Below are 263,452 nucleotides of genomic sequence, written 5' to 3' on the forward strand. Positions count from 1 at the left end.
TCCTGCAAATTTTGCTAGGGAATTGCAAACTTTATCTAAAAGATCTTTACTAAGAACTATTGGTGAATTTGAAAATTGTATACGCTCTAAAACAGCTATCCAGACCCGTAAATGTAATTCCAATCTCATTACATTTTCTTCTGAATAAAAATCAAATAGAGTAGGATTTGCTAATGATTTTAATGAGTTTATTAATATTTGGGATGAAAATTTATTCTGTAAATTTTCAAAAAGTAACTTTAGAGCATATAAAAATTTCGGCTCAGTTAATTCCTTTACAAGCTTTCTTGCTTTTTCATCTGGTGTAATAAATCCTTCACTTTCTAGTTTAATAAGTAGTTGGTTTTTATAAATATCCTCTGTTGATAGTTCTGTTGCTTGATTTGATAAACTTGGTGAACTATTTTTAAAATTTGCCATAACTTCATTTTTGTATTCAAATTCATCAATATTTAATGATTCAAAATCATTTGTCAAATCATTATTTGCAGTTCCTTTAATTACCTTTGAAGTTGATTCACATTTTTCTATTTCTTTCTTTTCATAAATGTTACTTATAATTTCCTTGCTTTTTTGTTTGAAAAAAGAGTGATTTTTATAATGATAGTATGTATCATCTATTGATGATCCTGCTTTATTTGATGCACTTGAAAAGCTATTTTCAGGCTCCTCTATCACTCTACTTTCATATTCATTAATATTTAATGATCTGACATTTATTAAATTATTGTTTAGATCTATAGTTAAGTCTGAAACAGACTTATGTTTTTCTGGTTCTTCCTTTTCATTAATATTATCAAAAATTGTATCATTTTGGTTTGGAGAAATTATTGCCTTAAGGGCTAAAACAACTTCCTGCATGTTTGGACGTTCATTTGGTTCATATTTCCAGCATTCTAGGAATTAAATAGATTAATACATAATCAGTTAAAAATGACCATGGGAGCAATATATTATTACCTGTATATAATTTATTATACTCAACGGGTGTTCCATAAATTATTTCTTCCCTTTTACCATTTAATATGGACAACATTAAGCTTGCATCATAATCATAACCTTTATTCTTAAATGGTTCACACCCGCTTGAAATTTGCCATAATAAAACTCCAATACTATATACATCAGATTTTTCATTTAATTTATAATTTTTATTTGGATCGTTGAATTTTTTTGGATCAACATAAGGTATTACACCAAGTATTTTTGATTGGCTATTCGATGCTTCATCAATTTTTTTTGACAGCCCAAAATCTGCTAATTTAATACTATTCTGATGTACAAGTACATTGTTTGCATGCTTTAATTATAAGAAAAAAATTAATATAAATGTATATTTCAATAAATTTGCTAAATTTCAAATTATAATTAAAATTACCAGGTCACGATGAATAACTTCTTCTTCATGTAAAAACTCTACGGCACTTGTTAATTGTAACGCTAAGTGATATTTGTCATTCCAATCAAGTTTATTGAAACATTTGTTTAAGTAAGTATTCAGTGTACCATTATTAGCATATTCCAAAACTAAAGAATATTTATTTATTTGATGAGCTGTATCTAAATAAAAAAAAAATATTTTTAATATACTAACAAAAAAAAATAGATTAGTACATGGTTCTGTATAATACTTTTGATATTCACCTTCCACCTTTGTGATTCCATATAACTTTATAATATTTTCATGATTATTAACACTCCGAAGCAATTTTAACTATAGAAATATTAGTATTATATTTATTTAATCAAAAAATTTTTTAATAAATCAACCGAATTTTACCTCTTTTACAACTTCCTCAAGAGTATGTTCATCATTAATAGAAGATTTTAAAGCGAAAAGACGATTATAATTTTTCCAATTAACACGAACAACGTTTCCGTATGCACCTTTTCCTATTTGTTTAAAATTAGTGAAATCTGAATATTTATAATATTTGATATGTTCTTCAGATATCGAATTATCTAACCAATTAATATAATCCAAATCTTTTATATTGGAATTTTCTGTCATTTTTTTTTTAGAAAATTGAAAAAAAAAATTGTATTCTCCGAGTATTTTAAATGAATTTATTTGTTTATCTCACAATTTCTCTTTGTAATGTTGGACAACTTAATAATTTGGGGGCACAGTAAACAAATCTGACCAATAACTCAATAAGATTTATTGAATAGGTTGGAAAATCATATCTCACGTGATGGAATGTAAAATTTGAAAAAATTTGACTCAACTTGAGCTTTTATGACTTGAATAATTAAATTTTTATACTGCAAATAAACTTGAACCAATCATAGTACGCAAAAGGCTGTTATCGAATTTATAAAAATTTTTTTTTTTTTAAAAAAAAAAGTTTAGTACACCCAGTATAGTATAGAACTATAGATTACATAATAAATGAAATACATAGAGACGTTCGTCATAACAAAGCACCCTATAATAATAACTGAACTAACCATTCCATCTAAAGGGCTGGCTGATGTAATCGATACTATCCAAAAAAAATTACAAAAAATTATAACTACCTTTTAAACTTATAACTATTACTCGTTCTCTCATTCTTTTTCCGCATGTTCGTACCCTTTATGTCCTTCTTCTCGGAAAGTCGATTGATACAAATTTCGTTCGCTTTAATATATTCCATAAATTGCTCCTGATTAACCTTGACGTTACTTGATCCTTATTATTATTGGAGTTATTTGATTCCGTAGATATAGGTTCTTATACACTTAGTTCCAAATCAGTTAAGCCCTGCGGCTTGAATCACCTCGACTTTTTTCTACATCTTTCCTAATTCCTTAACCTGTTCTGGATTAGCATAATCCTTAATAGAATTGGATTGAATTTCTGATGTTTCTTCGAACAGAAGATCTTGTCAATATTTATTTACCGCAACCACAATTTATTTTGACTATTTCGTTAGGATCTTGATCTTCGATAGTTTTTTATAGAATAGTTATGAACTTTGTTCGTGCGAATTTATAAAAATTTGAAACAGACCATTAAGAAATAAATTAATATTTTTACGTTAATTAATATACTTTAAAAATGCACAAGAAATTCACAAAAATTTTATTTAGTACTTATACATTTGGGATGACATAGTTAAAACTAATAAATTTATGTATAATCCAAATTGATTTCAATTCTATATATGAATTTTGAGCAATATTTATTAATTTTTTTGGTTCTTCAAGTGCTAAATCCTTTTGATTTCTTTATGATTTAAATTTAAACTTTTTTTTCATTTATTGTAAAATTAACCCAATAATAATAAATAGGCATATTGAAAATTCAGATGTCCTATTTGTGTGAATATCTTTCATGTATTCAAGTTGCAAGATATATGTAAATGAAATTGATGACTATGTGCAAGTTGATGTAATCCAGATAACATTATTATATTCGCTTGTCTGTGTCAGTTAACTTTTTGTTTGTTATAATATAGTGTATAGGTTGAAATTTTGATGGTTAAAAATTTGATAATTTCATTGAGGTGATAACGAAAAACAAAAAAAAAAGTATAATGTGTCATGTAACACATGATCATAGAATTTCAATTTTTTTTTTTAAAATAAAAAAATAAAATAATCGACGCAAACCTACGATAAGCAACCGCGTGGAATTGTCCAACAATAACCGATTCACGTTCATTATTTTTATTAAAAATTTTAAAATATATTGTTTCAAGTTAAGTTTCAATTAGATTTGTTTCCTCCAATTTTAGTTTCTTAAAACTAAATTTCGATTAAATAGCATCCAAGATCTAAAAAATAATTACTAGATACGAACATGATAAAATAAATAAATTTATAAAAGCTTATTAAATATATTTCTTTCTTTTCAAAACTATAAATATAGAAATTTATGTTATTAATAATTAATAAGCTTAATACTGGTCAAAACTTTACAAATTATTGAAATGATTGAAATATTTTTTTAAAATATGTAATAAACTCAACTTCATAACTATAAAATATACTTTTTATTTTCCAAACATTTTTCGTACAAATTTAAAATGAGTGTACAGTATGAATTACAATTAATTTTTTCACTTTTATATTATTACGAGTAAAATCTTAAATTACGCAAAAAAATCAGCTTCAAGCTTATCATAATATTAATTTTAACATATAAAAAATAAAAAAGGGTATTTAATGTGAGATGTCTTTATTATGTTGTAACGTTGGCCAATCATACTGTAATTTGACAAGCGTAAAACTCGATAAATTATTCTACTGCGTCACAATTAATTATTAATGTGATGTTTATAATGGTGGGCACTTTTTTTATTTAAATGGATCCAAAATTTTCCTAATTGGGAGTGACAAATTATAATTGCACAAAATTAAAAAAAAAAAATATGGATAAAAATTCAAGTCAGGTGGATTATAATTTTGAATAACTTCAATATTTAAATCAATTAAAATTGGATTTTCATATTTTCATATTATTTATAGCGGAAGTACTTTCAGTAATACTCCTCCAGAATAAATACTCTGTTTCATATAAAATGGCTTCACATGAAAACATCTTCAAAATGGTATTATTCTAAAATTAAGAGAGGAAGTATTTACAACTTCTGATGGAAAAGCAAAAGAACTTATTAAGGAACTGTCTAAAATAATTACTTTTTGAAAATTTACAAAATTTAGTTGCCTTGGCAGATCAGACTCCATTCGATTTTTATGCAAAACAAAGTGTGGCCAGATTGTCACAATTTTATTTAATTTTAGCCGATTTTTGGCTTCATTTATTATATATGTAATATTTTCTCTTATTTTTAGAAACTCGTTTCAGTACACAAATTTATTGTATGACGACTTAAAAGAACAAACAAATAGAAAAGTTTCTATTAAAAATATAAAAAAATGGAAATAAATGAGGGCATTTTAGCATAAGCAATCGGGAATTATCGTGCATATTTAGTATTTTAGTTTATGTATAAATGTATTTTATTTTATGAAAGCGCCAGATTCTATTATTAACATTAAAAAATTAATAACTTTCTTTGAAAATAAGTGAAATTACTTCCCTTTTATATAAAGGTGTGTACACAGTACTCAATAATATTTTCACTTTGAGAGACTCTATTACGGCCTTACCACGGCGGACTTTTAGAGTGTGCTGGTCTACTGTATAAAGTTTACGCTCTAGAGAATTTCATTCAAAAAAATTATTTGAAACCCCGGGTATTTCTCTATACGGTTAAGCGTGTAAAAAATGAATGTGAATGAGATAAGTGAAAGGGAAGTGAAAAATCCACATTAATTCATATCTCAAAATTTAGATACAAAAAAAATACATTGATTCTGTCAATATGGAAGAATATGAATTAATTTTTATACTATCAGACTTCAAAAGATTAAAACAGGTTGAGATTAGTTAAATATCTGTTATCAAAAAATTTCAATATATTTTCAATTCGTATCGTTGCAAACTCTAAAATATTTACTGCTGTATTTAAAATATTTCAATATACATATTTATATTAACTTTCGTTTTATGAAATTATCACCCTTTTGGATCTGACAAATAATGAATGAAACATCATTCTCTATATCCGTCTAATTCCAAAATTGAGTAAATAAATATGGTCTTTTCTATTTTGGAAAAATTAATAACATGTAACAATTGTAACATGTTTAAAATGATTGTTATCCGTATATTAAGACTATTATTACTCAAGAAGTAACATAAAGGAACTTTCTAGCAGACGAATGTATGATGATTTGTCACTATTTTTGAAACTATTACTAGCTATAAGAACAAATAATAAAAATTATGACAAGAATAAAATTCTTTTTAATGAAGGAGCAAGAAGAATGTGAAAATTGTAATCAAAAATGTTTAGCAACATTATATTGTAAATTTTGTGTTCAAAATTATTTAAAAGAATATTTTTTTAAATTGGACATCTGGAAATAATGTTATTGATAATTTAATATGAAAATGTCAATTAAAAACACTCATACCAAATAAAATAGTTGAATGGATTCCATATAATAATTACAAAATATTGAATATTTAAGAAAATTTATACGGCAATTTGGATTGATGGAAAACATGAAGAATAGGATACAAAATTATGTTTTACGCAGGCTAAATCACATATAACTATAAGTAATAAATGTTGTTTTGGTTTAAAACAAAATCCATCAAATGGAAATTATATGCTTGTAATGAATAGAATCAATATAAATTTAAGAGAATATTTACAACAACATAATAATCAAATTACATGGGAAGAAAGAATTAATATTATTTATTCCACTTTATAATTTGCATTCTGGAAACATATTATATTCACCATTTAATGATGATTGGTATATTAGTGATCTTGATTTTGTAGCCCTGCAGATATACCAACAACAAGTATATATGGAAACCTCCCTTGGACAATTATCGTAGAAATGAAATAATTGGTGATCCATATATTTAATATACCACAGAGTATACATAAAAAAAAGCAAAGGAGATATCAAAGTCATCCTTAAAAGCTTGATATTTGTCAATAGAATGCCGAAATATTCACTTACTTTAAGGAGTTTCTTACTAGTTTCTTAGAGGAAAAGACTAAAAGCAAAAAAAAATTTTTAAGAGATATTATATTTAACTATTTATATATACTATAATTTGATGTCCACATTATGTAATTTCTGTTAGATATGAATAAAGCGACAGTATACAGTATGGTTGATGATTTTTCACGTGAATAATTTTATAATGCGGGCCAAAATGGTAACACTTTAATAAATTTGATTTTCGATCGTTCGAATCATAATCAAAAAAATTTTATTATTGAAAAATAAATTCACAACTGTCGTTCTTATTTAAAATGCTTGAGATGGTTCAAAGGAACACTATCAGCGACAAAGCCAAATAAATAACACGATAAAATTTTTTTTTTTATAGTCACAACTCACAATCGCCATAAAGAATTAACATACCGTAAATACAATAGACGTCATCTAAATAATTTTCTAATAAAATTCATTTTTACCTATTAAGTTTGAGAAATTTTTTTATATAGGAAAAGGTACAGATCGTTTTCCTGTAAAATCTTGACCAAGAAAGTTTTTTCTTCTTAACCGACGCTTTTGAAGTTTTGTTTTTAATTAATTATTAAGTTTCATTAAACTTCTTAAGTTAAATTTTCCATAAATGTAATAAACCATCATTAACTCATAAAAATATATATGATACCGACGTACTACCTATTCTAAGTTTTTTTTTGAAGAGAATTGATAAAAACAAATACGGTAATTATATTTTTTAATAAAATTTTCAAGAATTTGATAATTAATTTCCTTATTTTCTTGTATACAAGTGCCATTTATACTTACGCAAGAGACGTTACTAGAAATAATTGGAACTGGAGGCTTGAAATACTGAATTTCTCATATCCGGAAAATTTATAGAGTGAATCTTATCTTTTTACATCGTTTTATAAGAATTATTATAACGTTATATTGCGCTACATGCACTGTTTTGACCGAAAATGCAAAAAAAAAGATTCAATTTTCGATTTTTCTTTTGATAAAAAAAAGAAGCATTCAAGTTAATTTTTCTTAGCTTCGTCAGTTTTAGAAATATAACTAAGGAAAATAAAAAAAAAAAAAATTTTAGGAATAAGTAAATGAAAGGTAAGTTTATGCATGATGTAGAATACGATGGAGTTTCAGAGTATTCAAAGTAGTGCCAAAATAAAGTGGGCGTACCTGATATATCTGATATCGTAGCGACGTAACGACGTAACGTCGTAACGTGATAAACAAATTTACGCCGTAGCAAAATTTATTGATCTACTACTGTACGTCTAAATTAATTCTGGCCGAAAATTCAAATTTGTACACTGCATCTCCTCTTAATGCCGGAAAAACTAGCACTTTATTCCGGCATGTGCCCCTTTGTATCTCCTCAATTCGCGGGTACTACCCGGGAAGCTTATGCAATTCTGCCGATCTTTAATGTTACAATATAAATTCATATGTAGTGACTACGTGACTACATGATCTGCATGGTGTCCATAAAATAATAAAATTACAAAAAATATTCGTAATTCACGAACATTCAAGTTAATTAAAATCGATATCTTTTCTGAATAAATTTGATTAATTTTCTAAGATCAGTTTTATTTAACTAAAATATAATATAGCGTTGTAAAGTTAAAAAAACAAGCGTAGCACATTACAGTATGTCCATAAAAATCAATTGTATGATTGTAAAAATTTGAATATTTTGGAGTTTTATAATTTATTAAATATATATAAAAAATACTTCAATTTGTAATAAGATTTCTTTAACGTAACTTGAAAAAAAAACTAGTTTATGATGAAATTAAAGATTATAAAAAGTTTTTTTTTCCCCATGTATATGTAAATATATAAATATTGATTGTTTTTTTACCAAATTTATTTTCTTTTGTTTTAAAAGTAACATAACAAATAAATGAATGATTTTTTGTCCAATCAAATACGTTCGAATTTAAATTTAAACACATATGTTGTATGTCATTATATGTATTATTTTGGTAATTAGTTACGGAGCCGGAGTATGTATTTTATGTTCTTTCCGTTTCAGAATATTCTTATAGAGTAAATAAAGAAGTAAATTTCAAGAGTGGGTGCATTTTTACAATATTTTACAAATGAAATTGAATGTAATGTATCGTGATATTCAATGTACAGCATGATTATTAGTTGATTGTGTAACAAAACTTGAAATGAAATTAGAAAATTTAAAAAAAAAACAAAGAAACTTACAACATAAACAAATCCATAGGTTGGAAACTTTTCATGTGGTCGTTTTAATTACTTTAATGGAAAAAAATACTTTTTTTTTTTATTTTAAATTCAATTCACTTGCTAAATTTTTTTTGCTCCATTTCTTTTTTTCTGGTAATCTAATTATTAACTTAAACACTTCTTAAATTTTTTTATTCCATTTTTTTTTTTTACCTTTTATTTTTTCTTTTTAAAACGAAATATTAATCATTATTAATTTCGTTAATTTATAAAAAATAAAAAAATAAAATAAAATGGCAAAAAAGAAAGTTATCGTAGCGGAACTCTCAGTAATCGAGTTCCTTGAAAGTAAATTTAATTCTTTTAATATTAAGAGATATAAATTTGAAGAACTCGAAAATGTTCGTAATATAGAGTCGAAAAATTTCGGAAACGTTCAAATTGCGACATTAAAAGAAAACAAGGTTTCCGTTATGTTAAAACCGATTCCTACTGATGATATTCACGAAAGTGTTAACGAGGTTAGTAAAAAATTGTAAAATCCTTTTAATAGCGACGTAATAGAACGGTAGTTGGTCGTTAAATGGCGCAGCATTTTTAAAATTTAACTAATTATTTTATTTGCTCATCAGATTAAATTAATGTGGGAGGCTGGTACTCATAAATCCATATTAAAATTCTATGGTATCACTAAAGGTAATTTATGAAATTGTATAAATTTCTTGTTTAAACCATTTTTTTTTAAATTAAATTAAATTATCAATTATGTAGATCAAACGAAAGATGATTATTTTCTTGTATTGGAATACGTTGAATGTAATACCTTTTCGGATCATTTGCAAGATTTATATGATTATTTGGATTGGAACATAAAAGCTGGCCTTGCGCTTGAAATTGCGAAAGGTTTAAAATTTTTGCACGAAAATAATATCGCCCACAAGAATTTGGTAAGTTTTATTTTTTAATTTATTTATTATTATTTTTTTTTTCGTTCCGTTCAAAAATATCAATATATATGATCTTTATAGACAGCAGAAAGTATATTGTATCCTAATAATACCATTAAATTGGCCAATTTCGGAATACTTAAAAATAACGTCCCTCAAAAACGTGCCTTAAAAGAGAAGTTCACGTTTTGGAAAAAAGATAAAGAACAAGATCATCCAAAAGAATATGATATCTTATCGTTTGGAATTATTTTGTTTCAACTTACTCAACATGTTGATTATTATATTAATAGCAATTGGGAAACATACTTGAAATCAATTCCATTGGAACATCGTGAAATTAAAATGGACAATATACCTATAGATTATAAAAAACAATACAAGGAACTTTGTAAATGTACGTAAATCGTTGATACATCACGTGATTTCGTTCGTTCTTCCACTAATACTTTTTTTTAAAAAAAATATTTTAGCTTGTTGGAGTAAGAATATAAAAGAACGACCTAGTATCCATCAAATAGTAAATTCTTTGCAAGAACTTGGTGGAAATGATAAAAATGATTTCGTTTATAATGCTTCCCAACCTGGTTCTGAAACTATAAATGATACGTCAATAAAAACGACTTCAACACCTTCAAAACCTTTAACGTCTTCAACGACTTCAACACCTTCAATACCTTCAACGTCTTCAACACAACCAACTTCGTACACTGCACCTCACAAACCAGTTACATCAAGCCAACTTTATACTTCCCCTAATATTCCTACTATCCCCAATATTCCTACTACCAACACGACTACAACTACTTATACAAATTCTCGAAGTTCCCCCTACACTTCTACTACTAGAACTAATACAACTAATACACCTCCTACTACTACAATTCCTACAAATCCTTTGGTTCCTCCTACAAATCCTTTCTTAAATAATTCTGGAACGGCAAATTCGGCGATTTCACCTTTGACAATAGACTTTATTTTATCACCTCAACAAATTACATCACTTATTCTTGGATTGACAACACCACCACCACAAAATACAGCTCCAGTTACTCAAGAATATGTTACAAAAATGTACAAAACATTTCATGATAAAGTAGCAAAATGCGAGATGGATATATCAAAACTTAATGATTTATATATAATACAATATTTAAACAAGACAGTTCAAAATGAAAATAAAGTTTTTGACTTTTGTAATGCGAATCAATCTTTAATGATCAATAAGGTACTATTAGGATTATTTCATCAACTTGCTATTGGAACAACTACAGTTAGTTTACCAAAAGCGTATGAATTGTACAAAGAAGCATCCAAAAAAAATTCGTTCGCGGCTTATATAGCTGGTACATACGCTCAATATGGTCAAGGAGTTCCAAAAAATGCGACTGAAGCTTATAATTTTTATAAATCATCTGCGGAAAGTGGATTTGTACCAGCATATAATAAAATAGGATTATGTTATGATATGGGAACCGGTGTAGCAGTCGATAAGCAAAAAGCTTTCTATTGGATTGAAAAATCTGCTAAAGCGGATGATAAATATGGACAATATAATTTAGGAGCGTATTATGAAACCGGAAATGGTTGCGCAAAAGATGAAAGTAAAGGGTTTACCTGGTATTTAAAAGCTGGAGATCAAGGATTCGTAACAGCGTTAAATAAAGTAGGTTTATGTTACTTACAAGGAAAGGGTACTACTGTTGATTATTATAGATCATATGAATGGTTTAAAAAAGCGGCTATAGCAGGTTGTAAATATGGACAAACTAATTTAGGAAGTGCTTACGAATTAGGTAGAGGTATTGAAAAAAATGAAGTAGAAGCTTTTAATTGGTTTTTAAAAGCTGCTAATAATGAAAATTATGACCTAGGTCAATATTATCTTGCAAGATGTTATGAATTTGGTATTGGAACTACTATAGATAGGTTAAAAGCTTTAGAATGGTATCAAAAAAGTGCTGATAATGGAAATAGTTTAGCTTTATTAGCTTTAGCAGATATTAGAAGTACAATTCAAGCACAACCACTTTTATATTATTTATATTAGTGATAATTTGATAGTGACAATATATAATTATATATATCATATTTATATTGACATTAAATAAATCAATTATTAATAAATTATTGATTTATCATTAACAAAATTTTTCTTTTTTACTTAATATTTATTTTTCTTACGAATTTATATATTTACGCTTACGAAAAAGAACGTGAAAATCTCAGGTTTTTGAGATGCGCAATGGTAATACCCAATGTATTAAATAATGTTTTGTATCAACAGATGACAAAACTTCATTTTGATATGCTTTACAAATTTAAGGGTTTTTATTCTATGTATTTTGTTCTATATAGTATAAAATAATAAAGATATCAATTATTTTTTATATCGTAAAAAGTTGCCGAATAACGTCAATCAAAAGATTTGATTTATAAAACTTATGCAATTTATAATTAACAAAAGAATGTGAAAGCGCTTTTTTTTATGATTTTTAGCTTTTTCATGTTTAAGTACCTCTTTGACTGATTAAATTTTAAAAGCTAATAAATGACGCAAAAAAAATATTTCACTAAATAAACTATATAAACTAACGGAACGTTTCAGAATTTTCTTTTTTCATAAATTTTATTCAGTTAGTTTACGAAAAAATGAATATATATAGAGTTAATTAATAATGGAAAAAAGACAATATAAATTGAAGAAAGGATTTTCTATATAAATTTACGTTATCATGATATTTTCTTATAATAATCTAGTTAAAAATTATAAATTTATAAGGACTAAAGTAGTACTAAAGTATGCTTAGTACAAGAATTATTTTATAACAAAATACTTAATACCCCAATCTATCAGGAAATATTTTTCATGAATTTCACTTTTTGAATTTCAGGAATTTTTCTTAAAAAAAAAACAATAATAATGCATAAATAGTTATAAGTTATCAATTATATCTTTTAGTGTAAGCAGATTTTCCATCTCCTTTCTCGGAAAATACTTGTCCTTAAAAGCTTCTGGAACATTTGGGCAAATTTTGTAAATTGGTAATAAATGACCCATTTTGGGAAAGTAAATTTGTTTGTCTTTTCTAGATTCACCATATATAAATCTAATATAATCAACTTGCTAAACAATATGCAATAATACAAGACTAGATCAATTATTATTTAAATAAATAATATAAAATGAAATAATAATTTACTGTACCATATTAAGACATTTTACTTCAATTGAGGGTTGTATACTATATTCCAATCCACTGCTGTCTTCAGATATTTTAAAAGAATATTCAATCCAACCTAATCCTTCAAGTTTTGACACCTCTTCGAATTTTAAAACATGTTTATTCTATTATATAATAAAATACATTAATTAAAAAAATATCTAAAAGAAGAAAATTCTTATAGTTAATTAACTTACTTCATGATTAATTATAAATTTTATAGAGCAATCTTTAGACAGTATCTTTTTAACATTAATTTTCCAAATAGCATAATGCCGCAAATTTATACGTAAATTGGGTAAATTAAAACTAAATGCTTTACCCTCAAAAGATAAAATCTGCCCTGATAAGCTAATATTTTTTTAAAAAAGTAATTTAACTTATGTAAACATTTAGTAAACCAATACATACAAACTAACTTTACCTCTTTGTGTCATTTACTTGAAATTGATGAAATTCATTATTCAAATTTAAAAAGTTAGAAATAAAATAAACACCTATCCCTGAAATAATTTATTGTGTTAGTATAATATAACAAATAATATATATATTTAAATATTCTCTTACTTTTGTATAAAAATTTGTTAAAAGGATTATTGTCAACAATGCCAAGTCCAGTTATATCATCATTCCACTTTAGGTATGACATGTAATACATCCAAAAATATGAATATTTCTTGTGATGTAATAAATAAAAAATTGAAATGTCATCATTATTTAATACAAATAGACTAACTAAATTTATTATGGATTTCATAATATATTCTTCAGGATTCATAATAAACAAATCAATATATATTTTACATTTCATAAAATTTAATGAATAATCATTATTATCAGCAGGAATTTGTTCAATTTTTGTTATAATATCATGTTTTAAATCTTTAAAGCTATATTTCTCTTGCAAATATTCTATGTAATATAATTGAATTTTTGATAAATTATCATTAGAGTCTAATTCTACACATTTTTTAAAAGAAGTTATAGCATTCTTAATATTTCCTATTGAATAATATGTTAAACCTTTATAATAGTATGCTAAATTATTTGATGAATCTAATTGCACAACTTTATCAACATCTAGTAAAGCTTTATCATATTCTTGAAGAACAAAATATGCAATAGCTCTTTTATTCAAATTATGAATATTTTCTGGATCTATATTAATTGCTTTTGTAAAATATATTACTGCTTCACCATACTTTCCTAAATTTTTAAGAATTTCTCCATAATAACATAAAATTAATGAATCTTTATCATTAATGTTTAACAATTCGTCTAATATCTTTAAACAATTTTTATAATCTACTTGCTTTTCATAAATGTATGCACAATTCTTAAGATACTTAAGATACAAATTATTATTTAGACCATTTTCTAATGCAATATTATAATTCTTTAAAGCATTATCATAATGGAATTTTCTTAAAAAACTATTTCCAAGTATTATATATAAATTAGCAATTGATTTGACTTTATATTTTAATGATACATTTAAATTATCTATTGCTTTATCATATTCACTTTGCCAAAAAAATATATCTCCATAAATAAAATAAGCAATTGGTTCTTTTGGTTTTAACTTAATAGCTTCTTTTAAATATAAATGTACCTGTTCATAATTATTAAGACATCTATAAATATAGGCTAAAATACATCTTACAGGATAATCTTTAGAAAAAAGCTTTAAGTATTCTTTACATAATGATTCAGCTTTTTGGTAATATTTTCCATTTAATTCTTTTATAATGCTTTGATATATTGGATGTTGTTTTTTTGAAACTCTTGGAAATATTGTTGATAATATAGTAGTTGTATTTAATTTAATTGCTTTCATAAATTTCTTCTTTTTAGTTAAAATAAGATCAACTTCTGAATTATCTGAATTACTATCATATTGGTCATTTGTTATTTGTTCTGAATTTTCTAATTCAATAGTTGGTAAAATATGTCCAGCATCAAAGAATTGTGAATATAAATTTTTATAAACAGTATTCTGTGGTAAATATCTGATATCATTATTTTCAAGTTTTTTTCTGCATATAGGACATTTTTTTTGTTTTAAATTTTTTAAATTATTTAATGATAATATATGTTGACATTTTAAAATACATAATTGGTCTGTTGGTTCATTACTAATTGGACATGTCATTTCATCTGCTATAACATCTATAATGTTACATTTATTTTGATTTAAACTTCTTCCTTTTTCTTTCCCTTTTCCAATACTGTCATTTAAAATTTTAGAATCTTCAAAATATTTTTCTTTAACAAAAGTTAATAAATTTTGAAATTTTTCTGAAAAATCTGCAGATTTATTTTCATTTAATTTTCGTATATATTGATCAAAATCATCTTCAATCATTGAAAACGTTTGGTTATCAATATTATATAAATGTAATAATAATTCAATTGCCTTAAATTGAATAAAGTTGCTTGGAGCTTTATTAAGTGATTCAATTGCCATATAATAACAAAGACCATATGTTGCCATGTGAGTAGATTTTTGAATAAGATTTTGTGCAAGATCCAATAATCCGAACCATAAAGTATGTGGTAATGCAAGAGGTTCATTTCCAGCAATACCATTTAAAAAATTCCCAGTATTTTTTAATGATGCTCTTGCAAATCTATCTGATACTATATCAAATTTCGCTTGAGAATCTAAAATAGATTCATCAGTAATATTGGTCCATTCTCTTTCTAAAAAACTCCAAATATATTCTATTAATATCATTTCTGCATATTTTTTACTGATTATTTTTTCAGAACCTTCAGACCAAATAAAAAGATTATGCTGAATTATTAATATAATTTTGCAATCAATATAATAGGATGGTACTGAATATTTAAAACTTAAACCTTGGCGTAATTGTATAATCATTGATTCAATTGAATAATTTTCATCTGAAATAGTAACTTTAGACGATGGTGTAATATTTAAAATGGGTTTTAATAAATCTTTAATTCTTCTTAAAAGTTCCTGAAACCAACTTACATCATCACGCAAACTATATAACATATCTCGCAAGTAAATTAATAAAAAATCTATATTATAGTTATGTCTTTTATAGGGTTGGATCGGTCCGGTCCGGTCCGGTCCCAAAAAGACCGGTCTTTCAACCTGGACCGGACCGGACCGGGACCGGACCGATTTAAATTCAAGAAATTTTGTCCCCATGATTTTAAGACCTCTAAAACATTAAAGAACGTTGCAAAACGTTTTTTAACATGTAATTTAACAAATAAACAACGTTTCGCAACGTTTTTTAATTATTTTAATAGAAAACGTTGCGAAAACGTTTTTTATTAATAAGTTCATAAAAAAAAACGTTTTTCGCAAACGTTTTTAATTATTTTAACAAACAACGTTGCGAAAACGTTTTTATTAAGTAATTAACGTTTTGCAGCGTTTTTTATTAAGTAATTTAATAAAAAAACGTTTTCGCACGTTTTTTAATTATTTTATTAATAGGAAACGTTACAAAAACGTTTTTTATTAATAATTTCACGAAAAAAAGGTTTTCGCACATTTTTTTAATAAAAAACGTTGCGAAAATGTTAAAAACCGAACTGATAATCGGTTTTGGCAAAAACCGTGCCCTAGAAGTACATGAGCACAAAAATTTGGCTCATTTTTATTGGATATTAATAATATAAGATCGGTCCCGGTCCGGACCGGTCCTCAGATCTCGGACCGAAGACCGTGAAGACCGGTCCCAAGACCGACGCAGGACCGGTCTTTGCTAGGACCGATCCAACCCTAGTCTTTTATCTTCAATAACTTGCATTGTTTTATAATAAATTTCAGTAAATTTTGCTAAAGAATTGCACACTTCTTCCAAAAGATCTTTACTAAGAACTATTGATGGATTTGAAAATTGTATACGCTCTAAAACAGCTATCCAGGTTCGTAAGTGAAATTCCAATCTCACCACATTTTCTTCTGAATAATAATCAAATAAAGTAGGATTTGCTAACACTTTTAATGAACTTATCAAAACCTGGGATGAAAATTTATTCTGTAAATTTTCAAAAAGTAACTTTAGAGCATATAAAAATTTTGGTTCAATCAATTCCTTTACAAGCTCTTTTACTTTTTCATCTGGTGTAATAAATCCTTCATTTTCTAGCTTAATAAGTAATTGGTTTCTATAAATACACGTGTTTTCTGTTGATGATTTTGTTGCTTGATTTGACGTACTTGATAAACTACTTTCAAACTCCACTTTTATCCCACTTTTGTATTCATATTCAAAAATATTTAAAGATCCAAGGTCATTTACTAAATCATCACTTATATCTATAGTTCCCTTACTTAACTTCAAAGTTGACTTATATTTTTCCAAGTTTTCCTTTTCATTGACGTTATTTATAAATTCTTCTTTTTCCGGTTTGAGAAGTGATTGATATGTATTATCTATTGATGGCCCTGCTTTATTTGACACAGTTGATGTACTATTTTCAGATTCCGCTATTGCTCCACTTTCATGTTCATTAATATTTAATGATTCATCATCTATTAAATCATTGTATATGTCTATAGTTTTCTTGCTCAAGTTTGAAACTGACTTAAATTTTTCTGGTTCTTTCTTTTCATTAATTTTATAAACAATTGTATCATTTTGGTTTGGATAAATTACTGCTTTAAGAGCTGAAACAACTTCCTGAATATTTGGACGTTCACTTGATTCATATTTCCAGCATTCTAGGAATCAAATAATTAATATATAATTAGGATATAGTAAAAAAAAAATCATTGAAAAATTGTACTAAAATTTATAATATTACCTGTATATAATTTATTATATTCAAAAGGAGTTTCATCAATCATTTCTTCTCTTTTACCATTAACGATAAATAAGATTAACCGTGCATTATAATCGAAACCTTTAAATGGTTCATATCCACTTGAAATTTGCCACATTAAAACTCCAATACTATATACATCAGATTTTTTATTTAATTTATAATCTTGACTTTGATTATTAAAACTTTCTGGATCTACATAGGGTATTACGCCTAGAATTTTTGATGTATCACTTGATGCTTCAGCGATTTTTTTTGATAGCCCAAAGTCTGCCAATTTAATATTATCTTGATGTATAAGTATATTATTCGCGTGCTTTTTAAATTATTTAAAAAAAAAAGTATTAGAATATATTAACTGAAAATAGTAAGGATTTACAAATAAAAATTACCAGATCACGATGAATAATATCCTTTTCGTGTAGAAATTCTACGGCACTTGCCAATTGCAATGCTAAACGATATTTGTCGCTCCATTTAAGTTCATTGAAGTGCTTATTTAAATAAGTATTTAGTGTACCATTATTAGCATATTCTAGGACTAGCGAGTAATTATTTGTTTGATGAGTCGTATCTGAACAAAAAAAATTTTGTATTAAATTAATTAATATCATTACATCATTATATCCTGTAATATTCAAAACTCACTTTCCAATTTCGTAATTCCATAGAAACTTATAATATTTTCATGGTCATCAACCCTCCGAAGCAATTTTAACTATAGGAAAATAATAGTATTAAAGTCTAATATTTTATTTACTTGAAAATTTTAAAACCGTACCTCTTTTACAACTTCCTTAAGGGTTTCTTCACTATTGTTAAAAGATTTTAAAGCAAAAAGACGATTAGAATTTTTCCAATTAACGCAAAAAACAGTTCCATATGAACCTTTCCCTATTTGTTGTTTATTTGTAAAGTCCGAATATTCATAGTATCTGATATGTTCCTCAGAAATTGAATAATTTAACCAATCAATGTAATAATTTAAATCTTTTATCTTAGAGTTTTCAGCCATTTTTTTTTTTAATACTTAATACATTTATTATTCCTTCATTTAATTTCTAGAAATAAATGAAATAAATGGCAGAAACTCACTAAATTAATAATAGCTTATTTTAAATGATTTTTCGTTACACAATTTTTCCGTAACGTATTGCAAGAATACAATTAGAATCAGCAGATCTATACATTAATTTAGGTCACAAATCGCATGGCGCAGTAATTATTTAGTAATGGACGTGCTCACGTACGATCTTGACAATAAATTGTTTTTCAAACAAGGATGTGGTTTTAAAAATACTGTACATCAAGATGGTAAAAACTAATTATTTCTGTAGCAAATTCTTTAAAACGATAAATAACATTTAATTTGATGTTTAGAAACAAACGTTTTAAAAGTTATACCTTCTATCGGCAACAAACATCTTAAAATTTACTAATGGCTCAAATAAGTAAATTTATTTAATAAGAATTTCCTCTAATTAACGATACTGAAGAGTATATAGTATTTTTTAAATGTTGGAATTTTTTAGAAAAAGAATGGTAATGTAATTAATAAGACTATTTTAGATTCTTTAACCAAATTTGATCAGATAAAGTTTCAAAGACATTCCATAAATACCAATTTTTTACTAATTATCATTTAAGTACCAACGTAATCTCCAATCAATATAATAAGATTCCACTAGATATTTAAAACTTAATCCTCAACGCAATCGAGTAAGCAACGATAAGATTGAACAATTATCATTTGGAAGAGAGGCGCCTGATATTGGTAAATTCTTGGTGTAATATTTAAATATTTAATATAGCCTTAAATTTCTAATTCGTATAATCGTGAAACCAAGTCTCATCATCATGTGAATTAATAAAAAGTCAATCACGTTATAATTACGTTTTTTGGTAATTTTCTTAATTTTCTGATTTAACTGATTGAAATTTGATTTAAAATTATCATAAAATCCTATTTAATAACCTTTGTTGTTTTCGATTGATTTTGGTAAATTTTGCTAAAGAATTATAAACTTTATCTTGAAGTTTTTACTAAGTATTATCGGTGAAAAACAAATCCGTTCTAGAACAGTATCCAAAGATCTTAAATGTAATTCTAATCTAGCTACGCTTTTTATTGGATAATAGTTAAAAGGAATATCAACTAATGCTTCTAATGAATTTGTTAAGACTTGAGGTGAAAACTCATTTTGGACGTTTCAAAAAGTAAAATATAAATACTTTATTTCGGACAATTTCTTAATAAGCTCTTTTGTTTTTTCATTACTAGTTAAACCATCCTCTTCTAATTTGATAAGGATATTATTTTTAAATGTATTTTCATGCAAAGCAGTTTTATATGCAAACGAATTATTATTTTCCAAATTATTCAGATTCAATAAATGGTTCTTGTTTGAACTACCATTCCAAAATTATATATAAATATTAAAATAAGACATAATATTATTATACGTTGAACTTAAAAATTGAATGCATAAAAATAGTAGTGAATTTCAATCAAATTACTTAGAACGAGGAGTTTTTTTTGAAAAAGGAAGAATGGTTATAGTATGATTTACAAAAAAAAAAATGCATGTAGCATTTTTTTTGTCTCGAAAAAATTTGAGATTTAAAGTTTTGTGAATTTGTCGCCTTAATAAAGTTATTTTGAAAATTTATTATTGCGGCTTATGTTACAGTTACGTAATAAAGATCTATATGGTACTATTTATTTCGTTCAAAATTTTAATTAAAAGATGACTGATCTTTGTGATCCAATAATAATGATGCAGATCTTTAGTTCCAGCCGGAGTTTATCACATCTTGTAACGGTAAAGAATAAATTAAAAAAAAAATTTCCTGAATAGAAGTTATCATAAAACATTTATTAAGCATACATTATTGAAGATAAAATTGTATTCTAAAATTTACATCGCCACAAACTCATAAATTAGAAACAGTGATTTTATTCGGTAACTTCCACAAGTTTATTGTAAACGAAAACGAAAAGTTTTATTATAAAATTATACTGCGAAATAAAAATAAAAAAAAAATCTCGATAAAATGATTATTTTCGATATTATAATTTTGATAGGTCAAAAAATCGTATTAAGCCACCCCGTCCTACCTTACCCATTTAGGTATTGATTTACCGTTTATATAATCCATTAATTCATTCCCGCGTCAAACAAAATCTTTTTCAAGATGAAATTTTTAATCAACTTAAAAAAATCGAGATGTTTCCCTGTTTCGGTAAACACATCCAAACTTTTATGTCGTTACATAAGTCACTTTAGGTATCCATATCCGGGTGATAAAGGTATATTCCTTTAATTTTATTTTTATTAAAAAAAAAATTTTTTATAAAAATATATAATAAAAATTTTTGTAGTTATTGTAGCCATGTCAGGAGGTGTAGATTCAAGTGTTTCGGCATACCTTCTAAAAAGACAGGTATTAAAAATGACTTTAGACTTTGAAAAAATAATTTTAATTTTTCCAATAATAATATTTTCTTTTAAAATAAATAGGGATATGTAATAGAAGGTGTTTATATGCGTAATTGGGATACAACAGACGAAAATGGAGTTTGCACGAGTGATCAAGATTGGAAAGATGTTCAGACAGTTTGTAAACAACTAGATATACCTTGCAGACAGGTGAATAAAATATGTATAAGTTTATATTTAAGTATTAAAATATTTTCTAATGAAATGATTTCCCGATCGTTTTTTTTTAAAGTTCGATTTTACAAAAGAATATTGGTTGCAGGTGTTTACAAGGATGATTGAAGATTATGAAAATGGGATCACTCCAAATCCTGATGTAATGTGTAATCGTGAAATTAAATTTGGATGGTTTTTAGATAAATGTTTAGGATCTATTAATGGCAAAGATAAAGAAAATACTTGGATAGCCACAGGTATAAAAGTACAAATCAAATCATTAAGTTTTTTTTTACTTATACACTGATTTTTTTAATAATATAGGACATTATGTTCAACTCGAACGCACAGATTCTGGGCGAGTTAAATTAATGCGAGGTTTGTTATACTTTGATCTTTGTTTAATCTTTTTTTTATCAATTGATTTTAACCAATGTCAATATTAGGAGTTGATGTCACCAAAGATCAAAGTTATTTCTTATCAACAGTTGCCGAACAAAATCTTCAAAGAGTAATAGAATTTAAAAAAATTATCATTTTTATACATTAATCATCTCTAAAAATATCTTTATTCGTCTATAGGTAATATTTCCTGTTGGAAACTTACATAAAAAGCAAGTTAAATCAATTGCACATGTGGCAAATCTAGAAACTGCTAATAAAAAAGAAAGTATGGGTATTTGTTTTGTGGGGAAAAAAAGAAAATTTTCAGAATTCTTGGAACAATACGTTATACCAAAACCAGGAGATATAAAAACATTAGATGGAATTATTATCGGTAAATATAAAATGATCAAATTTAGGAGTAGTCTTTATTTTTAATACTTTTAAGACTATTTTAGGTCAACATCGTGGTTTATTTTCTTACACTATTGGACAATGCGCAAGAATACATTATGGACCTGATCGGCATGTGTCTTTTAATTTGTAAATTATTAATAATTACAAATTTTAATTTAGTATTTTAATAAATATCATAGATGGTTTGTTTTAAGAAAAGACATTAAAAATAATTCTTTAATCGTTATACCTGGATCGTGAGTACAAATACTGAATTATTTATTAGAGACAAGATTAAGTAATTTATAATAACTTTGTCTTTTACAATGTATCCATTTTTTTTTTTAAAAAAAAAAGAACAAACCCATTATTATTTTCTTCAAAACTCGTTGCCAAGGATTGGATATGGAGTTGGGGTGAACCTCCTAAAGAAATTGAAGGAGGTAGTGAAATGATATAGCTTATATTTTGCTGAGATCAAATCAAAATATAATAATTGTATGTATGTTTTAGGCATCAATTTACTTACTCAGCTTAGATATCAACAACCTGCAGGTAAGATCGTTTGATTTTTTAACAGTTTCCTATTGAAATATTTTTACAATTCTTTTTAATGATTAGAACTATGTAAAGTAACAAGAAGGTAAGAAATTATAATTAACGAAATTTAACTATATGAGTGAATACTAAAATATGTTCAAGATCTGATGGAAAGTATATAGTGGAATTTAGTACACCTAAACGAGCCATTACACCCGGTCAGGTAGTAAAGCAAATCGAAAGTAAATCTTTATATATAAAATAACCCTAAACGTCTATATATATATATAATAGAACGTTGTTGTATGGGATGAAAATTGGTGCCTTGGAAGTGGAATTATTGAACAACCATTAATAAATTAAGGTAATATTAAATTTACGCTCTGATGATTTTGATGTATAGGTTGATATTGACTATTTTCATTCATTCCAATTAGAAACTTGTGGTAATGCCAAATTTTTGAAATAATTTAATCGAAGTTACATTGGTTAATACTTAGACTAATATATGTATCAGTATAAAGAGGCTAGTATTAAGATATTGTTTATCCCTAAAATATCCGCCATCGGTCCTTTTAAATCTGCATGAGCTTGGATGGAAAAATTAATAGTTATCATAATTAAATATTATTAATTAATATATGTATTAAACAAATTAATTTTAAAATAACTGTTATTTAATTAAAAATGGTTAATTAATATTACATGCATTATTTTTCTTGTAATGGTGAAAATCAATTTATATATATATAGTTTCTTACAGTAGTTTTTAACAAAATTTTTTTCTTTTTATATAAACTCATCGGGAAGAAAAAATATTAGTTATCTATAATGTAAAATACAAATAAAAAAAGAAATTTAATGTAGTTGGCTAGTTGCAAAGTGTAGAAACTTTATTTAATGAGTATATTAAGACATTATTAATGCTTTCCGCAGTTGGGATAAGGACCTAACATCGGTAATTATGGTTTCATCCATTCTTGAATCCAAATGCAAATCAAAGTGAGTGAGTATTATACAGTCAGCTCTCGATACAACGAACTCGTTCTATGATATAACGAATTTTTCTCAACACGTGACATTTAACCAATCTAAATTCCTTTTAAAAATTCTTTGCAATAACGTGAAAACCGTTATATTTGGAGTAACTAATGTATTATACACTAAAATCGCACGAGACATAGGATCACCATTTTTGGGCAAAGATAGCCAGATTTATTTCGAACTAAGGACATTGTCATTTCGCGGAATTTACTTCATTTGTACATAATGGTATCTAAAACAATGTCAACATCATTTCTATCTAAACCTTGACGAAAATCATTAAACAATGGAAATTCATTTATTTAAAATCCAGTAAATGAAGCCTTGAGGCTAAAAAACTATAATGATTTAGACTCGGAAATTTATCTATCAGTAATTAGTCGAAAGGGGCTGACAATTGCGGAAATCAGGTTTGCCAAGATAGTATGGCCAAAGGATATTGCCTTGTCGAACATTCTTCTCCAGAACGGCTTTTCATCATCCGGTTCTTTTAGTTACGTGGTTTGATAAATGTTGTTAGAACGGCATTAAATGAAAATTAACCTTTCTCTTTACTTACTTTTAGACCATTCATCCAGTATGCGCCGACTATATTCATTGTACAGATCTTCAGTTATATATCCCATATCAAAGCAATTCTTGAGTGCAGAGAGCTTTTGTTCAAGTTCGCTCATGTTTCCTGTTTGCTTAGGTTCTTTCACAGTTTTAGATATGTTATATCAATAAATGAAAATAATACATATAAATGATGAATTATATTTCTTTTTATAAACACGCATTACTTACTATTTAAACCACGTTTTTTTTTAAAATAAATAATTACATAAAATCTACGTAATATACTTTTTTCACTACGAAATAATTACATCAATTTTACGTACATCATTTTTCTATTATGGAATTAGATTTTTTTTCTCAAATTTGTTTTGGTGATCGTATTAACCAAAGAAAGTTTGGTTTGAACTTAAGAGCTAAGTTAAATATGTCGAATAAATTAAACTATCTACAAATAAAGTTAGTCATTATTGTCATTATTGTGCAGACGCATGTTGGTCTATTAAGAAAAGCTTGTGAGTCTGGTACAAATTTTGTACTGAAATTAATACTGTATGGACAATAAATCCTTACATTAATTTTATGAGAAAATGGATCTCTATTCAGAATTAAAAAGGAACAAACAACAATTCGAGAATAATGAAATCAGTAAAGAAGTGTTTAACAAACGTCAAATGTCCATATTAAACAAATGGTCAGGAGAACTGAAGAACCATTCTCATGGTAAATAACAAAAAAAACATGTCTATCTTGTTATCCTTTATTAATGCGCTTATCCCTTTCAATGCGATAGTTGTCAATAAATCAAAAGAAATAGATTTGTACGGAATTCTCCACTTATCACCTAGCGCGACTGAAGCTGACATTAAGTCGAAGTACAAGGAACTTGCTCTGAAATACCATCCAGATAAGAATAGCAATACCAAAACTGAAGAGGTAAAGAATGAGGTTTATTTACTTTTACCTCCTACCCACATATTAACCCAATGTCATAAATATAGTGGACCAATCTTTCAAAAGCATACCAGACCCTTTCAGATAAAAACAGTCGAGCACATTACGATAATTTCGGAACAGTTAGCAACAGTAGGTCTCGAGACTATTTATTATATACCTGGTAATTTTTCGCTTCTCTCAACTCACCCCAATTTGTGTTAACGTAGCTTTCATGGATAAAGCATCGTTCAACTGCTATGTAGGAGGAGAATTCTGGAAACCATACATTGGTAACCTGGAAATTGGTCTCTGGTTATTCTCATTTATAGATAGTGAACTAGGATATGTAATGTCAGCTGAACTGAAAAAACGTCGTCATAACACTCGTGTGTTCAGCATTGTCCGTTATCTACAAGATAAACTCTCTCAATTTCCGAAGCATGATGACGGATCGTTTGAGAAAAGTCTTTGTCAAGAAGCTCAGAGACTTTTGGCGGAACCCAATGGCAAAGAGTTACTATCCTTACTAGGCGATATTTACATGACTGAAGCCGAAGCCCATCTAGGCGGGTCTTTTGAGGAGGGCATATTAAGGAATTTTTCTTTTTTTACTAATAATTTCAGGTTTTTTGAAGGCTTGATTTACGGATTCTGGGTTAAGGAAATAAACCAAGAGGAGGTAAAAAGCTCGTTTAATTTTTCCGTGGTTATCAAAAATAAATTATAAATTCCGTTTAAACAATTTAGATTCAAAACATAGTCTGGAAACTTTCGCTATCTGAAATAACTTCTATAGCACATGAAACCTGTGAGAAAGTCCTTAAAGAATACGAATACAATGAGGAAAAATTCTATCACCTTGTCAATTCATTATATTTCTTGGGCAAAGTGTGGAAAGAAATAAGTGAGCAGCTTGAAATAAAACCTTGATATTTGATTATTGTAATTATCACCTTTATTGTTCTCTGTGCTTGTTTATGTTATACCTGACTCAAATATCGATATTTCAAAATTTCAAACTTCATTTCTGTAAAGGACTTATATATTAAATCATGTATTATTTCTTTCAGTAAAATAGTTTAGAGACTGATAGAATAGCGAGTTTCAACTAGGTGATAAGTAAGCTTTTTTCAGATATTAGCTTTCGAACTCTCTTTTACATCTATAATTCTGTTATTATCTTAATACTTCCCACCACTATACAGTAGAATTTTAAGCACTAACTTTGAAATTGACAGATGCGGTAAATAAAAATTTATATTACTGTTGTAAATTTATTAGCGATACAAAATAACATTCCAATAATAATCAATATCCAAATACGTCCATATCTTTCATTCTTGTTCTCATTCGAGATTACATTTAAAATATTTTTGTAATTATTATAAATCAATTAATACTAGAAATCGGTCATACCAATGTATAATCGACATTGAGATTGATTGATTTTTATCTTTATTAAATTTTTCGATTTGCTGTCGAGTATCTACCGGAATTATGAAAAAAATTTTCTTCATAAATACACTTACATAATAATAAATTACTAAAACTTTCACCAATACTTTCAAAAAAGCTAAAGTATGCAGCTTTAAATCGAATCCATATTCATACAATAGAATGAGAAAAAAAAACAAAAAATTAAATATAAATCATGAGCCACTGTATAATTAACACGAGAAAGAGAAATCATAGTTACGGAAAATAAAGTTTAATAAAAAAAATTCACACGTTATACGAGGAATGTTAAAAACATTAAATTATTTGACAAAATTTTGCCTTATATTAAACTTTTTTAATTGTTCTCATTTTCTTCAGGATCTTTCAATGTAACAGCTAAATTATCTCTATGAATAACGAAATCACAATCTGCATAACCCAATTTTTCTCCAATTTCGCCACTTTTACATCCCTTAATTAGAGAAATTTCTGATGAGGAATAATTCACCAAACCTTTCCCAACTGTAATTAATTCAACAATTTCTTTTCCATTCTCATTAACATGGTGCTTTTCAAATACTAATTTAACAGCTTGATTAGACACAAAACTCCCTTCACATTTCACGATACCGGCCGCAAATAAATTACTTTTATGTCTCACTGCTTTTACGGCACCTTCATCAATAAATATAGTGCCAGCTGTATGTAATCCATGTAACACCCACCATTTTTTATCCATCATTGGATTGTCTTTGGCTATAAATCGTGTATGAATAGGGATTGATGATGAAACGGAAGAATTTGGATTTACGTTTGATAAACTTGTTACAATTGAAATTATATTTTTTGGTGCTGAGCCACGACTTATAATTGTTGTAACTCCAGCAGCAGTTGCAAGATCTGCCGCTGCAAGTTTTGTTACCATCCCTCCAGTTCCCAATGAACTTCCAGGTGTCGAAACCACAACTATAAAACATTTAAGTAAATAAGGAATTATAGTTTAAAGAAACAGATAATTAAAATATTATCATTCAAACCTCGTTCTTTCAAATCTCCCACATCTTCAACCACTTTGATAGGCTTTGCGTCAGGATTTTCTCTAGGATTGTCCGTATACAAACAATCGACATCTGTCATCAAAAACAAATAATCTGCATTTACCATACCAGCTGTTATGGCGGATAGAGTATCATTATCTCCAAATTTAATTTCCTATAAAAATATCTAGAGTGAAAAATCATTTAAATTTCCTCTTTTTTTTTTGTGATTTTTGCATATAACTTACGCTAACAGAAACTGTATCATTTTCATTGACAATTGGAACAACTCCCATTGCTAGCAATTCAGTAAAAGTATTGACAGCATTAATATATCGAGTTCGCTATAAATAATGAACAATAAACAAAAAGAACTAAATTAAAAATAATTAATTAAAATAAAATATTAGGTAAATAATATTTTACATTAGAAAGATCATGACGAGTCAAAAGTATTTGTGCAATCGGTTGATTAAGTTGACTAAAAAGATCATCAAACATTCTCATTAACCTTCCCTGACCAACCGCGGCGACAGCCTACAATAAAAATAATAGAGTTATTGTAATGAGAAAATACCTGAATTATCAATCAAATCTGACATTTAGAATGTTACCTGGATTGCAGAAAGTTTTTTGGGCTTTTTATCCAAATCCAATCTTCTTAAACCAACTCCAATAGCTCCACTTGAAACCAAAACCACTTTATGGCCTAAAAACTTAAGCTTTACAATAGTTTCAACCATTAGTGAAAGATTTGATAATAAAGGCAAATTCGTTTCTTCATCACATATTGATGAAGTTCCAAGTTTTATTACGATTGTTAACGACTGTGATTTTCCTGTTCGAGGATTTTTATGGGACATGGTCGAAAGATTTTTAAAATGATTGATGAGTAAGGTGTATATATATATATATATTGTCCGACGATCATCCGCAGTAGATCACCCCGAGGATTTTTTGATCTTTGTTACAGTTTTCTTTCGCAGTAAAAATGAATAAACGGTGATTATTCAAATTTCTAAAGTTTATAAATAATTAATTTTCAAAGAAGCTAATTCATTTTAATTATTTTGAAATTTATAAATCTAGTAAAATTCTTGATTTATCTCATGATACAACAATTGTTTCAAGAAAATCATTATTCAATGAACAAGATGATTTTAGTGATGATGATTTTATAGATGATGTAAAGATGAAATTGTTTGAAAGATTGAATAGTGAATTTGTATGTATGGATGGTATGATTTTATGTACATATATGTATTTGTTGATTTTAGAAAGAAATTTGTCCAGTTCTTGACAATTATTTCTTATATAAAATTCTTTAAGATGACAATGAAGAAATTGAAGAAGAATCTCACAAATTAGACAATGATGATAACGAACAAAGTATGAAATAATTAAATCCCCTTTTATTTCTGAATTTAAGAGAAAATAATTTTCTTAGGAAAAATGTGTGGTATTTAGTATTTCGATTATTCGCATGTGGTCCTCCTTCGAAGATTTCCCTTGAATCAAAAGAGATAAGAGATTATAATGAGTTTGTAGAACAAATGCTAAGAAATAAAGCTGATAATGATGAATCAAGGTAAAATAAAATTGATTCATAATTCATTCTTTACAGAAAGTAAATTGTGTTATTTTATGTTCATTATCATAAAAAGAGATAATCCAGATCATATGAAAAGAATAAATTCGGTAACTTTTGAGCAAATTATTCAAGAGTCAAAAATTCCCTGGGAACGTCATTTAGTACCAAATAAAGTATTAAATGTTCCTTATAATTATGAAGAACAAAGAGTTAAGCCAAAACGAAGGAAAAGCAAGACGAGAAGAGATGCTGAGAAAAAAGGTAATAAATAATCATATAATTTAATATTAATGAATTATACTTATTTTTAAATAATTTTATTAAAGGATTAGTTAAGAAAAGAATTCATGGTGGAAATTGCCCTGGTTGGCCGACAGGTGGTAAAGGATATGCATATGGGTGGAGGTCAAATATTGGATCGTTAGAAAAAATTTGTATATCATCTAAAAAAAATTTGAATTTTCGTGAAAAGAGAGCAAAGTCTAAATAAATGAAAATTTTCTAAGTAAAGTTTCTTATTAATATGTGTATAAAAGTCGTTCAATAAAATTGTAAAATTATATGAACTTTATTACTTATACAAATTACAGATTTACATTAATATATTAAAAATTAATAAGATCATTAAAATATAATTTAAGCATCTAGAGCAAGAATCTATAATGAATGTACCACGGAATACAGTGGTCAAGTAATCAAGAATTACGTGCCAGAAATCACCTGATTTAATAGGGTGGGATTAGAAAAAAATTTTGTACAATAATAAGTTTTCACATATAAATTCATTATCACTCAATAGGTTAGATGCTTGTTAGTAATTCCTTGCGTAATTCTTTAGCAGAATCAGAAATATTTGCTACAGGATCTTTTTCGGCAACAGTAATAGTTTCCAACAATTTTTCTTTAACCAATGAAGAAAGTATTAACGAAGTATCTATAAAGAATGATTGTAATTAATTGAATGTAAAATAACACAATAGGAAAATCCGATTGAATAATTGATATTTACCTTTAATTTTATCAACAACTTTCTTCAAAGTATCAAAACTAGCGGTACGAACTGCCACGTATTTGGTGTCTGATAATCCTTCTTTCAACCCTTCAAATATACTATTTAAAGTTTCTTCTTCAAGCGTTTGAACATGTTGTCCACTGAAGTCCAATTTTTCAATAAATTTTTCAAGAGATTCTAATGCACACAAACGTACATTCCAAACATTTTTGCCAGATTTTAAAGAACTTGCCAATAATTTACCAAGTTCTTTGGAATGTTGTACTATGAAGAACGATGATAAAATTAAATATAATTTATATAATTTGTAGCTTCAATATATATATCAAAAAAGATATTTCTTACTTTGAACTTCTTTTTCCTTTGGCCAAACTAATCCAAGGCATTTCATTGCACTTGCTTTGACCAATAAAAATAATGGTCTTTCATTTGCATCATCTTCATCCATTTCATCAGGATCTTGTTCACCTGTCGCCAATTCGGCTAAAAAATCTTTGACTTCAGGATAAATTACTAACGTATCACTATAAGTGTCAGCAAATTTTCCAAGATTATCAATACAAATACGCTTGTATTGCTTATTCGCTTTTTTACTTTCGCGCGCAAGAACCTAAAATTACAAAAAGTTAAACATACGAAGAATGATAATCAAATAAATATGATATATTGAATTATAAATACGCTAGCTATAATGTCTAACCGTGCACGATTTTCGTCATTTTCAAAATATTTTCGACAAGAAACAGAAGCTGTTGTCAACGCTTCAACAAGAGCTTCTTTTCCAGCCCAAGTTCTTCCTAATAATCCATCCAATAATAATGGAAGAACTTGTTGCATATATGGCATCAGATTTTGTTCTAAAAATAGATAAGAAAATTTTTATAATTTATACAGTAGATATACAAACTACGGGAAAGAAAATGAATAATAACCTATTGATTTGGCAACATCAGCTATTGTTAATGCAGCTTGTCTTTTAGTAGGCCATGAAGGTGATTTCAATAATGCCGACGATAGAGAAATCAATTCACTTAAATACAATTTAATTGTTCCCATAGATCCTTCAAATTTATAATAGGATTATTGGATTTGAAAAATTATCCTTTTTAACAACCAATAATGTCTTACCAGCAGTATTATCTTCCCAAACATCATCCCACACACTTTTTATGCTTGAATCAGAATCATGCTTGCCATAATAAGTGAGCGGCAAAACCTCTACATAGATTCTTTTTAATTCATCAGATGCATGCTTTGATATCTCAAGCACCGTAATTCCAGCAATAGATCTAATTTCTCCTTCTAATTAAAAAAAAATAGGTATAGGATTATAACAATAATTCATAATTCATAACAATTCATATTTAAAAGAATCGTGAATATTTATATATACCACTATTTTCACAATAAATTTTCTTCAAATGTTCAATAAACTTAGCCAAAGTGTTATCAGAAGTCAAATGTGCGACATAACCAACAGCAACAGCGTATGATTTGCGAACTGCGGGTGAAGTATCAAGAATTGATCCACTTAGAACTTTCAAATAAGTATTAGCATGAAGTCTTATTATTTCAGCTTTTTTAATACACATTGACACTAAAAATCTTGCACAGCCGGCCTAAATATTTTTATTAAAATCATTAGTAAAAGAGAACTTATTTAGTTTAAATAAATAAATAAATACCTTTGTTGGTAAACCAATTCCCTTACGTATAAGTTGAAGCAACCTAGGAGTTAAATCCTCTATGACTTTTTCATCAATATAATCAATACAAGATTCAATGCCCTCCATCATTGGAGACATTTTGGTAGCTGACAAACGAGTGTTTTCAAGCTATAAGGATGGGACATAATATCGTAAGTTTGACCATGACGAAAAATAAATAAACAAAAATCTAAAACGAAATACAACACAAACCTGTTCTTGCGTGACATCATACTTTTCGACATGAAAACTTAAATAATCTATCAAGTACAATTCACTTAGTATAAATCTAATTATATAATAATAAGAAAAACTTGCAATAATTATATACTCATGACTTGAGGTTCCATGCTGGACAAACTTTCCAATAACTTATCAACAATTTCTGTAATATGCGGTTTCAATAATTCTTTAGCGGTTTCGCAAATTTTAAGAATCGTTGTCAAAGAAAATTTGCGAACATCTTCGGCATCTGATACTAGTCCTTTCGATAATAGGAAAGGCATTATAATATTCATAACTTTTTGCCCATTTCCAACAGACACATTAGCAGGATCACAGTATTTCACCGTAATTTTTGTCAATGTGCGACAAGTTTTAAATGCTGCTATTCGTACACTTTCCTAGAATAAATGTTAAAATGTTAAATGAATATCAAATTAAAAAAAAAATAACAAAATATACAAACTTTGATATCATCCAAGGCTCTAAAACTCATATTCCATAGATCCTGTAAATATGGTTCAAGTTGTTGAATTTGTCTTCCTTGTAATAAATCCGTCAAAGCATTGGCACTGCAAAAAAAATAATGTTTTAGGCAAATGATTTTGAAAAGAAATCATAAACAAATTAAACCAAAACGCACCTAGATTCTCTAGTTCTCCATAATCTATCACCAAGCCCTTTGAGTAAATCTTTAACAATTACATCAAAATATTCATCAATAGCGTTCTTTGGATCTTTCACCAAAGTTCTCCAAATACTTGTCATAGCTTCATTTACTCTAGGGTTAGGGTCATATTGAAATCTATATAACCTAGGTATTAAATCTTTCAAATATGGTTCCAACTCCTTCTCTGCTTGAGCAAGAATAGATGAGAATCCAAATGCCGCTCCCTTACGTGATTGCCACATAGCATTATGACTAGCTAGTTGCATGAATTTGTAAACTAACTCCGGCTGGTTCATATCAGAAGCCAACGAAAGAATAGACTGATAAGTTGAAATGGCTGATCCATCAGGAGTTTGACCAAGTGTACTTGAATCAAACAATTGGGTATCTCGATCTATTGTTTCCTTTGGACGTTTTCCCTCACTAAACATTTCGACAAGAGAATCGACAAGCCGTTCTTTCATCTTTTGGTCTCCTAATTCATAAACAAGACCAATACCCTTGGAAGCAACTTCCTGAGTAAATTCTTTAAAAAAAAAGAAGATAAGGCCTTCATTTACTTGTTAAATGTAAATTAAAGGAAAAGATAAAAAATAAATACCGTCGCGATCCGCCAAAAGAAGAGAAAATGCTCCATGTATTCTAGGCAATGTAGCCTAAAAATAAAGTGTATGTATAAATGTTTGAACCTTTGCAAGAACAATAATAAATCTAATATATTGCTTTCACATTACCTTAACCATTTCATGTTTAGAACAGAATTTTACTAAACACAACATCCAAACACAAACAGCTTTTTTCGCTGCTGTCTTGTTTGAAGGCAACAAATCATTAAATATCTTGTTTAAAACTCCTTCCATCACAGCATTGTCAATCGTCATAGATGGAGGTGGAACATCAGCAATATCCAAATATAGATCCATTTCATTACTCTCCCATCCCGCAGTTATACAAGTGATTGACGCGCCAATCGTAAAATGAACCTCTACTTGTTTATTAATAGTTGTTGCTAGGTCATAGAATAATGATAAAACCTTTTCTGAATATGTAGATTCTCCAAGTGCAATATGACCAAGTGCAGTAATAGATGTTTCTTGTCTCTACCATAATTAAATTATTTTAATCAAATATAAACATTTTTCAAATTTTATAAACAATTATAAACATACCTTAACATCTTTAGTGGTCTTAACAATATTAATTAATTTCTCCACAATATTTGTGAGAAAATCTGCACCAGATGAATTTTCACCGATCTTGTCTTTTCCTTTATCGTTGATATCTGAGAAAACTGATAATAAAGTGTATCTACAAGCCTCACTCAAAGATTTAGATGCGCCAATAACACGCAAACTTGTGGATGAATCTAAATCTGAAGCAATCAGTTCAATTACTTCTATTATAAGATCTGGTGATACCATAGATTTAAACGTTGTAGGATATCGATAAGTCATTCGACCAATTATATATCCCAAAGCAAGGATACTTCCGTGATGATAATCGGATGTCTATTTAAAATTTAAAATTAAATATTTTATTAAATTTCAAAACAAATTCAGTTAAAAAAAAAATAATAAATTCCAAACCTGTCGAGAACGATCTTTTGCAATCGTCATGAATTCCTTTATTAAATCTTGAATGATTGTGCACCTCTCGGGACTATTTTCTAACTCACTTGTGCTCACTATACCAAGGACGTGGGCCATGGAATTACGTACTTCAAGCTTTGTTATACTCAAAAAGGTCTGTAAAATAAAACGTGTTAATATATGAAATTTGTATCAGTAAAATAAATTTATATATAGAGACTGACCTTTATCCAGCTAATTCGATTTTCATAAGATCGAGAAAGAGAAGATGGTCCAAGAGATATTAGTTCCAAAAGACACGATGATGCAGTAGATTGCAATGATGCGTCTTTTATTTTAAGAGAATGTTAATATCAAGTAAAATAGCAATGACAATAGAATATCATAAGACATGCATTTGCTCACCTATTTGGCCTTTGTTTGTTAACCCTTTCTCAATCAGCCCAAGATATACATTAAGTGCTCCACTATGTTGAGGTTCGTCCAATTCCATCTGATCCGTCATTTCCTGATCAGCCTTCCATTGCTCTTTTATCCAACTTTTAACTCGTGCACGTACATTGGAATCAAATAGTTTATTTTCACCATCAAGTTCATCAATTAATTCATCAACTAACACAGTTGGATCTGCATTTACAATCATTAAATTTCTAAGAAATCGCAAGATATTAATATAAACTTCTGTACGATATCCCGAAACATACTTTTTTCCAGTAGATTGGCCAGATTGTAAAGTATGATTAAATTGTGCAAAAGATGATGCATCTAGAACCATAGTTGAAGGTATGGCTAAATTAAATTTAGATTTAGATTGATCATAATTGAGCTGTTCGACTTTCTCTGTTCGTTGAATCGATTTATTATTAATAAAATTAACAAATTCCAAAAATGAAGGAATTTTAATTTCATCATCCGGCTGATTTGGATAAAGTTTAGGAGCTCTTGAATTAGGAAATGCTAAACCACGGGATGCCATCTCTCTAACTTCTAACTTTTCATCAGCTGAGGCAAGAAGACAAATATATCGAGAGAGAACGTGAGAAAATGGAAACAATGATACTGCATATTTAACAGCACAAAAACGTGCTTGGTGTCCTGGCTTATTATAGTAAATAAACGATTAGTTAATCAGGATAAACTGAAATACGATAAATTAGACTTTTAATACCTTATCTATATTCTCCTCCAGAATATTTTCAATAGTTCTGATAACATCTTCATTAGCCCAAGTTTCAACATCTTGATATGCCTCCACCATATTAGATAAAGCCTCTTGAACAGATACTTTAACATTTTTCGTTTCCATTGTGACAGCTGTAAAGAAGTTCGCAAGTACAGATAAATCTTTACGGAAAATCTCTGGAACTGTTGTCATAAGTTCTTATTATTAAAAACGTTAAATATGAAAAATTTTCACAAAGTCGAGAAATTATAAATACCTCGTCTTGCCAGCAAACTAACTGCCACATAAGCAAATCCTCTCAAATCCTCTTTATCTAGTTTTAAGCTTTCTTTATCTAACGTAAACATTAAAATTAGAAAATCGTTCGATCCATAATTAATATAGTAATTATACGATATATACCATGTTCATTAATAAACTTTAATAGTCCAGATAATAAAACTGGAGCAACGGGTTTTAATCGCGAGGAATCACCCTAAAAATAATTTTAATGTTTTTAGTATTTAATTTTTTTTTTTAATAAGAACTCGTTCTTTTAATATTACCATTCTTGCTATCCATTGAACAAACCACATTCCTTGATTTTGCAATTTTGTATTTGTTGTGGGACCTTAACGATCATAAAGAAATGATAAATATTTTACTAATATATATTTATAATTAAATAAGAAGATTGTTTATTTTTCTTACCATAAAGACAGTCAAAAGAAACTTGAATCATAGCAGGGAACGTGTTGGCTGCTAATCTGGATTTACAGAGATAACCCATAATCTTATATCTAAGAGATTGAGAAGCCGGATGACGCAATGTCTCTTGTTGACCTAACAAATCAATTTAATGACTCATCTGAAACCACTAATATTCATTCCCTTAAAAATAAATGAAGCATAATATACCTTGTTTTGCAACAGACCCAGGATTACTACCTTGATATAAATAGTATAATCCATCCACAACCTGAAATTTGATTAAATATTACATAATTTAACTACGATATAATCCTTAATAATTAACTGAAAGATATCTTTAAATACCATTTTATCTTCCATATCTGGTTTCTTCATTCTCTTAAGGCCATTTTCACCACCACCAACAATTTCATGAGAAGAATCACATGATGCAGCCAATAATATTAAGAATTTCTTAAAATGTATACTATCGGGTAGCGAGTCTGGTAATATTACAGAAGAATTAACAAATCGAAGAATTCCCATCTATTTCATGAAAGAATTATTAATAAAATATACATTTTTTATATTACAAACAGAAAGTTAAGACTGACCTTAATTGATATTAACTCCGAATTTTTAGAAGCCCATTGTGCTTTTCCATCATTAGTTACAAACTTAACGGCATTTGCACTAAGTCCTGGTGGAACAGATGGTAATTGAACAGGTTGGGGGTTTTGAGAATCTTCTAGTTGTCTATATGATAGTTTATTTTATGAGCGAATCACATGATATAAACACGTAGCTTTAAGATTGATTGTCTTACCCAGTGGCAGGTCGCTGATTTTGTTGCCTAGGCTGAATAGGTGTATATAGAATAACATCTAAGAATGATTCTAGCAAAAATTTAGCATCATCAGGATGTGACGTAAAATTAATCGGGTCAAGATCAGAAGGCGACTCCGTCTCTTTTGGTTTATACTTTTGCAATACCTATCAATAACCGAATAAAAACGTAAATACCTTTTTTTTAATTAAAAAAAAAGACAGTTTAACATATTCTTTTAATTACCAAAAGTATAATATGCATTAATGTTTGCTTTTGGTTAAGAGGCTTTGAAGCAATGCCTCTAATCAAACTTGGTAGGTTTGTGATTTGTTCCTATGCAAAATATAATAGAATCTTTGAAGCAACAAAAATATTTCCATCCAAGAATTGTACTCATTCATACGATGAAAGAAGAGCGAGTTACCGATATTACCTCCTTACCTCTTCCGTTAATCTATCATAAGCCATTTCAAGGTACATAATACCGAAATTCTTAACAAATATTGATTTAGTAACCTTTTCTGTACAAACAAGATCCAAAAGAGGGACTAATGGAAGTTTGATGTTTGTTTTAGGCCGAACACGTTTGTTAATGTGAGCTAAGATGCTCATTACCTAATCAAAGAAAGATATTGAGTATTTCTTTCTAATAACTCAATTAAAAAATTTCTCTAACCTTTGTTTTCACAACTTCGTGTGGACTTTCCAGCTTTAAAAGAACAGGGCTTAAAAAAATATTAAGAGTCTTTTCTAATTGCTGATCAGTTTCTGCAAGAGCAAATCGAAGCTCCACATTTTCGAGTAATTCTGAAATTATATTAATAAATTTTTTATTAATTTTAAAATTGAATCAATTACTTTTTCGGAAAAAAATCTAACCTATTTCTTTTTCTGCCATTCTATCTCTTACGTATAAGGAAAATAAGAAAATAAGCAGTAGTTTTTTAATATATTAATTAACAGTATGTAATTGATTAAATTTCGATGATCGTGAAATTTTTTGCCGTATTTATAAAAAAAAAAACCGTCGATCTGATTGACAAAATTGCGTAATTCATTTTGACGTTATAAATCTATATAACGCGTAATATCAGAAAATTTTTTTTCGTAATCACTATCGTAGGCAAATTACGCATCCCTATCCCTTGACGAAATCATTTTTTTTTTACGATGAAGATATCTACGATATCAGAATTAATTTTGAAATTTTCGCAGAAAAGAAATTTAAATAACTTTTCTCAATATTTTTCAATAAATAATATACGTTCTTCTGATAAACTTTTATCATTATTTAGAAGTAAACGTATTTTTACTCGTTTTGTTTCAAGCACAACCCATTCTTATAATCAAAATAAACAAAAACACAAATTGAAACCTCAACATGTTTTAATTTCTAATTATAGTTCTTTTATTAACGAATATATAGAAAAGCCACCATATAATAATTTTAAAGATTTATTAAAGATATCTCCATATTTTTTGCTTAATGGAGAACAAATAAGGCTTCTTCAAGAGCCAAAGGAGTTATATGAAGAACTAAAGGTAATCAATTATGCACAATTTTTTAATTTACAAATGTTTTCTAATTTAATTGTTTTCTTTATAGTCCCAAATACTTGTTGCTAAAGAGCGAATTTTTATAGCTGCATTGTACATTGGCTATAGTGAAAAGGATTTGGTAAAATAATGTAATTTGGTTGTTGTTGTTATATTTTTAACCATAGTAAATTTTTCGCTTTTTTAGATTATTTGACAATTATTTGTTTATTAATAGGTTAATACACTGAGAATAGCAATAAAGAAAACCAAGCAATTGAAAGTTCATATATTGCTTGATTGTTTGCGGTCTACACGTACTGGTCAAACACCTTCAGATAAAAGTCCTGCATACCTTCTCTTACCACTTGTAAAAGAGTTTCCAGATCAAGTAACAGTATCTTTGTATCATACCCCAGATTTGACGGGGATTTTGAAAAAATTTATTCCTCCTAGATTCAATGAGGGGATCGGATTGATGCATATTAAATCTTTTATTTTTGACAACAATCTATTATTAAGTGGGTAAGTGTAAATACTTTATTTTATTTTTTTTCTTAACACACGTTAATCAAAGTTTTGTTAAATGCTTTTAGCGCCAATTTGAATCATGATTATTTTACCAACAGACAAGATAGATATATGTTATTTGAAAACACACCATCTTTGACAAATTATTTTGCAGATCTTGTAGAAACGGTAGCGTCTTTTTCATATAGATTGAGCCCAACTAAACTTGTAGATGAGGATTCTTTTAAGTTGGTTTTAAAGAATTATCCAGATCCTGTAACACAAAGTACTTTATTTAGGGAAAATTCTTCTCTCATCATGAATAATTTTATTAAGAGATGGATAATACATAGCATTGAACAAGATCATAATTTATCTTTACAGAAGTATGATACGATTGTCTTTCCGATTATACAAATGAATCCTTTATACATTAGACAAGATGAGCTTGCAACATTTATTGTTTTGGACGCAATTTCAATGCATGGAAATAAAATTAATGTTAATGAAAATAAGTTTTGCAGAGTATTTTTTACATCTGGATATTTTAATTTTACTCAAAGTTATAAAGAAAGGGTTCTGAATGCTAGAGCAAAATTTCAATTATTGGCCGCTTCACCAGAGGTACTTTGTATGGGAACATCAAAATTATAATATATATATATTTATAATTCATTCATATTATGATTTTAACTTGATTATAATTTTCAAGGCAAATGGATTTTATAAATCTAAAGGTATCTCAAAATATATTCCACAAGCTTATACATTTTTAGAAAAACAATTTTATTCGGATATTTGCCATTATGGAAAAGAACATTTAATTAAAATACAAGAATACAAGAGGCCAGGATGGACTTTTCATGCGAAAGGTGTGTTATTAACTACTCTTTTTTTTGATTTATTCATTACGCCATTCTTATAATTATCTTGAACCAGGCTTGTGGTGTTATCTTGATGGAGAATCGTGGCCAAGTCTGACCATAATTGGATCCTCCAATTATGGATATCGATCAACTGAAAGAGATCTTGAAGCACAGGCAATCTTGATAACAGAAAATACACAATTGAGAAAGACAATACATGATGTAATTATTAGTTTTTAACCTTGATTTGTTGATAAGACAGTTTTATGATATTGCTAATAATTTAATGCATCCATAGGAATTGGAGAATATGTCTAAGTATACTGAAGAAGTAACGAAGGAAACTTTTCAGCAAATTGATAGAAAAGTTCCATATCTTGTTGGAGCTGCAACCAGATTAATTAGAACAATGTTATGAACATGATTGTTTTGATTAGTTGCATGAGAAATTGTTTTTGCAAACAAAATAAATATATCTTGAAGGTTAAAAGAATAAAAATGAATAATTATTATTACCGTTTTTTATTCTTTTCTCACTATGGTAGATATTTGAAAGTATATGTTCGAGCTATAAGGAAAAATAGATGTCTATTTACACGTATTCATACGAAATAACGAAAAGAAGAGATTATGGTTGATCTATTTATTACCGATTTATATAATGCCGAATGACAAAAAAAAAAAGCTTTTCAACTTTTGTTATAACGTACTTTTAAATATTCTTAAGAGTATAGATTTATGAGTTTACGATTTCCAGAATATAATATTTGTCGTAACATTTGAATTGTTTGTAAAGATTTTTATTTGGAAATATACGTCGTAAATATTTTCCATTATTAGAATAGAGATCTTGTTTAATGTAAATACGATATTTTTAGAGATCTACATTGAGTAATGTCAAAATGTCACGTGTTTTTACAATCACATCTTTTTTTTTTAAAAAAAATCTACGTTGCCACGCTTAATTGATAGTATGCATACATTCCATCGTTCAATTTTTCTAGCTTCTACTTTTACAAAATGCAATAATTATCCATCTTTACTTTTAAAAAAATATCAAAATAATCTAGTAAATATTTCTAAATTTACAACTTTTTCAATAGATACTCCTAATGAAATTTATAAACATACTAAGTTTAAATTAAAATTTGATCCTAAAGAAGTAGAAGAAGAAACTCTATCAATTTTACTTGATCCTCAAGGACCTTATGCGGAATTACCAAAATATAAAAGAGCTCCAGCACCAAGAGGAGTTGATTTCAAAAAGCTAACAAGCTTGGAAAAATATGTTTTTTCTAATCCTTATGGTAAGAATAAATTTAAAATTTTTATAATTTTTTCTCATATATTCATTCATTTATCTATTTAAAATATTTATATATATATTTTTCTTTTTATCTAAATATAAGCTTCAATAATTGGATCACCAATTCGTCAATGTATTTATCATCAAAGATGGTTTCCTCAAGGTATGTATCATTATAATAGTTATAATTTCATTCCAAAATCGTTAAATACATTAGATTTTAAACTTTCATTTAATTTATAGATTTCTTGGTAAGGTTCATAAGAGCTTATGATAGTGAAACATCTTCAGTATGGATCGTACCAGATTTTAGGGAAGAAGGTGGTTCAAAAAGACCTGGTAAAGGTTATTGGATAAGATGTAATGCTAAAATATTACAGGATTTTTTTATGGAAGGTAATTATATCAAGAAATTTTTCAAAAAAGAAATTTGATTCTTGATTTATTAATTTATTTATTTAATGTATTTATTTATTTATTTATTTATTTTTTTTGAAAATAGGTAAATATAAATCAATTGATAATAGAGCATATTGGAGAGAAGATATGCATGAACATGTTTGGAATTTACTTGTTGAAGATTCTATATTAAGAATTGATAGGATTAATGAAAAGTTGGGTACAATTAAATTTCCTATGAAAAAAGAGGAAGCTTTTTTACCCATTATCAAAGATTCAGATCATTATTATGTAGATTATCATAAATCCATTAGAGGTTTACAATGTGTATTGGTGCTTGATGACCCTTCGGATAAGACGATTGAAGAAGAATCGGATAAGAGTGAAAATGAATATTATAATATAAAATCAACGAAATTAAAGAAATCAGAGGATTCTTATATACCCTTAAAAATACCTTCAAATCATATTTGTTCATTGAGAAAAGTAACTTACAATAATAACTATGTAACTCAACATATTCCATTTTATTATGTTAAAACTATCTGGGGTGATGAAGGAATTAGAAAAATCAAAGAATATGCTCAATTGAAAGAAAACCAAAATATGATTGGTATAATATGTATGCCGCATACTAAACAATTTGCTATATCCTTATGGAAATTGAGAAATTTTTGGCAATAAAAGAGTTTATTTGTATTATCGAATAGTTTTCTTATTATCAAGTAATGTTTTAATAATAAAATAATTTTATTTTCCGATGTGAATACAGTATATTGTACGTAACCTAAAGACATCTTATAGTTAATCTTCTTTTTATATGATCAATATCTTCAAAATAAACGATCCCACTTTTCGTTAGAATTATGTTTAATATTTTAATATGCCTAGTTAAATTGACATCTTTATTGAATAAAATGACTTAGTATGATATTTTCATCAAATTAAGATTATCGGATAAATATGAATAACTCAATGGCCATTGATTCATAACGTATCTACCCGGTTTCGGATGACTTGTTGAATACTACTAATTTACAACAAGTCCGACCAATCACGTGCAAAATTATCACGTGACTGAACGGACTACGCTCTGGAGTCCGGACTAAGAAAATTTTCTTGTTTAGTATATTATCTCAATAAACGTATCAATTTTAAATTCACGTCAAAGGATGATTTAATTTTTTTTCAAATCTGCGAATGAAAAAAAGTATTCTAAAACCAATTGTGGATTGTTTTCATGTTTTCCGCATGAATCTTACTTTTTTTTTTGTACAGTGCATTAATCGGTGATTACTGTTAAGCATTTCATTTTTATAGCTACCATAAAAATCTGTGATCTCAATTCCCGAGAGATTTGCTGTAATCATAAAACGATCGATTCTAAAGTTTTATGAGAATAAACAAGACAAATGAAAGTGCATAATATATTCGGATCAAGGTGCGAACGACACACTGCAGTAAAGGTAAAGAGATAAAGTTAAAATAATTCTTATATTTTAAAAAATATATATATCATGTATACGGTATAAATAGAAGGTACGAAATTTATTAAGGAAAATTAATATATTTTATTCATCTATTTATTTATTCTAAGTTTATTCCCAATATCGACATATTTTTGCTGAAATGGGTAACTACTATCTATTAATATTTTATGTTATTTATTCTGACTCTCCTCACTATCCGGAGAGATGACGTCAGTGTCGGTCGGAAGTGGTAAGTGCGAATATTTTTGATAATAATTTGGAATTGCTGCAGAATGTTCTGAAAGTGGAGGTTCATATGAATAATGTCTTGTATTATATGTCGAAGACGACATATATAAAGCTGTTGAAGGACTTTGTGGAGGATGTTGAGGTAAAGGACTTTGAGGTGGAGGATGCCGAGGTGGAGGAAGAGGAAATTGAGGGCGAAAATATATTAATGAACCTCTTTGATGATTATCATCTGGAATTCTTTCCGATAATTCTATGGCAGGAACCTCATTATGTACATTTTCATCTATTGAAGGACGTTGAGATTGATTTTTCTTATCTTTTTTATTTTTTGAAAATTTCCTTTGTATCAATATTACTATACTACCACCAACGATAACAAAGCCAATCATGATGCCTAATATAATTGCGGCAATATTAATAGTACTAGTATTTCTCTGGGTGTTTTTAGTTATAGTTGAGGTTTGTGTCGCAGCCCTTCTAGGTGTAACTGTTGAAAGAGCTGGTAAATTCTTATTATGTTCAGTTATTGTAACTATTTCAGTTAATGTTATTGGAGAGGGAGCAATAAAAGGAGCTGTTGTAATAAAAGGACTAGCAGACGTCGGAATAACAGAAGGTATAGGCAAAGATGGATCAGGAATTTCTGGAGAATGAGAAGGTACGGAAGGAACTGGAATGAAAGGATCTATGATTATTCCTCGAGCCCTTATATCCCCTTCATTTTCTTCTCCTTTCCTTGACATTATTTTTTCTTCCAAAATGGTAGAAAGGAAAGGGAGAAGGTAATGATGAAAGGAATTTTAGTATTATATGTAAATTAATAGAACATAGAAAAATAAAATAAATGATTTCGATGATGAAGGATTTAAATATCATGAAAAAAGATCACCGTAAAGAATATAATATTTTATTTTTTGCCATATATGTAACTATTTAAATGAACCTAAGCGTTATTTTCTTACTACTATATGATCGCTTAATTACTAATTATTTTGATAAGCAAAGAAAATTGAACGAATTTGGAAAGTAATCTATACCATACCAATAACAATCAGATTTGGTGACACGAGGCTAACCAAATTTATTACCAATATTTTACCCATTGAAGCATAACTGATAAGCATTGCTAAAATAAATTCATTATACTAATAATTAACGGCCAAGTTTAAGATGATCATGATTATACTAGTTCAATGCTTGTACCAAGGTTTTGACATTTTGTAACATGCTAATGGGTAAGGTAGGTCAATCCAATCACATTTTAAATTGTCTAATATTCTATTTTAAAATGATAACTGCCCATCCCACTTCGCATGTTTCTGCGGAGTGGGTAACCTTATGGACTCTTCACTCGTTCAAACCACTGATCCTTGGAATGGACGTATCCTTTCTATCGACCTATATAACAAGTCCCTCAAATAATCATGATAGACTTACCCATGTCTTCACTTCTCTTTTACTATTTATTATAATAAAATAACGGCAAAATAAGTCGTATACTAGCCATATTGAAAAATCGGACTAGTGGAACGAAAGATATCGATGAAAATTCTTTTTCCTTAATTGTAATCGTAATATTTCGTAATATTTCCATCACATATTTCATCCACACCATAAATCCGCCTTATTCTTTATACCATTATCCAAATCTTGAATGTTAGTTCCGCTTCAATATCTTGGTATTACATCAGATACATCAGAAGGTACTAAACTACGTTATATGCTTTCACTTCCGATTTGATGCCTTCTAAAGCATGGAAGATCAAATATAAAAACATTTACTTTAGTATATCGTTGCTTGATACATTGAATTTTGAACGCGCTAATCTTACATAAGCACAATGAGTAAATAAAACCATATATAGCGTGAGTGATTGATTAACTTTGAGATATTTAGTCTCCGAAAAAAAAGAATTACATAAAAGAATTACTCAATTTTTAATAAGTTATCGTAACCCATAACCCATATAACAATAGCATGTTAAATGATTGGTAAATTACGCGTTCGCGTAATATAAATTATAAAAAAATTTACGTGATAGTTGCGCCAAGCAAGATAAACGGTTATGATTTCCCGATCATTTCCCGAAGTCATTTTTCCGATTGCTCATTTTCCTGAACTGGATCATCTCCCGAAACTTCAATTTCACTAATATTAATATGGACATTTTTACTAGATTAATAAAAGATGTCTTTTTAACACATTTCATTTTGACTTGGTCATACAGTGCATAAAAATGATTGAGATCATTTGATTACAAAATTTAAAATAAAATCACATTAATTAACAAAATATATACAGTATATATACGATTAATGCAATATATGAACCATAAAAAAAAATCACCTGACCTACTACGCAATAATTACTGAATTATTATTTAATAACTTTGATAAAATTCTTGACGTCATATAAATACATATATTATATAATAAACTAAAAAAAGTATAGTCTGGATATTGAAAATTGGGATTCTGGAAATTGGAGTTTCAGAAAATGATCCAGTTTGGGAAATGAGCGTTCAAAACCGGAAAATGGTACATTTATACCAGCAAATGGAACTTTATACTAGACTCTGCTTTAATTACAGTATGAGAAATAAGCTTGTTGCAGAGATTGATTAAAAAATTATTATTTATAACGAAACATGACTTCACGACAAAAATGCTTTACGCTAAATCAAGAAATATTTTAGTTAATAAGATTATCCTACAAATTGAAATTCACATGATGCCAATATTCAAATCATATGATTTTTAATTTTTTATTGTCGGGATTGTCGGTACTCGTCTACTCGGGTTACTCGGCTAGTCAGGTTATATTAGAAAAGATATATAAACGTGACATATATATATGAGTACCCGACAATCCCAACAATAAAAATTTTCAAGTGTCCACTATATTTCGAATTTTGCTGTAAAGGGAAGTTTTGAATTCAATATATGGTTGACCAGGTATAAAATGATCTTAAATACATTTCAATATTAAGCACAATATTAATTAGTAGAATTATAAAAATTTCGGTAGAGATTTTATTAAAGAATTTATTTTGAATATTGGATATAAAGCAATAAATCAAAGAGTAGTTAAATAAATTTTATTTGGGAAACCAACTTAAATTCGAAAGGCGGAATTAAAAGATAAAAATAATACTGTAAATCATAAAATCACTATTATCAATTGTCACTTGAGATAATTATTTTATTTAAAGTTAAATAAATTTGATTTTGCTAAAGTAAAAATTTTTTCCGCTAAGCATGATACAAATTAATGTAATTCACCAGTATTATTCCATCCATCAATAGACGCGTCCTTTAAAATCCTATTTTTACTAAAATTCTACTTTGCGATAGAAATGTCAACTCATCATGATCTATCATTTGACATAAAAAAATAAAGTGAGTGAATACTGTAACTTATGGCCGATAAATGTTATATAACATATAGTATATACTATTTTATTTTATGCAATTAATAACTTAATGTATTATACAATAAATAAATTGCTATGATAATTAATGTTCTCTATAATGAAATATATATATATATATATATTTACAAATTGTTTATAAAAATTAAAAAAGTAACCGATAATATAATTAATATACTTAAATTGGCGCGGCCTACTATTAAGTATACCTCATACAATAATACAGTGCATTGATTTCTGAAGTCTTATATAAGACTTTTTCGTCCTTCAGGATTTCCTTGTTAAAGTAACTTCGAATTTATCAAATGCACGCCGGTTATTTTCAAAAGGAAGATTCGCTTTTAGAAATAACGATTCTTTTGTCTTCTGTCCAAGAATGATATCGTCCACACGATCTAAAATAGCTGATATAAGGATGGCAGCCAATGTTGGAGCAAATTTATCGGCAGCTACACATTTTAATTTACCATATGAAAATGGTATATATGCCTTATTCATTTTATTGAAGAACCGCTTAGGTTTAAAAAAAGTCGCATCTTCTCCCCAATTTTCAGGATCACGATGAATTTTTTCCACATCAATGGTAACAGTATTATTTTTTTCGTCGACTCTATGAATATGTCGTGTTGGAGGATATAATCGCAAGGTTTCCTGAATAATACACCATAGTATAGAAGAATCATTCTTAAGTGTAGAGTGGTTCGGTTTCTTTAGAAAAGTTTTGACTGCGTCATCAATTTCTTTAAAGTTGAGTTCTTTGTTGTCATAATCTTTTTTCAATGAGGGGCGTACTTTAATCTCCAAAATGGAGTATAGGACAACTCTCCACATTGTTTCATACGCGGGAATTAAAACATTCAGAGGTGATTCTAAGTCATCAGCTAAAGAATTATTTGTAGCTTCTGAACAAAATACGTTTGGAAAATGCTTTCTAGCAATTTCTGAAATTTTCTTAATCACGTTGGGAGTTTCACTAGCTTCGGATGCTACACTACGGAAAAGATTTTTGAGCTTGCTTTTGGTTTTCATTATTTTTTCAATATTTTCCTTTGTATGATTGAGTTCTTTGGATTTGAGCCAAAGGTCGTTGATTATACCCGGAGCAATATTAATAACTTTATCAACGTTTACATCCATCCCTAAATAACCACATAGTACAACATTTAACGTTATTTGTTGAATCCAGGGAACGATTTCAACAATACCACCCTTATCTAAATTAGAGTAATCGTTTACAGCTTTAAGAGTAATATTTTTAATCCTATTCCATCCTCCATCATTTAAATCAATCGATTTAACAATAATTTTACGGAAGTCTTGGTGATATGGTCTATCCGAATTTGTAAAAGGATTTGAAATCCCAAAGGTAAGACCCAAATTCTGATTTGATTTTACTCGAGAGTCAAGACTACTGGAATTAAGAATATCTTTAGCCTTTTGAACGTCACTAATTAAGATACGTTTAGAAGGATTCGCGAATAACTTTTTTTGTTTAAAAAGATAGCAAAGGATAACAACCACTGCAATAATAACTAGATAACTCATGTTGAAGTAAGTGAAAATGTTAAAATCTTCATATTCACTTTTAGCTTATTTATATTTTTTCAAATAAAACCTAAAATGGTCAACTAAGAATCGTAATTGTTTCTCAATTTGGAAATTAAATTGAAGCATCGGAAACTTCTTAGGTGAACTCAATATTTAAGAACTTCTACGTGTAACTGGAAATCAATATGTTTTTGGGAACCAAAATGGATATATGAATATAAAAATGGAAATTCAATGACAGTCGTGAAAGTTTCTCCGGGTAATTCGGTGAAAATGAAATAACATCCGTACTCCGAAACAATTATTATAGAATTCTGTTTGTTTTTATAATGCATAATTAAATCATACGACCGGAGTAATGATTCATTCAAGTTATTAATTCGTACATATATAGGTTAGATTCGGCAAAACACAAAGAACAACTACTTTTTCTTTTGTTTTTTTTAATTTTGCCTTATTAGTGAACAAAAAACAAAAGTAAATTTAAGCGTAATAATTATGATTGTACAATAATAGAACGTTTATGAGCTGTTTTAAATACAAAAAACTCAAAACATTGATATTGTCGTGATTGATTATGTTGATAATGGCGGTAAAAATCTAAAACAAGAAACAAGAACAAAAAAAAAAAGATTTCTAATTATATTTTAGTTATTTATATTTATATATATCTGATATGTACAATAATTTAAAACTACATAAATGATTGCGTTATATCAAAGTTTATCGTAACATTATCCATAATTAAAATCAGGTTCTTCGTGATGAATATGACGTATACCGACCGGGTCACCTGGACGTATTCAGTACAACTTCACAGGACCCGGAAATTTCCAGTTACATCAACTTCGTGTAACATGATTTTCATAAAAAAAAAAAAATATTTTTCTTTTGTAAAAATAATTATGATAAAGAAACAAAAAATATTTAATTGTATTTATCCTATATACTTTAAACAGCGAAAAAAAATATTTTTTAATCAAAATTCTATAACGAATTTTCGTCTATTATCATCAACAAAAATTTCTAATTTTAATTTTACTTTATCACCATATAATAATAATAAATCTTCAAATCAACAAAGACCACAACAAAATCGTAAACCTCGTGATGAAGAAATTAAATCACAATATATCAAATATGTTAATTTAGAGGGTCAATTACAAGGGACGTACCCATTAAAAAAAATTTTATCATCCTTTGATAGAAAAAAATATTGGTTAGTTCAAGTTTCACCAGATAACGCTGCTTTATCGTCAAAAAATCCTTTACAACAGCTTTCCCAAGAACGTCGTCATCAAGAACAAAAAGAAATACCAATATGTAAATTAGTTTCTAAACAAGAATTATATAAAAAAAGTAAACAAAAACAACAAACTACTCCCCATATATTGAAAAAAGAATTAAAATTAACGTGGAAAGTGTCACCAAATGATCTTACACACAAATTATCTAGATCAAAAGAATGGTTGGAGAAAGGATATCAACTTCAGGTGGTTATTAGTGATAAAACTAAAAAAGATCGGTATAATCAAGCTAATAAAGATAAAACTATTTTAGACAAAATTTTAAATGAATTAAGCGAATTTGCTAAGGACATTAAAGAACCTAAATGGATTGATGGTAGTGTTACAGTACAAATTCAAGGTAAGATTAACGTTCACAAAGATTTTCCTACCGGTGTTGATTGTGATGTTGATGATGTTGACGATAGTGCTATTGACACTAATTTTGCCTTGGAGGATGTTAAGGAAAAATAAACCATTTATACCATCAAATATTTTAGGGATGTTTTTAATTAATAATTTTGCAAGAGAAAATTCACTAGAAAAAAGGATCTAATATATTAGAATAAATAATTACTTGTTTTTAGATTTTAATTTAAACTCCAATTCTTGATAATAATAATTAAGATTTCATAAAATAATATATATATTAACTAGTACTTAAATCTGAACATGATATAGATGATTAAACACTTTACATTGACTGTGATTGTATCGATCTAATGAGTTTTCATTAAAAATTATATGATGTATTAGTCCAATGTTTCAATTAACGGAGTTTTTGTAAGTTAATACAAGTGCCGTCTGTTATAACGACACTTTCGGGCCATGAGATTTTTATATAACGACATCCAAAAAATGGTATGTCGTCATACAATAATATGTCGTTATAATGAGATGTCGTTATAACGGCGGTACTTATAACTATCATTGCTAATTTGTAATAAATCCTTTTTGTCATTGTTGTTACGAAATAAATATTTATCGTACTAGAATAATGTCCATAAATTGAGATTGACATTTATTTCAGCAATAGGCCTATTATTTTAGAAGATTTACGACCGATTTCAAGGGACCGGCTCTGAAACGAGTTGTCTTCAAAATTATTAGCCAATCAAAATCATTGATCATCATTCAATTCATTCATCATCGTTTGTTTAAACTTGATGCATTTTATTTTATGAGAGCCAAAGTGAGCCGATGAAGAACCGAAATAGAATCGATGAACTGGTCTCTATCCCTAGTCCTACTATACAAAAAATTGTACTTTGGATATCTGAGCTGGATATTCATTCTCTAAATCGATTACTGTGGCGTTATGAAAAATAATTTTGTCATTATGAATGAAAGTAATAGATAGGCATATATGGAGTAATTGGATGGAACTCCCATTTTATGGGTAATCACTCAAGATTTTTGCCACCCTTTAAAATTGCTCCTCCATTTTCTTTTCTTTATTTTTCAAATGATTTTTTAAATATGTATAAAATGAAACATTAATGTAATGAGTTGTTGACAAACAAATTAAATTATAAATCTTTAATCAATAATAAAGTTATAACATTAATGCACTTTCTAATGAGATCTTAGTTCTAAATGACAAGTTTGGAGAAAAGAAACATGACGTAATAATTAATAGCATTAGTTAATCGAGCTTATACTACAGAACTATCAGATGTTACACTTTCGACGGATATGGCCAATTTATCTTGAATAGTTTCATATGCTAAATGACAAAATAATTCTTGATTAGTTTAGATATTTCTGCATATAAATTACAATAAAACTTTTTTTAAAAGAACTTACATGATTGTTGATTTGACCCCATATTACTTTTCGTGACATTGCAATTACGAAGCAAATCACCAAAGTCATGAAGTTTACTACCTGAACTTTTTAATAACGGTTTTAGTTTCAAATTGCGCCTCACCACACTAGGATCAAAATCACAATTATCAAAAGATAGTTTGTACTTTTCACTGAAATATTCGTGAAGTTTTGCAGAGGTTGGCCGGGCTTCCGGGTTGTTATCCCAGCACTGCTCCATTAAGTACTTTAAAGTGTCTGGAAGATCGGGTGGAATTGTCGGTCGAATACCGCTGACGATATCAATTGCCAAGTGGCAATCATGCACTCGGTCGTGAAAAGGTGGGAAACCAGTCAATATCTCGTACATTAACATACCCAAACTGTAAATGTCAGCTTTCGGGGTGAATCTATCAAGACGCAACACCTCTGGGGCAATATATGGTAGATTGCCATAGATGCTAGTCGGTGGCTTGTCCGCTGGCCCGCACAATCCCAAATCAGAAATGAACCATTTTGTATCAGAACGGCGCAACACGTTACCAGAATGAAGATCACGATGCACTAAATTATTATCGTGAATTTGGACAAGTGCTGAGCAGATACATCGGAGAATATTATAAACTTCTTTCGCTGTAATCGAGTACAAATTTTCCTGAATATAGTGATACAGATCACTCTCCATTTCCACCATGACTAACATAAAGTCATCGCTCTCAGGATCCCGTGTTACACCACAACAATGAACCACCTGACATCCGTGTCCACGTAAGGTAAGATGCAACGTCAACTAATTATCATACTGTCGGTTAGCGTCGCACCTGCACCAAGTATAAAATTAAAATTCGATTTCACTTGATAAAAACCTCTTTGAAATATTTCGTATCAGCTATGCTTGAACCCTCAAGTCGTTTCATGATGACTTTATAAGGACCACTTCGTCCAAAAGTACGCTTCTCGTTGTCAAATTCTTTCATATATCCTTTCGTCCAGATCGCAGTATAAATAGTCGCACAACCACCTCTGGTCTTGTATTTCATATTTTCGAGTTCTGAAAATGGAATCCATTCCTGTATCCAACCAGGTAACGGAAGAATCATTTGAGATTTCCTGATGGCTTCATCAATTACTTCATTCCCAGATGACCAATTTACAAACTCGGATTTTAGTACATCACGCGAACAGTGCTCGCATGTATAATTTGTATATCCAGACCGTCCACACAGTGCACATTTATATTTTGGGCCCTTAAGAAAAAGCAAGTTCCGAAAATCCTTATCAAATGTAATTCGGCGTTTGGTTTCAACTTTCTCAGCAACAGTTAATTTCTCATGTTGATCGATGATGTATAGCTGATGCTCATATTTTTCATTTAGATCATTGCCTCGTGCAGCGAATCTCGATTCATAAAAGACGGTTGTAATAAGTTCATGGCGTAGCTTGTTGAACTCTTTACAATATAATATTCGAACTTAGTATCAGATGATAAATGTACAAAGTACTTTTTTATTTAAAGAACATGTAATTATATTAATCACCTTCATTTAGATTATTCTCATCGATTCCTATTCTCTTTTGTTGACGTACGGAGGTATTTTGGTCCTCTATGATTATTTTAACTTCTGCAATTTCATTTTGTTGCTTGCTTAACTTATTAATTGAATCTTTCACACACTTGGAATAAAAGACGATTAATAATACTGTAAGTAAAAGAATTGAGCCTGAAACGACAAAAACAATTATAACGGATGTTAATATCATTGTATAAACGTCCAAACAAGTTTAATTTACATAAAAATGAGAGTCGACATTGGGAATTCTCACCAGATACAAACATATACGTGGTACCGCAAACAAAATTCAGTTCCATCTGTTTTCTGCTTTTAAGTGTTGATCATGACTCATGAGATTGTATCACCAACCGGTAAATCGGTAATCTGAAAGATTTTCATCAATTGTGGACGTAATTTGTTATCTCCAACAAATCCACGAATTTCAAGAATTTATTCGTTGTAAGATTGAGGAGACGGGAATTTTTGTAAGATTGAGGGCTTACAGCCTTACAAAACATTGCAGCCAAACAGTTTAGAGCAACGCGTAAATGTCGTAAAAATTCTTCATGGGCAATACAAGAAAAGAATCAAAATTGCCGAAGTACGCTTTTGAACGCCTCCTGTACGTTTCGTTGTTGAATCATGCTATTAGAAAGCTAGAACCACTGGGATAAACAACACAAGGTTTCGTTCATAATGTCAAACAATTTGAAGGTCATATGAAACAAACAAGAGGGATGTGATGAATTTGACTATCTCCATGGTATAATATCTCAATATCGCGCGTCGTCTATCATTTTAATCATCTCAAAATCTATGGTCTTGATGAGAATAAATTACCGAATTTTCCAAAGATGCTTCAATAGAAATTTCGTAGATTGTCAAGCATTGTGTGATGATGTCAAAAATGTTTGAGCGTAGTAATAGGATAGGACATATGCAGATGTACTACTAGAGAGTAAGCGAAAAAAAACAATCGTGTGCAGAAACATTATGATCATGGGTTAAGGTTAGTTTGCCTATTTTTGGAACTAAATTTTTTACTATTTTTTGTAATAATAATGGCGATATTGTTTACAGGAAAAATTTAATTATTTTCCCGCAATATATGAGGAAGTTTTGTATGTTAACCGCTTTTATCTTTCTCGATCCGGCTGTGCCTCCCAGATGAAATTATTCAAATAGATTAATAATAAGTTTGAAAGACCATCATGAGTCCAAAGATCTAGACTTACAAACAAGTGTATGGGTGACATCTGAGACATTTTGCTCTTATGAGATCGCAGAGGTCAAAGAAATCGATCGTTGAAAAGGTAGAAATCTCAACAATCATGCAGATACCTCTTTCTTGAGAATAACACGGAAAACAAACTTATCCGTTCCTGGATAAGCAGCCTCTCGAAAATCATATCTATGGATAGAATGGCAAATTTAGCACTTGGTAAATTATTCCTTCCCGAAAAATAATCAATTTTGGTAATTATTTCCGTGACTGAAGACTCCGAAGACTTGACACCTAACTAAGCATTTGATTCCGAATATAGATATATAAGCCAGAATTTTAAATTTTATAATACAGATGGGACCTTGTATATATATAAGGAATTAAGGATTTATTTCAATATATATATATATATATATATTAGTGAAAATGGGACATATTAAACCGAGGATTCTTAATAGTACGATTATTTTATTAGGCGAGATTAACATTTAATTCTAACACAACATATGTTTAAATGAGGGTACAGATTAACATCTTTAGAAAATATTCTTGAACGGAAGCTATTAAACTAGGCGATGATTACGGATATGTAGAGATTATGTAGCAAGGAAAGATAGAAAGCAGGTCGATTAAGATTTAGTGTAACCGTGATTCTTATTAGTTACGGAGAAAAAAAAATGTAATTTTTTTATTAAAGAATGAGATATTAAAGAGTATTAATAGTAATCTTATTAGATCATTAAAATCGTGTATTAAACAATAAATAAATAAAAATACCCACTATTAAACTGTAAATTGAATTAGTTTTTAGTCAAAGAGATAAATAAATAAAATTTTATACTTTGGCAAAAAGTAAATAATATATTTAAATTTCAGATTAATAAGTTTTACAATTAATTTATACTTTATAGAAATTATAAATAAAATAATATAATAAATAAAAATAATTATTAAATTTTTTACTACTGAATAGTTTAAAAACAAATAATTATTTAATAAATTATATAAAAATCCATAATTATTATACAGTTATTTTTTTATTTTATTTATATTTAATTTTTTTTATAAATTAAAATATCAATAAAATTAATTCTATAATGTCTTTCAATATTATAGACAATTTTTTTAATTAATAATAATAAGATTTATTATTTTAATGAATTTATTAAATATATAATAATTAATTATAATATTTGTTAATTTATATTATAAAGTCATCTAAAATAATATAACAGACTATATTTTAAATAAAAAATTTTAATATATTAATTGGTGATCCGCGAGTCAAGTAGCGAAAACGATAATAAAATTTGACGGAAATTTATTAATTAAAAGCCGCATTTCCGAATGTGGGGTTGTTCATGAATTTCTCTAGCCAAATGTTTAAATAACGCCATTTTTCTTTAATGAAATAGTTTTCCACAGTTTTCCCACCAATCTCATGCAAAAAAAATCATAATGTAACATTGGAAAAAAGTCCAATTTCTAAGAGATCTGAGATTCGAAAGACAAAAACTAGTTTTATCATACCATATCACTTGTATAATGAGTGTGAAAAAGTCTTGAATTTGTCGAGTTAGAAGTTATTACAGCATAGTTTACTAATAAAATAAATCAAAAATAAAGCAATATGCATGAAAGTTTAGTGAAATATAAAAAAATTTCCATAATTTGTACTTTTAAAACCTTAGTTTACCTAATAACATAGTAAATGCCGCGTGCTTCCAAGGTAAACTTCGTCAAAAAAAAGTTTTACACTTTGTAGCTTTGAAAAATAAAAGTGTGACATTTACTTTATTGTTTGTGTTATTTTTAGTAAACTATGCTTATAGTTTTTGTTACATCAGAAATCATTAAAGTCGGCGTATTATGACAAATTAGTATATGATTTGCGTCAAATTTTATATGTAATTTCTCTAGTTGACTCGCGGATCGTCAATTAAAAAAAAAATATTTATTAGAATAAAAAAAAAAAATATTATTATAGAAATGAAAAACTTGGTTATTTAAATTGGTTTAATTAAATTTTTAATTATTTAACAAAAAATCCAAGCTTTTTTTTAAAATTTTTTAGTAATAAATCTAATATATTAAATTAATTGATTTTTAATTTTATCCAATATCTGATTTTTTTTTTTATTTTAATATATTTAATATCAAGTATACAGTTTGTTTAAAAGAACATTAATCATTTATATAAATAAAAATAGCAACTATTAAGAAATAAATATCTAATTAAATAAATATAATTAATTACTAAATAATTTTAAATAAATTTGATAATTAATCAACTTAGATTTTCTGCAAGTTATTTTTTAATTAGTTTGGAATTCTAAAATTACCAATAAAAAAAAATGCATTTATATACATCATTTTAAAAATTTACCAGAAGCAGTATCATTCTGTAAAATATACAATTATAGGTTTACAGTTAAAAAAAAAAATTTTTTTTTATAATAAATTTTTTATCATTATATTTCATTAAGATTATTCATTTTTTGATTATTTGAAATACTTCATAATCATCTATTTTAAGTTGCTGATTTTTGGCTATAAAATTACCACAATCAGGATAAGAATAAGGACCATAACTATAAATTAAATTATTATCTTGAATAGAAAAATCCCAACCACCACCAAAAGAAGGACCATAATTGATATTATAACCTATTGCATAATCTGAAATATTACCACCATTTCCTATTCTAGCTATTTTTGGAGTAAAATTGTCATTTGAAGAAGGTTTTAATGGAAAAGAAAATAAAAAACTATCAAAAGTAGAATACCAACAACTATCACCTGATAAATAAGATAATTCTGAATGAGGTTTCCAATCCAATGGATTATAACCACCAATTAATTTACCATTTGAACGAACTTTTGTTATAGTAACAGTTGAACCTTTATTATCACATAATTTATGAAATTTTTTTGCTGAAAAACCATCCCTACTCGCTCTATATAATAATTTAAATGAATAAGGTAACCTTTTACGATCATAAAAATTGATTTCTTGTTTATCAATCCAACTTGAAATTATTGCAGCATGTTTTTGTTCAATTAATAAAGAATCCAATTTACCAGATTTTTGTGAAATTCTTGGGGGTAAAATAATAGTTTTAACCTCATATGAAGTATCTAAATTATAACATAAAATTTCATGAAATAAATCTTTTGGTATAATTTTTTTATAAGGTAAAATATATTTCCTAAATTCACTTGAAGTAATTTGAAACCATCTAATTAAAGGAATAAAATCTTGAATTAAATCTCTTAAATTATTAATATTATCTTCATTCCAATTAGAAAATTTTTCATCCTTATTATTATTATTATTGATTTGTGATAAACTCCATTTAATTAAATTATTCCAAAGATCAATTTCTTCTAAATTTATAACATCACGTTTAATTAATGATAATAATAATGATTTATCTAAAGTTAAAAATTCTTTTGATTTAAATAATAGATTTGGATCCTCACATATTACTTCAAAACAATAATCCCTTAATATTGAACATACTTCATGTCTAAAAGTTATTTTAAGAATTTTAATTGGATCCTTTCTTATATAATCATATTGATTTTCTAATAAATATTGTTCAACATGAAAAATTAATTTTTGTAAATTTAATTCGTCAGCGGCGATCAAAATTTGAAGAAGGATCGTAATTTCATGTTTAGATAATTCAATTTCAGCCGTATATAAATATTTAAGTAAAATTTCAAAAATTTTAGGAGAAATATTTGGTTTATTAAAATTAATAATTCCACTTTCTCTATGAGCCCAATTATTTGAAAGTGCACTTCGAAAATAAGTACATCTCGCCCTCAAAATTAATGAATGAACTTTAAATTCTCGTGAATCATTTCCTTCTCCGGCTTTTATGATTACATTATAATCATCTTCTTGATCCAATAATTTACCCATATCATTAGATAACTCGCTTAAAAGTTCGTTTGCCATGATTTGAAATTTAGTAAGTCTTTTTTATAGAAAGAAAAAAAATAAAAATAAAAATTTTAAAATGGGGAAAAGGGGGGGATTTAATTTATAATCAATTTTTAATACATTATAAGTTAGCGTTAAAAATAGTTATAAAATTGGTTTTTTGTGTGGCGTAAAGTCAACGTGGCATTTTGCGATTCGATTTGCAGCTTGTTGTACATATAAATAAATAGTACACCAATCAACGAAAATCAAAAACGAAGAAAAAATATTTCATTTCGTAGATTAAAAGTTTTCAATCATGAATAATGTTATTTGTACATAAATGTATTCATAGAAAGATCAGCCGCCGTCCGATTTGATCGGGGAATTTTTTATAAATAGTTTCACAATTCTTGCAATGTGTAAGTCAAATGTGTACTACATCACGGCACATATATGTATATATATCATAAGCCACGTTAAAATCATCGCAGGAACCACATGTATCTATTAACGACTAAAATATATACTGAATCTAATAATTTTTGGGAGAAATTTATTATGGAACAAATATATAATTATAACGTGGAATGCGTCTATTTAAATTTAAAAGTCAAAAGTATAAACTTTGATTATTTAGTCATCTGGTTTTTTTTTCAAGTTTTTCCTTCTACGAAAAATGGTAAAAAAATACTGTGTAATTTTATTATTGCAATTGTTATACAAAATGAATAACGGGATTGTTTATTACCCATTTCGGTATAAGGTCAATTACAAGAAATTTTTAGCCGCAGTTTCCATAAAGAATGTGACTAAAAGGATCAGCATCAAAGCAGGTAGATCATTTTTCGCAAATCAATTTTCGAGAAACGGGAAATCGGTTGTGAAATTTATGGGAAATTAGTTATACAGGTTTTTCCATATTTAACTCAGAAAATATTACTGCGCAGTATGCTTTAATATGCAAAAAGGATATTTTTAAACTAAATATTCATGTTGATGCTGATGATTACGAGCATATGATTCAGCCATGATTTTCATAATAAAGATTTATTGCCCTAGGTCCTAATGATAAAAGTAATCAATCCTAAAATCTCTTACTTTTTCTTTTCTTGGCACAGTTGGCGCGACGAAAATGAGATGATCATTTTGGTAATTTACAATAAATACGCTAAAATTAGAAGTCGGACTATAATAGTAATGTGATACAGGTTAAAGAAGGTAAACTTTGTCCTAAAATAGGATTACAAAGAATATAGATCTACGTTGATCAATAAAACTAAGAGTCTTCCAAAAAGACCAAACATTTAGAAAATAATTCATTTTTAAGAAGATATTTACTTGAAGGATTTTGAAGTTATTCATAACAAACATTTTATTTTTTTTATGCATATGCTAAATTTATAATAATATAGAGTTATGTTTTATGTTTTCTTAAAATAAATATGTATCCATAATTTTCTAATAACAGAGTTCAGATGATTGGTTTTGATTTCATGTGAGAATAAGATATTGGATGATTAAACTAGTTCTATTTAAGATTTTTAATGTTAATCATTTTTTGAATGAAATTACTATATATCATAATACGCCTAATATTTCGATCTACTTACTGCATGCATTTTTTACACACTCTTTTTTTTTATTGTACAATAAAATCATTGTTATTTATTGAATCGGACTTTTGAAATCTTTCTTTTTTTAAATAAAAATTGACAAACATATAAATTCTTCTTATTTTTAAAAATATATTATTATTCAAGAAAAAAAAAAATTTTTAAAACATTAAAACTTATATTATGGAAGGAAGTTCAAATTTAAGTCAGGTGAATTATATATATATTATTATATTATGTATACGTAAAAATTGACTAACCTATTCTTTTTATATATATAAAGTATAATTTATCCGATAATTTAGAAATTAACTATAATGTTACGTCGTCGTCTAAATTAACTTTACGTGAAACCACGTTCAATAATCGTATCCTCCTTAAGTTAGAAGAGGATGAATTTATTACGCCTGACGAAAAAGCAAAAGTTCTTATTAAAGAAATATCAGAATTAGAATATTTATATTCTTTAAAATTACTTTTCGAAAATCCAATTAATCGATTTTCACCTAAAATTCTTCGAGATTCATTAGTTGCTTTATCAGATCCAGATTCTTTTGATTATTATGATGTACAAAGTGTCGCTAGATTGGAATTACATTTACGTACTTGGGTGGCGGTTTTAGAACAAATTTGTTTTACACAAATGCGTTTAAGTAAAGAACTTCGAGATAAAGTTTATAATTCTTTATCAAGATTTGCCGAAATTCATAGAAAAACTACTCGTGTTATGCAAGAAGGAATTGATAATAAATATGCATCCGATTTTAATCAATTTAATCAACTTCAAGATAATAAGGATGATGATGAGATTATTAAAAAACGAAATTATAATATTGATTTTTTATTAATTCATTTACGGGATACATTACATAGTTTACGTGATGATGAGACTTGGTTTCAAGAAATTATACGAAGAACTAAAGATTTACTTAAAGGTGCATTAAATATCGCACCAGGAATTTTATCTGCAACATCAGGTATTCCTATAAGAAGTAACGTTTCAACAATGTCAATGCTTACTCAATTACGTCAAGGTTTAAGTTTTAAATATCCGGTGGCATCCTATTACGTAGATTGGAGAATAATGTTAATAATACAACGTAATCTTTTGATTTGGGCTGAAGATTCTGAAAATATTATAAGTAAAAAATTTGGAGAATTGGTATTAATAGAATATATTTGGAGTTTTTTAGAAAGAGAATGGAGTAATGTAATTAATAAATCAATTTTAGATTCTCAAAATAAATTTGATGAAATATCAAATAAAGTTTCAAAAACTTTAAGAAGTACTGGAAGTTTATTAAATGATATTGCTGGAAATGAACCTCTCGCTTTACCACATAATTTATGGTTTGGAATGTTGGATCTCGCACAAGATCTTATTCAAAAATCTAATCGAACTGCTACATATGGTCTTTGTTATTATTTAGCAATTGAATCACTTAATAAAGCTCCAAGTAGTTTTATTCAATTTAAAGCAATCGAATTATTATTACATTTACATAATATCGATAATCAAATGTTTTCAATAATTGAAATTGATTTTGAACAATATTCAGAAAATTTAATTGAGAATAATTCAATAACAGATTCTTTAGAAAAATTTCAAAACTTGTTAACATTTGTTAAAGAAAAATATTATGAAGATCTCAAGATTTTAAATGATGATATTGGAAAAGAAGGAGAGAGAGAAAATGGAAAAGGAAAAGGAAAAGGAAAAAGTTTTGATCTGAATACGCGTAATAATATTTTAGATATTATAGCGGATGAAATGACTTGTCCAATTAATAATGAACCAACAGATCAATTATGTATCTTAAAATGTCAACATATATTATCGTTAAATAGTTTAAATAAATTAAAAAAGAAAAAATGTCCTAAATGTCGAGAAAAAATTGAAGATAATGATATTAGATATTTATTACAAGATTCTATTTATAAAAATTTATATTCAAAATTTTTTGAAGCTGGATATATTTTACCTTCTATTGAATTAGAAGATTCAGGAGGTCAAATAATTGAATATGATAGTGATGATTCCAATAATCCCGAAGTTGATCAGATATTAACTAAAAAAAAGAAAATTATGAACGCGATTAAATTAAATTCAAATGTATTATTATCATCAATATTTCCAAAACTTTCAAGAAAACAACATCCGACATATCAAAATATTGTAAAGGAATTAAATGGAAACAATTATACAAAAGCTGAACATTGGTGTAACGAATTTCTAAAAACTTTTCCTAAAAGTTATTCCATGAGATGTATTTTAGCATATATTTATAGATGTCTTAATAAGTACGATAAAGCACATTCATATTTAGATGAAGCTATTAAATTAAAAGAAAAAACTCCAATGGCTTATTTCCTTCGTGGAGAATTATTTTTTAGACAAAAAGAATATGAAAAAGCAATAGATCATTTAAATAGATCATTAAGTTATAAGGCAAAAATAAAAAATCTATATGTAATATCTGGGAATAGTTATCTTTTTACAAAAAAATATGAATCAGCCTCAATTCATTATAATATTGCATTAAAAAATGATCCGAATTATTATAGTTGTCTAAAGAATTGCGCATATAGTTATGAAAAGCAAGAAAATTATTATAGCGCTCTAGAAACATTAGATAGATTACTAAGTATTAATAAGGATGATTCTTTGATTTTATGCTATTATGGAGAAATTTTATGTAATATGGGAATGTATTATGATTCTATACGATATTTTATAAAAGCGATTAATATAGATCCAGAAAATCGTCATATCCTATATAAAAGAGCTATTGCATTTTATGTTCTTCAAGATTATGGTTTAGTTTTATATGATCTTGATAAAATTATAGAATTGGATCCATTAAATAATTTAGCATATTATCATAAATGTATAACTTATCATACATCTAAAGATATTAATAATGCTATAATAGCATATAACAAATATAAAGAATTATCATTATTAGATTCTGATGATGTTTTAGCAAAGATTAAATTATATCATTTAGAATATTTATTAAAAATTAATAATTCCGAAGATTTAAAATATGAAATTTTATCAAAATTAAGTGATGATATTATTGATGATAAATTTTTACTCTTTATTAGATGTAAAATATATGTCGAATTAAGAAAGTATAATGAAGCAAGATTAGATTTGGATGGATTATTTGAATTAAGTAATGATAAAGAAATTCCGTCGATTAATTCATTACAAGAATATTCGGATTTTTGGTTATACTTGTGTGAATATTGTAAAATTGATGATTTAAATGATATTGGTATAGTTGATAATTTTTATAAATATATGTATAAAGGTAAGAATTTTTTTTTTTTTTCAATTAAAATAATAATAAATGCTAATTGACTTAATTATAGAACGAATGGTTTATTTCGTTTCATGCCTTACAAATTTGAATAATAAATTAAGTCGATTTCAAGATGATGATACAAATGGGTAAGATTTATATATTTGTTCTTATATATAATGTAATTAATTTTTAGCTTATAATTAATTTTATTTTTATAAATTTTTTAAGTTTTACGGGACGAATATTATCCCTTAAAAAAGAGAAAATGTTTGAATTGAATTTGCCAACATTTTATAATCTTTTTGAATTTAATTCATTTGGTACAAATTATTATATTATATGGAAAATAAATGTTAGAAAAGTAATTTCAACGGATTGTATTTTAAAATTTGTAGTTGAACAAGGAGAAAAAGTAAGTTTGATTAAAACTTTTTTAATATAAATTACGAAATTACGATATTAATTAAAATTTTTGTTTATTTATAGAATTCAAATGAACTTCATGCTAGAGAGCATATAATGAGATATAAGGATATATTAAAGTTTGAAGGTTTAGGTTGGCTTGAATATATGCTTCCAAAATATATATGGAAACCGAAATGTCGACTTTCAATTGAAATCACCGGTTCTATTGATATGGTAATAATTTATATTATTCAATTTTCTTTTCAAAATAAATAAAATAAGAATAGAAATTTATTATAATTAATATAATTATTTTTTAATTTATAGCAAATAGATTATGTTCGATTCACTAGAATTAATATTGGTAAGAGTAATAAGTTAATTCGTCTTCCTAATATGCGTTATTTATTACCAAATCATCAAAATATTTGTCAAAATGTTCCCGAAACTTTTAAGGATAAGTATTTTTTAAGAAAAGAAATGGAAAATTTGATTGAATTAAAAGATATAATTTAATTCATGGTAATTGTATATCTTAAGAGAATTCATATTTCATAATTTGTAAAAAAAATTTTTTCTTAAATAAAACGAACGATTTTAAGGATCGTGTATTTTCCACCTCAATTTTTCTTAATGATCAATCAGCGTCCATTGATAAATAATACAAATATAAGATCGTAACCTGCAGGACATTCAAAATCCCGACGCTCACAATCTTTTTTTTTTTTTAATTTTATATTGTTTTTTTTAAACGTTAAAATGTTTCGCTGTTTAATATATTGTAAAAATTAATACCGGTATTTTTTTTTATTAATGGGCTGCGTCGTAAAAATTAAATATTTTTATTAATATTTTTAAAATAATTTTAATAATACTTAAAATGAATTAATGTTATTAGTTAATTAGAAAAAATAAATTGCTTTATATTAATTTTTTGCATATATTTCAAAATTTCAAAATTTTTGTATTCATGTGGATATTAGTGTCGGGATTAATGAATTCGAATTTTCGGGATTACGATTGTGAACGTCAGTATTATTATAACATTGTCGATAAATCCGAACGTCGCACAAATCGGATCACGTGATTGATAGTAACACTATGAACTCGATATAACGAATTAAAAAACGAATTTCACGATCGAAGGTGCTAATATCCTTGATCCTATTATAGTAAACCCGAAATTTTTTGCGAACACCTCTTTAGGTTTCGTTAAATGGAACGATATTCACATAGTCGAACGGAACATTAGATAATGGAGTAATACTCCTATTCAAGCACGCATCTTCAACTCTCAGGTTAACAATTCTTCACTTCTACCAATTGAAGAACATATTTCTCATGGCTCCATAGATTGGGATTACACTAAGTCATGGATGAAATACAATCCACTGGATTCACCTACCAGCAAAGCCTTATCCCGCATTCAAGGCTCTAAAGTTAAAAGATCTAATTTCATATATCCCACGGCGGACAAATTATCCACGCCTTTATCCTACTGGCCTTATCAATTGTCCTGATTGCAACTTGGAAATGGATTCCAATTCCCACATTGGCTTATGTGAACGACATCATGATGACATTAAACAAGTTTTGACTAAACACAAAAATGTCTTGATAGACTTGCTTACAAAACACACGAACATGGCCACTTTTGACATTGCGGATCGCGTAACTGCGTCACCAATTTTTCGCCTTCTCGACCATCTTGATGAAGGTCCCTTCCTTTATCACATCCAGGACTTTTATTGATTCACGATTTAATTCCTACTGATCTCACTTCATTATTTTACAACTACATAAGTCCACAATCCTCACGTGACCCTCTTCTGCTGAAATATGTCGCTGATTTCATTCGTGATTTACAGCTCGTGACTTGGAGAAAACGTACTAATCACTCCTTTAAACAATGGGAACGCTCGTTAAATATTACCAGAAAGGATAAACTTTACTATCGTTCACGGTTCCGAGATGCTGACACGCCTACATCGCGTCGCAATTCGCGTCGCGAAAATGAACGTTCTTCTACTCGCGCACCACGCTCGTACTTTCATGGCCTCCCCTACTCAAAAACCAACGTTAGATTGGATGATTCTGCCTGCATTAGATGGACCTCTAGTAATTTTCTTCATGCCTGATCTTGGCAATCCCATCGGGATTCTTTACTTTTTAATGATATAGATTTTTATTCTTATATGTATAATTCTTCTTATATAGTCATTCGAACTCCTGTACCTAGATCTTTGGTTCTTTTATTTTTTTTTATCCTTTTTTGCCTTTATACCTTAGTGCTTCGTGGGCGGGGTAGGTTAATTAGTGCCCCTCCACTGTTCTTTTTATTTCGACATCAGGGTCTTACATGGCGGTTTTGTTCTCGATTAGTTTAGAATTACTCCTGACCTACGTCTAGTTTGTCCTTGTAATTTGTATCGTGAACGTGTTCACGTGGATTTAAAAATAAAAAAATAAAATAAAATAAAACGAATTCACGATAAAGCGATTTTTTAAGGGTTAATCTTTATATATGAACATATAAAAGTCGGTATATCAAACTTATAAATTTTTGGAACCGGAGGTTCGTTATATCGAGTTCTGACTGTATTCGTATTTCTTGACTCAGGTCTCTCTTTCTGATTCGAGTACTTCTAGCATTTTTTTTGTTAGTGTAAATAAAAATAAAAATAAAATCGTTCTAACCGGCATATGAAGATTTACTGAAGATTTATTATTTATAAAATAGTCAGTATGCAACTTTAAATGTTTCCCAATTTAGACAACAAATTAAACGTGTATTTTAGAATAGAATTATAAAATAAAAAATAAACCCCGAATAATGTCGCAATTTTTCTTAACGAACTTTAAATTTATTTGCATCTTATAAACTTATGATTATACGCGCAGAACGCACATTATTCGTAAAAGTTTTATGCGCAACCTATGAAGTCATATGCTCTCTTATATTTAAAATAAATTATAGTAAGCTCCATTATGAAATATCACGCCTAATCTACATTCCAATCACATGCGCGGAAATTTAACTTTTTACGCAGATCCAATTTCCATTACTGTCGATAAGTATTTTTAGATAGGAAGATTTTCTAATTGAAGAAACGATCGTAGATGATTTTCGATATGAAAAATTACTCAAATAATATTTTTGATTTTTTAATTTGACAAAAGGACCAAATTTTTTTCATAAAATTACTGATCTATGGATACCAGTACCATGAACTGATCCTTTATCTCTTTTATTTATATTAATGCTAAAATTTTTTTTTTCACATAATTTATTCAAGAAGGTCTATGGGATGAACTAGTTATATCTATAAAGGTCTACAATTATAACTAATAGAATTTTTAACCTAAAAATTTTCCGAGCATTCATAAAAAAACTTTTTTGTGTTCATTTAATGAAAGCATAAAAAAAAATAAATAGTAAAAAAAAATAAAAAATGTCATATATTATTAGATTGTGATTTTTATTTTAAAACATGTGAAAAACGAATTGATCATCATTAAATAACTACAATTTTTATATTATTATATAGACCTATAGACCCCGAAATAAATGTCAACATTAAATTTTTTACTAATAGCTGTAATAGCTGTATGCAGGGGTTTTGAATAAATACGCAAAAATTAGCACCCAACCCCAAAGTTGGAAACTAATCCCCTGACAGCCTGACTTTATCATAATGATCATAATGATCGTTCCACAAAATGTAAAAAAGCTTACTAGTGTATTGTTTTGTATTGTTTTCAATACATTCTTATTAAGCATGGTGGTCAAGATAGTCTTTCCAATTTTATTTTTTTTACCACAGCACACTACTTTTTTAGGATGTATAATACAAAACTGTCAATATGATATGTGTTCTGTGATATATTCTTTATTATGCGTAAATATATATCTCTCCTTGACGAATTTGTATTAAAACAAACCCCTTACTTTAAAAGAATCAATTAAATACGCAAATTAATAACATGACTTCGCCACAACAATTTATAGATTGCCCGTTATTCAAAATCCCTAACCCCATGACGACGCAAATAATGCACCCTGGGGAAGTTCGAAACGTCCAAATCTTACAATCCACTGATATTAAGTATTCATTCTTTTCCTAATAAGTGAAATAAACTAAACACTATTAACTGATACTAGGTGTTTCTAAACGAAATACGTGATCACTTAATGACGAATGATGTCATTTATCACAGTTCTACATTTGACAAATTTCAAATGATTTACAGTATGACCCTTTGGACAAATGACTCCCTAATTCGAAAAATGGCCAAATGACCATTTCCTATCATATTATTGGTATAGGGGAAGGAAACGATCATATTATTAGTATATGACCTTTTTTTATCGTATTGTTGGTGTAGGCGATAAAATATTATTGATAGGGGAGTATTTTAGTTTTAGTATAAGTCAATTGTATATACATGTATATTGACTATAAAACAGGATACAAATTATGTCACCAAACTCTATTCAATTGTAAAAAGTAATAGTTTTATTTATAGCGTTTTTTTTTTTGCCTTTTTATTAAAGCGAACGTTATTTTTTTAGTTATTCTTACTTTTAATTAGATGCATTATTTTCGAATGAATTCTTTTTTCTTCAGCCTTAGGTGTTTTTTAAAGGTAAGATTTAAATTACGGGCTAATAATTTTATGGTTTAAAGAAAAAATTTATTTTTATCTTTAGAATCGCGATCAAAAAGATTAGTTTCCAAAATTCAATTAATAGGAATAAATAATTTATATTTGTATTTTGTTAAATATTATACTTATAAATAGCCTTAGTATGATATCATAAATTATAAATAAAAGTATATTCATATATACCTGATCGAAAATTACTGAATACTTTTAATACCATAATAATTTAAGGATAATGTGTTGGAAATAATTGAAATTGTGTAGCAAAAAATTTGTTTTATTGATTTCAAATAGCACTTTGACAAGATGTATTTATTTTTCAAAATTTCAATACACATACAACACAGCACATGCATAGAAGATGACGAGAAATGACGTTTATTTCTGGCAATCTTTTTTATCAAAAAAAAAAGTTCAAACCTGTGATTTGTAAATCTTTATTCCATACCCTTGTACAGATTAGGGGCAATTAGTATTGAATGTCGATTGTATTTGGACAATTATAATTGAATTTAATTACATAATAATTTCATATGAATAAGGAACAAAATTTTAAAAAATTTAAAGATATAAAAATAGCCTCTTCATCCTTATTTCTTGTTGAATAAAAGATTTTCTTTTGCCTAATATTAAAACGATGTCTCAAGTACAAAAATTACTATCAAAAAATGAAATTAGTGCTAAAGCTGGTAATTGTCTAACGAAAAGTAATGAAATGATGTTCAACCAATCAGGACTATTACATGAAATGATGAAGCAATGCTGGGGAGCCAATTTTGTTTCTCCGATTGAACAAGAATTAAAAAGAGAAGACTTTAAAGTATTAGATGTAGGATGTGGTAGTTCAAGTATGTGGCTATTACAACTTTCAGAAGATTATCCGTCAGCAAAATTTGTTGGATTGGATAAAATTTCAAAATTTCCTAAGGACTTTTCACAAAATAATTTGCAGTTTACTCAAGGTGATATTTTAGAGGGGTTACCTTTTGAAGATGATTCATTTGATTTTGTACATATGAGATTTGTTTTAATGGAATTCACCGAAGAACAATGGGAAGAAAAAGTTATTAAAGAATTAGTCAGAGTATGTAAACCAAATGGATGGATAGAACTTTTAGACATTGAAGAAACTAAACTTGTCAGTCCATCTTCTAAACGTTTATTAGCGTTATGTAAGTTAATTAAAAATATTTCTTTTTTTTTGTATTTATTTTTCTTTAAGAAATTAATTTTAAATTTATTTTCATTTCAAATAAAGTTGGTGAATATTTAGAATGTAAAGGAATTAGTAGTAGTGATAATATTATGACCGAAGGGATCTTTGACTTTTTGGATGCTACCAATCTAATTGGTCGCATTTATTCAGATGAAAGACTTGTTCCCATCGGAAATTGGGGCGGAGATTTTGGAAAATTAGTAAGTTTTATATTAATATTTTTATTTTTTTTGTCGGTTGTAAATATCTTTTTAAATAACCTTCCCGTTCTTAATGTAGGCTTTAAAATGGAGTATTATGATGTTTTGTTCATTAAAAAAGGTGTTTGTCCCGTTAAGAATGAGTGAAGGGGAATACGAAAGATTATTAAATCAACATTCGATGGAAAATGATTATCATTCTTATCTTATTTTTCGTAGAATTTACTGTCAGAAAAATTTTTAAATCGTTACTGATTTATATTAAGAAGTATACGAATGAACATTATATACGAATGGACAATATGAAATTTCGTAAACTTTTTTTTTTTATTATTTATTTTATTTTTAATTTGTCAAATTATGTTGTAAATTTATGTGTAAAATATTACTTTAAATATTACTTTAAATATTACTTCAATTCGTACCTATTTAGTATTTTTAGTGTTTTTAGCACTAGCATATATGTACAGTATTTTATTAAATAGAGACGATATATATTACTTAATTTATTTATTACATATTTAAATTTTTCATCAATCTGTATTTTTTTTTTCAAATTTCACGCATATAAGGGGTATTGGAATATTTGGAATATTAAAACTTCATTTTTTTTAAAAAAAAACCTAAAAATTCAAATTTCAGAATTTTTTCATTGTTCATCCAATCCTATACATATATGGAAATGACTGAAAAACCATGCGAAAAGCCATGCGTTAAGCCATGTGTTTTATGAATGATATTTAACCCATAACTCCTTATTAATTGAATTTCCCCCCTTATCCCATAACTTCCTTATTAGTTATTCCCTTAACGACCTCCTTATTTTAATTGCGGATTGTACAATTTTGTAAATATAAATGCGATTATTTTTGATTATTCCTTTTTAATTCAGTCAGTTGACAGGTTGACTAAAAATAATTAAACGTGAATTTTGGATACTTATAATTTTATTAGAAGGATAATACTATGATTCTATGAACCTGAGATCATATGCAAATGAAGACCCCCGAAATATAATATGGTAGAGGTAGGATGCACTATTACATCACCATCATAATAATTATTTACGGAGATATATTTTGATTTGCGTAACAATCTATGGATTTTTTAACTGAAGTCGTGTTATTTATTTGCGTATTTTAATTGGTATTTTTTAAATGTAAGGGTTTAAATTCGCGCATTTTTAATACAAATTTGGAATTATAGAAGGATGTAATATCATCTCGCATTTATCATATTTGCCAACTAATGTATCAGCTATTGAGTAATGAAAATAGGGATGTTAAGTAGTTCGGAAACGATTTGAACAATTAAATACAGATGAGTCGAACTACTTTACTACAATAAGTAACTTTACCTAAAAAATTGATGTCAATAAATTTAATTAATTGTCAATAAAGAAAAAAAATATGTAATTGCTTCGAACTACTTTAGAACCGAACCGGTTTCGAACCTGGTTCCTAACAACTAAAAATATTGATTTCTCATTATAGACAAGTTGAATTGCTTAGCTTCATTAATTAAACTTGGCTAAAAGATTATTATAAACGAGATTTACCAATATTATAGTAAGAGAAAATGATACTCATACCAAGCAATTTTCGATAAACTACTTCCGAGCTACTTAAGCAATTTAACATCCCTAAATAAAAACCAGTATTATATGGTTATTTTTGATCCAAAAGATATCATTGAAAAATATAATAGCAGAAAGCAAAGTTTTTTTTTTGCATTTTATTAATATGTATAATATACGATAGTAAAACATAGTACATTTACAATTATATGTTTGCTCGACTATCACATGATGATAAAGTCAGATTTGCCTAACTATTTTGGAGTTGGGTGTAAATTTTTGCGTACCGACCTTATTAAAAACCCTTGCGTACAGCTATTAGTAAAAAATTTCGACATCCCTTGAACTATATATATATTTTGAGGGTCCTTGCAAATGAATAAACGAATGTAGATTATCAATTTTTGTTAATTAAGAACGCAATAGAATGTGAAATTTAATGACATTTAAGTCAAATTAATTTTTACAATCTCCTTAATTTTATTAACAATTATTAAGCTTTTTTAGGGGTTAAAAAAAATGCCAAGAGAATTCAACAAGAAATCATTTTCGTGAACTTAGTTTTCAAACCCTTAATTTCGAATCCATCTAAAAACAGCATGGTTGTTATAATAAAAATCGGGGTGAATTTCAACGTTTCGCACGTAATTGGCAGACATTTAAATTGAAAAATTCGTTGATATGTTTGATAGGTAAATCACATATGCATAAAATTCAGGGAAACAGAATAAACTAAAAACATTATACATTTTATTGTAAATAAAAAAGCCGATTTATATTGTAAGATCATAAATTTTATAATAGTGTCGTTCTTCGATAGGCGAAACTTCAAGCAACTTAATTAACCGGTAATTTAATTAACCGGTTAATATTAAAAAAAAAACATTACAGCTGATTTCATAATGCACGGGACACAGCAAAGTTAAAGAACTCGGAAATATTCGGTAAAGCTCAAAATAAGATAAAATTATATCACCATTCTCGGAATATTACTCCAAAATTAGCGTATAATTTTTATTTTATATCAAGCTTTACCGAATATTTCCGAGTTCTTTAAAATTTTGTTAAGTGTCCCGACCTTTTTGAAATCAGCTGTAAGACTACAATCTATATCGTTCACATTTTAACCCTGTATTAAAAAAAATAAAAGGGATTCAGTTATTAAAATTTCGAGTTTATATACACTGTCCAGTATTTGTTATCGTAACCGGTTATAGCGGTTTAAAAAAATCGATTCTATATCATGTAATAAATTTAAATTTTAAGATAAATAATAAAATCATTTTTATATGTAATCATTTTTATATATCATTTTTAATCAATCATTTTTAATCAATTTTATTAATCAATTTTATTAATCATTTTTATTAATCATTTTTATTAATCATTTTTAAATATCATTTTATGTGATCATTTTTAATCAATTTACATATAATCATTTTTAATCAAATTTATATGTAATCATTTTTAATTGGCCATTTTTTATATGTAATAAATTTTTATATGTATGTTAGGATTGGTTCATAGCTTAAATATTTGTAAAGGAGAACGTCCCAAATTATTCACAATGTTATGTAGATTTATATTATTAGTATACATATTTAAAAACATAACTATGCTTTATTAATAGTAAAATCCCTATATGAAAACAAATCACTTGGATCCATTTCATCAATCTTTTAAAAAAATTGTTCTCTTTAATAAGAAAATCTTTTCCCATAATATAATAAAAACTCAAAATCAAGAAATCTTTCCTCTATCAATTTATTTTTTTCTTATAATTTGAAATACTTCGTAATTTTCCATCTTAGTTAATCCCGCGGAAATAAATGATTGTGAATCAGGATAAGTACTATGACTTTTACAATATAATTGATTATTACTTAAAACTAAATCTGGACCACCACCAAAACCAGGACCGAATTGTTCATTATATAAAATCGCTTTATCAGATTTTAAAGAATTCACACGTGAAATACGACTAATTACACCTTTTGAAGTATTTTTTGTAAAAGAAAATAAAAAACTTTTAGAAGTTTTCCACCAATTATTTCCATGTCTTTTATCAAATTTTGGTTTCCAATCAAGTGGATTATATCCTCCAATTAAATTTGATGAATTTGGTAAAGAAATAACTACAAATATTGCACCTTTATTATCACATAATTCATGAAATTTTTCATTATTAAATCCATCTCTTGTAGCTCTAAAAAGTAATTTAAATGTATAAGGTATCATTATACAATCAATATCTTCGCTAACTTTATCATCAATCCAATTCGAAATGATTGAAAGATGTTTTTGATTAATAAGGATAGAATCAAGTGGTTCTTTTCTTGCAGGTAAATTTGGTAAACTTAATTTAGGTTTAGAATTATTATAATAACATGTAATTTCTTCAATTAAATTTTCTGGAAGAATCTTTTTAAATGGAATAACATATTGAATAAATTCTGTTGAAGATATACTTAACCATCTAATTAATGGAATAAATTCTGAAATAACTTCTTTTAATAGATTAAAATCATCTGAAGTCCAATTTGTTAAATTTTCAATATTATGAATTATAGATGTTTGTGCAATACTCCATTTAATTAAATAATTCCAAACTTCAATTTCATCCATGAATAAATCTTTTCTATCCAATAAAGCCAAGAGTAAACTTTTATCTAAAGATAAATACTTTTCCGAATTAAATAATAAATTTGGTCTCTCACAAATATAATCAAGACAATATTCTCTTAATTGTGAACATACTTCATGATGTAATATATTCTGTAATATATTTACGGGATCATTTTGTAAAATATTTTGATGATTATCAACTAAATATTGTAATAAGTATTTTACGATTCCTGTAATATTCATTTCATCGGCTGCGACTAAAATTAAAATCAAATCTATAGGTTTATAACCATTAAAATCAAGTTTTCCTGTATATAAATATCTTGAAATAAAAAAAAAGAAATGATTAAATATTTTTATAATTTTAAAAAGTTGAACTTATTATTAAAAAAAAAACTTACTTTAATATATAGTTGAAAATTTTTGGTGAAATATTTGGTTTTTTAAATTTAATAATCCCTCCTTCTCTGTTAACCCAATTTTTTGAAAGTGCCGTACGAAAATATGAAGAACGAGCATATAAAATAAGCGAATGTACCTTAATTTCTTTTCTATTATTCCCATTACCAGTTTGAATTATCGTATCATAATTTTCTCCATTCTCAAAAAGTTTTCCAAAATCATAAGAAAGTTGTGATAAACATTCATTTTCCATTTTATTTTATTATATGTACATAAATATTATGATATATATATATATATATTTATATATATATATATATGAATTTTTAATAAGTAAAAAAAAAAAAAAAAATTTTTTATGCGAAAATTTTTAACCCTGCTTTTTGTACATAATTTTTTTAATAAAGTTTGGAAAGATCTTCAATGCAAAACAGAATTACAATAACTGTACGAAAAAACAAAAATGGTAAAAAAATTTGCACGATTATTTTAATCTTCGTTATATATATATATAAAGTATTTTCCTTTTCACAATTCCATTTTAATTCAAGCGATTGGTAATGATCAACGTATAATAAATTTCACTAACTTGATTGGTGTTCATAATATGGGATACCAAATTCCTTTCTGAGTTCAGATTTAAATTTTTAAGAAAATCTTATCTTTAATCAGTTACTTTAGTTACTTTTAAAATTATTAATTAAAGAAATAGTAATTATAATATTTATTATATCTCGTAATATAATTTAGATGTTTTCGTTGTAATGTTGTACTTACAGTTTATCTATATATGTTTGAAATACTTCAAAAGAATTTATCGTCAAATTAATCGTCGCACAAATGATCATACGACCATGTTACGCAAGTACCATCGAAACCACGACTCCTGTATCATAAACGTAAAACCTTAATATGGTATAATATTATATTGATCATTATTATATCAGAATTATCATCTTTATATAGCAATTTATTTTATTAATTAATAATGTTATGCTATATCTTCTTATATGGGAAGGTAAATAATATGTCATTGCCTTTTATTAATAATGTATAATCAATCAAATTATCAGTAAATGTCACTTCCCTAACACAAATTCGAAACTTTTATGAATGTTGATGAATCTTATTAACTAAAGAAAAGATGAATAGCCATACGTACATAATTTTAAAGTGGTTAATAAAGGTAAATTATAAAATCTTTTACACATGAAAATTGTGTACATGCTAATTTAAATTTTTGAGCGGATTCAATCTGATTTCGTATGTGAAGATCGTACGAAGGTCTCTTTACGAACCCCGGTAGAGATTCGCCCAACGATATTATCGGGATGTTTTTTTTTCTGTAAGATTAATAAATGTTCGATGTCATTATCTTGTTATAATTTTATAATTTTTTGAGTGTCGACCTTTCAAAAATGGTGTAAAATTATTTTACATATAATATAATTCGTAAATACATAAACTTTCAATTTTGTTGTTTATTAGAAAGATTTCATTGAAAGCTATTGAGTTATTCGGTAAAAATTAATTATCATTTCTGGTTGCGATTATGTAAAGAAGAGTAATAATCACTCACGCTATGAATTTTCTCTCTTCAATTAGTCGCCGAGAAAAATAATTCACGTGATCTCTGGGTTACGAACAGGTTATATAAATTATTTGAATTGATAATTTTATTAATTACTTTGTGTCTCAGAAAGAAATGTTGACACGGCTTAGGAAATTTAAATCAAAAAAAATCTTCAATTATCAAAAAATAAACGTTAATTATTAGTTCCGCTTGCCATATTAGCTAGGTAACAAATTCACAACTGAATTAGTCTATAAAATAAAAGAACGGATTTAATTTGTCGTGAAAATTAATGATACTATATATAGCATGGATGATAGTAAATTATCTATTGTACTAAATACCTATAAATATTGTACAAAATGTGTAGAAATATTGAGGAAATTCCTAATATATTTAGGATTATGTCATTATGTACAAACGTCACATGTTCCTGATGAGCTTTTATTTTTCAAGATATTTTGAGTCGTTTTAAACTACGTTTGAAAGTTATCTCTAGTAGGAATTCTATATTATACATATCACACGAATGATATTCTGAAAGGTTCAATTCTTGTTTATCTGATACTATTTATGACTAGAAACACAGCAGTTCATTATTATCATATGCAATAAATAATATATATTCTTTTTTATCGAAATTAATAATTGAATTAATTAAGGGTTTTAATATGAATAATATTATAATAATTCTAAGTTCTCAGAATAAGCGGTGAAATGATGGAAAGTTGTGACGCATTGCGATTGCAAATTGTCTACTTGTGATGAGAGGAATGATAAAAAAAAATAAATCCTAAGATTCTTCAAACAAGCAATTATATTGGTTTTTATTATTATATTTTATTTTTTATATTATTAATATATCTACGCGTAAAAGTAAACCAGAAATTTCTGGTTTACTTTAAACAAAATTTAATCTGCTTTTCTTTCAATTAAAATTATTATTTCAAGATTTATGAATAAAAATAATAATGATTAATTAATGTGCAACTTTGTAAGCAAGTTGTTTACTCATCATTTCTGTCTTCAAAATAACAATGCGCATATACATTCATTGCCGGTTTGACTTGATCTCCGGAGGGGAAATTTTGCGGGTTCAAAATTGTCGGTACGCGTGTAATCAATTGCTCCTTCATAAAATGTATTAAAAATAATATTCCCCAATGATCATTGGTCTCTGTTGCAAAACAACAAAGGGACATGACCAGGATTTGCTGACGATGTACGGCTATTATAACCTAATTGCTTCGTGTAAATTATTGCTAATGTCTTTTTATTACAATAAAATAACATTAAAGTAAAAAAAAATATAGACGGTTTATTAACATTTACTCTATCTGAACAAATAAATAAAATCGTTCTTAGATTACTTGTACAATCATGATAATATTTCTAAAATAATACAATAAATACAATAACAAACACGATATATTTCAGTGACTGATGAAATCAAATGAATAATGTAACATTGTGATTTCTTCTAGTTATATTTATATATCAACAAAATTCAAATCAAACCTTACACTAATTAAATTTGGGAGTATTTTGATTTCAATTTTGGTATAATTTAATAAAATATAGTGTGGGTTATTAAATCTTTCAAAGAGTCCTGTTTGAAATATTACGGAAAATAAAAGCGGAATGCCACCTACTGTTGCTTTATAAGAAAATATCGTGTGTACCGGCCATTATCCTTCAAGATTTCAACATAGTTTTGACTTTAACTTAATTTTGAAAAAAATTGGATGGACATACTTAAATATTTAATATTTATTTTGAACGGAATAAGAAAAAAATAGATGAAGACGCCCAAAAATTTTGATCATCGTTATACAACCTTTTTGCGACAGTATTTATAGCTTTAAAAAAAATTTTCGAATACTAGAAACAATAGAGAAGCAGAAGGCGATGCGCCCGAAGCGGTACAAAGCTGTTCAAGTGTTAGGATCAAAGAGTTTATGACCCCGTTTTCGAAACTTTAATTTATTAGTAAAATCAAGTGATTTTAAATAATCTCTCGGGATTTAGAAGCTTCGGTAGTTTCAGGATATCCAATCTAAAAAAACTAGTAGAGTATTAATTACGAACTATTTACTTATTCATATGGTTTAACCTACAATCTGTCAATTAAATCGGTTATCAAAAAATTAATCGTTTCATTCATTCATTCATTATTTCTTTATATACACACATTATAATTATTGCGGGACATTTAAAAAAATTTGTAGCCGATAACTCGTCGTATAAGAGTGTTTAAAGGATGTAAAATTGATTGGCTAAATGTCACGTGTTCAATTTGTCAACAAGTGCAACCGGCAAAAGATCGTAAATTTTTGTAATTTACATTAGCGTGGAATTTTTCTTTATTTTTATTAATAATCATATTTAGCAAAAATCGAGCACATTTTAATAAATAAGTTTTATTAACGAATTTATGTGATGCAATACCAAATAATCCAATAACATCTTACTTATGAATATAACTATATAAAATACTTCAATTATCAATTGATGTCGAATCAATTGATGTCCATTGATAAATTATGGTAAAAGGCGTTCGAAAATGACAGACACTTACACTTGTGAATTTAAGAGTAGATTGACCTATAAAACTGAAAGAAAAAAATGGTTAACCTTGGTTAAGCAAGTAAGAATTATTATTATCTAATGACCAGAAGCCAACAATTAAGGATTAAAGCACGTAGAGATAGTATCCTCAGCATAGGGGTGTTCGGCGAAATTAATGGTAAAAGGCGTTCGAAATTAATGGTAATCCCTATTTCTCCTCACTAAACGCTGTAGGCCTCACCGGATACTATCATGTTCATGTATTGACCTCAAGAGGTACTACCCGTGTATCCTATAATTGAAGACAACCAGGCATGAACAGATAAAAATAACAGATACTTACACTTGTGAATTTAAGAGTAGATTGACCTATAAAACTGAAAGAAAAAAAATGGTTAACCTTGGTTAAGCAAGTAAAAATTATTATTATCTAATGACCAGAAGCCAACAATTAAGGATTAAAGCACGTAGAGATAGTATCCTCAGCATAGGGGTGTTCGGCGAAATTAATGGTAAAAGGCGTTCGAAATTAATGGTAATCCCTATTTCTCCTCACTAAACGCTGTAGGCCTCACCGGATACTATCATGTTCATGTATTGACCTCAGAGGTACTATGAGGTACTACCCGTGTATCCTATAATTGAAGACAACCAGGCATGAACAGATAAAAATAACAGACACTCACTTGTGAAATTTAAGCTCAGTTTCTTACTTTATTCGCGTGATATACCACTTGATTTTCTATTCGGGTGAAAGATCTAATGAAATTTCATTACTTCTTTTTTTTCGCCAACTATTATCCTATGCACCATCACTAACGTTGAACAAGTACAACGTGAACGTTTTCGCTATCTCCAGTTTACTCCATTCAAACTATTCCAGCCTCATTGTCAAACTGATCAATCCCTTGATTTCAGAAGTAAATGAGGCAGAGGATCTGCTTCGGTTCAGTCACGCCCACAACATCCGAAAGGACGTTTCCCCCTTGATCCAAGTGATACTATTGCCAGAAATCTATGAGCCCTGTTGTGAATATCTGAAAGAATCGTTGAATAATTTGTTGATCCTTAACCAGGTTAGATAAGTCATCACCGAAGACTCCCTTTTGATTGGTGGGACGTTTATAATTGGGGTGATAAGCTTTTAAGTGTAAATTCGCGTCGGATATCGTTGCCAAATGATAGCGCGTCCAAAGCCAAGGTTCTTGAGTTGAGTTCGAGTTGAAGCCAAGCTTCATATCGTTCACCTGACTAATCAACAGGTTTAGTTGCGTTAAGTGTGTTATCGATAGGTCGGATAACTGAGGTCGGTCTCTTTATCTGATTTACATATTATTGAGCATCCGTTGTTCCATTTACGAAGGATATCTGTTTGTTACGAGGTTCCGCTTGTAATATTTGCTTCCTAACGGGCGGTTCCAAAATGTTCCCACAGTATACTTCTGTGGGTAGTTAACCATAGGACCAGACCAGACGCGGTCAAAATTTTGTGTATATTTTCTTTGATGGTTTTTGTGTTTGTAAAATATTTTCTTTGATGTTTTTGTATTTATTGCGTTGTAAAATTTTGTAAGAAAAAAAAAAAGGAAATAAGATCATTTTATATATTTTATTGTTGTACAAATTATAACAATACCTGATTTATGCGATAGTATATTTTGTATATGAAATTTTACAATGACTCATTACAGCACTACAGCACTGCGCCTTTAATTTCATGATCAATCTATCTAATCTATCTATATTTATCTATTTATCAATAATTGTCATCGCGTCACGTAACATTTTAAGGAATTTCATTGATATGAATGATATCAATGATATCAACATCACGAAATGATCCAGCTTTTCCAAGTCTCCAACTTGTATATCAGAAATATATTATTTTTATGTTTAACAAATGTTTGGTCTATAAAAAATTTTTCGGAAAAATGATCACGTGTCTGAGTTTCTTCGGCATAAAAACTAGAAAAATGATCATTTATTCAGAATTTTTTTTATAGGGCGAGTACAGCAGCGGTATGGTTTTTATTTTATTTATTTTAACCTTTACAGAGTTACTATTTCAATTTCTGCAGGTGCAGGATAACTGAGATAACTGAGATAACTGAGATAAAAACGCCTGTGTTTATTGTAATAATATAAATATATAATATAGTTAACTTAAGTTACTTATATGTTTTAGGATCAATAATAAAACTCAGATAAAAGTTTGTTGATGAAATTGATGAAATACGATTATCTCTGTTTAAAATTTCTATTTTGTGATTTTATAAAATTTATACTGTTTTTGTTCTGTTCTTATTTTATCTTAATATTCTACTTTTTCTTAATCTTTTATATTGTTCTCAAAAGTATCTTCTAATATTTGCTCTCGTTTAATCCCGTCGTTTAACTTGCTTATTACTGTAGTATCCTCTTTTTATGAATACTATGATCTTCTAGTAATGACGCAATTTTATCGATCGTAGAACTAATTGCTTGTGGAGATAACTCTATTGTTATATCCATATCCGTCGTGTTACCTTTTTCAATTGATTCCCCTTTGGCCTTTACTGATACTTTATGCCGTTATCTATTTCTTTATTTGCATCGCAAAATCGTTTATTTGGACGTTTTCTTTATTTTTTGACCTCTCTTAATTGTACCACAAATTTAAATACTGATTGTTTGTATAAAATTTCTCTACTCGTATTAATACCTTTTTAATTTTCTAACCATCTACTAATCTTTTGATTTTGTTGAACTTATAATGTACCCTTAATAATTGGGTCGTATATGATGATCTACTACGTTACCGAAGAACATTAGCTTTTATTATACAAGAGTGAATGAGTGATGGTCAGTCATGTGTCATTCAATATTAAATGCGTCATTTAAAATTACAACACACGGGTACCGAACTTTTCGCCGAAGTACCGTTTCGCCGAAATGCCGTTTCCCTGAATGGATATTTTACCGAATGGCTATTTGACGAAGGACATTTCGGCGAATCCATTTCGCCGAAGGGCATTTTGTCGAAGATATGGAACTTTTTAATTTTTCTTTTCCTTTTTTAAAGAAGACAAACGAATTATTTACACATTATATTAAGTTGCGATTTGTCTATTTTTTTTAATTAAAGGAAAATTGGTTTTATTTGACAAATTCATCGTACTCATCAATTTTCCGAACAAATGAAAATAAAATGGTTTAAAGAAAATTATTTCTTTGAACATTTTTTATTTCTTTTGTATCGAATCGTCAATGATTAAGGAAATATCATGTTAATCAACAACATTTTCGGCGAAATGAAATGGACGATTTGGGAGAAATGATTCTGCGAAATGTCCATTCGACGAAAAAGACTTCGGTAAAACATACCGTAACGGCGTAACCCACCACATGATATTATATAATCATTTAAAAAAATATTAATTTTTGCAAAGTTATCAAAATTATTATGGTTACATACAGCACGATTTTATGAATGGCATTTTCCCGAATATACCTTTTCCTGAAGTTAATTACCTGAATGCCAACTTTCCGAATTGGACATTTTCCTATTCCCGAATCCCATCCAATTTTTTGAAATCCAATTTCCTGCTAATATCCTGAATTCCAATATCCCGAATGAATTTGCATGAATTGCTGTTTTTAAATTTTGTTAATTAAAGTTTATACAAAAATGCATTCACAAAAGAAACGTGGAATGAACAGTTATCATTCAACTAGAATGTCTCGATAAAATTTGGGAAGAAAAGTGATGTAATCATCTGAACAAAAAAAAAACATATCGATATGTCAAAGAAAATTGATCATAACTGAAAAATTATACTGACCGAGAAATTTTTCTCGCGAAATACAACCTTTGATAACGAATAAAATATTTGTATTGTATAGCGAAATTAGTCAAATCCTGGTTGGTGGTTTTGTAATAATAATTTTTCTTTTTTCTATATGATTTATTAATTACCATGTAATACAGTAAATTTTAAAAAAAATACATTTTATTGTTATGTGTTTCAGTCACTTTCAGGAATTGTCCATTCCGGATATCGGGATTCAGGATATTGATATTGGGATTCAAGATTCAGGAAATTGAACTTTAAGAAATTGGAATTCGAGAAACAGGGATTCAGGAAATTGAGTGGTTCAGGGTAATCAACTATAGGAAAAGGTATATTCAGGAAAATGGTGTTCGGGAAATGGTAGACAAGGAATTATTATATATTAATAAAAAATATAAATAAAATAAATTTTTTGAAAATAAACTTTATAGCTTTGATTTGTTTTTATTATTATTGTATCATAAACAATAAAAAATTAAAAAAGAATGATGTGTCAGGATAATGAGTAACAGGACAATGGGATATGATTTGTCAGGATAGTTAAACGACGGGTTCGGGATTCTGATCGGCAAGATTTTGTCCCTATCAGCTATTCTCAAAATAAAGATAAGTTAAAAAAAACTCCGCATTTGTATATAATTAGTATATTATTTTGCATTGTATTTTATTATTTGGTAGTGTTATTTATTAGTCAGCAAAATAAATATCATAATTGCATTAATTAGACTATTCGATATTAATATTTAATCGTTTCAATTATAGATTCCGCGAGGAGGCCAGGAGGGAATAATTGGCAAATGTTTATTCGTTGGATTTAATTTTAGCTAGTATCATTTTGATTAATAAAATGTTAAGAATCTTTTTTTATACAGGACTTAGATTTTCTTAAAGATAAATGGACATTTCATTTAAAAAAAAAAGACTATCGGAAACATTTTTATTACTAAAAAATTCTTTAAAAATATACTAACTTTCTTATTCTTAGAAATATGAACTTTCTTGAACTAATGAGCAGTTGAGGGAGAAGATGAGACCTTCAGGTATCGATATCGCATGACCAACAAGTTGGACTAAAGCACGTGATATTGGACCTTCCAAGTCACTGTGCCGCAAAAATTACCTTCCTTGCGTTATTTTTTTGACTCACATACTGTATACTGTATTACATATAGGAGGGTCAAAAAAGGATGTCGTACAGGGTCAAAAAGATAATTTTTGCCAGTGTCCTTGAAGTTTCATTAAATCGCATGCACTTATCCCATCTAGACATTATTATAACCATTTTGTTCAGTTCCACAAAAATTTCTTCATACATTTTAGGCGATAACTCGAAAAAGCTATCCTTTTTATAAAGGAAAAGACTTCGATCAGCAAACAAATTTCTGTTACTATGAAATTGGGTACCGGTCAGGATATGAAGTACAAATACGGGTAAGCGTGTACATTATGTTATACGAAGAATGATATTACGTAATGAATACCCACACTTACCAGTTACCCTACTCTTTACTCTTTAGATGATTATATTCTTTTCATAATTTACTTTTTTAAAAACATAAAACCTTCATTTTTCAAACCAAATCAGTTAATTTTTTTAAACATTGATGCCTGCAATTATTTATCCGCACTGTCTAAATAAAAAATGCAGGAGTTATTTTAAAAGTATCAACTTATTCTGATGTTTCAAAGTGGTTTATTGTAAGAAATAAATTTTATTATAATGTATCGATAAATCAAAATATTTGTAAGAACATAAGTGAAATCATCTGCATTAATAGGAATGGAGATACAATATATCCGTATAATCCGTATAATTATGTTAATTGTTAATCATAATCCACTACTGCACTGATAATAAAATTATATTCCAAATTACTCATACGAAAATATATTATTTATATTATTTGTAAAGAAATAATAACACTCAATCTTTTTTTATATATTACACGAAAAAGAAATCTAAAAATAAATATTAAATATTTATTTATAGTGATCGTATAAAGAATTTTTACTTGTATTTTACCGGATAATTATATGACTTAAAGAAGTATTCACATGATATGACGAAAAAAAATTCCCGAACCTTTCATAATTATCATATTTTTACTGCTAAAATTATTTTTAGTTAGTTTAGAATTACTACGCCACGATTTTTTGTAAATCATTTTTTAATAATATAAATAAAATAATATTATGAATAATCATTGGTTAATAAATTATTCTTGTGCATATGTAATTAAACTAGCATGCGTTTTAGGAATTTTCATTTTCCATTTTTTTTCAATTTTTATATGTTATTCATTATATGTATCGTTTGTTTATTTTCAATCATAACATTCACAACTTGTAAATGACAACATTGACAAAGGTCTTTACGAAAGAATTATGAATTAATAATATTTATAATTTCTTTATTTTTTTATTTTTTTTATTTTTTTTTTGTTACCATAAAGTCCATGCGATTACCACAAATTTTTGTAAATCTTTACACCATTTTCTATTCGTTATGAAATATTACATTTTTGAAAATTTTTAACCAATAATAATTTATCGATCGATTATGTCATTTAGGATATAAAATTTCGTACCAGCTTTACCTAAACAAGGTAAATTAGAAAATTGTTGTTCCGCCCTAAGTTTAACAAAGCGAAAAATTATAATTGTTTGTATATTTAATTGATGTACACTTTTTTTTTTTGCGATGCAGAAATGTATTCAAATTATTGTGATACCATACGTTTCATCTTAGATATACTGTTTATAAAGTATAAAATTAATTTTTATCTAACTTTACCGCAATTTTTCACTCTCATTCCTTTTCTCTAATTCGAAACGAAAAAAAAAATCGTCCATATTTTTTTGGACTCCCTCCTTTACCGTGGCTTTAATATAGGAAATTTATTATAATTTCCTTTGTCAATCTTTTATTTTCAATATTGATTATTGTTTAAAGTTATCATCCGTTATTTCCCTCTTGTGGGTGTAATGGGTATTCACTCACAAAACGATGAAATACCGGTAGAAATTATAAACCGGAATTTATTATTTAACAAGAGAAATTTGTATTATAATAAAGGTAAACCTTCGTATAAAAAAAGGGAGAAATATTGTAAAAAAAAATTATCATTATCAGATTTCATAAAATGTTCCCTTTCTAAGGCCGAGAAAGCCAAGAAGAAGGCTAGAGAAGAAAAAGCTAGGGAAGATAGAAAAAAAAACTTAAGAAAGAAAGAGAAGAGAAAGCTAAGAAAGAAAGAGAAGAAAAAGCTAAGAAAGAAAGAGAAGAAAAAGCTAAGAAGGCTAGAGAAGAGAAAGCTAAGAAAGATAGAGAAGAAAAAGCCAAGAAGGCTAGAGAAGAGAAAGCTAAGAAAGATAGAGAGAAGAATAAGAATAAAAATAAGGACAAAGTTGGTGATGATGATAATAATAATGATAACAATAATAACGATAATAACAATAATAACAATAATAACAATGATAACAATGATAACAATGATGGCAATAATGGCAATAATGGCAATGGTGGCAATGATGGTAATGTCCCTCCTCCAAATCAAACGGGAGCTCCCGAATTAACAAATACTCCAACAAATCCAAACCAAATGACTCCTGCTGCTACTTTTGCTCCTACAAATACGTATATGTCAAACGCGTCTTCATTACCTTCCGAAGATGGTAGACAAAAATTATCAATCGCAGGTATTTCGGTGATTTCCATGATTCTTGTTGGAGTGATTGTTTTGATTATACTTGCCGTTTACCGAAGGAGGAATAGTATGCGAAGAGGTGCTGTGCGCCTTTATGATGAACCGGGTCAAAATGATTCTTCAGTAATACCAAGATATCTTAGTATGAGGTCATTACGCATTCCAAGCATGCCCCCAAAAGTTCAATTAACTAGACTTTCTTCAGCTACGATTCTTCTTCCTTATAGAGAGAATAACCCATCCCCATTAAATAATAATACCAATAATCCAGCTCCATCATTCAATAATCTTAATAATAATTATCTGTCTCCATATACAAAAGTTCATAATTTATCGAGTCCTAATTCTTCGTCTTCTGGTAGTTTAAGTGTTAATGTTAATAATAATCTTGAACAAAATAGCCAAAAAACTGATTCGGTGCAATCATATTCTTCTTTAGAAAGTTCTTTTCCGATTCCACCTCAAAGAGCTGTTAATGATAATTATAATACTACTCCAACAAGTGCTACTTTTGGAGATATGTATAAATTAAAAAAATAGGTTAATTGTTAATAAACATTTTAGACAGGAACTTATTTATTTATACGCTGCAAAACAATAAAAAGAATAATTCCTAATAATTTTTTTTTTACTTTTTCTTGTTGTATTTTAGTCATCTTTTTCTTTTAATCGACATACTTTTCACAACGTTCCTTCCAAATCATAATATAAATACATAGTTATTTATTTATTATTATTATTTTTTTTTTGTATAAAGAAATTTATTTACATATTGACTATGTTTTTGTGATATTTCTTTTTTTTTAAAAAAAACAGTAAAATGTTAATAAAAATGATTTTGTTTGTATAAAAGTTAGTTTTTAAACCGATCTTCAATTGTAAAATGATTTTCTTAAAAAAGAACTTATACTGCGGGACTATTTAATATTTAATTATATTAAAAAAAAGAGATTCTAACTTTAATAATGTCAAAATCTACATTGTTATATTGTATGTACGTTTAAAATGTCAATAACATTTGACAAATTTCACATCACAATTAACCCTTAAATCAACAATAAGTCACGTGATTATACAATATTCGAGGCTTTTTTGCTAATAAAAAAAAACATAGTCTGTTGATATTTAAGTCACATGCTCAAACTTTTGTTCATGTACATCTGGTATGGCTTATTAGAGGCTAAGCCATACCATATTTTTATAAATATTAATAAATTATGTAAATTTGTTTTTATTATTTAATTTAACTAATTAATGGATTTGAAATATTTTGAAATTTTATTTTTTTGAAATACGCGGAGTTAAAAAAATGAAACGTAAAAAAAATGTAATTTAATATTTACCTAAAAATGAATAAAAAAAAAATAATTATTTACCTTAACAGTTAATTAATATGTTTTTGATTGGTATGATTGTCTATTTTTAGTAATATATACATACGCCTACGGGTTCGTTTTTTTTTTTAAGGGTATTTTTTTTTTTTTTTCAATTTAAGGTACATTGGACCATTAAAAAACTTCAAAAAAAAAAGGTTCAAATGAAAAAATTATATTTAATTTAAAAAAAAAACAATCCTTTTAAAAGATAAAGTAGAAATTATATATTTATTTATTTTCATTCTTACTTAAATAAACCTTTTTTTTTTATAAAAAAAACAAATAACTTTAATATTAGGTTGACCTATTAGATTTGCATTTATCTCTTGGACTGCCAAGAACATAGTATATTAACGGAGATTGTTTTTTACATGTACAATAATTTGCAAATAACTTATGGGCAACCCCCTTCTTCACAACCACAGATAGTTGCTGGTGCAACATCGGGAAGTGAAGGTGGAGGTCCTAATATACCTAACGGTAAGATTAACAAAAAATATAGAATATTAATTATTCTTTTATTACTTTTATTACGTTCTATACGTTCTATCTGAACAATGTCACGTACTAATATATATATTTTTTTACTAATTCGATAGTTCGCCTTTCATTCATTACCGCGCCGGATCAAACAACATTTGAGAAATTATATGTACAAGGTTGTGTAGGTGGGAAGTATTTAACAGGTAAAAAAAAAGGAATTTAATATAAATTATTTTTTTTTTTTGGATAAAGAGCCCATGATCTGTTTGATTTATTTATTATGTATCATTTAGGTGAAGGCGCAAAAGAAATCCTTGTAAAATCAAAATTAAGTGCCGAAACACTTGCTCAAATATGGTTTGTTTATTATTTGATCTATTTTTCTATTTTTATTTTTTTTTTAGAAAAAAAAATTTCTTATTTGTTAATTTATCTTTTTTTACTTTACTTTATTTTATTATTATAATTGTTGTTTAGGAAATTATCTAACCTTACAAAGAATAATTATCTTACTTTTCCAGAATTTGCTCTTGCTATGTATTTAACTAATTTAAAACTCAAAAAACAAGATTTACCTAATACAATACCTGATAATATTCGTAATGAAGTAATGGGTGTTATTGAACAAATTAGAGTTATTGAGCAAGAACTTCAAAAGCTACATCAAAAACAACAGTTGCAACAACAAGCACCACAAATTCAAAGGACCATAAGTCCTTCTCATAATCAAATGATGTCACATCCACAACAGCAACAATATACAGGGATGCAAGTGGGCCCTAATATAGTTCAATATTCTTCAAATCCATCAGGTATTCAAAATAGTTCCATGATTTCCGGTATGATGCCTAGTATGATGCCTTTTACGCAACGTATGTTGCCACAACAAAATCCTCCACAACAGTATAGTACAACTGGAATAGTAGGAAATGCAGAAATTCCTTGGGCTGTAACACCCGAAGAAAAAATACAATATAGAGAAATATTTAGACAATGGGATTCACAAGGATTTGGATATTTAACAGGTAAATTACATTATTAAAAGAAATATTTTTATTTATCACCACTTAACGAAAAATTTTTTGTTTTAATAGGTGAAAAGGCTAAAGAAATTCTGTCGCAATCTGGACTACCTCAAAGTGATTTAATGCAAATCTGGTGAGCATATGATGAAATTTTTTTTTTCGCACCTTCCCAAAAAAAATAATGTGTATATTTATTAATAACTAAAAGTATTTTATATTATAAGGGAATTGTCTGATCCTAATAATAACGGAAAATTAAACCAGGATGAGTTTGCTGTTGCTATGCATTTGATTTATAGAAAATTAAATGGATATGATGTACCTACTACACTTCCTCCTGAGCTTGTTCCTCCTTCTTCAAGAGAATTATCAGAAAGTGTAAATATGATTAAGAATATGCTCAAATCTGATTCAATCCATAATTCAAGTATTGGATTAGGTACACACACTTCAGGTGCTAATTATGCGAAATCAAGAAGTTTTAATGCTACACCTACAATTAACAGAAATGATGCAACGGGATACAAACATACGGATGATGAAAATGTATACGTTTCATCTTCAAGGTATCGAGTTCCTTCTGTACCCCGTAGCCAGAATACTTCATCTTATTCTTCTTTGTCAAAATCATCATCAATATCATCCGTATCTGAAAATATTGGTGAAGATAGGTCTTCAAAAATTTCAGAATTAAAAAAGCAAATTCATGAAAAACAAATTATGTTGGAAGCTTATTCATATACTGCTGATACGGCACCAATCTCATATAATAGTTCTTATTCAAGTGATGATGTCTACGAATTGAAAAATAAGATTAAAAATATTCAGAGAGAGATTAATGAAAAAGAACGTTCAAATCCTGAATGGCTTAATAGAGAATTTACTCGAAATTCTGAAGAATTAGGTTCTTTACTTGAGCAACACAAAAATTTAGATGATGAATTGAATAATATGCTTGTAACTATCGTTCCTGAATTAATTAGTAAGATTCGTGAAACGAGTAATAAAATTCCTGATTCTAAATTAGAACTTTTTAAATTAAGAGAAGGTAGTGGCGGAGGATCTGATTTGAACATTATTGGTACTGGTCCTGGAGGGGAAATCACGGAATCTGATAGAATTAAAGCGAAAGCACAAGCTATGATTCAAGCTCGTATGGCTGCGATTACTGGTAAATCAGTAAATTTTGGTGGTGGTGGTAGTAGTAGTAGTATAAATCCTAGATTACTTGAAGAAGAAACTGATAGAATTAATTCTGAAAAAGCCGAACGAGAATTCAAAGTAGCAGAAATTGAAAGAAGTATCTCAAAATTACAAGATTCTGTGATAAAAGCTTCAAGGGAAAGGGAAGAAATTGAAGATAAATATCGTAAGATTGAACGTAATAAAAGAGATCGGGAAAGTGAAATGCGAAAATGGGAGGATGGTATTGGTGTAGATGATGATGTTAGCAGGTTTATTCAAGATCTTAAAAGGGATAGTTCATCATCATCTCGTTATGATTATAATAGTGATACTTATTCTTCATCCCGTGATGTTTCATATAATAGAAGATCTTCCACTTCATCTACATCTAGTTCGGTTTATACTTCTGTAAGTAATACAACTAATACACCACCTAGTTCATTATCTAAGTCTAAATCACCTGAAGAACGTGAAGCTTTTATTAAAGCGGAAGCTGAACGTAGGATGCAAGAAAAATTGAAAGCTTTGGGTGTTAAGAAGACAAGTTATTCGAAATCAAGCCCATCATCAGATCCTGATTCGCCTACTATATCAGACCGTTTAGCGCGTGAAAAAGCTGAGGCGGCTGAAAGAAAAGCTCGTGCAGAACGTGAAGCAGAGGAACGTGAACGTATAAGGACCGAAAGGCTTTTAGCTGAGAAACAAAAGAAAGCAGAGCAAGACGCTGAAAAATTACGTAAAATGGAAGAATTTGAGAAAAAAGAAGAAGAAAGAAGAAATCAATGGTTAGCGGAAGCAAAAGAACTTGAAAAAGCTAAAGACAGAAAGGCTCGTGAAAAAGAAGCAGCTATGCGTGAAAAAGAATTAGAATTAGAACGTAAAAGGGTTGAAGCAGCTGAGAAAGAGAAGAAACTTGAAGAAGAAAGGTCGGCACGTATTAAGAGAGAAGAAGAGGAACGTGCTGCAGAAGAAGAACGTAGAAGGATAGAACAAGAAGCATTAGTAGAAAATGCTAAAGCGGCCAGAGAAAAAGCAAAAAAAATGGAGGAAGAGGCTAAACAACGTGAAGAAACTGCTAAACGTGAAGCAGAGAGAATAAAGACTAAAAGGGAAGATTCCACGTTTTCAGTTAAATCTTTTGATAGTGGCTCACAAACACCAACATTCGTAGATTCTTCTAGCAATAATCCATTTTTGAACTTAAGCTCTCAAGAACGAAAGGTGGTGGATGCCAATGAGAATGATACTATAGAGAGTACTAATCCGTTCTTTAAGTTCACTTCTGGCGCTGCTGCTCAATCTAACGTACAATCATCACAAAATGATAAACAAGATGATGATGATGATTGGAATGTTGTTAATAATGAAGAAAGTAGTGATGATGAATTTCCTCCAGGGAATACTAAGCAACTTGCATCTAAATTATTTGGTTCTGGTTATTCATTCGAACCTCCAAATTTTGAATCAGTTAAAACTACTCCACCCCAATCAAATTCTACCCCACCTCCTTCAAAAGTACCTACGTCTAATGTAACTGCAAAATCAAATTCTATCCCAATACCGCCACCGCTTCCCTCTAATTCAAACTCTATTCCAGTACCGCCACCACTTCCTAATTCGAATGATGTCCCAATACCACCACCACTTCCTAATTCTAATGATATCCCAATACCACCACCACTTCCTAATTCTAATGATGTCCCAATACCACCGCCGCTTCCTAATTCTAATGATGTCCCAATACCACCGCCGCTTCCTTCTAATTCAAGTGTGCCACCTGCGCCACCATTACCTACTACTTCGACTGTTCCACCGCCACCACCGCAACCGCAACAGCCATTATCTTCCGGCAACAAATCGCAATCATTACCACTACCTTCTGGTTCACGAAACGCTTTATTAAGCCAAATTCAACAAGGAGCAAAATTAAAGCCTACGAAGACCAATGATCGTTCTTCACCCTTAGTTGGAGGTAATTATCAATGTCGTTAATTATATCAACATAATACATACATTCGGTATTAATATTAATTTTTTTTTTTCCTACTACCATTACATTAGGTAAAACTAATGATTCTAATTCTTCTACACAAAATTCTTCCGGTGGTGTATCTCAACCAGCTGCTGGTATGGGTGGATTATCTGGACTTGGTGCCTTGTTCGCGGGTGGAGTTCCTAAATTAAAGAATCGTGGAGGAGTTGAAACTGGGAGTTCTCCCACTGAGAATGTTGCCTCTAAATCCTCCCCTCCTACCCGTCAAAAAACCATGGGAAGAAGAGTATCTACGGATTGGTTTGGTAATTTATCATCGGATCAACTTGCAGGTGAAGAAACTCCAAAACCACAATCTATTAAAACCGAAACTCCTGTAAACGAAGGAAATAACATTTTGGGGCAGAGTGTTACATCTCCTACTTCAATATCGACGGATAATGATATTGACTATTCACAAGAATTTCGTGTCAAATCTTTATTTAATTATCCTGGAACTGGTGGAGCCGATGATCTTAAATTTGATGCCGGAATTGTTTTCGTGGCTCATCCATCTAAGAATCCAAATAATGCAGAATGGTGGCATGGTTCAATTGAAGAAACCGGTTCAAAAGGATGGTTTCCAAAGAATTTTGTTGAAATTTATAAAGAAGGTAATTATTTGATTTTTTTTTTTTCATTTATATCGTAACATCATCTTCATTAATTGTTAAATTAATTTAAACCAAAATAATAGAAAAAGAGATTTGCAAAGCCAAAGCATTATACGATTATAAAGCTCAAAACTCTACGGAACTTGATATTAAATCCGGTAACATTGTTTCCATTCTCGACAAATCTTTGAATGATTGGTGGAAAGCAGAGTTTGAAGGCTCTAAAGGATATGTACCTGCGAATTATGTCGAAGAAATTACTAGTAGTAGCGGTTAGTGTTTGACTTTAATGTAAATTATGTTCAATTTTTTTTTATTAAGTAGTGGAATGTATGTGTTTTTATTACTTCCCATTACATATTTAATTATAAATTTCAAGAAAAAAATTTTTAGAGGCTTTATGCGATATATATATGTTAAATAAAATCCAATGTAATACTATAATTTATTTTATTTTGTCGTGCCTTGATAAATAATGAAAATATTCTTTTACGTTTTTTATTTTCTTTATTATCATTTTTCTTAATTTATTTCGCATATGACGGCTTACAACATAGTCCTTAACAAAACGAGTACAGATGAATCAAATGAGTCAGATGGAAGTGAAGATAAAACGGATGAAGATAATTCCAGTCAGGATGAATCCAGTAAAGATGGATCCATTTCTAAATATCATAATATCACAGAGATTGACAATAATACTACGCAAGAAAATCTTATTGAATCTTCATCTAAAAAAATTACAAAGATTTTACCAATTGATATTCCAAAAGTCAATATTCAAGGTGTAAATTCACCGACTACAAGTTCATTTAAAAGACCAACACTTAAGGTTAATATTAATACATTAACCCCTGGTAAATTAACTAGAAAACCGAGTCTTGAAGTTGCTAGAAGTCCGAGTCCTACAAGATTATTTGGAGCAAGTCCAATTATGTCTATTCCTTGGATGCAATTGGGTGATCCTCATAAAGATCACGATAATACACATCTGGGAGTATCTCCGCCTAATCATTCACAAATTGCTTCGAGACCGGAGAGTCCTGTGTCACCCGGACAAGTATGCAAAACATTCTTCATTGTATTTTTGTGAAAATATTAATTATATCCTAAAATACGACTTTACTTATTATATATTTAAATTTTTTTTTAAGGGACCTTCTGTTGTATCATGGACAAGTATTATGGATCCTGAAACGATTAAAGGTATAACAAAAGAAGATCGTAAAAGACAAGAAGCTATTTTTGAATTAATATCAACTGAGCAAAGTTATCTTCGAGATCTTCAAATGATCATTGAAGTATTTTATGGACCTTTACAAAATATTTTAATTGAAGACGAATTAAAAATAATATTCTCAAATATTGAGGATATATTACTCTGTAATACGGCTATATTAAGTGATTTAGAGCAAAGACAAAAAGATGATAAGTTATTCGTTAAAAACGTTGGAGATATACTTTTAAAGCATTCAGATGATTTAGTGTGTTATGAAATATATTGTGGTAAACAATTAAATGCAAGTAAATTTTTACAAAATAAACGTAATGTAAATAAAACATTTTCGGAATTTCTTAAGGTAAAATTTTTTTTTTTTTTTTTACGAATATAACAATAATATTATGATTATGTAATCATCAATGACTATTGTTTGTTACTAAATATGGTTAATTAATATATTATAGAAAGCCCAACAGGATCCACAATGCGGATCATTAGATTTATCAAGCTTTTTATTAAAACCTATGCAGAGAATAACAAGATATCCCTTACTTATACGACAGGTATCAAAATTTGTATGTTTTCCTTTCATTACGAATTTTTCCATTAAATTGATTTTTTTTTTGTCCTTTATTTTTTAGATATTACATTATACGAATAAAAATGATTCAGATCAAGAGGATTTGATGAAAGCTTTACATAAAGCTGAAACTATTTTGGAGTCTACCAATGAGGCAGCACGTGAACAAGAAAATAAACTTAAATTAACAGAAATCTCAAAATTAGTGGATCTTGAAGATCTAGAAGAGGTGAGAATAATTATTATCTTATATTCTTTTTTTTAATAAATTGATAACTAATTAAATTTATTTATTTTTATAAAGAAATTGGATTTAACGAGTACAACTCGATCCGTTGGAAAAAGACAATTTATTCTTGAAGGAGCACTTAAAAAAGCAAAGAGTGGTAGAAATTTATATGGTTATTTATTTAATGATTTATTATTACTTACGCAACATAATAAAAAATCAGTTGCAAAAGGATATCAATATGCATTATATAAACCGGTAAGATCATATAAATTTTAATTATTATTATTATTCTTATCCTTATTCTATATATAATTATTATTAATTTATGAATTTTTCTTTTTTTTTTGTTATAGCCAATACTATTGAATGAAATAGTTGTAAAAAGAGGTCAAGGTTCGTATTTTTATGGAAATTCCATTCTTTCTACTTGATATTCTTTTTAATAATCTTTGGATTTTATGGATTTTGTAGATGAAACATTTCAGATTCTTCATATCGGGGATGTTATCAATCTGAAAGCAATTAGTATTTCTGCAAAACAGCAGTGGGTCAATCAACTAGAAACTGCAAATGGATATTGTCTAGAAGTTGAAAATCAAAAACGAAAAAAAGGCACGTATTAAATATTGATATTTGTAATTTAACATAAATTATTTATTAATTATTATTTTGATCTTAATATATAACAGAAAATTTGACACCAATTAACAGTATTGGTACTTTAAAAGTAACAGTATATGAAGCTGTAATACCAATTGATGCAAATGGTTAGTTTTTAAGTGTTTTGATTTTTGTATTCTTATTAATTGTAAAATTTAATTTTCGTAAAACTTTTATTTTCTATGATAAAGAAAAAAATAGCGTGAATACATATTGTCAAGTACAATTAAATAGACAAATCTTCAAAACAAAAAACGTAAAAGCTGATATATTTCCTCATTGGAATCAGGTATTTAATAAAATTTTATAAAAGAATGTTTACAAAATTATTAAAATTTATTATATAAATAATTTAATTTTTTAAAAAAAAAAAAAATTTATATTTCTGTAGTATTTAATGTTTTCTGTTACAACTTTGGAAGATACGTTAAAATTATCAGTATATCAATATGATAAGTATTCAGAAGATGGTAAGTAATTAAAATTAAATTATTATTATTTAATTTATAATTGAATGTTATTATATTCAACTTTATGAATTTATTATTATTATTATTATTATTATTATTTTATTTTTAATATAGAATACTTGGGTAAAGCTGAAATAAAATTACATTTTCTTGAGCATTATGCAGGAAATGAAACCGATAAAATTAAATTACAATTACAAGAAGTTGAACCGGGAAGACCATTCGGATCTATATCTGTATATTTAAATTATAAACCATTTTAATATTTAATTAATTAATTCATTTATTTAAATTAATTTATTATTATTATAAAATATATCATCATTATTATTTATTATTATTGCATAATTCTTTTCATTTTTGTTTTTTGTTGTTATTTATTTATTATGTTATTATTATAAATAGTTAATTATTGTAATTGTAGTTAGTAAAAATTTTTTTTTTATTTTATAGTTTAATTTAACTATTCATAAATCTGATTAATTAATTTTTATAATAAATAATCATTGTCTCTACATAATCATGCTTTTATATGATACTAGAATTTCTAATTTTTTATGGAAAGAGTATTGGGAAAATAGTCAGGTGATAATATGCTGAAACAACTTGTGCCAAACTGTTAATCGGGCGCGTGTCCAATGAACACGTGATTTACATACAAAAAAACGATAAATACGTCTCTTTTATTCCTTAACCAGTGAGCTCTTTACCGTGAAATAGATTGATGAACTGATGATCGAATATGTAAATAAGCAAAAGTCACTTTCAATTGCATTTCATTTTGATCCTAAATTAAAATTGTTAGATCATATATATCTTCAAGTTCTAATTTCTTCGAGGATTGAGTCAATTAGTACAGATGTTCATAAGTAAAGCAAGTTAGATTAAATTAGCTTAAGAATCAATATATATAAAGAAATTCAACCAGAATAAATTTATTATAGTATTGTGATCGATTTCTTTAATCATAAGCCATAACTCGAATAGAAAAACAATTACACAAGTTGGCATAATAATATCTTGCATCTGTCATAATGAGCCTATTATAATTAGTTCATTCCATCCAAATGGCGGCTTCAATGTGATAAAGAATTTTATACAAGTTATCTTCCAGGTCTTATGAGCAATACATGTGAATCTTGCGCTCATCTAACTCAAAAAAATAAATAAACGAAAATGATCTTTATTTTATTTAAATATTAAATTAACATTTACACAAGTTTGAATATAAGCTGGATTTCATATTCTGTTTTTACCACGATATCGGATTTTATTTATATAATATCCAAAGATTATTCGAGGAAATAAAGTCAAACTGATCGGAATTTACATAAGATGGTGCACTTTTTTGAATGGGATGTTGGAAATAGAATGCATTTTATTATGGTAAATGAGTAATTTTATTAATATTTTTCTTATAATAAATATAAATATATAAAAATATAGAAGGAACAAGTCAAGTAAGCTATAATTTAAGGTACTAATATAAAAAATTCAATCAATTAAATCGTTTAAAACTTATTTTAATTGCAAAATTTTGCTAAATTTATATTATGTTGTAGTCTCAATTCGTGAAACCACTTATTGATCTTTTCATTCATTCCTAGTTCTTAAATTTTTTTGAGACGATTAAAGATATCAGTTTCCTGTAATTTTTACATTGGTATATCAGGTACAAAGGTGATTAATTCTGATCATTTATATGAATCTTGTAAAATTAATGTGCATGATTTTTACCGAACTTGGAATTGTCAATGAATTTAGCAAATACTTGTATAAAGGTAAGAAAATACTTAAATTATTATTCAATTATTAATTATTACCACATTTAAATTAGAATAATTTATTTTAGAAAGAAAAGTTATTTTGTTTCAAACCTTATAAACTTAAATAATAAACTTTGTCAATTTCAAGAAAGTGATATAAGCAGGTAAAGTTTATTCATTATAATACTTAAATTATCTTAAAATACATATTATGTAACCATAATTTTAAAATCAAAGCTTATCGGGGCTGGTAATGTCTTTATGCTAAAGAATACCAATTATGAGTTTTTGATGTTAAAAAAATATTATCTAAAAATTACTTTATATACTTTATATCTAACGGCGTAACTACGTAAGTTAATTATTTAAAATCTTTAATATTATTTTAATTATAGGATTATCATGAAGAGCATATGCTAAAATATGAAGATGGGTCAATGCTTGGGGGATTAGGTTGGATCGAACATCAGCTTCCAATATGTGCGCAGGAACTTCAACTTTCAATTAAAGTAAACTCTATTGATATGGTATATTTGCCATTTACTTATTATTTAAATTAATTTTCTTTCAGAATAAAATAAAGTTATAACGTTTACTCTCAAATTTATTATAGCAAATAGATTAAGTTCGATATAGACGTCCTAACGCAAACACATTAACTCACATTCCCAACATGAATTTAATGAGTTATTGGTTACCAGATTATCACAAAATTTGTTTCAGTAACTTTCAAAGACAAGATCACTGTTAAAAATTTACTATCTAACCTTGGGAGAATAAACAAATTTGTATGGTAAAGAATATTTCATAAAAATGTTACTTTATAGTAAGAGACAAAATATAATGTAAAACATTTATTTGAGAGTTAATAAGTGTTTAACCACTATACCTTCAACTTGATATCAATATCAATAACTTACATAACTTCAATAATTTATAACGTGTTTGCGGCACGGCAATTAAGTTTAAATTTTAAACAATTTGTTTATATTGAAAATAATTTACATAATAAATACAAATAATAAATGCAAAATAAAAAAAAATAATATCAAATAAATTTAATCTTGATCAATTATAGTTTATAATGAATAATCCTTGCCTCTATTCTATGCTTGATTCAAACAATCATGCTCCTACTCAATATTAGAAATTCAACCTTCTCATGGGAAAAAAATATTAGGTAAATTCTTAAAACAGGTGAAATAGATGTTAAAACAACTGGACAACTGGTGCGTCCTAATGATCACGTGATTTTACAATTATTAAACAAAGTATGAAAAGTTGAAAACACACATGTCAATTATTAAAAAATATATTGTTTTTTTAATGAAATCCCTTGCAATACATTTATTTTCAATTTTATAGCGTGATTTCAGTGCTTTAGTTTGGTATGGAATCACTCAAATAGTAATTTTTATTAAAAAAAACTTCAATATTCATAATTAATAATACTACTTTTATATGAATTACTGTTATTTTTTTTACTTTACAGCATATTTTTAAACGAAACAAGCCTCTGGAAGTTAATTTACACTTATTTGTAACTATTTCATTAAAAATAATGCCTAATTATTTGCTATTAAAATTGATTTTATTGTATTAAAGTGTAAAAGCACTAATTTTTAAATGTTACTATTTAAAAGTAATAAAATAATTCATGCATCTAACATTGCAATTTTAACAATCTATTTTAAGTCTATTTTATACGGTTTAAGTATTTTTTTTTCATTGATTTGCTTAACTAACTGCACATAGGTTTTTTGATACCTAAACCAAATAGATAATTGTTTTACGAAACACGTGATATTTTGGTGCGCTGTCAGCATAATAAAATTTACTATTGGAATATTTTTTATATTTGTCTATTAAACTATTTAATGAATTTTCTAATTTTCCGTTAAGATTGATATAATTCCCAACCTTACCGTAATAACTCTGGAATTTTTTCACTATTTTCTTTCAAAATTCTGCAAAAGTATCCCAAACAATTACATCTTTCATTGTAATAGAAAGCTTTTTTCAATAATAATAAAAAAGTATTTAAGTTTCGACAATAATAAGTATTTACTCTTGGATACATTTCCATAAGATAAAATTTCTTTCTTTAATATTTTTCGAAGTATTGTATTATTCTTTAAGTTATTGAGTATTCTTTAAATTTTTAATATTTTTTATAATTTTTTGAATCCTAATTAAATGCGAAGTTATTGAATTTTAAAACCTGGGAATTTTTCTAGTAAAAAACAAAGAAAATTCCCGAATTTGATATCATATTAATAATATTAATTGATCATAAAAAAATCTTTATCAATAAAATTTTATATAAGACTATACATAGTTTTGTTGAGTTAGTTGACAGCGCACCCCAACGTGACATATATAAAAAAACTCAAATTTCATCTTACGTTCCGTGCTTTATTAAGAAGAGAAACTTAATTATATTGTTTATATACCTTACATTACGCACTTAGCCAATCTACGTTACGCATTACGACTTTATAAGATAAATCAATAATTGTACTCAGAAAATAGTATATTTATTGATATTTGTTTGTTATCCCACGTTATGATAAATTTGGTTGGTTAATTTTATTTATCACATGTGTTTGGTGTCATACATTCCCATCTACCATTTAAGCCTTTAAGGTGGTTCACGAAAAAATCAAATAAGCCAAAAGTGATATGCCAAACTAACTTTGTCACCTAAGTAAACTTGCTATTTTTATTATTGATTTTGGGGATAAGGTACTTAGTAAAATTTTACTAATAATTTGAATCTACTGCGCATAGAAATAATTATAAATTCGAAGAATTGAATTTTTTTGATTTTTTGGGCTTATAGGAAAGTACCTTTTATATTTTAAGAAAATCTTTGAAAATTTGTCAAAAAAATACTTAATTGGTATATGTACTGTACACATACAGTAAAATGAATAAATAATTATATTAATTATATTTTAATATTTATGACTTACCTATATACGCAGCCCAGATTCCAAAATGATAAATGACGTTTATTATAGCGATAATGCCGATCTTATCCCGAATTGCCAATTAAGCAATTTTGTGATTTTTGCTGCGCCACAATGAGCGACACACGTTACCGGATGTACAAAGTTTGTTTTTCATACATGCAGTGCGCACAATGCATTTTGTATACCTAAATAACTAATAAAAGCGTTTAATAAAAAAAACTCCATTTTCTTTTCAGTTAGGGAGAATGGCTTACAGTAATGATAAAGGTAAAAAGCATGTAGCATAAATACTACTTAATACAAACTAGAATTATTCTAAAATTTTTAAACAAATTGCAATAAGTTTCAAGTACTAGCATTAAGAAATATGAAGGTAATTTTAATATACTAAACAAGTTGAAATTAAAATTTTGTTTTAAAAATGCTATCTATTATTTATACCTTACACATAATTTAAACTAATTATATTATACAAATGTTATATTAAATAATTTAGCTCGTAAGTTAATAGGTTACCTCAATAATTGAATTTAATGAAATTACTTATTTTCGGTATATTCCATATAACTAAATAATAATTCATTTAATGATTAATAATACTATAGTCTGTAAGTTATCAGTTATTTCATTACTTTATTTATTTTACATAATATTAAAATAATTAAAATCATCTCTGTTTAAATAACTTATTTATAATTAATTATATTTACAGATGGTAAGTTACAATGCTTATAAAAATTATATTTGTTTGTTTTTGATGTTTTGTATAACTCAACTAATTATATTCTTTATTCAAATAACTAGATTGTAAGTGATGTATTTAATTTACAGTAAATACTTTATTATATTTATATTTAACTAATTAATAATTAATAATACTGCAGGGTGTAAGTTATGTGCTATCTATATTTCTACTATTTATATAATTTAAGCTAACTAAACTAGATTATTTTGTAATTTCTTTAGTTAGTAAGTTATAAGTTATTTATTTAATTCTATTATTACATATTTATATAACCATATATATAACATTTAAACTAACTAAATTCTTTATTTAAAAAAATTTTTGTAATTTATTTTAGATTGTAAGTTATAATTTATATAATATTTACATATAATTTAAACGCTAAATTATTTATTTAAAAAATTATTTTGTAATTTTTTTTTTAGATGGTAAATTATAAGTTATTCATTTAACTCTATTATTAGTATATATTTATATAATATTGACAAACTAAATTCTTTATTTAAAAAATTATTAAATAATATAGAAAGTAAGTTATTTATTTAATTCTATTACATATTTATATAAGGGTGAATTTATTCCTCACCCCGGGTGAGATTTAATATTCTTCACCCCTAAAAATTTTTTTATTTTTTGTTATGTATTTATATGCGTTTTATAATATATTATATATATAAAAAAAAATAAAGTTATATTTATTGTATGCCAAATATATACATATCGTTGATCAATCTTTATTGTTTGATTTCGCCAAATAAACGTAACAATTGAATTGTATCGCACTACTACTAAACAAAATACAAAATAATCTTCGCTATAAACATGTGATTATGTAAAGTTCATTATTGTTTTGAACAAGTATTACGATAATGACCGTTTTCTCCACATAAACCACACTTACGACCTTTATCACCAGAAATTGCTTGTTCACTCCCATTTTTGACTTTATTTGAACCTGATTTTTCAAAAGATGATTTTAACCGCTTCGTTGCGGGTCTACCCTTTGGTTGATGCTTTAACGAATCCATTATTTGATTAGAATCAACCAATACTCCCCTTGTATTATGAAAAACTCGATTATCATTTGCAATCATTTTTCTTCTTGCTAAATCTTCTTGTTGTCTAATTGATTCCGCTTGAATTAATTGAGCTTCCCTTCTTTTGTTATATTCTCTTATAAACTGAATTAGTTCTTCATCATCATCTTGAATCGCAAATTGAATTGCCTTTTTGGCTTCACCCATTAAAGTACCAAATTTCAATTGTTTTTGTGATATTTGCCTGGAATAGCTCTCTGAAAGATCATTTACAGTATATTTTCGCGTAAATTCTAAAGTGATTTGTGTATTATTTTGATCATTTTGGCAACTATTCATTATTATTTCGCTAGAAGAGATATCACTTGAAGTGATATATTCATCTTTATACCAACGCTTGGGAATCAATACCAAATGAAAATATGCTTTAGGAGTTTCAACAAACACTTTAAAAAAATGTCTGCATATAATACCATGCGTTATAAGCATGAAACAAGTGCATAAATATTCTCCGGTATTAAGCAAAATCACATGTTGATAACACTTCGGAAAATTATACCGAGAGACCTTCCAAATTTCTAAAATATCGTCTGAGTTAACCATTGAAATCAAGGATTTTAAGTCAAGTTCCCGATCCTCATCAGCTTCAATAGGTGTTTCAATAGAATCATCTACTTCTTTATCAAAAAAAGGTTCAAATGAATCGTCATCTGATGCTGAAATTTCGGAAAATGGTACTTGATGTGTACGATAACATACAGATTGGCACATCTGCTTATAATGTGCATCATGAATTGGTTGAGTGAGATACTTTTTCATGGTAATATCAATGTTTTTAAAAAACGTTTGAATAACAAAGGGTTGTGTATACTGTAATGTTGAGGATTTCCAAATTGAATAACGATTGTTAATCAACTCAAATTCTAGCCAATTTTCAATTGATTCTTGAACTTGTGAAAGAAAAAAACTTGACTGTACAGCCTTCTGTATCAACGCATTTTCTGATTCTACGCGTTGTGTGGATTGTGTTCCCGCTGTGAAATGCCTTGATGTAAAACACTTTACCCACGTATGTTTTCTATTTAGTAGCATTGTAGTTATATATTTTTTCCCTGCTTCATATTTTTCAACTATACCTGCAGACCGGCGTTCAAATACACTTTCACAATGAGAACGTTGGATTGCCCTAAAATCTTTGAGAAACTCTTGATAAAGAGGTGATCCTAAGCATGAACGAAGATTTTTTGGAAGATTTTGGTAAAGATGGTATAAACATTGCATATGATGAGTTTCTGGAAATACTGTAGAAATGGCTGCAATCATGGCAGGATCGGCATCAGTAACAAATGTCAATGGAGGAATTTCACATGCTTCAAGACAACATCGAAGCAACCATTCATAAGATTCTTGTTTTTCATCTTGTATGAAGGCTTGGGCTGCCAACCTGCTCTTGTTATAATTATCAATTAAAATAAAGAGACTTAATGGGTAGTTATACTTGTTAGTTCGCGCAGTATTGTCATGGATAATAATGTCATAAAATTTAGACCATCTTTCACGTTGTTCTGGTGACATCCAGAAAATACCAATTAGCCGGTTACTTGTATCATCTATTAACGGCTTTACAAACCATGCAGGATCATCTGCTTGCAATTCAAGAAGTCTCATTAATAAAGATGCTGCATCTCCTAAATTATTAAGGCCTTTTTCTTGTTTGATCTTTTGAATTGCATTTCCCAAGTCTTGGGTAAGAAATACACGATCAGGATACTTTGGTTGAAGAAGATTCCTAATTGTTCCTGCATCACATCGGCCATGCACAACATAAAATTCTATCTGTTCCATAATTTCTTCAGTAAAATTTTTGTAACAAGTGGAGAATTTTATGGTATCGGTGAGAATCTCATGATTGTGTTCGTTATTAAATAACGTTACAGTTACTATGGGTGAATTTATTCGTCTATTAACATTCATTTGCCACATACAGCCCTGTTTTTTGGTTCCTTTACTTTTTCTTTACCTAATGTTGGCCTTAAAAGCTTCTCAGTATACCTTCCTCCTAAATCACACTTAAATACCCTTTTTCTACAAGTACCATCCGGAAATTTTTCACTTTTATGCTTAAAGACAGCAAAATTATTCTGAAGAGCGTACTGTTCTATAAAATGTACTGCAATTTCCATGGAATGAAACCTTGTTCCATTCTCAATCTCGATTAGAGTATTAATTAACGGAAAGCCACCAACATAATCTTTAAGTTCGGCACCTAATACACTTTTAACAACATATTCCTCACTATTATCATCATGATTGGTGGGTTCTGTAAAAGGTGAAACCTCATATAACATGATTAACCAAGCACAAAAAGCAAAGAACATGCAAGAGCAAATACTATTACGGTGCGTATTATGTAGCATGCATGTGAAAAACGCGTGACTGTGGCTTATAATTTATACTGTTTATTTTATAATACAAACGCGTAGGTTCCAATTAGGGATGGCAACGGTCGGTCATGGTCGGTCATCGGTCGGTCATAACCGGTCAAGAACCTTTGACCGACCGACCGACCGTTTGACCGACAGTTTGACCGATCATTTTTTTTTATATTTTCGCAGTGTTTTTATTAAGGCAATTGAAAAAACGTGCGAAAACGTTTATTTTTTATTAAATTATTAATAAAAAAACGTTTTCGCAACGTTTCTATTAAAATAATTAAAAAACGTTGCGAAAACGTTTTATTTTAATTATATTATTAATAAAAACGTTTTCGCAACGTTTTTTGTTAAAATAATTAAAAACGGTTGCGAAAAACATTTTTTTTTAATTAAATTATTAATAAAAAACGTTTTCGCGACGTTTTTTATTAAATTTTTCATAAAAAAATTTGGTCGGTCAAACGGTCGGTCAAACGGTCAGTCAAACGGTCGGTCAGAAGTCTTGACCGACCGATATCGGTCACGGTCATGACCGGTCATAATCGGTTAATGACCGTGACCGTTGCCATCCCTAGTTCCAATCAAATTTATTATAGTTTATTACACAAGCACGTGAATAAATACTAATAATATATAGGGGGTGAGTAATCACCTGGGTGAGGAATAAATTTTCTCTTTATATAATATTTACGTATAATTTAAACTAACTAAATTCTTTATTTATAAAACTATTTAATAATATAGGGAGTAAGTTATTTATTTAATTCTTTTATTCCATATTTATATATAATTTAAACTAACTAAATTCTTTACTTAAAAAATTATTTAATAATATAGAGAGTAAGTTGAATACATATAATATCTATATATAATTTAAACTAACTAAATTCTTTATTTAAAAAAATTAAATAATAATATAGAGTGTAAGTTATTTATTTAATCCTATTATTACATATTTATATAATATTTACATATATTCTAAACTAACTAAACTCTTTATTTACAAAATCATTTAATAATATAGTTCGTAAGTTATTTATTTAATTCCATTATTACATATTTATATATAATTTAAACTAATTAAATTCTCTTTATTTAAAAAATTATTTAATAATATAGAAAGTAAGTTATTTGTTTAATTCCATTATTACATATTTATATAATAATTACATATTAAACTAACTGAATTATTTATTTAAAAAATTATTTTGTAATTTTTTTAGTTGGTAAGTTATTAATTATTTATTTAGTTCTATTATTACATATTTTAACTAACTAAATTCTTTATTTATACTTCCTTTTAGATTGTAAGTTATAAGTTATTCATAATATATTATTGCATATTTATATAATATTTACATATAATTTAAACTAACTAATTTCTTTATTTAAAAATTATTTTGTGATTTCTTTTAGCTGGTAGGTTATAAGTTATTCAGTTAGTTCTATTATTACATATTTATTTAATATTTACATATAAATTTAAACTATTGTTTCTTTTAGTTGGTAAGTTATAAGATATTTATTTAATTCCATTTTTACATATTTATGTAATATTCACATATAACTAATTTCTTTATTTAAAAAATTATTAATATTATAGTTCGTAAGTTATTTATTTAGCTCATTACATATTTATATAATATCGATATAATTTAAACTAACTGAATTCTTTATTTAAAAAATTATTTTATAATATAGAGGGTAAGTTCTATTATTATTACATATTTATATAATAGCTTTATATTTAAACTAACTAAATTTTTTTATTTAAAAAATCATTTAATAATATAGCTTGTAAGTTATTTATTTAATTCTTTTATTACATATTATATAATATTTACATACTAAATTCTTAATTTAAAAAATTGTTAAATAATATAGCTCGTAAGTTATTTATTTAATTCTTTTATTACATATTTATATGATTATATTTATACATAATTTAAACTAACTAAATTCATTATTTAAAAAATTATTTAATAATATAGGGTGTAAGTTATTTATTTAATTCTATTATTGTACATTTATATATTTATCGATATACTAACTAAATACTTTATTTAAAAAATTATTTGCAATTCTTTTAGACCGTAAGTTATCTATTGTTACATATTTATATGATAATATTTATATATAATTTAAACTAACTAAATTCTTTATTTAAAAATTATTTAATAATATAGAGAGTAATTAATTTATTTAATTCATTTATTACATATTTATATAATATTTACGTTTAATTTGAACTAACTAAATTCTTTATTTAAAAAATTATTTAATAATATAGGGTGTAAGTTATTTGTTTAATTCTATTACATAATATTTACATATAATTTGTACTAACTAAATTCTTTATTTGAAAAATTATTTTATAATTCCTTTTAGTTGGTAAGTTATTAAGTTACTTATTTAATACTATTATTACATATATTATATTTAGTATATAATAATATTTATTCTTTTATTTAAAAAATTATTTAATAATATAGATCGTAAGTTATTTTTTTAATTCTATTATTACATTTTTACATATAATTTAAACTAACTAAATTTTTTATTTAAAAAATTATTAATAATATAGATCGTAAGTTATTTTTTTAATTCTATTATTACATACTTAAAATAACTAGATTCTTTATTTAAAAAATTACTTATAATAATATAGATGGTAAGTTATTTATTTAATTCTATTATTATATATTTATATAACATTTACATTTTACGCATAATTTAATCTAACTAAAATATTTATTTGAAAAATTATTTAACAATATAGATAGTAAGTTATTCATTTAATTTTTATTACATATTTACCATATTTACCGTATACTTCTGATATTAAGCACCCGAAAAAAAGCACCCGGGCCAGAATTATGAAAATTTTGGCCTACATTATGCTGTTCTCAGCCAGCATTACGGTCAAAAATTGGGGTGCTTAATTTCAGAAGTATACAGTATAATTTACGTATAATCTAAACTAAATTCTTTACTTAATAATATAGATTGTAAGTAATTTTATTATTACATATTTGTATAATATTTGCATACAATTTAAATCAATTAAATTCTTTTATTTAATAAATTATTTAATAATATAGATTGTAAGTTATTTATTTAATTTTATTATTATATATTTATATAATTTTTCTGAATAATTTAAGCTAACTAAATTCTTTATTTAAAATTATTTTAATAATAGCATGTAAGTTATTTGTTATTTTTATTTTATATAATATTTATTTTTTAACTGAATTCTTTTATTTAAAAAATTTTTAGTTGGTAAGTTGAAAATTATAGATTACTAAATATATTTTATATAATAACTAAGATTTATATTATATTAAATTCCTATTTTAATTATAGAGTAAGTAGTGTCATTAGTTTTAATTTAAATTTTAGTGTAAATTCCAATATATACTTTAATAGTTTAATATAATTTTTGAATTTTAATTTTTTAGATTTGGAAAAAGTGGAAATACAATTTTAGATGAATTTATTTGGGAAAAAAAATTAAAATGGATTCCTTATAATAAATTTAAAAATGTTGAATATCTTGATAAAGGAGGATTTAGTACTATATACAAAGCTATTTGGCTAAGAGATATTGGAAATAAAGGAGGATTTAGTACTATATACAAAGCTATTGGGTTAAAAGATATTGGAAATAAAGAAGTAATTCTTAAATGTCACACTAATCTAAATGAAAATTTAAGTGAATTTTTAAATGAAGTATGATATATTATTTATGTTTTTTTAATTTAAATTATAATTTATTTATGTTAGTATATTATTATTTTATAGTGGAAATATCATGAAAGTTGCTTAGAAACATTTGATATTATTTATTTCTATGGATTTACAAAACATCCAGATACCTTAAAATATATGGCAGTAATGGATTATGCAAACAAAGGTAATTTAAGAGGAAATTTAACAAGAATAGTCAAAAATAATTGGATACAAAGATTATATATGTTATATGAAATTATTTCTGGACTTAATGATATACATAAACAAAATCTTATTCATTGTGATCTTCATGATGGTAATATTTTAAATCATAATGAGAATACAGATAAAATTTATATTAGTGATTTAGGATTATGTCAACCTGCAAAATCATTTTTAAAAAAGTATGACATTTATGGTGTTATACCATTTATGGCACCTGAAGTTTTAAGAGGCAAATCTTATACTCGAGCTAGTGATATATATAGTTTTTCTATGATTATGTGGGAATTTACGTCTGGGGTACCACCATTTAATAATAGAGCACATGATCTTCAACTTAGTTTAAGTATTTGTAAAGGTGAACGTCCTGAAATTATTGAAAATACTCCACAATGTTACGTAGATTTGATGAAAAAATGTTGGAATGAAGATCCATTAAAAAGGCCATCAACTGAAGTAGTGTTAGATATCATTGAAAAATGGGTTTTACTTCCTGAGGAAATGAAAATTGAAGACATCGATAAAGAATTAAAATGCAATATTATTGAATTTATAAATGCACCAATTGGGCATAAAAATCTTGCTACTGAATCTCATCCGCAAGCATGTTATACAAGTCGATTGCTTGATTTTACTAGTAAAAACTTGAATGAAGAAATTCTTGAAAGTGAAGATTTGGATGATTATATAATTAAAGATTTGAAGTCATTAGGTATGTAATATAGTAATATAAAAAAATTAATTTGCAAATTATTTATGTGAAATTAATTTTATTTATTTAATTATTTAGATATTAAAACAAATAACGAATAATTACATGTTTTGAAAAAAGATTTATATTTGATATTTGATATTATGCATTTAACAGAAATTGCTTTATTCAAACACTAAGGCTAGAGTAGTAAAATATTATACAAGATTCTTAGTTTGTAATTTAAATAATTCCTTTTTTTTATATTCTCATTTTTTAGAATTATTTAAACACTAAGGCTAGAGTAGTAAATATTTTACAAATTTCTTGGTTTGTAATTTAAATAAATCTTTTCTTTTCTATAAATTATCCAATTATTAAATATAAATTATCAAAATAATATTAACATATAAAACCATTTCTAATGTATAAAATTAAAATAATTAATGTAAAATTTCTTATATCCATTTTTAAGTCTTTATTTACTTAGTAGCACGGTACAAGTTAAATACCATTTTAACGATAGTTTATCTGGTCTTTACCCTTACATTACCATGGCTTAGCACCATTTTTTTTATAAATATATAAATCATATTTTTCCACGTTTTTTTCAAAATAAATTATATTTTTAATAATTTTTTTTAATCCTCGATCAATTGCAACAAACATGGATTGTAACAGGTGAATATATGTGTTTTTTTCGATTTAGTAAGGTCTGCTAACAATATTCTATCATCTCATCTGTCAAACAAGTGAATAAAACTATCTCAACTATTTCATCAGGTACAACCTTTTCACCTTTGACTACGCCTAGCACAACTACCCCAACTACTTCATTGATTACCACTTCGCCCTCTGGATTTAGGATTACGCCTAGTACAACTACAATTCTTTTGTCACCAAAATTATAAAGAGTTGAACTCAGATGCACGTACGTTTTACCATAATCTTGGTAACGATGTACAGAGAGTGGGTTTACTTGAGGCGATTGCCGACGCGAGAGAGAAAGAATGCAAGAAACTGAAGGGGTACTATGATTTGTATTGATTTGTTTATGATTTGTTTTGTTTATATTCATCGCTAAAATTTTCACCTTAACTGTTTAGTTTATTCGTGTTCTCAGTTTTTTAAAGCTCATTTAATAAATATCCATAACCAGTGCTAGTGTATGGGTGTATGTGTGTATTTCCTCGCTCTTTTCTTTTTTTTCCTTCTCCCAAAGGTCTGTTCAGTGTAGCTGCACCCTCAACGTTAGTGATTTAGAATAATGAGACATGAATTTTTTTCAAAAGAAAAATTCTGGTGCATAAGCCAATGTTAGTTATAATATTGACATTATCATTTTAATAAATAAAATATGATAAAAAATAATTAATAGAAAAATAATAATTTTTTAATTTTCTCCTATATTATCAATTCCAAAATATGTGCAGTATAGTGAACTATAATAGAATTAATAAAGAAAGCACTTGTTATACAGTGTATACTGTAGGTTTATTAGTGTGCAATACCCGTGTTTAGCCCGGGAGTGGTTTTTTCTAGTTTGTTCAAATTAATTGGATTTAAAAATATATATTATTAAACTAAAGTTTTTCTCTACTGTTTCTACTGTTTCTTAAAACTCATCTAATTATTCCGCTAAATTTTTTATTGAATATGTGTCTTTTCATAAATCTCTCCCACGTAAATCGTAAAGCGTGTGATCCCATTATCAGTTATATAATATTACTAAATTAGCTAATTACCACATTCCAAAAGGTTGCAAGTCGAAATAAAAAGTGATTAATGAGTTTAGTATAGTTTTTCGTTCAAATTTCAATTAATGTTACTTTCATGCATATTTTCGAAGCAACAAAACGAAATAAAATTTATACTATTTAATTAAAAGAAAATAACAAATTTAAATTCGTAAATTACTGGATTCAAATGTTTTTGCGTGTACCCAGACTATATAAGTTTTTTATTATGTTAACACGTTTTTTATTATTTTTGATTGTCTCGTGGTTCATAGGACTTATTTAGTTGGTTTAATTTCACGTGCATGAGCGAGTATATGTATACTTTTTCAATGAAACCATTTGTTATTATTATATATTACTAAACATGATTAATTAATAATTTAAAGAAAGCTTAACAGTAAGTTCATTGGATTTAATCAAGTTTTTTGTAGAATCCTATGCGAAGAATAACAAATTATTCTTCATCACTACCAAAGGTTGTGTTTCCCTTTATTACAAATTTTCTTATTAAATTATTTTTTTTAAAAAAAAAAATTGACATTGCTAAAGAAAATAAAATTAGCGGAAATCTCTATGCATGGATCTTGGATCTTGAGCGTCTATGAAGATTGAAATTATCTTGTACTCTTTTTTTTAATGGGTTGATAACTAATTAATAGATTCGCCTTTATAAAGAAATTAGATTTAATGAGTAAAAACTCGATCTGTTGAAAAAAAATTTATATATTTAATGATTTATTATTATAACAACTACTCTGCAACATAATCCACCGGTATATTTCCTTAGGATTTTAATTAGTACTGTACTGCGGATGTGATCTCTATTATAATTATCCGTATTCCGTAGGGTTGTAATGACAGTGAGTAAGATAAAAGCCCACGCTGATTACTACGCTGATTAGTCAAATACGGTCAATCATATGACCACTCGTACAACCTAAAAATTACGTAACATTAATTCATCTCTTTTTTAGTAAATCAATTTAATGAGTAATGCTTTTTATGTACTGATAAATTCTGCTACTATGACATCAAGGGTAAGGATAATTGATATAAAAAACTCGAAGAAACTAAGAAACTATTAAATTTCTTTCTAAAAAAATTTCAAGCTATATTTCTGTAAGGATGTTCAAAGACACTTTCAACTGCCACTTACGTCGCTCCATTCGTTCAAACTTCAAAGGTTCTAATTTCGAAGTCTCCTAGTGGTGCGTCTTTCGTATAACTTTGTTTTATTATGATTTTATAATGTTCATTTTTTTTCATTTTCTATTTAGAATTAAGAAATACTTCTTTTGGTGCTGCTCTTCCTTCAACACTGGTTCTGGCAATAAATCACCATTTGGTGGTATGTTTTCTATATGACCTTTCATTTTGTAATTTTCATCATTTTTCAATTGTCTATTTAGAGTTCAGAAGACGGGTTACTTCCGAGCCTTCTCTTGAAAACAAAATTCCTGAGTTGGATAATAAACTTTAAATGAGTTGGTTTTGTATGACATTGATAAACGTCGAAATGAGTTTATCGAACGTAGGATTACCAAGGCCGAGAACAAGTTTCTTTTCCTTATCGTTGGTGCCACTTTTTCAACCATTGGTGCTACCAAAATGTTCTTGGAAAAAAAAGAGACTGGTAAAAAGATTGCTGGTGTCTAGAACGTTCTCAGAAAAAAATGAGACTGATAAGAAGAAGTAACCTTTTTTTTTTAAAAAAAAACAGTAACGCGTTTATTATTTATGTATTCTACAAATCATAACATAAAATAATAAAAAACACTTAGAAAGAAATAGACCCAAAGCCATATTTCCCTATTAGAAGAAGTAACCTCTTCTTTTCTACATTTTATATTATAAAGTCAGAATAGCTTAGCTTATACTCCTTTTTTCTATATTTTAATCATAGTAAGAATAGCTTATCTTTGCTTTTCTTTGCAATTGGTTTATTTTACAAGAACATGTAATAACGAACTGTTGCTTTTCATTAAAATGATTTTAATAGTGAAACCGTTTTATACATATAAAAAAATAATGACGAAAACTGCCTCATTCCCAATATATCAATACTTATAAAATATTTCCAATGGTGAAATAATATAAATAAAATATAACTATTTATGATATTATTATTATATATGAATTTTATTTTTCTATTTAATGGAATATTTTCTTTGGGTTTCTCTTCCTACTTCTAAACTTACTAGAACAAATCGACTTTTTTAAATAAATAAAGGTCAACAACAAACATGAATTATAAGATCAATAGATATATGTGTCTTTTGATTAAAGTCTACTAAATGATATTTTGTCATTTCAGCAACGATTGAAACTACACTGGTGCAACACTTATCACACCTACTTCACCCATTTTCACCAGGTACAACTTGTAAGTATATGTGTTCTTTGATTTAACTAAATGATATTCTATCATTGTAGACACTCGTTGGAGATTAATAGCCAACCTATTTGGGTTACTAGTGGATTGGGTGTTATCATAAATGATTTACATGTATCAATGTTTGTTTATTACTTTTCTCTTTACTAAACGTTTCATTAAAAATTTAGTAGTGACTACATGAAACGTCCAATGCAAGCTTACACATAACCAACAAAATAAGTCTTGTGGCCCATATTACTTTTTGCTTCTCCAACTATCAATTTTTTAAGTAAAATTAGAATATAATGTTATAAGGAAAATGGCGATACATTTGAAATTATAACATATAATTCATGAACTTAATAGTAAAATGAAATTGACCTAGAGTTAAAGAACTAAAAAATTAATAACTCAAAAAAAAGAACAAAATCCATTCACCTGAAATATTTATAGTAAACTAGAGTTACTAAGACTTCGCCACTTAGATTCTTTTCAGATATTAGATGATGCAATATCTTATATTTTCAGGAGAAAATTATCAAGAAAAAATAATCTGATGTGCGGAATTCACAACACGAAAATAATTTGCAAACAGTAAACTTATTACCATCTACTTGGTACTGTATCTTATGTATTATTTTCATTTAAAATTTAATAAATTTATAAAACCCCACTTCTTGTATGATTTTTCTAATAAATACAAACATTTGGTTATTACACCACCAAAGATTACATGGGTGATTGCTTGTAACAATTTTTGTTGTTGGATTTAAGAAAATAAAAGTAGACGACTTTGTTTTGTGCTATCTAGTGCTCCTACCGGGTCAAGTCAGGTCGGGTTTTGAGAATATATTTGACCCGATCTGAAGTGAAAAAGGAGGACTCGTATATGTTCAGGTCACACAATTTTATAACCCGAAATCGACTTGACCCGAGTGTAGTTTAACCCGTATAACCCGGGTTCAAACTCGAATTTTTGGTTAACCAATAATAAGAAAAATTGACCTACAAGATAATGACAATGATCATCATGTAGGTTGCACAACCTTTATCTATCGTTGCAATACGAATTTAAAGTTATATATTATCCAATTACATTTAATATAAACTTCATTTAAACTTAAAAGAATTTACATTACATATGTATAATTAACTATTCAATTAAGATTAGAATTAAAATTCAAAATTTTATTAAATGCATCAATAGAAACTCAATAATACCTTTATTTCTGCCAGAATTTCAAGCACATGCTCTAATTGTTTCGTTTTAACTTAATAAAGGTGCGAAAAAAAAGATTTGGATAATCAAATGATTATTCGGGTTGACCCGGGTTAAAACCCGGGTCAAGGAAATATATGACCCGACCCATCGGGTCGGGTCATGCGGGTCATGCAGGTCACGAGTCACTCAAAATTACAAGTATCGCACCCGATTTAAAAGTCGAGTCGGGTCAAAATAACCTGGGTTAACTCGGATTATTCGGAGCACTAGTGCTATCAAATGGATTCACAAGTATTATGCAATATTAAAAAATTAATATCGATTTACCTCTTATTTGAAAGCTTAAATTTAATCTGATTATATAGTAATAAAACCATTAAAAACCGAATTTTCTCATTCTATTTTGATTACTTATTACTAGTGTTTGGATCCGTAACCGGATTCAACTGGATATATCCGGATAATTTTTTTTTTCGGATATCCGGATAATTGCGGTTTTTACCCGGATAAAAAACTGGTTAAAAATTATCCGGGTTGACCCAGAATCCGGATAAAAAAAAATTTTTTTTTTGATTTTAATTTTATCCTTTTAATTTTCATTTCATTTGTAAAATATTCTATTTGTATCATTGATTTATTAATAAAAAAAGATTTATTTGTCTAATAAAATTATTTTATCATGATTTAGAATTTATTTTATATAATACAATAAATCTTATACTGTTAGAATAGAATTATTCAATAAAAGAGTAAAAAAATATAACTTACTAAAAGATTTATCATTTTATTTAATAAAAGTAAAATTCACTTTATTTAAAAACATTTACATAATAAAAATAAGACACTAACAAAAATAAATTTAATATCAATTATTCTAATACATCCTCATCCTCCACAAAATCATTATTTTCCACTTCTAAATCTGGTGGAAATACATTAATATGATCCATAGTTTGCATGTTGCGTTTTAAAAATACCATTTTTCCTACTAAACCAGGATCCAATAAACTTCTTTTTGCCGTAATGTGATTCCCTGCATCAGAAAAAAGTCGCTCAGAAGCTACAGAAGTAGCAGGAATTCCTAAGTATTTTTGTGCAATAATAGAAAGAATTGGAAAAATTTCTTTTTTAGTCTTCCACCAATTTAATGGATTTTTATTTTCTCTAGCAACTGGCAAGAGAAAATAAGTAGTAATTTCATCAGCTATTGTTGATGATGCAGTAGATTTTTCTGTTGTTTGAAATACTTTTCTTATTGATTTTTCACGCATCTCTCTATACTCATGTAAAGATCTTGTACTGGGAGTTGAACTTCTACTAGTATCAGCTGAAATTGTTGAAATTGGTGTAATTGTGGGTGATGGTGGAGTACTAATTTGTTGTTGCATTTCTCTTTTCAACTGATCATATTGTATCTGTAAACTTGAATGAATTTTTACTTTTATATTTTCATCAGATATAAAATTAAGATCTTTATATCGTGGGTCTAAAAGTGCTGCCATAATGCCAAACTCATCTGGCATTGACCAGTAGTGTTTTAAGCCTATATATATATTTTTTTTTACATTTTTTAAAACTTCTGAAATATTATTATAATCTATTCCAGTTGACTGGTTAGTTAAATTCTCTTCTGTATCAGATATAATGGTATTATCATCAGGTTCTTCATATTCCTCATGTAAATTATCAACTGGTTTTAAGGAATTTGTAAGATTTGTAATGATGGGGAACATTTGACTTAATGTTATATAGGTACTTCCAGAAAAATCTCGTGTAGCTTTTTCAAATGGTGCTAATATATTACATAATTCATCCAATAATTCCCATTCATTATCCTTTAACACAAGTTTTTTTAATCTATTACCATCAGCTTTTTCTTCAGGTTTGAGAGAACATGACAAATTTATATTTAGTTGAAGTACTGCATATTGAAGAAAAATAAGCCTATCCCATGCTAAATAAGAAGAGTTCCACCTTAAATAATCAAATAAAATTACATCAAATTTTAATTAAAATTATAATAATAAAATATTAAAATTTAATTGAATAGTAATTAATTAAATGTAAAAAATTTACCTAGTAGATATATCTTGTATTAAATGGTATGTTTCTTCATAACCAATGTCTTTTTGAACGTTAATCAGTCTTTCAATTTGTTTTTGAGTGGAAAAAAAATTGATTAATTGTTTTACACGTGATACCAAATCTTCTACAACCTTTAAACCTTTATTAATTGCCAATTGTAAGGTATGGGCAGCACAGGAGAGTCTTTTAATTGGTTCTAAATCTCGAATGGCAGCTACTATATTAGTCCATTATCTGCTGTTATTGATATAACCTGGCTTTCAATTTCCCATTTTTGAATAGCTTTTTTGATTACTTCAGTAATTGCTTGTGCAGTATGTGGGGTTGGAAAATAAGAAATTTCAAGCAAAACATCCATTATTTCAAAATCTTTATTGATCCAAGTTGCTGTTAAACCCAAATATCCATGTTTTGAACGAGAAGACCATAAATCAGTAGTTAAAGATATTGATTGAGCAGTTTTTAAAAGTAGCTTTAATTTATCTCTATTATACCCATAACTACGAGCAATCATCATTCTTATTTTTTTTGCTCCAGGAACTGTGAATATTGGATCAATAATATGCATATGCTCAATATAGGCCTTATTAGTTACAGTAGAAAGTGGTTGGGTTGTTAAAAGAATCCATCGTAATGTAGATAATTCTTTTTCTTTTTGTCCATTAATATTGGACATAGTAGATTGAGTTGGCATTGATTTATTTTCAGATGTAATACTTTCTGTAGGTGGTGTAATTCCATGTTTAATAGCATGGTAACTGAGATTTCCTGTAGATCCATCATATTTATAGTGTTTTGAACATTTTTCCCCATTTTCTAATATAAACTGACAATATGCACGTACCTCTCCACTTTCATTTTGCTTTTTAACACAATAATCCCATACCCAACTTACTTTTGTTTGTGGCTTGATTTTTGAAGTAGTTTGCTTAAAGGGATTTGAATCATTTGATATTTGACTTGTTGATTCAAATGCAGTTAATGATTCTTGATCTGATTTTTCACTAGTACTTGCCATTTTTTGTTTTCCAAATGTTTTAGATGATTTTGCAGGGCGTCCTCTTCTTGATGGTATTGGAGTAATTTCTGCAATTTCATCACTAGAACCTTCATTTTCACTTAAGACAATATAATTTTGATTTTCCATAATTTTATGAATTATTTTATTTATTCAATAAATGAAATTATAAAAAAAAATCCAGAAAGATGGAAAATAAATGCACTATTTATTTATTTCAATTAAGGCTTAGAGCTAGATTAATTTTGATAAAAAATAAATAATTCATAAATCAAAATTTAATTAATAAAATTTTGCAAATTTTAATTGGCACAAATGTGCATAAATTTCAATCAAATAAATGCCACAAATTTAATCATATAAATGCCACGAATTTAATCATATAAATGCCATGAATTTAATCATATAAATGCCACGAATTTAATCACATAAATGCTATGAATTTAATTTAAATAAAGCCTTGCACAAATTTAAAGCCATCAATTAATCAAATAAATGCCACGAATTTAAACAAATAAATGCTATGAACTTAATCATATAAATGCCACGAATTTAATTTAAATAAAGCCACAAATTAAAGCCATCAATTTAATCAAATAATGCCATGATTTTAATTAAATAAATGCCACGATTTTAACTAATAAATGCTATTGTTTTTATGATTAATTAAATTATTGCCACGAATTTAATTAAAAGCCACAAATAAGTACCACGAAATTTATTTATTAGGTTCCACAAAATTATCTGTTAAAACCGATCTACAAAAAAAATTTTTATATAAATTTATCCGGATTTCGGTTTTTATCCGGATATATCCGGATTTTTATCCGAAACGGATAACCCGGATAAAAACTGGATAATTTTTTTATTTTATCCGGATGACGGTTTCTATCCAGATCCAAACACTACTTATTACCAACAAAAATTTTGCATGCAAAATTAATCTTTATAAACTTGTACATCGCAATATTCAAATCTTGTTTATTATTTTAAATTATCTTGAAAAACATCTTTCCTTAATTTGTGTAAACTTATGATTCCTGTTTTTGCTTCTTTTATTCTGTATATTTATATTTTTTTTGTGATTTCTATTAAGCACTATTATATCAGTTTTTTACTATTAAATCTTCAGTATATATAATTTTGAAGATGTTTATTATCCTAAACATTTTTTTTTTAAAAAAAATGATCAGAATGATCCACCAAACATTAATTGTATTTACTTTTATTATATCAAAAGAAGCTATAAGATATATATTAAATTTCTTTTTCATTTCTTTAAAACCATATAAATGTTTGATCCAATTTCATAATTATGTATATAATAAATACGAAATGCAAATAATTCCAGATTAATAATAGCCCAAATTTTAGAATTTTTTAAAAATCTTTGATAATATGTAAACAGATATGTAATGCAATACCGTAACAAAGACACAAAAAACATAACGTTGCCCGATTCTTTTCTTTCTAATTTCAGCTATTTTAAATTATTTCAGATTTAGACTATCTTTTGTCCGTTTTGCTTAATTAAATTTAATAAAGGCTAGACCAAATAATAGTGAAATTATCGAAATTGAAAATCTCTAAGCTGAATTAAAATATGGAATGTCATCAATCGATATTTCAAGATTCAAATCCTGAAGGGGTAGAAAAGGTCTGTAAGGTAAAGGTAAATTAAAAATAGCATGAATGATGCTGATTGTGTAATAGCTAAATCGTTTACCACGCCACTATTAATGTGCAAAGGTGACACACATGTTCAAGATTTGTATTTTTGAGATTTTATAATAAAAAGTACAAAATTAGTTTGGCCACGTCAGATTTGTTTTTTTAAACCTGTGTTGCTGAATAATATTAACAAGTATTATTTAGAATTTCAAAGAAAGACCAATGGTTGCTTTAGACGTGAAAATAATCAAACACAAATACAGAAATTAACTTATTGCAGAGGACTTGATAGTATCGCCTTAGACGAAAACAAGAAATCTATATATTAAAAAAAAGTGTTTGTGTGACTAACGTTTAGATTAGCCTGTATAAATTAATTTTGAATTGCTGATCCCATGTTCTTTATAGTTTATATAAAAATTTGATGTAATATTGTATGAAGCGCCATACTGATCAAAAGTCTGGGGTTTAAACCCCAGATCAAATCCCAGATTTATCCAGGGTGAAAATGGATTAATCCATATTTCATCCCAGATTTTCCTATATTTCACCCCGGATTTGATCCATATTTTATCCCAGATCTGATCCACATTTTACCCCAGATTAATTCCTTAAATTTCACCAAAAATTACATCACACCCAATTGTCAACCCCCGGATTAATCCATATTTCATCCCAGATTTAATCCATATTTTACCCCGGATTAATCCATATTTTATCCCGGATCTGATTTATATTTTATCCCGGATTTGATTTTATCTATATTTGATTTTATCCTGGTGATATAAATCCAACATTACGAAGTCAATTATTGATTTTAGCCAGTTAGAATTCTTGCCGATCAACCAATAAAATTAAATTCTCCTTACGCTGCTCTTTTTACTTAATCAATTTATTTTATTAAAAACTATTTAATGATAAAATTTTATAAAATTCTAATTATTAGATCATCATATAAAATACAAGAGATACCTATTATAGAGGTATTGCACTGAATAAATAATAAAAATAATTTATTTTAATCAGCCTGTTAATAGGTTAATAATAAATTTTTAAAAAAATCTCAAAATATTTTTCAACATATTTATTTATAAAAAATGTATGAAAATAAGTTTTTTACTTCAAATTACCAGGTAATTATTTTCATTTAGCCAGAATTATCAATTTTTACTGGCATTATATTTTTTAATGCTGGTTGATTATCATAATTTCAGTCACCTGGTGATCATCATCTCCAGTAATAGTTAGAAAAATTCTGAAAATAAAATTTAAAAAAATTTTTTATAATAAAGTTTCTATTTATATATAGGATGTTTAAACTTTAAATATGAATTATATATATGATTATTATAATACTAAATATTTTTTCAATAATACCAACAAATTTTCTCCCCTATGTAATCTAAAAATATTTATTGTTTATATTTATCTAAAGGGCTTGGTTTTTTTTTGCCTTCTAATTATAAAATTGTTAGATAAGAGAAATAAAATAAATAATACCAAATGATTGATATGAAAATTTTCCTTTTAAAAAGTCATATAACCTTATGTATAATTTTCCAATTTTATTAGAACCAAAATTTCAATAAGTGTAATGTCAGTTCCTATAAAAATGAAAAAAAAATAATTTTATTTTTGAAAAATATTTTTTGAAAACTTACCTAAAATTTTGGTCATATGATATAACGTGAGAATGGAACCAGCATTACAAACTTGGCAACTTGGCTGAAATTAAGCGTAAAGGGTATGACATCTGGTAATAATTTAAAATCATGTAATCTCTATATTTAAGGATAGCCCTGAAATTTGAAATTAATTTAACAAAAATCTGAAATCTGAAATTCTGATTCATAATTAAAATTAATGAACCCGTAATTCCAGCCAAAATCGAAATTCAATAGTTCCTGCTGGAATTAAGTGCATAATTCCGGCTGAATTTACATATTTAATTTCAATTTTGGCTGGAATTTCAGATTTCAGAAGTTTGGAATTACGGATTATGGGTTCAGAATTTTGGAAAATCTAATTTCAGGGTCATCTTTATCTCTATTCAAAACATCTCATGTAAACTTTAATAGAAATTTTACTTTATTTTAAAGTTATAAGAGAGGTTTCTAAAATGATCTCATAAACAAAAAAATCTGATCACATGACTTAAAACCTGTGATATAGTCTAAGGATAAAATATAATCCAGATAAATATAGATCAGATCTGGGATAAAATTGAATCTGGGATAAATCAAATCCGAGATAAAATATAGAATCAAATCTGGGATAAAATATAGAATCAAATCCGGGATAAAATATAGATCAAATCCGGGATAAAATATGGATCAAATCTGGGATGAAATATGGATTAATCCGGGGGTTGACAATTGGGTGTGATATAATTTTTGGTGAATTTTAAGGAATTAATCTGGGGTAAAATGTGGATCAGATCCGGGATAAAATATGGATCAAATCCGGGGTGAAATATAGGAAAATCTGGGATGAAATATGGATTAATCCATTTTCACCCCGGATAAATCTGGGATTTGATCTGGGGTTTAAACCCCAGACTTTTGAACAGCATGGCGCCTCATAATATTGAGTCAAAGATTACCCAGCTGAAGTTGCGTATCGGTTTCACAAATGTTATTTTTGGAATTACAAATACAAGACCGTTCGAGCCAATATCCGTCTAATAAAAGATATGAAGGAAATCTTCATTAAGGGCGGTTCAAATATAACAATAGAGAAGAATGAACACAAGTATTTTTCAGGATGTTTGGCGCAACAATAAATTTAAGAGATATCAAGAAGCGATGTAGCTGGAAAACCGTAAAAACATTAGATGATAAAGAAATTGGTGAGCAAGATTTTATTTTGGTTAAAAAATATATTAAAAGATACGGAGGTCATTTTTGCAAAAATTGTCAAAATAAACAAATTAAGATATATTGTGATATATTTTAACAATGAGTAAGATCTTTTAAAGGCAATATATAAATCTACAATGGAGTAAGAGATAGGTAAAGGCTTACAAATGAAAGGACAGGACGAAATTATTGGAAAAGACGGCAAGTTTATAAAGCTACAGTGCGGGAACTTGATAGTACAAGATAATGCACTTCCTTTATCAGAAGACAAACAATTTGAAGACGCATTGATGAGTCCCAAACTTAAGCAAGACGATTTCGACGGTACCTAGGAGCAAAGAAGAACATGAAAATTACAATAATCTGAACAACGAATTTAGTATGAGAATGGATGAAATTAATAATAACGAAGTAAAAACGATTTCAAAGACGACAAAGAAAACAGAGATTGTGGATTTGGAAAGTAATATATATATATATAAACGAAAACAAGAAGAGTCGACCCCCTATATAGTCACCCCCTGTATAATCACATCATATAAAATTCCCCTTTATAAGCACACCATATTTTGGCCCAATGTACCAATAAATATTGTTAGAAAACCTCCTCTATAGTCACAACATATGACTTTTTTTATAATCACACCCTTTTTTTCTCCCGAGGGGTGCGACTATAAAGGGGGTCGACTGTATATATATTTATATATTTATATCGTAATGACACGCCAGGCAGTGACAGAGTACACTCTGTTGATGAATAAACAAAATTTAATTTCTCTTAATTAAACAAAGTTAAAGACGAAATTTTATTGATTCACGTTTGGAAATGGTTGAAGAAGAATGCGGACGAGTGGAGAATTTTCGTATGACTTTTCGGATACATTTCTATCAAGAGCGTAGATTATTAAGATTTAGTTTATTAACGTTTTAATCTATTACGTGTTTTTTGTATAATTTTTCATATTACTGTATGTTTTTTATTATGTTGATGCAAATTGTATAAATTGTTTTTTTTTTATAGACCATCAATTTTAGTCATAGTATAGCAAAATTTTAGTAAATTTAGAAAAACATAAGGATAATATCGAAAAAAATAGGAAAATTTTTAGTTTAGTAATTAGATCAAATTTTTATAGACTTAACAATTATAGTATAAATTTATTAGGTTTTTAGATCGAGGTATTTTAAATTGTAATGACCATCGTGGTCTAAATTATTAATAAAATGCAAAAAATATTTTTAGAATTTGAGATGATCGGCATTAAAATCACGTTATGACATTTTCCTGCGGTACAAGGATCGGTTGCAAGCTTTATGATCAACTTGTCACACGTTACAGAAAAATTATATTAATATATTTGGTAAATTGAATGGTTTTTCTCCAACTCCCAATAAAACAAAAAAAAAAAAATGGCAGAAAACTTTGAGACAGAAGATTTAAATTATTATATTGATTGGTTAGATAATTCAATCACTGAAGAACATATCAAATATTATGAGTATTCAGACTTTACAAATATTCAACAAATAGGAAAAGGTTCATATGGAAATGTTATTCGTGTTAATTGGAAAAATTCAAACCGTCTTTTTGCTATAAAGTCTTTTAATAATGATAAACAAACTCTTAAAGAAGTTGTAAAAGAGGTATTAATATTTTATTATTTAATGAATATTTCAATTAAATAAAATATTAACTGAATTTTATATATACTATTTGTACTATATGTGTAATATATATATATTTCGTTATAGTTAAAATTGCATCGAAGTGTTGATGATCACGGAAACATTGTAAGATTATATGGAATTACGAAGATTGAAGGTGGGTATTTGAAGTATTATATGTCATAAATGTAATGATTTACTTATATAAAAATCTTTTTATTCAGACACAATTCATCAAATGAATAAGTACTCTTTAATCTTAGAATATGCCAATAATGGTACATTAAGTACTTATTTAAATGAACATTTTAATAAGCTTGATTGGAATGAAAAATGTCTTTTAGCACTGCAACTGGCAAGTGCTGTAGAATTCTTACACGAGAAAGATATTATTCACCGCGATTTGGTAATATTAAACGTTGTTATTTTTAATTGGTTTATTGTAATGTAATTAAATGCATTTTAATATAATTTTTTTCTTTTTTTTTATAATTAAAGCATCAAAACAATATACTCGTACATGAGAAAAATATCAAATTGGCAGATTTTGGATTATCAAAAAAAATTGCTGAAGCATCAAGTGATGCATCAAAAATTTTTGGTGTAATACCTTATATAGACCCGGAAAGTTTCAATAATCAAAGACAGAATTATAAATTAAATAAGAAATCTGATGTATATAGTGTTGGAGTTTTACTATGGCAAATTTCAAGTGGAGATGAACCATTTAAGACTAAAGGTTTTGATTATGACGCATACTTAGTATTAAAAATATTAAATGGCGAAAGAGAAGAAATGATTGATGGAACTCCTGTTGAATATAATAAGTTATATACAGGTAATGAATAATGCTCATATATATGTTTTAAAATCATAAGTGTTTAATTTCCTTATTGAATTATTAGAATGTTGGAAATATGAATCAAATGAACGTCCAAATATGCAAGAAGTTGTTACAGTTCTTGAAGCAATTATTTCATCTGAACAAAATGATGTAATTATTTATGATTTTAATGAAAAGAAAGAATTAAAGGAATACCAATCGAACTCAAGCTCAAGCAAGGGAACTATAGATATCAATGATGATTTAATAAATGATATCACATCTTTAAATATTGTTAGTGGAATAATAAAGCAATCTGAAAATGTTTCTTCAAGTGTATCAAGTCAGGCGATGAAACCATCATTAGATGATATAAGTGTTTATAATAATGATTTAATAAATGATATCATATCTTTAAATGTTGTAAGTGGAATAATAATGGAATCCAAAAATTGTATGCCAAATGTGTCAAATCAGGTAACGGAACCATCAGTAGATGATACATGTGTTTATAAAAATCAATTACTTCTCAAACTAGAAAATGAGGGATTTACTGCGCCGGATGACAAAGCAGAAGAACTTATAAAAAATCTGACTAATCCGAAATATTTGTACGCACTTAAATTACTTATTGAAAATTTGCGGAATAACTTTTCGTCTCAAATATTAATAAATTCATTGAAATCCTTATCTAATCCCGACTTATTTGATTATTATTCAAAAGATTACATGGCAAGATTAGAATTACATTTACGAACCTGGGTAGCAGTTTTAGAACGAATACAATTTTCACAACCACCAATAATTCTTAGTGAGGATCTTCAAGATAAAGTTTACAATTCTTTAATGAAATTTTCAGAGATTTATTACAAAACAACACAGGTAGTTGATAATAATCTTAAATTAAATTTTCGCCAAGAAAAAGATGAAATATATAATTATAATATTAACTTTTTATTAATTTACTTGAGAGATACACTTAATAGTCTGCGTGAGAATGAAACTTGGTTTCAAGAACTATTAAAAAAAATTAGAGAATTATTAAAGACTATTTTAAATATTATACCATCATCAAAAGCTGCTATACCAAATAATGATTGTACAATCTTATCACTGCTTAATCAAGCACGTCAAAGTTTAAGTTTTAAATATCCAGTAGCATCATATTATATAAATTGGAGAATTATGTTAATAATTCAATACAATCTATTCATCTGGTCTGAAGGCTCTGAAAAGATTATTAATAAGAAATTTGGAGAATTAATACTAATGGAATATATCTGGAGTTTCTTAGAAATAGAGTGGAATGATGTTGCAGAAAAATCTATTTTAGATTCTCAAACAAAATTTGATGAAGTGTCAAATAAAATCATTAAGGATTTGAAAAATTCTAAAGGACTTTTAAATGATATTACTGGAAATGAACCTATTGCATTACCACATACTCTGTGGTTTGGAATATTAGATCTTGCACAAAATCTTATCCAAAGATCATCTCGAATAGCTACATATGGTCTTTGTTATTATTTGGCAATTGAATCACTTAATAAAGCACCAAGCAGTTTTATTCAGTTTAAATCTATTGAACTATTATTACATTTATACAATATTGATAATAGAATGTTTTCAATGATTGAAATTGATTTTGAACAATACACACAAAAATTAAATGAAAATAATTTAACAGATCCCATAGAAAAATTTCAAAATTTATTAACTTTTGTCAAAGAAAAATATCTTGAGGATTTAAAAATTCTAGGCAATAATACTGGAAAAGGAAAAGAGAGAAAAGAAAAAGGGATAAATCAAAATTTAAAAATAGAACAAATACCAAATTCTAACATTTTAGATGTTATAGCAGATGAAATTACTTGTCCAATTAGTAGTGAACCAACAGATCAATTATGTATTTTAAAATGTCAGCATATATTATCATTAAATAATTTAAAAAAGTTAAAACAAAAAATATGTCCTAAATGTCGGGAAAATTTTAAGGACAATGATATCAGAAATTTACCGCAAAATTCTATTTATAAAAATTTATATACAAGATTTTTTGAATCTGGACATATTTTACCTTTTATTGAATTAGAAAATTCGGGTCAAACAATAGATAATCAATATGATAATGATGATTCAGATAATTCAGAAGTTGATCCTTTATTAACTAAAAAAAAGAAATTCATGAATTCAATTATTAAATTAAATTCAAAAATATCATCATCAATACTTTCTAGAATTACAAAAAAACAACGTCCAACATACCAAAATATTATAAATGAAATAAATGAAAAGCATTATGAAAAAGCTGAATTATTATGTAAAGAATTTTTACATTTTTTTCCTAAAAGTTATTCTTTAAGATGTATTTTAGCTTATATTTATAGATGTCTCAACAATTATGAACAAGCACACTTTTACTTAGAAGAAGCTATTAATATAAATCCCAAAAAACCAGTTGCTTATTTTATTTGTGGAGAAATACATTTTAGACAAAATAAATATGATGAAGCTATAGATTATCTAAAAAAATCATTAGAATATAAAGCAAAATTAACTAATTTATATACAATACTTGGAAACAGTTACCTATTGCGTATTAGTTATGTCAATGATTATACAGAAGCTGCAGAAAATTATAATATTTCATTAAAAAATGATCCAAACAATTGTTTATGCCTTAAAAATTGTGCATACAGTTATGAAAAAAAAGGATTATATTTAAATTCTTTAATGTTATTAGACAAATTGTTAAATATTAACAAGAAGGATTCTTTGATTTTATGTTATTATGGAGAAATTTTATGTAATATGACACAATATAGTAAAGCTATATCATATTTTACAAAAGCAAATATTATAGATCCAGAAAACATTCATAATTTGAATAAGAGAGCTATTGTATATTATATTCTTCAAGAATATGATAAAGTTTTATCAGATCTTGATATAATTATACAATTAGATCCAAAAAGTAGTTCAGCATATTATCTCAAGAGTCTAACATATTATACAAAAAAAGATATTGACAATGCTACAATAGTTTTTAATAAGTATACAGAATTATCAAATTTACTGAATTCTGATAATATTTTAGAAAAAATTCAATTATTTTATTTAGAATGCTTATTAAATGAAGATAGTTCTTATGATTTGATTAATATGTTAACAAAAATCAATCAGATTCCTCATATTTATGAAAGTAAATCACTACTTTTTATTAGATGTAAAATATATATTGAATTAAAAGAGTATTATGAAGCAAAAGTAGATTTGGATATGTTATTTGAATTAACTGCTGATGGCTATCATAAGTGTTTTTCATACATTCATTCATTACAAAAGTATTCAGATTTTTGGTCATATTTATGTAAAAATAACAAAAATGATTTTGTAACAATTAATGAATTGAGTAAATACATGTATAAAGGTAAAAAAATATTTAAATTATTTATTATCTTCTAATTAAGTTAATAATAATTAATATATTATTAAAACTTACTAGAAAAAAAAGTATATTTTATTTCAAATCTTATAAATAGTAATGAATTTTATCAAGAGAGTGATAGCAGGTAAAGTCTATTCATAATACTGCTAGTACTTTAAATCAAATTATCTTAAATACAAATTAACCATAATTTTAAAATTTAAGTTTATCAGGACTGGTATTGTGTTCTAAAAATAATAAACTTTATTTAGATTTGCCTACACTAAAATGTGATGATTTTTATTATCTTATTTGCAAAATGAATGTTAAAAAAATAATATCTGAAGATTGCTATATAAAATTTATAGTTAAGCCTGTAAGTTAATTATTTTAAATCTCTTATTCTATTTTAAATTAATATTAACTCAATTATTATAGGATAATAGGCAAAAAGAGCATATGTTAAAGTATAAAGATGTGTCAAAACTTGAGGGATTAGGTTGGATTGAATATGAGCTTTTTTGGGGACTTGTTAACTTTCAACTTTCAATTGAAGTATATTCTGTTGATATGGTATATTTTCTATTTACTTATTCAGATTAATCTCCTTTCAGAATAAAATATAATATTATTCTTTAATTCATATAGCAAATAGATTATGTTCGACTCGGACATAATGCAAACACAATAACTTGCATTCCCAACATGAGTATGATGGGTTATTTGTTACCGGATTATCCCCAATTTTTATCAAATGTTCCAGAAACTTTCAAAGACAAGTATTTTTTAAGAAAAGAAATGGAAAATTTACTTGATTTAAAAGATATCCTTAGCATCTTATAATTATTTACTTTTCTTATTATTATCATTTTGTTTTATTCAACATACTTTGAAAATTTTTTAAAAACTAAACCATTTTATCTATAAAAGAAAATCATTCGTTTCAGGAATTTTTTATTGAAAGGTATTTGTACGTATGGTGTAGGATATTTCATAAAATATTAGTAATTCAACTTTATAGCAAGAGATAAAATATTACGTAAAACATTTATTCATATTTTTTAACTGGATATACAAATTTTATTAGTTATACAATATACATTTTGTTTCGTTGTTAAAAATAAAATATCGACGGTTAGATTTAATTATTTTATTTGATACAATAAATTATATTTACAAATTATAAAATATATATTACCGTATTATCTTTACTTATAAAAATAAAAAGCTTCAGGATTTTTATAATTATTAAAAAGAATCCTTTTATATTAATATTTGGTGAATTATCCCAACATTTTATCATTAAATCTAAATAAGATTTTGGAGTTCCTTTAATAATTTCAGGACGTAAACCATTAATAATTTCTTTTATTAATTTTCAAACGAACAAAAGACCGTTGATTTGGAGTTAATTCCCATATTATCATTGCAAAAGAATAAACGTTTGAAGATTTAGTATATATTTTTTCTTTTTCATCATCGTTAACAATATTTGATAATATTTTGGTACTATATAAGGTATTATACCATAAAACTTTTTAATATGATAAGAAATCAGCAAATACATTAGATCTGAAATTAATATATTATATTTTTGTGTAACATTATATTTTGAGTCTTCATTTTCTTCACCTTCAAAGGATTCCGAAAGATCTAATAAAACGTTTCCACCATGAAAATCACGATGTACGTATTTATGATCATGTATACCTTCAGTCCTTTCGTTATTTCTAATAATATGAAAATTTTCTGATACCAATCAATTCAACAAAATTATCTTGAAGATATTGACGTAAATTTCCCGCTTTCATACTTCATAGCTAAAATGTAATCATTGGTTTCTAGATCCTAAGAAATTCCGTATAAGATGGAGGGAGAATAAAAAAGAAAAAATTATATAAAATTTATCTAATTATTATGATAAAAACGTTTTAATTTTTTCGTACCTGACGTACAAAATCCGCTCCATTAATATTCTTCGAACTTTTTTTTTTTATCGGTAAACGCATTTTTTATTTCCGTAAGTGTAGAAGAACAAATTACATGTTAAATACAAAAAAATACATTGAAATTTAGTCAAAGCTAAACGTATTCCTAAATCTCTCCAGACCGAAATCTCCGTATAATAAAACGAAGTAAAGACTAACAAGCCGAAGAAAAATAAAAAACAATAAATTATACAAGAGAAAAAAAAATCTGAGACTACAGATTTGGGGAAAAGCACGATCGCTAAAAAACCCAAGGATATCTATAACCCAAACCACTACAACTAGCTATGAACCAGACTAAATCGCATCTTACACACTATAAGAACGACACATCATCCCTCTCCGTGCAACACCAGATTCTCCTTTGATGCCCAGAACCCTCGCACCTCAAGGCATTGAAGACAACACGTACATCTGTTTAGTAATTCACCCGCCCAAAAAAAAATTTGTTATTATGGTCACGTTGTAATGTGCTGCAACCGTCGAAATATCCGGAAAGTCAAAATTTACGTGCTTAGATTTGTGCTGCGCCACAAGGAAAAAAAAAATCTTTAGGAAGCCTCGAAACCGAAGGACCTTTAGAGAAGAGCACTCCCAAGTCTTAAGCCTAAGTGGAGGTAATAGGATCTTGACCCGTCCGCAGAACGTTATCAACCATCGTGCAAAATACGGTTGTTCCCAAAAATTGTTAGGCCCAAACCGTTTTGTTGTAATATGCCCAGGTTGCGAACACGACTCAAGTCTTTTTTCGGACTTCGTACTTCTTGTCCTTGCTCGAAACTCGTCTCGAAATGTCCGTAAAAGAGAGAATATTCAGTTGGTGACGTTTGTCTGGTTCCAAAAAACATTTTAAATATAACAACTCTTCCGTTTTTTGTTTAAAAATTTGTGGACAAGATGATCGTCGGAAAGAGTTCACATCAATTCTTCTAATTGTTTAAGAATTACATACTGAGATACTATTGAGATCCTATTGTACTTTTATTGCTAAACGAAAATAAAATGTTTCCTCCATGTATTCAAAAGATTAAATAAATTAATAATTAGGGCAGTGACATATAGTTTCATAAGGAGCCTCCCCCTAAGATTTTTTTTAACCAATAATATTTCAATTATATATATATATTACTAATTTTAACCAATAAAAAAGTTTAATTTTGTGTCACGTAAGATTTTACTTAACCTCCACCCCTAAATATAGAAACTTATATAAAACAAAAATAAAATAAAAAAACCAATCACCTCATATTAAGGTCTAGCGACAACGCGATCACTCCATAATTTTAATTCTTCACGTTCAGTTTTAGAAGAAAGAGATTTTCTCTTATTTTTTAATTATTAACAATTTTAAATAAGCCATCGGATTTTTTTTTATTATCAGATAAAGATAAAGATTGTAAACCAAATTCTCTAACATTGTTAGGAGCTTCTTCATAAATTAATTTCCAAATAAATCATCATGTTTTCTACTACTTCATTTATCCGGCCTTTAAAGAAAGTCCATTATTCCAAGAAGCGAGATAAACTTTAACTATAACCACCTTCTTCTAATAATATATTTTTAAATTCATCAAATGGAATTAATTTTAAATAATTTTTTTTTTAATAGAATTTGTTAATTGAATTTTTTTATAAATTCGATTAATAAATCTATTTCATTTGTCCAATAACAAAATTTTCTTTAAATAATTTTGTTTCACATTCATTACACCATAATACTGAATTTTTTAAAAAATATATAATCTTTTGATGCTTGTTTAATTATTAAATACGGTTGTCGCTTTTCTTATCGCATCTCTAAATAAATAAAAATAAATAAAATAAAAAGAATTTTAAAAATTATTAAAATAATGCTTTAAATAATAATATGATTACTATACCTTGATTTTTTTATCCCCATTACCTTTTTTTTACAAATATATATATGCGAAAAAGAAAAATAAAGAAAAAAATTCAAATTTTGAGAATAAAAAATTTTTCATATTTAGATTACCCTGTATAAGTATTTGATAACATAAAAGTGTGCGTCCGATCTATTTCGTATTTATCATATCATAATTAAGGAAATTTGATTGAAACTAATAAGTACATTTCCGGTTAGTTAAAATTTTAACTGGATTTTTTTTTATTCTGATGGATCAATATTAACAAAAAAAGTATAATTTTTCTTATTAATTTGCGGTCATTTCTGCCCTCTTAGTTACCACGACTCTATAATAATAAATCAAAATTTTTGGAATTTTTTTTTTAACCAAAAATATTGTTTATTCTTTTTTGGTTTGGGTCAAGACTATAATCAGATTCGAACTATGTCCTACGGCTTTTCGATATTTAGAGAGATTTTTTTTATTCAATGATATTGTTTCTAAATTTTTTGATAAATCTATATAAAATTTGACGTTTGGGCATAAATAATTTTGAATTGTGCAACTTGAAATCCTATACCATATAATTAAAACTCGGGACATGCATCCCCTGATCTATTTATAGTCGATCCGTGTGCCAATCAACTAATTTATTCTTTTCCCATTTAGGTTTGATCTTTTTTCCTGAAAAAATTTTTTTTTTTTAAATAATCCTATTGTTTCGATCTTTAAGACCGATTTTTTTTTATATTATTTTTTTTCGATCTTTTTTTTAGACCGTATTATGATTTTTTTTTCTTTTTTTATTATCATTAAATAAAGAAATAAAATATTATATTAAATATATTTACAAAATTATTGTTTTTTTAAAAAAAAATCACTATAACATTTAGGAAAATTGACCGACGTCGATAGAAAGATGATTAAGATTTTTCAATTAAACTGAACGCTGGATAAATAGTTTGATTTTCAAGTTCATAAAAATCAAAAAAATTGATATTTTTAAAATATTTTATAATTAATTAATTAATTGAAAAAATTGTTAATTTAATAATAGATTATTATAACCAAATCCATATCCGAAATTCTCTAAATAATCACCAGATTTTTGAATAAAGATTTTAATTCAAATGATTTAGTTAAATTAATATCAAAAGAATAATAATAAGTGAAATGAACAGATTCTAATACATTTAATTGTTCAAATATTTTTCCTAAGTTAGTTATAAGTTTAAGATTGATGTAATATAAAATAATAAGAAATAATTATAAAATTTATAAAAATATTTGTAATGTTTTCATAATATCAAAAATACTTCTAAAAAAATTGATCAATTTTTATTTATAATTATTTTTTCACAATTCCTTAATTAATCCGAATTTCATTCTAAACTCAAACGTAAATATAATTTATATCATTCTAATATTATAAAACATATTATTTTATTATTTTTTGTTAACTAATTATTACCATATTAAATTCCTGATTATAAACAAAAAAACCACTGTAACTACTTAGTATTACATTATAATACTAGCGAAGCAACGGTAACTGCTAGTATAAATTAAATTTTTTTGGATAGGTAAATCAATATCATAATTTCTACTTATTATATCTTTTTTTATATTGGCTACAGTATCAGAGTCATGTGTATATACGGTTAAATTGATAATGGATACTTTTTTCGCCAATAGTAGCTTTTTTTAATTTTTTTTGGTTGTCTATCTCCAACCTTTAAGTTGTAGTAATTTTTAATTATATAAATAAAATATTTAATTATATTCCATGATACTAATACGACAGCCATACTTCTTTAATAAATATAATGTGAAGTACTATTATTAATGCTGTAACCCAAATGGCTACTTTTCAGAAGTTAAAATGCCTGAACAATGTAAAAATGATTATATAAAGAAAGACAAGCCTGTAGTAGAAAAAGGAAAAAACCATTGGTAATATATTTTATATAAATTGATCCTGTTTCAACGCAACAGGCTACAGCTAGTATATCATATAGTATGAATAAATAAACAATGATTATCAACATCATTTAAAATCTAGTATTTTATGAACTAAATAAAATAGGATATAAGGAAAAAATGACCAAAATTTCATTAACTGAAACCGGGGAACTTACGCACGACCCAATAGTATATCACACGTTTCACATCACACAATTCAGATTGATATTTATTATTAATTTTATATTAATTTGTATATTTAATAATATAAATATTGAAATATTTTATTTAATAAATACTTTTTTAGGGAAGAAAAGGAAGTGCGGTTAACGAAATTGATAACGATGATAATGATAATCAAACATCAAATTAATTGTTTTATAAATCTCAATGAAGATGATATTAAACAACTTGAAATTAAAGAAGGTATTTAAAATATTTGCATTATTTATTTTTTTCTTCATAATAAATAAATATAAATCTATTTTTTATTAGATGAAGAAGTTGATTTTTATCAATGGAATTCATTTAACAAATACCATTTTACAAAATCAATGGATAATTCATCAACAATTACATGCATTATTGGAAAAATTGAATGGTATAAAGTAAGTAACAATATATTTTAAGCATAATTTATTAAAATTATCATCATTTTTTTATATTATAAAATCTACTGTATATTACAGAATATTGTACTTAATATTTGCACTAAAACAAGTATCCAAATTTAAAAGAACTTAAAGAAGGTATTTTAAAGGGATCATTTCATAATGAATCAAGTATAACGTATTCTGGAAGCAAATACCTTTGCTGAAACCCATATAGTAGCCATGCTGCCGCCACTTAACGTAGTAGGCGTACGGCTATTCTATGTTTAATTCTAACGCAGTTGTATGTATTTAATATAGAAAATATATAGTAAATTATAGTCATAGTATAGAAATTGTATTGCTAATACAAGAAACTATATATAAATGTTAGCAAGAAACTGTATAAATGATTTAAAGTAATGATATATATAATTTGCATTAAACAATTTAAACATGTAGTAAATTCATAATAAATTTATAGAACATTTGTATTAACTTTACAATAAATATGTAGTAAATTGCAGTAAATACATAATAATATATAGTAAATTCACAGTAAATACATCATAGTAAATATATATTAAATTCATAGTAAAATAATTGTATATATGAGTCCGATCACATTCTAAAAATTGGCAAGCAAGTATGGCGCAGCAAAAAGATCTTAATCACACCAAAGCAAGTTCTCATAAATGAGACTCCAGGAAATAAATTTGGAACTATAAAGATGGGACGCGTAATTAGGTGGCATATCCAGTCAAGCCGATTTGGTAAAAACTTTACTGCAGTATTTTTGATACCCAAATGCGGAACCTGTATTCTAGCCAGGAGATGAATTACCCTTTCATCAAACGTACTGATTGTAGGAAGTGTCTGGTATACTTTACTACAGTCTCTCCTAATAATACGCAATCTAACCTACCCAGAACCTGTAAAAAAAAAACCAAGAACATTTAGTAAACCGTTTCACTTTATTAAAAAAAAAACAAATAAAAAAAAAAGATCAAGATTCATAATACTTATATGGCGAATCTTAGTTCTTTTCCATTCTTGAAAAACCTATATAATAAAAAATAAGAACGGTTACTAAACTGTTACACTTTATTAAAAAAAATGAAAAAGATTCATAATACCTACGATGAATCTTAATTCTTTCAGCTTGCTTAATAGTATCCTACAAAAAGAAGAAAACGTTAGAACATTTCTTAATTACAACAAATACACCCGCTGATCCACTTCCCATTTACCTACTAAAGTTTTTCTTTTTTTCATCTTCGTTACCGATATTTAATAGTATTTCCGATGTTATACAAAGTATTTGCACCATAAAGCTGTGTGAATGATGAAAACTTTGAAAATTCATTACATAATACAATATTTTTGTGTATCACAATATTTAAAATTCATTTTTCTTCTCCTTCAAAAGATTCTGAAAGATATAATAAAACGACTATGAAAATTACGATGTACAGTACGACGTATTCATGATTATTGAAATTATACGTAAATATATTGCAAAATCATTAATTTCTAGATCTTGAGAAATACCGATAATTTAGACTTTCTCAGAACTCATTAGAATATAACATTAATAAGGCTGAAAAATATTAGGGAAAACATATTATTCAAGTTAAGAGCGCTCAGAAAAATATTGATTTAGATTATTTAATGTCAAAAATGAAAAAAAGTTTTTATGATAAAAACCTTATTCATTTGATTTTTATATATATATAAAAAAAAAACTATTATTTTACAATTCATGCGATATATAAAAAAATTCGCTCATAAAAAATTTTTACATACCTGATTACCTGACGTACAAAATCAACTTTATTAATGTTTTTTGAAGGTTTTTACTGTTTAAGAAGACATATTGAGATCCTGTTGTACAACATTTCTTCTTGTATATTCAAAGATTAGATTAATATATATTTTAGAAAATAAAAATAAAAAAAAATCATCACCTCAAATTTAAGTCTCTAACTTATAACTTTAATTAATTCTTCAGTTTTTAAACGAAAGAGAATTTCTCTTATTTTTTAATTTATTAACAACTTTAAAATAAACTTTCGGAATTTTTTTTATTATTAGATAAACAAATCCATTTATACAATAATTTTAAATTTTTGTTCCATATTTGTCACCTGTAATACTGTATTAAATTTAATTTTTATACCTAAATAACATCCAACGATTACGAACTCTTTCAAAAAATACACGCAGATAGGATAATCAATTAACAAAGATCTAATGTCAATGTTAAGCTTAGATTCTTGATTCGTTCCACAAGTAAACAATCTAGTTATATCGAATTTTACTGAATATAAACTTTTTCAACTATTAACTAGTAATTCTTGTTCTCATTAAATATAGATATTCTATTTCTTTATTTTCTTTGTTCTTTATTCACCTATTATAATTTTCTCAATCTTTTCATATATTCTATTTGCATTTTTCGTTTTACTCCTAGTATATTTAATTTTCACAAGTTGTTGATAAGTCTTTCTAACCAACATTTGTATTCATATAATTATAATTTTATTACGTCACTGTTTCATATTTATTTTCATCTTTTGCGTCATTCATATTTAAAAGCGTTTCGTCCCAATTAGTACCATTGCAATTTATTTTTTTAACTCTGTTACTTTTCCGCATCAGCGTGAATATCGTCTGCTTTATCATTCCAAAATCTCTTGTACGCACCCTATTATCTGAATTCTATTTTTATTAATAAAGTTCTTTATCCACCTCCAAAAAATATTTTCTCATTATATTCTTTTATTTGTATTTTTGTATATTAATCTTCCCACTTATTAATGAAATTATTACTATTATCTGCATAAACATTTATTCGTTGTGTTATTTGGTATCATCAATACCACTGCGGCACTGCCAAAATCGCAGTAAGCCCTATATTTGTACTGTTAAATCTTTACGAGCGGAAATGTCACATGACTTACAGATCATTAGTAAATTATTTTGTGTAACATTCATATACGAAACATTAATAAGATATATCGAAACTAAATATTTAAATATTAATTTTTTTTTCATAGTTATTTAGACTAAATATTATATATTTTTATAGTTTTTTAAAAAATTATGATATTAAAAAAAAGAACTATTATTAATTCAAAAATACTTATTTTTTACCTTCATGTCACTGATTGAACTAATGTTAAAAATTTAAAATAACTATACAAACATTTTCTATTTTATCACGTTCTTTTCGTTTATTGGAAAAATTATTTTAATGATGTAGATTTCATTTTTGATCAGCACTAAGGCTAATTTCTGGCATTTTACCAGAATTAAGAAATTGTTTATTTGATAAGTATGAGATATTTTTCTCTAACTATTATAACTAAAATATATTAAAATAAAGAAATATATAAAATATATAAATACAACAAAAAAATGAGTTAAAACAAAACAATTTTTTTTCGTACTTATTAATTTATTATATAAAAATAAAGAAATAATTAACAATAATTTTTAAATAGATTGAACTTATTAAACTGGAACTTCGAATTTTTAAAAGACTTAAAGTAATTTTAAGAACTCAATAAACCTCAAAACATATGAAAAAAAAGTGTTATATTGTATAAATACGATGTTACCTTCGACTTGAATTTTTGAAATTAACTAAATTTAGGCCGACATTATAAGTTTGGCCAGAGTTAAAAAAATTTTAGCCAAAATTACAATTTAAAGATCAATGTCCTCAAAATTATAAGGACAAATATGTCCTGACTCCTCAAGTTACAAGAACAGAAATGTTCTCAAATTACGAGAACAACAATGTCCTCAAATTATGAGGACGAAATGTTCTTAAATTACATGGACAAAAAATTAATAATGTCCTCAGTTATAAGAACAAAAATGTCCTCATGGTTGTAAGAATGAAAATCATGTCCTCATAGTTGCGAGGACAAAAATGTCCTCAAAATTATGAGGCAAAAGTGTCCACGTTTGTAAGGTCACATGATCACTGCTTAATATTGGCCAATAAAAACCGTGGTTTCCATAGAGGATGCATTTGAGACATGATGGATAAGGTTATTTCCTTTGCCGATCAGGCGAATGGGGCCAAGCGGATGATCATACCGAAAAAAAAAATCCGTGTATGTAATACAATATCATAATAGAAACAATGCGTCAAGTAATATGATTGGAAATTTGCTGATCTTGTTGTGTTCCTGGTAACAGTACAAGTTGTACATAATTTAATCTTGCTTTCTGTACAAATACAAATGTTTCGTTAAACGTACCTTACTGTATACAAAATTTTATTATAATTTTACTTATTCTATCAACTCCCGTCGTAAACACAAAACTCCGCCTGAATATTTATAAGCAATAAATTTATAAATTTATTACAAGCATAGAATTAATATATTTTTTTTCTTTTTTCTTCTTGTAATAAAAAAATGGAAGGAAGTTCAAGTCAGGTAAATTATTATTTTGAGCAATATTAAAAATTTAATTAATTAAAAATCGCTAAAACTTACTTTATATAATATAGAGTGGAAGTTCTTCTACCAATACTGCTCCTGGTAACTTAGAAAATAATAACTCTCTTTCGTATAAAACGATTTTGTATGAAAATTTGTCCAACAATCGTATCCTTCTTAAATTAGAAGAAGATGGATTCATTACGCCTGATGAAAAGGCAAAAGAACTTATTAAGGAACTATCCGAAATAAAGTATTTATATGCTTTGAAGGTGCTTTTTGAAAACTTACAAAACGAGTTTTCGTCTCAATCCTTAATAAATTCGTTAGAAGCTTTAATTGATCCCACTTCCTTTAATTATTATTCAAAAGAAAGCATGGCTAGACTTGAGTTACATTTAAGAACCTGGGTGTTAGTCTTAGAACGAATTTGCTTTTTACCAATAGTACTTAGTAAAGAACTTCGAGATAAAGTTTATAATTCTTTAGCAAAATTTGCAGAAATTCATCGTAAAACAACTCAAGTTATCGAAATAGGACTTGATAATAATTTTAGACAAAATTTCAATCAATTCAATCAACAAAATAATAATCAAGACGAACAAATTATTAAAAAGCGTAATTATAATATTGATTTTTTATTAATCCATTTACGAGATACTCTTCATAGTTTACGTGATGATGAAACTTGGTTTCAAGAAATTATACGAAGAACTAAAGATTTTCTTAAAGCTGCATTGAATATTACACCAGGAATTTTATCAGCGGCAGGAGTCGCTCTTCCAAATGATAATTGTTCAATCTTATCACTGCTTACCCAAGTACGTCAAAGTTTAAGTTTTAAATATCCAGTAGCATCTTATTATGTAGATTGGAGAATTATGCTAATAATTCAAAATAATCTTTTCGTTTGGTCTGAAAGTTCTGAAAAGATTATTAGTAAAAAATTTAGTGAATTAGTACTTATGGAATATATCTGGAGCTTTTTGGAAAGAGAATGGGTTAATGCTGCAGACAAATCTATTTTAGATTCTCAAACAAAATTTGATGAAGCATCAAATAAAGTCGGTAAGGCTTTGAAAAATGCTGGAGGCTTTTTAAATGATCTTACTAGAAACGAACCTATTGCATTACCACATACTTTGTGGTTTGGAATATTAGATCTTGCACAAAATCTTATCCAAAGATCATCTCAAATAGCAACATATGGTCTTTGTTATTATTTAGCAATTGAATCACTTAATAAAGCACCAAGTAGTTTTATTCAGTTTAAATCTATTGAATTATTATTACATTTATATAATATTGATAAAAAAATGTTTTCAATGATTGAAATTGATTTTGATCAATACACACAAAAATTAAATAAAAATAATTTGGAAGATTCTTTAGAAAAATTTCGAAATTTATTAACTTTTGTCAAAGAGAAATATAATGAAGATTTAAAAATTTTAAGTAATAATATTGGAAAAGGAAAAGAGGGAAAAGGAAAAAGTTTAAATCAAAATTCTTATTTAAAGAAAAAACAAACATCAAATTCTAACATTTTAGATGTTATAGCAGAAGAAATGACTTGTCCAATTAATAGTGAACCAACTGATCAATTATGTATTTTAAAATGCCAACATATATTAGCATTAAGCAATTTAAAAAAATTAAAACAAAAAATATGTCCTAATTGTCGGGAAAAAATTGAAGATAATGATATTAGATATTTACCACAAAATTCAATTTATAAGAATTTATATACAAAATTTTTTGAATCTGGACATATTTTACCTTCAATTGAATTAAAAAATTCCGATCAACTATATGACAGTGATGATTCAGATAATTCAGAAGTTGAACTTATATTAACTAAAAAAAAGAAATTTACGAATTCAATTATTAAATTAAATTCAAATATATCATCATCATTACTTTCAAGAATTACAAAAAAACAACATCCAACATATCAAAATATTATAAAAGAAATAAATGAAAAACATTATGAAAAAGCTGAATCTTTATGTAAAGAATTTTTAAATTTTTTTCCTAAAAGTTATTCTTTAAGATGTATTTTAGCTTATATTTATAGATGTCTCAACAATTATGAACAAGCACACTTATACTTAGAAGAAGCTATTAATTTAAATCCCCAAAGACCAGTTGCTTATTTTATTTATGGAGAAATATATTTTAGACAAAATAAATATGATGAAGCTATAGATAATTTAAAAAAATCATTAGAATATAAAGCAAAATTAACTAATTTATATACAATACTTGGAAACAGTTACCTATTGCGTATTAGGTATGTCAATGATTACACAGAAGCTGCAGAAAATTATAATATTTCATTAAAAAATGATTCAAATAATTATTTATGCCTTAAAAATTGTGCATACAGTTATGAAAAAAAAGGATTATATTTAGATTCTTTAATGTTATTAGACAAATTGTTAAACATTAACGAGAAGGATTCTTTGATTTTATGTTATTATGGAGAAATTTTATGTAATATGAAACAATATAGTAAAGCTATACTATACTTTACAAAAGCAAATATTATAGATCCAGAAAATATTCATAATTTGAATAAGAGAGCTATTGCATACTATATTATTCAGGAATATGATAAAGTTTTATTAGATCTTGATAAAATTATACAATTAGATCCATTAAATAGTTCAGCATATTATCTTAAAAGTCTAACATACTATACAAAAAATGACATCAATAATGTCACAATATTATTTGAAAAGTATACAGAATTATTAAAATTACTGAGTTCTGATAGTAATAGTTTAACAAAATTCCAATCATTTCATCTAGAATATTTACTAAATAAAAATAGTTCTAAAGATTTAAATAATATATTAACAAAAATCAATCAAATTCCTAATATTAGTGAGAATGAATTATTACTTTTAATTAGATGTAAAATACATATTGAACTAAACAAGTATTATAAAACTAAAGTAGATTTGGATATGTTATTTAAAATAAGTGGTAGAGACAACGCATATTACTATAAAGCTTTTTCATATATTCATTTATTATTACAAAAGCATTCGGGTTTTTGGTCATATTTATATAAAGATTGTGAAATTGACAAATGTGATTTTACCAAACTTGGAATTACTGACGAGTTTAGTAAATACATGTATAAAGGTAAGAAATATTTAATTTATCTATTATTTTCTATTTAAGTCAGTTATAATAATTTAATACATCTAACACATTAGAAAAAGAAGTATATTTTATTTCAAATCTTACAAATTTAAATAGTGAACTTTGTCAATTCCAAGAAAGTGATATAAACAGGTAAAGTTTATTAATAATAGTAATTTAAGTCAAGTTGTCATATACCAATTAACCAAATTAACCATAATTTTAAAATTAAAGTTTATCAGGGCTGGTATTGTGCTCTAAAAATAAAAAACTTCGTTTAGATTTGCCTATAATATATAATAATTCTGTTTATCTTCTTATTTATAAAATAAATGTTAAAAAAATATTATCTAAAAATTGCTTTATAAAATTTATATATAATGATAATGTAAGTTAATTACTTAAAATCTCTATCATTATATTTACTAATTTTAATTAATATTAACTCAATTATAGAAAAATGATCAATATGAGCGTATGTTAAAACGTAAAGATGTGTCAAAATTTGAGGGATTAGGTTGGATAGAATATCAGCATTTAAATTTTAACATGAATGGATTTCAACTTTCAATTGAAATAAATTCTATTGAAATGGTATGTTCCTATTTACTTATTCAAATTAATTTCCTCTCAGAACAAAATATAATACTATTCTTTTATATACATAGCAAATAGATTATGTTCGATTTGCAGATATATCTAGAAGAATAACTCACATTCCCAACATGAGTTTGATGGGTTATTTGTTACCAGATTATTACCGATTTTTACCAAATGTTCCAGAAACTTTCAAAGACAAGTATTTTTCAAGAAAAGAAATGGAAAATTTACTTGATTTAAATGATATCCTTAGCATCTTATAATTATTTAATTTTCTTATTATTATCATTTTGTTTTATTCAATATACTTTGAAAATTTTTTAAAACTGAACCATTTTATCTATAAAAGAAAATCTTTCATTTCAGGAATTTTTTATAGAAAGATAACCGTTGGAAATTACTATCTACGCTGGGGAACATATACAAAAAAATTTGTATGGTATATGATATTTCATAAACTATTAGTAATTCAACTTTATAGTAAGAGACAAAATATTACGTAAAACATTTATTTATATTTTTTAACTGGATATAACAAATTTTATTAGTTAAATCTAACCGACGATATGTTATTTTAACAACAAACATTAACGAAACATATATATATTGTATAATTATTTTATTTGATATAACTGAATAAATTAAAACAATAAAAAGATATTATTGGGCGTTTTTTATAAAACTAGTAACGATTTTGTTGATCATTTGTTGATCATTTATTTTAAATTTATTATAAATTTTGTCACGAGATTTTCTATGGAAATCATTTCTCAATTTGTTATTAAAACACCTGCTGAATTGCCTCGAAATTGAAAATCATTTCCCTTTTTATAAAAAAATTTCCTTTTTGGTAAAAAACTCTCAGATTAATCTTATATAACTTTATGTAAATGTCAATGACAATGTGGTTCCTACTTTTTTGTATTATTACAAAGATATAACTTAGAAAATTTATTTTCGTTTTTTCTAATAATCCTATTTCGTAAACCATAACGGTATGTCCACCCCAACTAGGACTACTCGTAGTGCTGCCCAGAAGGGTATAGACAACCAGGAGCAGGGAGAAACTATGGAAGGAGTTGTTGGTACAACTTCTACTGCGCAAAATACTTTGAATAATTTTACTTTCACTCCTAACGATGAGGAGTTTACTACAGTTAAGTCTAGAGCTACCTTACGTCAAGAAAACAAGAAGAAAAAGAAACAACAACACCAGGCAGCTGCTACTGCAAGATTACCATATAATAGAAAACAACAAGCAGCTTTCAAACGACAGGAACTCGACCCTTTCGTTGCTTATAATCCACAAAATACGCAGCAAAAAAAGAAACCAAAACTGGTGAGACCCCGAAAAATGTCGATCCTATTGTAACACAATCAACCTCTGCAACACCAACTGCGAACAAAGGAAAAGCTAATGAAGATCATTCAGATGTACTACAAAAGATCAACACACAAGATCAAGATGATCAATCGACGCATGATGACTCACATTTTGATGATCCATCTGCCGATAATCAATTGCCTGAAATAGAAATGGCTGACGCCGAATTTTCACCAATCGTCTTGTCTAAACATAACACATGGAAAGCTACTTGTACGATTCCGGAGGCGCCTAAAAGTACACAATTTTGTCATTATATTGTTAAAATTATCAAATCAAAAATTGACGTCGTTACCACTTTTGAAGAAAAAAAACCGATTAGATTGACTGATGATACCAATCAAGAACAAAAATACTGTTACGTGATTAGTATTAAAGTTAATACCGAAGTTGATTTAAATAGCTTATGTAATATGACTTTTAAAATGCCTAGTGCAACCGATGGAGAAGAAAATAATGTCGTTTACTCTTTTAAGAAAGTAGAAAATTTACAAGAAAAATGAAAACAACTTTTTCAAACTCGTGAAAGTCGTACTATCAAGGTATTCAATATACCATTATATATGGAAAATTATAATTTGAAGGCTGTTTTTAGTCGTTATGGAGAGTTAGAAGAAGATGGCATTACTACACGACTCAAAGGTATATACAGACAAGCTTTTATAACCTACAAAGACGAACTTAGCTTACAACCCTTTTACGCTCAATGGAGTGTATGGGCGTTTAAAGAATGTCTCTCGGTGGTACCTGTTTTGCTATCTGAAGAAAAAAAATCTGAAAAGTTCCAATTTGCAGCTAAAATTAATGGTTTACCGTTCAATACTTGTGCACGTGATTTACAACCATTGGTTACTGAAACCAGCGCTGCATCTATTTTTATTCCACGCAACCCCGTGACATATAAACCTATGAAATATGCTTTTGTATATTTTAGAAATGATGAAGATTTTAGTATTGCAACCAATAATGTATATGAATATGAAGGTCAACAACTAGAATGGTCCCCATTAGATACCAAATCTTGTCATAGATGCGGATATACGGGACACGTAGCGAAGGAATGTCAAACGGAATTACGATAACGTTCTAATAAATTAAATCGTAATCAACTGCTCCAACAATTTAAAAATCGTAATAAATCTAGATTCAATTCATACGCCGATGCCACTAAGGGAAATAGATATCCTAATAATCGACAACGGCATTGGAATCAAAATAATATTATCAACCGACAACGTAATAACAATACATACACCTTTAGTGAAGAAGAAATGCAAGCTTGGGGTGACGAAGAAGATATAAGTGACAACAACTACAACCCAATTCAAGGTGGAACTAAGAAAGGAGGCTCTATGCATGATCCAAATAACAACAAACATACATCTTCACAAAATGATTTATCAGAGATTAAAATACAACTTACCACTTTAAATGCAATGATTACCGAATTTAGAAAAGAAAATGATATAGTTAGAAAAGAAATTAATTCAATTAAAGAAACCTTTAAAAATAATAATAATCGTAAAGGTCTCCAACAAACCCCGAACAAATTGCCAATAGTTAACGATAATAATAAGCGTGCCAAACCTGACTCATCTTCAAGTGAAAATGATGACAACAATTTAGTGCTTAACTTAGAATCAAGAGTAGAAAAACAAGATAGTTTATTAAATAATATGTTCAATATGATCACGAAACTTACTGGACAACTTTCCGATAAAGAACAAAATGATTCTACTACAACCAAAATTGCAAGTATTGGGGGTACTAGCAATTCAGCCAACCAGTTCGAATCCACCTTTTAAATCTTAATGATTGTACAACCCAATAATAACAATTTAATTAATAATTATTTTAACAATCCACCCCCACATTTAATTAATTATAAAAGAAAAAAGAAAAAGAAGAAAAAAACAAACTTAATGGAAGATAATACAATTCCAAATCAAATTAACGATAATATAGATATGTTTAACGAGCACGATAATCAGAAATATTTTACAAAAATAGCGGTGCTTAATATATGTACCTTAACAGAATATAAATTGAACAATATTTTTGACTATATAAGAAAAAATGGTGTCGATATAATGGGTATTACAGAAACACAAAAAGCTGATAAAGAAATTAATTTTTTCAACGCAAATAAAGCTGGATACAAAATTATTTCACATAATGATAATAAAAATGCTATTGGAAAAGGAGTTATGCTTATAATACGAAATAATTTAGAAAAACATATATTCAATATAGAAAAAATTAATGGACGTATATTAATAGTGGATTTTTCCTTTAAAAATAATAAAAAATTACGTTTAATATTATTTTATAATTTAGCTAATCATCGTACGGGTGTAGATATGAACAACAAAATTAATATGAATACACATGTGATTAATCATATTAAAATAGCTAAATCTCAAAAAATGGAAATCATTTGTTGTGGTGATTTTAATTTACAATATAGAAGGTTTAAAAAACGACTTGATAATAAACAATCTATGCCAAAAATGTTGAAAATTTTTCAGAAATTAGAAAATCTTAATTTATGGGATGTTCATAAAGAAACTTATGACATGGCAAATACAAAAGAAATAATGACTTACTTTGGTCGTTTCAAATCAAGAATTGATTATATATGGATATCAGAAAATCTTTTCACGAAAACATCGAAGGCAAAAATTATTAATATAAAAGATATAATTAAAACGGATCATGCCTTATTAACTTTTGATTTTATTAATGAAGATTTGATTTATCCGATTTTACAGACAAAAAAAATGAATACGACTAATGTAAATTTAATTAGACATATTTTTGATTTTGATAATACTGAAGAAAAAGATCTTTTAAATTTTCAAGATGACTTAAAAAAGGTTGCTACTTCTTTTAATTTAAATGGTTCGATTGAAGAAAAGTGGTCGTTTTTTAAAAATAATTTATTGAAAATTAAACAACAACATATTCGATCTAAAGAAATTATAGTTAATGTCGACCGTGACAAAATATTTCAACATACACAATTATATAAAGATTTACGATACATTGTATATTTAAGAAGAAAATTTAAAAAGAAATTGAGTTTTGAAAAACTCGCTCTAAATTGGAAATACTACAATAATTATTTAAAACATTTAGTTAAAAGACATTCAATAGATGAAGTGAATTCAACGTATCTCTTATTACAACATAGAATAAGTCGATTTTTAATAGGTCAATATGTTAAGGAATTAAATGAGATATACGATACATTATTTTCAAAATTTTCACTGGAAATGTTTAATCTAAAAAATGATAAAATTATAGAAGCCATAGATAAATGTTGTGCAGATTTGGCAGATAATCAACGAAGAATGATTGATAATATTACTGAAAATGAAATGAAAAAAATTTTTATAGATAGAGTTTTAATTGATGACGAAGATGGAAACAGTATTTTAGTTACTGATGAAAATAAAATCAAAGACATAACTAAAGATCATTTTCAAAATGCAGCAGGATCGAAAAATCGTACAATAGATGATTTACAAGAGTGGTCTGATGAATATGAACCTATAAGATCAATTAATGAATTAATTTATAATAATTGTCTTGAACCAATAACAGATGATGAATGGGATATGGTAATCAAAGATTTACCAATTAAAAAAGCAGTGGGACCAACAGGAATTGCATATGATGAAATTAAAAAGGCTCCGTCAGAATTTAATCATTTATTAAGAGACATTATAAATGAAGTTTTACGTACTCAAATAATGCCTGAAGACTGGAAACTAGCAAATATATATCCGATCCCAAAGCCGAAACCTTGGGGGTATAGATTAAATAATACTAGGCCAATCACGTTATTGGAAACAGCTAGAAAAGTTATGATGAAAATAATTACAAAACGTATTTCGAAGATAATGGTAGAACATCAAATTTTACAAGGATATCAATACGCGGGCTTGCCCTTAAATTCAACTTTTGAACCATTACGAATAATTAATGAGATAATTCAACATAGTAATGAACGTGATAAAGAATTATGGATTCTTGCTCTTGACATGTCAAAGGCTTATGATCGGATTAATGTTTTTATGCTTGAAAAAGTGATGAAAAGAATTAAATTTCCAGTAGAATTAATTAATTTATTAACAGGTCTATCGATTGGACGTAAAAACAAAGTTTTTACACCTTATGGTTTAATAGACGCTTTTGATATGCAATGCGGGATTGATCAAGGGGAGATAATTTCACCGCTTTTGTGGATTATTTACTACGATCCTTTATTGACAAAAATTAAGAATTCAAATCTAGGATACAATATAGATGGTTTTAAAGTTAATAATATTTATGAAAATGTCGAAGAAAAGATTAATTTTAACTTTCCAGGTTTAGCGTATATGGATGATACAAATTTCATGGCTGGAAACCAGGAAAATTTAGAGAAAATTTTATCAATTGCTGACACCTTTTATAATCTTAATGATATAAAAATCAATAAGGATAAATCAGAATTATTGTTAAGAAAAAAATATATCCCAGAATCGTTATCTTTGAGTTTTGGAAAATTGATAGTTAATATTAAACCTACTAGTAAAAAAGGTTCAATTAGATTACTAGGAGTTTGGTTCAATGCTTTTAATCGAAGAAATCATGTAATTGATCAAATTAAAAATGAAATTAATAATTGCTGCGATTCAATGATCTTACAGAAAAAATTAACAGATAAACAAATGGCTTTTATCTTTAATGTCTTAATCATTCCAAGAATTGAGTATAGGGCACAACTAATTATTTTATCAGAATATGAATGTAACAAAATTATGGCAAAATTTCGTATTTTATTTAAACATAAGTTAAAATTTATGAAAACTACACCGAATTCAATAGTTCACTTAAAAGAGATGTTTAATGTTAAAAATATTGAGGATAATCAATTACAAGCAAAAACGACTAATTTTATCTTACAAATTAATGATAAAAATGAATTGGGAATGATCACTAAAATTCGTTTATATAATCTTCAACAATTGTTATTTTTAAACGATAATCCTATTTATTCATTACGAGAAAAAGATATTATTAGATATAAGAAAATTTTCATGACGCAATTAAAAAATCATTATATATTAGAATGTATCAAAATGTTAAAGACTCAGAATTTTAGCATTGCTATTAACGATACGGTAGATAAAATGGAAATAATTGGAGGAAATATTTTAATTAAAGATATTTTACCTGAAGAAATTTATTTCGATAATTTACGATCAATAAAAAAACTAAATATTATGTTTGCAGATCAAATTTTGACGTTAGATGGGAAAAATTTATTAACGTTAAAAGAAATTTTGGGAAAACGATTTAAAAAATTTTTTAGTCCAAATAGATCTTTAATTGAAAAGAGTTGGAAAATTATAGAAGATTGTATTTTAGATAACAATGAAGTAATAAAAAGACGAATTTCTATTGAAGCTAGGAATAAAATAGGCACTAGTTTTGCTCATAATTTAAAAGGAACAATTCTAACTAAAATGAATTCAAACTCAGAACCTATAAATAATGGTTTTATTTTTGGAAAAAAGAAGTTATATAACGATATAATTTTAGTTTATGGTAAAAATTACAATTTGGGATCTAATAATATAGTATTGGAACATTATATAATGGTTAATAATCCAGATGATTTATCTATGGGTTTAAAAAAATGTTTAGGATGTTTTTTGGATGAAACAAGCACCATCGGTCCCCTCGAAAGAATACATAAACAAAGTAATTGTTTAGTTAATTTGAGAATAGAAGATGTTTATTTTCTTGAAAATTATTTACATTCACATGCAATAATAATACATGAAACTGATTCATATATAGTACCAGATATTATTCAATCACATATTGAGTCAAATATATGGCATGAACATAATTTTATTATAGAACCATTGCTTTTTAAACAAGATGATATTAGATTAAATATTTTTGAGTCCAATATGCAAAAATCAACGCAAAATTGTATAGAAAAATATGTTAAAAAAGAAAAATTTAATAAGAACTTATCGATCGAAAAGTTAAACGTCATCAACTACAAATTAATCCAACAATTGGGAGAACAAATTTTCGTATATATAGATGGTTCTGTTATAAATAATGGAACAGAGAATATTGATGGTATAGCCGGTTTACATTTTTATGATAAAGATCATAAATTAATTGACGAATTTTACGTTAACATTGAACATTGGATTTCTCCAAGTAAAGCAGAAGTGACAAGTTTTATAATTGCATTGATTATTGTTCATAATATTAGTAATGTCGAGATAATTACAGATAATGAATTTATTTTTAATTATTTTAATGATATTATATGCAAAACTGAAATTTATAATACACGTAAATTACTAAAAACACAGAATAACATTTATATTTGGGCATTAATTCGACAATTTATAGACTTAAATGAAATAATTATACCAAAAATTACTAAAATCAAAGCACATGACGATGATTTATATCATAATTTTTTAGATCAACAAATTAAAGGTCGTTATTCAGATAGAAATAGGGTATTTTCGGTTAATTTTAATTTTTTTCAACTCGATAAAATCGAATATATGCTTACATGGAATAATATTATTATCGAAAAACCGATTAGACGTTTCATACGATATTATAATGAAATTTTAAATTTAGAAAAATTTTTTAATCTTCGAAGAAATCGAAAATATACAATAGATAGTGTAGAATGGGCAATTACGTTCGAATTCTTAAAGGAAAATGAAAACATTTTACAAACTAATTTCCACACAACTAAACGACATCGTTATAAAATTAAGAATTTAATTGAAGAAATTCCGACTGTAGAACAAAGAAAATTGATTAATTTTGATATATATAAGGATTGGAAATGTCCTGTCTGTGAACGTAAAAAAGAAACTTTTGGACATGTTTGGCATTGTTATTCAAATCGTAAAAGAATGAGAAATATTATATATTATTCGATTATATGTTTAATTGAAAAAATTAAAGAATACGATATTTATACCTTCGATGAAACTAAAATAATTGACTTGTTTATAAACGAATCCTTTGGCGAAGTTAAAGTTGACAATAATAAATTAACTTTCGTAGATATTATTAAAGGCTTATTTCCTAAATTATTAGCTGATTTCTTACGACAAGAAATTAAAATGACTAAAGTTCATATATTCGAAACTGGAGTCAAATTTTTAGATTTCATTTTTGATTCTACACACAAGATTTGGTTTGATAGATGTGATTTACAAAAAGATAAAGAAAAAAGTTTAGGCGTTACTAAAGAAGATAAAAAACAGTATAGTTATGATAAAAATATAGTTAAAAAAGATATTAATCATAAAGTCTATCAAAAGGTAGAAGGGCTTTTGAATAATATATATTTTAATATAGAACCTTTAGAGTTTTATAGTTCGTGTTAATCAGTATACTATTCAAATAATTTTTTATTATTTTATTTCATTTTATTTTTTAAATATTTTCTTTTATTTTCGCCCGATTGGGTTGATTTTTTTTATTATTATTTTTTCTTCTTTTTGTTTAGTTATCCTGGTTCATCAGGAATATAGTAATTTTTAGTATATTCTAGGTGTTTAGTTTTGTATTATTGTTATGTAGATTTATTCTATTACTGTTATCAAACTAATGACACGTGCTGTAATGTTTCTTTTATAATAAATAAATTTTTCGTTAACCAGTAAAAAAAAAAAAAAAAAAAAAAAAAAAATGTCAATGACAATGTCAATGTCAGTGACAATGTCAATGTCAATGTCAATGACAATGAAAAAACTTCTAATGCCAACTTTTCGCAAAAACTCTTCCTGTGCCACTAAAAGTCCCTGTTAAATTGTTGCATCATTCAATATTTGCATAATTTCATTTTTTTGTTGATCATTAAAATTTCATAAAATATTGCAAAAAAATAAAAAAATTGTAAAAAAAACGTTTCAGCGTTTTTTCATATAATATTATTAAAAAAATGCCAAAAACTTTTTTTTTTGCATTACTATTAAGAAAAAAACGTTTTGGCATTTTTCCATATAAAATTATAAAAAAATAACACAAAAACGTTTTTTCTTCATTTTTTATTTTTTTAACAAAAAATGTCAAGACTGACGTTTTTAATTAAAAAAAACCAATATTTTTTTGATTTTTAATCACAAAAATGTCAAGTCTGACGTTTTTAATTAAAAAAATCATTTTTTTTTGATTTTTTAATTACAAAAACGTCAAGTCTGACATTTTTAATTAAAAAAAAACCAATATTTTTTTAATTTTTATTTTTTAATCACAAAAATGTCAAGTCTGACGTTTTTTAATTAAAAAAATCATTTTTTTGATTTTTTAATAACAAAAACGTCAAGTCTGATGTTTTTAATCAAAAAAATCATTTTTTTTGATTTTTTAATTACAATAACGTCAAGTCTAACGTTTTTAATCAAAAAAATCATTTTTTTTTGATTTTTTAATTACAAAAACATCAAGTCTGACATTTTTAATCAAAAAAATCATTTTTTTTGATTTTTTAATTACAAAAACGTCAAGTCCGACGTTTTTAATTAAAAAAAAACAATATTTTTTTGATTTTTAATTACAAAATGCCAACTGCCAAGTCTGACGTTTTTAATTAAAAAATCAATATTTTTTTGATTTTTAATCACAAAAACATCAAGTCTGACGTTTTTAATAAAAAAATCATTTTTTTGATTTTTTAATTACAAAAACGTCAAGTCTGACGTTTTTAACTAAAAAAATCAATTTTTTTGATTTTTAATTACAAAATTGTCAAATCTAACGTAGAAAATAATTTTTTGAATCATAAAAATATCAAATCTGACGTTTTTAATTAAAAAATCATTTTTTTTTATTTTTAATCACAAAAATGTCATGTCTGACGTTTTTAACTAAAAAAATCATTTTTTTTTGATTTTTTAATTACAAAAACGTCAAGTCTGACGTTTTTTAACTAAAAAAGTCATTTTTTTGATTTTTTAATTACAAAAACGTCAAGTCTGACGTTTTTTAACTAAAAAAGTCATTTTTTTGATTTTTTAATTACAAAAACGTCAAATCTGACATTTTTAATTAAAAAAATCATTTTTTTTATTTTTAATCACAAAAATGTCATGTCTGACGTTTTTATAACTAAAAAAGTCATTTTTTTTGATTTTTTAATTACAAAAACATCAAGCCTGACGTTTTTTAAATGAAAAAGTCATTTTTTTTTGATTTTTTAATTACAAAAACGTCAAGCCTGACGTTTTTTAACTAAAAAAGTCATTTTTTTGTTTTTTTAATTACAAAAACGTCAAGTCTGACGTTTTTAATAAAAAAATCAATTTTTTTTATATTTAATTATAAAAACGTTTGATGACCCAACCCAAAATTTTCGAGTCAATCTGACAGTATAATGATTATAACTCACTAATAATTACCAAGTTACTCTAGTTATATTTAACAAATTATAAAATGTATATTACCGTATTAGTATCTTTACTATAAATAAATTTTTAGAAATTTAAATCTCTACTAAAATAAAAAGCTTCAGGATTTTATAACTATTAAAAAGAATCCAATCATTACTTTTAACCAATTCTTTTCTTTCAATTTCAGCTACTTCAATTATTTCAGGATCTAAATTCCATTGAATTTTCCAATATTTGATAATATTTCTGGTGCTATGTAAGGTATTATACCTAAAATTTTTACTATGTGATAAAGAATCAGAAAATACTAATGTATAAATCATTGTTTTCTGGATCCCGAGAAATTCCGTATAATTTTGGACTTTTTTCCGAACTCATTACAGTGTAATATGAATCAAGCTATATTAGAAGGGGGGCGAGGAAGGAAAAAAAAGAAAAAATTATTATAAAATTTATCTAATTCTTACGATAAAATCGTTTCATGCCTGACATAAAATCAGCTCCATTAATATTCTTTGAATTTTTTAATTGTTTACTACATATTGAGATCCTGTTGTACTTTTATCGCTAAACGAAAATGAAATATTTCCTTCCGTGATATAGATATTAATATTTATTGCAGAAACATATAGAGAATTAAAATAACAAAAAAATTCAATCACCTTATATTCAAATCTAGCGACAACACGATCACTCCATAATTTTAGTTCTCCAGTTTTAGAAGAAAGAGATTTTCTCTTATTTTTTAATTAATTAACAATTTTAAATAAACCAAATTCTCTAACATTATTGGGATCTTCTTCCTTCCAAATAAAATCACCATTGTGTTTTTATACTTTATTTATCCAACCTTTCATCGTACCAAAATAAAGTCCATTATTCCAAAAAGCGAGATAAACTTTACTATAACCACCTTCTTCTAATAATATTATATTTTCAAATTCATCAAAAGGAATTAATTTTAAATAATTTTCTTTAACAGAATTTGTTAATTGGGTTTTTTTAATAAATTCATCTAATAAATCTATTTCACTTGTCCAATAACTAAAATTTTCTTTAAATAATTTTGTTTCACATTCGTTACACCATAATATTGAATTTTTTTTTATAAGGTGTTTTACATTTAAGACAATATTCTGATGGTGATAAAAGTGATGAGATGATGGAATTGGTTGATAATATTTTTAAATAATTACAAACTCTACTAAAATATGTCTCCGCATAATCTTTTGATGACTTGTTTGATTTCTAAATACGGCGGTTGTCGCTTTTCTGATCGCATCTCTAAATAAATAAATAAAAAGAATTTTAAAAAATTATTAAAATAGCGCTTTAAATAATAATATGATAACTTTACCTTGATTTTTTATCCCCATTACTTTTTTTACAAATATATATATACTATAATTTTATTTACGAAAAAAAAGAATAATCTAAATAATCTAAATTTTGCGAAAATAAAAGAAAAAAATTCAAAATATATAATCTATATAAATTAAATTTTTTGGATCTATCATCTTTATGATTAGAATAATTGATTGGCTATAATCATATTTCATTTTTGGTTATTACCATCCTCTTGGGATGATGCAATCGGCCGCAGATCAGATTTAACTATTTTTTATTTTTGTCTTTTTAGTTCAATACCGAAATAAATTTTTTAAAACCAATTTTTTTTATTTTTTTCGGTTCAAACCAAAAAAATAAACTCTTAGTTCTTTTTTATTTTTGGTTATTTTTTTTTTATAAATTATTAATAATTAATTAGCACTAACTGAATAAAAAAGACCTTTTTTTACTTATTATTTTTTTGATTGTCTATCTACATCTTCTAAGTCTATTTATAATTTTGTTTAACATTGATCATTATATACCATTAAATTCAAAATACCAATTTACATCATTATAATCATCATTATATAAAAATATAACTAAACTAAAAAACTATTTTTTTTTTAGGAAATTTGTTATGTCTGGTATATATGATAATTATTATAATGTTGATATGAAATTTTGCGATAAGTTTATTATTTTTAGTAATTTAATTTTTTCATATAATATTCACAAATTCACTATAGAAAGTTTATAAAAAGTTTATTATATGATAATTGATTTAAATAAATTTAATAAATTTAAAACCATTTTTTCAGACTTTTTCTTTTCACTTTGATTTTTAATAATTAAACTAGCTGTAATCTGCTGCATTGCGACAGGATTAATTTATGCGTTCATTTGTAGATTTTATACCCACAGCCAGGCCTATATGTCTTTTTTTATGTTTGCTCAGGAAGCCATATTGATTTTAGCATTAGTGATATTATGCATTATACTGTATTTATGAGAAACTAATGTATTATACACTTTCATATGAAATAGGTATAAAAAAAAAAGACAATATTAAAATAAGTATTAATTACGCTAATTGATCCAAACCTAAAGGTAAAAACTAATTAGAAAAGAAAACTATTATTAAAAATAAAAGTCAAAAAAAAGTGTTTACCGTAACATCACAGCGTTAATCCGATCACTGATCTTGCTTAAATATATAAAATTAATATATATTAATAAAGGAAAAAATATTTTTAATTTTAGTAAAAAACCAAACTGAAAAAACTGAAAAAAGGAAAAAATGGCACCCCGAAAAAATTTTCTAGCTTTTAAAAGAAAAAAGGAAAATTAAAACCGAAAAAAAAATTTTTAAAGTTCGGATATCTGTGGTGATACATTGCATCATCCCAGGCTAGTCACAGAGAATAAATAATAAAAGTATTTTATGTAAATATTTATGTTTCATTACTAATAAAGAAATGTCATGTTACTAAACTTTCGTTAGCATTATAAGGAAAAAAATGACCAAAATTTCATTAACTGAAATTGGATTAGCCATTGGAACTTACACACGACCCCGATAGTATATCACATGTTTCACATCACACATTCAGATGGAGAAAAGAAGTACGATTAACGAAATTAGTCAATCATCAAAAAAATCAACAATACTTCTCTACCAGTTGATAACAGCTTAAAGACAGAAGATTCGGATAATAACGAATATTTATCAAGATATTTTAGTAACAACTTAATGATAATAATGAAACTGTTGATAATCAAACATCAAATTGATTGCTTTTTAAATCTAAAATATTTGCAATATTTATTTTTTTCTTATAATAAATAAATATAAATATATAATCAATGAAATTCATTTAGCAAATACCATCTTACAAAATCAATTGATAATTCATCAACTATTATTAAATCTGCAGCATAAAAACAAAAAAGGTTAACAGACATTATTGGAAAAAGTGAATGGTATAAGGTAAGGTAAGTACTAACAATATCTTTCAAGCATAATTATTAAAATTATAATATTTTCTAATAACTTTTTTTTACTTAATATTTGCACTAAAAATAAGTATCTAAAAGGAAATCAAGTATAACAAACAAGAACGTACTGGCAACAAATACGAAGTGAGGTAGATACTGTATATATATATTTATAAAATTTTATTTATTATTACAATTATTAATTTATAATTTATTCAAGGATATATAACACAAAATAGTTAGAAAATTTATTTGGTAAAAGAAATAATTCCTAAAGTTAGGATTATACGCCTATTAAAAAATCTGTATTTAGCGAATTATATATTAAATTACTGTACGAAAATCTAATAATTGCTTAATAATAACTTAATTTGAAAGTGAAATAATAATTCTTCAGTACTAAGAATGTAATTATTTATAATAAATTCAGAATTATAAATTATTACAAATTAATATTCGTTAGATTTAATATTTGTAAATTAATGTAAATTTTATATCATTTGTAATTGATACTAAAAAAATTAATTAAATTATATTATAAAATCATAAAATGTGAAATTGAATATTTAACTAGACTTAAGATATGGATATTATTAAATGAAAAGCAATAACTCAATTAAAAGTCTTTTATTATGTATGGAAATTATATACTACTATTATTCAACGATTTTAATATATTTTAAATTTATTTAATAATAGTATTAAATAAATGGAAAACTCAATATTAACTTAATGCAAATTTTATTTTATTTAATTGGCAATGTAACAATTTAATCTATTAATTAGCCATATAGGTTCATATTGAATATCATATCCATTTATTTTCATACAAAATACGAAGTATACTTGTTCAATTACCAAATTTTCTAAAAGATTTGTTTCTTACTACAGTCAGCTCACCTTATAACGAAGTTAGCGTACAAGCCAATTAAGCCTCATTATAAAAAAATTCGTTAATATTATAACGAATTATTCAGTAAAATATCAGCATAAAGTTTTCCGCATCACGTAATATTATAGATTGTGTTATGAAAATAAACAAATAAATTAAATTTTATTGCAACTAATAATCTAAAATCTTACATTCTATTATACATATGTACATTTTTATTAGAATTCTTTACTCGAAAAAATACGCATTTATAGAAAAAAAAAAATATTATTTAAAAAAAGAGATGGAAAAAATAAATTTTAGATCTTCTATTATAATACTGATACAATGAAAAAATAGATACAAGTTTTTTTTCTCAAGATTCGTTTGTCTTGCAGAAATGAACCACTGTTTCAAAGCTTCTTTCTGCAGCTCTTTAACATACTTCAATTCTTCTTTTTTTGTATCAAAATTATCTTCCTGTTGTTCCAGATACAAAATTATTTTGTTATAAAGTTCAATTGCTTCACTATGAGTAATTGATGGTAGAAGTCTAAAGGATTAAAATCTAATGCTTCGATTTCGTTCTCTTGATTATCACCAGGAAGAACTGCTTTTAATATTTCTTCAACAGGTATCATTTCTGCTGTTAATCCAGAATTGTCATATTGAACGAATTCATCAGCAGCTAAAGGTTTTTTCAAGGTCAAGTTTATCAATTAAATCTTGAACTTCTTCAAGTTCTTTCGTATGTGTTAAAAGAATTTGTGTTTCAGCACCAAGATCCGAATCGATTTCATCATCTTTAGGCAAAATATCCGCTTTCAGCCAACAATTTTCAATTGTAGATTGCGTAACATTATCTTCCCCAGTATCGCCAGAAAATTTTTCACCCCACGTGACCCTAAATAATTTGTCACCCGTGTCACATCCCTCCACTTTCTCATTTTTTATAAGTATTCTGGGGACAGAGATTTTTTCGGTGTCTAAAATCCTATTCGTCACACGTTATTCGACACATGGTTAATTTCTTAATTCCAGCCAAATCTCCTAATGCCGGCCAAAGTCACGTGGGGGTGAAAAATTTTCTGGCGATACTGGGGTAGATGCGTAACATTATCTCATGATGCACGTGCAACATATTTGATGCACTTTTTAATGTTAATCTCACTGGGTTTAATACCATATTCATTATAATTATCAAAAGCTTTAACCCTATTACGCAATAATAACTTCTATATTGTGCCTAAAAATAAAAATAATTTTAATTTAAAGTGTATAACTGTAATGTATATAAATTAAATAATAACAATCCGTTGTTTACCTTAAAACTGTTGATAATCTCTTGATCGCACGGTTGAATATGTGCAGTAGTGTCTGGGGAAAGAAATTCAATTTTAATATTTGTAAGATTTATAGTTTCATATAAAGAATGAGCTGGTGCATTATCGACAAGAAGGATAATATTTCGGCCTTGTGTTCTCATTTGTGAATCAAGTTTCTTGAGATAACCATTCAAAACGGATGCTTGCATCCAACTTTTTGTGTTCCAGTAGTAATTTATTGGAAGAGTATATTTGTTAATATTCTTGAGAGCTCGGGGTTCTCATATTTGTGTATCAATAATGGTTGTAATTTTTCAGTTCAATTTGCATTACATGTAAGAAAAACAGTTGTGCGATCTTTTGATTGCTTGGTTCCAGCAACAGAACCATTAGATATAGTGCGATTAGATCGCATTTTCCAGAAAAGGCTTATCTCATCACAATTAAAGATATCTTCTAGATCATAATTTTTTAGAATTTTGACGCAAATTTTCACGCATTACATCAAGTTCTGAAGTGGTGCACTTGCTGCTTCTCCATGTATGTTATATTGCTCAAGATTATGCCGTTTTTTTAAAGTTATCTACCCATCCATCTGATCCTTTAAATTTATGTTCATTACATAAAAAAGACAAACTCCAAAGCTTTAGTTGAAAGAATATTATCACTTATTATAGTAAGACCGGCCCGAAGTGCATTTTATACCCAAAGATCTAAAGCATCTTCAATAATAACAAAGGGAAGTTTTCTTTCACGTCGTAAACCAGCCTGATATGAGTTAAGGTCTATAGCAAGCCAACAGTCTTTTGCCTTCAAAATATCACTAATCTTCTCTTCACTAACATCGTACTCTTTAGCTAAATCTTTGTTTTTTTAAAGGTGGAGAATTTTTTTTTAAGCAAATTTCTTTCTTTTGTGCAGCCGTAAGAGACTTACGTTTTTTAGGAGCAGGAATCTCATTAAAAAGTTGTTTTTTAGTTAGACTAATAGGCTTGGCTTTTGGCATCTCAAAAAAAAAAAGAAATATAAAATATGAAAATAACAAAGCACAAAACGCGAAACATGAACATGCATCACTATCATTTTATTAATGAAAATGTTAAACATGTGATATTGCTATATCTGATGAATGATTTCGTGTATAAATTGTCCTTTACAGTAAAAAGTCATCTCGCAAAAAAACCTTCGTTGTAATAAAAAAAAATAAAAATTCGTTAAAAAGTGAGTCATTTCTTATATACAATGTACTTCATACAGCATTTAACTAGTAAAGTTCAATATAAAAATTTTTTTATATATGTTAAAATCTGTACCACAGTGAAGATCCGTTGTATTAAATAATTCGTCAAATCAAAAAGTGAGAGCTGACTGTATATTATGTTTAAAAAATTATCCAATGATTATTCGAGAATAAAATCACGCTGATTAGCATTCAGAATTTACATAAATTACATTACATTAAATATGGGAATGTTAGAAGTACAAATGCACGCCATTATGTTACACACATTCTGATTGTTTTTTTACTTAAATTCTGTCGTCACAATAGAATTAATATTTTCTTACTTCATTTTGTAGTAAATAAAATGGAAGGAAGTTCAAGTTCAAGTCAGGTAAATTATTATTTTGAGAAATATTAAAATTTAATTAAAAAATCTTTAAAACTCATTTTATGTAAAATAGAGTGGAAATTCTCCTACCAATACTGCTCCTAGTAACTTAGAAAATAATAACTTTCTTTCATATAAAACGATTTTGTATGAAAATATGTCAAACAATCGTATTCTTCTCAAATTAGAAGAGGATGGATTCATTATGCCAGATGACAAAGTAGATGAACTTTTAAAAAATCTAACTAAACCAAGTTATTTGTACACACTTAAATTGCTTTTTGAAAATTTACAAAATGAGTTTTCATCACAAGTTTTAGCAAATTCATTAGAAGCTTTAGTTGATACCCCTTTTAATCATTATTCAAAAGAAAGTGTTGCTAGATTAGAATTACATTTAAGAACTTTGGTTACCATCTTAGAAAGGATATGTTTTTCGCCAATAGTACTTAGTAAAGAACTTCGAGATAAAGTTTATAATTCTTTAGCAAAATTTGCAGAAATTCATCGTAAAACAACTCAAGTTATCGAAATAGGACTTGATAATAATTTTAGACAAAATTTCAATCAATTCAATCAACAAAGTAATGATCAAGACGAACAAATTATTAAAAAGCGTAATTATAATATTGATTTTTTATTAATCCATTTACGAGATACTCTTCATAGTTTACGTGATGATGAAACTTGGTTTCAAGAAATTATACGAAGAATTAGAGACTTACTTAAGACTGCATTGAATATTACTCCAGGAATTCTAACAATAGTAGGAATCAATCTTCCAAGTGATTGTTCAATCTTATCAATGCTTACTCAAATACGTCAAAGTTTAAGTTTTAAATATCCAGTAGCATCTTATTATGTAGATTGGAGAATTATGTTAATAATTCAAAATAATCTTTTCATTTGGTCTGAAAGTTCTGAAAAGATTATTAGTAAAAAATTTAGTGAATTGGTACTTATGGAATATATCTGGAGCTTTTTGGAAAGAGAATGGGTTTATTCCGCAGATAAATCTATTTTAGATTCCCAAACAAAATTTGATGAAGTATCAAATAAAGTCGTTAAGGCTTTGAAAAATGCTGGGAGCTTTTTAAATGAACTTGCCGGAAATGAACCTATTGCATTACCACATACTTTGTGGTTTGGAATATTAGATCTTGCACAAAATCTTATCCAAAGATCATCCCGGATAGCAACATATGGTCTTTGTTATTATTTAGCAATTGAATCACTTAATAAAGCACCAAGTAGTTTTATTCAGTTTAAATCTATTGAATTATTATTACATTTATATAATATTGATAATAAAATGTTTTCAATGATTGAAATTGATTTTGATCAATACACACAAAAATTAAGTGAAAATAATTTGGAAGATTCTTTAGAAAATTTTCGAAATTTATTAACTTTTGTCAAAGAGAAATATCATGAAGATTTAAAAATTTTAAGTAATAATACTGGAAAAGGAAAAGAGGGAAAAGGAAAAAGTTTAAATCAAAATTCTTATTTAAAGAAAAAACAAACATCAAATTCTAACATTTTAGATGTTATAGCAGATGAAATTACTTGTCCAATTAATAGTGAACCAACTGATCAATTATGTATTTTAAAATGCCAACATATATTAGCAATAAGCAATTTAAAAAAATTAAAACAAAAAATATGTCCTAATTGTCGGGAAAAAATTGAAGATAATGATATTAGATATTTACCACAAAATTCAATTTATAAAAATTTATATACAAAATTTTTTGAATCTGGACATATTTTACCTTCAATTGAATTAGAAAATTCTGATCAACTATATGACAGCGATGATTCAGATAATTCAGAAGTTGAACTTATATTAACTAAAAAAAAGAAATTTATGAATCCAATTATTAAATTAAATTCAAATATATCATCATCATTACTTTCAAGAATTACAAAAAAACAACATCCAACATATCAAAATATTATAAAAGAAATAAATGAAAAACATTATGAAAAAGCTGAATCATTATGTAAGGAATTTTTAAATTTTTTTCCTAAAAGTTATTCTTCAAGATGTATTTTAGCTTATATTTATAGATGTCTTAACAATTATGAACAAGCTCACTTATACTTAGAAGAAGCTATTGATTTAAATCACAAAAAACCAGTTGCTTATTTTATTTGTGGAGAAATATATTTTAGACAAAATAGATATAATGAAGCTATAGATAATTTAAAAAAATCGTTAGAATACAAAGCAAAATTAACTAATTTATATACAATACTTGGAAATAGTTACCTATTACGTAATTTTTTGGTCAATGATTACACAACAGCTGAAGAAAATTATAATATTGCATTAAAAAATGATCCAAGTAATTATTTGTGCCTTAAAAATTGTGCATACAGTTATGAAAAACAAGGATTTTATTTAAATGCTTTAGTGATATTAGATAGATTGTTAAATATTAACAAGAAGGATTCTTTGATTTTATGTTATTATGGAGAAATTTTATATAATATGAAACAATATAGTAAAGCTATATTATACTTTACAAAAGCAAATATTATAGATCCAGAAAATATTCATAATTTGAATAAGAGAGCTATTGCATACTATATTATTCAGGAATATGATAAAGTTTTATTAGATCTTGATAAAATTATGCAATTAGATCCATTAAATAGTTCAGCATATTATCTTAAAATTCTAACATACTATACAAAAAATGACATCAATAATGTCACAATATTATTTGAAAAGTATACAGAATTATTAAAATTACTGAGTTCTGATAGTAATAGTTTAGCAAAATCCCAATTATTTCATCTAGAATATTTACTAAATAAAAATAGTTCTAAAGATTTAAATAATATATTGACAAAAATCAATCAAATCCCCAATATTAGTAAGAATAAATTATTACTTTTAATTAGATGTAAAATACACATTGAATTAAAAGAATATTATGAAACTATTGTAGATCTGGATATGTTATTTAATTGCTATAAAGCTATTTCATATATTCATTTATTACAAAAGCATTCGTATTTTTGGTCATATTTATATAAAGTTTGTGAAATTGACACATGTGATTTTACCAAATTTGGAATTGTTAATGAATTTAGTAAATACATGTATAAAAGTAAGAAATTATTTAAATTATTTATTTTCTTCTATTTAAGTTAATTATTAATATCTTAACTCATTAGAAAAAGAAGTATATTTTATTTCAAATCTTACAAATTTAAATAGTGAACTTTGTAAATTTCAAGAAAGTGATGTAAGCAGGTAAAGTTTATTTATAATAGTACTTTTAAGTCAAGTTATCATATACCAATTAGCCAAATTAACCATAATTTCAAAATCAAAGTTTATCAGGGCTGGTAATGTGTTCTAAAAATGAAAAACTTCGTTTAGATTTGCCTATAATATATAATAATTCTGCTCATCTTCTTATTTATAAAATAAATGTTAAAAAAATATTATCTAAAAATTGCTTTATAAAATTTAGTATATATAATGATAATGTAAGTTAATTATTTAAAATCTCTATCATTATATTAATTTTAATTAATATTAACTCAATTATAGAAATATAATCAAAGTGAGCATATGTTAAAACATGAAGATGTGTCAAAACTTGAGGGATTAGGTTGGATAGAATATCAGAATTTAAGATATTATACATCTTATTCTCAAATTTCAATTGAAATAAATTCTATTGAAATGGTATATTTCTATTTACTTATTCAGATTAATTTCCTCTCAGAACTAAATATAACATTATTCTTAATATACTTAGCAAATAGATTATGTTCGACATGGAGATGGATATACTAGTGGAATAACTCCCATTCCCAACATGAGTTTAATGGGTTATTTGTTACCAGATTATCACCAATTTTTCTCAAATGTTCCAGAAACTTTCAAAGATAAGTATTTTTCAAGAAAAGAAATGGAAAATTTACTTGATTTAAATGATATCCTTAGCATATTATAATTATTTACTTTCTTCTTATTATCATTTTGTTTTATTCACATATTTTGAAAATTTTTAAAAATTGTAAATATATAAAGAAAATCTTTCGTTTCAGGAATTTTTTATTGAAAGATAACCGTTGGAAATTTATTATCTACACCTGTGAAAATACGCAAAGAAATTTGTGTGGTGTATGATATTTCATAGAATATTAATAATTCAACTTTATAGCAAAAGATAAAATATCACGTAAAACATTTATTCATATTTTTTTAACTGGATATAACAAATTTTATTAGTTAAATCTAACCACCGATATTTTATTTTCATTACCGAGACAAAATGTATATTGTATAATTATTTTATTTGATACATTAAATTTTATTTAACAAATTATAAAATATATATACCAGATACCGTATTATCTTTACTATAAATAAATTTTCAGAAATTTAAATCTCTACTAAAATAAAAAGCTTCAGGATTTTTATAATTACTATTAAAAAGAATCCAATCATTACTTTTAACCAATTCTATTCTTTCAATTTCAGCTACTTCAATTATTTCAGGATTTAAATTTCATTGAATTTTTTAATTTTCAATAATTTCAATTATTTCATTAATATTTGGTCTATTTAAACCAACATTTTATCATTAAATCTAAATAAGATTTTGGAGTTCCTTTAATAATTTCAGGACGTAAACCATTAATAATTTCTATTATTAAATTTTCATCATGAGAAAAATGAACAAAAGATTGTTGACCTCACATTATCATCGCGAAAGAATAAACGTCTGAAGCTTTAGTATATATTTCTTCTTTTTCATCATCGTTACCAATATTTGATAATATTTCTGGTGTTATGGGTATTATACCATAAAATTTTTTACTATATGATAAGGAATCAGAAAATATACATTACATAATCCAAGATCTGAAATTAATATATCATATTTTGTGTAACGTTATATTTTGATTCTTCATTTTCTTCTGAAAGATCTAATAAAACGTTTCCACCATGAAAATCACGATGTACGTATCCATGATTATGTATAGCTTTCAGTCCTTTCGCTATTTCTAACAATATGGAAATTTTCTGATACCAATCAATTTCAACAAAATTATCTTGAAGATATTGACGTAATAAATCTCCTCCACTTGCGTATTGCATAACCAACTTCTCTAACATTATTAGGAGCTTCTTCATAAATTAACTTCCAAATAAAATCACCACTATGTTTTTATACTTCATTTATCCAAACTTTCATCGTACCAAAATAAAGTCCATCATTCCAAGAAGCGAGATAAACTTTACTATAACCACCTTCTTCTAATAATATTATACATATTTTCAAATTCATCAAATGGAATTAATTTTAAATAATTTTTTTTAATAGAATTTGTTAATTGAATTTTTTTAATAAATTCGTCTAATAAATCTATTTAATTTGTCCAATAACAAAATTTTCTTTAAATAATTTTGTTTCACGTTCGTTATACCATAATACTAGATTTTTTTAAAAAAGGTTTCCGCATAATCTTTTGATGCTTGTTTGATTACTAAATACGGTTTTCGCTTTTCTGATCGCATCTCTAAATAAATAAAAATAAATAAAATAAAAAGAATTTTAAAAATTATTAAAATAACGCTTTAAATAATAATATGATAACTATACCTTGATTTTTTATCCCCATTACCTTTTTTTTTTACAAATATATATATAATTTTACGAAAAAAAGAACTCTAAATTTTGCGAAAAAGAAAAACTCAAGAATAAAAAGAAAAAATTCAAATTTTGAGAATAAAAAAAAAATTAAAAAAGCTAAAAAAAAATCTAAAAAAATTTTTCATATTTAGATTACCCTGTAATTTGAATTGTGTAACATAAAAGTGTGATATTCTTGCGTCCGATCTATTTCATTTTATCATCATAATTTAAGGAAATTCCTGAATCCTGACTACTGATCTTTAAACTAATCAGTACATTTCCGATTAATTAAAATTTTAACTGAATTTTTTTTATTCTGATGGATCTTAATTTGCGGTCATTTCTGGTTTTTTTTATTTTTATTGGATTTTTTTAGGGGATTTTTTTTTTAATCAAAATTTTTTTTTTTAACCAAAAAATATTGTTTATTCTTTTTTGGTTTGGGTCAAGACTATAATCAGATTAGAACTATGTCCTACGGCTTTTTCGATATTTAGTGAGATTTTTTTTAGTCAATGATATTGTTTCTTTAACTAAAAAATTTTTGAAATCCTATTCCTTGCAGCTAAATTTGGCTGCGATTTACCACTACTCATGTGTCGATCTAAACTGTAATACAATGAAATTCCATGGAATCCTCTGCAGAAATCCTGAAAATTCCGCGGAATTTAGGACAATAGCTATCATTTAAGGTTAAAACTCGTGGCATGCATCCCCTGATCTATTAGTCAAAAACTATTCGATCCGTGTGCCAATCAACTAATCCAATTTCAGTTAGGTTCCTTTTTTTAAAATTTTTTTTTTTTTTTCAAACCGAAAAAATTTGTTTTTTCTCATTCTTTTCCCATTTAGGTTTCCTGAAAATTTTTTTTATTTAATAAACAATCCTATTGTTTCGATCTTTTAAGACTGATTTTTTTTTATATTTTCGATCTTTTCTTTAGACCGTATTATTATTATTATTTCTTTTTGGACCGAAATCACCGAATTATTGTCCCTTTTTTCAGAATTTTTTCAGTACTTATTTTTTTTTCGGATTCCTTTTTTTTGGAAGTTTCCTTACTTTAAACCGATTTCTTTCTTTATCCTTTTTCTTTCCCCCAATTTTTTTTTAATTTTTTTTTCTTTTTCTTTCAATTTTTTAAATATTATATTAAACATATTTACAAAATTATTATTTTTTTAAAAAAAATCAATATAACATGTAGGAAAATTGACCGACGTTGATAGAAAGATGAATTGAACACTGGATAAATAGTTTGATTTTCAAGCTCATAAAATCAAACAAATTGATATTTTTAAAATATTTTATAATTAATTAATTAATTGAAAAAATTGTTAATTTAATAAATTCTCTAAATAATCACGATAAAAATTTCAATTCAAATGATTTTAAATTAATAACTAACTTATCGAGTAAAATGAGTATCAAAAGAATAATAATAAGTGAAATGAACAGATTCTAATACATTTAATTGTTCATTAAGTTATAAGTTTAAGATTGACGTAATATAAAATAATAAGAAATTATTATAAAATTTATAAAATATTTGTAATATTTTCATAAGAAATAATGTATTTACCGCACCCTGCGTTACAAATTTATATATATTTTTTTATGTTTATCATTTGCCATTTTAGGGGGGGTGCGGCGTATAAACTAAAGATTGACATAAATAATTTACAAAAAAGGAAGGATGCTTTGTAACGCAGGGTGCGGTAAATAAATTCACTCTTTTCATAATATCAAAGTTTTTTCGAAAATACTTCTAAAAAAAATTAATCAATTTTTATTGATAATTATTTTTTCACAATTCCATAATTAATCCGAATTTCATTCTACACTCAAACGTCAAATCATTAATATAAATCTCTACATTATTGTAAATATAATTTATATCATTCTAATTTATAATTTAATACATATTATTTTATTTATTTTTTGTTAACTAATTATTACCATATTAGTATTATCTAATATTAATTTTAAAAAACTAAATTCCTAATTATAAACAAAAAACTATCTTTAATTTACTTAGTATTACATTATAGTACTAAATTTTTCTATTCAAACAAACTCATTGGTCCCGGTGCGAAGCAACGGGTAACTGCTAGTATAAAATTAAATTTTTTGTTTTATATTGGCTACAGTATCAGAGTCATGTGTATGTAAAATTGTTAATGGATACTTTTTTTCGCCAATAGATAAAAAAAGTTTAATTAGTAGCCTTTTTTAATCATATTTAACTATTGTTTATTTTAAATAAATTTTTTAAAATTATTTTTTTTTTATTTTTTTCGGTTCAAACCATAAAATAAAAGAATTTTAAAAAGCCTAAAAAAGGGAAATAAAAAAAATTTTTTTTTAAAAAAGAGGGTAACAAAGTTAGGAAAAGGACGATGAGTAAAAAATAAATTTTTTTAATGAAGTTTTTTATTTCTTAGTTCAAATCGAAAAAAAAATCTCTTAAATTTTTTTTATTTTTGGTTATTTTTTTTATAAGTTATTAATAATTAACGCCAACTGAATAAAAAAGACTTTTTTTCATTTTTTATTGTAATTTTTTTTGGTTGTCTATCTCCAACGGTCCAACCTTTAAGTTGTAGTAAATTTTTAATTATATAAATAAAATATTTAATTATATTCCATGATACTAATGCGACAGCCATACTTCTTTCATAAATATAATGTGAAGTATTATTAATGCTGTAACCCAAATGGCTTCTTTTCAGAAGTTAAAATGCTTGAACAATGTAAAAATGATTATATAAAGAAGACAAGCCAAAAAGGAAAAAACCATTGGTATATATTTTATATAAATTGACCCTTTCAACGCAACAGGCTACAGCTAGTATATCATATAGTATGAATAAATAAACAACATTTAAAATCTAGTATTCTATGAACTAAATAGAATAGGATATTAAGGAAAAAAAATGATCAAATTTCATTAACTGAAACCGGGGAACTTACGCACGACCCCAATAGTATATCACACGTTTCAATTCAGATGGTTGATATTTATTATTAATTTATATTAATTTGTATTTAATAATATAAATATTGAAATATTTTATTTAATAAATACTTTTTTAGGGAAGAAAAAGAAGTGCGGTTAACGAATTAATAACGATGATAATGATGATAATCAAACATCAAATTGATTGTTTTATAAATCTCAATGGAGGTGATATTAAACAACTTGAAATTAAAGAAGGTATTTAAAATATTTGCATTATTTATTTTTTTCTTCATAATAAATAAATATAAATCTATTTTTTATTAGATGAAGAAGTTTGATTTTTATCAATGGAATTCATTTAACAAATACCATTTTACAAAATCAATGGATAATTCATCAACAATTACAGGCATTATTGGAAAAATTGAATGATATAAGGTAAGTAACAATATATTTTAAGCATAATTTATTAAAATTATCATCTTTTTTTTATATTATAAATCTATATTACAGAATTTATGCTTAATATTTGCACTAAAACAAGTATCCAAATTTAAAAGAACTTAAAGAAGATATTTTAAAGGGATTTCATAATGAATCAAGTAGATAGATATACTGTATGTTTATAAATTTTTATTTATTATTGCATAATATACTAATTATTAATTTATAATTTATTCGTTAAAACAATTAGAGATCGATGAGGCTATATAACACAAAATAGTTTATTGGCTATCTTGATTTACCATGTGTTTAGAGTAAGATAAAGAAGTGTTTGTTACAAAAAGACTTTATGAAAAGAAAATGTAGAAATGTAGAAAATTTATTATAATTCTTGAAGTTTTCAAAAGTAAGGATTATACGCCTATTAAATCTGATAAACTATTTGTAGCAAGTGTAATTAAATTAGTAATGGAAGGTAAAATTGTTTCATAAGAAAATATTCAACAAAAAGAAAGGTTTAATCAATTATTGAATATTCATTGAGTTTTTAACGATATTTATTAAATTACTGAATGAAAAATTTAATAATTGCCTAATCATAACTTAGTAGTACTGAGGAGGAGATTATTTTACTTTCGAATTAAGAATGTAATATTTATAATAAATTTTCTTATAAATCAGAATTATAAATTATTACAAATTAATATTTAAATTAATGCTTATTAATCATTAGATTTAATATTTGCAAATTAATGTGAATTTTATATTTTTTTCATTTGTAATTGCTAAAAAATTAATTAGATTATATTATAGAATCATAAAACGTGAAATTGAATATTTAACTAGAATTTAAGATTTGGATATCATATTAAATAAATAGCAAGGACTCAATTAATATTGAATAAAAAATTTTTTATCATGGAAATTATTTAAATTAACAATGTGATAATTTAACGTAGATTAGTATAAGAATTTTTAATATTAATTTCACATTTTTTATACATTAACAAACAGTTAAATATTTATTGAATTTCCTTAAGAAATTTTTGAGATGAAATTTGCCTAATAATTATATTTCGCTTGTTTAATTACCTAAAAATTTGTTTCTTACCATATTATATCCGCCGATCTGCAGAATGCATGTGATAGTTTTGGCGCTGCTAGATGGGTTTTTTATATTCCGGATATATTATGATTTATTTAAATAAACATAATATCCAATGATTACTAGAGAATAAAATCACGCTGATAAGCATTCAGAATTTACATAAACTACAAACTTTTACGAATATTTGCGACACGTTACATTAAATAAGTAGTACACTCTTTTGAATGGAACGTTGGAAGTACAAATGCACGCTATTGTGTTACACACATTCCGATTATTTTTTTACTTAAATTCCGTCGTCATAAAATTAATATTTTCTTACTTCTTTTTGTAATAGAAAATATGGAAGGAAGTTCAAGTCAGGTAAATTATTATTTTAAGCAATATTAAAAAATTTAATCAATTACAAATCATTAAAACTAATTTTATATAATAATTATAGAGTGGAGGTACTTCTACCAATACTGCTCCTGGTAACTCAGAAAATAATAACTCTCTTTCGTATAAAACGATTTTGTATGAAAATATGTACAACAATCGTATCCTTCTTAAATTAGAAGAAGATGGATTCATCACGCCTGATGAAAAGTCAAAAGAACTTATTAAGGAACTATCAGAAATAAAGTATTTATATGCTTTGAAGGTGCTTTTTGAAAACTTACAAAATGAGTTTTCATCTCAAGTTTTAGCAAATTTATTAGAAGCTTTAGTTGATACTCCTTTTAATCATTATTCAAAAGAAAGTGTAGCTAGATTAGAATTACATTTAAGAACTTTGGTTACCGTCTTAGAACGGATATGTTTTTCACCAATAGTACTTAGTAAAGAACTTCGAGATAAAGTTTATAATTCTTTAGCAAAATTTGCAGAAATTCATCGTAAAACAACTCAAGTTATCGAAATAGGACTTGATAATAATTTTAGACAAAATTTCAATCAATTCAATCAACAAAGTAATAATCAAGACGAACAAATTATTAAAAAGCGTAATTATAATATTGATTTTTTATTAATCCATTTGCGAGATACTCTTCATAGTTTACGTGATGATGAAGCTAGGTTTCAGGAAATTATACGAAGAATTAGAGACTTACTTAAGACTGCATTGAATATTACACCAGGAATTCTAACAATAGCAGGAATAAATCTTCCAAATGATTGTTCAATCTTATCAATGCTTACTCAAATACGCCAAAGTTTAAGTTTTAAATATCCAGTAGCATCTTATTATGTAGATTGGAGAATTATGTTAATAATTCAAAATAATCTTTTCATTTGGTCTGAAAGTTCTGAAAAGATTATTAGTAAAAAATTTAGTGAATTGGTACTTATGGAATATATCTGGAGCTTTTTGGAAGGAGAATGGGTTAATGCTGCAGACAAATCTATTTTAGATTCTCAAACAAAATTTGATGAAGTATCAAATAAAGTCGTTAAATCTTTGAAAAATGCTGGAGGCTTTTTAAATGAACTTGCCGGAAATGAACCTATTGCATTACCACATACTTTATGGTTTGGAATATTAGATCTTGCACAAAATCTTATCCAAAGATCATCCCGAATAGCAACATATGGTCTTTGTTATTATTTAGCAATTGAATCACTTAATAAAGCACCAAGTAATTTTATTCAGTTTAAATCTATTGAACTATTATTACATTTATATAATGTTGATAATAAAATGTTTTCAATGATTGAAATTGATTTTGATCAATACACACAAAAATTAAGTGAAAATAATTTGGAAGATTCTTTAGAAAATTTTCGAAATTTATTAACTTTTGTCAAAGAGAAATATCATGAAGATTTAAAAATTTTAAGTAATAATACTGGAAAAGGAAAAGAGGGAAAAGGAAAAAGTTTAAATCAAAATTCTTATTTAAAGAAAAAACAAACATCAAATTCTAAAATTTTAGATGTTATAGCAGATGAAATTACTTGTCCAATTAATAGTGAACCAACTGATCAATTATGTATTTTAAAATGCCAACATATATTAGCAATAAGCAATTTAAAAAAATTAAAACAAAAAATATGTCCTAATTGTCGGGAAAAAATTGAAGATAATGATATTAGATATTTACCACAAAATTCAATTTATAAAAATTTATATACAAAATTTTTTGAATCTGGACATATTTTACCTTCAATTGAATTAGAAAATTCCGATCAACTATATGACAGTGATGATTCAGATAATTCAGAATTTGATTTTATATTGATTAAAAATTCAAATATATCATCATCATTACTTTCAAGAATTACAAAAAAACAACATCCAACATATCAAAATATTATAAAAGAAATAAATGAAAAACATTATGAAAAAGCTGAATCATTATGTAAGGAATTTTTAAATTTTTTTCCTAAAAGTTATTCTTTAAGATGTATTTTAGCTTATATTTATAGATGTCTCAACAATTATGAACAAGCACACTTATACTTAGAAGAAGCTATTAATTTAAATCCAAAAAAACAAGTTGCTTATTTTATTTGTGGAGAAATATATTTTAGACAAAATAAATATGATGAAGCTATAGATAATTTGAAAAAATCATTAGAATATAAAGCAAAATTAACTAATTTATATACAATACTTGGAAATAGCTGTCTATTACGTAATTATTACACAGCAGCTGCAGAAAATTATAATATTTCATTAAAAAATGATTCAAATAATTATTTATGCCTTAAAAATTGTGCATACAGTTATGAAAGACAAGAAGATTATTTAAATGCTTTAAAAATATTAGACAAATTGTTAAATATTAACGAGAAAGACTCTTTGGTTTTATGTTATTATGGAGAAATTTTATATAATATGAAACAATATAGTAAAGCTATACTATACTTTACAAAAGCAAATATTATAGATCCAGAAAATATTCATAATTTGAATAAGAGAGCTATTGCATACTATATTATTCAGGAATATGATAAAGTTTTATTAGATCTTGATAAAATTATACAATTAGATCCATTAAATAGTTCAGCATATTATTTGAAAAGTCTAACATATTATACAAAGAATGATATTAATAATGCTAAAATATCATTTAAAAAGTATGCAGCATTATTGAATTCTGATAATTTCTTAGCAAAGATTCAGTTATATTACCTAGGATACTTATTAAATGAAAATATTTCTAAAGATTTAAGCAATGTATTAACAAACATCAATCAAATCCTTAATATTGATAGCAATAATGAATTGTTACTTTTAATTAGATGTAAAATACATATTGAATTAAACAAGTATTATGAAGCTATTGTAGATTTGGATATGTTATTTGAAGGTGAATACAAAAAATATTACTATAAAGCTTTTTCATATATTCATTTATTACGAAAGCATTCGGATTTTTGGTCATATTTATGTAAAGTTCGTGAAATTGACAAATGTGATTTTACCAAACTTGGAATTATTAACGAATTCAGTAAATACATGTATAAAGGTAAGAAAATATTTAATTAATTTATTATCTTCTATTTAAGTTATAATAATTTAATACATTTAACACATTAGAAAAAGAAGTATATTTTATTTCAAATCTTACAAATTTAGATAGTAAACTTTGTCAATTCCAAGAAAGTGATATAAGCAGGTAAAGTTTATTCATAATAGTACTTTTAAGTCAAGTTGTCATATACCAATTAACCAAATTAACCATAATTTTTTAAAATCAAAGTTTATCAGGGCTGGTATTGTGTTCTAAAAATGAAAAACTTTGTTTAGATTTGCCTACACTATGTAATGATCCTGCTCATTTTTTTATTTATAAAATAAATGTTAAAAAAATATTATCTAAAGATTGCTTTATAAAATTTATATATTATTTTGTAAGTTAATTATTTAAAATCTCTATCACTATATTTAATTTTAAATTAATATTAACTCAATTATAGAGATATGATAATCAAAGTGAGCATATATTAAAACATGAAGATGTATCAAAACTTGAGGGATTAGGTTGGATAGAATATCAGAGTTTAACATATAAATTAAATGGAGTTCAAATTTCAATCGAAATAAATTCAATTGAAATGGTATGTTTCTATTTACTTATTCATATTAATTTCCTCTCAGAACAAAATATAATATTATTCTTTAATATACATAGCAAATAGATTATGTTCGATATGGAGGTAGTTCTACTAGAAAAATAACTCCCATGGGTTATTTGTTACCAAATTATCACCAATTTTTATCAAATGTTCCAGAAACTTTCAAAGACAAGTATTTTTCAAGAAAAGAAATGGAAAATTTACTTGATTTAAATGATATCCTTAGCAAATTATAATTATTTACTTTTCTTATTATTCATTTTGTTTTATTCAACATACTAAAATTTTTTAAAAGTTGATCGATCCATTTTATCTATAAAAGAAAATCTTTCGTTTCAGGAATTTTTTATTGAAAGATAACCGTTGGAAATTTATTATCTACACCCGGGAAAATACACTAAGAAATTTATTTGTATGGTGTAGGATATTTCATAAAATATTAGTAATTCAACTTTATAGCAAGAGATAAAATATTACGTAAAACATTTATTCATATTTTTTAACTGGATATAACAAATTTTATTTGTTAAATCTAACCAACGATATTTTATTTTTAACAACAAACATTACCTAAACAAAATGTATATTGTATAATTATTTTATTTGATACAATAAATTATATTTAACAAATTATAAAATATATATTACCGTATTATCTTTACTATAAATAAATTTTTAGAAATTTAAATCTCTACTAAAATAAAAAGCTTCAGGATTTTTATAATTATTAAAAAGAATCCAATCATTACTTTTAACCAATTCTTTTCTTTCAATTTCAGCTACTTCAATTATTTCAGGATTTAAATTCCATTGAATTTTCCAATTTTCAATAATTTCAATAATTTCATTAATATTTGGTCTATTTAAAGGTGAATTATCCCAACATTTTATCATTAAATCTAAATAAGATTTTGGAGTTCCTTTAATAATTTCAGGACGTAAACCATTAATAATTTCTTTTATTAAATTTTCATCATGAGAAAAATGAACAAAAGATTGTTGACCTGAAGTTAATTCCCACATTATCATCGCGAAAGAATAAACGTCTGAAGCTTTAGTATATATTTCTTCTTTTTCATCATCGTTACCAATATTTGATAATATTTCTGGTGCTATGTAAGGTATTATACCATAAAATTTTTTACTATATGATAAGGAATCAGAAAATACATTACATAATCCAAGATCTGAAATTAATATATCATATTTTTGTGTAACATTATATTTTGAGTCTTCATTTTCTTCACCTTCAAAAGATTCTGAAAGTTCTAATAAAACGTTTCCACTATGAAAATCATGATGTACGTATCCATGATCATGTATAGCTTTCAATCCTTTCGCTATTTCTAATAATATGGAAATTTTCTGATACCAATCAATTTCAACAAAATTATCTTGAAGATATTGACGTAAATCTCCTCCGCTTGCATATTGCATAACCAAAATGTAATCGTTGGTTTCTGGGTCCCGAGAAATTCCGTATAATTTTGGACTTTTTTCCGAACTCATTACAGTGTAATATGAATCAAGCTATATCAGAAGAGGGGGGGGGGACGAAGAAGGAAAAAAAAAGAAAAAATTATTATAAAATTTATCTAATTTTTATGATAAAATCGTCTCATACCTGACGTATAAAATCAGCTCCATTGATATTCTTTGAATTTTTTAATTGTTTAAGTACTACATATTGAGATCCTGTTGTACTTTTATCGCTAAACGAAAATGAAATATTCCTTTCCGTGATCTATCCAAAGATTAAATAGATTAATATTTATTATAGAAACATGTAGAGAATTAAAATAACAAAAAAAATCAATCACCTCATATTCAAGTCTAGCGACAACGCGATCACTCCATAATTTTAATTCTTCAGTTTTAGAAGAAAGAGATTTTCTCTTATTTTTTAATTTATTAACAATTTTAAAAAAACCTTCAGATTTTTTTTTATTATCAGGTAAGGATAAAGATTGTAAACCAAATTCTCTAACATTATTAGGGGCTTCATCATAAATTAATTTCCAAATAAAATCATCATTATGTTTTTCTACTTCATTTATCCAACCTTTCATCGTACCAAAATAAAGTCCATTATTCCAAGAAGCGAGATAAACTTTACTATAACCACCTTCTTCTAATAATATTATATTTTCAAATTCATCAAAAGGAATTAATTTTAAATAATTTTCTTTAACAGAATTTGTTAATTGGGTTTTTTTAATAAATTCATCTAATAAATCTATTTCACTTGTCCAATAACTAAAATTTTCTTTAAATAATTTTGTTTCACATTCGTTACACCATAATATTGAATTTTTTTTATAAGTTGTTTTACATCTAAAACAATATTCTGATGGTGATAAAAGTGATGATGATGATGAAATTGGTTCATTTGGTAATATTTTTAGATAATTATAAACTCTATTAAAATATGTTTCTGCATAATCTTTTGATGCTTGTTTACTTTCTAAATACGGTTGTCGCTTTTCTGATTGCATCTCTAAAAATAAATAAAAATAAATAAAAAAATAAAAAGAATATTAATGAATTTTAAAAAATTATTAAAATAGCGCTTTAAATAACAATATGATAACTTACCTTGATTTTTTATACCCATTACTTTTTTTACAAAAAAATAAAAATATAAATATATACAGTATATATATATATAATTTTACGAAAAAAAAAGAAAATAAATTCTTACGAAAAAAAGAAAATTCGAATTTGAGAATAAAAAGAAAATTCAATTTAAGAATAATAAAAAAGAAAAAAAAATTCAAATTTGATAATAAAAAGAAAATTCAAATTTGAGAATAAAAAAAATTTAAATTTAAATTTAAAATAATTTCTAAAAAAAAATCCACTATATTTAATTTGTATATAATAAATACTTAAAAAATTATTTGTTTATCATACTAATGAATGAATAAACAATGATCATCAACCGAAAATCAAAAATCCTATTGTTAATCTTGTAAAAAAAAAGTTGAAACAAAAAAAACAAAAAATTAAAAAAAAAAAAAGAAAGAAAAGAAATCCTTAAACGAAAAACAAAGGGCCTATTTTAAAAGAAAAAAAATATTTTTTATTTGTTTTTATTTTTTTTAATTACAATGCATATAATATACTTCCCGATAATTCCGACACAAAAATATTTTTATTTTGTACATCCTATTATTGTACAAGAATAATTGTATTAATTATATTGTTCATGTGATAATTTTTCTGTGCAGGCGTGCAGCAAGCTTTTTTAACTTAATCGCGTCGAAACTCGGAAATATATTATAAAACAGAGCAGATTAAAAATATCACGTATCATAACATATGCTCACGTATCATATGCAATTTTGAAACTTTTATAGTAAGTGCATTAAATTTGTGTACTAAGTATCGCGATAAGCTAAAAAAAATGACATTCACGATTCTATGAAATAAAGATTCATAACCCACAGTTTAAATATGCATTAACTCAATACACAAAATAGAAGCATGACGCATCGGATTTATAATAAATTCAAACTCAATGTTCTATTTTTAATTATCTTTATAACTAATGATTAATTCAGAATTAATGTATGTACGTTAAGTAATAAGCTTAACTATTTAATAAATTAAATTAATTATTAAATTAAAGTATATTTAATGTGGCACAGTACAAGTATTAAAACGAATAATAAGAAAACACGATCTAATACCGACTGGCATCTCAATACGAGAGTCTATACTTATCGTTTCACCAGTGAGATAAAGATTCGACTAAAATAACAGGTTGATGTACTGAAACTTTTCTAATCGATCTTATGTAACTTTATATTTTAGGTTAAAATTAAAATAATTTATCATCCAATATTCCTAATTTAAATATGATCGTCATAAAAAATTTTTTTTTACGCCAATGCATTGTTCTTAAATCAAATATAAATATCTTATGAATGTTCAGATAATTTTATTGATTTTATAATTATTATGTTATCTTTCTTTATATATAACTGATAATATAAAAATAAATATACATTATACAATACATAAAAAATTTACGAGAAAATAAATATATTGTTTTATCTATATCTTCTAAGCTCATCTTCTAAGCTAATACTTAATCTCATTTCAGCCGCTGATGAAACCAGTTCATCAAAAAGATAGGATAATAAAATTTTTCTGCCTTTAAGTTCTTCATTATTCATTGGAATTTTACATCTCTTAACAATTGAAAGCCTATTTAACCATCTTTGTAATGCTTCTAAACTATTTGCTGTAGATGAATGAATTGGTATGGCTTTCTTATGTGATGTAATAGCTTTACCATAACTATTACGCGCCCATCCATGCCAGAATGCACATACTAATCCAATTATGCATCCAACTACCGTCTGTAAAAGTAAAAATATATTTATTTATTTATTTATTTAACAAAATAATTAAAAAGAACATGATGATAATAACAATAATAATATTTAATAATATTTTACCGTTATGGGACCAAATGGAACATTTTCTGTTTGTCGATAATAATGATATATTGATGGTAACGCGATAGCTATAAGACTTAATGGAATAGAAAAATATATAAATTAGCTGTGATATATTGATGTCCCCTAATAGTTTAATACACTGGTAAAATACTTACACTGATAAAATATAAGAAAAATTGGCCATGCTTTTGCGTTTTTTCCATTTTTCTATATCCTCTTGTAAGTTTATATATGCTGTTTCTACACTACGATCAATCTCACGGACAATCATTGTAAGTTCTTGGAGACGATCTATTAAAAATATTTTATTAGTTAATTAAAAAGTAACTTTCCTTAAAAAAAAAAAAATTATTTTAAAAATTTACCTTCAAATCTGTCAAATCCAATATCGATTAAAGCTTTTTCTAAATCTGTAAGACTTTCAATATATTTGACTTTCATGTATTTTATTGAACCAGCAAATAATGGACATACTCCAGGTGAATGAAAATCTTCGTATATTTCGTTCAAATGAACCAAATCACGTATTAAATTTAATATTCGTACCGATAATAAGAAATATGAATCATATATAAGCTGTAAAGTAATAAAAATTTCGATTAAATTTTTAAATTAATTGAATTTTTTGATCAAAGAATTAATACATACTTTATCAAACTTTTTTTCGACTTTACGATCATGAATTAAAGAGTTAAGAACTTCAATAAATAATTTTCCCATATCTTCATCAAATATATAACGAGCACGGGTTAACACTACAGTCATAAACATTCCATTAATGCTTCGATCAATACTTATAATTGGACCAGGAAATAATTTTTCGAAAGCTCCTGATTCAAAATCATCTAATAAATCATCTATAACTACATCTAATATTGCTGGATCAATAGGATCACTTAACGCTCTCAGTTTTGTATAATGTCTTGCTTCAGATTTAAAAAATAAATTTTCATTTGACATATTTGATGAACGTAAAATACATTCATAACTTGTGCTATCTAATGGTATCCAATCTGCAAAACCATTTAAAGTTAATGAAGCTATTGAAGCAGAAGTTCGAAGTCCTTCTACAACAACAGAGTGTGGTTTATTACTAAACTTGATTTTAATCTATTCATAAATAAAAATTAATAAATATTAAAAATATGATGATAAAATAAAGAAATATAAATTATTATTACCTTTAACATATCAGAATTATTTATTTCAATAGAGGAACCAGTCCTTAATTCTATCCTATTATCCAAACATCTTGAATAACTCCTTTCAAATTCATTTAAGAAAGACACAGAACCCACTGGACCTACAACTTGTGTAATTGCTTCAATAATATCATGTTTCGTACCCTACGGGAATAAGCGGATAATGTTAGAAAAAATTAAGAAATAATAAACTTCCCGAATATAAACCGGTTTCCACCTTTTCTGCACTTCCTGCACACCCGCCACCAAATTTTCAACTTTTTACCTTGAAATTATATATTTGAAATAAAGCGTAGTCTGTGTCAAAATGAAATTTAGTAGCGATATCCTCTTCAACAAAATGAAATCTACCGTTGTAATAAATTATAGGTTTTATAGAACAATGATTATTATATGCTATATTGGTAGCCATTATAAATATTTATTTCGTTTAAACAATTCAAGGAATTTTCGGAAGAGAGAAATCGGCCTAGATATGAAGGTTAACGAGGCACTGTGCACGGCGGAATCACATAACCTTAATCCTATTAAGGGAATTGAACGCCAATACCAGCCCCAATCATTAACAAAGTACCGGAATGTAAGGTATTAAGTAAGATTATCAAAAATGACTGGAAAATAATTAAAAAAATAGGTTATGGTTCATTTTTTTTATAAATATATATAACATGGGATCCAAAAAAAACCTTGGCTTATACTAAATCTGGATATTAATTATTTTTAATTATAACTTCTAAAATCTTATTGGGAAAAGATTTTCGTTGTTATACGACCATCTTTGGTAATCTTCAGCCAATTGATAAAAAATGTATAGAAACTTCCCCTTTTGAAGAAGAATATTATTTTACGGTTTTTCACATTTTCATACAGAAGGTCATATGAAGTTATTTTACATAACTCCGAAATTTACTAAAAAGCATAATTAAAACATTTAAAATTAAACCCATTTGTATTGCGTTACCAATAAGAAGAAAATCAGAATCAATTTAAGCGACTTTATTATGCAAATCAAAATATTTATATTTAGAATCAAATAAATATATTATAACAATTATTTTCATTTTTTTTCTGTTTAGTTTTTTAATTTTAATTTTTCTTTCTTTCTTTTTTTTTTAAAAAAAAAAAATTGAAATTGAAATTTTCGCATGCAAGCGGGCGTTAAGTATCAAGTGTCAGACTGTCAGTTATCAGGTATCACACGAACTAAAAAATGCAAATTACATTTTATTAAAATTCAAATCCGATAACAGTGTATCACGAATTCTCTTTGTTATTGCCAAAAAAAAAAATGATTTTTTTTTAAATGAATATTTTAGATGGGCGTCCAGATCTTCGATGGACTTGTCCGCAGTGTGTGTTTACTGTAGTAACGTGACATTTTTAATTACTTAAATACTAAAAATAATAGGCGCTTAAAAATCGGCATAAACGTTAATCATTGATCCATCATTCACAACATTAAATTCGCGTGTTTTCCCAAATATCGTGTTATAAAGCTGCGTCTGGGCATTGTCATATGATTATTGAAAATTTTGTCTGTCGTAACCCTGCCAATTCTTGGGGTAAATTAATTTTCTGTAAAGTTTTCTTCATACTTTAACCTTGAACAAAAGAGTTTTCATTATTCTTTTCTTTTTTTGGTAATTTTATTAATTTTATTATTATTTAATTATTTTAATTTTTATAATTATTAGAAAGGTAATAACGATTGGCCAAAAACGTGAGCTATTGTTTCTTCTATTGCGTGAAGTCAAGTGCTACGATGATCGTAAATCTGTGTGACAAACAAAAAAAATTTTTTTTTCTCAGATTATAATTTTTTACTCACAGTTATGATAAAACATTAGAGAGAATAAATACGATATAAGGTCAAATGTCGAAGTCGAATGGTACAAAGTCTCCCAAAATGGATATGCAGGAGAATAAACAAATGTTTGTACGAAATAAAAATATGAAAACAGAAAATGTAGATTTTCCAAGGGGTGGTAGCGCCTCTGAATATTCTGTTAAAAATGGGAAGGAAAGAAATCACCAGGATGACCTTTTATTTAATGTAAGCACGTTATAATGTTTTTTGTCTTCTTGTCCTTTAGTTTCCTTGAGGAATAATTTGTTCTTTATTTGTTTTGTTAGATTTTTTTCTTTCTTATTAAATTTATTAAATTTTTGAGAATCTTCTTTTTAAATTAAATTAGCGTCAAAACAATAGATCATCGGATGAGGAGATAGAAAAACCCGTTAAAAAGAAGAGAAAATTAAAACCATCAAAACTAGCAAAAGATTCGGCTTCTAATTTTGATATTAATGATAATAAATTAAAAAATGAAAAAAGTTCAGTGGAATTATTATCAATTCATGTAAGTTTTCATTCCTTTAAATTAAAATGTCCTAATCATATGTAATATTAAATTCAATTCGTTTTTTTTAAAAAAAAAAGCATCTTAATGTTGGATCATATTTCTTGGGTCGAATTGTAAAAATAAATTCTATGAATTTAGTTGTATCTCTTCCATGTCAAATGATAGGATACGTTTCAATAAATGAAATTTCTCGACCTTTATCTAAAATAATTGCCAATATTGCGGATTCTGAAGAGGATGACGAAGATGAGAAAGAAAATGATGAAAACATATTACCAGAATTATCTTCGTTATTCAAAATAGGTCAATGGGTTCGATGTAAAGTTTCTCGTATTGAAACTCCAGATGATAAGAAAGCTACATCAAAACATTGGCGTGTTCATTTAACATTAGTTCCAGATGAAGTTAATTCTGATATAATATCTACTGATTTATCGAAAGGAATGGTATTTATAAATAAAAATATATATATATATATATATTCTTTCGTTCTAAATGTGCAAATCATACTTATTTATTTGTCTCATTAGGTTATATCAGCGTCTGTTGAAAGTGTTGAAGACCATGGATATATTCTTTCCATTGGGTTGGATGGTATAGATGGATTTTTGCATAATGAAGACGCGAAAAATTATATAAAGAGTTATAATAATGGTAATGAACTTACAGTTGGACAAGTCATTACCGTTAGTGTTATTAAAATATTAGATAATAAACGAACTGTTAAGGTTACGGCAAATCCGGAGATTGTTGCAAAAACGAAAATTTCTGATGCTGAAGTACACAACATTTGTTCGCTTCTCCCTGGAAATTTGGTTACATCAGTTGTGTCAGATATATGTTCTAATGGCATACGCGTAAAGATAATGGGACTTCTGGATGGAGTAATTGATTTATTTCACGCTAACCCAAAAATTATGACAAACCTCCAAGAGTTTCATGATAATTTTAAAGTTGGAAAAAAAATTCATGGAAGAATTATTTATGTTTCTTTTACAACTGAGGCTAAAAGAATAAGGTTATCTCTATTACCTCACGTTGTTGAATTGAAACAACATTGTTCAGATATTGACAATGAATTATCAATTGACGAGGCTCCTGTAGGAAAAATAATTGAAAATGTTACTGTTAAGAAAGTTGACGGTCGTAAAGGTGTTTTATTAGAAATAGAAAATTTGAATATTAATGGATATGTTAAAGTAAGTTTTACTAATTATGAAAATTTATGTTTTAATTCAGAGAAATTAACTTTGAATAATTATTTATTTATTTTTTTCAGTTTAAATCCGGATCAGATCCAAATCATAGTAATGAATTAACTCCAGGTTCAACTCATCGTGCTCGAGTGATTGGATTTGCAGCATTTGATAACCTTTTATTGTTATCAACAAAAAAATCTGTCCTTGAACAAAAATATTTTAGATTTGATGATGTTAATATCGGAGATGTTACTCAGGTATTTCGGTATTTCATAAAGTTTAATTAATTAGATAATAATTAATTTATATTGTTTATTCTCAAATATTATATAGTGTAAAATTGTGAATATTATAGAAAGTGGAATTTTGGTTTCATTATCTGATAATATAACTGCATTAGCACCTAATATACACCTTTCTGATACGTCATTAACTCATCCATCACAAAAATTCAAACTTGGAACTACACATAAGTGTCGAGTTCTTAATAAGGATCCGTCAAACAATTATATCTACGTCACCTTCCGTCCCATACTAATAAATTCAGATCTGCCAATTTTTAAATCATTTAATGATGTAAAAGTCGGAATTGTTACTCATGGGATTATATACGGCATAATAGGACAAGGTTGTAATGTATATTTCTTTTGCGGTATGAAGGCCTTTGTACCAATTAATCAATGTGGTATTGAAGGTATAAAAGATACAAAGCATCACTTCCATATTGGACAGATTGTAAAATGTAAGATCACGAAAATTGTCAATGATAAGGAATTAATTATGGGAAGTTTCCAGATTAATGATATGACGAATAGTGACCTAAGTGAGATTAATTGCGGTGATGTAAGTGATTTGTTCATAAAATTATATATATGTTTATGTTCTTATAATTCTTTCGTTTTACCTTGTTATCTTCTCGCTAATATGATTGTGTCTCTTTCTTTTAAATAATTTATTGATCAGATGAAAAAAGGAAAAATCTTACAAATTAAAAATGATGAAATAATATTATCTCTTATACCTTCACAAATCCGTGCACATCTTCCCATTTCTCATTTTACAGATCACATAACTCCTTCTCACTTATCACGCATTAAAGAACAATTACGAATTGATGAAGTTTTAAGTAATTTAATGGTTATTGCAAAAAATGAACAAAAGGGTTTTGTTAATGTGACAAAAAAACCTTTATTAATCGAAGCGAAAAAGAATGGCAAGCTCCCAGAAAATTTGGATGAAATTGAAGAAGGAAGCTTTGTTTGTGGGTATGTAAGAAGTGTTACGGATTATGCTGTTTTCGTAGGATTTTTAGGGGGATTTAGCGCTAGGGCTACAAGAGAAGTAAGTAAATGTAAGATGCTTTTTTTCTTTTATGATTATTTGCATGGGACTTCACAAAGTTACATTCTTTTTTCCCGTAAATAGAGACTAGCAGATCATTATATTGCCAGCCCAGTTGGAATTTTTCATGTTAATCAATCGGTTATCGGTTTGATAACGCGTATTGATAAAGAAACATCGAGATGTGAAATTTCATTAAAACCGTCAGTAGTTTCCAATAACAAATATTTACCTTTTATTAATAAAGGTAATTTTATTAAATCTTATTTTGAGGAACTTCTACATACAAACAAAAAATCGTTGAATCAGGAAGAAACGAAAGTGATGTTAGGGGAGCGTGTAAAGTGTGTGTTAAAGAAAAGATTATCATCTGAACAAGATGAGGATGATTTAGATATGGTTAATGATGATCATGGGGGTTGGAAAGTTGTGGTCATTCCGAATAATGAGAATTCCCATGAAAAGAAGATTAAAGGATTTATTAGTGAAGAGCAAGCTAATACTAATAACGATATTAAAGAAGGTGATCAAATAGAGGGAATCATTCTTGACATGGATATTAAAGGAAAGAATGTTGATTTGGGTATTAGACCTGAATTGTTTCCATCTTTCGAAAAAAATGGAAAACGTAAAAACAAGAATTCTACTGGTGATGGCGTTAGTGTAAGTATCATGTACATATTAGCATGTTTTAAACTTTATTTATGATTATTTTTTTAATTATTTTAGAGAAAAGAACTGAAAAAACTTTTAAATGAAAAAACATCGATCGATGCAATAATAGAACAAGTCAAAGAAGATTATATTATTGTATCATTACCAAAATATTCTAATACTATAGCATTCGCGGCTTCAAAAACCTTTAATAATCGTTCCCCTCCTTTTATAAAATATCAATTCGGGCAAACTATAAAAGTTCAAATAACTCACGTACCTCGCCATCGCAAGAAATCCAACAATAATTCAGAAGATAATTCATCCAATCATCACAAACATACTTTACAATATCGAGTTCTGGTAACTATTTTAACGGACAGAGATGACAAATTAATAATATCTGGAATCAAAACAATTGATGATTTTTCTGAAGGTCAAGTAATTAAAGGTACTATTTCAGGTGTGGAAAATTATGGAATATTTATAAAGATCAATAATAGTGTTGTAAGTGGATTATGTCATAAATCCAAAATATCCGATGATTTTGTTAATGAATTGAGCGACTTGTTTAAAATTGGAGATAAAGTCAAAGCGAAGATTTTAAATATTGACAAAGAGAAACAAAATGTTGGCTTTGTTATGAGGAAGAGTTATTTCGATAGTGATGATGATCAAATGGATACAGATGAAGATGGAATTGAACAAGAGGATTCAGAGGATGACCAAATGGAGGTAACGTAACATGAACAATATGATACCCTTTTGAGATTTATATTCTTACTATTTGATTCTTTTTTTTTATATTATAGATTGATGAAGATAAATCTAGATCAATAAATTTACAATGGGAAACTGATTCAGATGAACAAGATAGTGATAATGATGAAAGCGAAGAAAATATAACCCAGTCACAAAATGAACAGAATGATGACGCGCCACTATCTATTTCAAGTCCTTGGAAATGGAAAGAGAGTGACGATGATGACTCTAATAATAATCAAACTCAGGAAGAAACTCCACCAAGTTCTTCGGATCATGAATTAGAAAATGATCAAAAGAAAAAGCATAAGAAGAAAAAATCCAAACAGCCTGAAATCGAGGACAAAACTGGTGATTTAATGAAGCAAAAGCCCGAAGTTAGTGCTGATTACGAAAGATTATTATTAGGGTCACCAAATTCTTCATATTTATGGATCCAATATATGTCCCATTTATTGAATTTGTCAGAATTTGACAAAGCAAGAGAAATCGGTGAAAGGGCTTTAAAAACCATTAACTACAAAGAGGAACAGGAAAAGATGAATATATGGATCGCTCTAATGAATTTAGAGAATAATTATGGAAGTGACGAAACTATGGCTGGAGTTCTTAAAAGAGCTCTTCAAGCTTGTAATCAAAAGAAAATTTATATGACTCTTGTAGAGGTTTATGAAAAGTCGAATAAGTTTGAGGTAAAGAAAAAATTTTTTAGTTATACGTGTACCTTTTTTTTTTCAATTAATTTAATGTTATTAAATTTTTTTTTACAGCTTGCTGAACAAACTTACCATACGATAACTAAGAAATTTTCGCAAAGCTCTAAAGTTTGGTATAAGATGGGACTATTTTATATTCAACGTGGTAAGATTGAAGCATTTAGAAATTTATTACAAAAAAGCCTAAAGAGTTTACCAAAACGAAAACGTAAGTTATACTTTTTTTTAGATTAGGTTAATAAATTGGTGTCAATGATTTAAAATTTATCTTTATTGATTAGATATTAAGACAATTACTAAATTCGCTCGAATGGAATTCAAATATGGCGAGGCTGAAAGAGGACGGACTATATTTGAAGGGATGATGAATAACTATCCTAAAAGACTTGATTTATGGTCAATTTATATTGACATGGAAATTAAAGCTGGAGTCGATGATATTGTCAGGTAAATAAATTAATACCGTCTAATACTGCCCGAGTTATATAATCAGTCTTAATTCTGGTAGAATTAAGCTAATTTTGGCCACATAAGACACAAAATACCCCAGGTATTATTCGATTTTTTTTGAAAAAGACCCGGGTATTCTGTGTATTTTACGTATTTTATGCAGTATATATATGGCTATTCTTTTATCTTAAACAATATATATATCAAAACTACATGTATTTATTGAAAATCATTTTTTTTTTCAGACGTCTATTTCGACGTGTTGTAAACTTGAAGTTTTCAACCAGACAGATGAGATTTTTGTTTAAAAAATGGTTGAAATTCGAAATGGAACATGGTAATGATGAACAAATTGAAGAGGTCAAAGAAAAAGCTAAAACCATTGCTGAAAGCATGAATTGAAATTAAAATGTGTATTAAAAAAATAGGGTTGAGTATTGTATATATATATTTAACATAGAAAATGAAATCTTTTTATTGTATCATGTTAGTAAAGAACGTTAAAATCTAATATGATTCTTATATTTATGATTAGCAAAACCTATCGAAATGCACAAATCAAATAACTAATAGATTAAGGAAATTGAATAGCTTAGAAACTACAGATACAGATATTCTGCGTACATAGTAAATTAATTATTTGATTAAGATTGACATCAAGCCTAGCTCTTTTATATAGAAAACTTCATGGAAGACAATATTAGAGCTTAATTTAATAAATATATTTTAAATGTACAAAATTTTATTAGTCCTTTTTTAATATTTAAATTTATACAATGATTCCTATGATTAAAATGTTTATCCAAATTTGATCAGAAAACTATTCAAATTATATTACAACATACAGAATATTATGATTATATTGTTATATTGTAATATAATTATTATCCAAAACTTGTTTTCCTAATAATACTACTTCTTCAACTTGTTTCCATACGTCTCTTTGTGATATGATATTTTGATCATCATAAAATAATTTTGCTATATGAAAAATCTTTTTAATAACATTTTTATCAAACATATTTGATGATGGTGAAGTATTCGTTACAACAAAAAGACAAAATAAAAGGGTATTTCCTAGAAGAATTATCTGATTTTCGTTTGATTTATATTCGTAGGATTTTAATTTTGGTCCTAAATTTATTTTAAAAAAGATATACTTTAATAATGTTTCTTTAAATTTCAATTCATTAAAAAAAAAATAACCAACCAAGAATCTGTGAAATTTGTAATCCTATTTTTACGATTTTCCAAATTTCTTCCTCATTTCTTACAATAAATTTTTCCCTCTCAGATACAACAATGTTAAGCAATATTTGTAAAGGACCAAGTATGTCGCTGACTTCTGAATCAGAAATATTATTATAATCTTCTTTATTTGACCAGGATTTCATAAGACAATTTATTATTATTTGAGTTCCCCCATGCGCAATAAAAGCCTCACGTGGTTGATCAAGTGGTGTAAGATTTAAAAAGGCTGGTATCACGATTTTAACAAGATCAACCTCTATATTATCTTTCAAACTGAAAAGCGAAAAGATTAAATTACAAATTCTTAATTAACTATAATAAATAAACTAAGAATTCTAATAATTCGTACCAATATTGACATATTTCAATTAAAAATGGAATCGCTTGAGAGATTTCTTTTTCTAGTGAACTTTCTTCGGCAAACCAAGCTGAAAGAACACGAATACTAGCTAAAACGCTCTCATCCCTAATAATTTTTTCAATTGGAGTAGTTTCCTAATAAAAGCAGTTTATTTTAATAAAATTTTTAAATATAATACTCATTAATTATGTTGATGATTTAAATTACCTTTACGTTCACTAAATATTCAATAATATAACGGAATGTTTCAGTCATTGTTCCTTTTAACCGTAACAATAATTCTGGATCTAGATTTACCCCAGCTAATTCAATAGAAGTTTCTTGAGATTCCAATAAATTTTCAATTTCTGATAGGTATTCAATTGATCTTTCCAGAATAGTATAACAGGTAGGTAACATAACTTCATGTCGCTTATCAAGTTGAAATTCTTGTTTTTCATGTTGCTCAGCTAATTCATCTAGCATAAGACGAATTTCAACGCAAGATAATTGAACTACTAAACTAGCAAATTTAAATTCATCATTGACATTTTTTTCGGAAGACTTTGAAATTTGCTTTAAAGATAAATCAGTAGTCGGAGAAAATAACCACTTTAAACCAATGTGATTAAGCAACAACATAACAAGTGTAAGAGCTTTATCACGTTGCTCATTGTCTACGATAAAGTAATCCATAATTGGTTTATAAATTAAATTTAATTTTGAAAAGTAAAAGCTAAGTACAATAAATTTTACCAAGTTTGCTACTTAATATTTCTTTTAATCCGAATCTGATATTTTGTGTCCACTCATCTAATTTTGTTTTATTACTAAGTAAAACAATTTGAGAAAACTACACAATGTTCAATAAATTCAAATTATTAATAAATGAAAAATATTTGAAATAATTCTTTGAAAACTAAAAATTGCAAATACCTGATCTGTCATGTATGAAAATATTTTGACAAAAAAATCTAAAAGATCAAATTTGAATTTTTCTTGATTTGTTCGGAAAGTTAAAGATAAATTGTTAAGAATTGTAAATGTATATTCCTGAAGAGATACTACATCTGATACAAATTGACCAGTAGAAGTCAATGTTATTAGACTATTTGTGAGGTAAGAGACAGCTTGTAACGCTAAATATCTTACTTCATCTGCATAAATAAAAGTAAAATTATGAAGTGTAAAATTATAATTTTATATAATTCACATAAAAATCTATTACAATACCATTCGTTGTAGCAGTTATACATAGTATTATCCTTGAAATAACATTTTTGTCAATAAGATGATCTATGGCTTGATTTGCAGAAGATAATCTAATAAATATCTTCAAAATATCTTTTGTTAATTCTTCGTTCTCTCTGAATAAAGTATAATTAGTAAGTGAATTATATAAATTAATATAATAAATAACTTATATGACATACTCTGGAGATAACAAAGTTGATAAAGTTGGTATTCGTGCGTGAATTTGCCGTTTTGATAAAAGTTCATCAATAGCGCAAAAACAAGATATTATATTAACAGCAATCGTTTTCAATGTATTATCGGGTAATTCACTGTCAGATGAATTGCCTATTATAAGATATTAAAGAAATATCAGTTTAACAAACCTAATTCAAAATAAATTGTTGTAATTATGTACTTGTTCTCATGAGACGCTCCAAAAATGTAAAATCCATAGCTCCAAAAACAAGTTTAACGGTTTCCTGATCTTGTTGTAATAAACGAGGAAGGAGCATAAGCGCAACAAACTTTGCATCATCGGAAGATTCGGGACTTAATAAATCCAGACATCGAGTAATTTCATTCTGAGGTTCTGTTTCAGAAGCCATTATTAGTTACATAACAAGATAGATAATTATTTGAAAATCTGAATCTTAAAAAAAATAATTCATGTGTGACAAAAGATCACCTTGCACACCCACTTTATATACTGTAGATCAACTTTATTACATGCGCAGTTAAATTTGTCAAATTCTTTGATTGTCAATAATCATTTGTATTTATAGTGCATTAAATTATTATAACTATTTACAAATAATTAAATTACACTAATTTTTACAATTATTAAAATATTTAAGATGAAATTATCATCCAAATAAATATAAATCAATTAAATTAAATAAATATTTATTTTGTTGTTTTTTTAGAACTTTTTCTCTTTTCCTTAGTAACTACTTTATCGTCACTAATTTCAACTTCATTACTCTTTGGTTTTTTCTTTTTGGATTTTTCTCTCTTTTTTTCATCATTATTTTCTTCTTTAGTATTAGAACTATTCGTTTTCTTTTTCTTTTTCTTTTTTGGTATTACCGTTTCATTAGTTGATTGTTCTTTTGTTCTAATATAAGCATCTAATAATGATTCCTCTGTATTTTGTTGTGAATTATCATTATTTAACCCTCCCCATGGAGAGGAAGATATTGGTCCCTCACTAAATAATTTAGGATTATGAAGGTGAAACTTTTGATGTGTTGGCTGAAAACAAACAAAGAATTAGAAATTTTTTTTCAATTAACTTATTAGATTAAAATCGTATATTAACCTGATAATCCGATGAAGAATTTCTCAATTCATAATCTTTACGTGATTGAGTTATTGTTGATTGTTGATGTTGATTAGAATCTTTTTCCAACCAAGGATTATCTTGTCCTTCACCAATCTCTTCATATGCACTTGGAGTTCCGAAAGCTATAGGAGTATAATCTCCTATGTCAAAAGAAGGGTCTATAAAGTTATCATGGCCCTGTGATGAATTTGATACTACCGTGTTATCAGAATAAGGATCATTAATCATTGATAAAACATCATCTGAATATTTTGATGGTTCAAAATTATTCTCATCTCTTAATACTTGACTTAATCGTGATTTCTCAACAAATGATGCTGCATTCGAAGGTCTACGATCCAATAAATTCATCTGCTTTGCACCTGTTATTAAATCATCATCGCTACTATCATCAATATTTCCGGCAGAAGCAGTATTATTCTGACGAAGTTTCCAAACATCATTCAAATCACTATTGAATTTGACTGATTGACGAACATTATTGTGATCGTGGTCATCTTCTATATCATTTACTACATTCCCAGCAAGATCTTCATCAGCAGCAACCATTGGGTTTGATGAATCTTGATCATCTTGCTCTTCAACTTTAGGTGGGTGAGCAGGAGGTAAAACTAAACTTGGATCAGGTGCATCATCAAAGAAATCATCCTCAAGTTCTCCCGCGTCAAATTCATCAATTATAGTTATATCGGGTGTAACTGCTTTAGGTCTTTTTGATATAGTATGTTGATCTAAATTTAATGCCGGCGGTGTTGATGATGTGGATTTCACTTCTTCATCCACTGTTAATATTGAAATAATTATAGTAATACATAAATATATACGTCGAATAAATATCTTTAAATATAAATGAGTGATATTTCTCACCAGATTCACCAGATTCTTGTTGAGATAAAACACGAAATTCTTTGTCCCATAAATCTTTCAAAGCAGATTTTTCCAGCTCTAATCTATCTTGTTCTTGTTCTTGTTCTACCTCTACTAATAAAATAATAATAATAATTTTTTTACAAAAAGAAACATATTAAAATATTTGAAAAAAAAAAAATTTATAAAATATAATATACGTTTAGGATCCTGAATATCATTTGTTATACTATGTTGCTTTCGAGCAGAGGCAGAAATATGTTCACTATCATCAAGTGTATCTAAAAGTGTAACTAGCTCTTTTGTCTTTAATTCCAATTGTTGACGGAGTATATCCTTTTGCAATTGTAAGAAAGGGATGCCCAAATATTTATATATATATTCCAATCCAAATCCAGTAAGCATACTTGTTTCAACATAACGAATCATGTTTGCTGGAGGGTACTCAGTTACTCTAAGCCTATTACAATCAGCTATAGACTGATAAATTTGTGATCTTGTAATCGACCGCTGCGAACTTTATGTGCAAACCATTTAAAATAAATAAATTAATAATATAACAAAAAGATAACTTTAAAATATAATATATACTCAACCTTAAATCACCAAAATTACCCTATAATAAATAATCAAAAAATTAGATCTATGTAATAAAATAATAAAAATAATAACTTATTTAACATACCAAAAGTAATATAGACATATGCTCTGGAATTACTTTTAATTCTTTAATAGCATAATCAAATGTCCAACTCTTTGTTATATCAAACATTAAGATTACACCATGTGTATTTCGATATACATTGATTGTTGCAGCATCTAGTGCAATTTGATCCGGTGATAATTCTGTTGTTAATCGTGCAGGTGAAGTTGGTGTTACTGGACCTTGATTATTATCTATTTTAAGACCCGTGCCATCTGATAGATTAGGTCTTCTATTTATAGGTGTTGGATTGATTCCTTTATCAACTACATCCCAAATCTCTACTTTGATGATATCATTTGCTTGATTATATTTCCATTGTATATTTGCAACTTCAATTTGTGGCGTTGTTACATATTCTTCTTTAAATGGACCTCCTTGTAATCGATTAACTAAATTTGCAAGTTTTTATCAGAAATTAAATGTAGATAAAAGGTAAATCAATAAATAAATAATTTACACAAAGTTGATTTTCCGGTTCGAATATCACCACGTATTATAATTTTCACTAAAAAAAAATGATGAATTAATAAAATAAAAATATGTAATGTACAAAAATACACTTCAATTACTTACTGTTATATTGGACACCTTTTTGAAATTTCCCTTGCATAGGTTTAAAAGTATTTTGAGGTAGAGAAGTATCTTGTAAATCTTCTTTTGCTTGTTCGTTACCCTATAAATTAAAATATCAATAAAAAAAATAATATTGATTGAAATTATAAAGTACATAAAACGAACCATTTCGTAAATGTTTAATTAAATTAAATAAATCTTTAGTTCGCAACTTAATTGATGGGAAAATTTATTTTTTTTAACCACATAGTCACGTGTGGTCAAATGGACTCACGCTCACACTAACTTTAACCGATCACGTTTATAGTGGAGGAGATGCTGGTACATAACTGGTTAATTATTAAATTGCGTTCCACAGGAACAGGATCACCTTTGTGTGAATGTTGCGAATGCGAATAAATAAAAGACACGTTTACAACTAAGCTAGAATTTAACCTAACAAGAAGTGAAAATTTTTTTGACAATTATAAGTGTAAAATTCGTATAACCTTTATATTGACGTATTTGGATAGTTAAAATTATTAATTAAGATTATTATTATTTATGCATATATAGATATGATTTGGGAATATATATATATATATTTATAAATAATCGGCATTTTTTTTCTTAAAATTTATAAAATTTTTTATTAGTAAAAAAAAAAATGGGTAAATAGGCTAAAGGTTAACTCTATTTATTAAATAAATAATGCTAATTTATTAATAATTTTTCTATGATTTATTAGCTCAAACTTTTAATGATTTTTTTGCAGGTAATTTTATACTTCAAAAATAAATTTATTTATTTATTTATTTATTTTTTTTTTAAAAAAAAAAATTAAATTAAATTAAATTAAATTAATGTAATAGGATATATTAGTGGGGTGGCAGGATTACTTGTTGGAAGCCCTTTAGATGTCTTAAAAGTGCGACTTCAAACTACGTCAACCATGAATAGTCGCACACCAATACCATCATCTATGAGAACTTTGATTGAAATGAAACGAGCTGAAGGCGTAAATATTTATTTAAAAGAAAAACTAATAAAACATTAAAATTTCTTTATACTCTTAATATATACCACAAGTTTATCATTTAATTTTTATAGTTAAGTTCATTATTTAAAGGTGTAGGTTCACCAATCATAGGGCTTGCATTTTTGAATTCGATATTATTTGCTTCATATGGAGGAATTATGAGAGCATTTGAAGAATACGGTTTCAAATCGTCACCTAATCCGACATTATCCCAAGTATATATTGCAGGATTTGGCGCTGGTGTTGCTTGTTTCTTAGCAAGTACACCAACCGAATTGGTTAAATGCAGAGCTCAAGTTTATCCGAATTCTTCCACTTGGAGCATTTTCAAATCAATTTTATTTACTCACGGAATTGGAGGTAAATAATTCGTAAAATTCGAATACTTTTTATTTTTAGTCAAAATCAATTAATAAAGATTTACTTTAATTAGGATTTTATCAGGGAGGGCTTATAACAATTATTCGGGATGCGCCTGGATATGGTGTTTATTTTTGGTACGTACAGTATGAATAAACATGATGTAATTATAGAATATTCGGGTAACAAAATAAATAATTAATTAATTATTAATCATAAGGGCATACGAAGGATTAAAAAGAGTATTAGGAGTAACTATAGATAATTCTGGTGGAAATGTCTCAAAATTATTATTTGCTGGTGGAATGGCAGGACTTTTATCTTGGGGTAGTATTTATCCATTAGGTATGTACTTTAAGATTATTAGAATTTCTGAAACAAAAAAAAGATTGTTCTTTATGGAGATACTAAATTGAGGGTAGGAACGACGTTAAACAAAATTTCAAATTAATTAATTAACTTCTATAAACGCGTTTTGTATTGTGTTATTGTGTGTTATATATAGATGTTATAAAATCCCGATTACAGACACAATATTCGTCATCAATTAATCCACATACGGAAGAGACTCCTCTTGTACAGCGTAAGGTAACTGTATCACCTACAGTAACATTAACTAGACAAAATGGACCTTATTATAAGGGTATTGTTGATTGTGCCATAAAATCTTATCAAGCCGAAGGAATCTCCGTGTTTTTTCGAGGAATAATACCTACACTCATTCGTGCTTGGCCTGTTAATGCTGTTACTTTTTATGTTTATGAAATAATGATTAATTGGTTAAACAGTTTACAACATTCAAATTAATTTGCTCATTATTTATTTACCGTTTTAAGATCATAAACAAAATTCACGTGGCGCAGTTTTTTTTTAATTCTTTCCTATTCTTTAGAAACAAAAAAAATAAAAATAAAAATAATGTACGATAAATTAAGTTATTTTATTAAAGATGAATAAAACATCATTTTTTAGTAAAGAATCCATACAATATAAAAATATATATAAATAGATGGAATTCTTGAAAAGAATTCGGAAGAAAAAACATATAAATAGATAATTTAACCGAAACCATTGTTATAATAAATAGTTTAGACATAAATTAAATAAATATTTTGGTATTTTAGTTCGAAAAATATTTTCGGAAAAATCAACCGTCAACAATACACATAATTATCAACCTGCATAAAATATTGGTTTATTTTAATTTGTAAGCAATGTTTCCTTACACACCATAGTAGGTCCTATATATATATATATATAATCTGTCTCATTTCCACAAACCACAAAACCATTTTTTTTTCAAAAAAAAATATTATTTCTCCCAACCGGAAAATAACACTCCCTCAAAAAAAAAAAAAATAATATTTTGATTATCATATGACAATCTAATATCATTCATTTGTTCATTCATTTAACTTTTTTTAGCCATATATTACTTAATTAATCTCACAAAAAAAAAAGGATTTTCGTTTATACTTTCATTTTTTTAATGTCTATGTCTACGGATTTTACAACGATTTTATTACGAGATTTCAACAACCTTCTTGAGGAAGGTGTTGACCATAATGTCATCATTCAAGCTGGTGAAGAACCAAATACAAAATCATTTCGAGCTCATTCTGGAATTCTTCGGGCTAGGTGTCCTTATTTTCGCACGGCATTATCTGAAACATGGGTTAAGCCACAAGAGGATGGTGTAATAATATTTAAAAAGCCAAACATTTCCGCCGAAATTTTTGATATTATCCTCAAGTAAGGTTAAAAATCATCTTCAAATTTATAATATATATATATATTTTTTCAAATTTAATAATTTATAAAAAAAAAAATAATAATTATTAAATTTTTTAAGGTATATTTACACAGGTAAAATAGCGCTGGATAAACAAGATGGAACAGGAATTCTTAGATTATTGATGGCAGCAGATGAATTGATTTTACATGATTTATTTGGATTCATTCAACAACATCTCATAGAATATAAAGCAGAATGGATGCAAGAAAATTTTGATTTGGTTCGTCGAACTGTATTTCAAAATGATCGACTAAAAAAACTTCAAGATTATTGTGTGGAGAGAATTTGTAAAGAACCAACTTTACTATTCAGTTCAAAGGATTACCTTTCAGTCAATTTAACTGTATTATTAAGAGTTTTTCAAAGAGATGATTTACAATTAGATGAAATTGAAGTTTGGGATTATTTAATACAATGGGGAACAACTCAAACTTGTGCTTCAACTGAAACACCAGATTTAATCTTAGAAGATATTTCAAAATGGTCAAAAGAACACGTAAAGGCTTTACAATCTACGATACAACAATGTATTCCTTTAATTAGAATTTTTCAAATTTCATCAAAAGATTTTTTTAATAAGATAGTACCATATAAAGGTATTCTACCTAAATCACTTTATAAAGACGTTATGAAATATCACATGGTTCCGGATTGTCCAAGGCCTCCATCTTTAATGCCACCAAGAAGAGGTGGGTTTGAATCAATTTTAATAAGAGCGAAACATGCCGCTTTAATTTCAAGTTGGATCGATAGAAATGACATTAATGTATTTTATAATTCTACAAATATTCCTTACGAATATAGTAACATTCCTTATGAATTCAAATTACTTGTAAGAGGAAGTCGAGATGGATTCTCTCCTGCTGCATTTCATGCAAAATGTGATTTACAAGGCCCAACTGTTTTAGTTTTAAAAATTCATGGAACAGGACAATTAATTGGAGGTTATAACCCAATTTCTTGGGATTCAACAAATAAATGGGGAACTACTAAAGATAGTTTCCTTTTTTCTTTAGGAGATGGAGAGGATTTAAAAAATGTTGTATTTAGTAGAGTTCAAGAACATTCAAGAGCAGTTTTATGTTCTCAAGCAATAGGTCCATGTTTTGGAAGTGGTGATTTAGTTATGGGTGGAACTCACGCTAATTTTAATTTAGAGTTGGGTTGTTCATGCAAAAGACAATCTTATGAAAGACATTTAATTATAAATCATGATAGATTTTCCGTTGTTGAATATGAAATATTTAAAGTTACACCCAAATTAGGGGTTAGAAATAGTCAAGTTTTTAATAATAATAATATTTCAAGGACGAGTGGAAGATTTTCTCTTTTATTATCTCACAATCATTATTTCACTCCTAATAATCAACAACCACATTATAATTGAGATCATCTTACAATGTATTAAATAGAAAAATAATAGACGTTTTTGATTAGTTTAATTGTTATTTATTAAAAAAAGCAAGTAAAATAAATAAATAAATAAAAATTTCAATGTATAAGCATTTTAATTGCACGAAGATCGCACTAAATTTAATAAACCACATGATCAATAAACATTATGCGTATATGCGCACCATATTTTTTAATTTCATCATGAACCCCATTCTCAAATATAACTTGGAAATTGATTTTCGTTCTGATCGAATAGTAGTTGTTCCCCTTTTCTATGGAAAATTCTCCATTTTAAAATCTAGTTTTAAGTTCAATTGACCCTTGAAATTTTCAAGGGTACATACTGCCTTTGGTAGATCCGGATCGGGAATTTAGGATAATCAGTGATATTCAGTTCATCTTTTGAATAATTTCTTTGAATACCAATTAAAAGATTACCAGTGTTAATTAATAATCAATAAAGAAATAAAAGTTTCAAATGCCATGTCAAAATTAACAAATAGAAATTAAAAGTATGAACTACTTTTATTAAAGAGATTAACAAAGATGGTTTCTCTACGGTGTATTTAGCAATTGTGGAAGGATGTTCTAAAAAATATATCTTAAAAAGGATTGAAAGTTTGAAAAATTATCTAATTTGATTTAAATTATCAAATCTTAAAACATTATACAATAGTAATTTACTAATTAAGTTTATAATTTTTTGAATTAAATATTTGACGATTTTTTATTTTAATATCCACCCATCCAATAAGAAGATAGATTTAAAAGACTATTTAAAATTTTATTAAAAAAAAAAATGATATTATAGGCTAAAAATTTCTACTATTAGCTAAAATAAGAGAAGATATTAAGTTCTAATTTCGGCATATTATCAAAAAAGTTTTAATAAAATATTTTATTTATTCGATATACTCACAAAAAAGGTTATCGGGGAAGATATTATTTTTTTCTAATCTTACTTTAATTAGAAGAAGCATTATCCAGAATCTATGAGTTGTGAGAGAGTGGATCTAAAATATATTAGTTGATTCATATCTTTGCATCTTACGGTAAATGCAATAAAATGTAGTTTGTTAATTATCTTTATCTATTATAACCTAAATTCATAAAAAATGACTTACTTAATTAAGTATTCAAAACTAATCAATGTAAACTTACAAATTACGCCAGGGTTTTAGTTGCGATACGTTATAAAGAATAGGATTGAAGAATATTCGGGATTAACGCGCAAAAAAATTTATAATATCGAAAAGGAAATTAGTATCAGTGTCTAAGCCATAATAATATCAGGTATAAAATAATCGCGTTTTTCTTTTACTTTTCTTTTTTTGCGCAATTTTTTGTTTTGCCGAATTAGCATGTGGCTTAGCCTTTTCTCATAAGAAAATCATAAGCTAAAAATGCATTTAGACTATTTAGACTAATTTAACAAACTATTTTGTCATTATTACAACAAAAGCCCCTTAAGCCTAAACATTTATTTTATACATAAATACACGCATTTTAAAAAATTTCTTTCAAAATTTACGCGAATGAGATAAATTTTCTCGTTCCTTTTTTCTTCGCTCCCAAATAATTTAAAATATTAATTTATTGTATATATAATTTATTGTATATAATTTATTGTATATAATTAACCCAACCCTATTTATCTTATTATTATATTTTATAATATCTAATTTACAAAGGAAAAAAAAAGTAATTATATTTTATCAGTGTGGATGTTTTTTTTAAAAGAAAAAAAAAGGAAAAAATACAATAAAAATACACGTGTATAAAGTTAAATTACATGACGCAAAAAGTCCGAAATTTTCACAGGTTTATCTTTTAAATAAGCACCAACTAGATGACAATCATAACCCAAATAATGAGTCCACCAACGAACGTATAATGTTTCAAGAGGAGCAGTAGTATTTTGTAAAAACAACTGCATTGGAGTATCACCTATATATATCCAAATATTAAGATGACGTAGTGTGACGGGCATAAGACCACCTAAATCTTTCCAAAGAGCTTCATCATCCCATGAAATACGATCCATTCGAAATATACTTAGACTTTTTAATTTACATTCAGAGGAAGTTAATATATCGATTAAATGACTTATTTGTACTTTAGCTATAGGAACTCCTAATCTGATGATTTTGGGACAATTTTGAGCTACAGCTTCAATAATTGTGGGTGTTATTATATGAAGTTGTTGATTATCCACAGGTTTATAATAAACTTCTTCTAAATGAGTTGGGTTATTTTGTATTAAAGAAACTACAACACTATCCCAATTGTAAGTAGATTCTACAATATGTATTTTACGAAGTGATGGAAATGTTGCACATATTAATGGTGCAAGAATTTCATCTGTAGCAAACGAACAATTTTTGATTATTAATTCTTCTAAATTTACACAAGTTGCTAAACCTTCTAAAGTTGACCTCATTATTGAAGATGATGCCGTTGATGTTGTCGATGATGTTGAAGGCGGGCTTGAAATAAAATGAACATATATAATTTCAACGGAAGTTAGAGAATTCGCTTGAGATCCTAATGAAGCAAGTGTTAATGCAGGATAAGTAGAATATCCAAATAATTTTATATGTCTTAAATTATTTTGAATACTAATTAAAGATGCTAAATTTTGCTCATCTTCAGGATGTGGAGCTTGATTAAAAGAATAATCTACAACTTCTAGAGTTTCAATATTTTTTGCATATTTTGATAAATATCCGAAAATTGACCAATCAGTTATATAATGAATAGATAACCTTTTTAATTTAGCAAGATATGTGTCAATGCCAGCAGAATAAAGTAATAAGGGATATGCTTTCCAAATTTCCTTATTACCCCAATCAAGTGAAAGGGATCGAATACTAGAACGCCGACTAAAAAATAATGTACAAAGTGTTCTATATACCAGTAAACTAGGTTCCGCATTGAATGGATTATGCCTAAAGTAAGAAAAAAAAAATTTAAATAAAAATGTGTAAATAAAAGAAAAAAAGAAAAAAAAAGAAAATAATAATTTTAAACAAATTTGTTTTTTTTATATATATATGTACCGTTTCGGGGAAACAGAATATTTTGTTTGAGTACGATCCGTCCATCTTTGAACTATGCTAAAAAGATTTCCCATACTAAGATGACGCAAAAAGGATACATAGTCAAATGCTGGTACTCGTCTACGATTAGGAACTCCAATAATATCATTATCAATAAGATAATTTTTCTCAGGTTCAGTAAGACAAGTTAAATAAACATCTATTATGGTTGACGGTGTTAAATCAAGAAAAGGTTGTGCCCATAATGAAGGAACTGAATTTTCACACCAAGCTCTATTAACTAAAACACAGGATTGTAATGTTTTATAATCATCTTCTAGATGAGAAAATATTTCAATAAGTACATCCGTAGGAAGTATTAATTTGCGTTTTTGTTTTCGAAATGTTGAAGAATTTGTATGAGATTGTTGGTCATTGTTGCATAAATCTAGTACACCTTTGCCTTTAAATAAACTAGACAAATTTCCCTTTAATGCATGCAAACGACGACCCATTTTTAATCTGATTCATCTGCTTGCTCTTTAATTAAAGAAAAATTAAATTAAAAATTTGGATTTTTTTTTATACATAAAATCTAAAACGACTATAAAAAAAAGTAGACGATGATGATGTAGCGAAAGGGTAAAAAAAAAAAGATTGTAAAAAAAAATAAAAAATTTTCGAATAAATTTATATTGCCAAAAATCATTTGAGCCACATTTGGGAAATGACTCCTCCTTTGCGCCGAATTGTACAACACACCCCCGCACACCAATTTATCTCGTGGAGTCCATCAATTTCCAAGTCTAGTTAATGGATACAAAGTAAATTTGTGTAAATTGCTGCGCGTACATATGAAACTCTTTATGTTTTCTCTTACGTAATGGTTTTTGGATGTGGCGTGAATTTTTTCATAATTACAAAATTAAGCCACTTTTTTGAAAGATGCTTTTACATCTATTTATTAAAAAAAGATAATTATCAATAAAACTAAAATGGAAAGATTAACTGCGAATCGGAAAAATTTTTTTGATAAAGTTGTAAGGCTGAGCAAATAAAATTATTTAGATTCTTTCATAACCCGGCCGTATCGGCTTTTAAAAAAAATTTTTTATAGAAAAAAAAATGATTGTTTTTTTTATGATGATCTTGTATAAATGTAGCAAAATTTTAAGGTAAACAATTGTAATATAGTTTGCCACCACAGGCGCGGTAAAATTATATATAACGGGAGTGACGTACTATTTATCACGAAAGGATATGCGATAAATAAACTACAATTAATCAAGTCACTATTAACTAACCTTAAATTTTGGGAGTTATTAAGAATAACATCATCATAATTAAAAATAAATAAATAAAAAAGTTATATATATATAATATATATTTATGTGTACTAAATATGAATTAATTAGATTTTATAATGAATACTAAATTAAAACTATATAATTAACTGATACAAACTTATGAAACAATTGCTTTAAAATAACTTTTCTTCCTCTATTTAAGTTAATTTTGCATACACCATCTTCATTATTTCTAGCTAACAACAATTGTTCCAACAATTCAACACTAATTTTTGTTGAATTTAATAAAGGATCTATTTGTCTTGTATGAATAATTGCTTTATGAAAATCATGATAAGATTTCTTTGACCATATACCTAATACAACACCTAATAAACATCCAATTGAAACCTACATTTTTTTTTTTTGAAAGAAAAGGAATTAATAACAATATTCATCTCTTTAAAAAATAGATACACTTTCATTTACCTTGATACGATTAGAAGAAACTGCACTAGCTGCTCTATTATTATAGAAAAATGCCAATGGAGCAATTGCAATACTGGCTCTAAAAAGAAAAATTTTTAAGTTAAATAATGTTGGATATAAATCATTCATAATTAAAATATTTAATAATATTTACATAGAACCATAAAATAAAAGACTAGAAGCTATCTTGGGAGTTTTCCATTTTTTAGTAGAATCATTTATTTTACGTTGTGTAATTTCAACTTCTCCTCGTAAACGTTTAACTAACGGATGAAGTTTCTCTAACGGTTCTATAAAATAAAATTTGATGGATTTTAGTTAATTATTACATTTTTTTTTAATAAAAAATAAAAAAAATAAAATATTTTTACCATCAAGATCAGTAAATTCTACTAGATTTAAAAGATAATTTTCTTCATGATCACGACTAACAGGAATTTTATCTTTGATTTCTCTGAGTTTTGGTTGAGCAACAAATGGAACCCAAGTAGGAATCTTAGATTCTCCATATAATTCATTAAGGTATGTTAAATTTCTTATAACTGTAAATAACCGATAAACAAGTACATCAAATGCTGTAAATTGCTATTAATAACGATAATAATTATTACTAATTATAATAAACTTTTTATAATTAACTAAATTATGGATTTAATTATAATTTACCTTAGAACTATCATCAAGACCATGATTTTCAATTAAAGAATTTAATACTTCAATAAATAATTTGCCAATTTCTTCATCAAAGTTATTACGAACTTCAAATACAACCACCTTCATAACAACATCGTGTACTTCACGATTAATTGTAACAATTGGACCAGGAAATAATTTTTCTAAAGCTGATTCGACTTCATCTTCTCGATGAATTTCATTAATAGCTGATTCCAAAGAATCTGGATCAACATCTTCATCAAAAGTTCTTAATTTTGTTGTATTAAGAATATTTCCAGTTCTTTCACATTTTGAATTACGTTCTATATTAATATATGATTTACTATCGAGTGGAACCCAATCTGCAAATCCATTAAGTGTTAAATCTTTAATAGTTTGTGAAGAACGAAGTTGTTCAATTACATCTCGATGTTTTTGTGATTTAAAAGATATCTTAACCTATCAAAATATAAAATTATGATTTTTTTTTTTTAAAAAAAAAAAGCAAATTTTAAAATCCATACCTTGACACTCTTAGCATTTGATTCTGGACTTGATTCTACTGCAATAAAAGATCCTTCCAAAGAACTTTCACTCGAACTATCAGATTTAGCAAATTCATCAAACGAAGTTACAGTTATAGAATCTTCACCTCCAATCGTTATGATAATTTCCTTACGTAATTCTTCATAAGACAACTAAAAAATTTTGATTTTTTTTTAATATTACGAAATAAGAAAAAAAAAAGGTCTTCCTATTTTAAAAAACTAAAGAAACTTACGTTTAAATTATAAATGCTAAATAACGCATATTGTTCAGTTTCTCCATTATTATTCTCAACATAATGAAATAAGTCATTATAAAAAATAATTGGTTTAATATTTCTTGCAGGACTACGAGTCGTCATTTAAAACTCTATATAAAAAGAAAAAAAAATAAAAAAAATAAAGTTTATGATGATTATGATGATTGAAAAAGATAAAAAGATAAGATACCTCAGTAATACCAGTTTATAGGATTACACGAATCGATCATATGATTATGATTATGGGAATTATTATAGCTGCGGTAATAAACATTTCCTCATGATTGCATATTGCATCACCCGACCAAGTTTTTTTCATGATGTTAACACGTAATAAACACAATATTTAATCTTTAACGAAACATCAAGTATGGATAAAACCCTTTAATTTCAAACATATTTTTTTTTTTCTATAATATAGTTTCATTTTAACGATTTTGACAAATTTTGTAAAACCATTCGATGATGGATCTAATAATTATATCACGAAAAAAGGTTTGAAAGAACAAACAAAACAAAAGTTATGAAACGCGTATCGGAAATAAAAAGGTAAGAAAATTATTCTGACTGCGGTAAAAAAAAAATTAATGATATATAACTAAATTCAGTAACAATGTAATTATCTTATCAATGCCATATTAATTCAATTATACAATTGAAATTTTTTTTGTCACTGTATCACTCAATATTAATTATTAAACTTTAAAATAATTCAGCTATTATTACTATTATTCATTATTTATTCCGTACCGTTATTTGAAATTTTTTTTTCTGTAATACAATGTAGTACTATGCTGACCTTCAACATCAGGTGAGAAAGAAAAAAATCGATTTTCCGAATTTTTTTTACATGACTTCTCATTTATAGGCATACATACACACAATAACAAGGTTTCTCTTTTTTTGGATTTAAAAGTAAATATATATTTATTTACTGTTACAAAGAAATCAGATGAAATTAGATGAAATTAACCTTTATATTTTGCACAGACGAAGATAAGAATGTTTTTTTTGAGATTATCTTTAATAAAAATGAAATGTTTATTTAATGCATCCATATTCTTAAAAAGTATTGACTATGAAGTTTAAAAATTTTAAAATTTTTTAAAAAAAAACGCGAATATCAAAAGAAGTAAAAAAGAGTTATTCTTAAATGATGATGACAGATGATTTTCGAACAATAGCAAGATCTGAAACACTTTAATCTCATTGAAAACAATATATAGAAATTCCCCCGCGTGCTACTAAAAAACCAAAGATTGTTTATCATCCCATATTAAATTTTAACCTTTTATAATGGGAATTTTTTTATTTTTTTTTATTTTAAAAAAAATAAAAAATCTTATAAACATTTTAAGAAAGAATCTCATTTGATCTTTATCTTTTATTCTCTGGCTAAAAAATACTAAATATGGCAAAAATTATTAAAAAAAGCACGGGAATTTGCGGAAAATGCCTAATTAACATGGTACATTTAAAAACAATCTTACATATGTCTTATGACGATTAATTTGTTGAAACCTGAAACAGGGGAAATTTTTTACTACTTTAACCCTTAATTTACTACTAAACTAGTTTGACCCTCGTTTCCTTAGTTTCAATGAACCACAAATTACTATTAAGTCACAAAGGGATAGCTTATGTTCAAATGTATTAAGTGGCGCAGTAACGATAAGCTTTACTTTTGTGCCATATAAAAAAAGTTTGTTTTTTTATGATTTCCTGTTTCGGAAATTAACATTATAACAAAAAAAAAAGCCTATAACTAGAGAACAATTCTATGTATATGTGGATATTGTTTATTTTATTATCCTAGCTTAGCAATCAAATGAATATATTTATTTATGCACTAAAATGAATTTTATTATATTTGAAAATTTATAAAAAAAAACCAAACTTAGACAAATCCTTATAAAAATAAAAAAAAAATTGGATCGTCCGCGCTGTTACTTTTAAAATTTTTTCTTTTTAAATTTTCTTCAAAAAAACAAAAAAAATAAAAAATAAATAAATAAATAAATAAAAATGAAAAGATTTTCTTCACCACTTACTTACAATTTTCAAAGTGGTATATTTGATATTGATAGGTTTCTTGATGAAACAAAATCAAAATCAAATAATAATAATTCTTCAACTACAATATCCGATAATAATAATAATAATAATAAATCATCTTTAAAATGGATTCCATATAATGAATTTAGTAATATTAAAGAAATTGGTAAAGGAGGATTTGGTGTTGTTTATGAAGCTATTTGGCATGACGCACCTGAACAGAAAATTGATCTAATTTGGAATAAGAAAAGAGTAGCTTTAAAAGTTTTACGTTATTCTACTAACGATGATCAAAGTACAGATTTCTTGAACGAGGTAAACTTAATATATATATATATTTCCTTTATAATTTCTTTATTTTCTTTATTTTCTTTATCTCATTTTCTTTTTCTATCATTTCATAATGTAATTTTAGCTGAAATTACATTATCGATGTATGGATTCAGGGAGGGTTCTTCCATGTTATGGAATAAGTCAAGAACCTCAAACAAATAATTATATATTAGTAATGCAATATGCAAGCGAAGGAAATTTAAGAAATTATCTTTCAACTTCTTTTGCAAGATTTGATTGGTGGAAAAAAGTAAATATGCTTCGTGATATCGTAATTGGTCTTCAATCTATTCATAACGAGGGTTTAGTTCATCACGATTTTCATAGTGGTAATATATTGCGTCATGGCTACGGCAATGATAGTAATAATTTAGATACTTATATATCAGATCTTGGATTATGTCACCCTGTAGATAAAAATCATACTAAATCAAAGGTTATTGGAGTTTTACCTTATTTAGCTCCTGAAGTTTTACGTGGTGAAAAATATACAAAAGCTGCTGATATTTATAGTCTTGGTATTATAATGTGGGAAATTACTACGAGTGATAAACCATTTTATGATCGTTCTCACGATAATCGATTGGCGATTGAAATTTGTTTAGGATTAAGACCAAAACTTATGCCCGGAACTCCTGAATGTTATGCTCAAGTAATGCAAAAATGTTGGAATGCAGACCCTTTGTCACGTCCAACCGCAGAAGAATTATTTGTAATGTTAAAACAATTTAAAGAAATATCAAATTATAGGACACAAATTGGTGAAGCAGAATTAATTCGTTTTGGTGTTATTGAAAATATTTTATCAACGAAAAGTCATAAATCGATACATCCTGAAGCTATTTATTCAAGTCGTTTATTAGAATTTTCTGATCTTCCTCAACCAAAAAATGCCGATCCTGTTTCAATTCCAACACCAAATGCTTATCGTCCAGGTAAGGTAAAATATATGTTTTTGTTTTCAATTTACAATTTATTTACCTTTTATTTATTTTACTTCAGTTCGACGTCGTGCAAATAGTGTAACATTTCATAATCGTCGTCCCAATAACAAACAAACAAATAGACGAAGTGTTCAAATTCAATCCGTATCGAGTACTTTTAACGAAAGACGGCATAGTAGATCATTTAGTAGTGACGAAGTTGCAGAAAGTGAGTAAATTTCAAATAAAATAAACAAAAATCTATATTGTAATTTTATCGTAGTAACAATATAATAATATATTATAATTATAAATTTAAATTTAGGTATGCGACGATTAAGTCTATCATTAGGACCTTCAAAAGGTATATATATATATATATAGTATTAATCCTTTTTTATTTTTACGATTAAAACTAATCGTTTAATTGTTTATCAATTAATTAGATTTAAATGCGATAAATGAGGAACTTTTCGAAGATTAATAATTAATTTTCCCCCCGTTTCAATTACAAATTTTCCACTTAATCTAAAAATATCTCCCTCCACCTTGTATAAATTATTTCTCATTCTTTGTCTATAATTCATTCTTAATAATGTATTATGTAAAAAAAAAGTATTTATTATTCAATATTATTTAATTTTTTTTTGGTTTTTTTTTTGTAAAATGTTTAATAAAAAATTTTTAATTAATTACCGTGTGTACTACGGGTTTTTTTTCATCCTTGCAATAGTGTTGGTGATTATTATGTATAATGTATAGCCGTGTAGCCGTTATGTTTCGGGTTAAATTAAGGAGTTAAACTGTTATCCCGAATGATCTGCAGCTCTACAACATGATTAATCAATGAGTTTACGCTATAAGCTAATCCTTTTTAAAGAAAAAAATCATCAAAAAAAATGTTTTAAAAGAAATGCTTTTTGACTTTTCCCACAATAATATCATTTTCCAAAACAAATATAATATAAAATTATTTTATACTGAAACAATGTCGCGAGATCAAAAAATCACAAAATATCCATTGTATCCGTTGTATCCGTTTCCAAAGAATGATTTAGAATTAGAACAAGATGCTAAATGTTCAAAACTTTTACATGAATTAATGAAAAAAGTTTGGGGTGGTAATTTTGTTTCTCCTATTGAACAAGAATTAAAGAATAAAAAAGATTTTAAAGTATTAGATGTAGGATGTGGTACTACATGCTCGTGGATTTTAGAACTTTCAAAAACATATCCGTTAGCAAAATTTATTGGATTAGATTTGTTAACACCTTTACTTCCTAAAGATTTTTCACAAAATAATTTACAATTTGTTCAAAGTGATATTTTAAAGGGTTTACCTTTCGAAGATGGGTCCATAGATTTTGTACATATGAGATGTCTTACAGCGGCATTCACTGAAAGACAATGGGAAGAAGTTGTTATTAAAGAATTAGTCAGAGTATGTAAACCAGGCGGATGGATAGAATTATTAGAGATTGATGTTGATGGAAAATCACTAGGACCAACATCTAAACGTATCATATCAGCTTGTAAGTTTTTTTACTTCTTCTTTTCATAGTTTTTTTTTTTTACTCTTTCAAAAAAAATTATTTTTTTTTCACGCTTAAAAAAAAAAAAGGCATGGCTAAGTTTGAAAATCGAGGAGTTAATGGGTTGATAAGCGAAGAAATCCCTGAATTCTTTGAATCTACAAATCAAGTTGAAATTTATGCGGAAGAAAAATATAGTCCCATCGGGAATTGGGGAGATGAACTTGGAAAATTAGTAAGTTTTTATATTTTATAATAATCTTTTTAAGAGGTTTTTTTATTTAAAAAAAAAATTAACCCTTTTTTTTTTTATACAATTAAAAAAAGGCTCTAGACTTTTTTGTTTCAATATTTAGTTCTTCAGATGAGTTAATTGAATGGATAAAAGTAAGTAAAGAAGAATATGAACATATGATAGCTCAATACATAAAGGAAGTTGAAATTTATCGTTCATATTTTATCAATATCAAATTTTATTGTCAGAAAATTACGTCATAGTCATCATAGTATAATGTATTTTTAAAAATTTTTTTATAGTTAATCATTTAGATAACGCGTATGACATATTAAATAAACTTTTAAATAAAAATTATTTGATATTTTATATTACCATATTTATTATTTCTCCTTTTAAATAAATCAATCATTAATGGTTGGTATAATCAATCATAAATGGTATAATCAATCATAAGTGGTATAATCAATCATTAAATGGTATACTAAATGGGGTGGTTAAAAAATTTTTTTTTTTACTTTAGTTCCCAGAATTTTTTTTTTATTTTTGGGACCAGTTAGGGAAATTATAATTATATATACTTTTGCATATGAAAACTAATAAAAGAGATAGGACAAATTTGGGCGTAAAAAGAAAAAAGATTTTTTTTTTTTTTTTTTTTTTTTTTTTTTTATCCCTCCTTTATAAATAATTGAAACCGAATATACAGTATATGTTTCATTCTCATTTCTCAAAAAAAAAAAAAAAATTTATTAATAATCCAAATAGTCAGCAACAATAATAAATTATTTACATGTTATTATAATTATGTCATCAATTGTATATTTATATAAATTTATACTTTTTTTATTTACCATAGAAAGAAATAATGAAAAGAAAGTAGACCTTGCATACGAATAATAATGCGCCAAAACCAATTTTTTTTTTTTAATCACAATATCACAAAAAAAAATTTTTAATTTACGGATAATGATTATTACGGAAACTTGTCTCGTTAAACAGGACATGTATAACTATATTACGTAATTGATATTTTTGAAATTCCTATTGTTAATGGAGTAACCGCGGAGCGCTTCCGCTATCTACTGATTATCGATCACAGTTATGGGGAATGCTTATGTGTGACGAACCAAAGGAATCATGTAATTCATATTGAAAACGTAGATTAAATGAATCGTTTCCGCAAATTAAATTAAAAAGAATTCTTGTTATTCTTATTGTATTTAATTTATTTAAACATAATTTAAACATATTTTCATAATAGTATATTGATTTATTCTTTTATGTTCTTAATTGAGAAATTTAAAAATAGTACCGCAACAAAACCTTATTTTTTTTTTATCTTGGATTTTCCGTAATACATAAAAAATTTTTTCTTCATGCATAATTTTCTGTGTATACTTTCCTTATTTTTTTTTTAAAAAAAATTCCTTAAAATAAAAATTTTCTTATGTAATGATCTATATTTTTAAGAGGAGGAAGTGGAGTGAATTCTATTACGAAACCACTCCTTGAGGGATGTACGACGATGATATTTTAGTATTTTATATATCGCCGCATCATGTTGGAATGATACCTCAATTCCAAGTTTATGAAGAAAGATGCTGCACCCTGGATAGAGTATACGCGGAAGCGGTCTAGCAGATACAATTCCAGATAAGCGCAATTGATTATTAATTTCGAATTCACTTATGTCCGCTGGCATATGTAAATTTAATGGAGCACCTATATTAAATGTGTAATGTAAAAAAAAAGAAAGTCAATTTCTTTCCACAATTATTCGATAAATTATTAAATAATAATTACCATTGTTTGCAACTTGATATACATGCCCTAAGAATGTATGCGCGACAAAATCTCCGACCACATAATTTCTATTGAGTTCAATTTCTTTTGATACTATAGCTTCAACTACCAATTGAGCCAAGTCTTCTTTGACCGTAATATTTATGAAAATATATTGACTTGGACTATTAAATGCGGTCGTAATTGTTGAGATATCATGTTTAAGGACTTCTTCATCAAAGATACCAACTTGAAATAAAATCCAACGCATTCCATCAGGTTGATTCTTATTTATAGATCGAAGATATTTATGTAATCTTGTTCTAGGACATTTTTTGTCTTTTACATATGTTTCACTATAAGAGAGTAAAAGGGATTTTTGATAATTTTGTAATTATTATTTACTACATATATAACCTTAATAATTAAACTTACAGTTCCATCCCAGCGTCCCATGTAATAAACAAGGCAACTCCTTGTTGTATGCAAGCGTTAACAAGCATCTCTTGTTTTTCATAATTATTATATAGAAGACTTATTACTATTGTTGTTGAACCTTTATTATAAAGAAAATGTTAAAAAAGTTTTCTTTAGGTACGAAAAAGTTGATGAATTGATGAAATTATAAAAATTCTTACTAGATAAGTGGTCCTGCATTTCCCAAGAACCTGGCACTTTAATCGCGTCTATATTGGCTTCCGCATACTATATAAAGTAGTAGTAAAGAAGGATATTAATTAAAATTAAAAACATAAAAGAAGATAAAAGAAGAAATAATAAATAAATAAATAAATATAAATAAATAAAATTTGTATATATATATATTTATATGTTTTTATTTTAATTTTTTTTCTTTATTTTTTTCTTGTAGCTTACTTTTGTTTGGTCGGGAGGATAGGATAAACGAATTTTTTTGGCACCATAATTTTTTAATTTGCTAGCAATTTGCGATGACAGTCGAATATCATCATTACAGACCAAAAAAATTTCGGTTTCGCTGATGTCAATTGGTAATTTCACCACGTGCCTTTCTGGAGACTCACTGCCGCCATGAAGAGCCTGAATTCTTGGTGTCATACAATCGCCAGAGGTCGTAGTTTATCCGAATTTTTTTTTTTATTTTGATAATTATAAGCTATATATAAAAAAAAAAAAAATTTATCACAAGAGGCGATTATAATTCAATGGCTGTGCTTCTCCTTTGTAGACACGTTCAGTTGAAATCGACCAAAATTTTTTATTGTATCAGCAAAAAAATCATACCCATTATTAAAGGGTTTAAATAAGAACCTCATCAATGCCGAATATTTTTAGTTTTTAGACTTTTAAAAAAACTTATTAGTTCTAATGAAGCGTCCCCTGAAAAAATAATTTCCATGCCAATTACATCTCAAAGGCACAGAACAAACAAATAACACGATAACATGCAAAAAAGGTTTTATCACATATCACGAGGGTAGATCTACATGCGGCGGTAAGGCGGTAAACATTTTTTTGAATTGCTTTCAAGGTAAATTTATTTTAAAGTTCAATTTTACCCGAATGTGAAGATATGAATATAACTCCGAATATATTTAAATATTTGTAATATCTATTGACATTAATAAAAAAAAAAATGCTTATAACGCGATAATTAATTTGATTGGGTCCATTATTTTCTTATTTTGAAGAAAGAAAATAGGACACGTATTCATTAGAAAAACTAAAACTCTCAAGGCTAAGGGACAATATTTCAAACGTAATATTTTGTAAGTAATACTTCCTTTATTATATTATTATGGTAAATTGTTAATCTTCATTGCAGGTTTGTTTAGAAGTTGGGCGTCATAGTATCATTTGTAATTCAAAATATAAGACTTTACCCATTTTTAATAATTTAATAACGCCTTTGTTAACCTGTTGTCTTTTATTTAAAGAAATATATTTGATACAAACCTTTTTTCCTAATATATAATTTCATTCTTTGAATGGAATGAAAATGTTAAAGCAAATCCTATTTAAGTTAATTAATAGATTTTTCTTATTAGAAGATACAAGAAAATGAATAAATGCATGTTAAAGCATACATTATAAAGAATAAAAATTACACAAATTTTTTTTTTTTTTTTTTTTTTTTTAAATAGAAAATTTTGATTTTCGTTATTCAAAATATTGTTAAAAGTATATGCAAATCATTTCCAAATTACGTAAGATAAAATGCGGATTAAATAATAATTTGAAGTGAAAATCAAAACTTTAATTTGTTGTACTATAACTATTTAGATTTCATTCATTACTTCAAAGTTTTCATTGAATTTGATTATTTAAGCATAGTTTTATTGATTGATCAAAATATGGAATATGAAAATATGATATATGTTTAAAATGTTAAAATTTTCTTATTAAAATATTTTTTTTTTTTTTTGCTTTTTTTTTTAATTATTATCGTATTTCATATACATTTATTATGTTTGTAGAAATTATATTATGTATTTTTCTTCTTATATTAATCTAAATAGTTTGAATTTTATTTTTAATCTAGGGATCAAAAAGTCGAATTTTATTTTCATCTCAATTCTTAACGTCTGTCTTAATTAAAATATTCTGATGACATTTTATATAAATAAAATCGATATAATGTATATTAATTATAATTTTTTAAATATTTACTAAAAAATCAAATACGTTTGAAAAAGTTATCTATTAATGAATTAATTTGTATAAATGTAGTTGAACTCATAATTAATTCATTTTATTTTCAAAATTGGAAGGCAACCAGCCAACCTTGATTATAATCAGTTTAATGTAATCGAAGTTGATTTATAAATTTATATATAATATATTTATAATACTAAATAAAGATTTATATTTATACTACATAAATCTCATTGAAATAATTATATATAATTATAGCTTATTTTTAAAAACTAGAATTGATATTTAGTATACATAATATATAAACTTAATTTTTTTATATCACTTATATTTTTCCACAATAAATTAAGAAAAATGCATAGAGTCACAAGTACCACTACCGTATGCCCCTATAACCAAAAACAAAATCCAAATATAAATAAAACATCAATTTCTACTTTTGTAATAAAACAATGACATGTTCCTATATCAGAGCACCCGTATGGATGTCTTCGCTATTTATATAATTTCCTTCTTTCTTCCAACATTATAATCACCAGTCCTCTGTCATCCCGTCCATACCAAATACACCTTCGTTCTACATATGGAAAGATTTTGACTAATTTAGTTCTATCCATATGCCAGATCCGAACCTTCTTGATGTTGAATGGAATTGCAAATATCCATTCACATATCTGAAACCTCTTCCGACCCATAATCCAGCAATTATCCACAAGACCACAAAAACTCTCCCACCTTATGTTCAGAAATTTTTTTACGTTAAACACGTTGAGTCTCTTTATGCTAACTTGTTTCTTAGAAAACAACAATTTTAAAATGGCCTCAAGTAAGACTCAACTCACTTTTTTTGCTATTTTGTTATTTTATTGTTTTCCTTTATTAAAAATGATACTAACACTCTTTCTTTTAATTTCTATCATCCACTTTATTCCCTTTTCATTTTCTATATCCATTTCACTCCCTTTTCGTTCATTTTCTATCATTCATTTCGCTCATTTTTGTTTTTTATTATTTCATCATCCTCTTCGCTTCCATTTCCCTTTGCTCCCTTTTTGTTTTTCATCATCCCCTTCGCTCCAATTTCGGTTTTCACATTGTCCCTTTAATTCACTTTCCATTATTCATCATCCATTTCATCCCTTTTTTACATATTTCTTTTCCATCATAAAAATTGTTAATCGAATATTATTAATTGATAAATTAACTGAATTATAAAGGATTATATATCTTGTACATTACTATAGGGGATTAAATGGTTAGTGGATGGGTATGGGGATAGATTAATCAACATATTTCAGTTATGAAAATAGATGAAGAAGTACTAATTATTATCACTATTTTCAAATATAATTCTGGTTTAATAAAATTTATTACCTCAGTATACTAATATTTCTATCCATATTAACAATTTTTGACCTGCCAGACCTATTTCTTTAATATTCAATGTATAATATAACTTTATTTAAAAAAAAAAATAATAAATAATAAATAGAAAATCTTTTTTAACAAAATTATAACTCTCATTTAACAATTAAATTGTTTTATTTATATATCTAATCATTAGATATTACCGGTCGAATGATTGTACGATTACAATGATTTGAGTATATAGTAAAATAATAAATAATCTATATATTTTATCATAAATTCTCTTTTCACATTACTACATTGACGAAAGAAATATATCCCATCCGTCATCCGATCTGGTCAGATCGGATGATCTGTTTCATCCGTCCGTCAGATTACTTTTTTAAAAAAACTTTTTTTCAGGTTTATTTTTTTTATATGTAATGACTTTGGAGATGTTATGTTTTTGTTTTTTTTTTTAATTAAGTCAGTCTATTTTTGTTTTTTGTAGGAATTATTGAAGCGAGTAAAAACGGATAAATAGGATAGAGTATTAGCATAGAACTATCATGTACTACGGGCAAAGTCTATTTATTTTTTGTATATATTAATAACCCTTATAATTGTGATATTTCACTTTTACAGTATTCATATTCAGAGATACATTATTTTTTTACACATTGCTAAATTCTTTGCCTCGGAATAATGCAATAGATTTCATATAAAAATTTGCAAAAATCTTTGGTAAAGATAGTTTTGAAAAATTTAATAGAATAGAAAAAGAATTATACGAGTGAGAATACATTAGAAATTCAATAGGTAGTGAAGAAAAAATTAATTTGTGATTATTATTATTCTAGCAATTATTTAGCATGATAAAAACGATAAAAAATAATATGAATTTAAAATAATTATTAACTTAAACACTAAAAGCACCAAATTCCTCAACGACATCTATCTGCCCTTTTCTGGGAATTAAAATTGAATACGCCCGCCAACATCCGCCGTTCACGTTACATGATTAGACCAAGCGTTCCTTCCAAAGACCGTAATTGCGTTGGCCAAGTTTTGACGAGTATCAAACGCAAAAGCGCAGTCTGATGGAATTCCAACTTCAGGAAATTGGGTACAACCTGGTTGGATTCTGATTACTAATCAGAAAAAAATAGGATTGAGAAACGTTCTTGCGTTAATTCCATTGTCGTCCCACTTTATTAAAAGTAGTGGGTCCTTATAAACGTCATTGTCGCCATATTGTTCTCCTTTGTGTTTATTACGGACATATCGTAAAGAATATTTTGAGAAGTTATATCCAAATCTTTCGAGGAATGGAATGTTATCAACCTGTAGGTGCTTGAAATAGCTTCTTTAATATTTCTTTGAAAACATTGCGAAAACTTTTAGTTGGGAAAAACTGTCACTTAGAGAGAGAAAGAGCTTACTTAAAAAGAGCATATTTATGTATATTAAACTCGCAATGATTCATTGGAATGATTAATTGATTTATATTAAAAAAAAGTGAAGTGTAACTGTGAAACAGATTGTGTAGTTAAACTGTATTTTTTTGGTTAGAAGATCAAATAAAAGACAATTGTCGTAATTACTGGATATTTGCCCAAACCATGTAATATAATTATTGCATCTAATCATTCCCAAATTTGAACACTGATAATTATAATCATTAAAAATATTTCGTTAGAAAATTACGCAATGGATTACGATTTACGCAATGGATAAAACGAAATAAATTTTTTGTAAAAAAAATTGAATAAACATTACATATTTATATTGGATAATAAAATTTAGCGAGAAAACATTTCTAACTATCCAATTTTATCATATCAAATGAAACAACGCCCGTTGGTGTTACGAATTTCTCAGTCTACTATGACAAAAGTTGTAACGAATAGAATATTACTTCATGTATCATGGGCTAGTCCCGATTTGTCATTGTGTATCACGCTACCGCAAAAGTATCATTCTTGATAGACATGAGGTATTATTCTTGATAGACTTTACTGTAAAATATATTATGCATATCAAGATTCTCCTGCATATCTATCAAGAATGATATTTTTGCCACGCTACCGCAAAAATTATCTTTTTGACCTTGTACGAACATCCTTTTTTGACCCTCTTATATGTAATACAGTATATGCGGGTCAAAAAAATAACACGAAGAGGGTCAAAAAGGTAATTTTTACCACGCTACCATTATGGTTCGTCATGAAAATGGCGATCTTTTGAGATTTTTGGAAAATAAAGTTAATTTTTAGTCAAAGAATAGAGCTGCTCTAGTTAAAAAAGTTTACAATTTTGCAAATCAGAGTGTTTTTTTTCTTATCAACAAGAGAGTTGATTTCATATCAAATTGAAACAATATTAAAATCATTAAGATTATCTATTCATTACACATCGACATGATATCAATATTTTTTAACTATTTTTGGGACTCAATTACTTAAATAAACATTAAAAAGACAATAAGAACCAAGCTAATTGTTTTTTTTTGATCGAGATTCGGGTCAAATATTTATGAAAAAAGTAGATTCTAATTAATCCGATGGGTCTGTTAAACCAGGAAAGTTCACCAATTTTCATAATGGAGGTACTAAAAAAAAGAAGAAACGACGCCGTAAGTTCTCCTGTAAATACAGGGAAAAAATTACGAAATTAATCGCTACAGCTCCCCGACTTGGATCAGAATCTAAGTCACGTATCACTGGATGATGGGCGTCCTTATCTTACGGGGGGTGTACAATCTTAACGTACACCTGGTGGCCCGAGTTTAGGAGTTATGCACGTGCACATGCGTTAATTCCGGCCAGTTCCGTACGTTAATATCGTACGCCTCCAGTGTATGTAAGGAACCCTGGATGATCTTCAATTCATCATGTGATTATACGGATCATCACAAGTAAAAAAAAATATTTTAAATACGGATTGATAGGGCTCCGATGGGTTTTTCTTGTTTTTTTTTCTAAAAATTTGATTAACTAGCGTAGTCATAGTTCAAACGAAGGGTGTGGTCCTGTCTTGATGGATGAAAGTTAGAGATCTACAGTGGTGGCGGAAAAAACTGACGATTTTTTAAAGAAAAAATTGGCCAACTAATTTGATTTCTTTATATCACCAAAGCAAAATAAGATGTAATTAGTTTGTTTATATCATAAATATAAAATAAATAATAGTTTAGCTGTCAAAACTTCAGTATAATGGTTATGGTTATATTTAAAGAATGTTATGATCTAATTAAGATTTTATGAAAAGGTAAAGTTTGTAAAGTTATAATGCTTCAAAAACTATACATGAAGTGAAATTAAAACCTAAATTAAAGTTAAAATGGTCAAAATTACGTCATATTACATGATTTTCAAATGATCATAAAAGAACATAAATTTTCAAACTATAATTATTTCGTCAATATTATAGCTACAGATATGAATACATATCTTTAGAATCCTCTCGATGAGATGAATCTTATCATATAAAAATCATTTAAATGCAATCAGCAGATCCTGTAATAATAAGCAAAACATCTATATCTTTAAACAATGATAGTACTGTCAATATTAATGCTATCGCTATGATCTTATCATCATTTGAATCATCTTAAATAGGTCTTTCAAATGAGCTATAGATCATTAAATTTGGATGATTAGAAGCTGATATATCCTCAAACCACTTTTGTTATTTTTTATGATAATTGAAGATAGTCATTTAACATTTTAATTTGACTTAGATTCAACTATTTTGACTTTTGAGAGTTAAGATCGAATTAATTTTATCCATTTTGATCATTTTGAAAATCGATATTAACTTAATTTTGGCTTCATATATAGACAACATCTTAAAATCTTAAGTGACACAGTAAATAATAAAGAAAAATGCTAATATTTTGACATTTTGACATATTATTCCTTATCTATTGCACTTAGAAACGTCTTGATGAGACGATTCCGATAATCTATATTTTAATCACTAAATGTGGAAAAATATCATAAGTAAATAAAGGTATTAATAGGAATTTATGCTCTTAATTTAATAAAATTCATATTTAAACTATAGAATTATTAATAGAGAGTGAAGATGACATGATATATTAATAAGTATTGATACCCTTAAAAAATGTACTGTAACCTACAAAAATCACAAAAATCACATGAGACAATTCCCATTAATTTTTTCCGCCACCACTGTACATATAGACTGTACTACGGTGCTAAATACACGTTATTTGTAATAGACTTTAAAATAAATAAATAAAATAAATAAAGTTTCTTAACTCATACTACTTACTTTTCTCTAAATGTCCGAGTCAAACACTACACGAAATATGGCTTCCATTCTGCCAAATCTTTATTATGAAGGTGAGCTGTCACTTTTACGTCAGCTATATATCCTATAACTTCCGAAATGCAGAGTTTGACATATTTTGGATGCAAGAAAAAATCCAAATCTCTATCAACAACAAGATCGAGCACATACATAGTTAGCTACTGAGTTGTACTTTCTCTCCAGGGCATTTGATAAAAAAGTGTAGAAAGACGCTATCGTTACAGAAACAACTAAATGCTAGTTTATGTGAAAGAGAGAGCGTCAGACAAGACTTGTCAGCTTATAACTACGCCCTCGGTGCTTTCAGGAAGGGTTGAGTGCTTACTAACCTGATGGGGAGGAGAAACGCGATGGTTTTACTCACTTTGTGATTCTTTCATGTATACACTCTACTTACAGACATGTACAAAAAATATTGCTGTAGATTTCCAAATATCTAACTGTTCTTATTTATTTATCTAACAATGTAGAATAAATCGTCAGAAATCAATAATATTATCTGGAACTGGGGTAAAGAGATTACGGAGTCCAAAGTTCGCTTATCACTCAGCGAACTATTAGCTTAGGTGAACAAAAAATGAGATCATATTATTATAAATGTTGCAATGATTTGCTTATTATTTGATTTCCTCTAACTTCCAGATGAATGTCAAGACAGCTCTTGTTGGTGATTTAGAAAGTTAAAGGTATTTTTTTAAAGATTTTTTCTTATGGTCATCTCTAATTTTAATTTTGTTTATATAAAGTTCCTCTGTGCACACGACTACTTCTAGATATGAACCAAATAAAGATATAAATCAGGTTAATAGGTACCAACTTCAAGATAAAGAGAATCACAAGAATACTATAGCTGGTAGTATGTTGCAATATGAACAGCTTATCGTAATAGGTCGTGTGCTGACTTGAAGAGAAAATTTTCAACAAGTAAAATGCGTAGAAAATTAGACTAGGCAAGTTCAAGTTCCCATAGACCATAGTGCACCGGTAGAAAGTGATATGGTGTAGATTGCGACAGAGTGTAGTTTTTTGCTGATGAGGATTTATTGAGTATTATCTAAACTGCTAACCCCAAGATGGATCTGGAAATAGTTGTGGATACGTGTAAGTACTATTGGGATATTTAGGATATTCACGTGCCGATTCTATCAAAGTTTTATAGCGCAACAACCTTTCTCTTCATAATACTTTCCAAGATGAAGGTTCTTTTTTGTTTGAAGGCGCGTTAGTATTGTACCTACCATTCCAAACCAGCCTTCACCTTCAGTAGTTTGAAGTTTAATTTTAAAATAAATATAAGTCTTATCAGATGATTATAACGAACTACCGGTTTTTGAAGGAGGCTCGATCAAGGAAACGCCAGAAGAAATTCGAAATTTGGTTATAGGTTAATTTTTTGAGATTGCATAAGACATCCTAACACATCAACAGTGCCAATGAAGCCACCCGTTGCAAATTTATTTCCCGTGTCGTATTGTTGATTATTATCGAGTCATTCATTTTAAAACGAAAATAATAATATAATTAGAAGTTATTCCAATGAAAAGACTCTTTTTGTACCTCATTAGACACACGCATTAAAGTTATTATGGAAACGTTATGTTTTAGGCCTCTGTGTAGACAGATACAAAACAACTCAAACAAAACAAGCCTATGAGAGAGATAGCTGTGTAGTTTATTATTTTGAGTAATCGCTTTAGAGATATTAATTAGCATCAGCTAGTGTAACTTTTTCATTCGTTAAAGAAAATTATTGAGATTGGGATCAGTTTTATAATAATTGTTGATAGAATCAAATCAAGAAAAACGTAATCAGACAATAAAATTCAGATTTTTATCAATGGAATGCGTCATATAAATAGAATCTACATTAGGCATTTTGGTAGACAAGAATACTACTAGTGAGCAACATAATATAACGTATGATACGTCGTTTTTGTGCATTGAGTGAGATTGAGATTGTATATTAGTTGGATGTCATCTAACCATGTTCTCCATACCCGAAGATATAATATATCGATCACATCTCCCATGCGCCTATTTATATCCTTGTTTTTAGTTTCCCAATAATCAGAATTATCGTTAATAAGATGTAATATCTGCGGAACAATTCATAACACTCAATAATAAGGTAAAAGATAACGTAATTTTTGATATCGCATTTGTCCTATGAAAAGGGAAACAATATGAGATTATATCTGTTCATATTCATGTGGACGATATTTTAAGAAAGATATACTTTCCAAGTATTGGTATCCGCAGACGTTAACATTTTACTTCTAGCTTCGCTTATATTAACATGTTTTGTTAGATAGTTTCACGAATTAATGGCCTATATGAGTAATTATTTACGAGCACAAAGGAGGGCACATATTAGTACACTACACATGTAGTATTAATGATAAGAACTCGAATGAATAAGAAAACAGTAATAGTTTTTTAGTAATCGAAAACTTAGGAAATTATTACTCCAAAGGATACGTATTAGATAGAGGACTGAATTTTGTAGTACTTCATTGCGCAATGATTGCAGTGCACTCTCCAACTTTAGTGGTTTCTGATGAAGTGTCTGAGATTCTGATCATTTCCGGAAGAAATCGTTTTTGGGGTCGCATTCGAGGTCTTGGAAATTTTCAGTCACATGATTTGATACTAGTTCATTAATTATTTATTTGTCGCGTACCGTAGTAAACAAAAATTAGTTCTAAGGTAAGGCGTAGCAGACAATTAAGCTAAATGATCAATAACATATGTGAAAAACATCCGGAAAGAGCGACAGTGTCATTCGGGTCACGGTCTCAAAACAATGTGATCATGTGGCATAGTAAAATACAAAAAAGTTGAGCGATTACTGTACTAGACATTAATGAGATCGTGTTCTACTCGCATATGTGTTCTGTACTGTTTTTTATTTTCGTAACATGAAATACATCGATTTATGAGAAAACTTTTACTTGTGAAATAAAAATGTTACCATGTATTAACTGACATAAGAATATTATTGGCAATGATTTCAAGTGTTAAACTTTATTTATACTACGTGAAACATATTATAAAAAAATATTATTGATAACAGATAGGGCATTACTTTCGTAATGTGAATATTGTAATAGATAACAATTAGTATATAATGGGACAATATCAAAAATATAGCAAGAGTAAAAATCGGAAAGGAACACATACAGAAAAAAGAACATATACTCGTAAATATTCAGATTGCAGGGTCCCAATTTCAAATTACCGTACAACCTATATCCAAAGGATGTGTTCCACATACCTATGATCAGGTCATTTTTTTTCACTATCGAACATGTATGTCCTCTGTTGTCTGAATCTAAGATTACTCGTCTCATCTTCGATTACTAAAATACTGCTTCTTGCAATCCAGTACTTCATGCCTACTGTGACGTTAGAACACATATATCATTTATTTTCGATCACCAAATAACCTGGATCTATTATTGGGCGGAGCCCAGGCTATGCCGTAATCATTTGAACATTATTGAGTGCGATTCAATCATCACAGCCGTGTAACAATACTGCTAAACAGTTACGAATAATAAATTATTTGCCCTCGATTTTTAATTACTCAATGACCGTCATGAATTAGCATGTACATAACAATCTTTCACTGGTTTTGATTTATTAATCTTAAATATGAAATATGAAATAAAGGTATAATCTTTAATTATTTTATGGGTTTTAGGGTGAAATAATGTTATTTTATTTTATTGTTATGATATTTTATAATGAAATACAATATTAAAAAATATAAAAAGAAGGAAATTATCACAAATTGAAAAATAATAATTTGATTTTGCAATATCAAAAAATAGTTTAGAAAGGTTAACTCTCATATTTTGAAATTAATAATTTGATTAGAAAACTTCAAGAATAATTAAAAGAAAGGGAAAACTCTTGCAATTTGAAATTATTAAAATGAAGAATTAAGAATTAATTCTAAGTTAAAAAATTAAAATAAAAAGAAGAAATAATTGAACCAATTGTGTACTATTTGCAAATTAGGAATCATTATAGGAATCACTCCTTTTATAAGAAGTTTGCCATATGATCTGTCACAACTCTATCAAATAAATAATTTCTCATGCTTGATTTCTTTTTTTTATACATTATCATGGAATTCCTTTAGATTGAATAATAATCTGTTGTCATAGATTGCAACTGTAATAATAATAATTTTATCTGTTGTTATTTGGTTTAGTGTATTAACATTTAAAAGTCTTTAAACTGTGATAATTTTCCCATATTAGTTTTATTAACTTTATTATAGAAGTAAAAAATTTGATTTTTTACCTTTAATTATTATTATTTCCAATTCCAATTAATGTATTTCAAATAGTAATTTGGTACATTTTGACTGACAGAACTATTATGTTCAGATATTTTACCCATATTACTAATAATATTAAATAAAGCAATTTTTTCAATATAGAATTTCAGACATTATATATACAATTCAGAAAGTAACTTTTTCTGTAAACATAGTATAATGCCTTTAATTTTTATTAATTATTTTAAGTATCAACAATTTAAAAAAATACAATTATTTAATTAAAGAAATAAAATAAAATTAATTAAAAAGAAAAACTATATAGTCTTCTAAAAAGATATTAAATTAAAATTAACAATTAAAAAAATTATTATTAGTACACTAAATTATCTTTTGTAATATATTTTAACTATGGTAGATGTACTAACTGGGTTTACCACGAAATCCCGACAAGCACAATCCCGATATGATAAAATTCCGAGGAACGTATTTCTGACAGAGACAATATACTGAACAATCAAAATCCTGAAAGTATCATATCCCGAATGGTTTAAAATCCAGAATTTAAATTTCCTGAAAGTTCAAGTTACTGATGAGTCAAAATCCTGACATAATATTATAATTTTGAGTATCTCTTTGATTTTTGTTTACTAGGAAGATCATTTCCTACTGATTATATAATTTGCGACAATTAATACAATCATATATACAATACATATGCACTATTTCAATTTAAATGATAAAAAATTGCAATTTTGATTTATGACTTACATGTTACAGTATAATATATAGTAAGATCACGCAGTAGTAATTGACATAATAACTCCTTGGCAAATTATGCAAATTATTAACAATTGTGCAATCACTACGATATTATTACATAAATGGTCACATGAAAAAAATTCTTTTCTTTATTGTCAGGATTTTGACTCATCAGTAACTTGAACTTTCGGGAATTTTGAATTCTAGATTTTGGACTATTCGGGATATAATTCTTTCAGTATTTTAATCATTCGGGATATTGTCTTAGTCGGGAATAGGAGTGTCAAGATTTTATCACATCGGGATTATGGTTATCGGGATTTTGGAAGGATCCCGTACTAACTATATTAACCAGTCAATGAAAAGTACATTTATTATTAAAATTAATATCCAGTTTTGCAATAAATACTATTATTCAGTAATATTATTAGAAAATTTATAAAACTCAAGTAGTAATTAAACCAAAGTAATCAAGTTTTTATTCAATTAGTTCTAATATCACATGATATAGAAGTAGTAAAAAAAAGAAAAGTAAATATAAATTTTTTAGCAAATTAAAAAATCATAATTATATTTTAAGAGCATGTATAATATTAACAGACAATTTTCAGTATCCTTTATCATAAATATATAAGTTTTAAATTTATTTACAAAGTTTATGAGAAAAGATATTAAAATCTTATATATGGATTAGTGCAGTATATTTAAATCAAAAAATATAAAGAAAATTGTGTAAAAATAAAACTACATATTAAACTGTGAGCAGCCAATTAGCAGAAGAAAATTCCAATATGGTAAAGATAAAAGTTATATAAAAAAGGAAGTAAAATTTAAATTTAAAAATTTAGTAACATTTCTGATTTTTAAATAAGATAATACTAGTAAGAAAATAAAATATGCTATATAGTTATATATTACTTTTATTTATATAAATATGCATCAAATCTTTATAATGATTTAGATAAAATAGAGTGATATATAAAAATATCAATATATAAATCTGAATGAAAGAACTTTAATTTTTAAAAATAGGTAACTTGTTCAAAAATAATTGATATTTAAAAGTAATATGGCAAATGAGTTTATCTATAAAAAAGAAAATATTATAAATCAAATTGAAGTAAATACATCTTAGATAAAAATTCAATTAATACAAATGTTTGAATATAATGATAACTCATATATAAAGTTAAAGTAAAATAACTATATAAGCTTTGATATAAGTAAAAATAAAAGATTTATTTTAATAAATGGTATAAATTACATGCTAAGGTAAGTGGAAATAACATTCTCTTCTGACAGAATAAGAGGGGAATCTACACATTCATCGACTTACAATGTGCAAAGAAACTTGGGTTAGACATACAGTTAATTCAAGACGGAAAACCCAATGCTCTGATATATGACAGAGAAGCAAAAAATCCCTGGGACTGTAATATTTGGTAAGTATGTCCACTTCCTCTTCAAGATAAAGAACCAGGGTGGCGTGGCTGGTCATGTAGCAAAGAGAGTCCTCAATACGTTATGGGGAGCACTCTGCCAGAGGAAACGCAATTACAAGACACTCATCACAGATCAAACAGACTCATTCAAATTTCTGGAAGGCCACACTTGACTCCATCATACCAGTAGAATCAGATCAGTAGAGATTTCAGTTTACAAATCCAGGTAATCCCTTCAAGGGGGAATATCCCAAGATCGCTCCATTCCTACTAGCACATGGACAGAAGACAACTTCAGAGTTATTAGAACCATATAAGGATAAAATACGACGTATCTATACAGATGGATTTATTCTAGAGAAGCAGCCAGATAGTCCTGCACTTATCACTTATCCAGAAAATGCATCTAAAGCATTGAAGGCTCTCAAGTTTGAAACCGCAGGATACTGCCATGTGAAAAATGCAAACAAGGTTATCTGAGCTGGACATGATTGCTAAGGATATGGTTGGATTTGCAGTAGGTATATTTTTTACTGACATACCGTGATGGCATAATTGAATAAACTTATAGCACATGTAATCTTATGAGATACCCAAATGCAAAATACTGACAGATTAGGTAGACAAGACCATGAAAGTTTTTACACATGGGCTAAGCGCATTCAGAATACTGTGCAATATTATGAGACTTGTAGTAGAATAAGAATTCATGAACGGCCACCCTATCCAAGGTCTCGTCAAGATGTATATGCTTATATTGCTCACATTAGGAGAATAGTATCACGACTACCAAATAGGTAGTACTGTACCAGGATCCCAGAAAATGCTTATATATGTAAGGTACCAAGGTGCTTAGCCAACATAGAAAAGTTTTATGATGTAAGAATTTTATAATGCTTAATTTTAAGAAAATTATATACTATGTAAGATAATTAAATTGCATATTTTTGGTATTATTTTAAAATACTAAGAGTTTTTAGTTACTTATTTTTCATATTTATATAACTTTTTAAAATATTATATATTGAATTTATAATTAATTTTTATTTTATTTTCACTAACGGTGAGTGTTAATTTTGTACTACATTTCATAATTTTATATAAATACATAAACAAAAATTTTTTTTTGATGAAATTTCATTTTTTTTTTCAATGTTTTATTAATTATCTGTCAATAGTATCTTTTCAATTTTTATTAAACTCAGTGTATTATTTTTCGAAAATTATAAATTGCACCATTGGTGTTGAAAACACCACATCACGTGATCATGTGATTATTTGATTATATTATAACATCATGAAATAAAACATGTTAGTATTTTATTTGTTTATCAGATAATTTTATCCGTTTCTCCACCCTTCTATCGGATATTTTATTTCCCTTTTCCGCTTAATAATGTCTAACAAACTTAACGAACTTAACGAACTTGATGAAACTGAAATTCTGGAAGACCTTTTAACTGATAATGAACAGTCTTCTAACGAATTTTTGGTGAAAATGAAGTTGAAAATCAAGAAAAATTGTATCAAGTAACACCGGAAATGGCTTTTACAGATTGGAAAAAACTTGACGAGTAAGTAACTAAATGTAGCATATTATACTGGCTAATTTCACAAAAAATGCGAAAATAAACAGTCAAAAACATTGTTTTTGTACACTAGCGATATAATTGAACTAAATTTATTGTAGGGATTGGAACCGGTTAAGACGGTTAACCGGTTAAAGGATTTTGAAAATCGGTTAACCGGTTAAAACTATATTTACCATAATTCTAGTCAGATTTATATAATGCGGTCCAGAGACATGTAAATTGCGGCCACGTGTTCCTAAACTTGAAGTTTTAATGCTGAATTTTTTTCTATTTATTTATAATAATTTTAGTGATACATAGTCTTCCTATAACTAAATATGCAAGTAAAATCAAAAATTGGTACAATTTGCAGTAAAAAAAGTTTTTAAAATATTTTTGATATTAACCGGTTATTAACTGGTTAAGACCCTTGGTTAACCGGTTTTTAACCGGTTAAGGTTTTTTTGGACGGTTCCAATCCCTAATTTATTGTTAGAAAACAATAGTTACAGTTCAAATTTCTTATACTTCACATTTTCAAATATAAAGTGCAAATTTCAGTCGTATTGTAATAGACTAACATTTTTTATCATTTTGTACTAGGTGGCTTGATAAGCATGGATTAGAATAAGGTTTTGCTTTTACAATTACTCATAGTGATAAGGATAAACATAACAGTTTCCCTAGACGCCGTACTTATGCATATACAAAGGGTCGAGCATATGTACCACGAAAAGAAGCACATATCAATGAAGAACGTGATAAAGGATATCATTCGGGTGATTGCAAATTTTATATTAATGCTTACTGCAGAAAAAGAGATAATCTTGTTTATATCATGAAAATCAATGGTGAACATAATCATCCGCTTGTAAAAAATATCAATATGGTTGCATTCCACTATTGTAAGCTTACTCCTGAGATGCATGATGATGTAAAACTTTTTGCAACTTGTGGTGTTCGTACTGGCGCAATTATAGAAGTTTTGCAAGTTAAATATCCAGACAAGTTCATCTATTCTCGAAACATTTATAATATGGTTCAAACCATCTGAAACCAAAATAATACAAGTAGTGATGCAAGTTCAATGTACCTTGAACTTATGAAACAACAACAAGAAAATCCAACTTTTCATGTGGACGCGTGTTTTGAAGGTCAAGATAATCATCTCACAAGACTTTGTTGGATGAGTCCTAGTCAACTACAACTGTGGAGTTGTTTTCATGATGTAGTTTTACTTGACACGACAGCAAAAACAAATCGTTACTTCATGATACTGTATATTGTTATTCTGATAGATAATCACAATCGTTCCCGCCTTGCGGCAACTGCTATTGTTTCAGACGAAATAAAAGAAACTTTTTCATGGTTATTTTCAAGTATTTCTAAGGCAACAAATAGATTGATACCAAAATTACTTTACACAGATGCTGACCCAGCGATGGTCGCAGCAGCAAGCAGTACTTGGACAACAATAAAGCATCATTTTTGCCTATTTCATATCCGAAAAAATTTGGAAAAACATTTTCTTGGTAAATATGGTGAAGAGAAATGGAAAGAATTTTTTACAGTTTTCTGTCATGCACGTAATAGTCGTGTTGAGTTTATTTTTGAAGAAAAGTGGGCTGCATTATTACAAAAGTATGATGATGCCGCTAATTATTTGCAACGTCATCTTTATAAGTGTAGAGAAACTTGGGCATTATATTTTACACATCGTGCATTTAATGCAGGTCTGCAGAGTACGCAACGTGTTGAATCGTATAATGGTATAATTAAGAATAACGTTAATGGATCATCATCTCTTATGGAACTTGAACGTACTATTGAAAGACTACTCATAAAAGAAAGCTGATATGCACAACTCAACGATACAATTGGAAAACTTCCTGTATCCCGAGAAGAGGATTATCATGATCATTACTATAAAAAAATTGACATATATTACCAACGCTATTTAACACCAGCTCTTTTTAAACTTCAGCGACATGAAATAAATCGCAGTATGCATTATCGATGCTGCATTACTAATTTGGAGAATGAACTTGAAAAGCAGGTATTAACTATTTTTTATTTTTTATCCTGCTGGTTCCTTACTATAACCTTTTATTTTATAAATTTACATGTACTTTAGTTTACTGCTGAAATACCAAATGGAATTTTCTCAGAAGACATGTTTGATGCATGTGTAATTGAACTCAAACAGCTAATCACAGATCTTGACATGAAAAGAATTACTGAACTTTGGCGCATTTCTTCAATAGACAGGAAAAGTAAATACTTTATTATATTGTATGACGATGCTGCACACTTGTGTACATGTTTAACACTAATCAATTGTGGTCTTGTATGTCGTCACTTTTTTGCATTAATGTTATTATTCCCAAATGCTAAATTTCATATTGGTCTTATATCATAACGCTGGTATGCAGATGCATTAATTATGGAAGGAAATTCAGCTTTTTTAAATGAACCAGCTTTTTCAGTATGTTCAAATGATAAATTTGACACAATTGAATATATTATGCAAATGGATTTCTCACATCTAGAAAGTATTCGTGGTAGTTATGTTTTCACAGAAGAAGTTCGTCAAGAAATGACACATAAATAACAATGGGGAAAAGGATTTCAGTTAGTATAATGAAGAAAACGTTAAACTTGGCAATTGCAGCTGGTAGAATAGATGAACTTTATGAAATACATGCAAGATTTGCCAAAGAGATTGAGGATGAAATTTCAGAACAAGTTATAAATGGAGGTGATTGCAATGATTTTGCTAATACCATTAGTAATCCAATTCACGTCAGGAAAAAAGGACGAAAACCCAAAGATTCAAATCAAACAAATACTACAAATAAGGGCAAAAAAAGAGTGATATCCGAAAATTTTAATCAAAATAAACAGGATGATAGTGATAAAGAAAATTAAGAAAAAGTTCATAAACAAATTTGTACAGTATTAAGGGACAAGTCAAATGAAGATAATACAGATCCTGGATTAGATGATGGTATAGGAGAAAATAGCAGAAGCAATGTAAGAAAATGCTGTGTTTGTAATCAAAAAGATCATAATTCACGTACTTGTCCTAATAAAAAAGATGAAGAATGTGTTGCATAGTTTTTTTGAATAAAATATGATTTGAATGATTCATAAAATTTATTTTATTAAATAATTTATAAATAATTTACAATGCATAATTTAGTTTCGCACGATTTTACAATTATTATAAAATGTATTATAAAAAAAAATGTGGTGCTAAACACCTGCGGTGTTGGGCACCAGTGGTGTGATTTAGTAATGTCATTTTTAATTAATGATTTATTAAAAAATATTAAATTTGGGAAAACTATCGCAAATTAAAATTTCAGTAAGAAATTATTTTTTGTAATTAATTTTTAATAATTTTTATTTTAAACCAAGCATAGATATTATTCGAACTCAACAGTCAACACGTTAGTGACAACATACGATATTTTATTTAATATTCTATGGGCGGCGTGTCATAATGGAGAGCTATATGAAGATATTAGAAAGTGGTTTCTCGAATAGCTTATAGCCATAAGTTGTGATAGTAGAGAAATTGCCTTATATCAATTTCTAAGGGATACATATCCAGATGGTATCAACGAGCTTTTCACTATATTCTATGAGAACTATGTAAATCATATAAGTAATCCAATGACTAAGAATTTTGCTTCTCGTGCTTTAGGGGCAATAGGGTTGAAGAGGACCCCGAAGAATACATATAATACTGGGATCCAATTTTGTATAAACTTACTATGTAATTTCTTAATAAGTCATATGTTTGAAATTGTATAACCAAATAGCAATTACGCAAAAAGTCAGATTTTTATTTGTATAACAATAATGATTTTTACTATAAGTAAGATTTTCATTTTATATAACGGATATTAAAATTTTTTTTATATACGTTTAAAATTTTTTATTTTTTTTATTTTTTGTTTTAAGAAATTTTTAAGATATTTTTTAATAAAGAGTTTTTTTATTTGTTTTAAAAAACACTTGAAATATTTTTTAATAGAAGTTGTTTTTTGTTTGAGAAGTTTTTAGGGGTTCGTTTAAAGACATTTTTTTAATAAAAATGATGAAATTTTTTTAAAATTCATTTACAAAATTAAAAAAAAAAATACTTTTTATTACATATCTCGGCATCCAGTGATCGTAGAGAAACGAAACACAGCTTGTTACATTCGTCTCAATACGACGAGTCGAATGGTGGTAGTTTCATAATTCTAGGTGCGATAGATGCCGAGTTATGTGATAAAATGTAAAAATGCACAGTGGACGAAAATACAAAGTGCCGATGTGTGGTATAGCTCAACACCTATCACACCTAGAAACACGAAACTACTATCATTCGATTCGTCTTGTCAAGACGAATCCAACGAGCTGTGTTTCATCTTTTTACGATCACTGGGTGGTAAGATACATAACAAAATGTATTTTCTTTTATTTTGTAGTATACACCCAAATTTTTGCATAAAACTTACTATATTATACATATTGGGCATTAATATCTATAAGGTATTTAAAATTTTAACATGCAATTTTGTTTAAAAATTTTATTTAAGTTATTTTTTAATAGTTGTTTTTTAAGAAATTTTTTAAGTATTTGTTAGAATTTTTCAATAAAATTTATTTGAAATTTTTCTTTAAAAATTTTTTTTTATATAAACTCAGATTTATAATTGTATAATTTATAATAAAATTTGAACTTATGTGATGATTTTGTATAAAGCTTCTAATAAAATTAGGCGTATAAAGTTATATTAATATTTTGGGTCTGGATCTGAGTTGTATATGTATTCTTCGGGATCCTGGTTGAAGGCTAAGATGTTAAGGATTGACTTTGAGGGCTAAAAAAAGTGCTATGATTCTTAGGGCTTCTGCAGACGAATTACTTGATATTCTCACAAGATACTATTAATTCCTACTTGTAATGCTTAACAGTCCATATGGCCCTTAGAAAAGATCTGTAGAAGGACTTCAATACCTTTTATTATTTTTTTGTTATCCAGAGGGTGACTAGACTTCAGGGCTTCATATCGGGAGAATAACTCCTTCATGGTCTCAGCTTTCAAAGTTTCAGTCTTTGCAGTCCTACCCTATACTTTTGCTAAGAAGTCTGAAAGTCACCTCCCAAGGTTTTACCAGAGAGTCCATAAGCTTCCCGAAAGACATATTTAATCCAGATATCTGCATTCTTGGCTAAGACACCAGGTACAAGTAAATGTTTATATTCTTTAGGGGATGGAAATACCTGAGCAAATTCAATCAAGTATTCATCTTTTTTTGCTTTAGATACAGCTTTTTATCCATATGGACTGAACTTAGATCGAACTGTAATTAAATTGGATTCAGACTGATATCGAATTGGGTTCAAACTTGGATTGAATTGAGATTGAACTGAGATCAAACTAGGATCATCCATGTGTGAAGTATCCGGTAATAAGGTCCTATGTTTTTTTAGATGCATCCATTAGATCCTTGAAGATTACTACAGTAGCTTAGGATGAATCAAAGGAGTTAATCTCTGGAATTTCACTATGGATTACTGCAGTGAATAGGATCTCCTCCTCTTCAAAAAAATCACGTACAACTGCCCACTTCAGCTTGTCAAGATATCTGCCAACTAAAAGTACTGCATCACATAGTACATACCGATTGCCATCTGCTTTTGCTTTCTTGTCACCCATTAACAAATTAATGATCATAATTGTCTTACCAGGACCCCGGACATCACATATATAACTCATAACTGATCTGCATGAATTTAAGTACTTTTTGCTCCTGCTAAAATAGACCTAATTTGCTAAAAATCAAATTATCACATTTCAAATCTATACTAATTTGCTAAAACAGGACCCCAGAAATGCTTATATATGTAAGGTACCAAGGTGTTTAGCCAACATAGTAAAGTTTTATGATGTAAGAATTTTATAATGCTTAATTTTAAGAAAATTTTATATTATGTAAGATAATTAAATTGCATATTTTTGGTATTATTTTAAAATACTAAGAGTTTTTAGTTGCTTATTTTTCATATTTATATAACTTTTTAAAATATTATATATTGAATTTATAATTAATTTTTATTTTATTTTCACTAACGGTGAGTGTTAATTTTATACTACATTTCACAATTTTATATAAATACATAAACAAAAATTTTTTTTTGATGAAATTTCATTTTTTTTTTCAATGTTTTATTAATTATCTGTCAATAGTATCTTTTTAATTTTTATTAAACTCAGTGTATTATTTTTAATATAAAATTACTATATTATACATGTTTATTTTGTTAAATAGTAAAATTACTATAAATATGTTTTACTTTAAATATAATTTCAATACTCACCACTTTGGTTATATCAAATTATCTTTTATGCTTAAGTAAGTTTGTTCAGCAAGTTAAATCTACTTGTATTTTAATTTTCATAAGGCTAAGTATGATATTTATATAGAAAAGCATATTTTTTTTTACGGTAATAACTTTTAAATTTTTCACTTTTTCGTTTATAACTTCAGAGCGTAATTACACCACTTCAGTCAAATGAAATCGACTTTCTAAATTAATTGAAAGTTGTTCAGCAAGGTCGAAACTACTTATATATTAATTTTCATGAGTGTGGATATAATACTTATGGAGAAAAGTGCATTTTTCATAACGGTACTAACTTCCGAATTTTTCATTTCTCCGTTTACAACTTCAGAGCATAATTACACCTCTTTGGTCAAATGAAATCGACTTTCTAAATTAATTGAAATTGTTCAGCAAGGTCGAGACTACCTACATATTAATTTTTATGGGTGTAAGTATAATACTTATGGAGAAATTTATATTTTTTGTAATAGTATTAGTTTCAAATTTTTCTTTTACTGTTTATTAACTTTATTAATTGAATATTGTTAATCTACTTGTATATTCAGTTATGTTTAGTTTAGCTTCACAACATATTTAAAATTGGATTTAATAAAATATATTAATTAATAAATATATTTTATAAATTATATGTGTTATAATAAAAATTTAATTAGGTTAGAAGATTGATTTGCTTATTTTTATATAATTTTTAAGGTTAGATATCAACAATGCTTAGCGATCATAGTAAAAACCTATGCTTAGAGCTACTAATAAAAAATATTTTTGGGACCTTACCTATATAAGTATTTTCCGGGGTCCTAACTACTTGCAATTCCTTTTAGGTATATGCACATCTGGATATACCTAATTGTCCATGTGGCCCATCAAGAAGGTACGTAGGAGGCTGTTCAGGTGAGAGAATCATTTTTTTGATAACACGAATGTTTAGATTCCATCTTATGTCTCCTGTATGGAATTTTCCATGAAGTTTATTACTAAGTACTGAGATAGGTTTGTTTAACTCGATTCTAATACGTGTTCCTTTTTGACGCTTTAGGTGATCCTGTTGGAATGTCTGGAGGATTTCTTTGCCAGAGTTCATCTACTAACTACATCATGGAAATCTTCTGACCATTTCACAGATGTCACCCCAGTTTTTAACTCCTGTGCCACCATTTGTTTGAGAAGATGTTCTTGGATGGCTTGGATAGCTCTTTCAGCATATGATTGCTATTTATGTCTACCTGGCTCTTCGAACCTTATCATTACCCCTAGGCTGTTCAGGAAAAAATCACGTATCTGGTCGTTAGTGAATTCTGATCCAGAGTCTGTCTCCAGTCAATGTGTAGAAGGCTTAATACGATTTCTTCTGTAGATTTTAACAAATCCATTTAGGACTCTATTTGCAATCTTATTTTTCAGGGGTTCTGCATTAACTCTTTTTCCTGCAACTTCTACTACTACAAGAAAATAGTGAAATCCTTTGGAGTTGACTGGCATCTCTGCAAGATTGGCCTGATGTGTTGCATTTGGTTTCCATACAATTACCTTTAGACGTTCTGTTGACTTCTCCTTTAGGGGTTTTTTATATAGGTTGTAGTGCTCTTCACCTTTTAGAATTCGTGCTGGTACTCTGAAGAGACTGTAGTACTTGTAGTAATTCTCTAAATGTGACATATTACAACAAATTAAAGGAAAGATTTTGGACTTCAAATCTCAAGATAACACGATTTTACTGCCTAAAGTGTAAGAAGGAAACTGAGACTGCTAGTGAAATACAAGATATGATCACAAATGGGCGTTATCATTTATATAGTGATTGTACAGTTTGTGGGATGCATAAGAACACTTTTACTGGGTAGACTGGGTAATCAAAAAAAAGTCTAAGGAGAAGAAAAAAGAAACTGCTGCCAAAAGATGTCAGACGGCTTACAATCAGGCAATGCAAGAAACTTGGACTGAAAATTTTAGATGCTGATGACACATGTAAGCAGTGTATTGATAAATGCCTTAAGAAGGTAAAAAAGAGGAAAATTGATTAGTACTGTCTTCTAAAAGTATTCTTCATCATCACTAGGATATCCTATGTCTTCAGGAGTAAATCCATCCTTAAGCAATTGGATATTGAATGACATCCAGATGTATTCTCCTAAATCAGATTCTTTTATTACAAAATCACAATGGAGAATAGCTAAAGCTCCAAACGGTTCCGGTTTGAACCGGGAACCGATCCGGAACCAGCAAAAAATTCGGTTCGGTTCTCGGTTCGGTTTTGGACTTGAAACTGTCCGGTTCAGTTCGGTTCTATCCGAAATTAAGAAAAAATGCGAAAAAACGAATATACGACTATCCAGTGATCGTACAAGGACGAGCCATAACTCGTTGGAATCCTCTCATCGAGACGCGTCGAATGGTGGTAAAATCAAGTCTCTAGCATCGATACATCACGAGATAGCACATGGTGAGTGTTTCTTGAAAAATTTGCATTAGAAAACGATCCATTGATGCTAGAGACATGAATTCACCACCATTCGACGCATCTCGACGAGACGAATCTAATGAGCTATAATTCGTCTTTTTACAATCACTGGATGGTCGTGTATTCGTTTTTTTGCATTTTTTTTTAAATTTTCGAACGTCAAAAATTAAAATTCCGATACAAGCGATTAAACGCCATCTATTGATCACACAAAGACGAATTTTAGCTCGCTGGATTCGTCTCACTGAGACGAGTCGAATGGTGGTAAAATGATGTCACTAGCATCGATAGATCGTTTTCTAATGCGAATTGTTTAAGAAACACTCGCCATGGGCTATCTCACGATCTATCGATGCTAGAGACTTGATTTTACCACCATTCGACTCGTCTCAGTGAGACGAATTTAATGAGCTAAAATTCGTCTTTGTGTGATCAATAGATGGCGTTTAATCGCTTGTATCGGAATTTTAATTTTTGACGTTCGAAAATTTAAAAAAAAATGCGAAAAAACGAATACACGACCATCCAGTGATTGCAAAAAGACGAATTATAGCTCATTAGATTCGTCTCGTTAAGATGCGTCGAATGGTGGTAAATTCATGTCTCTAGCATCAATGGATCGTTTTCTAATACAAATTTTTTAAGAAACACTCACCATGTTCTATCTCGTGATGTATCGATGCTAGAGACTTGATTTTACCACCATTCGATGCGTCTCGATGAGAGGATTCCAACGAGCTATGGCACGTCCTTGTACGATCACTGGATGGTCGTGTATTCATTTTTTCGCATTTTTCTTAATTTCAGATAGAACCGAACTGAACTGAACGGTTCTGGTTCGGTTCCATTTCGGTTTTCGGTTCTACCCGAACCGCAAAAAAACCGAACTGAACCGACCCGTTTGGAGCTTTAAGAATAGCTCATTCTATGTTTACCATTTCTTCAAAGCTGATGTATTTTTTATCATGAGCTTTTTCACATTCTTCATAAACTTTGTTGACATTTTTTCTATCACCCTCGAATGTTTGCCAATAAACCTTCCTAGCTTTCTTGTTTTCATCTGCCGCTCTGCCATATACTTGTTCAGCTTCTTTATGCCATTTTCACAACTCGACTTTACAACAGTTATACCAGAGTCTGTTTATCTTAAGGTGCTTTCTGAATTTTTTGATTAGAAAGTTTCTGACCATCTCTGCTACTATGTCGGGTCATTGAGAGGTGATGCTTGCATTTGGGTCTATTTACGGATTTCATAGATGTCTATAAGATCGAGTCTGAGATTTTTGGCAAGATAAGTGGCTGTATGCAAGTTCATCATATGCATATTTCGTATTAGGTATCCTTATATATTACTTATGGTTTACCCATTATTCAATTATTATTTTTTCTGACGGGAATGCCATAGTTCAGCTGCCATAGTTCAGTTGCCATAGTTCAGAACATAGGGTGGTCATACTTGGGGGTCCAGATGAATGTATAAAGGGTGAACATAGCTTGAATTGGGGTTTAGGATCTGAGGAGCTTATTAAGACTGCCATAATAGTATCATAAGGTTTTTTGTACTGTGGCAGGTACTATGGCAGGAGATTCTGTTTGATTTTGGCTTTATTCGTATTTTTATCCCATTTTTTAGTATTCTGCCATAGTTGCCATAGTAGTTTTATATATATAAGAAAAAATGGAAAAAAAAAGAAATGGAAAAATACTGTGGCAGACCATGGTACTATGGCTAAAGATGGTGCCGTAATTGGGCAATTGCGGATTAATTGTGGATCCGCAATATTGCGGATTTGCGGATTTCAGAAGTCCAAATATCCGCAAATCCGCAAACCGCAATTATCCGCAAATCCGTAAAAAATCTGCAAATTAGCCAATTAAATACTGTATCACGATCATTACTCAATCTATATATTTATATCGAATCATCAAATTTAGTATTATTACTCACTCCATTATAATATAATCAATTTATAATGCATCAAAACATCAAAACAATTGTATCCAAATTCTTCTTTTTCTATTTACTTTTTTCAACAATTTATTATTAAAATGTCAAAAACACCTTCTTCGGCTCTTAATTTAAAGATTCGTGGAAAAAAAGTTGAGCTATTGCCTGAAGACGAAGAATTAATTTCGTTAGCACTGTCAATTATTTGGACTAAGTCTAATAAAAAAATTGAATCATGTAATTTTGACCAAGATAAAGTAAGATTATCTTTCAAAAAGAATGAGGGACGCGTTTATTTTGACTTGCAAGAATCGGCTTTAGATTTTACATTCATCAATAAGGTATTCCATAAGGCCCTTTTTAAATGATTTTGATTTCGCTTATAATTTTTTTTTTCAGTCCACCTTTTTCCCTTAAATTTTCGTTTCTGGACAATTTTGTCCACTTTTTTTGTCTCGTTTCTGGACAATTTTGTCCACTTTTTTTGTTTCGTTTCTAGACAATTTTGTCCACTTTTTTTTTGTTCTACCTTTTTCTCGTTTCTAGACAATTTTGTCCACTTTTTTCTGTTCTACCTTTTTCTCGTTTCTGGACAATTTTGTCCATTTTTTTTGTTCCACTTTTTTCCCTTGAATTTCCGTTTCTGGACAATTTTGTCCACTTTTCGTTTCTGGACCACTTTTTTCTCTTGGTATCAGAACCATTTTATTTTAGAACAAATGATTTCATTTCTGAACAAAATTCATTACTTTTTAGGGTAATTTGGCTGAACTTGAACGCTACAAATCGCTATATGAATTATATAAAGGTAGATACGAAGTAATTCGTTTACAGGTAAATATGTGAATGAATTTTAATATTTATATCTTAATTTTGTTTATATTTTATTTGTTTATTTATATATTTTCTAATAATAGCCAGAAAATACACGTTCAACTACATCTGATACAACTGGTAGCGTGAATGAATCATTAAGAGAATTGTTACAATATTCAACACCCGAACACACGTGCCTAGAATCCTCTCCCAGCTCGTCATTATATCTTAAACCCAACGATTCAGAACTTGCCCGTGTGTTAAACAGTGATTTATCCATAAATAATCTTTCTACTTTTGACACTGAAACAAAAATTTGGTCGAATTTGAATATACGCTGTATCGAAAAATTCGGCGGACAAGATCACATAAAAAATGATGTTTCTATTTCTGACATAATGTGGGCCAGTACAACCTTACCTGCGTACCGCAGCTGGAACACAATGAAGAATTATTATGATGACATTGATGAATGGATCGCAAAAATTAGTAGCTTCTGTAAGTTAAATTTATCAAATTCTGAAATTGTTCTTGATTATTATATTTTTCTTATAATATTTATATCTAAATTTTCTAGGTACTGCTAATGATGATGAGGATAACAATTTTCAACCTACTGAAGCTGCAAATTCAAGTTCTACTAGGGATGAATCTGGCAACAGTGAAATTAATGAATTTAACCCACCTTCACAATACAAAGTAGTTCCAGCATCAGCACGAGCATCAACCACGGAAGTTGAAACATCGATGAAACCACCAACAAGATCAATAACATCTAAAGTAAAATTAGCAACACAAGTGCCAACTAGAGAAGTGATAGTATCTATAGAATCACGGGTACCAACTTCAGAAATGAAGTCATCGGCGGAGGTACCTCCAGAAATGACATTGGCAAAATCAGCGGAATCAAGTGTGGCAGAATCACAAGTACCTTCAGAAATGGCAGTGGAGGAATCAGCAGAATCAGCAGAATCACAAGCACTAGCTTCAGAAATGGAGGAATCAGAAGAATTAGAAGCATCAACATCTGTGTCGTTATCAAAATCCGTTGTACGAAAACGTAATTTCTCAGATGATGATGACGACGACGATGATAAAGCCAAATTATTAAATTCTACCCAATTGTTATTATTCAAAAAGGGAAAGAAACTTCACGATATTTTGTTAGCAGATTCATCGTTTAATGGCGAACTCATTGCTTCTGAAGAATTAAAAGTATCAGATATATCCAATGACTTAAATGAAATGCTGAAAGATGACCCAGTCAAAATCATTGATGAGAAATCCGCTAAAGATCGAATCGATCAATGGCGAAGGCAAGAATTACAATGTGAAAATTTTGTTATAGCCGCTGAGTTTTTTAATTTATTACATTTGGTGTCCTTGGTCCAAATTTATGATGATCTATTTAAACTTGGAGAAAAATTAAGAACTGACCCTAATAATAATATAAAAACTACAAAATCTTGGGTTATTCAGTTCATGCGGTCTGTGCTTAAAATTGGCGACAAAATAGAACAAAGGAATAGGGTAGGATGTGATCGATTACGAAGGTTATTTAATGAAGGAATCACGAGTACGCAACTTGCGAAAGCTGGGTGCCGTAAGTGCGATTTTTTCATTAAACAAGAATATTATGAAGTATTTTTGTCCTAAGTTCCTACATTAGAAACTCGTCGATCAATTTCAAGTTTGTCGAACGAACGTCTTTCTGAAATCTTGTCTACTGCTAATCCAGATAGTACTGCACAAAAAAAAAGAGAAGAGTTGAATTTATGGGGGAGGAATTCATTAATATAGCGGATAAATAAAAAAAATAGTGAATACATTGAATATGTTGGTTAGTGGGTAATATCATTATCAACAAAGAAGCATGTATTTTATATTGGCATAAGTTATACGCGTTAGATAGATAATTAAATGTATAGATAATTAAACGTAACATTTACATATTTTCAAATTGCACGGGGAAGCTTCTGTCCAAAGTTTCTAAAGCAAAAAAAAGTAAAGTTTTCTGATTATAAAGTGGACAATTTTGTCCAAAATAAAAAATAAAGTTTTCTGAATACAAAAGTGGACAATTTTGTCCAAAATAAAAAGGGAGGACAAAATTGTTGATATGCATTATAAAATACTATCAAATTTATTAGATATTAAATGTTCACAATAAGTACAAATATGAATATTATATAGGCAAAATAAAAGTCAAAAAAAGAATTAGTTTAATTGTTCCGGATCCCATTCCTCTTCGCCATCACTATCATATCTTCGAGTAATAGTTGGAAGTATAGAATTATCAATAAAGACCCATGGTCCTAGATCTACCGTGCTTTCAATATCTAATGTTTCATCATTCATATTTGTTTCATCAGATTGATGTTCATTAAAACTATCATCATCATTCTCACTCATAATTTCTTCTTCTTCTTCAAATACTGTATTCAGCATGAGTTGAATATCATCATCTAACTTTGAACTGCTATCACCGTTACTTGTATAATTTAAGTCTTTTTTAGCATGTTTGAGAGAATAAATATATATTTTCGCCATTGTCTCTATAGTTTCTGGTTGCAAATTTATAAGTCTCTTACCAAAGAGCCATCCCATAGCTGAAAATAATCTTTCACAACTTGCCGAGTGTGGGGTTATTGAAAATATTACTTTAGCTAGCCGCGAAAGAAAAGAAAATTTCCCATCAACTATGGAATTCCACCAATGGTAAGCTGTGTCATGAACTGAATAAGACGTGTTATATGGTTCAGAATTATCAAAGTATGCACGAAATTGTGCATCAAGTTCTAATCCAGAATTTTTTTTATGCCCAAGGTTTTTCCAGATTCGAAGGGCACACTTTCTAAGACGCTCAAATTGATTATCACGCATTCCATGTCCTAACAAATTTGCAAATTTATATTATTAAATGAATTTAAATAACAATAAAAAAAATAATTACCTCGGTATTTAGGATGAAGGAAGAAACCTAACAAATAGATATCCTCGTCAAACTCTTTATATCTATTAAAAAAATATTTAAAATTAAACATTAATTTTGAATCTTCTATTAAAGATACTAACCTAATACATTACCGCTTATTAAAAATGCTAATACAAGAGTTTCTTAACTCTTTATAATCATCAGTTGGCATTGACTTAAAAAATGCTGCGATACGAAGAAGATGCAGATAACAATCTGCTAAAGTTACATTACTTCCTTCTAACATGAGAATTGCTTTTTTTATCGGCTCCAAAATATCCGATAAAATACGAATGTTATCAAAAAACCCTCTTTTTTTCAAAATTGCTTTTACAGCTTCATTAGAGATTTCGCGTTCATGATTGTCCAGGACCTAATTGAATAAACATTTTTGTATTAGGTTTAATTATTATTAATTTAAATATAAAGTATACGTACATGTAATAAAGCATCTTTTAATCTGTACACCGAAGATGTACATTCATGGACTGTCGTCCATCTTGTTTCGATGTACGTTTTCAGCCCTCCACCTGCAATATTTTTTGCATCAATCGCTTCTTTAAGCCAAGTGCTGGCAAGGGTTGAATTTTTGAAGTATCTTGTTAAAATATTTGCTCGTTTTACAAGACATTTAACTTGATCTACTTTGACAATATCACTACTTATCAGATTGATGCAATGGGCGATGCATCGTATATTGATAATGGATGGATATTCATTCGTGATTATTTGACGGGCACCTGCGACATTGGCAGCATTGTCACTGACAATAGCGACAATTTTGCTTATACCCACTTTACAAATTATATCATTTATAACTTTTGATAAATATTCAGCGGTATGTGAATTTTTAGAAAGGTCTTCAAGTTGTAATAGATATTCCTTTCTCGATGGTGTCAGCAAAATAAACGCCCATAAGCTATTCCCTCGAGGGTCTGTCTAACCATCAAGAGCTAATAAAAAATATATGGATAGTTATTTTTTTAATAAAATATTTTGAAGTAATTATAGAAATTATAGATTTACCGATAGTAAAATTAGACTCTTTTTCTAATTCATTGTTGACTCGTGCATTGACTCTGGATAATTCCGCCTCCAATAAAGTACCGTTTAGTACTCGTCGCTAAGGTAGATCGTATCCTGGCTCCAGCGCCTTTATCATGTCGATAAACCAAGGATTATCAATTGTGCTAAAGGGTATGTTGCACATCACGTAGGCTTTCGTTATCACCCGGTCTAATTCATCACTCCGTCCTTTTTCTATTTTACCTCCTCCGTAAAAATTCTTAATTCCCGTTTGTCGAACCCTTTTGTTAGGATAATCTGATTCATCTTCATCTGCGCTTTCTTCCTCTTCTTTAGCAAGATTTTTCCCGACAATTTTGGCAAAATACAATGAAACATCATTGGGGCATTTTTTACAGTGGTTTGCCAAATGTGCACTGAGGACTTGGGGCCTTCCTTGTCTCCAGTATTGTCGACAGTAACTACACGTCGCTGAATAGTGTCCTCTCGACTGCATGTTACCTTATATCATATGATTACACCATACATCTGATGGTGGTCGACCTTTGCTTACCTTAGAAGGACCGCTTGACATGACGTTATAAAGAGTAAAACTTGAAATTAAAAGAGTTTGTCATCAATATCGTTTTAAAGTTTGATTTAGTAGTACAAGATGTTGATTGATTAAGATCACGCCTAATTGTAAATTGTGAAGTTTAAATTTCAATAATGTGAAAATTTGTAAATTTAACTGGACAAAGAGAAAAATTGAACAAAATTGTCCAGAAACAATACGAGGAATAAGGTGACCAGAAATGATACAAGAAAAAAAGTGGACAAAATTGTCCAGAAGCGATGGATGTCCAAAAATGATAGAAAAAAAGTGGACAAAATTGTCCAGAAGCGATGGATGTCCAAAAATGATAGAAAAAAAGTGGACAAAATTGTCCAGAAATATTACGAGTAAAAAGTGTATAAAATTGAATCAAAGAAGTCTTGGTATAGCATGATATCATCATCAGACGAAGTTGATTGTGATGAATAAATAGTATGTTTAATTCAGTATAATAACTTTGACAAAAAAAAAATTATAAAAATAACACTTCTAATTTCAACAATTTTTAATATGTCGGGATGACGAATTCTTTATTTTGAATTGATGGTTTTTTACTTGATATTATTTTATTTAACATTGCGGATTTGCGATACAGTATTGATTTACGGATTCATTGCAGATTTGCGATACAGTATTGATTTGCGGATTCATTGTGAACTTGCGAATTCATTGCGGATTTGTGATACAGTATTGATTTGCGGATTCATTACGGACTTGCGGATTCATTGCAGATTTGCGATACAGTATTGATTTGCGGATTCATTACGGACTTGCGGATTCATTGCGGATTTGCGATACAGTATTGATTTGCGGATTCATTGCAGACTTGCGGATTCATTGCGGATATGCGGACTCATATGCACAATTCAATTCTTAAATCTGCAATACTGCAGATTTGGAAAAGCAATTTCAGCGCCATCCTTAACTATGGCAGGTAAGGATAAGTCACGAAGTAGTGATGTAGGTACTGTAAGGCCGTAAGGCCGAGGTGGAGGAATGTAGTGACTACACTACCAGCCCGATGACTAAGGTTGCTTGCTGAAACCTAGGGGTTTAGGCAAGATGGCGTTTCGCCAAAAAGCAAAATTCTGCCAAAACTATATTAAAGTTATATTAAAAAACTGGCAAAACTTTGGAGAAAGGTGAAACTGCTGAAACTTATTATAAATGCCAAAACTGCCAAAACTCTGCCGAAACTATAATAAATCTATAGTAAAATTTTGATGAAACTAATCGTAGGATTTTGAAGAGGTTTAAACAAGCAACCTTACTGACGACTGTGATCTGTCATTTGATCGACCCAATCATCAGAATCATATATTTTTGACGTAAAAAATTTTTTCTTTTTTAATAAAATGTATAAAATGTGTTAGCGTCTAGCAATTAATTTCAATAAATAAATAATTTTAAATGGTTTACAGGTCAATTTTATATTGGACGTAATTAAGCATTATAAAAATTATATTAAACAAATATTAAAATTTATTTATCAATGTATTTTTATGTTTTTAAGTGAGAATTCTATCTAACACTTCTTCCATATTAAATTCTTGAAAACCGTGATCTAGTGGTGGTGAAGAAGAAATATCAATTATTACTTTAACTTCTGTTTGAAGTAGTTCTTGCAATTCTTTATCCATAATATTAACCCATCGTGAAATTTTCAATTTATTATTATTAGCTGCTTTAGTATCATCACCCTCATCCTTATTTTGATCATAATCTTCATCTTCATTATCATAATCACTATTATCATCAAAAAAAGAAAAATCAGATAATGTTTCTTGAATTTCATTTTAAAATTGATCTTCAGAAAGTGTGTTATATGCAAATTTGAGCTCAGGCTTTGCATTTGTTATATAGTACGTATGTAATTTTGCCATTGATTCAAGTTTTTTAACATTTAATCTAAATTAAATACATTAAAACTAAATTAAAGGCATAATATACTTTTTTTAATATAGTAATATTAAATATTAAATATTAACTTACCGTGTTCTCCTTTTATTAGCTATCCAACCAATTATGGAGAAAACACATTCACATCCTGCATTATGTGGAGTAATTGATAAAATCTTCATAGCAAGTTGTTGAATATAATGTTCTTCAGGACGTACTGGATTGCATAATCACCACTATAAAAAAACATTATCTATTCCTAATACATACTCTAAATCATAAGGTTTTTCATATTGTGTAAATGCGCGAATTTGAGCAACTAATTCACTACAAGAATTTTCACCACCACTCATATTTTTTAGCAATTTCATTGCATTAAGACAAACATCACAAAAGACCATTGGATGTAAACCTTTACCTAAAGTATAAATATAATAATTTAATTAATTGCTGATCCGCTTAAAATTGGCACTGCGTTACTAATAAAATTTGGGAATAATAGCGATAATAAAAAAAAGCATTTTTTGCATCTCACGCGTGAAATAAGTTTCACCCATTTTACAAACAGAAATATCATAAATACAATATTTTCTTTCATTTTATGACAAGTCATATTTGCCAAAAAATTTTATAGTTATATTTCTGTAACTGGTTTTCTTCAACTTTCACTTGTTTTTAATAATAAAAATATTTCAAAAAAGCTTTTAAAAACAACTTTAGAAGCTAAAAATTATAGGTTTTTAATGTAAATAATGCAATATAGTAAAATGAAATATTGAAATTTCATATATTTTAAAGTGTAAATCTGACGCGCGCGCATAGTAAACTCATTATTTTGCATATGAATGTATAACATTTTTTTGCAAATTCGTTTTTTTCAAATATTTTTTCAGTATATCATATGATTTTTCTTATAGTCAATATTTCATCTATGAGATATCCTTTTTTGAAGTTTGTGTTCTAGCACAAAATCGGCAAATTTAACCCCGAATTTTATTAGTAACGCAGTACCAATTTTAGGCAGATCTGCAATTAAGATTAGTGTAAAAATAAATAATTCAAAAAAAAATTCACAATTTACTTTAGTAGTATGGATGAAGCATATAACTTAAAATATAAAGATCAAAATCGAATTGTTTCCATCTTTTATTAAATAATTCAATACAGGTAGATTTAAAATTTTGATCTGATATTGGTGGAAGGAAATTAATCCTTTGTGATAACTTGATTAATTCAACAAAATAATCAGCAAGCGTAGTTGATTTGAATTCAAGAGCCTTTACTGCTGATTTAGAACCCCAGACATCATATATATAACTCACATTTGAGTTTTAGCAAATTCAATCAAAATTAGGTTAAACTCATAATTTTAGAAAGAGCAAATTGATTGAAAATTAATTAATAGTCATAATTATGAGTTTTAGCAAATTGTATTGATATTACAAAGTCATATTTTATATTTGAGCAAATTGGTACTTTTTTTTAAATTTAACTTATCCTTTGTTTTTAACTTTATAAATAATATTTTTAAAAATATTAGTTTCGGGGTCCGGGTTATATTTTGGCCAAAATTAAGTATAATTCCGGCCAAAATTAAGCATAATGCAGGCCAAAAACCATCCGTTTAGTTTCGCAACATTTTATTTTTTAATAATTATTTATTTAATTTATTATTTTTATTAATTATTGTTTTATCTATAATCTACATATTTTAATTATAAAAATTGGCAGTTTAATTTATATTAATCATTTATTTTTTTATTGATAATAAAAAAAAAGATTATTAACTCATATTTTGAGTTTTAGCAAATTAATATAGATTTGAAATGTGATAATTTGATTTTTAGCAGATTAGGTCTATTTTAGCAGGAGCAAAAAGTACTTAAATTCATGCAGATCAGTTATGAGTTATATATGTGATGTCTGGGGTCCTGCTGATTTGACTGGGCCTAATAAAGTATTAATGGCATCAACATCATTAAAAAATGATCTACTTCGCAATAAACTTTTAATTTCATTATTTAATATTTCCGGGTATTCATTTAATAACTAATAAATAAATAAAATAAAATAAATTTCACATTTTAATTTATTTTATAATTAATAATTAATAAACTTACATTTTTTAACTGATTTTTAAGACGTAAAATAGAATTTGTACAATTCCAAGTTGTTGTCCATCTAGTTTTGACATAAGTTTTGAGATTTCCACTTTTAACTGAATCATCAATTATACTCATTTTAAGCTTTTCACCAGCTTGATGTGATGTTTTAAAAAATTTTACTAACTTTGTACACTTCGCAATAACCTCTTTGGCAAATGGAGTTTTACAAATATCAGTTGTAATGAGATTAATGTGATGCGCAATACATCTAATTGGAATAATATGTTTATGTGTATCAGCAATGATTCATTTAGCAGATGCACAAGCAGCAGCATGATCAGAAACAACTGCAGAAAATTTTTCAGGCCCAATATTTGTAATTACTTCATTAATTTTTCCAGCTAAAAATTTTGCTGTATGAGATTCTGATGATAGATTTTTTAAACTATATATAATTTCCTTTCATTCATATGTAATCTAATATTTAAGAAACACTGCAATCACGTGGGCGTTATGTTTAGACTACCTACATAAATAACTATTTACAAATTGTGTAACTACAGTGTGTGACACACATGACGCAATAACATCGATCTTAATAAAGGCAGTTACGCGTTTTTAAATTAACTTTATTACCTTTCTCTTTCTTCAACAACAAAAAAAGAAAAGCAAAAAAAAGAACCCACTGCACGTACCTAAATGGAAAGAGAGTAGAGGTTAGAACGAATGAAAAACAAAATAAAACAAACAAAACAAACAACAAAACAAAAATAAGTCGCACTTTAGAGCTGAAGAGCCAGGACCTAAATGGAGAGAGTAAAGGTAAGAATGAGCGAAAAGCGAAACAAAACAAACAATACAAACAAAACTAAACAAAAAATGTACTTTAGGGTCGAAGAGCTGAAAGAACTGAGACCTAAATGGAAAGGATAAAGGTTAGAACAAACAAAAAATGAAACAAAGCAAACAAAAAATGAAAACAAGTCGCACCTTAAAGCCAAAGAGCCAGGACCTAAATGGAGAGAGTAAAGGTAAGAACGAGCGAAAAGCGAAACAAAAAAAACAACACAAATAAAACTAAACAAAAAATGTACCTTAAAGTCGAAGAGCTGAAAGAACCGGGACCTAAATGGAGAGGGTAAAGGTTAGAACGAACGAAAATGAAACAAAACAAAGCAGAACAAGCGAAAACAAAGAAAGACTTACCTGGAATTTTGCGTTAAAAAGAGGACTGACCTAAAGAAAAAAAATGAAAAAGGTTAGCAACCTCTAACTAAAGGAAAATGAAAGAAAGAGGGCTCTACCTACCTGGAGTCCGATGCTGAAAAAAGGACCGACCTAAAGAAAAAAAAAATGAAAGAGGTTAAAAACTTCTAACTTCTAACGAAAGGGAAATTGAAAGAAAGAGAAAATACGAACCCGATAGAAGAATACCAAATAATACCGACCTACAAAAAAGAGAATACCAAACTGATCTACAAAAAAGAAAAGAACCCGATAAAGAATACCGAATACTGACCTACAAAAAAAGTAAAAGAATCCTGAAGGCGTCGTCCTACAAGAAAGAGAATCCCAGAGCGTCATCCTACAAGAAAAAGAATACCGAACTGACCTACAAAAAAGAAAAGAACTCTATAGAAGAATGCTGAATACCAACCTACAAAAAAAGAAAGAATCTCAGAAAAAGCTTGCGCCGTGCCGTGATTTTGCATGGTGCAACTTTTGTTTTTTTTTTCTTTAGAGACTGAGCACTGCTAGGTTTGCCCGCTTTTCAGGATTTTACCCCTTCCACGCATTCTTTTGTCTTTCTTGCAACTTAACTTTCTGAGTCTAGCTTTTATAAAAGCAAGCTGTCTTGACTTCGAACTTGGACTTCAGCTTTCGGCTTTAAAGTAAGTATTCACGTTATTTTTTATTTTTATTTTTTTTTGATTTGAAAATGCTACTAATGTTCCTTTTCCTTTCTTTTTCTTTAGGAATAAACTTGGATATTACCGGACACTAGATTTCGGCTTTAGGGCAAGTATTTGCAATTGTTTTTTTGTTTGTTTTTGTTTTTTTTTTGATTTAGAAACACTACTAACGTTCCTTTTCCTTTCTTTTTCTTTAGGAATGAACTTGGATATTACTGGACTCAAGATTTCGGTTTTGGAGTGAGTTTTGTGTTGTTTGTTGTTTCTTTTTCTTTTTTGATTTGGAACACTACTAATGTTCCTTTTCTTTCTTTTTCTTTAGGGACGGACTTGGACTCCAGATTTTGGCTTTGAAGTGAGTATTTGCATTTGTTTTTTTGTTTCTTTTTTGGTTTTTTTTGATTTAAGAACACTACTAACATTTCTGATCTGATCTTTGATTTTTGCATTTTTATTGATCTTTGTGTTCTTTATCTTTGGGATGTGATTACCTTGATCTTATCCTCAATTTTCGCATTTTTTATTGATCTTTGTGTTCTTTATCTTTGGGATGTGGTTACCCTTTGATCTTATCCTTGATTTTCGCGTTTTTTATTGATCTTTGTATTCTTTATCTTTGGGATGTGATTACCCTTTGATCTTATCCTTGATTTTCACGTTTTTATTGATCTTTATGTTATTAGGCAAAAAATAAAAGAGCTATCACTAAAAAATAAAAATTGTGTCACAATGCAAAAAATTAACCAATAAAATTTACGTATAGTGAAAATCACCACTGGTGATCATTAGCAAAACCAAAAGAATAAATAAAAAATAATTTTTTTTTTTAAGAATTGTTAAGTAATAAAATTGAAAAGTGCGTATTACTATAAATATACGGAATTATTATACAGACTGTAAGCAGATTTATCCCTAACTGTTAACGTAGTTAACAGGTGAATACTAGTAAGTATAAAAACGTATAATGATTGACCTCGTAGGCTCGTCCAGCCACCAAATCCTAAAAAATTCAAAATTTATTAAATAATTAAAAAATCTAAAAATAAAATTTATTTTTTTACCTAATGTTAAATCTGATTCTTTATCTAACGTAAGTTGCTGATCAACAGTTATTTTAGTAAGTTCATTGTTCATAAGTGTATTGGATAAAGTAGTAGAATACGGTGGCTCATATCCATTGCATAAACTTTTAACCATATCATCAATAAAAAAAGGATGAAAAACTAAATGAAATGTCACACCACAACAAATAAAGAATTTTGCAATAGCTTTATCGCATAATACTTGTTTGGTACTATCAATCTGGTCAGATTCATAAAATTTATCTATTCTTGTTTGAGATAAATTAACACATCTTTTTTTTGAGACAGTTGAAGTAGAGTTAGTAACTTGTTCTTCAGCATTTTGTTTAATAAGAAGTAAATATTCTATTTTAATTGTAGAAGGAACTTTTGAACAAGATAAAGCTAAATGTGCTTACATTTGGGCTGGTTCTCCTCAGTTTTAAGTCCAGCCACAATATATGCATTTACAATCAATATGACCTTCTTTTTTAGTACCAATATCATTAAAATGAATCCAAACAGGTCCTCTTTTTCTTCCTGGTTTTCCTTTTTCTTTATTTGTGTTTAATAATACGCCACTTGAACTTCTACCATTTGTTTCTTGAGTAGACATTATAATTAGTGTATAAAATATATATAAAAAAATGTATTATTTTATATCAGAATGTTTAATTGGTATACATGTTAGAAAATGTTTTGAATTTGGCATTTTTTAAGATAAAGAAATATTTTAAAAAAAAATTTAAGAAATATAACACATGATTATATACTATGTTCATTCAATATACTTATGTTAAATCATGTGTTTATTAATTGATCTATTTCCTATTTTAATATAATTTAAATTTTACTGCCGTAATTAATTTGACAGGTTAATTTAATTACAGCATATCGGCATTTTAAAATTTAAAACCATAATTATTACGGCTTATTACGTCAGGTATAATAACGTAATTAAATTAATTTCGCTGGAAAGTATAATTTGAATCAAATTATTATTTAATTGCTAACAATTTCAACAACATCATCAAACTCTTCCAAATTTTCTTTTTCATATTTTAAAATCAATTTATCAATTTCTTCATAGACCATGTCATCCTCTGATCAATCTAATAAATTTGAAATAAAACATTTTTTAAATGAATTGAAAATAATTTGATCTGAAATAGCATCCTAAGATCTTTTTATCCATCCATATACATCGCCAATTCTCGCTCTTTTTAAGTTATCAGTCACGATTACACCTGAATCATCTTTACTCATCCATTTATACCATTCTTTTTGTAAATTATCTTTAAAAGATTTGTTTATTGATACATCCAATGGTTGGCATATACAGTCTTCTCTTGATATAATGAACCCTGCATTCTGGCCGATCAGATCTTCATTATAAGCAACTTCGTTAACATTATAACGAATTATTCAGTGTAATATAGCGAATTCTTTATTGTAATATATAACTATGTTACACTGATAGTTTTTGGCATTACAGTCAAACTTCGATATACCGATGCTTTCGGTTTGGAGAAAAAGTATCGGTACATTGAAATATCGGTACATATATGTAATTAGTAGATTATAATGCAGGCCAAAATCTAACTCTGGCTTGCACTATACTTAATTCCAAGTCCAAAATTTCCAAAATTTCTTGAATATATTATGTATAATGTGAATATGATTATAGAAAAAAATCCAATTCCGGACATAATTAAGAATGATGCTTAAATTTTAAAGTTACAATTTTTTAACTCAGGCCAAACTTATAGTGCCAGCCGGAATTAATACTAGTGTAACCAAAATTATCGGTACATCTTAATATACATTACTATAAAGAAACCAGGAGGTTGTATCGGTATACGTTACATCGCGAAATTATATATAATATCGGTATAATGAGGTTTTTTTACTAGTGATGAAACGGGATAACAAAAATTTATCGGTAAAAGCAATTATCGGTATATAGAGTATCGGTACATCAAAGTTTGACTGTATAGATTATAAAAATTTTGAAAATACTCCGATACAGCTAAGGTTGCTTGTCTAAACCTCTTCAAAATCCTACGATTAGTTTTGTCAAAATTTTACTATAGATTTATTATAGTTTCGGCAGAGTTTCAGCAGTTTCGGCATTTATAATAGTTTCAGCAGTTTCGCCTTTCTCCAAAGTTTCGCCAGTTTTTTAATATAACTTTAATATAGTTTCGGCAGAATTTCGCTTTTTGGCAAAACGCCATCTTGCTTAAACCTCTAGGTTTCGGCAAGCAACTTTAGATACAGCAGTCAAAATTGGATGTGTGAAATGCGCGCTCTGCACATGAATTGAAATATGGATGCTGAATTTTTTAATAGTAGTGCACATAATTTATCATTATTCAATTTATTTTTTATATAGTGCGCACACTATTTATAATAATTCTCAAATATCATATGATGTTGAGCGCACATAGGTTTACTTTTAAATTTTGACTACTACCCAATATGCCATAATTTTAACCATTACAGTTTCAGTCATATGATTTATACTGATTTACCACTGATCGTTGTGGATAATCTTTTTTTTTTAAAAAAAAAGTTACTAGATTATAAAAAAAAAATTTGGTAAACCGAATACAAATTCAGTTTAAAAAACTAAAAAAAAATAGTTTATTAATAAAATTTTTATTTAAATTATTTTTAATCAATTTTTTAGTTTTTTCTTAAAAAAAAATGGGATTTGTTTGTTTTTTGTAGGAAACAGACTTCTAGATTTTAGAGAAAAATGAAAAATGGTAAAGTTCTAAAGTGGAGTTTGGGTAAAGAAACGTTTTAACGTTTCTTTTTTCTTTATTTTTATAGGGAACAATTTCAACATTTCAACATACATGCTGAAACTCCCTTGAGAACGGTCTTGAAGGACTTCAGATAAGTTGAATGGAGGAAGTTTAGGGAATTAACTTAAAAGAAACGTTCTAACATTTCTTTCTTTATTTATTTTTGCAGGAAACACCAGGAAAACCTTGGGTAAGTCGAATGGAGGGAGTTTTGGGAATTAATTTAAAAAAAATATTTTAACGTTTCTTTTTTTCTTTATTTTTGTAGAAAAAGACTTGGGAATAGTCTTGGAGGATCTCAGGTAAGTTGAATGGAGGGAATTTTTTGTGATTTGACTTAAAGAAACGTTCTAACATTTCTTTTTTTTCTTTATTTTGTAGGAAAAGACTTGAGAATGGTCTTGGAGGACCTTAGATAAGTTGAATAGAGGGAATTTTTGTGATTTGACTTAAAGAAACATTCTAACGTTTCTTTTTTTTTTTATTTTTGTAGGGAACGACTTGGAAATGTCTTGAAGACTTCGGGTAAGTTGAAAGGAAGGAGTTTTTATAAAATTAATTTAAAAAAAACATTTTAACGTTTCTTTTTTCTTTATTTTTATAGGAAATGACTTGGGAACGGTCTTGGAGACCTCAGGTAAGTTGAATGGAGGGAGTCTTTGTGGATTGACTTAAAGAAATGTTCCAATGTTTCTTTTTTCTTTATTTTTATAGGGAATAGCCTTGGCACTGGTCAGAATAGTCCATTTCGGCAAAATTTTAAATTGCTGAATGTTGGACAAAATTTGGTTTGACCTTAGCTGATCAGTACCAAAAAAATCGGCAACTAATTTTATAGGCGATTTGCACTGTAACGCCTGCCACTTGTCAACAAATCGATCAGTAGAAATTGGCAACAAATCGGTAAAATCAAATTGACGATTGTTAATAAACCTAATAATTTATTACCGATTTTGTACATTTAACTGATATTTTATAATAATTTATTAATTAAATTTTATTAATTCGTTTATTAAAAATTACATATTAAATTAATATCTATCTATCATCTATATACACCATCTACCGTCCACCATCCATCATTCATCATCCTCACCTAACCTGATAAAAGTCCGTAGAAAACCTACAAAAAAAAGAAGGAAATGGTTAGTAACCTATTTTTTAAATAAAAAAGTTGAAGTTTCAAAAGAAACTTACCTGATCTAATAAAATCCGAAGGGAAAACCTACAAAAAAAAGTAAAGAAACAATTAGTTCGTTTCTTTAATAAAAAAAATAAAGTTTTGAAAAATTCAAAACTTACCCGCCCATCTAATAAAGTCCGAAGGGGAATCTACAAAAAAAAAAGAAGAAACAATTAGTTTAATGTTTCTTCGATAAAAAAAAATCAAAGTTTCGAAATATATTCGAAACTTACCCCCCTTACCCCCAATTTGTTAATGGAAACCTACAAAAAAAAATAAAGAAAACGGTTAATCCGTTTCTTTAATAATAATAAAAAATAAAGTTTCGAAATACATCAAAACTTACACATCTATTTCTCAATAATAGTACGAAGAAGAACCTACAAAAAAAATAAAGAAACGGTTAGTAAACTGATTCTTTAATAAAAAAAATTTTAGTTTCGAAATATTTCGAAACTTACCTAACCAAAAATTCGAAGTGGAAACCTACAAAAAAAAAGAAGAACAATTAGTTAAAGTTTCTTCAAAAAAAAATAATTTTGAAATATAAAACTTACCCGATCTGTTCAATATAAGTTTGAAGTGGAAACTTACAAAAAAAGGAAAGAAATGATTAGTTTTTTATTAAAAAAGTTTCAAAAAGAAAGTGAAATTTCGAAACTCACCTATCCAAAGCCCAATAACCGAAAGCCGAAATCTACAAAATAGAAAAAAGAAACAATTAAAAAAATGTTTTTTTTTAAAGTTTTGAAGTTTTACTTCAAAACTTACTTATATATCCAAAGCCCAAGAACCGAAAGTCAAACCTACAAAATAGAAAATAAAATTAAAATAAATTTAAAAAAAAAAAATATTTTTTTTTAAAAAAAAGCTTTGAAGTTTTCACTTCGAAATTCACCCATATATCCAAAATCCATGAACCGAAATCTATAAAATAGAAAAAAGAAACAGTTAAAAAAATATTTCTTTTAAAAAGTTTTGAAGATTTTACTCTGAAACTCACCCATATATTCAACACCCAAGAACCGAAGGCCAAACCTACAAATAGAAGAAAAAAAATTAAAATATTTTTTTAAAAAAAAGTTTTGAAGTTTCACTTCAAAACCTACCTATATATCCAACGTCCAAGAACTGAACGAAACCTACAAAATAGAAGAAAGATACAATTAAAAAAAAATTTTGTTTAAAAAAGTATAAAGATTTGTACTTACGAATCTTTGGGTATTCTGTTCTTCAGAATCCCACCCGAGACACCTGAGACCTAAAAAAAAACAGAAAAAGAACGGTTAGAAACCGTTCATAATATTAAAAATAAAAAATAAAAAATCAAGATTCATAATTACTTACGAATCTTGATTTTTCATTATTCTTCGGAACTCGAAAGTCCACTGAACCTAAAAAAAATAAAAAAAAGAATGGTTATTAGTAACTGTTCATTAATAAAATTAAAAAAAATAAACAAAAAAATAAACCAAGATTCGTATATACTTACGAATCTTGGTTCTTTTCTGATTTTTGGAATTCGGAAGTCCACCGAACCTAAAAAAAAGAATGAACGGTTATTAGTAACTGTTCGTTAATATAATTAAAATAAAAACAAAATAAAAAACCAAGATTCATATATAATATACTTACGAATATTAGTTTTTTTCGTTCTTCAGAACTCAGAAGCCTCTCCCGACACTGAACCTATAAAAAATAAAAGAAAAAAAATGGTTAATAACCGTTCATAATATTAAAAATTAAACAAAAAAAAATAACCAAGCTTCGAACTTATGAAACTTGGTTTTTTCCATTCTTCGGAAGTCACCCCAGTGCCGAACCTAAAAAAAGTAAAAAAGAACGGTTAGTATTAACCATTCATATTTTATTAAAAAAAATAAAAAAAATCCAAAGAACTTACAAATTCTTTGGATTTCCATTCTTCAGAAGTCACCCCAGTGCCGAACCTAAAAAAAAAGTAAAAAGAACGGTTAGTATTAACTGTTTATATTTTATTAAAAAAAAAAAAATCCAAAGAACTTACGAATTCTTTGGATTTCCAATCTTCAGAAGTCCACCCGAGTGCCAAACTTAAAAAAAAGTAAAAAAGAACGGTTAGTATTAACCGTTCATATTTTATTAAAAAAAAATAAAAAAAAATCCAAAGAACTTACGAATTCTTTGGATTTCCAATCTTCGGAAGTAACCCGAAAACTGAACCTAAAAAAAAAGTAAAAAAGAACGGTTATTAGTATTAACTGTTCATATTTTATTAAAAAAAAATAAAAAAAAATTTAAAGAATTCGTACTTACGAATTCTTTGGATTTCCAATCTTCGGAAGCCCACCTGAGTGCCGAACCTAAAAAAAAAGTAAAAAAGAACGGTTAGTATTAACTGTTCATATTTTATTAAAAAAAAACAAAAAAAAATCCAAAGAATTTGTATTTACGAATCTTTGGATTTCTTGTACTTCAGAAGCCCACCCAAGCGCCGAACCTAAAAAAAAAGTAAAAAAGAACGGTTAGTATTAGCCGTTCATATTTTATTAAAAAAAAATAAAAAAAATCCAAAGAATTCGTATTTACGAATCTTTGGATTTCTTGTACTTCGGAAGCCCACCCGAGTGCCGAACCTAAAAAAAGTAAAAAAAAACGGTTAGTATTAACCGTTCATATTTTATTAAAAAAAAATAAAAAAAAATCCAAAGAATTCGTACTTACGAATCTTTGGATTTCTGTACTTTGGAAGCCCAACCGAGTGCCGAACCTGAAAAAAAAGAAGTAAAAAAGAATATATTTTATTAAAAAAAAGGGACGAAAGGAAGTGAAAGGGGAAAGGGGAAGAGGGAAGGAAGGGAAAAGGAAAGGAAGGGAAGGAAGGGAAAGGAGAAACGAAAGGAAAGGAAAGGGGAAGTAAAAGATAAGGATGAAGGGAGGAATAAAGGAAGGAAGGAAGGAAAGGAGAACAAAGGAAAGGAAAGGGGAAGAAGGAAAAGGGGATGGAAAGAAATAAATTAAAAAAGTTTAAAAAAGGATGCATAAGAAATCCTTTTTTAAACTTTTAATACGCGTATCATGTAACGTGTAACATTTAATTAGTAACATAATTCAATCGTAGATCATCAAATATAGGCCAATTTGTATTAAGGCCGAATATTCAAAGTCGATCGTGTTGTTAATAAAAAAATCGACCAGTTGATTTATGCCGAATTTTTTCCGATTTTTGTAATTAACCGAATGTGTGATGAATCATGTGATCAATTTGCCAAATTATTGCCGAAAGGTCTTATTGATGAAATAAATGATTTCAACCAGTGCATATAACAATCGGTATAAGTCAATTTTTCACCAAAAGACTGAACGAGTTTTTATTTAACAATCAGTATCAGTCAATTTGTGATTGATTTTACCGATTTTTGCCGTTGGTCAAAAAATGTGATGAATCACATGACCAATCGGCAAAAATTATGCCGAAAGCTCTTAATGGTCGAAAGTTTTGATTTCGACCAGTGTGGAAAAGCTATTGTTGATGCAGTGTTATGAATAAAGAATCAGTTAATGATGTTTTCATCAGCAAATGATTTATTAAAGCGGAAATAAATATTTATTTCAAATGATTTTGCTGTAGCTGTTAATGAATACTTGAGTGGTATCAAAACTAGAACTATATAATGCCATTTTGTTTGATCGGAAAATACTTTATATTGTATATAAATATTGAAATTTTATTAGCATGTTGAATAATTACATCTAAATATAAAATTAATTACGTCAATACAATTTAATACGTCACAGTGCAAATTAATTACGTCAGTATAAAATCGATATAATTATAAATTTTTATTAATAGAATTATTTGATTACATTAACAAAATTATTAAGATTGATTTGCTTTGTAGAACAAAAGCGTTCTCTCAAAGCTTCTTTTTGTAATTTTTTTATAAACTTAATTTCCTCATCATTTGAACCATAATTATTTTCCTGACATTGTAAATATAAAATCACTTTATCGTAACATTCAATAACTTCATTATGAGTTATTGTTGGTAAAGGTTTCTCCTCAATTTCTTCTTTTTCTGAATTGTTAGATTGAACTGCTTTTTAAATTTCATCATCAGAAATCATTTCCATTGTTATCTCAGAATCGTCATAAAGAACAAATTCTTCAGCTATGAAAGAATCTTCAAAATCAAGTTTATTTATTAAGACTTGAATTTCTTCCAACTCCTTTAGGCATTCAAGTTCAAGTTGTATATCAGCATTGTTCTTATAAACTTCATAGTTAATATTTTCATCATCACTTGACTCACTATATTCAGGTATAATATCTGCTTTTAGCCAACAATTTTTGATTGTATTATTCGTAACATTATCCCACGCATGTGCAATATATTTGATATATTTTTTAATGTCAATTTCACCAAGTTCAGTGCCATGTTCATTGAAATTATCAAAAGCTTTAACCCGATTACGCAAATACAACTTTCTATATTGTGCCTAAAATAAAAAAATCAACATTAAATTTAAAACAATTATAGTGAACAAATAAAGTTTACTTTTTACTTTAAAACTATTAATGATTCCTTGATCGCAGAGTTGAAGGTAAGATGTGGTATTTAAAGGAAGGTATTCAATGACAATATTCATAAGAGTTGTATTTTCAGATAAAGCATATGTTGGAGCATTGTAAACAAGTAGAAGTATGTGCCTATTTTGTGCTCTCATATAAAAATCTAATTTTTTAAGATAATCATTCCAGATAGACACTTGCATCCAACTTTTTTTATTCCAATAATAATTGACCAGGAGGAATTTTTGTTAATATTTTTAAGCACTCTGGGATTTTCATATTTATGTATAAATAGAGAGCGCAATTTTTCAGTTCCAGTTGAATTGCAGGTAAATAAAATAGTTACATGATCCTTAAATTGCTTAGTTCTGGTTATAGAACTATTAGATATTGTACGATTTGATTTCATTTTCCAGAAGAGACCCGTCTCATCACAATTAAAAATATTTTTTGGATCATAAATTCATAATCTCTTAATGTTTGACGAAGTTTTTCTCTCATTGAATCAAAATCTTGAATTGGTGTACTACCTCCTTCCCCATGAATATTGTACTGCTTAAGATTATGTCTCTTTTTAAAATTATCAAGCCACCCATTTGATGCTTTGAATTTTTCTTCATTACACAATAAGGCAAAATCTAATGCCTTTGTTGTCAAAATACTTTAAGTAAAAATAAGTCCAGCTTAAAGTGCTTTATCTATTCAGATAGTAAGTGCTTCTTCAATAATAGGAAACTGAGTTTTTTTTTCATGTTTCAAATTAGCTTAATATGAATCATTATCTATTGCAAGCCATCGGTCTTTCTCTTTCAGAATATCACTCACTATTCCTTCACTAACATCATATTCTTTTGCTAAGTCCTTTTGTTTTAAAAAAGGAGTGGATATTTTCTTTAAACAAACCTCCTTTTTTTTGGGCTGATATGAGTGATTTACGCTTTCTAGGAGTTTCTTTTGGCATATTATTGATATTAAAGAGAAGAATAAATGAAAGTAATGATAAGTATAGTGTAAAAATCCATTTTTATATAAATAATTACCATATTTAACAAAATAGCAAGAAGTAAATTATCTTATATAGAAAATTACAAAAAATTTACCAGTATTACTAAAGAATGTTCAATTAAAAACTGCAAAAATTCTTCGTTATAATAAAAAAAAAATTCGTTGTAAAAAATCCATTATACCAAATGGCATATTTATATAAGCAATTTACACACTTTACTTCATACTACGTTATATATATACAATAAATAAATAGTAGACTTCGTTATACCAAGGTTTTTTTTATATTTAAAATTGGTACTACATTGGATGATCTGTTATATCATATTATTCGTTATATCGAGGTTCGTTGTAGAGAGAGGAGACTGTACTGGTTAATTCTGCAGGAATAACAGCTAAATGGAAATTATGTTACTTAAATTTAGTTTTAACACTTTCCTCTTAATAACTACGAAAAGAATCATAAACTATCATGGCAGGCTTTTTTGATAAATATAATTTTGATTTGAATAACATTTTCAATATGAATGAAACCCTTGTGTAGTTTAATATAGCAGGAAACATGACAGCTAATAATAAAGGAGATAAAACAGTATACATTTGTACTACTGGAAATGATAAAAATTATTTTACCGTAATTTTAATTTGTTCAGCAGGTATTAAATTTTATTTTTTTTATATATATTTATTCAAATCTAATAAATTTATAATTACTTATTAGATGGTACAAAATATTCACCAATTTGTATTTTCAAAGATAAACAACTTCCTAGAGGTAAAGTTATTCTAAAAGGTGTTATTTGCTGATTCCAAGATAATGGATGGATGACCTTAGATTTAATGAAAAATTATATAAATTTTTTGTTTAGGATTCAGATATTAGAAAATTGTGTTTTCAGCCTTATAACAAACTGTTAAAATCCATCCAGTTTTTGTTCTATATCTTTAGGCAGTTTTTGTGAAATTTTAGTTCTCCTTTTTAATGACAAATCAAATCATTTCATAAAAGAATTAATCCAAAACAGATTCTCTTGAAATTTATACTCTCCTACTTGATATAATATTTGAATCGCAAATTCTTTGAGAATTTTACACATTTGTAATCTCATTGAAATATAATTAATAGCAAACTTTTTTTTTCTTTGTTTAACTATTCAGTTATACAAAACCTTTTCTGCTTCAAGATAAAAGGTTTTTTTTCCTGGAGTTCTAGCACGTTTCTTTTTTTTGTTTTCTTCTAACTACTACTTTGTTTTATCCATTTTCCTACTATCAGAGCATCTAAATTAAAATGCTTTGCTGCAGCATTTCTTTCATTTTTTTGAGCATACTTAACTACTACTAATTTTTCTTCAAATGAATATGATGTATGCTGTTTTACACCTACTTTTTTCTATGTCATTTCAATAAAAAATAGTTTAAATCTTTAACATAAAATGCGTAAAAAATTTTTTTTAAAAAAATAAGTGTAATGTGTATAATACTGATCAAAAAAATCCAAATTTTTCAATCACGTGATTGTAAAAAAGTGATGCTTAAATTCGAGATTTTATGGTAATGGTTTAATTTGTAATTTAATAAAATCCTGAATTCTATTAATATTGAATTATATATTAAGAAAAGAAAGTGGTCATCAGAATAGAAGTAATGATGATATTTGTAATAAGATTAAAAAATAAGAAAATCAAATCAAATCTAATAGGAGTTAAATTGGAATTTGTAAAATTGGCAATTATATTTGTAATTAAAATATATTTATTGTGATTAGGGCAATGACATATATTAGCTAATATTTTAGGGGGTAGGGGAGTAAAAGAAAATCTTAGGTTACACATAATATAAACCATGTGAAATGGTTGTTATTGGTCATAAAATCTTACCTGGAGGTGGGAAGTAACTAATATATGTCACTACTCTTACTATATTAATTTTAGCAATTTAAAAAATTGAATTATATTTAGATATGTACTTTT

The 263,452-nt window shown here is 27.0% G+C and overlaps 58 protein-coding genes across 60 annotated transcripts in view; 32 read left to right on the plus strand and 26 right to left on the minus strand.

Moving 5' to 3' along the window:
* Nucleotides 1-2,011, minus strand: part of OCT59_006400 (uncharacterized protein) — a gene marked incomplete at both ends in the record, with an annotated part of 5,437 nt that extends 3,426 nt beyond the window's left edge. The window contains 5 exons of the mRNA XM_025333563.2: nucleotides 1-896; nucleotides 961-1,300; nucleotides 1,379-1,560; nucleotides 1,645-1,714; nucleotides 1,781-2,011. The exon at nucleotides 1-896 is cut by the window's left edge and continues 2,521 nt beyond it. Of these exons, the coding sequence (XP_025186422.2) occupies nucleotides 1-896; nucleotides 961-1,300; nucleotides 1,379-1,560; nucleotides 1,645-1,714; nucleotides 1,781-2,011 (1,719 nt within the window). The remainder of the gene's footprint in view (nucleotides 897-960; nucleotides 1,301-1,378; nucleotides 1,561-1,644; nucleotides 1,715-1,780) is intronic.
* Nucleotides 2,012-9,035: 7,024 nt separating this feature from the next.
* OCT59_006401 (uncharacterized protein) lies at nucleotides 9,036-12,085 on the plus strand (the record flags this gene model as incomplete). The annotated part of the gene is made up of 5 exons (XM_025313899.2): nucleotides 9,036-9,263; nucleotides 9,375-9,438; nucleotides 9,514-9,689; nucleotides 9,771-10,086; nucleotides 10,163-12,085. The coding sequence occupies 5 exons, from the start codon at nucleotides 9,036-9,038 to the stop codon at nucleotides 11,737-11,739; spliced, it is 2,361 nt and encodes a 786-aa protein (XP_025186423.1). The 3' UTR covers nucleotides 11,740-12,085.
* A 539-nt stretch (nucleotides 12,086-12,624) lies between these two features.
* Nucleotides 12,625-15,935, minus strand: OCT59_006402 (uncharacterized protein; the record flags this gene model as incomplete). The annotated part of the gene is made up of 5 exons (XM_025333564.2): nucleotides 12,625-12,816; nucleotides 12,898-13,038; nucleotides 13,111-13,264; nucleotides 13,338-13,416; nucleotides 13,481-15,935. 5 exons carry the CDS (start codon nucleotides 15,933-15,935, stop codon nucleotides 12,625-12,627), a joined length of 3,021 nt encoding a protein of 1,006 aa, XP_025186424.2.
* Nucleotides 15,936-16,659: 724 nt separating this feature from the next.
* On the minus strand, nucleotides 16,660-18,737 carry OCT59_006403 (uncharacterized protein; the record flags this gene model as incomplete). The annotated part of the gene is made up of 5 exons (XM_025324393.1): nucleotides 16,660-17,621; nucleotides 17,705-18,038; nucleotides 18,115-18,296; nucleotides 18,371-18,440; nucleotides 18,504-18,737. 5 exons carry the CDS (start codon nucleotides 18,735-18,737, stop codon nucleotides 16,660-16,662), a joined length of 1,782 nt encoding a protein of 593 aa, XP_025186425.1.
* A 2,180-nt stretch (nucleotides 18,738-20,917) lies between these two features.
* Nucleotides 20,918-23,061, plus strand: OCT59_006404 (uncharacterized protein; the record flags this gene model as incomplete). Its single annotated transcript, XM_025313900.2, has 14 exons — nucleotides 20,918-21,032; nucleotides 21,105-21,166; nucleotides 21,244-21,372; nucleotides 21,455-21,635; nucleotides 21,703-21,756; nucleotides 21,825-21,889; nucleotides 21,961-22,156; nucleotides 22,221-22,287; nucleotides 22,359-22,415; nucleotides 22,516-22,601; nucleotides 22,672-22,713; nucleotides 22,780-22,801; nucleotides 22,861-22,921; nucleotides 22,993-23,061. 14 exons carry the CDS (start codon nucleotides 20,918-20,920, stop codon nucleotides 23,059-23,061), a joined length of 1,206 nt encoding a protein of 401 aa, XP_025186426.2.
* Nucleotides 23,062-24,104: 1,043 nt separating this feature from the next.
* OCT59_006405 (uncharacterized protein) lies at nucleotides 24,105-24,416 on the minus strand (the record flags this gene model as incomplete). Its single annotated transcript, XM_025313901.2, has 2 exons — nucleotides 24,105-24,229; nucleotides 24,302-24,416. The coding sequence occupies 2 exons, from the start codon at nucleotides 24,414-24,416 to the stop codon at nucleotides 24,105-24,107; spliced, it is 240 nt and encodes a 79-aa protein (XP_025186427.2).
* Nucleotides 24,417-24,779: 363 nt separating this feature from the next.
* On the plus strand, nucleotides 24,780-26,520 carry OCT59_006406 (uncharacterized protein). The gene is made up of 5 exons (XM_025313902.2): nucleotides 24,780-25,020; nucleotides 25,091-25,233; nucleotides 25,299-25,383; nucleotides 25,461-25,912; nucleotides 25,981-26,520. The coding sequence occupies exons 1-5, from the start codon at nucleotides 24,888-24,890 to the stop codon at nucleotides 26,161-26,163; spliced, it is 996 nt and encodes a 331-aa protein (XP_025186428.1). The 5' UTR covers nucleotides 24,780-24,887; the 3' UTR covers nucleotides 26,164-26,520.
* Nucleotides 26,521-26,927: 407 nt separating this feature from the next.
* On the minus strand, nucleotides 26,928-28,581 carry OCT59_006407 (uncharacterized protein). Its single transcript, XM_025313903.2, has 5 exons — nucleotides 28,322-28,581; nucleotides 28,134-28,244; nucleotides 27,956-28,051; nucleotides 27,708-27,882; nucleotides 26,928-27,636 (listed from the first exon to the last, which is right to left on the minus strand). Exons 1-5 carry the CDS (start codon nucleotides 28,568-28,570, stop codon nucleotides 27,026-27,028), a joined length of 1,242 nt encoding a protein of 413 aa, XP_025186429.1. The 5' UTR covers nucleotides 28,571-28,581; the 3' UTR covers nucleotides 26,928-27,025.
* Nucleotides 28,582-28,691: 110 nt separating this feature from the next.
* OCT59_006408 (uncharacterized protein) lies at nucleotides 28,692-29,818 on the plus strand. 2 transcript variants are annotated; one of them, XM_066141245.1, is made up of 6 exons: nucleotides 28,692-28,709; nucleotides 28,797-28,936; nucleotides 29,037-29,096; nucleotides 29,175-29,295; nucleotides 29,372-29,559; nucleotides 29,625-29,818. In XM_066141245.1, exons 1-6 carry the CDS (start codon nucleotides 28,699-28,701, stop codon nucleotides 29,786-29,788), a joined length of 684 nt encoding a protein of 227 aa, XP_065998054.1. In that variant the 5' UTR covers nucleotides 28,692-28,698; the 3' UTR covers nucleotides 29,789-29,818. The 2 variants fall into 2 exon arrangements, with proteins under 2 accessions (XP_065998054.1, XP_065998053.1); XM_066141244.1 differs by having other exon boundaries at nucleotides 28,692-28,945.
* OCT59_006409 (uncharacterized protein) lies at nucleotides 29,101-38,076 on the minus strand (the record flags this gene model as incomplete). Its single annotated transcript, XM_066141246.1, has 32 exons — nucleotides 29,101-30,232; nucleotides 30,308-30,574; nucleotides 30,656-30,920; nucleotides 30,992-31,167; nucleotides 31,243-31,371; nucleotides 31,439-31,612; nucleotides 31,704-31,929; nucleotides 31,996-32,145; nucleotides 32,230-32,276; nucleotides 32,348-32,639; nucleotides 32,705-32,810; nucleotides 32,882-33,434; nucleotides 33,510-33,564; nucleotides 33,643-34,008; nucleotides 34,078-34,416; nucleotides 34,495-34,653; nucleotides 34,722-34,825; nucleotides 34,903-35,596; nucleotides 35,666-35,862; nucleotides 35,937-36,014; nucleotides 36,083-36,155; nucleotides 36,226-36,290; nucleotides 36,371-36,502; nucleotides 36,578-36,638; nucleotides 36,716-36,895; nucleotides 36,964-37,105; nucleotides 37,176-37,342; nucleotides 37,422-37,511; nucleotides 37,612-37,632; nucleotides 37,695-37,793; nucleotides 37,855-37,985; nucleotides 38,058-38,076. The coding sequence occupies 32 exons, from the start codon at nucleotides 38,074-38,076 to the stop codon at nucleotides 30,099-30,101; spliced, it is 5,691 nt and encodes a 1,896-aa protein (XP_065998055.1). The 3' UTR covers nucleotides 29,101-30,098.
* A 272-nt stretch (nucleotides 38,077-38,348) lies between these two features.
* Nucleotides 38,349-40,974, plus strand: OCT59_006410 (uncharacterized protein; the record flags this gene model as incomplete). Its single annotated transcript, XM_066141247.1, has 7 exons — nucleotides 38,349-38,720; nucleotides 38,785-38,856; nucleotides 38,953-39,239; nucleotides 39,311-39,848; nucleotides 39,937-40,096; nucleotides 40,164-40,312; nucleotides 40,389-40,974. The coding sequence occupies 7 exons, from the start codon at nucleotides 38,349-38,351 to the stop codon at nucleotides 40,506-40,508; spliced, it is 1,698 nt and encodes a 565-aa protein (XP_065998056.1). The 3' UTR covers nucleotides 40,509-40,974.
* An 89-nt stretch (nucleotides 40,975-41,063) lies between these two features.
* On the plus strand, nucleotides 41,064-42,499 carry OCT59_006411 (uncharacterized protein; the record flags this gene model as incomplete). Its single annotated transcript, XM_025313907.2, has 4 exons — nucleotides 41,064-41,397; nucleotides 41,500-41,559; nucleotides 41,640-41,792; nucleotides 41,899-42,499. 4 exons carry the CDS (start codon nucleotides 41,064-41,066, stop codon nucleotides 42,477-42,479), a joined length of 1,128 nt encoding a protein of 375 aa, XP_025186433.1. The 3' UTR covers nucleotides 42,480-42,499.
* A 956-nt stretch (nucleotides 42,500-43,455) lies between these two features.
* OCT59_006412 (uncharacterized protein) lies at nucleotides 43,456-44,259 on the minus strand (the record flags this gene model as incomplete). Its single annotated transcript, XM_025333565.2, has 1 exon — nucleotides 43,456-44,259. One exon carries the CDS (start codon nucleotides 44,257-44,259, stop codon nucleotides 43,456-43,458), a length of 804 nt encoding a protein of 267 aa, XP_025186434.1.
* Nucleotides 44,260-47,214: 2,955 nt separating this feature from the next.
* Nucleotides 47,215-48,492, minus strand: OCT59_006413 (uncharacterized protein; the record flags this gene model as incomplete). The annotated part of the gene is made up of 1 exon (XM_025313908.2): nucleotides 47,215-48,492. One exon carries the CDS (start codon nucleotides 48,490-48,492, stop codon nucleotides 47,215-47,217), a length of 1,278 nt encoding a protein of 425 aa, XP_025186435.1.
* Nucleotides 48,493-49,388: 896 nt separating this feature from the next.
* Nucleotides 49,389-50,524, plus strand: OCT59_006414 (uncharacterized protein). Of its 2 annotated transcripts, XM_066141248.1 has the most exons (2): nucleotides 49,389-49,988; nucleotides 50,056-50,524. In XM_066141248.1, exons 1-2 carry the CDS (start codon nucleotides 49,401-49,403, stop codon nucleotides 50,065-50,067), a joined length of 600 nt encoding a protein of 199 aa, XP_065998057.1. In that variant the 5' UTR covers nucleotides 49,389-49,400; the 3' UTR covers nucleotides 50,068-50,524. The 2 variants fall into 2 exon arrangements, with proteins under 2 accessions (XP_065998057.1, XP_025186436.2); XM_025313909.2 differs by having other exon boundaries at nucleotides 49,389-50,524.
* A 771-nt stretch (nucleotides 50,525-51,295) lies between these two features.
* On the minus strand, nucleotides 51,296-53,348 carry OCT59_006415 (uncharacterized protein; the record flags this gene model as incomplete). The annotated part of the gene is made up of 5 exons (XM_066141250.1): nucleotides 51,296-51,507; nucleotides 51,588-51,673; nucleotides 51,755-52,377; nucleotides 52,454-53,037; nucleotides 53,126-53,348. The coding sequence occupies 5 exons, from the start codon at nucleotides 53,346-53,348 to the stop codon at nucleotides 51,437-51,439; spliced, it is 1,587 nt and encodes a 528-aa protein (XP_065998058.1). The 3' UTR covers nucleotides 51,296-51,436.
* Nucleotides 53,349-53,706: 358 nt separating this feature from the next.
* OCT59_006416 (uncharacterized protein) lies at nucleotides 53,707-54,311 on the plus strand (the record flags this gene model as incomplete). The annotated part of the gene is made up of 4 exons (XM_066141251.1): nucleotides 53,707-53,762; nucleotides 53,855-53,903; nucleotides 54,127-54,149; nucleotides 54,221-54,311. The coding sequence occupies 4 exons, from the start codon at nucleotides 53,707-53,709 to the stop codon at nucleotides 54,309-54,311; spliced, it is 219 nt and encodes a 72-aa protein (XP_065998059.1).
* Nucleotides 54,312-56,856: 2,545 nt separating this feature from the next.
* Nucleotides 56,857-57,365, minus strand: OCT59_006417 (uncharacterized protein; the record flags this gene model as incomplete). The annotated part of the gene is made up of 2 exons (XM_066141252.1): nucleotides 56,857-57,266; nucleotides 57,353-57,365. The coding sequence occupies 2 exons, from the start codon at nucleotides 57,363-57,365 to the stop codon at nucleotides 56,857-56,859; spliced, it is 423 nt and encodes a 140-aa protein (XP_065998060.1).
* A 2,730-nt stretch (nucleotides 57,366-60,095) lies between these two features.
* Nucleotides 60,096-64,237, plus strand: OCT59_006418 (uncharacterized protein; the record flags this gene model as incomplete). The annotated part of the gene is made up of 6 exons (XM_025313914.2): nucleotides 60,096-60,122; nucleotides 60,196-63,229; nucleotides 63,291-63,369; nucleotides 63,452-63,635; nucleotides 63,710-63,862; nucleotides 63,956-64,237. The coding sequence occupies 6 exons, from the start codon at nucleotides 60,096-60,098 to the stop codon at nucleotides 64,142-64,144; spliced, it is 3,666 nt and encodes a 1,221-aa protein (XP_025186442.2). The 3' UTR covers nucleotides 64,145-64,237.
* A 4,693-nt stretch (nucleotides 64,238-68,930) lies between these two features.
* OCT59_006419 (uncharacterized protein) lies at nucleotides 68,931-69,953 on the plus strand (the record flags this gene model as incomplete). The annotated part of the gene is made up of 3 exons (XM_025323402.2): nucleotides 68,931-69,465; nucleotides 69,552-69,709; nucleotides 69,789-69,953. The coding sequence occupies 3 exons, from the start codon at nucleotides 68,931-68,933 to the stop codon at nucleotides 69,951-69,953; spliced, it is 858 nt and encodes a 285-aa protein (XP_025186443.1).
* A 3,096-nt stretch (nucleotides 69,954-73,049) lies between these two features.
* OCT59_006420 (uncharacterized protein) lies at nucleotides 73,050-74,153 on the minus strand (the record flags this gene model as incomplete). The annotated part of the gene is made up of 1 exon (XM_025324394.2): nucleotides 73,050-74,153. One exon carries the CDS (start codon nucleotides 74,151-74,153, stop codon nucleotides 73,050-73,052), a length of 1,104 nt encoding a protein of 367 aa, XP_025186444.2.
* Nucleotides 74,154-85,268: 11,115 nt separating this feature from the next.
* Nucleotides 85,269-86,530, plus strand: OCT59_006421 (uncharacterized protein; the record flags this gene model as incomplete). The annotated part of the gene is made up of 2 exons (XM_025313916.2): nucleotides 85,269-85,359; nucleotides 85,512-86,530. 2 exons carry the CDS (start codon nucleotides 85,269-85,271, stop codon nucleotides 86,528-86,530), a joined length of 1,110 nt encoding a protein of 369 aa, XP_025186446.2.
* A 946-nt stretch (nucleotides 86,531-87,476) lies between these two features.
* On the plus strand, nucleotides 87,477-96,132 carry OCT59_006422 (uncharacterized protein; the record flags this gene model as incomplete). Its single annotated transcript, XM_066141253.1, has 20 exons — nucleotides 87,477-87,521; nucleotides 87,665-87,846; nucleotides 87,966-88,052; nucleotides 88,143-88,206; nucleotides 88,327-88,874; nucleotides 88,944-89,007; nucleotides 89,099-92,031; nucleotides 92,121-92,705; nucleotides 92,789-92,977; nucleotides 93,263-93,765; nucleotides 93,860-94,285; nucleotides 94,392-94,490; nucleotides 94,569-94,736; nucleotides 94,812-94,994; nucleotides 95,093-95,132; nucleotides 95,211-95,351; nucleotides 95,429-95,506; nucleotides 95,591-95,688; nucleotides 95,791-95,869; nucleotides 95,984-96,132. The coding sequence occupies exons 2-20, from the start codon at nucleotides 87,738-87,740 to the stop codon at nucleotides 96,130-96,132; spliced, it is 6,543 nt and encodes a 2,180-aa protein (XP_065998061.1). The 5' UTR covers nucleotides 87,477-87,521; nucleotides 87,665-87,737.
* Nucleotides 96,133-102,197: 6,065 nt separating this feature from the next.
* OCT59_006423 (uncharacterized protein) lies at nucleotides 102,198-103,484 on the minus strand (the record flags this gene model as incomplete). Its single annotated transcript, XM_066141254.1, has 2 exons — nucleotides 102,198-102,852; nucleotides 102,952-103,484. 2 exons carry the CDS (start codon nucleotides 103,482-103,484, stop codon nucleotides 102,198-102,200), a joined length of 1,188 nt encoding a protein of 395 aa, XP_065998062.1.
* An 878-nt stretch (nucleotides 103,485-104,362) lies between these two features.
* On the minus strand, nucleotides 104,363-104,740 carry OCT59_006424 (uncharacterized protein; the record flags this gene model as incomplete). Its single annotated transcript, XM_066141255.1, has 1 exon — nucleotides 104,363-104,740. One exon carries the CDS (start codon nucleotides 104,738-104,740, stop codon nucleotides 104,363-104,365), a length of 378 nt encoding a protein of 125 aa, XP_065998063.1.
* Nucleotides 104,741-107,724: 2,984 nt separating this feature from the next.
* On the plus strand, nucleotides 107,725-109,594 carry OCT59_006425 (uncharacterized protein; the record flags this gene model as incomplete). Its single annotated transcript, XM_066141256.1, has 6 exons — nucleotides 107,725-107,761; nucleotides 107,833-107,839; nucleotides 108,289-108,559; nucleotides 108,632-108,743; nucleotides 109,185-109,493; nucleotides 109,572-109,594. The coding sequence occupies 6 exons, from the start codon at nucleotides 107,725-107,727 to the stop codon at nucleotides 109,592-109,594; spliced, it is 759 nt and encodes a 252-aa protein (XP_065998064.1).
* Nucleotides 109,595-110,190: 596 nt separating this feature from the next.
* Nucleotides 110,191-110,550, minus strand: OCT59_006426 (uncharacterized protein; the record flags this gene model as incomplete). The annotated part of the gene is made up of 1 exon (XM_066141257.1): nucleotides 110,191-110,550. The coding sequence occupies one exon, from the start codon at nucleotides 110,548-110,550 to the stop codon at nucleotides 110,191-110,193; it is 360 nt and encodes a 119-aa protein (XP_065998065.1).
* A 1,686-nt stretch (nucleotides 110,551-112,236) lies between these two features.
* OCT59_006427 (uncharacterized protein) lies at nucleotides 112,237-112,691 on the plus strand (the record flags this gene model as incomplete). Its single annotated transcript, XM_025324395.2, has 3 exons — nucleotides 112,237-112,248; nucleotides 112,347-112,419; nucleotides 112,489-112,691. 3 exons carry the CDS (start codon nucleotides 112,237-112,239, stop codon nucleotides 112,689-112,691), a joined length of 288 nt encoding a protein of 95 aa, XP_025186450.2.
* Nucleotides 112,692-117,371: 4,680 nt separating this feature from the next.
* On the minus strand, nucleotides 117,372-118,039 carry OCT59_006428 (uncharacterized protein; the record flags this gene model as incomplete). Its single annotated transcript, XM_066141258.1, has 2 exons — nucleotides 117,372-117,377; nucleotides 117,488-118,039. 2 exons carry the CDS (start codon nucleotides 118,037-118,039, stop codon nucleotides 117,372-117,374), a joined length of 558 nt encoding a protein of 185 aa, XP_065998066.1.
* Nucleotides 118,040-123,849: 5,810 nt separating this feature from the next.
* Nucleotides 123,850-129,197, plus strand: OCT59_006429 (uncharacterized protein; the record flags this gene model as incomplete). Its single annotated transcript, XM_025331529.2, has 9 exons — nucleotides 123,850-124,083; nucleotides 124,192-124,261; nucleotides 124,329-124,510; nucleotides 124,603-124,942; nucleotides 125,010-128,357; nucleotides 128,433-128,499; nucleotides 128,580-128,730; nucleotides 128,793-128,927; nucleotides 129,003-129,197. 9 exons carry the CDS (start codon nucleotides 123,850-123,852, stop codon nucleotides 129,195-129,197), a joined length of 4,722 nt encoding a protein of 1,573 aa, XP_025186453.1.
* A 4,892-nt stretch (nucleotides 129,198-134,089) lies between these two features.
* On the plus strand, nucleotides 134,090-134,986 carry OCT59_006430 (uncharacterized protein; the record flags this gene model as incomplete). The annotated part of the gene is made up of 4 exons (XM_066141259.1): nucleotides 134,090-134,160; nucleotides 134,477-134,595; nucleotides 134,665-134,777; nucleotides 134,891-134,986. The coding sequence occupies 4 exons, from the start codon at nucleotides 134,090-134,092 to the stop codon at nucleotides 134,984-134,986; spliced, it is 399 nt and encodes a 132-aa protein (XP_065998067.1).
* A 4,206-nt stretch (nucleotides 134,987-139,192) lies between these two features.
* Nucleotides 139,193-143,232, plus strand: OCT59_006431 (uncharacterized protein; the record flags this gene model as incomplete). Its single annotated transcript, XM_066141260.1, has 6 exons — nucleotides 139,193-139,213; nucleotides 139,288-142,369; nucleotides 142,444-142,522; nucleotides 142,604-142,757; nucleotides 142,826-142,963; nucleotides 143,038-143,232. The coding sequence occupies 6 exons, from the start codon at nucleotides 139,193-139,195 to the stop codon at nucleotides 143,230-143,232; spliced, it is 3,669 nt and encodes a 1,222-aa protein (XP_065998068.1).
* A 734-nt stretch (nucleotides 143,233-143,966) lies between these two features.
* On the plus strand, nucleotides 143,967-144,856 carry OCT59_006432 (uncharacterized protein; the record flags this gene model as incomplete). Its single annotated transcript, XM_025313918.2, has 2 exons — nucleotides 143,967-144,308; nucleotides 144,416-144,856. 2 exons carry the CDS (start codon nucleotides 143,967-143,969, stop codon nucleotides 144,854-144,856), a joined length of 783 nt encoding a protein of 260 aa, XP_025186457.2.
* Nucleotides 144,857-144,916: 60 nt separating this feature from the next.
* Nucleotides 144,917-145,435, plus strand: OCT59_006433 (uncharacterized protein; the record flags this gene model as incomplete). The annotated part of the gene is made up of 1 exon (XM_066141261.1): nucleotides 144,917-145,435. One exon carries the CDS (start codon nucleotides 144,917-144,919, stop codon nucleotides 145,433-145,435), a length of 519 nt encoding a protein of 172 aa, XP_065998069.1.
* Nucleotides 145,436-145,624: 189 nt separating this feature from the next.
* OCT59_006434 (uncharacterized protein) lies at nucleotides 145,625-146,158 on the plus strand (the record flags this gene model as incomplete). The annotated part of the gene is made up of 1 exon (XM_066141263.1): nucleotides 145,625-146,158. The coding sequence occupies one exon, from the start codon at nucleotides 145,625-145,627 to the stop codon at nucleotides 146,156-146,158; it is 534 nt and encodes a 177-aa protein (XP_065998070.1).
* Nucleotides 146,159-160,899: 14,741 nt separating this feature from the next.
* OCT59_006435 (uncharacterized protein) lies at nucleotides 160,900-164,903 on the plus strand (the record flags this gene model as incomplete). The annotated part of the gene is made up of 6 exons (XM_025321450.2): nucleotides 160,900-160,926; nucleotides 160,997-164,045; nucleotides 164,113-164,191; nucleotides 164,274-164,430; nucleotides 164,495-164,632; nucleotides 164,706-164,903. The coding sequence occupies 6 exons, from the start codon at nucleotides 160,900-160,902 to the stop codon at nucleotides 164,901-164,903; spliced, it is 3,648 nt and encodes a 1,215-aa protein (XP_025168906.2).
* Nucleotides 164,904-165,823: 920 nt separating this feature from the next.
* OCT59_006436 (uncharacterized protein) lies at nucleotides 165,824-166,072 on the minus strand (the record flags this gene model as incomplete). The annotated part of the gene is made up of 1 exon (XM_025332678.2): nucleotides 165,824-166,072. One exon carries the CDS (start codon nucleotides 166,070-166,072, stop codon nucleotides 165,824-165,826), a length of 249 nt encoding a protein of 82 aa, XP_025168905.2.
* Nucleotides 166,073-171,449: 5,377 nt separating this feature from the next.
* On the plus strand, nucleotides 171,450-175,408 carry OCT59_006437 (uncharacterized protein; the record flags this gene model as incomplete). Its single annotated transcript, XM_025330785.2, has 6 exons — nucleotides 171,450-171,470; nucleotides 171,550-174,562; nucleotides 174,634-174,712; nucleotides 174,797-174,947; nucleotides 175,014-175,154; nucleotides 175,229-175,408. 6 exons carry the CDS (start codon nucleotides 171,450-171,452, stop codon nucleotides 175,406-175,408), a joined length of 3,585 nt encoding a protein of 1,194 aa, XP_025168903.2.
* A 439-nt stretch (nucleotides 175,409-175,847) lies between these two features.
* Nucleotides 175,848-177,786, minus strand: OCT59_006438 (uncharacterized protein; the record flags this gene model as incomplete). Its single annotated transcript, XM_025327921.1, has 4 exons — nucleotides 175,848-176,702; nucleotides 176,797-176,916; nucleotides 176,993-177,669; nucleotides 177,768-177,786. The coding sequence occupies 4 exons, from the start codon at nucleotides 177,784-177,786 to the stop codon at nucleotides 175,848-175,850; spliced, it is 1,671 nt and encodes a 556-aa protein (XP_025168902.1).
* Nucleotides 177,787-179,227: 1,441 nt separating this feature from the next.
* OCT59_006439 (uncharacterized protein) lies at nucleotides 179,228-181,517 on the minus strand (the record flags this gene model as incomplete). The annotated part of the gene is made up of 7 exons (XM_025321449.2): nucleotides 181,109-181,517; nucleotides 180,823-180,987; nucleotides 180,290-180,751; nucleotides 180,007-180,217; nucleotides 179,797-179,932; nucleotides 179,639-179,714; nucleotides 179,228-179,539 (listed from the first exon to the last, which is right to left on the minus strand). Exons 1-7 carry the CDS (start codon nucleotides 181,253-181,255, stop codon nucleotides 179,228-179,230), a joined length of 1,509 nt encoding a protein of 502 aa, XP_025168901.1. The 5' UTR covers nucleotides 181,256-181,517.
* Nucleotides 181,518-182,650: 1,133 nt separating this feature from the next.
* Nucleotides 182,651-189,062, plus strand: OCT59_006440 (uncharacterized protein). The gene is made up of 13 exons (XM_025327920.2): nucleotides 182,651-182,896; nucleotides 183,039-183,200; nucleotides 183,281-183,649; nucleotides 183,734-184,402; nucleotides 184,483-184,659; nucleotides 184,736-185,245; nucleotides 185,366-185,743; nucleotides 185,828-186,406; nucleotides 186,473-187,132; nucleotides 187,210-187,851; nucleotides 187,930-188,083; nucleotides 188,157-188,322; nucleotides 188,571-189,062. Exons 1-13 carry the CDS (start codon nucleotides 182,717-182,719, stop codon nucleotides 188,725-188,727), a joined length of 4,803 nt encoding a protein of 1,600 aa, XP_025168900.2. The 5' UTR covers nucleotides 182,651-182,716; the 3' UTR covers nucleotides 188,728-189,062.
* Nucleotides 189,035-191,757, minus strand: OCT59_006441 (uncharacterized protein; the record flags this gene model as incomplete). The annotated part of the gene is made up of 9 exons (XM_025321448.2): nucleotides 189,035-189,459; nucleotides 189,536-189,849; nucleotides 189,926-190,071; nucleotides 190,145-190,593; nucleotides 190,673-190,769; nucleotides 190,853-191,073; nucleotides 191,150-191,283; nucleotides 191,350-191,497; nucleotides 191,568-191,757. The coding sequence occupies 9 exons, from the start codon at nucleotides 191,755-191,757 to the stop codon at nucleotides 189,191-189,193; spliced, it is 1,968 nt and encodes a 655-aa protein (XP_025168899.1). The 3' UTR covers nucleotides 189,035-189,190.
* A 298-nt stretch (nucleotides 191,758-192,055) lies between these two features.
* OCT59_006442 (uncharacterized protein) lies at nucleotides 192,056-194,808 on the minus strand (the record flags this gene model as incomplete). Its single annotated transcript, XM_066141264.1, has 9 exons — nucleotides 192,056-192,403; nucleotides 192,471-193,276; nucleotides 193,362-193,475; nucleotides 193,562-193,878; nucleotides 193,958-193,977; nucleotides 194,047-194,456; nucleotides 194,525-194,572; nucleotides 194,641-194,740; nucleotides 194,806-194,808. 9 exons carry the CDS (start codon nucleotides 194,806-194,808, stop codon nucleotides 192,056-192,058), a joined length of 2,166 nt encoding a protein of 721 aa, XP_065998071.1.
* A 478-nt stretch (nucleotides 194,809-195,286) lies between these two features.
* Nucleotides 195,287-196,825, plus strand: OCT59_006443 (uncharacterized protein; the record flags this gene model as incomplete). The annotated part of the gene is made up of 7 exons (XM_025321447.2): nucleotides 195,287-195,290; nucleotides 195,368-195,394; nucleotides 195,492-195,637; nucleotides 195,730-196,018; nucleotides 196,092-196,155; nucleotides 196,239-196,363; nucleotides 196,524-196,825. The coding sequence occupies 7 exons, from the start codon at nucleotides 195,287-195,289 to the stop codon at nucleotides 196,823-196,825; spliced, it is 957 nt and encodes a 318-aa protein (XP_025168896.2).
* A 688-nt stretch (nucleotides 196,826-197,513) lies between these two features.
* OCT59_006444 (uncharacterized protein) lies at nucleotides 197,514-199,303 on the plus strand (the record flags this gene model as incomplete). The annotated part of the gene is made up of 3 exons (XM_066141266.1): nucleotides 197,514-197,770; nucleotides 197,871-198,309; nucleotides 198,394-199,303. The coding sequence occupies 3 exons, from the start codon at nucleotides 197,514-197,516 to the stop codon at nucleotides 199,198-199,200; spliced, it is 1,503 nt and encodes a 500-aa protein (XP_065998072.1). The 3' UTR covers nucleotides 199,201-199,303.
* A 1,688-nt stretch (nucleotides 199,304-200,991) lies between these two features.
* On the minus strand, nucleotides 200,992-202,761 carry OCT59_006445 (uncharacterized protein; the record flags this gene model as incomplete). Its single annotated transcript, XM_025321446.2, has 2 exons — nucleotides 200,992-202,156; nucleotides 202,268-202,761. The coding sequence occupies 2 exons, from the start codon at nucleotides 202,759-202,761 to the stop codon at nucleotides 200,992-200,994; spliced, it is 1,659 nt and encodes a 552-aa protein (XP_025168894.2).
* An 853-nt stretch (nucleotides 202,762-203,614) lies between these two features.
* On the minus strand, nucleotides 203,615-205,582 carry OCT59_006446 (uncharacterized protein; the record flags this gene model as incomplete). Its single annotated transcript, XM_025321445.2, has 7 exons — nucleotides 203,615-203,943; nucleotides 204,022-204,100; nucleotides 204,176-204,311; nucleotides 204,393-204,606; nucleotides 204,688-205,134; nucleotides 205,200-205,373; nucleotides 205,457-205,582. The coding sequence occupies 7 exons, from the start codon at nucleotides 205,580-205,582 to the stop codon at nucleotides 203,677-203,679; spliced, it is 1,443 nt and encodes a 480-aa protein (XP_025168893.1). The 3' UTR covers nucleotides 203,615-203,676.
* A 1,923-nt stretch (nucleotides 205,583-207,505) lies between these two features.
* On the plus strand, nucleotides 207,506-209,275 carry OCT59_006447 (uncharacterized protein; the record flags this gene model as incomplete). Its single annotated transcript, XM_066141267.1, has 7 exons — nucleotides 207,506-207,850; nucleotides 207,951-208,197; nucleotides 208,330-208,386; nucleotides 208,474-208,803; nucleotides 208,871-209,020; nucleotides 209,117-209,155; nucleotides 209,238-209,275. 7 exons carry the CDS (start codon nucleotides 207,506-207,508, stop codon nucleotides 209,273-209,275), a joined length of 1,206 nt encoding a protein of 401 aa, XP_065998073.1.
* A 504-nt stretch (nucleotides 209,276-209,779) lies between these two features.
* Nucleotides 209,780-210,821, plus strand: OCT59_006448 (uncharacterized protein; the record flags this gene model as incomplete). The annotated part of the gene is made up of 3 exons (XM_066141268.1): nucleotides 209,780-210,323; nucleotides 210,413-210,558; nucleotides 210,651-210,821. The coding sequence occupies 3 exons, from the start codon at nucleotides 209,780-209,782 to the stop codon at nucleotides 210,819-210,821; spliced, it is 861 nt and encodes a 286-aa protein (XP_065998074.1).
* A 1,205-nt stretch (nucleotides 210,822-212,026) lies between these two features.
* OCT59_006449 (uncharacterized protein) lies at nucleotides 212,027-213,420 on the minus strand (the record flags this gene model as incomplete). Its single annotated transcript, XM_025321441.2, has 5 exons — nucleotides 212,027-212,283; nucleotides 212,365-212,699; nucleotides 212,779-212,899; nucleotides 212,982-213,048; nucleotides 213,220-213,420. 5 exons carry the CDS (start codon nucleotides 213,418-213,420, stop codon nucleotides 212,027-212,029), a joined length of 981 nt encoding a protein of 326 aa, XP_025168888.2.
* Nucleotides 213,421-220,688: 7,268 nt separating this feature from the next.
* On the plus strand, nucleotides 220,689-221,568 carry OCT59_006450 (uncharacterized protein; the record flags this gene model as incomplete). Its single annotated transcript, XM_066141269.1, has 5 exons — nucleotides 220,689-220,694; nucleotides 221,133-221,140; nucleotides 221,197-221,228; nucleotides 221,305-221,329; nucleotides 221,409-221,568. 5 exons carry the CDS (start codon nucleotides 220,689-220,691, stop codon nucleotides 221,566-221,568), a joined length of 231 nt encoding a protein of 76 aa, XP_065998075.1.
* A 6,183-nt stretch (nucleotides 221,569-227,751) lies between these two features.
* OCT59_006451 (uncharacterized protein) lies at nucleotides 227,752-227,955 on the plus strand (the record flags this gene model as incomplete). The annotated part of the gene is made up of 1 exon (XM_066141270.1): nucleotides 227,752-227,955. One exon carries the CDS (start codon nucleotides 227,752-227,754, stop codon nucleotides 227,953-227,955), a length of 204 nt encoding a protein of 67 aa, XP_065998076.1.
* Nucleotides 227,956-230,730: 2,775 nt separating this feature from the next.
* OCT59_006452 (uncharacterized protein) lies at nucleotides 230,731-231,336 on the plus strand (the record flags this gene model as incomplete). Its single annotated transcript, XM_066141272.1, has 3 exons — nucleotides 230,731-230,781; nucleotides 230,860-230,998; nucleotides 231,158-231,336. The coding sequence occupies 3 exons, from the start codon at nucleotides 230,731-230,733 to the stop codon at nucleotides 231,334-231,336; spliced, it is 369 nt and encodes a 122-aa protein (XP_065998077.1).
* A 29-nt stretch (nucleotides 231,337-231,365) lies between these two features.
* OCT59_006453 (uncharacterized protein) lies at nucleotides 231,366-231,653 on the plus strand (the record flags this gene model as incomplete). The annotated part of the gene is made up of 1 exon (XM_025311718.2): nucleotides 231,366-231,653. One exon carries the CDS (start codon nucleotides 231,366-231,368, stop codon nucleotides 231,651-231,653), a length of 288 nt encoding a protein of 95 aa, XP_025168885.2.
* A 7,985-nt stretch (nucleotides 231,654-239,638) lies between these two features.
* Nucleotides 239,639-242,153, plus strand: OCT59_006454 (uncharacterized protein; the record flags this gene model as incomplete). The annotated part of the gene is made up of 5 exons (XM_066141273.1): nucleotides 239,639-239,878; nucleotides 240,294-240,371; nucleotides 240,455-240,851; nucleotides 240,931-241,956; nucleotides 242,023-242,153. The coding sequence occupies 5 exons, from the start codon at nucleotides 239,639-239,641 to the stop codon at nucleotides 242,151-242,153; spliced, it is 1,872 nt and encodes a 623-aa protein (XP_065998078.1).
* A 4,303-nt stretch (nucleotides 242,154-246,456) lies between these two features.
* OCT59_006455 (uncharacterized protein) lies at nucleotides 246,457-247,200 on the minus strand (the record flags this gene model as incomplete). Its single annotated transcript, XM_066141274.1, has 2 exons — nucleotides 246,457-246,694; nucleotides 247,118-247,200. The coding sequence occupies 2 exons, from the start codon at nucleotides 247,198-247,200 to the stop codon at nucleotides 246,457-246,459; spliced, it is 321 nt and encodes a 106-aa protein (XP_065998079.1).
* Nucleotides 247,201-251,731: 4,531 nt separating this feature from the next.
* OCT59_006456 (uncharacterized protein) lies at nucleotides 251,732-252,542 on the minus strand (the record flags this gene model as incomplete). Its single annotated transcript, XM_066141275.1, has 3 exons — nucleotides 251,732-251,865; nucleotides 251,927-252,313; nucleotides 252,398-252,542. 3 exons carry the CDS (start codon nucleotides 252,540-252,542, stop codon nucleotides 251,732-251,734), a joined length of 666 nt encoding a protein of 221 aa, XP_065998080.1.
* A 3,276-nt stretch (nucleotides 252,543-255,818) lies between these two features.
* Nucleotides 255,819-258,578, minus strand: OCT59_006457 (uncharacterized protein; the record flags this gene model as incomplete). The annotated part of the gene is made up of 22 exons (XM_066141276.1): nucleotides 255,819-255,862; nucleotides 255,937-255,964; nucleotides 256,042-256,071; nucleotides 256,156-256,185; nucleotides 256,269-256,302; nucleotides 256,384-256,408; nucleotides 256,480-256,511; nucleotides 256,607-256,619; nucleotides 256,694-256,728; nucleotides 256,821-256,849; nucleotides 256,926-256,960; nucleotides 257,032-257,064; nucleotides 257,177-257,183; nucleotides 257,270-257,316; nucleotides 257,415-257,461; nucleotides 257,587-257,611; nucleotides 257,733-257,745; nucleotides 257,826-257,871; nucleotides 257,949-257,994; nucleotides 258,079-258,124; nucleotides 258,218-258,264; nucleotides 258,572-258,578. The coding sequence occupies 22 exons, from the start codon at nucleotides 258,576-258,578 to the stop codon at nucleotides 255,819-255,821; spliced, it is 699 nt and encodes a 232-aa protein (XP_065998081.1).
* Nucleotides 258,579-263,452: the final 4,874 nt, after the last annotated feature.

The sequence above is a fragment of the Rhizophagus irregularis genome, chromosome 14 (genome assembly GCF_026210795.1).
Source record: "Rhizophagus irregularis chromosome 14, complete sequence".
In the NCBI taxonomy this organism is placed as follows: Eukaryota; Fungi; Glomeromycota; class Glomeromycetes; order Glomerales; family Glomeraceae; genus Rhizophagus; species Rhizophagus irregularis.

Excerpts from the sequence above, each read along its gene's own strand:
- OCT59_006406 (XM_025313902.2), top strand. The coding sequence starts at position 24,888 with ATGGATCTCTATTCAGAATTAAAAAGGAACAAACAACAATTCGAGAAT. Across the intron at positions 25,234-25,298 it reads GCAATACCAAAACTGAAGAG|TGGACCAATCTTTCAAAAGC; the intron begins GTAAAGAATGAG and ends TCATAAATATAG. Across the intron at positions 25,913-25,980 it reads AGGAAATAAACCAAGAGGAG|ATTCAAAACATAGTCTGGAA; the intron begins GTAAAAAGCTCG and ends TAAACAATTTAG.
- OCT59_006407 (XM_025313903.2), bottom strand. The coding sequence starts at position 28,570 with ATGTCCCATAAAAATCCTCGAACAGGAAAATCACAGTCGTTAACAATC. Across the intron at positions 28,052-28,133 it reads CTCGTCATGATCTTTCTAAT|CGAACTCGATATATTAATGC; the intron begins GTAAAATATTAT and ends CATTATTTATAG. Across the intron at positions 27,883-27,955 it reads ATGATACAGTTTCTGTTAGC|GAAATTAAATTTGGAGATAA; the intron begins GTAAGTTATATG and ends ATATTTTTATAG.
- OCT59_006408 (XM_066141245.1), top strand. Across the intron at positions 29,097-29,174 it reads CAATGATGATAACGAACAAA|TATTTCGATTATTCGCATGT; the intron begins GTATGAAATAAT and ends TGTGGTATTTAG. Across the intron at positions 29,560-29,624 it reads AAGAGATGCTGAGAAAAAAG|GATTAGTTAAGAAAAGAATT; the intron begins GTAATAAATAAT and ends ATTTTATTAAAG.
- OCT59_006414 (XM_025313909.2), top strand. The coding sequence starts at position 49,401 with ATGATAAAGAAACAAAAAATATTTAATTGTATTTATCCTATATACTTT.
- OCT59_006440 (XM_025327920.2), top strand. The coding sequence starts at position 182,717 with ATGTCGAAGTCGAATGGTACAAAGTCTCCCAAAATGGATATGCAGGAG. Across the intron at positions 187,852-187,929 it reads AAAAGTCGAATAAGTTTGAG|CTTGCTGAACAAACTTACCA; the intron begins GTAAAGAAAAAA and ends TTTTTTTTACAG. Across the intron at positions 188,084-188,156 it reads GAGTTTACCAAAACGAAAAC|ATATTAAGACAATTACTAAA; the intron begins GTAAGTTATACT and ends TTTATTGATTAG.